We start from the raw sequence: 288,358 nt of genomic DNA, 5'->3' as shown, positions 1-288,358 counted from the left end.
GTCTCTCTTCTCTGTACTCCCTCTAGTACCGCCATGTCCTTCTTGAGGTGCGGCGACCAGTACTGGACACAGTACTCCAGATGCGGCCGCACCATTGCACGATACAGCGGCATGATGACTTCCCTCGTCCTGGTCGTGATACCCTTCCTAATGATACCCAACATTCTGTTAGCTTTCCTTGAGGCCTTGGCGCACTGCGCCGATGCCTTCAGTGTTGCGTCTACCATCACTCCCAGGTCTCTCTCCAGGTTACTGACCCCTAGTGGTGTTCCCCCCATTTTGTAAGTGAACATCGGGTTCTTTTTCCCCACGTGCATGACCTTGCATTTCCCTAGGTTGAAGCTCATTTGCCATTTTTCGGCCCACTTTTCCAGCTGCGTTAGATCCTTTTGGAGATCTTCGCAGTCTTCCCTCGTTTGAGCCCTGCTGTATAGTTTGGTGTCATCTGCAAATTTTATGACCTCACACTTGGTTCCCGCTTCTAGGTCGTTTATGTAGATATTGAACAGGAGTGGTCCCAGCACCGACCCCTGTGGAACTCCGCTCGTGACCCCTTTCCAGTCCGAGTAGTGGCCCTTTACGCCAACCCTCTGTTTCCTGTTTGCCAGCCAGTTTTTGATCCATCGGTGGACCTCCCCTTGCACCCCGTGGTTCCATATCTTTTTGAGCAGTCTCTCGTGTGGTACCTTGTCGAAGGCTTTTTGGAAGTCGAGGTAAATGATATCTATAGATTCCCCTTTATCCACCTGGCTGTTCACCCCCTCAAAGAAGTACAATAAGTTTGTGAGGCAAGACCTACCCTTGCAGAAGCCATGCTGACTCGGTTTTAGCTGCACATTGTTTTCGATATATTCACAGATGCTGTCCTTAATCAGTGCCTCCATCATCTTTCCCGGGACTGAGGTCAGGCTCACCGGCCTGTAGTTTCCTGGGTCGCCCCTTGAGCCCTTCTTGAAGATGGGCGTGACATTTGCTATTTTCCAGTCCTCCGGGATCTCTCCGGTTTTTAGGAATAGGTTGCATATTTGTCGGAGTGGCTCCGCTATTTCGTTTTTTAGTTCCTTGAGTACCCTTGGGTGAATGCCGTCCGGACCTGGCGATTTGTCGCTTTTTAGTCTGTCTATCTGCTTGAGTACATCCTCTTGGCTTACCTTTAAATTGACCAGCTTATCATTTTGGTCTCCTATTACGATTTCCTCAGGTTCCGGAATGATTGGTTGTATTCTCCCTCGTGAAGACTGACGTGAAGAACTCATTTAACGTGTCAGCTATCTCTTTCTCTTCTTTTACTGCTCCCTTTCTATCTCCATCATCCAATGGTCCCACCTCTTCTCTTGCCAGTTGCTTCCCCTTGATGTATCTGTGAAAGACTTGAAGTTTGTTGCTTCCTCTGCCAGTCTCTCTTCGTATTCCCTTTTTGCTTTTCTAACCAGTCGGTGACACTCCTTCTGGTGTTCTTTGTGCACTTTTTGGTTCTCCTCTGATTGGTCTTTTTTCCATTTTCTGAATGATGCTTTTTTGTCGCTTATTGCCTTCTTCACTGCATTTGTTATCCACACTGGGTTTTTTGTTCTATTTTTTTTGCACCCTTTCCTGAACTTGGGGATGTACAGGTTTTGTGCTTCGTGCACAGACCCCTTGAGTAAGGTCCAGGCTTTTTCTACGGATTCCATCTTTCCTATGTTGCCTTTGAGTTTCTTTCTCACCATTTCCCTCATGGCATCATAATTTCCTTTTTTGAAGTTGAGTGCCGTCGTTGTGGTTCTTTTCCCCTTTGATGATCCAATTTCTAGCCTGCACTGGATCGTGTTGTGATCGCTGTTACCTAGCGGGGCTAATACCGCCACCTCCTTTGCTTGCCCCCCTAGTCCGTTGAAGATTAGGTCAAGAGTGGCATCGCCCCGTGTTGGTTCCGTGACCAGTTGCTCCATGAAACAGTCCCTCGTGACCTCTAGGAATTTGGTCTCCCTTGCGCAGTTTGAGTGTCCAATACTCCAGTCTATCCCAGGATAGTTGAAGTCCCCCATCACCACCACATTTCCGCTTCTGCATACCTGCCTCAGTTCAGCCTCCATGTACTGGTCGATTTCTTCCGGTTGTCCAGGTGGGCGGTAGTACAGACCCAATTTAATGTCTGCCCCAGTTCCTCCCTGTAGCTTAACCCATAGTGATTCCAAGCCATCCGCCCGTACTGTTGTTTCCATCCTGGCTGAAGGTATGGAGTCTTTTATGTACAGTGCTATTCCTCCACCCTTTTCATGTGTCCTGTCTCTCCTGTATAGTTTGTACCCTGGTATGGCCACATCCCACTGATTGTCCTCAGTCCAGCACGTTTCTGTAACTCCAATTATGTCCAGGTCCTTTTTGCTGGCAATGATTTCTAGTTCACCCATTTTGGCTCTTAGGCTCCTAGCATTTGTGTATAGGCAGTTTAAGACCCAGGTTTTTGCCCTCTCTTTTGGTTTTCTTCGTGTTTTGGGTCTCCTGCAGTCCTCCTCGTGGTTCGCCAGCCCCCGAGCTTCATCTCGGTCATCCTCCTCCTGTTGTGTGTCTGTGACGTCCTCAGTCTTCTCTGTTGGTTTTCCTCGTGGCTTGGTGCTCCTGCCGATCTCCTCATGGGCTGCCAGTCCCTGAATCTCTTTCCGCTCATCCTCCTCATAGAAACATAGAAACATAGAAAAATGACGGCAGAAAAGGGCCAAAGCCCATCAAGTCTGCCCACTCCATTGACCCTTCTGTTTGATTTTGCTCACCACCCCCTGCCTTCACCTCATTAGAGATCCCACATGAATGTCCCATTTATTTTTGAAATCTGCCACGCTGTTGGCCTCAATCACCTGCCGTGGGAGTTCATTCCAATGATCGACCACCCTCTCAGTGAAGAAATACTTTCTGGAGTCTCCATGAAATTTCCCTCCCCTGATTTTCAGCGGATGCCCTCTGGTGGAAGAAGGTCCTATAAGACGGAAGATATCCTCTTCCACCTCGATACGACCCTGTGGTGCGTCTGTTTCGTCCTCAGTCTGCTTCCCCATTTTTGGCTCCGACTGTTTCCTCCTTTTTCCGCTTTTTAGCTTCATTTGTTCCTTAGGCCCCTGCATTGCATCCTTGGTTTTATTTACAAAAAATGTCCACTCAGTGTCGAGCTCTCTATCGCCTGTTCCCTGTTCAGTATCTTTGTTTGATACTCTGGTCCGATGTGTCGATGTCAGATCGACTGTCGGCTTTCCCCTTGTCCTCAGTTTAAAGCCATGTCTATGCTGGTCTGGATGTTTCGTGCCAGCATCCTCGTCCCCGCTGTGCTCAGGTGCAGTCCGTCCCTCCTGTAGAACTTGTTTTTCCCCAGGAAGGTTGTCCAGTTTCGTACAAAGTGAAAACCCTCCTCTTCGCACCATCTCCTCAGCCACCTGTTTATTGCTTGCAGCTCGGTCTGCCTCCTTGCATCCGCCCTTGGTACTGGCAGGATCTCTGAGAAGGCTATCTTCCTTGTCCTCAGCTTCAGTTTCCTCCCCAGGATCTTAAGCTGTTCGGTCAGTGTAGTCCTGTTGTAGTTCCTTCTGCTGACGTCGTTGGTTCCAACGTGGATTATCACAGCTGTCTCCTCCGTCTCAGCTCCTTCCAGGATTCTCTTGATTCTGTCGGAGATGTCCTTTGTCCTCACCCCCGGGAGACATGTCACCAGCCGGTCCTCTCTGCCTCCTGCTATGTGGCTGTCTACCTCTCTCAGGATCGAGTCTCCCACCACGATCGCAGACCTCCCTTCTCTCAGCTTCCTCTTGGGTCTCAGGTCCGTATCAGTGACTCGATCCTCTAGTCCTTCCTCCGGGATCTGATGGGTCTCTGCCTCCTCTGCCCGCTCAGTTTTTCCGCAAGGTCCTTCTCCTCTGGCGTCTGGTGGGTTCTGTCCTCCATCTGTTGGTTCCCTTTTGAATTGCTGGTGATCCTGTTCCTCTACCATCTTGCAGGCCTCCTCGATGAATCTCTCGAGCTCTCTAACCTGCTCTTTGATGTGGCTCTCTCTGGTGGTATCCTGTTCAGTATCCTCAGTTGCCTCAATTGCCCATGGTTCCTCGATGGTGCGGAGTCCCTCCAGCTCCTGGACCTTAATCTGCAATCTCCCGACCTCTTTCTTCAGTACGGTACAGGGATTCAAACAGGGATTGGACGGATTCCTGAAGGATAAAGGGATCGTGGGATACTGAGAGAGGTGCTGGGATGTAACACAAGTATAAAAAGCTAACCAGGTAATAAGTATAGAAAGCCAACCAGGTCGTGCATGTGCAAAACCAGAGGGTTAGGACTTTGATGGGAAGATAGGACTTCAATGAGAAACCAAGGTGGCAAGGGGGCCCCTTCTGGTGATTCAGACAGGTCGTGACCTGTTTGGGCCGCCGCGGGAGCGGACTGCTGGGCAGGATGGACCTATGGTCTGACCTGGCGGAGGCACTGCTTATGTTCTTATGTTCTTAGGGCTCCTTTTACTAAGCTGCGATAGCGGTTTTACCGCGCGCTTAGCTCGCGTAGAATTGCCGCACATGCTAGACGCTTAGTTCTAGCCGTGTAGCATGGCAATTCTACACGCGCTAAAAACGCTATTGCAGCTTAGTAAAAGGAGCCCTTAATTTTCCCTACCACCAAATTTCCCTGTCCCGCCCCACCCGGCTACTTTTTCATGCCACCCGGCTGGAAAAAATTTCTGGGGAGAACACTGACCTTTCCCATGGGTTTTTTTTTCTATCTCCCCAGTGCTTTCTTTGACCAAGTTTCCAAGTTAAAAACTCGATTACATTCCAAATACTAAGCCTTTTTATTTTAAAAGCTTCTTTGAATTTATCTAAATGTTGCTAAACCATAAGATTAGGAGAGTTAATCCAGTCCAAGCATGACTGTGCTTGGCTGCTATTTCTCTTCAAACTTCAAAATGTACACAGTGCTGTAACTTTTGGCAATAATCCTATTCTTAGATTTTTTTTTTTTATATGCAGGCGATAGTGTTCTTCTGTCACCTTAAATTGGTGCCAGCAAAAGTCACACACCCACAGCTTTATAAAAGAATTCTAATGTCTCCTAAAGCCAAAAGATATCCTAAAACTATTAATTCATAAATTGTTCATGTAGATCAGAAAACTAGTTCTTATTGTTTTCTCCCTTCCTATTCTGAATGTGAGAAAGTTTAATAAGTTTCAACTCTAGTCACGAGGAAATGCTTTCTCTCCCCCTTCTCTTGTAAAAAGACAAAGAAGGACAGGCAAAAAATGCTGGCCATAGGGGTGGAGGGAAAACAGCAAATCCCCTACAAATACGGTATGCATACCACAGTTAGAATAAAGTTTCGTTTTACTAGGCACAACACAAACAAACAAAAAAAATTGACAATCCCCTTTCAAATATGCAAAATGGTCCCTAAGCACAGGTAAAAATTATTGAATTCCAAAGCATCACTTGCTTTAAGAAAGTCTGTTCGTATTAGCTCAACTACTAAAGCTGTAAGTCTTCCTGAGTCTTACTGCTCCCCCCATCCTATGCTGAATGACCTATTCAACTCCTCCCATCTCTGTTTAAAGCACCATCTCAAATTATTTTCTCCTAACATCCCCTTTCCCCCAAGGGTTTTACAGGGAGGAGATAAATAGTTTAAGGGGTCTCATGGGCAGATTTTTACCTCTTTGCAATCCCCTTTGTTTTGGACATAGCCAATTTTTTCCTCCGCACTAAACTTACTCCATTCCCCCCTTCTTCCTAGAGAGAAAACTGTGGAGAAAAAAAAGGGAGGCGGCCAAAAGGCCGCCTTCTATCTCACTGGAAGGCATGGAAAAGGAGGAGGGGTGAAAGCTCTCACTACTGCCCAGAGGCACAGCGTGGGGAACTTCTTTTTTTGTCAAGTGAACAAAAGAAGAGCCAGATTGCATTTTATTTGTTTTTTTGTTCACAGACAGAAATTAGTAACGTAATTCAGACACACTTCTCTGTTCAACAAAGAGCAGATACCAAAGCTGCAAGTCTTGGTGGTGTTTTTTTGGGGGGGGTTTTCCTCAAGACTCGTCGTTCTTAGGAAGGGGAGGATCCTTAGTGCCTGTCGGACCCAGAACAAAATACAAATCTCACTTACCTTACCTTATACACAAGACACCGTAAGATACAATGCAATAGAAAGAAAAAGAACATGCAAGAACAGCAGAACAGGCAAGGCTGTACAGATTTGAATTAGTTAGAAACATAGAAACATAGAAAAAGACGGCAGATAAGGGCACACCCCAATGACCACCCCACCCCAATGACCCTCCCCTATTTAACTCTGTGCAGAGATCCCACGTGACGATCCCGTTTCTTCTTAAAATCAGGCACGCTGCTTGCCTTGATCACCTGAAGTGGAAGTCTATTCCAGCGATCAACCACTCTTTCGGTGAAAAAGTATTTCCTGGTGTTGCCATGCAATTTCCCACCCCTGATTTTCCATGGATGTCCTCTTGTCGCCGTTGGACCTTTGAAAAAAGAGAAATCCTCTTCTACCTCGATACGGCCCGTGAGGTACTTGAACGTCTCGATCATATCTCCCCTCTCTCTGCGTTCCTCGAGTGAGTATAGCCACAATTTATCCAGCCGTTCCTCGTACGGGAGATCTTTGAGTCCCGAGACCATCCGGGTGGCCATTCGCTGGACTGACTCAAGTCTCAGTACATCCTTGCGGTAATGAGGCCTCCAGAATTGCACGCAATATTCCAGATGGGGCCTCACCATGGATCTATACAACGGCATAATGACTTCAGGCTTACGGCTGACGAAACTCCTACGTATACATCCTATAATCTGCCTGGCCTTAGATGAAGCCCGCTCCACTTGATTGGCAGTCTTCATGTCTTCACTGATGATCACCCCTAAGTCCCGTTCTGCAACAGTCCTTGCTAGGATCTCGCCATTTAGGGTGTAAGTCTCGCATGGATTTTGACTGCCGAGGTGCATGACTTTGCATTTCTTGGCATTGAAACTCAGTTGCCAGGTCCCAGACCATTGCTCCATTAGGAGTAGGTCGTGTTTCATATTGTTCGTTGTGCTCTTGCATAGTTTGGCGTCATCGGCGAATAACGTTATTTTACCTCGAAGCCCCTCAGCCAAGTCCCTTTTAAAGATATTGAAAAGGATCGGGCCTAAGACCGAGCCCTGTGGCACTCTGCTGATCACTGCCGTCGGTAGCAGGAATCCATGCAAAACCTACACCTTAAATGGAGAAACGTTGACCAGGACGATAGTTGAGCGAGACTTGGGTGTGATCATCAGTGCAGACATGAAGGTTGCAAATCAGGTGGAAAAAGCATCATCCAAGGCAAGACAAATGATGGGATGTATCAATAGAAGTTTCGTAAGCAGGAAACCTGAGGTCATATTGCCACTGTACAAAACCATGGTAAGACCTCACCTGGAGTACTGTGTGCAATTCTGGAGGCCACATTACCGCAAAGATGTGCTTAGAGTCGAGTCGGTTCAGCGGATGGCCACTAGGAATATTTCGGGGCTCAAGGGTCTCTCGTATGAGGAGAGACTGAACAAACTGCAGCTCTACACTCTGGAGGAACGCAGGGAGAGGGGAGACATGATTGAAACGTTTAAATACATCACGGGTCGTGTCGAGGTAGAAGATGACATCTTTCTACTCAGGGGACCCTCGGCCACAAGAGGGCATCCGCTCAAACTCAGAGGAGGGAAATTTAGGGGTGACATTAGGAAGTATTTCTTCATGGAAAGAGTGGTAGGGCACTGGAATAGGCTTCCGGAGCAGGTGGTCAAGGCCAACAGCGTGCTTGACTTTAAGAATAAATGGGACATCTACGTGGGATCCCTACAGAGGCCTAGTAAGACACTCAGACTTGATAGGGTGGGTCAGTAGAGTGGGCAGACTTGGTGGGCTATGGCCCTTTTCTGCCGTCACCTTTCTATGTTTCTATGTTTCTATGTTACAGAGGAGGTGCCGTTCACCACCACCCTCTGAAGCCTACCACTAAGCCAGTCCCCAACCCATTTTGTCAAAGTGTCTTCTAATCCTATAGAACTCATTTTGCACAACAACCTGCGGTGTGGGACACTATCAAATGCTTTGCTGAAGTCCAAGTATACAATACCCAAGGACTCTCCAACATCGAGCTTCCCCGTCACCCAGTCAAAGAAGCTGATCAAGTTGGATTGGCAGGATTTTCCCTTAGTAAATCCATGTTGACGGGGATCCCGTAGATTCTCCTCATCCAGGATCTTATCTAATTGTTGTTTGATTAGGGTTTCCATTAGTTTACTCACTGTAGATGTGAGACTCACTGGTCTGTAGTTCTCAGCCTCTGTCTTGCAACCCTTTTTGTGGAGTGGAACGACGTTAGCCGTTTTCCAGTCCAACGGGACTCTACCTGTACTAAGGGAGAGATTGAAGAGTGCAGATAGAGGTTCCGCCAGGACGTCCCTTAACTCCCTGAGCACCCTGGGGTGTAGGTTGTCTGGCCCCATTGCTTTGTTAACCTTGAGCTCACAGTAGACACTGCTTGTAGTAAACTTGAGATTACTAAACGGGTCTCCTGAGCCATTCTTTTTCTGCAGATGAGGGCCGGAACCCGGCGCCTCGTGGGTGAAGACCGAGCAGAAGTATTCGTTTAACAATTCAGCTTTTTCTGAGTCTGCTTCTACATAGTTCCCGTCTGGTTTCCTAAGGCGTAATATCCCACTTGTGCTGCGGTTTCTGTCGCTAATATACCTGAAGAAGGATTTATCGCCCTTCTTGATGTTCTTTGCTAAAGTTTCCTCCATTCGGAATTTGGCTTCTCTAACCGCTGTTTTGACAGCTCTTGCCCTAGCCAAATAGACTTCTCTAGAGTCCTGAGATCCTGTATGTTTGTAGGAGATGAACGCTTTTTTCTTCTCTTTTATGAGGTCCGAGATCTCCGCAGAGAACCATTGTGGCTTATTGTTCCTGCGCCGTTTACTCACTGATTTTATATAGCGATTGGTCGCCTCCTGAATGATAGCTTTCAGAGTCGACCACAATTCCTCTACGTTATCTGTTCCTGCTTGGTTTTGTAGTGCTTGATTGATGAAATCCCCCATACCCTCAAAGTTGGCGTTCTTGAAGCTAAGGACCCTGGTTAAGGTGCTAGTTTTGGCGAAACCCTTCCTGAGTTTGAACCATATCATGTTGTGGTCGCTGGAGGCCAACTTGTCGCCCACTGAGACCTCAGTGACACTTTCGCCATTGGTAAGCAATAGGTCCAGTATTGCCTGTTCCCTTGTTGGCTCCAATACCAGTTGCCTCAGTTTAGCTCCCTTCATAGAGTTCAATAGTCTCCTGCTGCTGCTGGATGCAGAGGAAAGTGTGTTCCAATCCACATCAGGCATATTGAAGTCACCTAACAACACTGTATCCCCATGTAAGGTGATATTCTCTATGTCACTGATTAATTCTATATCTATGTCATCCTGTTGCCTTGGGGGTCTGTATACTATGCCAAGATACAGGCATTTGTCATTCCCCCTGGCCAAATTTACCCAAAGGGATTCCCCTGTGTACCTGATATCTGTGATTCTGGTGACTTTGATATCATCCTTAGTGTATATTGCTACACCTCCCCCCATTCTGCCCTCCCTGTCTTGGCGAATAAGGTTGTATCCTGGTATCACCATGTCCCACCCGGGGGAGTCGGTGAGCCAGGTCTCAGTTATCACCACCACATCCAGGTCAGCGTTTCTCATTTCAGTCTCAAGTTCCAGGATCTTGTTGCCCAAACTATGGGCGTTGACATACATAGCCCTCCATGTAGTATGTTTGCTAAGCCTCCCTGGGGCTGTTGCTGCTTGAGCTGCGTGGACCTTTTCAGTACTACTTGTAGTTTGTGTACCTTCCCTAGACCCAGTATTGCAATGTGTACCTATCCTAGGTTTGAAAGTGTTTGTACCCTGTGGTGGAATACCTGCTTGAGCTACCTTAACTCTTTCAGTACAGCTTGCAATGTGTGTACCCTTCCTAGACCCAGAATTACAATGTAAACCTACCTTAGACTTAGAAATGTGTGTACTTGCCCCATACTTAGAAATGTGTTTACTCGTCCCAGTCTCAGACCCGGAATTGTGGTGTTTGCTTACCTCAGTCCCAAAAAAGTATTGATGGCATAGCTCGACAGATAGGTTGTTTGTGCTTGTACCCTCCCCCAACATACCTAGTTTAAAGCCTTGTGAAGTAGGCGTGCCAGTCGGTGTCCAAGGACGTTCTTCCCTCTTCTAGTCAGGTGTAGCCCATCTGGTCCCTGTAGTCCTTGTAGTGTCTCTCCATGTTGTAGGAATCCGAAGTTTATCTCCTTGCACCAATCTCGCAACCAGTCGTTAGTCCTCTGGATGCGATCCTCCCTGGCTCTGCCCTTGCCCCTTACAGGGAGTATCGAGGAGAAGACCACCTGTGCATCCATCCTCCTCAGCTTCTCACCCAGGGCTCTGAAGTCTGCCGGTATGCTATCCTGGGTGCTCCTGGCAGTGTCGTTTGTTCCGACGTGGATGAGGATCATGGGGAAGTGGTCCTGAGGCTTGATGAGTCTATCCAGGCAAGCGGTTACATCCCGGATCCTGGCCCCTGGCAAACAGCAAACCTCTCTTGACTGCAAGTCTGGTCTGCAGATTGGTCCCTCGGTGCCCCTTAGTAGCGAATCTCCAATGACAACCACTCTGCGCTTCCTAGGGGTGGGTCGTCCTGTTATCTCTGGAACTGGAAACTCCTGTTGATCATCTCTCTGTACCTCGTTGTCTGGCCCGTCCTGTAGCAGTTGGAATCTGTTCTTCAAGGTGATCTGCGGGGTCGATGTAGAACAGCCCTGTGTGCGAGAGAAAGAGACAGAAGATGAGGAAGGTCTTCTGCGTTTTCCTGTGGAGGAAGTTACCAGTTGCCAGGAGTCAGCGTCTCCAGCCTCCTCCTGTATTCCGATGGTTGCTCTGGAGGTATCGGGATTGGTAGGTTGCTTGGGTGTCGTGGGTATGGTCCCGTTAGGTTCCTGTTTGGTGATCTGGGACAGTTCCTGGATGATGCCGTCGATGAAGGTCTCATCGTCTCGAATGCTTCTTAAGCGCTGGACCTCCTCTCTCAGATTCCTCAGCTCCAGTAGAAGGTTTTCATCTAGCTGATTCGTTACATCCGTCTGTGTAGCAACTGTAGACATTTTCGGGGGGATGGCCTCGGTCTGTACAGAGACCTCTGTACTCTGTCCTGGTTTACCCTCCATCTGCACATGTGCCGTAGCCACCCCCTGGATATCCTCGGTGACTGTACTGCCTGTCTTGATTGAAGTCTTGCTACTTCTGGTTCTACCTGTCATTTTAGAAGGTGTAAATTAGTATAAAATCCCCCTTTTTTTTTTTTTAGATAGTTATAGTTATAGTTATTGGTTTTAGTAAATGGTTTGAGGAAAGTGACTGGTGAGGTCTGTCTGCTTAGTGTGAAGGTTGTGGGTGTTTGTTGGTTTGAGGAAAGTGACTGGTGAGGTCTGTCTGCTTAGTGTGAAGGTTGTGGGTGTTTGTTGGTTTGGTAGAGAGTGGGAAGATTTGGTAGGAAGATTTGGTGGGAAGTTGGAAGATTTGGTAGGAAGTTGGAAGTTAAATTGAAGTTAATTTGGCAATTAGTAGTTGTAGAAGCTCAAGTACAGATTTAAAGTTGAAGGTTCTTCCTTTGAGGTCCTTCTTGAGGCCCTTCGCAAAGGCGCTCTCGCTAAGGCGAGCGCCTTTGCCGCTCGCCTTCACTGCACGCCGAACGGCTGCGTGCCGTTGGCTCGACCCCTTTTAAAGAGGAGCCTGGACTCTAGCTGCTGACGTGGGGTGGACGGAGCTACTCTTGCCGCTGCGCCGTTGTTGACTCTCCCTTCTCCGACGCCTTGCTGCCTCCCCTCCGCTTCTCAGCTCCTCTCCTGTGACCTCTCCTTTGCCTGTTCCCTTCCCTGCCTCGTGCTGTGGAGGAAGAAAAGAAAGAACAAAAAATCGCCGCGAGAGTAGCTGCGCCCGTTGGCTCGACCCCTTTTAAGGAGGAGCAGTCCTTCCCAAAAGGACAGGTAATTAGTTAAATCGGTCCTTCCCAAAAGGACAGGTAATTTGAGGTTCCCATAAACACCACTATAAACTCACAAAGGGTCAAAAACCTCAAGAGACTTGCCAAAAGTCTCAATAATCAAATAATGGTGTGGAAGAGGGCGAATCTCCACTCCCGGAGCGAGCCCCCAGCTGAAACGAACAGGTCCCAATTTGTAGTAGCCTCGTTCTGCTGTCCTGACTACAGATGCATCCGGGGACAGAAAACACACACACACACAGATAGCCAAAGAGATGTGTTTTTTATTCAGAAGAACTACACATATTTATAGTCCCCCCTTTTGTACATGCGCAGTCACAAGCTAATAATGGGTGTAGCTTACAGGGAAAGATAAGTTTCATTTCTCATGAAAACAGGGAGGGGGGTGGGAAATTCCACAGCCAGTAGTCATAGTTACAGATAACAAAAAGAGACAATGTTTTGTGATTTCTGCATAGCAAAATAAACTTATAAAGAATATACCCTTACAGTATCTCTGAAAAAAAATAGTGAAAACTAAATAAAATATCCTCCTCAAACATACTTCTTAAAATATATTTACAGTATTTAGCGGTGTTTCTGACAACAGGAGACCTAGTAGGTGTATTTTTCATACAGCTTTCCTTAGCTGCCAAAAACCACAAAAACATTTAAAGCAGGGATGCCCACACTTTTTGGGCTTTTAAAATTACCAAGTCAAAATGATCTACCAACAAAAATTTTTTAAAAAACACAAAGCACATTTTACGCATAGAAAATGTTAATTATCATTTATATTGCGGGTTTTTTTCAAAGAAGTCAAGGCAGATGACTTTATGCAATGTCACCTCAGTAACAACTATACAAAAATAGACAAATATACCCCCCTCCCTTTTTACTAAACCGCTATAGTGGTTTTTAGTGCAGGGAGCTGTGCTGAATGCCCCGTGCTGCTCTCAATGCTCATAGGCTCCTCGCGCTAAAAATCGCTATTGCAGTTTAGTAAAAGGGGGCCATAGTGCAAAATATAGACATCAGATATAAATTCTCAAAATGGAAACATTTTGATCACTAAATTGAAAATAAAATCATTTTTCCTACCTTTGTAGTCTGGTGATTTCATGAATCTCTGGTTGCACTTTAGTCTTCTGACTGTGCATCCAATATTTCTTCCCTTCTTTCAGCCTGCTGTATGCTTCCAGACCTCATTCCCTCCCCCAACTTTTTCATCCTCTCTCCCTGCCATCCTCCCTTTTCTTTCTTTCAGTCTTTCTTTCTGTCTTCCTGCCCCCCTTTCTTTCTGTCTATCTTTCTCTTTCCATGCCCTCTTTCTTTCTGTCTTCCTGTCCCCCTTTCTTTCTTTGTCTCCATGCCCCTATTTCTTTCTGTCTGTCTTTCTCCTTGCCCGCTTTCTTTCTGTCTCCCTGCTCCCCCTTCTTTCTGTCTCCCTGCCTACTCCCAAGCCACTGCCGCTGCCATCGGGGAACAGACCTCCAAACTGCCGCCACCATCGAGGACCAGGCCTCCAAACCACCACTTCCCCTCCTCCCTCTTGGAGTCTCAAACACTACCTGTCACAAACTGTTACATGGAACGGGAGTTTTCTGCATGTATTTGCAAGGACGGTCTCCCCCGGGGACATCAATGAAGCTGAAGCCAGACCGATGTTATCAACGTCTACAAGTGTGCAAACAGGCATTCAATCGGTTCTCTCCCCCCCCGAATCCGTCCTTCCTTCTGCTTCCACCCTCCGCACCGCCGTCTCTGAGGGCGCTCGTGACTGACCCCCCCCCCCCGGAGCTTGCATTCTCTGCCGCTTCCTGACCCCCAGTCCCCCCCACTTGATGCAACTTCCTACTTCCTGTGAGGCGGCCTGTGGCAGAGGGGAAAGTTCCAGGGCTGGCCTGGGAATCCCTGAGAGAAAGTAGGATGGGGGGAGGGGAGGGAGGTTGACTGACTGACTGGCGTCGTTCCATGCAAGTAGTGAGAGGAGCTGCCAGACGCACAAGGACCGACAGGATGCTTTGGGTCCATTTGGCTCTTGGGAAGCAAGTAGAACGCGAAGGCAATGCGATCGACTCATGTTGCCTTCACGATCTACCAGTCGATCGCGATCGACCTTTTGGGCACCCTTGATTTAAAGGATATGATGTCACTTTGATCTAACAGCTAACCAAGATAATGCAAACTTTATAAAGGGACAGCAATTTCAGTGTCACAGCGAAAGGTATTATATAAAAGATTAATGTAAAAAAGTCCACCACTCAATTTCCCATTTCAATCTAAAGGGGCTAGGCGTATTTAATTGTTAAATCAAATGTTGCTCTCTGTGCCATAGGAAAGAGGCAAAATCTGCTTCTCGATCACTCAAACACGGGCTATCCAAAATGGTGAATTTAATGTCTGTTAGCTGATGGTTATATTGGACCCAATGACCAGCCAGTGGTGCATTTATGATTGTTGAAGCTTACTAAGATGCTCAATAATTCTCACACGTACTGTTCTAACTGTGCTGCCCACATAATTCAACAAACAGGGTCATTTAATAAGTTATACAACTCATTTAGTATTGCAATCTGTATGTGGTTGTTCCCTGTGTAAAACTGCTAACCGTTCATCAGTTGTAGCATAAGGCACTATAGGCACCTCATGCCTTATGTCCACCTTCACTCTACAATATCAATCGTTCCAAATTATATGATTCTAATGTTCTTTCTCAAAACATCAATTTTCCATTCAACTTCTTAATTTGGCTCATACCATTGACCTCAGAAAACACCTCCTCCATCCCACCTTGTTAAACTCTTCACGTTGGGAGAGTAACATGTAAATTCCTCATTGGTCACAGGTTAAATTTTTAACAGTTTTACACCCTTGCTCAATATGCTTCTTATATAGAAAAGTTTTATAACTCGTTGTACTTATCTTTATAAAGTGCTTGAAGTGCTTAGGCGGGTGGACCTGACATGTTTCGCTTTTGCTTCGTCATGGATCCACTCTAAAAATCAAAACCACCCTAGTTAAAACTCTATATATCATCAATCTACTAAAATAGATCGTAACAACATCTAACCCCCCTCTTCATTTATTATCGTGCCACTAAACCTCCATCCCGCATATGATCTAGTTTCAAGATGGCGGCGGCGTGTTTTAGAAACGTTATTTATACTCCAGATATTAGATGGCCAACCCCCCTTGTCTATTTGAGCCAATCATTCGAGATGCTAGGTCCAAACATCATTCGACCTGTGGTTTTTATTGGTGAATTTTAAAGATGGACACATTTCAATTGATGGATACTAAAAATCCTCAGGTCAAGTCAGAAAACCATGGTCCACTCTATCTCTGCGTTCAATCCTGTCGGTTCTACTGTATTTAGCTGATGGATCCACCGCTGTTCCTTTACATTTAAAGCTTCTTCAATATTACCTCCCACCCTCCCTACTGGTAAACTATCTATCACTCGCCATTTTAATTCAGACACTGCATGCTCCATCCGTCTCATATGCTGTACCATTGGAGCTTGTAATATTTCATTCAGCATATGAGACACATATATCACCCATCTGCTGTTACAATCTGTGTTGTTCCTCGATATTACATAGAAACATAGAAAATGACGGCAGAAAAGGGCCATAGCCCATTAAGTCTGACCACTTTAATGACCCACCCCCTCGACTTTACCCCCTAGAGATCCCACATGCTTATCCCATTTACTTTTAAAATCTTGCACGCTGCTGGCCACAATCACCTGCAGTGGAAGTTCATTCCAATGATCAACCACCCTTTCGGTGAAGAAATACTTCCTGGTGTCGCCATGAAATTTCCCTCCTCTGATTTTTAGCGGATGCCCTCTTGTGGAACCTCCCATCTCCCCCCTTCTATTGTGCTCATGCACCACTGACATCTCCCACATTTCCGATGATATCCCTGTGTGTTGTTTATAAAATTATGAAATTTTTTAAAATTTAGTTTCTGACCGATAGTCCTATCTTTTTGAAAAGCTATCATGGGGAACTCCCTAAGTACAGTATGTAATTCTAATATGTGCCAGTACTTCCTCATAGATTGTATAACGATTTTAGTTGCTTCTGAGAATGGCAAAACACATATTAATTTTTATCCCAGGACAAGCAGGCAGCATATTCTCACATGTGGGTGACGTCATCCACGGAGCCCCGACGCGGACAGCTTTTCAAGCAAACTTGAAAGAAAATTCAAGCTTGCTGTGCTGCACCACGCATGTGCATGCCTTCCCGCTCCACTAGAGGGTGCATCCCCACCTCGTGGTCCTCAGTTCTAAAGTTTCCGCGGAGCCAGAAGCCCTGTTTTGTGTTTCTCCGGTTACTTGTCTTCTAGCACCGCGGCCTTGTTTTTTTGTTCGGGGTCGCTGTGCGCGTTCGTGTTCGCTCTTCTTTTTTTGTTTTGCCTTTAAAAAAAAAAAAGTTCTTTATTTTGTTGTTCGGCATCCGGGGGCTCCCGGGTTGCCGTTGCCGCATGGCCTCGTTTGGTCGCGTCCTGTTTTTGTTTTTCATGCCCCGGCCCTTGTCGGGGTTTAAAAAGTGCACTAAGTGTGATCGGCTATTGTCGATCACCGACCCCCATCGGTGGTGCCTTTTGTGTTTGGGGGCTGACCACCCTACCGATTCGTGCCCCCGGTGGAAATTCTGTAGGGAGCTTTATGTTTAAGCAGAATTTCCTCAATAATATCCAATGCTTGAGATTGTGGGATTTGTGTGTATAAAGATGTTACATCTAAAGTGACCATCCACACTTCACCTATAAGATTTTTGACATCAGTAAGTTTCCTCAAGAAATGGGAAGTGTCCTTCAAAAACGATTTAACTTGATTTGCCTTCATACACAAGAAGAAATCCACAAACTGGGATAACGGGTCCAGCACTGAACCCCGTGTGTTCACTATTGGGCGCCCAGGCGGGGATTCAATCCTTTATGTATTTTGGGTACAAAATATATCCCTGGAAATTTCTGTATCAAAAAATGATACTCCTTTTTGGTGATCATTTTCTCCTGATGATGTTTTAATACCTATTCATGAATATCTTTACTTAATTCATCCGTGGGGTCATGATCCAAACGTTTATATGCTACAACATCTTGTAGCTGTCGTCGTGCCTCATGTTCATAATCCATTTTATTTAACACCACGGTTGCTCCCCCCTTATCTGCCTTAAGAATGATCACATCATTATTTGCTATTAATTCCTGGAGGCCTTGATTTTGCTGCGTGATTAAATTTTTGGGAATCTTGTGGAATAGCCAACATCGTTCCATTTGGTTGATATCCTTCAACATCAAATCCCGGAACGTAATAATCACCGGGTCCATTACTCCTGGGGGGACCCATTTGGAATGATTTTTACAGATAGGTAAAGTGACAGTGTCCAAGTTCTCTTCTTCTTCTTCTTCCTCTATATCCTCCTGTTTTTTTGTATGGACTTCCTCTTCTTTTTGATGATGAAAAAATACTCTCAACTGTAGTTTACGTATAAATTTTAAAATTGCTACTTTCAGTTGGAAAAAATCTGGAGGGAATGCCAGAGCATAGCCTAATCCGAGCTGTAATACTGACCCTTATCCCGGAGTTAGGTCAACGGAGGATAAGTTTACTACTGTCATTTCTGCGTCAATCTGGTCCTGATACCTGGTTGAAATGGTTGTCCTCTCCCCCTCTGTAGTTGGCAACCACGTCCCCTTGTTTTTCCTCTTAGTGCTGTGTTGTCCTCTTCCCCCGGGGCTAAAGTGGATTCATCAATCAGTCCATCCATGTCTGTGGATGAACTTTCAAAAGCTACCTTCTTTTTCTGTGTGTATCCTGGTCGCTTATTCCATGTATACACCCTATCAAGTTGATAATCCTTCTCATCCCGCTTCAACTTTTTCACTTTCGTTTGTTTGATTCCAGCTTGAAAATCCTTAATTGTTTTCTGTAGTTCCTCTCTTTGTTTCAGATATTCCTCCTGTGCATGGGTTTGTTGTATTCACCTTCCATTTCTCCTACTTTATGTAGTAGTTCCTTTTCCGTGATCTCAGTAGTTTCCACCAAGAGAATCATCAGGTCACGAGAACATCGGTTAAGAATGGCAGTCCACTTATCCATAAAAGTTCTGTCCAATGTAATCATCCTAGGTTCCTTGATGATTCTCAATCCCCTTGGGATCATAGCCTTTTTTAAGTATTGTACCAAAGTACTGCTGTGAAGCTCTGCTCGAACTGCTTGTTTCAAAGTCACTTCCAACTCCAACTATGAAGATTTAACTGAAATGTGCTCATCTTCATCATCAAGAAGGGCTGGTCTCATCAACATTCTCTTAAGATATTCCTCCGAATATCCACCAAACTCAGATGCTTCTTGTGCCATTTTGTCTTATATGCCAAATTACCATTCAAAAGCCACAATCTTTTCTACTTTGAACCACAATCCAACACTCTACGATATCAATCGTTCCAAAGTATATGATTCTAATGTTCTTTCTCAAAACATCAATTTTTCATTCAACTTCTTAATTTGGCACCTCCTCCGTCCCACCTTGTTAAACTCTTCACGTGGGGAGAGTAACATGCAAATTCCTCATTGGTCACAGGTTAAATTTTTAACAGTTTTACACCCTTACTCAATATGATTCTTGTATAGAAAAGTTTTATAACTCATTGTACTTATCTTTATAAAGTGCTTGAAGTGCTTAGGCGGGTGGACCCGACATGTTTCGCTTCCGCTTCGTCAGGGATCCACTCTAAAAATCAAAACCACCCTAGTTAAAACTCTATATATCATCAATGTACTAAAATAGATCGTAACAACATCTAACCCCCCTCTTCATTTCTTACCGTGCCGCTAAACCTCCATCCCGCATATGATCTAGTTACAAGATGGCAGCGGCGTGTTTTAGAAACGTTATTTATACTCCGTATATTAGACGGCCAACTCCCCTTGTCTATTTGAGCCAATCATTCGAGACGCTAGGTCCAAACGTCATTCGACCTGTGGTTTTTATTAGTGAATTTTAAAGATGGACACATTTCAATTGATGGATACTAAAAATCCTCAGATCAAGTCAGAAAACCGTGGCCCACTCTATCTCCGCGTTCAATCCTGTCGGCTCTACTGTATTTAGCCGATGGATCCACTGCTGTTCCTTTACATTTAAAGGTTCTTCAATATTATGCCCACCTTCAACACTTGCTCTTTGATTAGAAGCACTTGTAAAAAAAGGTGTGCATGAGTAACTGTTAAATTTTGCCCTCTGGAGAACATGAAGTGGGACAGCTGATCAAAAAGATGAAATTGCAGCATATGCAAGTCTCACTTAATGATTCTTTCAATTATAAATGCATAGTTTTGTGTATGGAAGGACACACACTAAAGAGTTGTCCTCTTACAAAGGTTTTGGTTGTAATAAAAAAGGGCTGTTTATATAAGGCTTGTTTATATGCCTTCTTAATTACCATATGGGGATATCCCTTCTCCAAAAATCGTCTCCACATTTCTTCAGCTTTAATAGATTTCCTTGAGAGCGTTTTCAGTAAATCTGAGACCATGAGAAATTTGCCCAATATCTATCAGCTAGTATCCCTTCCTTCATACAGTCAGCTACTGTCTACTTCTGTACTAACTTCCAGGTTATGTGTAAAGGATGCTTACCAATCTAATCTTTTTATGGAAATAATGTGCCAGGCTAATTTCATCTGGTTGTTGTGAAGCGAGGCTGGAAGTTGCATCTCTGGTGGAAATAAGGGAGTTGAGTATCTTGAATGAACTTTTTGAGGAATTTCTTAATTGGTTAATCAGATTGTCATAATATGTTTTCTTAGTCTCGGTTACCACTGACTTATATTGTTTTATTTCTCTTCAACAGATTCTTGTTTCTGGTGCTTCTTCTAGATCCTTTCTAGTTTTCTTACTTTTGTTCATAATGCTAGTAAAGATTCTGTGAACCATAGGTTGTTTTTCTGTTTTGGGTTTATATTTTTAATTGGGGCAATCTTATCTAAAACTGTTGTTATATGTTTCAATCAGGAGGTTATATATCTCTGTATTTACTGAGGATATGATTAGACTGACAGTATTTTGCAAGAGTGGATGCAACAAGCTTTGCTCTTGTAATACTTTTCTGCCACACTTCTAACTGCTCCAAATCAGTAGGTATATTTCTAACCTCATCAGAGATAAACAACTGAAATGATGACAGTAAATCGTCAACTTGCTGATCACAATAAGACAAAGTCATGCCCATCCAGGTGCTGCCATAATATAACCATACTCCCCTCAAAGTAAATACAGATCATTCATTTACAAAAATGGAGAGAAAAAATTGAATAATTGATCAAAGGCACAACGTATATGCACATAGGCCTTTTTTATTACAACAGCAACCTTTGGAAGAGGACAACTCATTAGTGTGTCCTTCCATACTCAAACTATGCATTAGAGAACATAAAAATTGCCATACTGGCACAGAACAAAGGTCCATCAAGCCTAGTATCCTCTTTCCAGCAGTGGCCAAACCAGGTGCCAAGTAGTAAAACAGATTTTATAATGCTTATCCTAAGAATAAGCAGTGGATTTCCCCAAGCCTTCTGAATAATGACCTATGGTCTTCTCTTTTAGGAATTTATCCAAACCTTTTGTAAACCCCGCTAAGCTAACTGATTTTACCACATTCTCTGGCAACGAATTGTAGAATTTAATTACATGTTGTGTGAAGAAATATTTTCTTCTGTTTGTATTAAATCTACTACTTAGTAGCTTCATTACATGCCCCCTAGTCCTAGTATTTTTGGAAAGAATAAACAAGCGAGTCACATCTACCCTTTCCACTCCACTCAGCATTCTGTAGACCTCTATCACCCCAAACTCTCTTCTCAAAGTTTATTTATTTATTCAATTTTCTATACCGTTCTCCCAGGGGAGCGAAGAATGAATTTATTCAGATACTCAAGCATGTTTCCCTGTCTGTCTCGGTGGGCTCACACTATCTAATGTACCTGGGGCAATGGGGGGATTAAGTGACTTGCCCAGGGTCACAAGGAGCAGCGTGGGTTTGAACCCAAAACCTCAAGGTGCTGAAGTTGTAGCTTTAACCACTGTGCCACACTCTCCTAGCCCTAGCCACTTTAGCCTTTCCTCATAGGGAAGCCTTCTAATTTCTTATCATTTTCGTCACCCTTTTCTGTACCTTTTCTAATTCTGCTATTGATTTTTTGAGATACGGCGACCAGAATTGCACACATTATTCGAAGTGTGGTTGTACCATAGAGTTATACAATGGCATTATATTTTCATCTTTGTTTTCTATTCCTTTCCTGATAATTCCTAATATTCGATTTGCTTTCTTAGCAGTCACTGCACATTTAGTTGAGGGTTTCAACGTATCCTCAATAATGACACCTAGATCCTTTTCCTGGGCAGTGACTCCTAACATTAAAATTAAAAGAATCATTAAGCAACACTTAAATATCCTTCAATTTCATCAGGTTTTTGATCAGCTTTCCTGCTTCACATTCTCCAGAGGGCAATTTTTAAACCAGTTACTCATGCGCTCCTCTTTTACAAGTGTTTCTAATGAAAGAGCAAGTGTTGAAGGTGGACATAAGTCATGCCCTTACGCTACAACAGTTGAAGAGTTAGCAGTTTTTACCATCTATATCAATGTATCTCAAACTGTGCTGCGGCACACTAGTATGCCTTAGCAGATTTCAGGTGTGCTAAGAATGCCGCTAAGGAAGAGAGGCACCAGTGCTGGCTGACTGCATCTAGGATGTGCCTCACACAGTGAGAGGCACGTCCTATAGGCAGTCAGCTGGCGCAGACAACTCTCCCCCTCGCTGACGTGTCTCCTTTCCCTGAACCTCCCCTCCTCCTGCATGCCCTATCAAAGAGAAAGCTCCAGAATTGCAGCCAGAGGAGCTCCTCACATGCGCGTGACATCATTGCATCAACATCCTGCACACTTCTGAGTGCCTTCCGGCTGGGGCATTGAGTTTAGCGTGCCGCCAACTGGAAAAGTTTGAGGGACACTGTATCTATACACAGGGAACAACCACATACAGATTACAATACTAAAAGAGTGGTATATCTTATTCAATACCCCTCCTCGTTGAATTATATTGGCAGCAGAGTTAGAACAGTACGTGTGAGAATTATTGAACATCTTAGTAAGCTTCATCGACAAGTCATGGATGCACCACTGGTTGGCCATTGGGTCCAACATAACCATCCGCTAACAGGCATTAAATTCACTATTCTGGAAAGCCTATGTTTGAGTGCTCGACAGGATTTTGCCTCTTTCCTAAGGCATCAAGAGCAATGTTGGATTGAGGTGAACCAGGAAATTGAATGGCTGGCTTTTTAACATTAATCTTTTATATATAATACCTTTCTCTGGGACTTTGAAAGTGCTATTCCTTTTAAATTTTTTGCATTAGCTTGGTTAGCTGTTAGATCAAACTGATTTCATATTCTTTAAATGCTTTGTTGTTTTGTGGCAGTTAAGGAAAACTGTATGAAGATCACACCTACCAGGTCTCCTCCATATTGTTGTCGGAATCACATCTAAATAAATATATTTTAAGAAGCATGTTTTTGAGGATTATAGTTTGATTTGGTTTTCATTCAACATTATTTTTTTTCATAGATTCATTTTTTTCGGTTCTTTGAAGCAGCTAGAGAAACATGGTTCATATGGGACCCTCAGCTTACCAAGATAAGTCTGAATACCAATTTTGTTTTTCATATAAAATCTTATTCATGAAATATTTCAAAATAATCGTTGCAATCAAGTTTCAAGTTTCTTTATTTTTGATATACCATTTATCAAACAAGTGTCTAAACGGTGTACAATAAAATGTGGTTAAAAAAAAAAAAAAATATATATATATATATATATTGTATCAAAAGTTAAAAATATGGGGCAGGTTCATACAGACGTACGTGAAATGAGAGGAAAATGGGGGAAGGTAAGTATATAAATACATCAAGATAAAAATAAAAGAAAGGGGAAGAAAATGGGGAATGGAAATACATTAGGGTAGGGCTCGCTTCAAAAGAAGCATTTGGTTATGCAAGTGAACTCAGCATTTTGGTTTTCCAAGGGACTTCAGGAATAGTAAGTAAGTTATATATTCTCTAATCGAAGGTCCAATGGAAGGGCATTCCTTTTTGAGGGAGTGGTGACTGAAAAAAAATAGATTTGGAAGTGGTGTCGTAAAAGAGTTCTCTTATCGATGGAACAGAGAGTAAGTTTTGGTTGTTAGATCAGAGAGCCCTGGAGGATGAATATGGTATTAGAAGTTTACCAATAAATGCTGGTTGGTTGGAGTTTTTTGTTTTGAAAGTGAGGAGGAACATAAGAACATAAGAACATAAGCAGTGCCTCCGCCGGGTCAGACCACAGGTCCATCCCGCCCAGCAGTCCGCTCCCGCGGCGGCCCAAACAGGTCACGACCTGTCTGTATCACCAGAAGGGGCTCCCTTGCCACCTTGGTTTCTCATTTAAGTCCTGTCTTCTTATCGAAGTCCTAACCCTCCGGTCTTGCACATGCACGACCTGGTTTGGTTTCTATACTCATTACCTGGTTAGCTTTCTATACTTGTGTTACATCCCAGCTCCTCCCTCAGTATCCCATGATCCCTTTATCCTTCAGGAATCCGTCCAATCCCTGTTTGAATCCCTGTACCATACTCTGCCTGATCACTTCCTCTGGTAGTGCATTCTAAGTGTCCACGACCCTTTGGGTGAAAAAAAACTTCCTTGCGTTTGTTTTGAACCTATCTCCCTTCAGTTTCTCCGAATGCCCCCTCGTATTTGCTGTCCCCTTCAGTCTGAAGAATCTGTTCCTATCTACCCTCTCTATGCCCCTCATGATCTTGAAAGTCTCTATCATATCTCCCCTGAGCCTCCTTTTTTCCAGAGAGAAGAGCCCCAGCCTATCCAACCTCTCGTCGTATGGGCAGTGTTCCAGCCCTTTTACCATTTTCGTTGCTCTCCTTTGGACTCTCTCAAGTACCGCCATGTCCTTCTTGAGGTGCGGTGACCAATACTGAACGCAGTATTCCAGATGTGGACGCACCATCGCTCGATACAATGGCATGATGACTTCCCGTGTTCTGGTTGTTATGCCCTTCTTTATGATGCCAATCATCCTGTTGGCTTTTTTCGAGGCTGCTGCGCACTGTGCAGATGGCTTCAGTGATGCATCCACCAGCACACCCAAGTCTCTCTCAAGTCTGCTGTCTCCCAACAATACCCCCCCTCCCAATTTGTAGTTGAACAACGGGTTCTTTTTCCCTATATGCATGACCTTGCATTTGTCCACGTTAACGCGCATTTGCCATTTGTTTGCCCAGTCTTCCAGCTTGTCCAGGTCTCTTTGTAGGTCCTCACACTCCTCCCTGGTCCTAACTCTGCCGCACAGTTTGGTATCGTCTGCAAATTTTATAACCTCGCACCTTGCCTCCTTTTCCAGGTCATTGATAAATATGTTAAAGAGTAACATATTTATCAATGACCTGGAAAAGGAGGCAAAGTGCGAGGTTATAAAATTTGCAGACGATACCAAACTGTGCGGCAGAGTTAGGACCAGGGAGGAGTGTGAGGACCTACAAAGAGACCTGGACAAGCTGGAAGACTGGGCAAACAAATGGCAAATGCGCTTTAACGTGGACAAATGCAAGGTCATGCATATAGGGAAAAAGAACCCGTTGTTCAACTACAAATTGGGGGGGCATTGTTGGGAGACAGCAGACTTGAGAGAGACTTGGGTGTGCTGGTGGATGCATCACTGAAGCCATCTGCACAGTGCGCAGCAGCCTCGAAAAAAGTATTTTCGAGTATTTTATAAGTTAAACTGTGAGAGATGGGTAACCAGTGTGCTTTATGGAGGAGAGGAGAACCATAGTCATATTTTTTTTTGGCATGATAGATCAATGTAACTGCAATATTTTGGATTAGTTGTAAGCAACTGATTTCCTTCTGATATAGGGCATGTATAGATAGGTAAAGGAGATCCAAGATGGCGGATTGAAGGCTTGGCAGAGTGTTTCGGCTCAGAACCTTTCTAATAATTTCTATACTTATATTTACCTCTATCGATGCCGAAGCGGAGAGGGCGTAGTGCCGCTGGAGCCTTGCGGCGCTCGGACCCAGCCGCTTTCGGCAGCATTGATCGGCTTTTGTGCCGAATGCAGGACATCGCTGGAGCTTCGTATCGCCTGCTGGAGACGCACCGGGGTGAGGCAGAAGTGATCTCCTTGGGCCCGGAAACCACCTTGAGCCCCGATGCTGGAGTGCCTCCCCCTCCACCCCAGAGCGCAAGTTCCCCACGGGTTGAGGAACCATCTGGAGTAATGTGAGACTCTTCCCTGAGGCCGATGGTAACGAATTGGGGATCTTGAAGGGGGATTTTCTGCATTTGCAGAGCTCCCCATTGGAACCTGGGGATTTACTAGCACAACTTTTGACTTGTGAGCAGAAAACCAGCAGCCACGAAGGAATTTCAGCTGGTGAGGAAATTCTTATTTCTAAAAAAGCTCTTTACACATTGGAAAAACCCCAAGAAGTAACTCTTGAGGCTATATGGGACCTAGTGGCAAATTTGACTAAAATTATTAATCCTCAGCTCTCTCAGTTAGAGCATAAAGTTAATACTCAAGAAAAAGAAATTGAGAATATTAAACTTGACTTACAAGATTTGAAAAATTCAACCTTGAATTCTTCCCAAGAAGTGAAGGCTTCTAAACAAATTATCGAAACACTTGTGAGAGATAATATTAATTTAAGGAGAAAATTGTTGAATTTAGAAATTGTTTCTCATAATAATAATCTTAGATTAATTAATTTTCCTAGACTTGCGGCAGTAACTCCTAGAGATATGTTGAAACATTATATGAAAGACACTGGAAATTTCAGAGGACATGCTGCCGCCAATTACTCAAGTGTATTATTTACCAATGAAAAGTAAGAAAAGTTAAAGGAAGAAGATGATCAACGAGTATTTAATATTTCTACAATTTTGGAACTTTCAGATAGCGAACTTGCATAACTGGCAACACTTCTTTTAACAGTTGCTCTAACACCAGATAAGAATTGGCTATTGAGACTTTTCTTTAAGAATAGACAGAAAGACTTTCTAGGGTATAAAATACAAATGCATCCAGATTTGTCACGAGATACACAAAAACGTTGACGTGAATTTTTGTTGTTAAAGCCGGGAGTTATTGCTCTTGGGGCCACTTATTTTCTTCGTCATCCATGTAAATGTGTGATAGTGTATCAATCGCAAAAATATGTTTTCTTTGATCCTAGTCAACTGACAACCTTCTTGTCAGCTGCTCGCCTGAAAAAAGGAGAGGATATATGAAGTACTCATAGATGTTGATTTCCTGCCTCAGCCAATAACCTTTATTTTATCTTTACTTTTATTTTTTTGTTATTATCTCTCTGATTATTACATCTTGGTTCTAATATTGAGGACTTGAGTTAAGTTAAGCTATATTAAGCTATCTTGGATTAGTGGTCTAGTAGGATATAATTGTACTTTACTTGTGGCTTAACATTATCTTTCTGTACAAGTGTTAACTTGATTGTAATTGAAAATTGATAAATAATTTTTTTAAAAAAGGATATATCCTCTATACCCCTTTCTGTAGACTCACACTTCTCAACGAGATAGTCAAAATAAATTTCAATGCTAACCGACCCTCAGAGGTACCACCGTGATACTCAGAATACTTTCACTGTATCCGGCTTCACATACCATATCTTCACCGGGCCATACTAGATAAGTATTCTTAATTTTTCAAACTTTTTAGTAAGGATTTTTTTATGATGATAATACTTAAAAGTACTTAGCTTTGTATTTGATGGTGGTCTGATAATGCGGCGAAAGCTAGTTTAGGAATATGAGCCTTGAAAAAACCCGCTGGGTAAAACATGTCGGCATGAATGTCCCTACAAGTTTGACCACTTAACCAATACAAAGCTAAATACTTTTAAGTATTATCATCATAAAAAAATCCTTGCTAAAAAGTTTGAAAAATTAAGAATACTTATCTAGTATGGCCCGGTGAAGATATGGTATGTGAAGCCGGATACAGTGAAAGTATTCTGAGTATCACGGTGTTACCTCGGAGGGTCGGTTAGCATTGCAATTTATTTTTACTATCTCGAGAAGTGTGAGCCTACAGAAAGGGGTATAGAGGATATATCCTTTTCCTATCTATACATGCTTAACCTTGCTCACACAAAAGTTCACAGTATAAATTTATAGTGGAGTTCATCAACTGATATAGGGCATTGCAGTAATCTATTGTCGAATTACAAGAGAATGAATCAAGAAGTTTATAAAGGTGGGGATCAAGAAGAGAAGAGATTGAATGAATGAGCCTTAACTTATAGAAACATTTCTGTGTTACTAAACTAATTTGTTGATGGAAGGTAAGGTCCTTATCCAGGATAACCCCAAGAAGTTTAACTTTGTTGTCAATTTGAATTGGGGAGGAATCAATACAAATGGGTAAACATAGATCTCCATCTGTCGAGATTGAGAAAAGAACCCCAGTAGTTTTAGAGATGTTTAATGCAAGTTTGTTGTACCGGAGCCAGGAGCTGATTTTATTGTGTTTGCAGTTGATGTCAATTATTTCATCTGTTGATGTAGGATTTAGGGGGTGAAGCAGTTTGATGTCATTGTCTTATGTAAATACTGTGAAACCTATAGATTTGGCTAGAAATTGTTATCTATGGCCTTTACCCTCGGATCCCAGATGAAAATTCCCCTCAAATTTCATCATAGACATTTGAAGGATGAGATTCCCTTGCTTGACTATGATAGGCTTTGGCTATCTTGGTCTCAGGATCTTTCAGTAGACTTACCAGATGATCTCCTATTGCGTGCTGTGGCTAGATTGCCCATGTTGAGGAAATATATGTACTTCTGGGAAATGCAATATAAACTAATCTTTTATATATATGTCACCACATAGGGCTTACAGTGCCAAGTTTCGACATACAGCAATCTGTGATAAATGTGGACATCCAACTGCTACTTTGGGCCACATGTTGTGGTCATGTTCGGCCATCCAGACCTTTTTGCCTGCATTGGGACTCTATGGAGAGTGACCATACGATCTTCACCTATGTTGCTTTTTGGAGTCCTCCCCTCGCACCATCCGAGACAACCGGGTTCCAGCGCCTTTCTCCGATGGTCCATTCTGTCTGCCTTGAAATGTATCCTTCTTAAATGTCTGGACTGTGATGCCCCAACTATCTCCTTGTGGTGGACTCAGATGATAACTTTGCTAACTTTGCGTCTCTGACCTCTCTACCATGCAGGGAGAGCGCTTCACTGCTATATGGGAGCCCTTCTGGACCACCATGACTCCTTTGGCCAGAAGCCACGTTCTGAATTGCTGACTGTGTTTCCTCATTTTTCCTGTTGATGTATTGCATTGTTTTCTGTTATCGTTTCTAGGAATGGTGTTGGGGACTATGGATTTGGGGGGGGGGGTATTTGTAAAACCTGTTGTTTGGAGCCCTGTTTATCTAGCTGAGCTTCTGTATCTGTGATTTTTGTTGCTCTAATAAAAATCATTTAAACATAGATTGGGCTAGAGTAAGTAAAAGAGTCAAGAAAATGTTAAAGAGGAGTGGCAAGAGAATTGAGCACTGGGGTACTCCATAACTTTGAAAGATGGTAGAGGATGTGGAGTTATTAAAGCTGACTTTGTAATTTTAGTCTTGGAAGTAGGAAGAGAACCATTACAAAACTGTACCAGAGATATTGATAGATTCCAGCCTTTTAAGAAGTAGGGAATGATCAATGGTGTCAAAAGCAGATGTGAGGTGTAAGGATATCAGAATGGAAGATTTACGATGGTCTTTAAAGTAATGAATTGAAGTTGTCAGACTAATGAGAGAGAGTTTGGTAGAATGATTTTTTTCGGAATCCAGTTTGATATGGATGAAGTGCGGGTTTTTTTCGGCAAAATTGGATAATTGATTAAAGACCAGTTTTTCGACTACTTTAGCTAGAAAAGGTAAGTTAGCAATAGGACGGTAATTGGTGATTTGGTTTTCAGATATTTTTGTTTGTTTAAGCTTTGGAAACACAATCGTGGTTTTCCATGAAGGTGGTATATTGCCAGTGGAGAGGCTTTTGATAATCATATCATGTAGAAACGGGCCAAAGATGGAGAAATGTTTTTTGAGGATAGTAGGGGGTAGACTATCAAGACAATTATTCCTCAAATTTAGGCTGTGAGTTATTTCCTTCAGTTCATCTAGTGTGGGCAGACAGAAATCAGAAAGAGAACTGAAAGAGAGGGAATAGTTAGACAGAGGAGTAGTTGGTGCTAGAGAATGACACGGTGACGGTTTACCCGCGGCCACCGCATTTAAGCCGCGGGTCACCGCCGAAAACGGGGAAGAAAACTAGCAGTCGCTGCGGTGACGGGGACAAGGCCATTCACCGACCGCGGAAACGGTGAACAGGTTTGTCCCCGCGGGCCAATGTACCCCCTTCTAGGAACCGCTATTTCACCGTGCTCCTCATTTGTCATTTCAACCCTTCCTGCCAATCGCAGCAGAAGGGTACCCAACCCCTCCTGCCGGTCCTCCCAATGGCCTCCCCTAAGATCGCCGGCAGGAGGGTACCCAACCCCTCCTGCTGGACCCCCCCCCAACGAACCCTCCCACCCCGGAACCCCCTTAGTCTTACTTTTCAAGTTGGACCGGACAGCTCCTCGCTCGTCTGGCCAGCAGGCCTGCCTCCGTCCAAATGAGGCGGGCCCGCCCCTCCCCTCCCCTCCCCTGCCTCCCAATGGCCTCCCCTAAGATCGCCGGCAGGAGGGTACCCAACCCCTCCTGCTGGACCCCCCCCCAACGAACCCTCCCACCCCGGAATCCCCTTAGTCTTACTTTTCAAGTTGGACCGGACAGCTCCTCGCTCGTCTGGCCAGCAGGCCTGCCTCCGTCCAAATGAGGCGGGCCCGCCCCTCCCCTCCCCTGCCTAACCCACAGGATCCTAGGGCCTGATTGGCCCAAGCACCTAAGGCCCCTCCTATAGCGGGAGTGGCTTTAGGTGCCTAGACCAATCAGGCCCGAGGATCCTGTGGGTTGGGCAGGGTAGGGGCGGGCCCGCCTCATTTGGACGGAGGCAGGCCTGCTGGCCAGACGAGCGAGGAGGTGTCCGGTCCAACTTGAAAAGTAAGACTAAGGGGGTTCCGGGGTGGGAGGGTTCGTTGGGGGGGGGGTCCAGCAGGAGGGGTTGGGTACCCTCCTGCCGGCGATCTTAGGGGAGGCCATTGGGAGGACCGGCAGGAGGGGTTGGGTACCCTTCTGCTGCGATTGTCGGGAGGGCCGTTGGGGGGGTCTACAGGAGGGGTTGGGTGCCCTCCTGCCGTGATCGCTGGGGGGAGGGGAGACTTGCAGCCGTAGCCGCGGTCACTATGCTAATCACGGCAGCATTTAAAGTACATGTCGTGTTTGTTTTTGCATTGCTAGCCCCAGGGGTGGTGGAAGATTAGTGATTGAAAAACTGTATGAAAAATAACTATTTTAAATTTAGTGATCAAAATGTGTCAGTTTTGAGAATTTTTATTAATTAATTTTTTCTCTGCGTGTTTTGTTTTTGTATAGTTATTAACTAATATTTAACTAAGTTTTAAAGTTTTAAAGTTTTAAAGAATGTTTCCTTTATACGTAAATAAAGAAAAGTGAATGGGATTGCAGTGGCGGTGACGGGGCGGTGAATGGGGTGGCAGTGGCGGTGACGGGGCGGTGAAGAGGATGGTGAGACGGGGACGGGGCGGTGACGGGGTTGATGAGACGGGGACGGGGCGGTGACGGGGATGGTGAGACGGGGACGGGGCGGTGACGGGGACCAATTTTTTCACCGTGTCATTCTCTAGTTGGTGCATTAGACTTGGAGTTACTGATAAGTGACGTTCATACAGTTTTAATTTTTTGTTCAAAATGGTCTGCAAGGGCTTGTGCTGTGGGATGATTTGAATTAGAGATGGGTCTTCTAGCATATAGAGAGAGGGACCAGACAATAAAATATAGTGCTGAGAAGTTCCTGGCAGTAGCAATACGATTAGTGTATAATTTTTTTTTTTTCTGCCTTACAAAAGGTGGCTTGTTCTTTATATTTCCTTAGGGTGGATGAAGATCGCTTATGTCTCCATAGAATCTCAGAGGAGCATAGCTGATGCCGAAGAAGAGATAATTTGTGATTGTACCATGGCTTTTTTTTTTTTTTAAAGAGGAAGAATTAGTGTGGGAGTGAATGGGTGTCAATAAATTTAACATTTGTAGTGTTTTACAAGACCAACTTTCGGATTGTTCGATGAGAGTAAGATTAGAGAATTCTATGTGAAGTTCCAAATTATTATTGATAGTGCTAGTTGTGATTTTACTGTAATCACGGGTTTTGTAAGGGAGATTAATGGGTTGGGGGTTGTAATTGTTATGGGGTAAGTTAAGACTAATTAGAGAATGGTCTGTCCAAGGAAGGGGGAAAGTATGCAGATTTTTTAACTCAGTAGAAACAGTTTTTTGGGCAAAGATCATATCAATATTGTGACCAGCTGTGTGGGTAGAATTATGAATGAGGGGTGTTAGCGAGATATCAGAAATAAAGGAAAGAATGTCAGACGCGAGAGGGTTATTGGGAATGTCAAAGTGGAAGTTAAAATCTCCTAATATGACTGGATTCTCGTGAGAAACACAAAAGTCAAAGATAATAAATTGGAGAGATGTCAGTAGATTATTGGTAACCGAGGGAGGTAAGTATAGCAGTTGAAGGTGGAGAGGATGAGAGTTGGAAAGAGTAAATAGAAGAATCTCAGCAAATGAACAAGTGGTACTGGATAATTCAAAATTGAGTGGCAGAGAAGAATGATAGATGACAGCGATGCCTCCTCCAATTTTATGAGTACGATAGAGAGATTTGAAAATAAATTTATTTGGGCAGGCTTGGTGGAAATAAGCGTCTTCCCCTTCTGAGAGCCAGATTTTGGTAAGGCAGAGAATATTTAGGTTGTGTTGTAGAATAAGAACATGTACCAGATGGTATTTACTCTTAATGGAGCGGATGTTTAAGAGTCCAAGTTTGATATTAGATGAGGTGGTTAAAGTTTGGAGTGAAGAGGGGGAAGAAGGAATTAGAGGAATAGTAAGTAGGCATATAGGTCGTGATATGTTTGGGGAAGGGGAGGGCTGTGGCAGGGGCCGAAGTACCCAAAAAACTGGAATTTGCAATAATTGCATCTTGAGCCAACATCAGAGATAAGAAGAAATTGGTTTTGTCTCTGGCTTACTGCTGTATATTGATTGGCTTATTGAGATTTTGGAGTACTGTATATCAGTTAGACATTAGTCTAACTGATGGTACCCCATCCAAAACTAATGGTACCCCATCCAAAACATCGAATGTGACCAGTGGAGTACCACAGGGCTCGGTCTTGGGTCCAATCCTATTCAACATATTCATAAGTGATATGACCCAAGGGATCAGAGGAAAAATATCATTGTTCGCCGACGACGCCAAACTGTGCAACATAGTAGGTAAAAGCACTATGCCTGACAATATGACACAGGACCTACTACTATTAGAACAATGGTCATCGACTTGGCAGCTTAACTTCAATGCTAAAAAATGCAAAGTGATGCACCTGGGTAAAAGAAATCTGTGCAGGACTTACACGTTAAATGGTGAGACCTTAGTTAGGACCACGGAAGAACGGGATTTAGGAGTAATCATTAGTGATGACATGAAAACTGCCAATCAGGTGGAAAAGGCTTCCTCTAAGGCAAGGCAAATGATGGGTTGTATCCGTAGAGGTTTTATCAGCAGGATGCCAGAGGTCATAATGCCACTGTACAGATCCATGGTGAGACCTCATTTGGAATATTGTGTTCAATTCTGGAGACCACATTACCGGAAAGATGTGCTGAGAATGGAGTCTGTTCAGCGGATGGCCACCAGGATGGTCTCGGGGCTCAAAGATCTTCCGTATGAAGTAAGGCTGAATAAATTGCAGCTGTACTCACTTGAAGAACGAAGAGAGAGGGGGGACATGATCGAGACATTTAAATATATCACGGGTCGTATCGAGGTTGAAGAGGATATCTTCCGTCTTATAGGACCTTCTTCCACCAGAGGGCATCCGCTGAAAATCAGGGGAGGGAAATTTCATGGAGACTCCAGAAAGTATTTCTTCACTGAGAGGGTGGTCGATCATTGGAATGAACTCCCACGGCAGGTGATTGAGGCCAACAGCGTATCAGATTTCAAAAATAAATGGGATATTCAGTGGGATCTCTAATGAGGTAAGGGCAGGGGGTGGTGAGCAAAATCAAAGAGAAGGGTCAATAGAGTGGGCAGACTTGATGGGCTTTGGCCCTTTTCTGCCGTCATTTTTCTATGTTTCTATGTAGTCCTCTCGGAGGGGTATGTGTGTGTCTATATTTATGTTATCCCAGGACAAGCAGGCAGCCTATTCTCACATATGGGTGATGTCATCAGCAGAGCCCAGATGCGGAAGCTCACAAGTAGACTTGCTTGAAGAAACTAGAAGTTTTGAGTCGACCACACCGCACATGCACGAGTGCCTTCCTGCCCAGTGTAGGGCGCGTCTCCTCAGTTCTCAGTTTTCCGTGGAGCCAAGAAGTCCATCTTTGACTCTCTGCGTTTAACTTTGTTACTTTGTGCAGTCTCTGAACCGTGGTTTGTGTTTTTTTCTTCACGAATCGCTGTTTTTCCTTTATTTCTAGTTTAAAAAAAAAAAATGTTAATCTTCCATTCGACTGCCAGGGCAGGCCGCTCGGCCACAGCCCAAGGGCTTCGATTTTGCGGCGGCCGTTTTCCCTCCTATGTCTCGGCCAGTAACGGGCTTCAAGAAGTGTAGCCAGTGGCAGCATGCAATTTCCCTCATGGACCCACACCGTTGGTGCCTCAAGTGCCTTGGGCTGGATCATCAACCGCAGTCGTGCGAGCGCTGTGCTACTCTTCGACCTCGAGCCCTTAAACGTCGTCTTTTGGTGGAGAAGTTCTTTGCGATGGATTCTTCCTCCGATCCCTTGACTTCGAAGGCGACCTAGGCCTCACCTTCGACCGAAACTCCTCCTGCTTCTACTGCTTCCACCTCGAGCCTCAGACCTTCGTCGTTTGCAGCGGCTCTCTCTTCGACGACTTTTGCTGTATCTTCCCCTGTTTCCTCAGGTCAGATAGCTCAGCAGAAAGTTCCAGCGGGGGTGCTTAAGGTGCCTAAGACTTCCAAGTCGAAGCACATTTACACTGCCTCGGTGGAACCTTCAGCCAAAGCAGGTGGTACGGTTTCAGATGCGGATCCATCCTTGCCGGCTTCTTTCCAGACCATGTTGGAGAAGCAATTCATTCAGTTCCTTACTAATATGGGACCGAAGCTTCTTCCTCTTATCCAGCCTGGGCATTCAGCAAACTCCTGCGAGGTCGAGCCGTTTCCTTTGCCTCAGTCTGAGCTTGCACACTCTTTGCAGGGAGCAGAGTCTCTGCGAGTGTCTGGTCTGGCATATCTAAGCACGTGAAGCAAGGAGCAGAGTCTTTGGGTGTGCATAGAGGTTCCTCCATCAAGCCTCTGGAGCTTTGCTCTACAGCCTCCAGTCCTATCCATTCTTTGGTGGCATCGGCTGCTTCTGTCTCTGAGGCGAAGTCTCCTCGATCTTCGAGATCTGCTTCCAGTACCGTTCTCAGCGACGATCGAGGCCTTCATTGAGGCATACTTCCAGGCACAGTTCTTCTTCTAAAGAATGTCCATCTTCAACTAAGCCTCGATCTACTCCTACTTCGACTAGACCGCCGACTCCTCGATCATTCTCCATATTCTTTTTATGCCTTTTTTCCTGCCGAAGCTTCATCTTTGACCCAGGCTGCCTTGACGACCTCAAGTCCTTCTCGAGGCAAAGCATTGGCGGATCAGCTATCTTTTCAATCTTTTCTTCGTCAGACTTGGATCTTCAATTAGATGCTGGTTCCAAATACTCTAAGGAGTATCTCGAAGTCATACATATACTTCAACCTCTGGCAGAGTCCCTTAAGCTTCCTCTTCACAAACTTTTGTCTCAGACTTTTTGCCAGATGCCTGGAGACTCCTTATAGCATACCATCTGTTCCAGGCAAATTGGACTCTAGGTATAAGACTCTCCATCGCAAAGGGTTTGACAACTCACAGTTATCTCATCAATCCCTGCTTGTGGAGTCCTCCTTAAAGAGGTCCCATCCTTCCAAGGTTTATGCCACCGTTCCTCCTGGAAGGGAAGGGAAAACTATGAACAAATTTGAATGTCGCATCTATCAAAATTCTATGATGTCCTCTAAAGTCCTCAATTATAATTTTCATTTTATTACTTATTTTGAGTTCCTCATAACTCTTTTACCTAAATTTTTGAGTTATTTGGATACTCAAAAACACTTTGAATTTCAAGAAGTCATTGCTTCTTTATCACAACTCAGATTACATCTCCTTCAGTCGTCTTTTGATGCCTTCGAGTTGTCTGCCCGGGCAGCTGCTTGCTCTGTAGCCATGTGTCGCCTTGTCTGGCTTCTTACCATTGACATGGACCCTAATCTTCAGGACCGCTTGGCCAATATTCCTTGTGCAGGCAATAACCTCTTTGATGAATCTATCGAGGCAGCCATCAAGAAATTGTCTGACCATGAAAAATCCTTTGCTTCTATTGTCAGATCTAAGCCAAAGCCAGCTCCTGCCAAAACTACATGCCCTCCTCCTATATATCAGAGGCATTTTGCTCCGAGAACAGCTCCTTACAATCGCCCTCCTCCTAAGAAACAGCAGCCTCAGAAGCAACAAAAATCTCAACCTTCAACTGTACCTAAGGCTATTCAGCCTTTTTGACTGTTTAAAACAGAGCATAACCTCCACCGTTCTGACTCTGACTTCTTTTCCCCCTATAGTCCATCATTTTTACCACCGACGGACGACAATTACATCCGATCTCTGGGTGCTCACCATCATCAAGGAAGGATACTCTCTCCATTTCACTCAGGTTCTTCCAGAGCTTCCTCCAAGAGAGTATCCTTCCAGTCCATTCTAGACCGCCCTTCTTCAGGAAGCTCAAGTTCTGGTTCGTCTCCATTCCATCGAACCAGTTCCTTTGGAACAGCAGAACAGGGGTTTTTACTCCCGTTACTTCCTTGTTCCGAAGAAGACGGGCGATCTGAGGCCCATTCTGGATCTCAGGGCTCTCAACCAATTTTTGGCCAAAGAAAAATGTCGAATGTTATCTCTGGCATCCCTTTATCCCCTTCTCGAGCAGAACGACTGGTTATGCTCTCTGGATCTCAAGGAGGCCTACACTCATATTCCCATTCATCCAGCCTCCCGTCAATATCTCAGATTTCAGATGGGGAATCTGCACTTTCAATATAGAATACTGCCCTTCGGCCTGGTATCATCTCCCAGGGTGTTCACCAAATGCCTGGTAGTGGTAGCAGCAGCTCTAAGGAACCATGGTCTTCAGGTCTTCCCCTACCTGGACGACTGGCTCATCAAAGATTCAACATCTCAGGGGGTTATTGTAGCGACCCAACAGACTACCTAGTTCCTACAAAGTTTGGGATTCAAAATCAACTTTCCCAAATCCCAACTTCAGCCATCTCAGAATCTACAATTCATCAGAGCTGTTCTGGATACTATCCAACTCAGAGCATTTCTTCCACAATAACGTCTGTAAGCTCTGCTTCAACTCTGTCATGCAGTGTCTTCCTGCTCTTCCATCTCAGCGAGACACATGATGGTACAACAAGGTCACATGGCCTCCACAGTACACGTGACTCCTTTTGCCAGACTTCACCTCAGAATTCCTCAGTGGACCCTGGCTTCTCAATGGACGGAGGTTTGTGACCCACTTTCTTGACACATCACAGTCACACCTTATTTGAGACAGTCTCTCTGTTGGTGGATGCTCTCTTCCAATCTCTCCAGAGGCTTGCTTTTTCAAATGCCCCCTCATCAGAAGGTCCTCACAACAGATTCCTCGACCTACGCTTGGGGCGCTCATCTCGATGGTCTCCGTACACAAGGCCACTAGACCAGTACGGATCGTCAATGTTGCATCAATCTGTTGGAACTCAGAGCGATTTTCAAAGCTCTCAACGCTTTTCAACATCTTCATGACTAGGTAGTCCTCATCCGAATGGATAACCAAGTCACCATGTATTATGTCAACAAACAGGGAGGGACGGGATCTGCCTCCTGTTGTCAAGAAGCTCTGAAGGATTGGGACTGGGCAATCCACCACAACACCTTCCTCAAAGCTGTCTACATCTAAGGGGCGAAGAATTGCTTGACGGACAACTTGAGTCGTCTTCTGCAACCTCACGAATGGACACTCCATTCCTTGCCTCTTCATCACATTCTTTCACAGTGGGGAACGCGTCAGATAGACCTCTTTGCAGCTCCCCACAATTACAAACTGCGTCAGTTCTGCTCCAGGATATACTGTCCTCTTCGCCTCAAGGCAGATGCTTTTCTTTTGGAATGGACGAATCTCTTCCTCTATGCATTTCCTCCATTCCCTCTCATTCTCAAGACTCTGGTCAAGATAAAGTACAATCATGCCACCATGATTCTGATTGCTCCTTGGTGGCCGAGACAACCTTGGTACTCCCTTCTACTTCAACTCAACAGCAGGGAGCCATACCTTCTACCAGTTTTTCCTTCTCTGCTTAAACAGAGCCAAGGATCTCTGCTTCATCCCAACCTGCAGTCTCTACACCTGACAGCTTGGTACCTCTCAACATGACTCCTCTGCAGTTTTCTCAATCTGTCAGAGACATTTTAGAGGCCTCTAGGAAACCTACCAGTAGACAATGCTATTACCAAAAATGGACTAGATTTTCTACGTGGTGTTTTTCCCATGATAAGGAGCCCCAACTTTCCTCCTTATCTTCTGTTTTGGATTATCTTTTGCACTTATCGACTTCTGGCCTCAAGTCTACATCGATCCGAGTCCATCTCAGTACAATTGCAGCTTTCCATCAGCCTATCGAAGGGAAACCCCTCTCTGCTCATCCGATGGTTTCCATATTCATGAAAGGACTTCAATGTCAAACCTCCTCTCAAACCGCCTCCTGTGGTTTGAGACCTCAATGTTGTTCTTGCTCAACTCATGAAGCCTCCATTTGAACCAACTGACAAGGCTCATCTGAAGTATCTCACTTGGAAAGTGGTGTTTCTTATTGCCCTCACTTCTGCTCGACGAGTCAGTGAGCTGCAAGCTTTAGTTGCTGATCCGCCTTTCACGACGTTCCATCATGACAAAGTGGTTCTTCGTACTCATCCTAAATTCCTCCCTAAAGTGGTATCGGAATTTCATCTCAACCAATCCATTGTTCTTCCAGTGTTCTTTCCAAAGCCTCATTCTCATCCTGGAGAAGTAGCTCTTCATACTCTGGACTGTAAACGTGCTTTAGCCTTCTATTTGGAACAAACCACACAGAACTGCTCCTCAACTTTTTGTCTCCTTTGATCCAAATAAGTTGGGACATCCTATTTCTAAGCATACCATCTCCAACTGGATGGCTGCTTGTATCTCATTCTGCTATGCCCAGGCTGGATTACCCCTACACAGTAGAGTCACAGCCCATAAAGTCAGAACAATAGCAGCTTCAGTAGCTTTCCTCAGATCTACACCTATTGAGGAAATTTGCAAGGCTGCTACTTGGTCCTTGGTTCATACTTTCACTTCTCACTATTGTCTGGATGTTTTCTCCAGACGGGATGGACAGTTTGGCCAAACAGTATTAAAAAATTTATTCTCCTAAATTGCCAACTCTCCCACCATCCCATTCTGGTTAGCTTGGAGGTCACCCATATGTGAGAATAGGCTGCCTGCTTGTCCTGGGATAAAGCACAGTTACTTACTATAAAAGGTGTTAGTCAGGGACAGCAGGCAGCTATTCTCACAATCCACCCACCTTCCCTGGTTGGCTTCTCTGCTAGCTATCTGAACTGAGGAGACGCGCCCTACGCTGGGCGGGAAGGCACTCGCGCATGCGTGGTGTGGTCGTTTCTTCAAGTAGTTTCTTCAAGCAAGTCTGCTTGCGAGCTTCCGCATCCGGGCTCTGTTGATGACGTCACTCATATGTGAGAATAGCTACCTGCTTGCCCTGGATAACACCTGTTATGGTAAGTAACTGTGCTTTTTGCCTTTGACAAATTATTCAGTTTTTTCTCCCTACTTTTGTTAATGAGTGATCAACATTAACATGCAGCCATTCAAAAAAATTACTGCATGAGCAATTACCACCACCTGTTTAGGTGATGGCAGGGTTTACCACACATTAGGTGAGAGTGTGGCGCAGTAGTTAGAGCTACAGCCTCAGCACCCTGAGGTTCAAACCCTGCACCGCTCCTTGTGACCCTGAGCAATTCACTTAATCCTCCACTGCCCCAGGTACATTAGATAGGGAAAATGCTTGAAGTACCTGTATGTAAACTGCTTTGAGTGTGGTTGCATAATTACAAAAAAGCAGTATACAAGTCCCAAGAGGTATTAACTGTGCACTAACTAGTTAAAACAGTAATGCCCACTTTTCACCCTTACCCTTACCCTCCCCCCCCAAAAAAAAAGCAAATTCCTACAAAATAATTACCATGCAGTTGCCTAAACTAATGCAGAATTTGTTAGGAACGTGTTTACCTAATGCAGCTTAGTAAAAGGGCTCCTTTGTTTCCAAGCTTTGGATGGCCAAGTGACTGCCTCCCTCTGGCCCTGTTCAGGACCCCTTGTTCCCAGCTCTTGATGACTTAACTTCGTATTTTAAGGTTGTGCTTTGAGTGTTCTTTGAATCTGAAGCATGGTCTTCTTTGTGTTCACTTTTCATTTGACCATAGAGACAAATTTGAGTATTGTGATGTGTGTTTGTCTGAATGCACAAAAATAAAAGTTAATAATTGAAAAATTTAAGATCATACTTTTTAACTAGACTAACTTTGAAACATTTCAGGGTGATTTTCTAAGGGGCCCTTTTACTAAAGTTAAGCATGCACTAATAGAATTAGCATGTGCATTTATGCTTAAAAGCCCATTGGAATAAATGGCTCAGGACTGTGACCATGGTGACTGGGCAGAGTTTGGACAGGTATGCAAAATTAAGAATGAAGGTGTAGTTCAATGGTTATTGTAGAGGGCTGCAAACAGGAATCCAGGGTTCAAAATCCTTCTGCTGCTCTTGTGATGTTGGCCAAGTCACTTAAGTGGAGGAGTAACCAAATGGTTTGTGTGGTGGATTCAGTTCCCACTGCTGCTCCTTGCAACCTAGGCAAGTTATTTAGGCCTCTTTATACAAAGCTGTAGTAGCAATTACCATGTGGCTAATGCGACAAAGGCATTCAATTCCTGTGGGCTTTGTCACATTTGCTGTCCTGGGATTCACTACCCCAGCTTTATTGTCAAAATATTTTTATTGAGCTCAACAAGAAGAAACAAAAACAAGAGAGAATACAAAGAACAAGCTAACAATTTTTCATAGAAATCAGAACAAACTGCAAACCCCCCCGACACCCCCTCCTTTTTTCCCAGGTCCTCCTTCGGGCAACAGACTATAGCATGAACCACCAATGAAATCAGATACAACTCAGCCATAGATAAAAAGGGAGAATAAAACCCAAAATATCAACAGTTCAGCAGGCAGCTATGAGCCAGGGGAGTCATGGTGTTCCAAAAGGGCTCCCATATATGCTGAAAGGAGCATCCACGAAGGGAAGAAAAATCCAGCACATCTCGGCGTTCCCACATCAGGAGTGTGAACATACGATACCGCCAAAGGGAGTAATCGGGCGCTTCTACCTCCAGCCACTTGAGTAGAATACATTTCAGAGCCACAAGAATAGTCCATCTGAGGAAAGCAGCTGTCTCACTTCTGCGAGGAAAATAATGGAGAGACGCACCAAAAAGAAACAACAGAACATTGTACAGTAACATGCCAGAGACGCTCCTACCCCAACTTTATAAAAGGAGCCCTTAATCTTCCATTAGATTGTGAGCCTAACAAGGCCTAGTAAGGACAAAGAAAGTACTCACATAGAATATGTAAACTGTTTTGTTTGTGCTGCATATAGTCATTATATCAAGACCATCCTATACCTCAGAGCCAAACAAAACTTGCAGAAATTCAAAAGTAGCCTAAAATGCTTGTTATTTAAAGACACCTTCAACTGATTTTTTATGTACGTATGCACCTACTTCCGTACTACTTAATTCATTTCCCTTCCCTATTGTATTTTCCTTTTTTGTATTCTTTCTAAGAAATTGTAGTTCCTTAGCAACAGCAGCAGTTGAATCCAGAGACCAATGGGATAGCACACATCTACCAGTAGGCGGAGATAGAGAAACTAATTAACAGGTGGTCCTATTGGCTCTATCTCCCAGCAGGTGATGGTCGCTATTCAAATAGCTCCTGAATTCTGGCTGTGACTGGAAAATTATTTTCTCCTGTTGAGGTTTCTCTTCAGTGAGATGGCAATTTTATTCTCCTGTTGAGGATTCTCTTCTGTGAGACAGGGGTGTCCGGCTGAACGGTGCCAGCTTTAGGGGTTACACCTTGGCCCCCCTGAGCCTCACCCTCCCTCCATTGCTAGAGGGTCTGACTGGGTCTCGATTTTTTCTTCTTTCCCTTCTCTGTTTAAAAAAAAAAGAAAAAAGGGAGACCACAGTTGCTGCATTCTGCCTTGTTAGTGCTGCACAACCAGCTCTTACTGGCTTCAACCAGCCCTAACAACAAGCTTGTGAGTATGTATGTGTTTTTTACTGTTGTTTGAACTTCAAGTTCTGTTTGGGAGTCTTAGGACTGTGGGTTCGGTCAACATATGTTTAAGGAATGGATATTTTATTGAGGCTAAGTTTTATGACTAGAAATCCGTTGAGGGAGCCGGGACTTTCCCGCCCTTTGCATGCACGCACTTAGTTTCCTTGTTGGTTACAGCGCGGCAGTAGCGGTGCGATTTCATGCTCGCACTTGTTCTCCTTGTTGGATTTCAGTGCAGCAGTAGTAGTCCTGTTTATTCCGAGGCTCTCTTTCATTGGTGTTTGTCGCGGCCATGTGCAGTTGATTGTGCAGATGCCAATTTATAGCAGTGCTGTGGGAAGCACCGCACTGTTCTTCTTGTTATTCCCCGAGTCTGATTTTCTTTCTATCCAGGCCGTGGCAGGGTAAATTTTGCGGTGCTTGAATCTGACTTTGTTTCTAGGAGTGTTGATGCAGCGGCCACGTGTCGGCGAGAATCAGGCATGCGCTTGGGTCTCCGGTGATGGCGGGAGAGCTGCAGTGTTCCGGTAGTTTATTTCTAGCTGACTTTGGTCAGGGTATGCTGCGGCTTCTCTCCTTTCCGGTTCAGACAAGTTGTACGTGTTTCACCAGCTTTGGGACAAGCTTGGGTAGATTTATATGTCTATGTCTGTGTTCCTGCTGTATTCACTTGAAGGAAGCTGCTAGTTTAATCGGACTCTGGGGATAGCACTCAAGGGAGAGACTCTGACCTGTGCTTGGTCACCCAGTCTCGATTTGTTTCCAGACTGAGTCGACATACGGCAAATCACGGCACAGTGAGATCAGCAGTAAGATAGTGCCCTGTATTTCACACGGGTATCTCATTGTCTCTCTTGAGGTCCCTGCAGATTGAGCCTTTGTTGGTAACTGTCCTTCTTATTTGGGCCTCTGTGCTGCGCTGCATGTGTCTAGTAGTGGCATAGGATAGATATGCCTAAAGGTAGTACAGTTTCCAAGTTTGGGCTGTCTCTATGGGCATAATGACACTTCACATCTTCCTGCGGCCAGGACTCTCTTTCTCTATTTATGAGGGGGCCTGGACTTCAGATTTCCATGCTTATCACGCTGGTTTTTCCTGTCGCCATTTTCTCATGGCAAATGCTAGACGGACCCCCCGACCAGACAGGAAGGGCTGTACAGCTCCTTCTAACCAGGAGCCAGTTACCCATTCTATCAAACCCGCGGAGGAGCACGCGCTATGTGGCTTTTAGCCTCATCCCTGAAGCTCTCATTAGGGATGTGAGCTTTGTCTGAAACCTGTTAGGATGCTGTTGTTTTTCATGGGGAAGTAGATGCAGCATCTTGATTGCGTCTAGTACGTATTGTGGTATGCGAGGTAGGACTGGCCCTAGTATAAGGCCTATGCCTGGAGCAGTTAGTGCCCATTCTGCTCAAGATAAAGAACAGTTTTCCTTTTTGCCTGCTATTCCTACTAAAGCCAGCAGAGGGAGCTTAGGGGTTGAGCTACAGACTTCCCCTCCCCCTCAACTTCCCAGGTCTTGTGACCGGAAATGCTTTGCACCTGGGAAGGTTGGGCGGGGCTGCAAGTTCCTTAATCTCAGGTCTGAGCAGTTGGAAAGACAGAGGGAGAATTGGAGAGGGAGAGAACAGTCACAAGAAAAGTACTGGCAGCCTAGCTCAGGACTAAGAGCTCTGCAGGACCAACAAACCCCAGAATGCATGGAGATTGTTGAAGCTGGCACTGAGATGACTCCTGACCTCTCTGAAGTTCCACAAGCCATGGAATTGGAATTAGAACCAGGCACAGAGGTTCAATCAGAAAGTCAACCCATAGAAGTGTGTTTCTCCAAGTCAAGTAAGGAAACTGCCTAAAGGGGGGGATTTAGCCCCACGTTTTGAGGTGGGATAGAGGGCTCTATTTTGTGTAGCATTTTACAACACGTGGAGCACACCACCTGGTCAGCATAATTTATATTGCTGAGGAAGAGCGGTGCTGTGTCACTGACGGTGATCTAAAGATACTATCAAAGGAAAGAGACTGTTTTCTTTTTGTTAGTTTTTCTTTTTGAAAGAACTTTGAAACTTTATTGTGTATGATATTGAAATTGAGTTTTGTTTTTTGAGAAGACTGGATTGCTTGGTAAAAATCCTGACAAAAGTTTGTTTTTCATTTTGGTTTTACTGTTTGGCAACTCAAATAAATCCAGTCCTGGTTTTCATGAAAACTTACCTAACTTGTGGGCAAAATCCTTATTCTAAAGTAGTTTGCTTTTTCCTTCCTTGTGGAGCCTTCCGCGGCTCACAAGGGCATAATCCTTGTTCCCGCAGTCCTGGACACATTGCCCGGAGCCTGCGGGTTACAGTATTCACTTTAAAGGACATACATATTTTGCTCACGTTGCATGGAGTTAGTACTGTTTTCATGGTTCCAGTATACTCCTCTTTACATTGCGAAACTTGATTTTTCCTAGGAGAATTTCTTTCTTCTTACAGATCCTACAGTTCTCATCCTGCCGTTTCCTGACCTTCTGCACTTCATTCTGAGGGAATCTTGACTTCTTCCAATGATTCTTTAGGCTTTCTCATGAGGGGGAAGACGCTATAATGTCAGGTCAGGGGGCTGTGAACATTTTTCAGGATGCTTGCAACTTTTCATCCTCTTCAGGTTTCCGGTTTGTTCTTGGAGTCTCTATGTTCTTGTAGTTCTTCAGGAACTAAGGGACGTTGTTCCACTTACTGCATGGTGCCGAAGACGGGGGCATTGGGAAGGCTGGATCCCATTCTGCTGAATTAGTTTCTCAGGGTTACACATTTCTGCAGAAAAACTGGGAGAATATTTACATTTTCACTATGGACTCCGAATCGGCACTAGGTTTGCTTGCTTCTCTTGGAGCAGCGCTTTCGGTTTTGGCACATGCCATTTCGCCTACCCAGGGCTTCACGAACATTTTAGAAAATGTGGGCAGTGGTACCGTTTTGGCGCTACCAGGTGATTCACCTAATTTCTTCTTGACTGACTGCTTGATTCGGATGTCTTCCAGTCGGGCCATTTGACTGACACGAAAAGGGTGGTTTCTTTTCCTCAGTTCTTTGGACATGAATCTTCGAATTTGCACAGCGCTCTTTTCTCCTGTACTATTTATAAGTATATCGGGGAGATGTTTTTATTCATATAGGAGAGAAATGTGTTTCTTCCCAGAGACTAGGGCAATGGGTCACAGTCTCAGATTTGCATTCTTCTTTGGTCACCAAGAGTATGGGATTCTGTACAGGTTCTAGGATCCATGTTGCTGATTCCACTGGGAACTTCGGCTTGCTTTCCCATTATAACGCTACAGCAGTCGCTTTTGTTCCGGTGGTTCCCGGTATCTCAGGGCTGCAATTATTTGGTGGACTCCTCAAGCATCGCTTTGTATGATTTGGTGGCTCAGCGAGATTTCTCTTTTCAAAGGCATGCCTCAGTCTTTGCTAGGCTCATGGTCACCAAACATCCTGGGCTGTCGGGTTGGGGGGCTCGATGCCTTCCATCCTCATCTCCAGGAGTCTGGTCTTAAGAGGCGACTCGGTACTTGTTCATTCTTCTTCTCTGGAGCATGGTCAGGCTACCTTTCTGGAGCTTCAGACCATTCTTCCGGAATGCCGCCGAGGGTCCTTTCAGTCAGTATTATGATGGGAGTATTTCTCTACAGCTTGGGCAGTAGGAGTTGCCAGGTACAGTTGTTGTTCTACTTCAATGGGTGGACCCTCATCTTCCTCTTCTGTTGACAGATCATTTTATGGGTCAGGAAAAGAGTTTGGATAGACTTTCTCTCTGCGAAATCTGAGCATGGCCCATTTATTGTATGTTACAGTGTACAGCGCTGTGTACGCTCTAGAAAGTGTAAATGTTAGTAATAGTGAAATCTTCTACATCCTGGATATTGAGAATTTTGGCTCAGGCGTTCCAGCTCTTTTTATGGAAGTGAGATCTCCTGGAACTAGACCTCATGGCCTCATCTCGAAATTCTAAGCTTCCTAGCTTCTTCGGTGGGCACAGGGAGTGGGAGTCAGAGGGGGTAGCAGCGTGGCTTCTTTCTTGCCTTTGGTTTCTCTTTTTTCAGTGTTTTCCCCTGGCTGATGATGGCTTGGATTTGCCATCTCAAGCTCACTTTCAGGGCACAGTATTTGTAGAATCTCTGGATTGGCTGCGCCATCCTTGCTATGCAGATCTGATGAGTCTTTCGACAGCCAGAATATTGAGTTTCCTGGTATCTCCGGATTTGCTCACCTAGGGTCCGATCAACATGGATATTCGTACTACTTTGGTATTACGTCCTAGCTTTTGAAAAGTCATGGCTGAAGTGTAAGGGTTATGCGAAGCAGGTTGTTTTTTCTCTTATCCAGGCGATACAGACGTCTTCAACCTGTGGCTTCTGTTTCCTTTTGGAGGTGTTTCCTTTCTTGGGTACTTCTCAACATTTGCACCCTTCCAGAATTCTTTTTTGGCACAGGTGTATTGCCGAGGGCTTAGCGTTCAATTCCTTTCAGTTTCAAGTGCCATTCTTAGCTTGTTACAACCTTGGGCTAGGTATATTGCTCTTCGCTTACTTCTCAGCTTCATGTAGTTCAGTTCCTAAACGGAGTACGGTATATTCGTACACCTCTTAGAAAGCCCTGTCCGGAGTACAGTCTTTTTTTTTTTTTAACATATTTTTATTGAAAGTGAAAAAGGTTACAACCAGACTTAAACAGAATACAAAGCAGGAGTGTGAATACAGGCAAACAGCACAGAAAAGCTTCTAGAACAAGAAGAACAGTAATGTCTCCAGTCTGGACCCCCCAGAAGCACAGCAGAACGAGAAAGCACTACGGGGCAGAGCTCAGAACACCCCGGGAGAACACAACAAAATACGAATGTGCGAGAGATCAACAATACAACGTCATAACCTTCCACCATTTTATATATAAACGTCCCCAAAGGGGAGCGATCCCTACATGCACCCACACACTCACACCAACATCCTCGCCATATCACAGAAAAGACAGACTCCCAAACCTAGCATCCCCCCCAACCCATCCCCGAGGCACCACCAGAAGCGAGACCGGACAGATTACAAAATATTGAGCAAAGGGAAGAAGAAGAGAGAGAGGAGGGACGAAAGAAGAAGAAAAAAAAAAAAGAGAAATAGGGTGGAAGAAAGAGCAAGAAGGAAAAGAGAGCAGAAAGTGTTGATGTGGCAGCACTCCCCCCGTCATGAGGGACCCCTCAGACCTCCATCAAGTCCCTCATGCGCTCCCACAAGCGAACATACAGCCTCGTGTCTTGGTGCGAGGATCTGGCATAAGACCGAACCTCAAATCGTGCCATCTCCAGAAGTCTACTCCTCCACTGAGGCGCCGGAGGCGATTCCTCCGACATCCAATAAGTCAAGATCAACTTCTTAACAAGAAGGATAACGTTATAAAAGAAACGACACTGAGGAACAGTGAACCCCTAATCCCGGAGGGAGATCTGCAAACCCAGGAGGAGGAACCCATAGTCCCACTCCACAGTGCAGCGTACGACGCGCTCCAGAAGGGGAAGCGTGTACCCCCAAATACGCAGTGTGGGACACTCCAAGAAGGAGTGAAGGTAGGTGCCGGCCTGACACTTGCACTTTACGCAGAGAGCACTGTCCCAAAGCCCCAAGCGGGCCCCCCACTGCTTAGTAAAGTAGGTTCAGTGAAGGATCTTAAACTGAAGCTCCTGGAGGTCAGCGGATTTAGTGTAGGTGTAAAGGGTCGCGAAACAGGCCAGAAAGTGCGGCTCGGAAAGACTCAGTCCCAGCTCCTGCTCCCAGCGAGAGCGTAAAGGGTCAAGCACAGACACAGGAATGGAAGACTTCAACAGACGATACCAGTAAGCCAGAGTGTTAGCAGTCTCAGGAGTCACAGAAAAAAGGGTGTCCAGGCGCCCCCTAACCCAAGCCCCCTCCCGGCCCCGCCGCTCAACATCCCAGTAATGTCTAAGTTGAAAGTAAGAGAATAAATGTCGGGAAGGGAGATCCCACCGCTCCCTAATCTGTTGAAAGGAAGGGAAGCCCTCAGGACTCAACTCTAACAAGTGGCCCATACTCATGCATCCCCGGGCCGTCCAATCACAGAACACTGTCCGACCCCATCCTGGCAGGAATTGAGAATTGCCCTCCAAGCGCACAAAAGGAGAGACCGCCTCAGGCAAACCCTGTCTGCGCCGCCACCACCGCCACGCCATCCTAAACGGTCGAAGAAAGCGGAAACAAGACTGATACCTCCGCGCCGGGTCTGTTTGGAAGTGAAGGAGATTCAGAAATTGAAAGGGAGAACACCAGCCCTCCATCCACTTCTCGGGGGAATATCGAGTGCGCCCAGTATACCCGTCATGAATCCATCAGAACAGCGCAGCTACGTTATACATCCGAATATCTGGAACATTAAGACCTCTGGAACACCTATCCAGGGTAAGTTTAAGCAGCCCGATCCGAGGAGCCCTAGATTTCCAAATAAAACGCGAGATAGTTGTTTTAAAATAGAGCTCATCCCGACGGTGAAGTCAAAGTGGCATAGTTTGCAGAGGATACAAGATTTTGGGCAGCATAACCATCTTAACCAAAGCCGCCCGCCCCAAAATGCCCAGCGGCAAGTCCTGCCAAGCCCGACATAACTTCCCATTGGCCTCCAAGGGCCTCTTGACATTGGCGTTATAAAGCAAAGCTAAGTCAGTACTAAGGAAAATGCCCAGATAACGCATAGGTTTAGTTGTAAGAGGAATGGGCAGCAAGGCATGCCACGGTGCCGGGGGACCACCTCCCAATAACAAGAGCTCCGACTTGCTACAGTTTACTTGCAGACCGGAAAGTGCTCCAAAAGCCCGGATGACCTCCAGAGCTCTGGACAAATGGGGGGTGACCTGGTCAAAATAAAGCAGGATGTCTTCGGCAAAAAGGCTTATTTTACACTCCTGTCCACCGGCCTGAATCCCCTGGATACCCATATCCTGCCTTATTTTAGCAGCCAACAGCTCAATAGCCAGAAGAAAAAGAAGCAGGGACAGAGGACACCCCCGGCGGGTACCCCGCTGCAACCCAAAGTCCGTGGTAAGTCCCCCATTAATCAGAAGGCGCGCCCTAGGGTTCGTATATAAAGCAGACACCCAGGCCAAAAACAACCCCTGGAAACCCCCCCGTCCTAAAACCCAGAAAAGGTATTTCCAGGATATACTGTCAAATGCCTTCTCCATGTCTAGACCTGCCACCGCCTCCAATCCTCCCCTGCCCGACCGAGCATAGATGGCCCCCAAAACCCTCATCAAATTCATAGAGGCATAGCTTCCTGGGACAAAACCAACCTGGTCCGTGTGAATAAGGGTCGGAAGAAAACGATTCAGCCGTCTCGCTAATGTCATAGCCAAAAGTTTGATGTCCTGGTCCAAGAGGGAGATAGGCCGAAAGGAGCCCACCAAATCCGGATCCTTGTCGAGCTTGGGGATCAGGACCACATGGGCCATATTCTCTGGGAATGCACCCCTCTCCGCCGCTACTGTATGGTACATCTCACACAGGGGTCATGCAATCAAATCAGGGAGAATCCGATAGTATTCCGTTCCAAACCCATCCGGCCCAGGCGCTTTGGTCAATTTGAGGGTTTTAATAGAGGCCCTGAACTCCTCCACAGTGATCGGCTGACTCAGAGGGGCAGCCTGGGCATCATCCAGCCGGGGAACCTGAAGGTCCCGAAAGAAAGCATCCAGGGCATCCCTGTTCAACGGCCTCTACCCGTAGAGAGCTGCGTAGTACTGTACAAACTGATCAGCTATCTGCTGCTCCCCCTCGTGCCGGGTCCCCTGGGCATCCCGAATAGCAGTAATAATTTGTCGTTTTTTATAGGGGCGAACCAAATTGGCGAGAAGTTTCCCCGCCTTGTCTCCCCATCTATAGAGATTATAATGTTGGTAGAAGAAAGACTGTTCCGCACGTTGAAGAAGCAGGGCCTCCATCTTCTTCCGTACCCCCTGATAGGCTAGGCGGTTCGACTCGGACAAGGTGGCTATTTGCGCCCTATGGAACCCATGTAGTTGCTGAGTGAGACTCAAAAGCTCCCCCTCATGTTCCTTGCGCTTAGCAGCTGAATGGGCTATAATGTGGCCCCTCATAACCGCCTTAGACGCATACCAATAGGACACTGGACCCACCTCCGGAGTGGCATTAGTAGCCTGGTAATCTACCCATCTTGCCCGTAAGAAAGTGCGAAACTCGGGGTCATGGTACAAGTGCGGGGACAGTTTCCAAGAGGAAGCTGGTCGACCCCCTAGACAGAGTCAGGGTAAGCCCCACCATCGCGTGATCAGAGAGCGTAGCCTCAATAATCTCAGATTTAGTAACCCAAGAGAACAAGCGTTTATCGAGGAGGAGGTAATCCAACCTGGTATAAACCTGATGAACATGGGAGTAAAAGGGTGCAAGGCCCGCCACGCATCAACAAGATCCAAATTTTGCATCAAGAAGCCCACGCCCTTGTTGTCATGATCACGCATTCTAGCCCTAGGAGGTTTGCAGTCCACCCCCGGAGCCGCCGTGATATTAAGATCTCCCCCCAGGATCACTTGGTACTCAGGATAGGCGGACACTAAAGACAAGATTGTAGAAAAAAATTTATGGCAGTAAACATTCGGGGCATATATGTTACAAAGTAATACTTTCAGGCCCCAGACCTCCCTCAGAATCATGATGTATCTCCCATCCCGGTCAAGAAGTTGTTTATGCAACGTGAATGGCAGCTGCTTATGTAACAGAATCGCCACCCCACGCTGCCGCCCACTAAACGTGGAGGAATAGACTTCCCCAACCCAGTTCTTCCTCAATTTAGCATGTTCAATCTGAGTGAGATGGGTCTCCTGCAGATAAGCTATGTCCGCCCCTGCCTTTCGCAGGCCAGTCAAGATACGAGCCCTCTTAATAGGGGAGTGGATACCATCCACATTAAACGAGACTACTTCCAAGTCCGCCATAGGAGAGAAAAGCAGAAGGAAACAAAAGCAAAGAGACACTAGGGAGAGCAAAAAAGAAGATATATAGCTCAGCCAGGATCAGCAGGAAGCTCAGGTGACATCTCAGCAGTAGCAGAATATAGGGGAGCGAGCCAAGCCTCCCAGCTGAGCTCCGCCGCTCCCAGAGGTGTTCTCGTAGCCTCCTCTCCCGATGAGCCCTCCCACTCCCCCATGCAACCTCCCCAAGCAGCCCCCATCCACACACACTCACCCACTCGCATCCCCCTTGCCCCTTACCCACCAACCCGCCCCCCCTCCCCCCACCCCCCAAAACAAGCGCACCTCAGCGGCACACAAACCCAAAGACAGATCCCCCCAGCCTACTCGGAGACCCCCCGCCCCCCCCCCAAGGTCCCCACTCCCGCTTTCCCTCCAAGCATCTTGTCCAGTATAGTCCAGGCAGATCAACAACTAAAGTAAAGAGGTTCAAGAACAAGCAGATGTAAATGCAGTTCCAAGGACCTCATCAGAAATGGCCGGCCACAGGACCCAGAAGAACCTCCCTGGAACGAGAAGCCCAACCGGCTCTCTCAGTTGCCAGATGCGAGGAGAGGCAGCCAGATGAACTCAGCAGCTGCAGGCACTGGAAAATGGCAATCCCGGCCATAGCTGCCCATGCCACCAGGCCTCAAAAAAAGGCACCCCCGGCACCCAGGACTCAAACAATCTCAAAGAATCCCCTCCAGAGCATAAGAAGAGGTGCAGAGATCAGATGCCCCAGCGGTCAGCTCAGGCGGGCAGCTTCGCCAGCAGGGCCCTGGCTTCCTCCGCCGTTGTCATGGTGTGGGTTGCACCATCATGCCAGACTCTCAGCCTGGCCGGGAACACCAGTGAAAACCGCACTCCTCGGTTATGTAGATCTGTGCAGAAAGGTGTCATAAGTTTACGCTGGGCCGCAACCCACACGGAGTAGTCATTGAAAATCAACACCCTGGAGCCCTCATATTCAAGAGCCCCCTTCTTCCGATAGGCCTGGAGGATCAGCTCTTTCTCCCTCCAGTTGTTATAGCGGGCAATGGTCAAGCGCACTCTCCTGCCATCTTCGGGTTTCGCGCCAATACGGTGGGCTCTCTCGCAGCCATAGCGGGTCGCATCTGCAGGCAGAACCAGTGTAGCAGGTAGCCAGGTAGAGAAGATTCTGTACAAGCCCTGGTCCCCCACCGTCTCCGGGAGCCCAATGAGCCGCAAGTTGTTTCGCCGGCTCCGATTCTCCTGCTCCTCCAGCTTGTCTTCTAGCTCCCTTGTCTACCGGAGCTCCACCATCTGTGCCGCCAGGCCCGTGAATGTGTCCTCCTGATCGGACACCCGCTGTTCCACCGCTAACAAACGTCGGCTGTGGGAATCAAATTTCTCAATCACCTCATCCACAGTCGACTGCAGTTTGTTCAACCGATCCGCCAGCGCTGCGGACACAGACCTAGTGTTGTCCGCTATCCAGTCCCCGGCCGGGATCATAAAAGCAGTGTGCTCCGCCGCCATCTAGGGAGCTGCAGGCAATGACTTATTCCGGGTTCTTCGGGCCGCTCGAATGGGCATACCCGACGTGACAGCCGCCCCCGAAGGTGCCCCAGCAGCGCAGGGGATTTGCCAAGCCGGCAGAAGTGAAAGTCACCCCGAGGGGAACGGGAAAGAGCAGGTATAATCGCCGATTTTGGGTCAGTGGAGCGGGAGCTCTCCGTTCCCACGTCCGGCTAAGTAGGCTGCATCACGTGATCCCCGGAGTACAGTCTTAAGGTACTCTTCACAGTTTACCGAAGGCTTCATTTCATCCTTGCCTTTTGAGACTCTAAAGGGCTGTGCCATTGAACACGGGTTTCTTGTGGCCACGGGTTTCTTGTGACGGTTTTCTGAGTTGCAGGCCTTGTTCGGCGGGGATTCCTATTTCTGATTTACAAATCTGGGGTGTCAGTTCAGATGGTACCACAATTTCTTTCTAAGGAGGTGTCATCCTTTCTTTTATGACACTCTCACTTTTTCTTCCTTCTTCCTGGGAGAAATGTGGAGACGTGCTTTTATTCACTAGGTTTCTAATGGCTTTTAGTTGTTTAGATCACCTTTTTGTATTCTTCAAGGGATGCCTCAAACTTATGGCAGCGTCCAAAGCCTGCATCGCTTGATGGGTCCAGGAGGACATTATTTACGCTTGCTTGATGGCAGGGAAGCGGTTGGCGAAAGAACTTCATGACCATTCCACCTGAGCGATGGCTACTTCTTGGACTCGGTCCAGAAGTTTTTTCCTTGGAGGATTTTTGTCTCACGGCTACTTGGTCTTCCGAGAGTGCTTTATCTCAGCATTACCAGTTGGATGTGGGGGCGCATGTGGTGGATGCGTTTAGTGCTTCGGTTGTTGTGGAGACGGCGTTTGCTTCCCACCCAGATTGAGGATTGCTTTGCTACATCCCATTGGTCTCTGGATTCATCTGCTGCTGTTGCTAAGGAAGGAAAAATTATGTTCTTACCTGTTAATTTTCTTTCCTTTAGAAGCAGCAAATGAATCCAGAGCCCCACCCTTTCTGGATATTGTCTGTCGGTTGTTTTTTGCTACTTTCAAAGTTTATTATTGATGGTTGTATTCTATATTATTGCCTTTTGAGATTTGTTATGGGAAAGAAGTTTTTTTTACATGCTATGCCTATTGATAGTTACGGATGCTTGGGCAAGGAGCTATACTGAAGATGCAGGAGGAGTGCCAGCCAATAGGACTACCTGTTAATCATTTTCTCTATCTCCGCCTGCTGGTAGATGTGTGCAATCCCATTGGTCTCTGGATTCATCTGCTGCGTCTAAAGGAAAGAAAATTAACAGGTAAGAACATAATTTTTCCTTCTTCCATTTTTTCCCAATGTTTTCATGTTACAAGTATGTTTGTAGTGTTTGTTCAAGTTTATTATCTAAAACGTTTATTCCCCAGCTATTTTAAATTATTATGTACAAACATAGACATCATTGGAATCTCTGAAATGTGGTGGAATGAGGAAAACAAATGGGATTCAGCACTGCCGGGATACAAGCTCTATCGCCAGGACAGGTCAGGACAGAAAGGAGGAGGAATAGCCCTATACGTAAAAGAAAGCATACAATCGACAAGAATGGATACAGCGGAGACGACCAACAAACTGGAATCGCTATGGGTTAAAATACCAGGTAGGAAAGGGCATGAAATAAAGATGGGCCTATACTATCGTCCACCCGGGCAAACCAGAGATATTGATAAAGAAATGGATGCCGAGATGATGCGAGAATGCAAAAGAGGTTACACGGTTGTTATGGGAGACTTCAACTACCCCGGGATAGACTGGAGTCTTGGAAGCTCAAGATGCGCTAGGGAGACAGAATTCCTGGAGGCTATACAAGATTGCTTCATGGAGCAGCTTATTAGAGAACCGACGAGAGGAAATGCCACTTTGGATCTAATCCTAAATGGGCTAATGGGACCTGCAAAGGAAGTGGAAGTAGTGGGACCGTTGGGAAACAGCGATCATAATATGATCAAGTTCAAGGTTGAAGTAGGAATACCGAACAGAAAGAGAACCATAGCGACAACTTTCAACTTCAGGAAAGGAAACTATGAAGCAATGAGGGAAATGGTAAGGAAGAAAATTAGGTACACTTCCAAGAAATGGCAAACGGTAGAACATGCCTGGTCTTTTTTCAAGGACACGGTGAGCGAGGCGCAAAATCTGTACATCCCCAGATTCAGAAAGGGGTGCAAAAAGAGTCGAACAAAAGACCCGGTATGGATGACTAAAATAGTGAAGGAAGCGATAGCCAATAAGAAAAATTCATTCAGGAAATGGAAGAAGGACAAAACTGAGGAGAACTGGAAAGAGCACAGGAAGTATCAAAAAGAATATCACAGTGTGGTTCGAAAAGCCAAAAGAGAGTATGAAGAGAGGCTAGCCAGGGAGGCACAAAATTTCAAACCGTTCTTCAGATATGTTAAAGGGAAACAGCCAGCTAGGGAGGAGGTGGGATCGCTGGACGAAGGAGACAGGAAGGGAGCGGTGAAGGAGGAGAAAGAAGTCGCGGAAAGACTTAACATGTTCTTTTCGTCTGTATTTACAAACGAAGACACAACCAACATACCGGAACCTGAGCAAATCTTCAATGGAAATCAAGCAGAAAAATTAACATCCATGGAAGTGAGCCTTGATGATGTACACAGGCAGATAGAAAAACTTAAAACTGACAAATCCCCTGGTCCGGACGGAATCTATCCAAGGGTTTTGAAGGAATTAAAGGAGGAGATAGCGGAACTACTGCAGCAAATTTGCAACCTATCCTTGAAAACAGGCATGATCCCAGAGGATTGGAAGATAGCCGACACGCCCATCTTTAAAAAGGGATCAAGAGGTGACCCGGGAAACTACAGACCGGTGAGTCTGACCTCGGTTCCGGGGAAAATGGCGGAAGCACTGATAAAAGAAAACATCGATGAACATTTGGAAAGAAACGAACTTCTGAAAACAAGCCAACATGGTTTCTGCAGGGGGAGATCGTGCCTACCTAACTTATTGCACTTCTTCGAAGGGATTAACAAAAGGATGGACAGGGGAGACCCCATAGACATCATATACCTTGATTTCCAAAAAGCCTTTGACAAGGTGCCTCACAAATGTCTACTCCGGAAACTGAAGAATCATGGGGTGGATGGAGACGTACATAGATGGATCAGAAACTGGTTGGCAGGTAGGAAACAGAGGGTAGGGGTGAAGGGCCACTACTTGGACTGGATGAGGGTCACGAGTGGTGTTCCGCAGGGCTCGGTGCTCGGGCCACTGCTATTTAATATATTCATAAACAATCTAGAAACAGGGACGAAGTGTGAGATAATAAAATTTGCGAACGATACAAAAATATTTAGTGGAGCTGGAACTAAAGAGGAATGCGAAGAATTGCAAAGGGACTTGAACAAACTGGGGGAATGAGCGACGAGATGGCAGATGAAGTTCAACGTTGAGAAATGTAAAGTATTGCATGTGGGAAGCAGAAACCTAAGGTACAACTATACGATGGAAGGGATGTTATTGAATGAGAGTACCCAAGAAAGGGACTTGGGGGTAATGGTGGACATGACAATGAAACCGACGGCACAGTGTGCGGCGACCGCTAAGAAAGCAAATAGAATGCTAGGTATAATCAAGAAGGGTATTACAACTAGGACAAAAGAAGTTATCCTGCCGTTGTATCGGGCGATGGTGCACCCGCATCTGGAATACTGCATCCGATATTGGTCGCCGTACCTTAAGAAGGATATGGCGTTACTCGAGAGGGTTCAGAGGAGAGCGACATGTCTGATAAAAGGGATGGAAAACCTTTCATACGCTGAGAGATTGGAGAAACTGGGTCTCTTTTCCCTGCAGAAGAAGAGACTTAGAGGGGATATGATAGAGACTTATAAGATCATGAAGGGCATAGAGAGAGTAGAGAGGGACAGATTCTTCAAACTTTCTAAAAATAAAAGAACAAGAGGGCACTCGGAAAAGTTGAAAGGGGACAGATTCAAAACGAATGCTAGGAAGTTCTTCTTTACCCAACGAGTGGTGGACAACTGGAATGCGCTTCCAGAGGGCGTAATAGGGCAGAGTACAGTACTGGGGTTTAAGAAAGGATTGGACAATTTCCTGCTGAAAAAGGGGATAGAAGGGTATAAATAGAGGATTACTGCACAGGTCCTGGACCTGTTGGGCCGCCGCGTGAGCGGACTTCTGGGCATGATGGACCTCAGGTCTGACCCAGCAGAGGCATTGCTTATGTTCTTATGTTTGGATAAGCGTTTAATCAAAATTTAAATAAACTATGAAACTATGTCCCTTTAACTTTTAACCCTCTTGCCTTAGGTATAAAGTTATATTGCGAGCTCTCTGGGTCAAGAAAATACCTACTATACCCGAATATAACTAACACTGAACAATAACTGAAAAAGTATGAGCAAAATTCAAAACTTTACAACTGAAGGCTCATAGTGCCACAGCCTTAAAGGAAACCAATTGACACTGATCTAGAAGTCTGGAGGAAACTGCTGGACAGTCTTCACCTCCCTGGGCTGTGCCTAGTAAAGCTGGAACTGCTTAAACTGTTCTTCACTAGATATAGCATTTCCAATCCTACCCTAGTTTTCAGAATGCAGCTCTTCTCTAGCTCATTCTGCATTACAGATGTTTCCAAATTAGCCAGATATTTGCTTTAAACTAGGGTTGCCATATGGCTGCAGAAAAAGGAGAACGGATTGAGACATTGGGGTTTTACTTTTATTGTTTTCAGTGGAAATAAAATCTAGATGTCTCAATCCATCCTCCTTTTTTTGGAGCCATATGGTAATCCTACTTTGAACCTTTGCTAGGCCTTGATGGTTCTGTATCATCCTCCCATTTACCCATGGATTTTGCAGATCTCTGCTGGTAAATGTATTTGGAGATGGGAGTGATTCCTGGGGATTGGAGGAGAGCGGATGTGGTTCCTATTTGTAAAAGTGGTCACAGGGATGAAGCAGGAAACTGCAGGCCGGTGAGCCTCACTTCAGTTGTTGGTAAAATAATGGAAGTGTTGCTGAAAGAAAGGATAGTGTATTTCCTTGAATCTAATGGGTTACAGGATCTGAGGCAACATGGCTTTACAAAAGGTAAATCGTGCCAAACGAACCTGATTGAATTTTTTGATTGGGTGACCAGAGAGCTGGATCGAGGACATATGCTAAACGTAATTTACTTGGATTTCAGCAAAGCCTCTGATACAGTTCCTCATAGGAGGCTGTTGAACAAACTTGAAGGGCTGAAGTTAGGACCCAAAGTGGTGAACTGGGTCAGAAACTGGCTGTCGGACAGACGCCAGAGGGTGGTGGTTAATGGAAGTCGCTCGAAGGAAGGAAAGGTGAGTAGTGGAGTCCCTCAGGGATCGGTGCTGGGGCCAATCCTGTTCAATATGTTTGTGAGTGACATTGTTGAAGGGTTAGAAGGAAAAGTGTGCCTTTTTGCAGATGATACCAAGATTTGTAACAGAGTAGACACCGAAGAGGGAGTGAAAAATATGAAAAAGGATCTGCAAAAGTTAGAGGAATGGTCTAATGCCTGGCAACTAAAATTCAATGCAAAGAAATGCAGAGTAATGCATTTGGGGATTAATAATAGGAAAGAACCATATATGCTGGGAGGAGAGAAGCTGATATGCACGGATGGGGAGAGGGACCTTGGGGTGATAGTGTCCGAAGATCTAAAAGCGAAAAAACAGTGTGACAAGGCAGTGGCTGCTGCCAGAAGGATGCTGGGCTGTATAAAGAGAGGCGTAGTCAGTAGAAGGAAGAAGGTGTTGATGCCCCTGTACAGGTCATTGGTAAGGCCCCACTTGGAGTATTGTGTTCAGTTTTGGAGATTGTATCTGGCGAAGGGCGTAAGAAGACTTGAGGCGGTCCAGAGGAGGGCGACAAAAATGATAGGAGGCTTGCGCCAGAAGACGTATGAGGAGAGACTGGAAGCCCTGAATATGTATACCCTAGAGGAGATATGATTCAGACGTTCAAATACTTGAAGGGTATTAACGTAGAACAAAATCTTTTCCAGAAAAAGGAAAATGGTAAAACCAGAGGACATAATTTGAGGTTGAGGGGTGGTAGATACAGGGGCAATATTAGAAAATTCTACTTTACGGAGAGGGTAGTGGATGCCTTGGATGCACTCCCGAGAGAGGTGGTGGAGAGTAAAACTGTGATTGAGTTCAAAGAAGCGTGGGATGAACACAGAGGATTAAGAATCAAAAAATAATATTGAATATTGAACTGGGGCCAGTGCTGGGCAGACTTGCACGATCAGTGTCTTTGTGTGGCCGTTTGGTGGAAGATGGGCTGGGGAGGGCTTCAGTGGCTGGGAGAGTTTAGATGGGCTGGAGTGGGTCTTGGCGGAGATTTCGGCATTTGGAACCCAGTTACAGTGCAGGGTGGAGCTTTGGATTCTTGCCCAGAAATAGCTGAGAAGAAAAAATTAAAAATTTAGATTGAGTCAGATTGGGCAGACTGGATGGACCATTCGGGTCTTTATCTGCCGTCATCTACTATGTTACTATGTTACAATGTATTTGCTAGTCCCCTCTCATTGCAGTAGGTGGGAGGGAGAAGAGGATGGGGTATAGTGACAAATAGGCATAGACTTGCAGGATTTAAAGTGTATGTCTGCAAAGCTTCCTGATTGTTCCTGGAAGCCTTCATTTTTCATTATCCTCTTCTGTGCCAATCCTTTCATTTAGCTTCAGTTCATCCCTTTCTAAAGCTCAAATCACTGGATATTTAATATGTAACAGGGACATCATCCTTGAGGTTATGAATCCCTAAACCACAACTGCTGGAGCTGAGAAAGTGTGACCACCCTGCATTCATCCTGTCTTTTTATACACTTTGTCTGAACCCCTAGCTGCATGCCATTGTAGGGTAGTTGGATATTGGGCTTAGCTAGACCTCTGATCTCACCTTTTATATGTGTGTCAGCTTTCAGGCAACAGTTAAAACATCAAAACATACCTATAGAGCTTTAATAATGCTAAATTATGAGAACAGTAGTACAGGAAAGGATTGGCAGTCCATAAATAGAATTGTTTTTTGTTCATAAACTGATCCTGAGGACAATATGTAACAACAGATGAGTGTTTTGTGATACCATTTACAGCAGGGGTGTCCAACCTTTTGGCTTCCCTGGGCCGTGTTGGCTGAAAAAAATGTTTCTGGGGCTGTTCAAATGCGCAAAAAGCTGCAGCAAGACAGAGGAGGGAGCCAGAAAGATGGTAAACACCCAGGGACAGCAGAGGAAAACACTGCATCGCCCTTGACCGGGGCCGCACAAAATATTTCACAGGGCCGCATGTGGCCCTCGGGCCGCAGGTTGGACACCCCTGATTTACAGTATGGTGACCATGCACAGATTCCCTGCTTTTTCATTTTTTTGTAGAAGAAGCTCCTTCTACAGCTTCCTCAACGCCTGACTCCACACCCTCTGCCACAGATGGTGAGTTCAAGCCATCTAAAGGTGTGTCTTATAGATTTTTTTGAGGCAGCTGGTGTTGGTGTGGGAGGGGAGTGGGTCCTAAGATATTAGACTAGCTGGAAATATCAGTGGTTTTTAGAATGTGCTTTGGTTCAGTCATCTGGGATTGGTTCTTCCATCATGTATATGAACCAGTCGTGTTCTTGCATGCGAGGCAGCTGGTGACACTTCACCCAGCATAACTGGGCAGATTTTCTTAGAAACAAATCCTAAGTGAGCACCTTAAAAGAATTAGAATTCGGTCTCCAAAGAATACATACTGACCACACTCTGTATCAAAACCATCAAAAGTTGTCTTTAAAGTTGACATTATTGGATATGGCTGCTACCATTTAATCTTTTCCTTAAAGTCTTGCATATACTGGATCTGATTGGTCCCTTTTGGCTAAAGTGTGATTAAATGGCATCACCAGAGTCTTTCAGATGAGGGGGTACAAACAGGGTTAGCTGTCTTTTCATTCTTTCTTGCAGCTATGACATTCTCCTAAGTTTTACATGACAGGGCAGTGTATTCAATTCTCACCTTCCACCTCTAGGCCAAGCAAAGGAGTAGAGCTGGGAATTAGAGTGGAGGGAAATCAATCCATTGCCCTAAATCAGTTCTTATCAACCCTCTTCTAGAGGATCACCTAGCCAGTCAAGTGTTCAGTATCACTACAATGAATATGCATGAGATGAATTTGCCCTATGCCTATACACTGTGGTAATCCTGAAAGCTTGACTGTCTTGGTGTACTTCCTACAGAGGGCTGAGAAGCACTGTGCTAAAGTCATTCACAGGAGTTTGGTAAAAGTAGAGACAGAGGTAGGGATGTGGGTCTTTTATCCTGTATAGACCTTGATCAGATACAGCTTTTTGGTGATGTCATAGCTGAGAGTGAACTCTTGAGTCAGGAGTGGCAAACAAAGCCAGTTATGGTTTTTCTAAAGCTCCCTTCTCTATGCTGAGATGCGTCCTGTTTAAAGCATCTGTGACTTAGGGACATGTAAAAAGATCAGTTCCACCCACACACCCTACACCTTCTATAGCTGTCCCTAGGTCTTTGATTACTGTTTGTTAACTTTTACCTTTATATCCCTTCTTCAGCTGCAAACGATGAATCAGATTTCCCTGAGCTGCAGACTGCCCGGGAGTTCTCAGATGACGAAGAAGAGACATCACAGGACTGGGGCACTCCCAGGGAGCTGACCTTCTCTTATATCACTTTTGCTAGTAATGATGCAGCCAGCCTGGGGCCTTTCCTGGACAGTGGGACCAGGCTGAAACGGGACTCTTCCAGTAAGGAGCTAGATGGGAGCAGTCGGCTCAGGAAGAGTAAACCCCAGCAGATGCTGGCCCTGGCACGATCCGAGACCTGTGAAACATTCTTATCAGGACTTGCCGACAGCCTGGAGAATATTTCTAGCCTGAGTCAGTCACCAGAGACAGAGCACCTTCTTCAGACTGGGAAAGCCTTGGCATCCATGGACTCCTTATTTGGCTGGGACATGGCTATTTCCTACATGGATGCCACAGAACTGCCAGAAGATAAAATGGGAGGACATGATAACCACAAGCGTGAGGGTAGCAAGGCAAGCCACACTGCTGGACTGCAGGTGAGGCCTGGCACAAAGAGTCGCTACACCTCTGATCTCCCTGTAGATGTGGTTGGCACTGAAGAGAAAGGAGGGGTCGCAGCTTTTGAGGAAGAGAATGATTTAATATCCGTGGACAGCTGTTCAAGGATCATTTCCACAGGTAGGAATGCACATGCACCCCTCAGTCTTTTTACATAGGAGTGAAACTGCTTCAGTATGTTGAATAATTATCTCTCTACAAATATAAACTTCTCCCTCCAAATTTGCAGGTTTAGGACTCACGACTTCGGTTATTCACGAGTTTCTAAACCCTGACCCTCCTGGACCTCTCCGCACTATACCTAGTGGCCTAGTGGTGAAGCGGGGCAGGAGTGATCTTCCTACGCTCCTGCCACGTGCAGATCTGTCAACAAAAATGGCTTCTGTGAGTTTCCATGATCTCACGAGACTATAGCGTAAACTTATGGCAGCCATTTTTGTTCAACATGGGGCGGGAGCATAGATGGAGGATCGATCCTGCCACGCTTCACCACTAGACCACCAGGTAAGGTGCGCATGATCAAGGCTTGCTGGTTCCTGCCCTCTCTGAGAATCTCTGAAAGGAAAGGAGCCAGCAGAGGCTTTGAGCATGCACAGATGCGCAAGGCCCTGCTTTGGCCCAACACACAGCATTGGCCTCAGCTTCAGACAGGAAAATAACTGTGCTGGTAAGAACTGTGCTTGGTGGCTGGAGGAGGGACAGATGTCCCGGTCATTGGGTGGGGAGGTGGTAAGACTGAAGTGCCAGTCAGGCAGGGTGTCAGGAATAGAAGTGCTGGTTATGGGGGGGGGGAGAATGTAATCTTCAAAGAGAAGCTATTTTTATTTATATTATTAGCAAACATTATAGAGTAGAAAAAAGGTTTAGAGGGTTGGGATCTGGGGTTAAAGTTTTGGACTATGTAGAATAATTGTCTTATATACAGTAATATTATTTTTTTATTTATGTTTCACCTATGCTATACATTATGATTTGTGACTTTTATCCATTTTTATGTCTTAGCCTTTTGTATGGTGTTAAATACAAATTTTTTTCTCTGTTTTTAAGGTTTATGTCAGAGAAGCAAAGAGGTTAAAAGGAGACATTGTAAAGTTAAATAATGTATTAAAACTTATGGCAAAAATGTCTAGTCTTTATAATTAGCTTACAGTGATAATCCAAGTTTCTAACCTCAGTTTATATCCAAGTCAACCTTTTTTTCCCTCTTTTTCAGGGGGGGGAGCTTACCTCAGTTTATATTTGGATTGGTTGATATTCGATTATATAAGGTAGTGAGGGACAGGCAAGCTCTGCAAAACTCCAGGGAACTTGCCTGTGATTGAAAACATGATATTGAAGCAGCACTCTCCACTGGTAGCAAAGCAGTTGGAGGACTCCGGTTCAGCTAGAGAACCATTCTGCTTCTTGTCACACACACTGCCAACTGTTACTAGACTTGTTCTTCAACCTGATCCAAAGTTCATATTATTAAGAAACAGCTTACAGTGTCACCCAGTGTGTGTGTGCACGTATCAGATTTTTGTGTACATACAAAGCTTCATCATAAAAACATAGAAAATGACGGCAGAAAAGGGCCACGGCCCATCTAGTCTGCCCACACTAATGGCCCACCCCCTAACTACCTCCATGAAGAGATCCCACATGCCAATCCCATTTTTTCTTAAAATCTGGCACGCTGCTGGCCTCAATTACCTGTTGTGGAAGATTATTCCAGCGGTCAGCCACCCTTTCAGTGAAGAAATATTTCTGGTGTCGCCATGAAATTTCCCACCCCTGATTTTCAACGGATGCCCTCTTGTTGCCGTAGGTCCTTTAAGGAAAAAGAGATCCTCTTCCACCTCAATACGGCCTGTGACATATTTGAACGTCTCGATCATGTCTCCCCTCTCTCTGCGTTCCTCGAGTGAGTACAGCTGCAACTTACCCAGTCGTTCCTCATACGGGAGATCCTTGAGTCCTGAGACCATCCTGGTGGCCATTCGCTGAACCGACTCAACTCTCCGCACATCTTTTTGATAATGCGGCCTCCAGAATTGTACACAGTATTCCAGATGGGGGTCTCACCATGGATCTGAACAACAGCATTATGACCTCGGGCTTACGGCTGACGAAACGTCTACGGATACAGCCCATGATTTGTCTAGCCCTGGATGAAGCTTTCTCCACTTGATTGGCAGTCTTCATGTCTTCGCTAATAATCACCCCAAGTCACGTTCTGCTACAGTCCTTGCTAGGATCTCACCATTTAGGGTGGTGTAAGTCCTGCATGGATTTTTGCCGCCAAGGTGCATGACCTTGCATTTTTTGGCATTGAAACTTAGTCAAATATACAAGCAAACCCTTCTCGGTAAATCTTATTAATGCATGAATAACACAAGAGCTGATGTGAATTAATCAAATAATACCTATACGAAAATAAATATATAGCTAATATAATTAATAAACATATTTTAACTTTATTATAATCATAACAACATAACTTCAAAGATATTTCTTTAAAAAGACATCCATATAAATAGACATACTAAAACCAACATGGTCACATGAAAGGTAAGCATAATTATATACAACAATCAACACACAGAGAAATTAATCTGTTCAAGATGAAATAGACTAAGTGCTGAATAAATACTTATCTAAAAATGATCCAAATAAACAGATGAAATGAACAGCCGAAAGTCCCAAGGTGTGCAGGCTCCAATGGAATTCAAAATGGCAAATAGAGCTCCTATAAAGTTCAAAGTTCAAAGTGCAATGTGCAAACTCACATACAAAGAAGTCTGTGTACTGAAAAAAGCAAAAATTCCACAAAAAACAGTGTATAAAGTGCAAGAGCTGGGTGCAGATAAATCCTCCACAAGAATAATTAAACGAACTCCTCCACTTCTTCTCTCCTCCTTAACACAGGCCGTGTTTCAAAACATTCTTTTTCTAAAGGAAGAATTGAGCTAAAAACCAAAAAAACACAAAACACACCAACATAGTCTTTACAGTAAAACATACTTTTATATTACTTAACAAATATAAATGACTCCCCCCCGAGACGCGCCATCCTCCCCCAAGACGCACCATACTGAAAGCTCCAGTGGAAGCCTTCCTCCTTTCCCTCGGTGCCGCTGTTGCGCTGAGGGGGGGGGGGCGTCTGCTTCCATCTCCTGCGTTCTCATCGCTCCCTTCTGGAAGCAGCGACTCCGACCTTTACCGGGCTAGCCCGTTACATTAACGGGTGCATGAAACCTCCTCAGCGGATCCCGGTTGTTTAAAGTAGTCCACCCCTCCCCCTCCTCCCTTCCCGCCATCTCTTGCTCCCCCCCCTCCCCCGAGACGCGCCATACTCAAAGCTCCGGGAGAAGCCGTCCTCCTTTCCCTCGGTGCCGCTGCTGCGCGGAGGGGGGTGGGGCGTCTGCTTCCATCTCCCGCGTTCTCAGCGCTCCCTTCTGGAAGCAGCGACTCCGACCTTTATCGGGCCTTCCAGTAGCTCACACTCCCACATCCCTGCCCTCCCAGCAGCTACAAGCAGCAGCGCGAGGTGGAGAGCAGGGAGGCTGTTGTGACGTAATAACCGCGCATGCGCACTCTTGCCAGCACATCCCGACAGATCAGGGATCAGGGAAAACGTAGCGTGAGTGCGCATGGGTGCTTAGCGTTTCATTATTATAGATACTATAATGCAAAAATACCAGCTGGCATGACACATTACATTAATAGAAATAGCAAGCTATACTATAACATGCCTCAAACTTTGAATATGTACATATTCATAAAATAATAGAAATAGGCTAAATCATAAATAGCAGAAAATCTCCAAATGTTAAGAACCTATGGTAGTTCCTAATAATGTTAAGAACCTATGGTAGTTCCTAATAAATTAGGCATTCCACATCCATGGCTATTCGTGTGGGCTTTAGAACAAATGTAACAAAAAGTCATTATGAACCTGCAGCAGTTTCTAGAATAAGAACATAAGAACATAAGCAATGTCTCCACTGGGTCAGACCCGAGGTCAATCTTGCCCAGCAGTCCGCTCACGCGGCGGCCCAACAGGTCCAGGTCCTGTGCAGTAGCCCTCTATCTATACCCCTCTATCCCTTTTTCCAGCAGGAAATTGTCCAATCCTTTCTTAAATTAAAGGCCAAGGGGGTAATAATAATAAAAAAAAAACGTCTAAAAAGTGTCCTAAATGGCTACTTGGACTATCAAAAAGCCTGATCGTCCAAGTACCCATAACCAAAGCTGGTTTTTAGACGTATCTAAAAACAGCTTAGGCCTTTCCCCTGCCACTAAACGCACAGAGAGAAAAGAGGTGTGTTTAGAGGAGGGGAAAGGGCGGGCAGTGGGCGGGAGGTGGGCCGACTTACACCTAGGTGTACAACAGATTTAACCAAAACATTTACAGGTTGCCTAGTCGGCACTTAGACCTTTTTGACTTAGACGTAGTCAAACCAGGTCTAAGTTCCGAAAAAGGGGCCGCTGAGCTGATGGCTGCTGGCGCCATCAGTTCAGCGGCCCGGCAACCTACCCACCGCAAGCATCGCGGCAGGAGAGATGCCCTATCTCTCCTGCCGCAGGTCGCAGCAGTTCCGGTAGAGGAGTGATGGCATCGCGGTAGGGGAGATGAGGCATCTCTCCTGCCACGATCCATTACCCCCCCCTCGCAATTAACATCGGGCCAGGAGAGAGCCCAAGATCTCCTGGCCCGCGGCGACCCCCAAATCGAGTGGGCCAGGAGAGAGCCCATGCTCTTCTGGCCCGCGGCGACCCCCCCACCGCTACTCGTTCGGGCCAGGAGGGAGCCCAAGCCCTCCTGGCCCTGGCGACCCCCCCCGCCACTACTCGTTCGGGCCAGGAGGGAGCCCAAACCCTCCTGGCCCCGGTGACCCCCCTACCCCCACCCCGCACTACATTACGGGCAGGAGGGATCCCAGGCCCTTCTGCCCTCGATGCAACTCCCCCTCCCCCCAACGACCGCCCACCCCCAGAACCCCCGATCGCCTCCCCAGCTGACCCGCGACCCCCCGGCCGACCCCCACGACCCACCCCACCCCCACTCCCCCTTCCCTGTACCTTGTTTCAGGTGGCCGGACAGACGGGTGCCAAACCCGCCTGTCCGGCAGGCAGCCAACGGCAGAATGGGGCCGGATTGGCCCAGCCATCCCAAAGCCCCGCCCACAGGTGGGGCCTAAGGCGCCTGGGCCAATCAGTAGTCTCTGTTGTTTTACTGATGGAACTACCAAAGCTAAAGTTAAAATAAATCTGATTTTCTACTCAGTTCTTTAGGTTTTTGTTGAAAAGTATTGCTGAACTTTGCTTGAAGTTCTTTTTAGCAGCAGATGCTCCAGAAATTCTAGTGTCAAATGATATCTTCGCAACCAGACTATATCATATGATACCATATTGTTTCTTAAATCCTGCAATTTTCAGCTAGGAATCACAATTTGATTTACAATTTAGTTAAGGGGACGTACAGTTGAAATTACAGCAACATTTTTAGGTCCAAGATGATATCTGGTTGGCGTGAATGGGACCTTGTGCAGTATTAAAAGATGGCCCTTATTCAATAGAGCACTTCTTAGTGGCTCTTAAGATTATTTTCCAAAAACCGAAATACATACTGGACATGTCTTCTAGACAATTAACTACATTATCTATGCTGAGACTAGTAGGGAGTGTAAAGTTTCCTGCTGAGTTAAAGAATGTGCTTCCAATTCTCAAAGTTGGTCTTGTCTCATAGGACAAGTCTTCCTGTCAAATTAGTTCTTTGTTTCTTTGGGGCTCAATTTCAAAAAAGATAAAAACATCCAAAAATGTGGCATAAAGGTCAATGAACATTTTTCTTGCCAAACCCTTCCAATTCACTATTTTCAAAACCTGTACTCTAGATGGATAACTATGCTCTTCATCTTCAGTTTGTCTAAATCTCAAGGGGCATTTAAAGGTATGGTGTGGGCAAGGCTAGGGCGGGCTTATGACTTGGACATTTTTCTGCCATAATTAAACATTTAAGAATAAGTGCCAAAAAAGTGCCCAAACTGACTAGATGACCAATGTCAACATTTTCCCCATACTCCTCCAGTGGTCACTGACCCCCTCCCACCCCCCAAAGATGTAAATGCAACAGTACATATTTACTTGTAAGATAGCATCAGATGTTATGGACAGTCTTAGTAGAGCAGCAAGCAAGTTCCTAGAGTAGCCTAATGGAAGGTGTAGTCAAACAGAGATGGGGACTCAGGCCCATATCCCACTATAACTACTGCACTTGTGGTGGAGCGTGTGAGCCTTCCAAATTCCACCCAAATCCCACTGTACCTACATGCAGGGGGGACCTGCAGGGCTAAAGGCTTTTGGTATGGTATACAGATGGGTCCAATAGATTTTGGGTGAGTTTTGGAGGGTTCACCATAAAGTATAAGGGAGTTATGGTTAAATGTGTACCTGGGACTTTTTATGTGAAGTTTACTGCAGTGCCAATTAAGGTGCTCCACTGCTCTGCTTGGATGTCTGTGTGGCCAGTCTACTACAAATGCTGGCCCCTCCTACATCCAAATGGCTTGCTCTGTATGTTTTTCATTTGGATGAGGTGGTTATTTTTGTTTGTTTTTGTTTTTAAATGGTTCAAAAGGTAGGTGCACAGAGCACAGACACATCCATTTTGGAAAAAAACAAGATACTGTAGATGTTTTAAGTTTTGAAAATGGGCTTGTTTGGTACTGGATTTTTGTGCACCCTCCACAAAACGTCTAAACTTGGATTTAGATGTCATCAAAAATGGCTCTCTCCACATCTTTCAGTTTTTTTATGTTGGTTTTATAATGGAATCAATTTAAGAACATTCAGAGTTTGCATATATCTTATTGGGTAAGGGAGGAGATCAAATTTACATATGACAAGTTATCTAAAGGTTATTAAGCAAAACTGTTAAGGATGTCTTTTTGAGTTTAAACTATACAGAAAAACAGAATTACTGACACAGTAGATCTAGCCTAATGGGAATGAGTCAGCTTGGATTCAGCAAAGATAAATCTTATTTAATCAATTTATTATATTTTTTGCATGTTTAAACAAATAAATGGTTGGTTAAAGTGAACTGGATGATGTGGAGGGGAATTTTCAATATGACATCTAAATCCAAGTTTAGATGTTTTATAGAACATTCACAAAAATCCAGTAGTGAACATGACCATTTTTGAAACAGAAAAACATCTATCTTTTTGTTTCGAAAATTGCCATTTCTTAGACGTGCTTGTTCTCAGTCAATCTTTTTTTAAAATATTATAGAAAAATACACATCCAAAAGAAAAATGGGTGTGGGGGCCTGAACCCAAACTGGGCTATGCTCCTGGTTTGGGCACTTTTTTTGTTCTTGTTAAAACAAAATGTCCAAATCACACCCGGAATGTATTCTAAAATGTTTGATTATTGCAGAAAAACATTCAAATCATAAGCCTGCCCTAGTCCATGCCTCCTACATGCGCCCTTGAGATTTAGACACACTGTAGATGAATAGCATAGAAATCTAATATAATAAAATGCTAGGCCATGCATGCGCACTCAAAAGTTGTGTTCCCTGATCCGTCGCGAAAACACGAGGGCGCATGCCCCGGCTGCGGCGGCGGTGGCTTTCAAATTAAAAAAAAAAAACTTACACAGCTGCGGCGGCCTTCCTCACCCCCGCCTCTCACTCTGCATGCTACCGGCTCCTCTCTCGAACTGCACCAGACTCTGCTGTTCGTCGGTCTGCCCTGCTCCTTGCCTTACTATATTTTTAAGTTGAAAGACGAGGCAGCGGCTCCTCTCAGGATCCCCACCTGCGTCGGAAGTCCAATGCAGTCGGGGATCTTAAGAGGAGCCGCTGCCACCGTGTCTTTCAAATTAAAAATATACTAAGGCAAGGAGCAGGGCAGAACGATCTTCAAAATGGCGGCAACTCGATCTCCGTTCCTCCGGGGGGGGGGGGGGGTCTGGGAGGAGAGGGATCGCGGCCACTCAGCGCACCCAGCGAGGAGCCCAGCGACTTTCCGCTGCCCGGGACCCGAGTCATTTGCCGCCCCCCCCCTCTTCCCTTACCGCGGGCCCGACTGGCGATTTAAGCAGCGTGTGCATCAGTCTTCACACGCTGCTTCGGGCCCTTCTACTGCCCTGATTTGCTCCGGATGTGCCAGAGTAAATCAGGGCAGTAGAAGGACCTGAAGCAGCGTGTGAAGACTGATGCACACACTGCTTAAATCGCCATGTGTAGTCGGGCCCGCGGGAAGGGAAGGGAAGGGGGGGGGCGGCAAAGGACTCGGGCCCGCGTTTGTAGTCGCGACTGTGGGAAGGGAAAGGGGGTAGAGGAAACGCTAATGCTGCTGCACAGGGAACTGGTGTGGGGGAGGGAAATGGAGGGGGAGGGAATGCTGCTTTGGACAGACAGACAGAGGGAGGAAGGGAGACAGAAAGACAAGAAGAAAGACACAGGGGCAGGTGCACAGGGAACTGGTGTGGCGGGAGGGAAATGGAGGGGGAGGGAATGCTGCTTCGGACAGACAGACAGAGGGAGGAAGGGAGACAGAAAGAAAAGAAGAAAGACACAGGGGCAGGGAGATATACAGAAAGACAAACAGACAAAGGGGGCCAGGGACAGAGACAGACAGAAAGAAAGACAGCGGGAGTCGCGTCAAGAGGGGTGCGGGATGCCGCAGAGGGAACTTTTCCAATGGGTGCAACTGGGCGGCTGTCGGGAAGCTCTGATCAGGGGCAGAGCAAGGTAAGTGTATCATAGGGATAAGAAGGAGGAGGGGGGGAGAAAAAGGAAGAGACGCCTACTGCTGGACAGGGGGAGAAGGAAAGAGGTGCTGATGGACAGAGGGGTGAAGAAAAAGGAACAGAGGCCTAATGTTGGACAGGGGGAGAAGGAAGGTGCTGCTGGACAAGGGGGAGGCAAAACAAAGGGAGAAGGGCTGCTGCTGCATAAGGAGAACTGTGAAGGGGTGGTGGTGGACACAGGGGAGGTAAAAGGAAGGGAGAATGGACAGGGGGAGCAGGCAAGGGGTGGTGATGGACAGCCAAGGAAAAAGAAAGAAAGAAAGAGGCTAAAGAGAGAGAGAGAGAGAGAGAGAAAGAAATAAAGAGAGACATACATATATTCTAGCACCCGTTAATGTAACGGGCTATAAGACTAGTTAGTCTATAAAATGGGTTTTGAAAATAGTGAATTGGAAGGGTTTGGTGAGAAAAACATCTGCCCCTTTATGCCACTTTTTGGTATCTGCCAAACTCCCTCATTAGTGGCTGCTTTAGAGATTAAAGAGCCATGAGATAGAAAGCAATAATCTACCATTATTGGATCCTATAAATGGCAGGATTCTATAAATGGCATCAATTGTTGATGGCGGCCTTAAAAGCAGCCACCAATCACTTGTTAATCATGCGACAGCACCGTTTAGAACAGTGTTCTTCAACCTTTTTACACCCGTGGACCGGCAGAAATAAAAGAATTATTTTGTGGACCGGTAAACTACTAAGACCGAAATTTAAAAAAACACATTTTCGCCCCGTCTCCACAAGCTCGGTCCCCACAAACCATCTGATCCCATCTGCACAAGCCTCACTTATGATTTTATATTGAACGTATTTTATTAAAGTATAAAAAGAAACAATATTCTGTACAATTGTCATTTTATAAATATAAATATTCAGAGCAAGGACCAACAAAACCCCTGTCTCCCCTCCCCTTCACATAGATCCCCTCTATTATCAAGAAAACTGAACAAGCCAAATTATTACAGAATGCTACACAGAAATATCATGCTAACAGAATACTGCAGTCACACATGACAGGAATAGTGTTAGGCTTTGCCGTCCCCAGTTATGTCTCTAGCAGGATATATATTTCAAATCTGATATATTGTAATGACAAAATTGAAATAAAATGATTTTTTTCTACCTTTTGTGGTCTCTGCTTTCATCTTCTTTCCACTCTTCCTTCCAGCATCTGCCCATTCCATCCACTGTCTGGCCTCTCCCCCTTCCATATTGAGCAAGGGTCATTGACGCCATTTGTGAAAGCTTCAGGTTTGAAAATAATTATACATGCAAAATGACACCAGCGCAAGGTTTTAAAATTATAACCAAGATTTATTGAATTATTGTTTCTATTTTTCCATTATTAGATCAAAAGAACAGCATAATTGCTTACGTTGCGCTCATGGGAGATCATCATCGTGGCCAAAGGCTGGCCTTCTCACAATGGTCTCGTTTTCATATCTCATTGCATTCTATTATATAACTTTTGGCTCAGTGACATCATCAAGTTTGACATCCAATAACAATTCATCAAAGAGGTGGTCCTAAAAGTTGGACAAAGAAACATTCCTCCACATTTAAAAGTTATACAGTTTTAGAAAACTACCTTTGATTTCCGAATTAACACCATAACATCATTCAAGAGAATCCACAATTATTAACAGGGTGCTGAGAAATTCTCAGCCCTAAAGGAAAAAACTCTTCCTAAGCTGACAGGTTCAAACTGCATAGCCTTACACAGAAACCTTACTCTGGAGGAGGAGGGGGGTAGATCCCCCTCCCCTCTGCTGGAGACTGATACAGCATCTCAGATTCTAACTTAACTACTTCCAGATGTTACTTTAGGATTTTCCTTAGTGTTTCTTCTTATAAACCATTTATATCACCACATATCACATTCAGGGGCCCCAAACATTCATAATTTCATTCATATCTTGGCCATTCATACTTCATACATTTTATATATCAGTTTAGAACACGTTATTTTCCTAGCCAGTCTAAAGCAAGCCCAGCTGGTGTTAATTAACACCACGAGGCTGGGAGCGGGAAAACTCAGAGAGGACAAAGACAGAATACTATTCACTGGCACAAGATGGTGGCCGAAGACAGGACAGATATAGTACACACAAAGAACCTAAACTGGATTCCATGTAATCATGATTTCCACCATGATTTGGCTCAACAGCAAAGTACATACACAGATATTATTATGCTTTCCCTTATATTAATCCTTAGTGTGTTTTTCTCTGGCCTTAGCTACATTATATTCAAATTTTTATTCACCTGTTTTTCCGTATGCTTCTATTTGGGCGTGGTCCTTAACTAACACAGATGTTTGTCTAACTAGAATTTCCCAGAATCATACGAAAAACTGGCCTTTTGTAGAAAACAATTCCACAAAAAATACTGCACTTATCATGTCCTAACATCCATTCCCATTTTCGTCCCATAACCAGCACGCTGGCCACGAGCCACGACTCAGTATGTATCTGACTTCTTTCTATGCCCCTCTCCCCTTTCCATCCAGCCTGTGCCTCCTCTCTCCTTTTTACATCATTCATTCCAGCTTCACTGCTTTCTTCATTTTTATCTCTCCTACACCAGATCTAGCATCTTTATCCCTCTCTCATTTCTCTGCTGACCCCCTTTCCAGCATCAATCTCTCTCTACTTTCTCATTCCTGTCTCTCCCCTTTCCCTCCTCTAATCTCCCTGCCAGCTGTTTCCTTCCTTTTTACCTTCTCCCTTCCCTCCTCCCCCCTATCCAACAGTAGCTCTCTTCCCATCTCTTTCCCTCTTCCCCTCCTAGCAGCATCTCTCTTTCTACCTCTCTCCAGGTGCAGTAGCAGCTCTCCCTTTATCCATCAGCTTCCCAGCCTCCAACAGTGGCTTCCTCTCCTTCCAGCAGCTCTCAGTACTTGCCTGCAGCAGTGATTTCCTTAGGCAGCCTTGGGTCCGTTGCCGCCTCTGAGGAAAGGGAAAGTTGCCAAAGTGAATCACTGCCCTGGTAAGTACAGAGCTGCTAGGAGAGGAGACAGCCACTGTTGAAGGCTCCCCATGTCTTACTCCTGCTGTGCCCTGCACATTCGCGACACCCCCCCCCCCAAGCTGGCAAAAACATCTTTGCACCGCAGGACCAGCCGCCCAATACGAGCCGGAGGCCCCTACCCGCTGCATCCTGCATGTGGGCAGACTCAGCACAAACGCTGCTGATGGCCCCAATCGACACGCTGACCTCCCCGCGCACGCTGACCATCTTCTCTCTGCCTGCACTTTCCCTGCGGCCCTCTTCGGCGACTCAGCAGGGGCAGCGATCAAGACAGGCTGCAAACGTCGGGACCTTCCCTCTCTGAGTCCCGCCTATTTTGTTTCAACTTCCTGTTTCTGCATAGGCGAGACTCACAGAGGGAATGGCCGACGTCGGCAGCCTGTCTTGATCGCCCGAGGCTGGGAGGAACAGAAGATTTCTGCAAACACCATCGGGGCAGAAAATTTAACGGGTCCATCTCGCCGGTCCTGTGTGGACCGGCAGGAATTTTCTGCGGACCGACACCGGTCCGCGGACCGGCGGTTGAAGAACTGTGGTTTAGAAAATCATGCCTTCGGGAAAGGTAGGCGCCGAAAATGTAGGCCAGGGTTTTCAAGGCTTACATTTCCGGCACCTATCTTTCATGGCATCTAATGCCATTTCCTGCATTAGCCACGCCTACAGTGGCACTGGTAGGCGCCTTGAAATTTGTCTTAAAAGCTATTAAATGGCGTTCTTGTACAACCGCACTATTCCTGAACACTCGGGTAGTCAATCCCATCTCATGAGATCTCTTGTAGGAAACTTCAGTTCCATTGTTTTGCTCCTCCTCTTTTACCTTTAAAATGCCCTCCAACTTCCAGTTGTCTTCCTACAAGCGAGACAGTAAGAGCTAGTCTTTTCTGCTCATGTTTATTTTCTTTATTTTCAGTATTTTATTTTCTCTTTCGTGTACTTTTTGTGCTGCAGAGGATCCCTTTGTGGGACAGCTCTGGCTGTGGAAAATCGCAGACTTTAAAGGACAAAGTCTGCTTCCAGTGTGTTAACTACTTTGCAGTGCACCCACCTGGACTGCCTGCATTCTCAGTTCAGGGTTCAAGGACCGTTCCCTTGGGAGCATTGCTGACCCCTGGTTCGTCCGTCTATGAGTTTGAGCACAGGCTCCATGGTGGTCTATCTAGGATTGGGGCCAACTGTGTTCCTCCACCCTTGGCGTGCGTGGGTTCTGAGTGAGATAGAGGTCTCTGGCTGATGTATTGGGCCCGAGAGGTAGTCAGAAGAGACAGGCAGTCCAGGTTACAGGCTTCTTGAGGCATAGGATCTCCCTGTAAGCATTTGTTGCTTCCTTTCTGCAGCTCCCTGCACACAGCATGGCACAGTGAATAACAGGCTGACAGCCTGTGATATTGTTGTTTTTTTTTGGGGGGGGGGTCCTCCAAAATTGCAATTTGGGAGGTTTGGGGGTAGTTCTGGGTCCTCTTACCTGGAAAATCCAAAAATTGCCAGTTTTTGTGTTTTTATTTTCCTTTTCTGCGCCTTTTATGGTGCTAAAATCGCTGCTGCAGTGGTCATCTTGGATTTTCCTATTTCAATTAAGTCTTATCTGCCTCAAAACACTTTGTTTTGGTTCAAAAATGGTTAGGATGTACTCCTCAGGGCAGGATACTGTGGATTCATGCCCTGTTTGTGGCGGATGGCTATCGAGCGAGCATCTGTGTTCCACGTGCTGTACAGCAATGCTTCTCAACTCGGTCCTAGAATACCCCCTTGCAAGTCAGATTTTTGGATATCCACAATGAATATGCATGAAAGAGATTTGCATATAACGGAGGCAGTGTATGCAAATCAGGTTTATGCATATTCATTGTGGATATCCTGAAAATCTGACTGGCAAGTGGGTACTCCAGGACCGAGTTGAAAAGCGCTTGAATGGGAGGGAGGTAGCATTGGCTTTAGCCCCATCTGGTCTTGGTGCTCAGTCCAAAGAACCAGCCAAAAAGTCTAAAAATTTGGTGCTTAAATCCTGGAAAAGCTCTAAAGGCTATAAACAGGGCCCAGCGGGAACTCCTGCCCCTTAGGATTTCCTCCAGAGTTTATTAACACGCTGTTTCAAGCTAATTTGGCTAACAAGAGCTCAGCGAATTTTCCTACTATGGCGGCCCTGTTAGCGCCAGGGGGCCATTTCCCCAAGAGTGCGGGTCCCAAGAAACAGAGCAATGCACAGTCGAGGGACAGTCTGCCTGAGGACAGCTCAGGTGATCCGGATGATGTTCTCATGCCTTTACTTTCCTTGACAGGCACTTCCACAGTAGGGGATGAAGCTGCAGTCACAGATCTGCAGGACCCAGAAGTGGGGGATGCTCCAGGTCATAGGGAAGACCCCACTGTGCGCAGACTTTTTCAGACCTCCAGCGCCAATAGGGATCATTTTGGAATTCCTTCAGGAGTTGAAATGGGAGACTCCTCAGTCCTCGACAGCTCAGTGCTTCCTTATGAGTAGCACAAAGTCGCAGTCTTCCTGTTTTTTGACCATCCGAACATCATGAAAATGCTCTTGAATCACTGGGAGGCACCGGAAGATCCTCTACAGTGGCCAAGGCTATGACTAAGCCTTATCTGATGGCGGAAACTTTTAATCAGCTTTTTGTTTCCCCAAAGGTGGATTCTTTGGTGGTGCAGTTTACTAAGTGCACTTCTCTTTCCAGTGAAGGTGGTGTGGCATTGAAGGATGCCCAAGATCACAGAGTTGATTTGGTGCTCAAAAGGCTTGATTCTGTGGCTTTAGGTTTGAGAATGGCTGCAGGGGCATCTTTTGTCACTGGGGCCTCTCACTCTAAGCTACGTCACAATTCGGACATTACCATGGATACAGATCTCCCATTTTTGATCTCTAGAATTGACTACAAATTATGTGGCTGATGCCTTATATGACCTGTTCAGGGTGATGAGCAAGTTGTCGGCTTACTCTATCCAGAATGCAGTGGATCAGACAGTGGTCTGGTGATTCTTTGTTGAAGGCAACCCTCAGTAAGTTGCCATTTAAGGGGCAGTTGCTGTTTGGTAAAGGTCCGGACAACCTTATGACTAGGGTGCAAGAGCACAAACCTGTGTTTGTCGGACAGTAGGCTTTGGTCCTATAAAGGGCCAGGACATTCTACTTTTCATATTTCTAGAGTGTAGAAACATTATGGCAGATAAAATCTAGTCTGCCCATCTTCAGTAACCATTATCTCTTTCTCTCTCCGAGAAATCCCATGTGCCTATCCTATTTCTATACAATATTGTCAATATATCTGGGACCCTCATCTCAAAGATCTTATCAGAACACGAGACAAAGATTTGGTGGAGCTAGGTGTCCACAATCATTGGGAGCATGCTCCATTTCCACCTTAAAGAAGCAGTTATGATACCAGACCATCGGCCAACCCTCCACGCATTGGTATTAGAAACATAATGGCAGATAAAGGACAAATAGCCCATCTTGTCTACTTATTCGCAGTAACCATTATTTCTTCCTCTATGTAAGAGATCCCATGTGCCTATCCCATGCCTTCTTGAATTCAGACACAGTCTCTATCTCCAGCCCTTCCTCCAGGAGACTGTTTCACACACCTACCACTCTTTCTGTAAAAAAGTATTCTTTAGCATCTCTCCAGACTGGTACAGTTCACTGATGGGTAATAGCTCACCTTTCTCACCATGACCAGCAAGTGGATACTGAGACCAAAAAACTTTGGCTGTGCTTCCCTCTAGTCTAACCAGTCAGTTCTCAGTCTCAGCAGGTATGGTAAGTTGTGCCAGTCTTCCCTAAAAATAGTTAGTGTAGGCCTATTGGAAGTTGTTTAGTAGCCTTCTTGACCCTGTTTGGTGCCGGACTGAGCTTGGGACCCTTTTGGGGGTCCGTCCAACCTCGGGGGTGTCACTCTCGATGGGTCACAAGTTGAGACCCTCCCCCCAAATTTTTCTAGAGGTGCCTCAGCTGTAAGCCTTGCCACCGATACCGGCAAGGCATATGGCTTAGAGAGCCAGTGGAGTCTGTTCTGACAGAAAAAAAAAAAAGAAATTCTGAGGCAGTGCCGGTCTGAAGGAAGGCTTCAGTTCATTGTTATTGCTTTTTATTGCTAACCGGCACTTTTTCCCTTAGCTAGGTCGCATATTTTGGAATGAGCACTTTTAAAGGGAGAAAAAAAAAGTGATCATTGTGCTCCAGATGTGAGGTTGATGTGGCCGGCATGTGCTTGCAGTGTGTCAGCCGCCGCAAAGGGGTGCCAGCGTTCACAGATCTCCTTCATGAGTGCCTCGCACACTGATAGCTAACAGCAGGGAAGCCCACGCAGGGATTCTACCAGCCACAGACTATCAGGGAAATTAGATTCCCTTACCGCCGATGTTGCTGGGGACTCCCTTACCACTGCTGCCGTCTTGCCTGGTTTAGTGGCTGGGACAGTTCAGGCTTCTCGGCTGCTACAGGCCTTGGGGGCATGTTTTTCAGCAGGTTTTGCTCTGATTTTGGCATGAAGCACCTCCATTTTGTCTGCATCCTCAGGTGACCTTCCCCCTGGATTGGAGAAACAGGGGCAGGTTTCTGCTGGGTCCTCTGCTTTGGCAGTGAGTCCCATTGGGCTGCCAGGGGTTTTTTCCCTCGATTTTATTTTCAACTTTTAAGGCTTATCTTCAGGCAGCTGGGGGTCCTGCTTCAGCCCCGGGGGTCTCATGTGGGGGTTTTCCCTCTGTGTCCACTCCGGTTTGGCCCCCCTCAGCGCCGGTTTTGCCTCAGTCACCTTCTCTCGTTCAAGCAGCCGAGGGTCTCTTGGGATGATGATTTTTTCTATGGGGAGCAGTTCTCTTGATGAGGACCTGGAACCTTTGTGAGACCTCCAGGATCCTCTCGGGGGAGAAGGGGGGATGGACGGACGGGACCGATGCCGCTGGTGGCGATTTCTCGGTTCCGTCAGCTGGCGAGGATGCATTGGTGGTGCACATCTTTCAGCAGGAAGAGCTCTATGAGCTCATTCTTCAGGTCTCCTCGGTGTTGCGTTTCGAAGAAGATGCAAAGGAGTCCCCATCTGTGGTGGACCCTCTTCTTCCGGGGATCCACTCAGCATCCTGCTCTTTTCTTATGCATCAGGATATTCAGCCTATTGTGTTTGCGCAATGGAAAGCGCCGGAGGTGCTCTTTCATTTTACGCGCTCAATGGCTCACCTGTATACCATCCCAGAGGGGGATAGGGATACCTTGAAGTTGCCTGTGGGGGACGCAGTGATCTCGGCCATTGTGAAGTGGCATACGGTGCCCGTTGAGGGCAGTTCAGCCTTGAGGGACTCTGAGGAGCGTAGGTTAGAGTCCCTCCTTAAGCAGAATTTTGATGTCACTACACTTGCGGTTCAGGTGTCAATGTGTGGCAGTCTGGTAGCTTGGGCTTGTTTTTGGTGGGCTGAGCATGTCCTTGACCGTGAGTCTGATGACTGGTCCTTGGTGGAACAGGAAGTAGCCAAAATTGAGATGGGTGCTTCTTATCTCTCTGCCATGTATGACCTGTTGCGGGCGTCGGCCAAGTCCATGGCTCTTGGGCTGGCTGCTTGTCATATCTTGTGGCTCCGGGCTTTGTGGGTGGATGTGGTATCTAGGGCTAAGCTGATGAAATTTCCCTTTTGGGGGTCTTTTTTGTTTGGCGAGGATTTGGACAAGTTGGTTCAGACCTTAACGGACTCTAAGGTGCCCCGTCTTCCTGAAGACCGTGTCTGCCAGCCTGCATGGGATGGAATTTCTTGGGGGCGTTTGCATGATTTCTGGAGATATCGCCCTGGTCGAGGGGCTGCTTCTTTTCCTGCCTCTGGGTCTCCCGGGGGCTGTTTCTTTCAGTGCATGGGGGGGGGCATCAGAGGGGGGGGACGTGATTCCTCCGCTGGTTCTCCTGCCCGCCCAATGACTCCTTGCCAGCACTTCCCTTGGTTCCGGTGGGTGCTCAGTTGCAAGACTTTTACCATGGGTGGGCTGAGATCACAATGATCAGTGGGTCCTGGAGGTGATTCGGGATGGTTATGATCTGGAGTATTCCCACTCCTTGCCACTTTCTTGCTTCTCCTTGTCAGGTGGCATGGAAGAAGCGGCCTTTCACCAGATACTTCAAAGATTGCTAGATCTCAAAGCGGTGGTGCCCGTGCCTCTGCAGGAGTGTGGCACTGGTCGGTATTCGATGTACTTTGTGGTGCCCAAGAAAGAGGGGACTTTGACCCATCTTGGATCTGAAGGGGGTCAACATGGTTCTGCGAGTTCTGTCTTTTCACATGAAGACCCTGAGATCTGTCATTCTGGAGGTTCAGCCGGGGGAATTTCTGGCCTCTCTCGTTCTGATGGAGGTCTACTTGCATGTTCTGATTTGCGCCTCCCATCAGCAGTTCCTTCGCTTTGCAATCTTGGGACACTATCAATTTTGTGCGCTCTCTTTTGGTTTTGCCAAGGCTCCGCGGACGTTCACCAAAATTATGGTGGTCGTGGCGGCGGCCTTGCCAATGAGGGCATTCTGGTTCACCCCTATCTGGGCGACTGGTTGATCCAAGCAAAGTCTTTTCAGGAGAGTTCCTGAGTTACGGCTCGGGATGTGAATTTCTTACAGTTGCTGGGATGGGCAGTCAACCTGTCCAAGAGCTGGTTGGCTCCGTCTCAGCACCTGGAGTACCTTGGGGTTCTTTTCAACACCAGCTTGGGGAAGGTCTTCCTGCCAGAGGCCCGAGTGGTCAAGTTGCAGTCGCAGATTTGTCTACTGATGGCTTCCCAGTGTCCTCAGGTGCAGGTTTTTGGGGTTAATGTATGATCCTATTCTTTTATGAAGGCTGCCAGAAGCCTGCTGTAGGGATTCGGGCAGCTTGTTCCAAGTGTTCCCCAAGGTTTGGTCCTCTCTCCTCTACTATTCAACATCTTTCTAAGACCATTAGCCTTGAGAATCCAGAAATTTCAGGTTAAATGTTACTAATAAAATATCATCTGCATAAATGTATCTACTCAGAACCTATCTATCCCCAATTTAAATTCTCTATAAACATGCTTTAACATGATTGACAACTGGATTTCAGAAAACAAGCTTATTTTAAATCCATGGAAAACAGTTGGAATGTGAGCGACGAGTACTTCCCTGTCCCTTCTCCCCTGTCAGCAGTAGCTCTTTCCCCTCCCTTGTCCAGGAGCACCCCTTCTCCCTTTCCTCCTCCTCTTATCCAACAGTAACTCTCGTCCCTTCCCTTTCCCTTTTCCCCTGTCAGCAGTAGCCCTTTCCCCTCCCTTGTCCAGGAGCACCCCTTCTCCCTTTCCTCCTCCTCTTATCCAACAGTAACTCTCGTCCCTTCCCTTTCCCTTTTCCCCTGTCAGCAGTAGCCCCTTCCCCTCGCTTGTCCAGGAGTACCCCTTCTCCCTTTCCTCCTCCTCTTATCCAACAGTAATTCTCATCCCTTCCCTTTCCCTTCTCCTCTGTCAGCAGTAGCCTCTTCCCCTACCTTGTCCAGGAGTATCCCTTCTCCCTTCTCTCCTTCCCTCTCCAGAAAATGTTCCCTCTATGTAGGCTAGCAGCAGCTCTGTGTGCTTTTAACTTCGGCACACAGCTGCCCCTAGGCAGTATTTTAGCGCGGTTTCATGAGGCAGCCTCGGGGCCTTTGGTAGGCCAGCCCGCTTTGATGATGCGATATGGGCCGGCCTATCAAAGGCCCCGAGGCTGCCTCATGAAACTGCGCTAAAATACTGCCTAGGGGCAGCTGTGTGCCGAAGTTAAAAGCACACAAAGCTGCCCCTGCTTGTCTGGGGGTGCGGAGACATAAGCGGCAGGAGTAAGAGGTGGAAGGCAGGAGTGTCGGCATAGCGACGGCAACAGGAAGTTGCACGTTAGCTGACGCCGGCACTTTTTGCTGTGGCTGGGGACCCGAATCCTTCGCGGACCGGCAACATTTTTTTGCGGACCGACACCAGTCCGCGGACCGACGGTTGAAGAACTGTGTTCTACATCATATAAAACATCATGTGGTGCATCATATTTAACCTGAAAGGGCTTTCCTACCTGAAACATATTGATATCAGAAAGGTAGAGTACAGGAGGGGCTGAGGTGGGAAGAGGTGGGGTAGTAGGAAAGCAAGATACATCAAAAAAGAAAGATGTCTCAGTAATGTGTTGTTGGTTACTCTGGACCCATGTATTGTGGTCGTGCCGGCGCCTGTGGATAAAGTAGGCTCCGGTCCAAGCACACAAATACTCACACTTGACGTGCTTCCATAAAGTTGGAAGTCCTGCTGGGCTCAATGTTCATTGGTAAAGTATGAAAACAAAAATTCCAAAAGAGTCAGTTTTATAGTTCATGCTACAAGTCACTTTTATTGGCGCTTATATTGGGAGCCAACTTCCCTTCAGTCTGTACTCCTAGTCACCAATACAAATACTTCAAAACAAAATCAGAGTAGATGCAAACCAGTATGTCTTAGCTCTCCTCTCCATACAGGTAAGTAACCAAAACACTTTACAAAAACGTTTGTCATCAGTGGCCAAGATAAATCTTCAAAATAATACTGCTATCTTCAAAAAGAGAGGCAGTTAGCAAGGTTGCTATTAGCACTGCCTATAGTGCTGTGTCCAAGCCTGAGAGTAAAATAGGCTTGGCCCCAGCCAGCTCCAAAGGAGTTGGTGGGGGGAGGGGAGTAAGCGAATCCACCAAAATATCTGCTAACACAGAATGCCCAAATGGCCCCACAATCCCATCCAGATGTACAGTGGATTCTCCCCAGACTTACTTCCTCATTCTTCAGCATTCAAACACAAAAGTAAACTTAACAGAGCAGATTTCTTCAATTAAGGAAAACGTTTTTCCTTTTCAAAAGTTCCCCTAAAGGGAGAAGTTCAGCACTGCTCTCTTTCTTCCCTCAATTGCAAACAGCTGCTGTGAAGCAGTGCAAACAATTTGCTCACCTGAGCTGGAAGAAAAACCAAAAGTTTCACAAACATGTATCCTATTATTCTTCCATAGGCATACCTTCAGGACAAACTGCAGATTCCTGGCAATCCATAAATTCAAGCTCTGCTGGCTGGTTAGTCTCAGGGTCAGTATCAAACTCTAGCATTTCCACATCAGCAGAGCAGTGAGGATCAGGAGCATTGTCCTGGATACCTCCTTCCTGAGCAGGCTCAGGGCAGACTGACTTCCTTCCCCTCAGAGCAGCTTCTATTATGTTCAGCCGGGCACGCCCAGTTCTCTGAGGGGGAGGGCCAGCCTGCAGCTTTTTCCTAACTCTCTCAGGAGCAGCAATCAGCTTCTGCAGCTGAGAGTTGGTAGGTGAGGTGGGAGTGATCTCAGGCTGTTCCAGGCTGTTACATTCTGCATCTTTCACTCCCTGGAGCTCAGCTACCTGAGATTTAAAGGGAAATGAACCATCTTCCCTATTCTTTCCCTCTGGCTTGCTACATTGATCAGCTCTTCTGACAGTTGTAATAGGTTTAGACAAACCCCTGCCTGGCACAAACCGAGCTTTAAGGCTAGGGGTGTGACATACCCTCACCCTTTGCTTCTGACCTTCCCTAACCTCTAGGGGCGAATGGCTCTCCTCCTGCATCCTGGATAGGGTGTCCACGTTTGTGCTTAGTTTGCCCGGGCGATGCACTACCCTGAATCTAAATGTCTGCATGGCCAGATACCATCGTGTTAGACGGGCATTGTTGTTCCTCATGGTGTTGAGCCATTTCAGCGCCACATGGTCCGTTACCAGAGTGAACTCCCGCTCCTGCAGGTAATGCTCCAGGGTCTGCATCGCCCATTTGGCTGCCAAGCATTCCAATTCAACTGTGGCATAATTCCTTTCATTGGGATAAAGTTTGCGGCTCAGAAACAAAACCGGATGCTCTATCCCCTGGACCTCCTGGCTTAGTATTGCCCCTAACCCTGTCCCTGACGCGTCTGTCTGTAAGACCAAGGGTTTAGTAAAATCAATGGATACCAGCACCGGGTTAGTACATAAGGCTGCTTTAAGGTCCTCGATAGCCTGTCTCCCGCTATTCTCCCATCGAAGATTGTCGGGCCTGTTTTTCTTTAACATATCTGTTAACACCGCGGCCCTTGTAGCAAATGCAGGAATGAAACGCCTATAATAGCCGAGAAGCCCCAGAAAGCCTCTCAACTGTTTTTTTGACTGGGGTAAAGGATATTCCTTCACGCATCTCACCTTATCAACAAGGGGTCTAACTTGCCCTCTCCCCACTACATACCCCAGGTACTTCACTTCTTTTTGCCCTAGATAGCACTTTTTGGGATTGATTGTAAAACCCGCCTTTCTCAAGGAATCCAGAACTGCCCTTACGTGCTTCATGTGTTGCGCCCAGTCAGAGGAGAAGATAACAATATCGTCCAAGTAGGCTTCCGCATAATGGTGATGCCCACGCAGAACCTCCGTGATTCCTCTTTGACAAGACGCGGCAGCACCATGAAGTCCGAAGGGCATTCTCTTAAATTGGTATAGCCCATGGGGAGTGCTGAAGGCAGTTTTAGGCCTGGCCTGGGACGTTAGGGGAATCTGCCAGTACCCTTTTGTTAAGTCCAAGGTTGAGAGGTATTGCGCCTGACCCAGCCGATCTAACAGGTCATCAACCCGGGGCATAGGGAAGGCATCAAACTGAGATACTTCATTAAGTTGCCGAAAATCGATACAGAATCTGGGGGTTCCATCAGCTTTCGGAACAATGACAATGGGGCTGCACCAGGGGCTCTGTGATGGTTCGATAACCCCTAGTGTCAGCATCTCCTCCACCAGATTCTGTACCAACTCCCTCTTCCCCTCAGTAAGCCTATAAGGTTTGACCCTCACCACTTTCCCCGGAGTGGTCACTATATCGTGAGTCACCACCTCTGTACGCCCAGGTATGGGGGAAAACACATCTTCAAACTCCTGTACTAGGGATCGTACTTGCTCCTCTTGCTCACTGGAAAGCTGGGTCCCTATATTGACCCCCTCGGCTTGGTCCATATCGGCAATTTGGGGGCCAAGATCATCGTCAGGAGTCTGATCAGCCCACAGGGCTAATATTTCCCTATCCCGCCATGGCTTTAGCAAATTGATATGATAGGTCTGTATCCTGTTCTTCCCGTCCTTGACCTGATAATCCACTTGATTCAATTTTTTTACAATAGTGGCAGGTCCCTTCCATTCCGCTAGGAACTTATGGGGGTCTGAGGGTACTAATATGAGCACCTTGTCTCCCACTTTTAAATGGCGTTCCTGGGTTTTCTTATCATAATAATATTTCTGTTTCTCCTGACTCCACTCTAGATTACGCTTTCCTAAGTGGGCCACTTGGCCTAGTCTCTTTCTTAACTGGGCCAAATAGGAAATAACATTGGTCTCTTCTCCCTCTTGGGACCCCCAATGTTCCTTGACAATATCTAATATTCCCCGAGGAACCCTGCCAAACAGCATCTCAAAGGGACTTACCCCTAGAGAATCTTGTATTTTCTCGCGTGCCGCGAACAGTACCAAGGGGATATACAAGTCCCATTCTTTTTTCTCCTGGCTCCCAACCTTCTTCAGCATTTGTTTTAACGTCTGATTAAATCGTTCCACCAACCCATTAGCCTGGGGATGGTATGCTGAAGTTTTTAGGTGACGGATCCCAAAGCCTTGCCAGAATTTCTCCATTTCCCTCGAGAGAAAATTGCTTCCCTGATCGGTCAAGACTTCGCGAGGGAAACCCACCATGCAAAAAAGACCCATTAATTCTTTCATGAGGGCCGCCGAGGTCGTTTTCCTCAAAGGAAAAGCCCAAGGGTACCTAGTGGCGACATCTATTATTACCAATATAAAGGTAAACCCTCGGGGAGTCCTTTCTAGTGGTCCCACAATATCAATAGCTAATCGTGTAAGGGGCTCCCCTACTTTAGGAATGGGTATAAGCGGGGCTCTGGCTGGCCTACTCAATGACAGCTTCTGACAAGTAGAGCAGGACTTACAGAAATCTGCAACATCTCTAGATACCCCTGGCCAAAAAAACCTACGCAGTACCTGAATCTCCGTAGCTGCCGCTCCCTTATGTCCGGAGAGGGGGTGATCATGTGCTGTCTGTAAGACTACTTTTCTAAAACCCCGGGGAATCACTAGTTGTTCTCTGTTATCTCGCGGGTCTTTACCTGTCACACATCTATATAATAACCCCTGTTTTACTTTAAAATAATTCGGGTTATTCGTAGGGACAGCTGCCTGCTTCCAAAGTTCTAACAAGGATGCATCTGCTCTCTGTTCGTCTGGGAAGGTGGGAAATAGCTTCACCAGCTCCTTTGGAAGCCAAGGGATGTCCTTAGTCCCGCTAGCCTGCATTAATGCTTGGCTTCTCTGCCGTTTCTGCCTCTGATTCTGAGCACGGGAATGGGGATTTGGAGCCCGGGTATTCTCCTCCACTACCCCTTCCTCAAAGGGAAAGATGGTCCCTAGCTCTTCCTCCTCAAGTGAGACTACAGGGCCCTGAGAGCGAGTTCCCACCAAACCTTGCTTGGGTTGGAGACATTCCTCCAGGCCTTTCCAATCCCTGCCCAGTATCAGATCATAGGGAGCACCTGGAACGATAGCAATCTTTACCTTGTATACTCTATCTGCGCTCAAGACAGTGATATCCCGGAGAGGGTATTGCACACTATCCCCATGAACGCACTTAATAGTGACTGTATCTCTCTTCTCATGTCTCTTCCCCCCAGGGAATAGGTGTTGAAAACACCGGGTGGACATCATCGATTGATCGGCCCCAGTGTCAACCAAGGCCGACACCTCCCTTCCTGACACACATACTAACACCTTATATGCCTCAGGGATCATAGGGGTGTCCTTTCCCTGGGTAACTACGAGGTCCCTTAGAACCCTACAGGCCCTTTGTGTGTGACCTGCCTTCCCGCAGCGATAACACCTAAGTGCTTCTTTCTGCTGGGGTTGCTTGGCCTTAGGGAGTTCTGTGGTTCTACTTTGGAAGCCTTGTTCCCTGTCAACCTTCCCCTTTCCACGCATCAGAGGCACAGCAATACATTCCTCCTCATAGGCACCCTGAGCATCAATATAGGCCTCTGCCACCTCGAGGGTTTGGCCTAGAGTTTTACAGCCCTGTCTTTGCACCCACCCTCGCAAGTTCTTCGGGGCGGACTGCAAAAACTGCTCACGTATCACCTCCAACACTAATGCTCTGGGGTTCCCCAACCATGGGCCAAGCCACCTCTCTGCCAATTTGGTTAATTTCTGTGTTAGAGCTTTGGGCCTCTCCTTATCCTGCATTACCGTCGCCCTAAAACGCTGACGGTAATGTTCAGGCGTGTACCCCAGGTATTCTAATATATGATTTTTCACTGCCTGGTAGTCATTCGCCAATTCAGGGGCTAACGTCTGAAAAGCAGACAGAGTTTCTCCCGCTAAACAGGGTAGAAGCCTAACAGCCCACTGACCCTGAGGCCAACCAGCAGCAGTCGCTACCCTCTCGAATGCGACCAGGAATTCATCCGGCGCATCGGCTGGAGTTATCTTACACAGATTTACCAACGAGAGGGGGGTAGCTGCTTCTGTGGTTTGATGCATGGCACTCAGTCCTGAGTCACTACCCGTAGCTGGCGGGGGTCTTTGCAAAATTTGAGAAAGTACCTTGGTTTGCTCCCCCATTGCCAGTACCATCTCATCATGTTGACGGCGAGACAGCTCCTGGGATCTGTACCAAAGTTCTTGATTGGTTTTCAAGACAGCCTGCAAGTCCTCGCTTTGTTTCTGTCTCTCCGCTGCCAGGAACGCCATCAGTTGTTGCTGGTCCATCTTCTCCCCGGCCTGAAACAGAAACAAAGAGAAAGACCAACCCAAGTGCGATACTTTTTACTGAGGTAGCCAATCTCCCTCACCCCCCCCTGGTCAAGTACCTTACCAGAGAGAAAGGTGAGTCTACGCCTTTTGTTTTTAGGCCTCCTTGGCCCCCAGTCGCTTACTGCGTTTTTGTCCTCTTATCAGTGCTGAGGTCCTCCTCCGACTCAGGTTCACGACCGGTACACTTGGATCCTTCTGGTCTCCATGTGGGGGCGTGGGTTCAAATCCCACTTCTGACACCAATTGTGGTCGTGCCGGCGCCTGTGGATAAAGTAGGCTCCGGTCCAAGCACACAAATACTCACACTTGACGTGCTTCCATAAAGTTGGAAGTCCTGCTGGGCTCAATGTTCATTGGTAAAGTATGAAAACAAAAATTCCAAAAGAGTCAGTTTTATAGTTCATGCTACAAGTCACTTTTATTGGCGCTTATATTGGGAGCCAACTTCCCTTCAGTCTGTACTCCTAGTCACCAATACAAATACTTCAAAACAAAATCAGAGTAGATGCAAACCAGTATGTCTTAGCTCTCCTCTCCATACAGGTAAGTAACCAAAACACTTTACAAAAACGTTTGTCATCAGTGGCCAAGATAAATCTTCAAAATAATACTGCTATCTTCAAAAAGAGAGGCAGTTAGCAAGGTTGCTATTAGCACTGCCTATAGTGCTGTGTCCAAGCCTGAGAGTAAAATAGGCTTGGCCCCAGCCAGCTCCAAAGGAGTTGGTGGGGGGAGGGGAGTAAGCGAATCCACCAAAATATCTGCTAACACAGAATGCCCAAATGGCCCCACAATCCCATCCAGATGTACAGTGGATTCTCCCCAGACTTACTTCCTCATTCTTCAGCATTCAAACACAAAAGTAAACTTAACAGAGCAGATTTCTTCAATTAAGGAAAACGTTTTTCCTTTTCAAAAGTTCCCCTAAAGGGAGAAGTTCAGCACTGCTCTCTTTCTTCCCTCAATTGCAAACAGCTGCTGTGAAGCAGTGCAAACAATTTGCTCACCTGAGCTGGAAGAAAAACCAAAAGTTTCACAAACATGTATCCTATTATTCTTCCATAGGCATACCTTCAGGACAAACTGCAGATTCCTGGCAATCCATAAATTCAAGCTCTGCTGGCTGGTTAGTCTCAGGGTCAGTATCAAACTCTAGCATTTCCACATCAGCAGAGCAGTGAGGATCAGGAGCATTGTCCTGGATACCTCCTTCCTGAGCAGGCTCAGGGCAGACTGACTTCCTTCCCCTCAGAGCAGCTTCTATTATGTTCAGCCGGGCACGCCCAGTTCTCTGAGGGGGAGGGCCAGCCTGCAGCTTTTTCCTAACTCTCTCAGGAGCAGCAATCAGCTTCTGCAGCTGAGAGTTGGTAGGTGAGGTGGGAGTGATCTCAGGCTGTTCCAGGCTGTTACATTCTGCATCTTTCACTCCCTGGAGCTCAGCTACCTGAGATTTAAAGGGAAATGAACCATCTTCCCTATTCTTTCCCTCTGGCTTGCTACATTGATCAGCTCTTCTGACAGTTGTAATAGGTTTAGACGAACCCCTGCCTGGCACAAACCGAGCTTTAAGGCTAGGGGTGTGACAGTATACAAAATCTTCCAATTACCGCTATCCTGACAGGAGATATTATACAGAATCAAGGCAGGGGGCCCTAGAAAGTACTTCTCTGGGGGTGCTTTTAGTTCCTGTGTTCTTTCTAAAGAAGTGGGGACAGGAGGTGCCCACTTTACTTGGGTGATGTTTACTAAGTAGAACACTGGCTTGTCCTGTACAGAACAAAAACTTAATATGACAAGGTCGGTTCCTTCAAGAAAAGGTGGGGGTATTTCTTGATAGCGATATACCCCATCTGTGGATTTTGCCCAACCGATTGTGCATATTCGAATGATAGTTCCTGTAATGATACTTGGATAAAGGAGAGCATATACAAGAGTAAAAGGGAACCGTGCCATCCTAAAACTAACTCTAAACTTAAACAAATTAACTTGTACTTACTATTGGTATAATGCAATAAGCAAAATAATTTCTACTACGTATTTACATAAATATTGTACTCCTGTTCTATAGATAGGGCTCATCAACTATGCAGCAGGAGTGAATAATATAGGTACCAATCTCTTGTGACTTTTCCTCATTCAATGCAGCTGTCCATGCTGTCTTCAAAGCAGCTGTCCGTGCTGTCTTCAGGTGAAATCTGAAAACAGAGACTGATAAACAAATGTTACCCATATGGTTTCAACTGAGTGATGTGTTTCCAGCATTGCTGGTTGTCAGGCATTAGAATTTGGTAAAGGCTTGGGCCTAGGGTATCTGTTATTAAATGCGGTCCATCCCATTTTGCTGTCCCAAAGGGAAGGTTATGTCTGGGGTTCAGGAGCATGACTTTGCTCCCGACCTTGAGGGGCCTTAAGTCAGAACCTTTTGCATAATATTTCCTGCAAATAATCCCTAGACTTTTCTGTGTTAGCCAGCACAGTAGTCTGTATTTCTTTCAGATTTTCTTGCAGGGATTTCATCCATTCATTAGCCAGAATTACTGTCTGGTCCTCTGGAAGGAAAGGACACAACAGATTTTCCCACCGTAGCATTGGCCTTCCCATTAATGCTTCATAAGGTACAAAACCTGTGGACTTACAAACATTAGCTCTGATACGCATAAGGACCAAAAGGGAGTACCTGATCCCAGTTTTTTCCAGTCAGATTCAGCATAGGGCTGAGATGGGCCTTAATGGTCTGGTTCATTCTTTCTACCTGCCCTGCTGCCTGGGGGTGGTATGGGATGTGTAATTGCTGTTATATGCCTAGAAACTAACACTTCTTTGATAAGCTGGGAAACAAAAGCAGGGCCATTGTCGGAATCAGTGGTTTTTGGGATTCCCCATCTTACAAAAAATTGCATAGTTAGAATTTCAGCTGTGGTCCTGGTTGTCTGATCTGGTACTGGGAATGCTTCTACCCAATGTGAAAATGAATCAACCACAGTCAGTAAAAATCTGTTTTTCCTAGCAGTTAAGGGAAGAGGACCCACATGACCTATCTGCACTCTCTCAAATGGACCACGTGGCGGTGCTCTCATCAACTGTCCCCTTTTCTTTTTGGGCTGTCTCCCAAAGGAGGCACAGATGATACAGGAGGAAACATGATCCTGTATGTCATGTTTCATTTCTGGCCACCATACCAACATATCCAAGATAGACAGCATTTCATCCTCTTTGGGGTGTCCCATGGGACCTGCACCATGAACCCAATGCATCCAGTCTTTACCTTGAGCTCTGGGGATAGCTATAACTAAGCCTGCCTCTCTTTTCACACATAGAATGTCTTTCTGTATAGTGAGTGTGATAAAGGGTGTGTGCTGGTATATGTTATCAGAGGTATCTTGTATTAACTTCCTCAGATTGGAGAGTTCAGGGTCATTTTTCTGCAGGGCTATGAAATAGTCCGGAGGTAGCACATGATCATAATCTGTGGAACGGGTAGCAATGGCTACCATACGAGTCTGTTCATACCAGGGCCATACAGGGCCTACATGACATGCTTCTTTGGCTAGTGAGTCAGCTAGTGTGTTGCCCTTTACCAAAGGACCTTTCTTTCTGTGAGCTTTCACTTTAATTAAGTGTACTCTCTGAAACTTCTCACTCAATTCCTGTGCCATAGCCCACAATGATGAATGTTTTACAGGTGAACCGTCAGTTGATTTAAAGTTATTAGCTAGCCACCACGGCAACAATGCAACAGCACTTTTAAAAACATAATCAGAGTCTAAAATGATCTGCATTTCTGAGTGGGATTCATGGTATTGCTGCAGACATGTTACAAAAGCAGCCAGTTCACAGTACTGTGCCAAAGCAGAACCACATGAATACTGTCTCTGCAGAATCACTTGGTTAGCAGGGTCTAGTTGTAACATTGCAAAACCTGCTAATTGCCTGCCTCCCTCACACTGGCTACTGCCATCAATATATATGGTAGGAAGAAAAGGAGATATTTTGTCCACTACTAGTTCTTTAAAGATCATGTGATTAGGGGAACTGGGGGAGGACTGACACTCATGTGGTTGCCCCTCCAGTAGGATTCCTGCAACCTTTACATTAGGCTGTTTCAGAAGTTCAAACTTTACATTCTGTGCCTGCAACATCAGGGTCCACTGGACTATTCTCTCTGTCCTAATCTTGCTGCTTGCTAACTTCCCCTCCACAATGAATTTAAGTGGGTTATGGTGGCTGCATATGTACGTAGTTTGAGCCCCAATGATGTAGGTAAATTTCTGCATGGCAGCATATGCAGCCAGTGTATGCTTTTCACACAGTCCCATTTTGAGTTCTGGAGAAGTGAGAATTCTGGAAAAGAAAGCAATCGGACGATCCATTGCACCTAGGCGCTGTGTTAATGCTGCACCTACACTATTCTCCCCAACAACAGGATAAAGAAAAAAATTTTGTGTGTGATCTGGGTTGGCAAGGACAGGAGCTGAGGTTAAAATGTGCTTAAGCTTGGTGACAGCATCTGTATGCTCCTCTTCCCACACATAGTCTTTACTTTTCAGCAGGGAGTAGAGTGGGGCTGCTACCTCAGCATAATTATGCATGAATTCACGGCAGAACACTGTGAGCCCTAGAAATGACTGGAGTGATTTCTGATCAGTAGGAAGTGGTAAGTTCTGTATCAGTTCTACCCTCTGAGAATCTATAGACTTACCATCCTGGCCAATGGATACTCCCAGAAAGGATACTTGTGGTTTGCATAGCTGAGCCTTGGTAGGATTAACTTTAAGGCCAGCTTCTAAGAGAGCTGTTAGAACCTCCCTTACATGTGCTCAGTGTGTAGATTCATTCTCAGACTGAATTAAAATGTCATCAACATATTGTATCACATTTTCTCGGCATGATATGCGTGCCAGGACATTGTACATATATTTATGAAAAATTGCTGGTGAATTTTTATATCCCTGGGGTAGAACCGTCCATGCATATTGTTTATTCAGCCATTGAAATGCTGTTTTGTACTGGCATTCAGTGGCCAAGGGCAGACTCCAAAAGCTATTAGAAATGTCCAAGACAGAGAAAAATTTGCATTTGGGGTTCAATTTAGAAATCATTTCAGGGTAAGAGGCAACCACCGGTGCCACGGATTTGGAGACCTGATTTAGGGCCCGGAAGTCTATAGTAAGCCTGAATGAGCCCCCTGGTTTGACCACTGGCCATGCTGGAGAATTGCAGGTGGAAGAGATAGGTCTGATCAGACCCCTCTCCTCTAGTACCTGTACAATCTGAGTTACTTGTTCTATGGCTTGATGAGGTACTGGATATTGCTTTTGTGGTGGGGGGTCCTCACCCTCTAACAGAATTTCAGTTTGCATTCTCCCACAATCTAGTTTGTCTTGTGCCCAAACTGGAATATCTGCCACCTCTGAGGGAATTCCACTAAGGTCATGTAGCTAGCTGCCTTAGTGCACTGAGTAGCTAATTGCATGGGAATGACCTCATGAACTAAAGTTTTAGAAGCATTTGGGCTTCCTGTACCTTGCCACAATGTAAGGTTAGCCATATAGACAACCAGGTCTAACTGGTTGAGGACATCAATTCCCAGTATTTCTTTGTCTGTACTCACTATAGTGGGGGCAGTAATTTCTAAAATGTCCTGGCTCTGTTCATTTTGAACCGGGATGCCCCATTTCACAGGGATAGCAACACATTTTGAAGCTGAATCTCATACATTTCTACATTTTTCTGATCTCCAGTAGGAGGCGCTCTGCTTGTAAAACTGATTCCAGCCCCTGTATCAATCAAAGTTAATTTATCCTGACCCTCTATGGTAGTATTAACATTGGGGCGGCCGCAAGTGTCAAAAATCAAAGGTGCCACATATCTCAAGCTGAATTCTGAGTCTGACTTCTTTCCCTTATCCTGCGTCTCCAAAAGTTAGTCCACAGGTAAGTGAAAGGAGTCTGGCTGGGCTGTAAAGGCCTGAGTCACCTTGGCATTCGGACACAGAGAGTCAGGACATCCCTATGGACTAGCACTGTTGTTCCTAGCTGTTAAATCACTTTTTACCCTGTCCAATTCTATCTGCATTGTATTTCGATCCTGTTCCCATTTCATTTTCTCATTTTCTAATATTGCTGTCTGTGCTCTGAGCTCATGGAAAGGAATGTAAGTGGAGGAATTTCTGTAACTACCTCTGCCATGCCCTCTATTTCCTGTGTGTGGTGTTTTATTATATTGGGGTGCTCCCTCAGAACGCCACCTTCTAGCTTCTGAGACTGAGATAATTTGAGCTGGCTGGGTCTTCCACACAGACCCAATCCTGAGCAGTAAAGTGTCAAAAGGCGTAGTTTTAGGGTCCTCCGAGAACAACAGAAGGTGTTTAGTAATCTCAGGAAATAATCATTCTAATAGGAATTCTTTATGTTCTCTCTGACCTTAATCTGAGGAAATGGGCCAATGTTCATGTTCGTTAAGTACAGCATGTATTACCCACACTCTATATGCAAACTGCTCTAGTGTATCATTTGGAAGGGGTGAAAGAGTTCTAAGTACTTGCAAAGAGGTGCAGCGAAATAGTTGTTCGATGCCCATCTTTACAAATTGATATGGATGAACAAGAGATCCAAATTTATAATAATGTGGACCCAGGGCTAGGTGCATAATCTTATCAAAATCGGCAGTGTTCCTTTTGTATTTCCCTAGACCCCAGTGAATCAGTATGTCAGTAGCCCATTTGCACCATTCATTTATGTTAAAAGGCATAGGGCCCACTTTCTCCACTATTCTTTCAATGTCACTGTCCTTCATATGTCCCTGCAGCACTATAGTTACTGGAGCTGTGTCACTTATAGGGGTACTATTGGTATTGCTCTGGCCTGGTAATGAATTTTCCTCACTTTCGTTTGTCGGTTCTTCTTCCTGTTCTACATCTGTAGCTAGTTTACCTTTTCACTGGCCTGCTACAAAAACGGTTTTCTGACTACATGGATTATATGGTGAGAGTGGCAATGGTGCAGACGGCAGAATCTGTGAGGAGACAGCATTAACCTGTCCCTGTGAGGCACATTTTGACTTTAAATACTTTAATTCTGCCTTGGCCTCTTCTAATTGTTCATTTACAGTTAAAAAGGAATTTGTAGCTTGAACAATTTGGGTTCTTAGCATGGATATATTAATTTGTGCCTCATCTAAGTCTTTGGACAGCTGATGGCACTGAGTGTTCAAGTCAGTGTTTTCTTGTCTTGGGCTAATAACTCCTCTTAATATTCCTTGAATGAAAAGGCATTTTCGTTTATTTGTTTTCTTTCTAAACTCCTGAGAATGAGAAACCATTTGTTTCTGAATATCGTGCCATGTGTGTTCTGGAAAATTACCCTCATATGGACCCCCTTTCTTGTCAAAATATTTGTGTACAATATCAGTGAGTTCTTGAAAATCAAAAGGGTTCATATTTGAGGCTGCAGAAGTCTGCCTTGGTTCATGGGCCTTGCTCATATATTTATATGGCCTTTTAAATGTCCCTGTCTGAGTGTAGCCTTTGAGATTGAAATGCTCCCACTGATGAAGGAGGGAGACTTTAGTTAATAGGTAGAAAATCGAGGTAAAGCGTGTTAGGCAAGAGTCATTGGCATAAATAATACACTTATGCCCACACTTGCCCACACTGGTTACTACCTGAAATTTACAGGCAGAAGTTTAGCAGGAAAAAATATAAGAAGTCTGTTAGAAGAGGAGAGATGCCATCTGCCAGTTCCAGTCCAGTGTGCACTGGGCCTTTCACCAGGGCAGAGAATGACAAGAAATAGAATTAAAAACACAAGGTAAAAAAGTAAAAGTTATTAGTACAGATGTGGCGTGTCTTAATTGAGTGACTGTTTTCACATTGAACCCTGCTTTTCTTCAGAGCAGCTCAAATATTCTTACATGCAACACACTCTAGCAAAGCATAAAATGCAAACTGGCACAGGTAACACTACAAAGCCTTTTGATAGTAAAATCTCACCAAATATAAAACCCAAAATATTACTGAAACTTTTCACAAATGTGTCATCCAGTCTAAAACAATTTAAGGGTTCCAGAAGGTCTTTTGATTTCTATCTCACTCTGTCTATCAATCAAAAATACAAAGTCTATTGATAAAAAAAAATCTCACCACGTATAAAACCCCACAATATTACTGGAACTTTTCACCAGTGTGTCATCCAGTCCAAAGTACAATCAATCTAAGGGTTTTCCAAGGTCTTTTGATTTCTATCTCACTCTGTCTATACATTAAAAAAAATTGAATTCTAGTTCTGGGTTTATGGGGAGTACACATTGTGGTTCTGGGTCTAAGGAAAGCACAAATAACGCTAATAATGCTAAAGGTGTTCAAGTAGCTCAAGCAGGAATATCCCCATTGAAACGTAACAAAAATACAACATGGAGGGCTATGTACGTCAACGCACACAGTTTAGGAAACAAGATCCTGGAATTGGAAACAGAAATAAGGAATGCCGACCTGGATGTGGTGGCGATATCCGAGACCTGGCTCACAGACTCTCACGGGTGGGATATGGTCATACCGGGTTACAACTTGCTTCGCCAGGACAGGGAGGGCAGAATGGGAGGAGGTGTAGCATTATATAATAATAATAATAATAACTTTATTCTTATATACCGCCATACCCAGCGAGTTCTAGGCGGTTTACATCAATTAACAAATGATCTGCATTGACAAGCTTATTTACAACAAGTTACAAGCAGATTTACAACAAATTACAAGCAGATTTACGATAGATTACAACAATTTACAGCAGTCAGTGAGGAAGTTACAGCAGTTTACAGTAGTCTGCAATGAAGGGAAAATGTACAGCAATTTAACAGAAATTGCAGCTTTGATCGAACTAGACAAGGGAAGTAGAGAGTGGGACAAGGGAGGATCTGGTGAGGGCGAAAGGGGGAGGGGTGGGGCCGGTGTTATGTGGGGTGAAGGGATTAATTAAGGGTCATGTTTGCTGAATAGGTAAGTTTTTAGTAGTTTTCTGAAGGCAAGGTAAGTGGGGGCCTCGAGTATCATCTGGGCTAGCCATGGGTTCGACTTGGCTGCTTGGAAGGCGAAAGTTCTATCGAGGAATCTTTTGAGAAGACAGTGTTTTGGCGAAGGGAAGGCGAACAGTTGAATTCTGCGTGATGTCCTGTTGTTGCAATAAAGGTTAAAGTGGGTATTTATGTAACTAGGAGAAGAACCATTAACCGATTTGTAACAGAAGCATGCAAATTTAAAAAGAACTCTAGATTCAAATGGCAGCCAGTGTAGTTGGTGGTAGAAAGGGGTGACATGTTCCCATTTCTTTAGGCCAAAAATGAGGCGCACTGCGGTATTTTGGATTATTTTTAGTCTCCTGGTATTTTTCTTTGTGGCGTTAAGTAACATAGTAACATAGTAGATGACGGCAGATAAAGACCCGAATGGTCCATCCAGTCTGCCCAACCTGATTCAATTTAAATTTTTTTTTTTTTTTTTCTTAGCTATTTCTGGGCAAGAATCCAAAGCTTTACCCGGTACTATGCTTGGGTTCCACCTGCCGAAATCTCTGTTAAGACTTACTCCAGCCCATCTACACCCTCCCAGCCATTGAAGCCCTCCCCTGCCCATCCTCTACCAAACGGCCATACACAGACACAGACCGTGCAAGTCGGCCCAGTAACTGGCCTTAGTTCAATATTTAATATTATTTTCTGATTCTAAATCTTCTGTGTTCATCCCACGCTTCTTTGAACTCAGTCACAGTTTTACTCTCCACTACCTCTCTCGGGAGCGCATTCCAGGCATCCACCACCCTCTCCGTAAAGTAGAATTTCCTAACATTGCCCCTGAATCTACCACCCCTCAACCTCAAATTATGTCCTCTGGTTTTACCATTTTCCTTTCTTTGGAAAAGATTTTGTTCTCCGTTAATACCCTTTAAGTATTTGAATGTCTGAATCATATCTCCCCTGTCTCTCCTTTCCTCTAGGGTATACATATTCAGGGCTTCCAGTCTCTCCTCATACGTCTTCTGGCGCAAGCCTCCTATCATTTTCGTCGCCCTCCTCTGGACCGCCTCAAGTCTTCTTACGTCTTTCGCCAGATACGGTCTCCAAAACTGAACACAATACTCCAAGTGGGGCCTCACTAATGACCTGTACAGGGGCATCAACACCTTCTTCCTTCTACTGACTACGCCTCTCTTTATACAGCCCAGAATCCTTCTGGCAGCAGCCACTGCCTTGTCACACTGTTTTTTCGCCTTTAGATCTTCGGACACTATCACCCCAAGGTCCCTCTCCCCGTCCGTGCATATCAGCTTCTCTCCTCCCAGCATATACGGTTCCTTCCTATTATTAATCCCCAAATGCATTACTCTGCATTTCTTTGCATTGAATTTTAGTTGCCAGGCATTAGACCATTCCTCTAACTTTTGCAGATCCTTTTTCATATTCTCCACTCCCTCTTCAGTGTCTACTCTGTTACAAATCTTAGTATCATCTGCAAAAAGGCACACTTTTCCTTCTAACCCTTCAGCAATGTCACTTACATACATATTGAACATGATTGGCCCCAGCATCGAACCCTGAGGGACTCCACTAGTCACCTTTCCTTCCTTCGAGCGACTTCCATTAACCACCACCCTCTGGCGTCTGTCCGACAGCCAGTTTCTGACCCAGTTCACCACTTTGGGTCCTAACTTCAGCCCTTCAAGTTTGTTCAACAGCCTCCTATGAGGAACTGTATCAAAGGCTTTGCTGAAATCCAAGTAAATTACATCTAGCATATGTCCTCGATCCAGCTCTCTGGTTACCCAATCAAAAAATTCAATCAGGTTCGTTTGGCACGATTTACCTTTTGTAAAGCCATGTTGCCTCGGATCCTGTAACCCATTAGATTCAAGGAAATACACTATCCTTTCTTTCAGCAACACTTCCATTATTTTTCCAACAACTGAAGTGAGGCTCACCGGCCTGTAGTTTCCTGCTTCATCCCTGTGACCACTTTTATGAATAGGGACCACATCCGCTCTCCTCCAATCCCCAGGAATCACTCTCGTCTCCAGAGATTTGTTGAACAAGTCTTTAATAGGACTCGCCAGAACCTCTCTGAGCTCCTGAGAGGTCAGAGAGGTTCTGGCGAGTCCTATTAAGGAAAATGATGTTGCAGTAGTCGAGAATGCTGAGGATGGAGGATTGTACAAGTAGGCGGAATGCAGTGTCATTGAAGTATTTTTTTATGGTGCGAAGTTTCCAGAGCACCGAGAAGCTTTTCCTAACGATGATGTCGGTATGGTTTTCTAGGGATAGGTTTTTGTCCAGCGTGACTCCCAGAATTTTTTTGGTCGGATCAAGGGGGAAGATCTTTCCGTTTAGTTGAATTGTGGTTTCCTTGATTTTATCTTTGGGGGAGGCTAGGAAGAATTTTGATTTGTCAGGGTTTAATTTCAGTATGAATGAAAGCATCCAGAGTTCTATCTGGTTGAGAATGTTTGTAATGTGATCGAGTAGTTCTTGTGAAAAGTTGGTTAGTGGGATGGCTATTGTGATATCGTCTGCATAAATAAAGAATTTGAGATTTAGGTTGTGTAAGAGTTTACCTAGGGAGGCTAGGTATACGTTGAATAGGATGGGGGATAGGGGGGAGCCCTGCGGGACCCCACTGGTGTTGTCCCAGCAGTAAGAGAAAGAGTTATTCTTGAATACCTTGTATGATCTATTTTGTAGGAAACCCTGGAACCAGTTAAGGACCTGGTCTGAGATGCCAATGTGAGCTAGGCATTCAAGGAGAATGGTGTGGTCGACCAGGTCAAAGGCACTGCTCAGGTCGAGTTGTATGATCAGGGCACTTGAGCCCTGACTGAAGAGGCTCAAGTGCCCTGATCATACAACATCTATATACTAAAGATGACATTAAGGTCATGAGAATCTCAGATGTCAAGTATACTGGGGAATCCCTTTGGGTTAATTTGGCCAGAGGGAAGGACAAATGCTTGTATCTTGGCCTAATTTACAGACCCCCAAGACAACAGGATGACCTGGATATGGAAATAATCGGAGATATAGAAAATATCACCTTGCGTGGGGACACAGTATTGCTAGGTGACTTCAACATGCCTGATGTGGATTGGGTTACACTTACCTCTGCTACCGGCAGCAGCAGGAGGCTATTAAACTCTATGAAGGGAGCAAGACTCAGGCAACTGGGGTTGGAACCAACAAGGGATCAGGCAATACTGGACCTGATACTTACCAATGGAGAAAGTGTCACAGAGGTCTTGGTGGGCGACACATTGGCCTCCAGTGACCACAACATGGTATGGTTCAATCTCAGGAAAGGTTTCACTAAATCTACCACACTGACCAAGGTCCTCAAATTCAAGGACACAAATTTCAAAGAAATGGGAGACTTCGTACACCAGGCGCTACAAAGCCAAGCAGAAACTGATAACGTGGAAGAAATGTGGTCGACTTTGAAAGATACCATACAAGAAGCAACAAACCGCTATGTTAAATCAGTAAGTAAATGGCGAAGGAACAATAAGCCACAGTGGTTTACTGCAGAGATCTCAGACCTCATCAAGGAGAAGAAAAAAGCATTCATCTCTTACAAACAATCGGGGAAGCAGGACTCTAGAGCAGACTACCTGACCAAATCAAAAACCGTCAAAACAGCAGTCAGGGAGGCTAAATTCCACATGGAAGAGTCTCTGGCAAAGAACATCCAGAAGGGAGATAAATCCTTCTTCAGGTATATCAGTGACAGAAGAAAAAACACAGGTGGGATTGTACGTCTTAGGAATCCAGACGGAGACTATGTGGAAAAGGATTCGGAAAAAGCTCAACTATTAAATGAATACTTCTACTCAGTCTTCACCTGAGAAGCTATACTCGCTCGAGGAGCGCAGAGAGAGGGGAGACATGATCGAGACGTTCAAGTATCTTATGGGCCGCATCGAGGCGGAGGAAGATATCTTCTTTTTCAAGGGTCCCACGACAACAAGAGGGCATCCATGGAAAATCAGGGGCGGGAAACTGCGAGGTGACACCAGGAAATTCTTTTTCACTGAAAGAGTGGTTGATCGCTGGAATAGTCTTCCACTACAGGTGATTGAGGCCAGCAGCGTGCCTGATTTTAAGGCCAAATGGGATCGGCACATGGGATCTATTCACAGGGCAAAGGTAGGGGAGGGACATTAGGGTGGGCAGACTAGATGGGCCGTGGCCCTTATCTGCTGTCTATTTCTATGTTTCTATGTTACTTACCCAAATGAAATCATCAGGAAGGACCGAGAGAAGCCCCCAAAATGTCAGGTTTGTTTGTGGCCCCCACAATGTATGGTTGGTGGGGTCACTTGAGAGGCGCCCTTACAAACGCCAGGTCCCAGGTTCAGTTCCCTCACAGATGATTCACCAGGAAGTAGAATCAAAGAGGCACAGCCAGAGGTGATTGCATAAAGAATATATTATAGAAATAGGCTTACAGAAAAGTAGTATTCATAGGCATTATAACAATTAAGCATTACAATTTATGAGAGAGCAACGCAGTTTCCCTGCCTTACAGAGTTCAGAGGAAAAGAGAGACATAAGAACATAAGAACATAAGCAGTGCCTCCGCCGGGTCAGACCATAGGTCCATCCCGCCCAGCAGTCCGCTCCCGCGGCGGCCCGAACAGGTCACGGCCTGTCTGAGTCACCAGAAGGGGCCCCCTTGCCACCTTGGTTTCCCATTGAGTCCTATCTTCCCATCGAAGTCCTAACCCTCCGGTCTTGCACATGCACGACCTGGTTGGATTTCTATACTTATTACCTGGTTAGCTTTCTATACCTGTGTTACATCCCAGCACCTCTCTCAGTATCCCACGATCCTCCTATCCCTCAGGAATCCGTCCAATCCCTGTTTGAATCCTTGTATTGTACTCTGCCTGATCACTTCCTCCGGTAGCGCATTCCAAGTGTCCACGACCCTTTGTGTGAAAAAAAACTTCCTTGCATTTGTTCTGAACCTATCTCCCTTCAGTTTCTCCGAATGCCCCCTCATGCCTGTTGACCCCTTCAGCCTGAAGAATCTGTCCCTATCCACCCTCTCTATGCCCCTCATGATCTTGAAGGTCTCTATCATATCTCCCCTGAGCCTCCTTTTTTCCAGAGAGAAGAGCCCCAGCCTATCCAACCTCTCGGCGTATGGGCAGTGTTCCAGCCCTCTTACCAGTTTCGTTGCTCTCCTTTGGACTCTCTCAAGTACCGCCATGTCCTTCTTGAGGTACGGCGACCAATATTGAACGCAGTATTCCAGATGTGGACGCACCATCGCTCGATACAATGGCATGATGACTTCCCGCGTCCTGGTTGTTATGCCCCTCTTTATGATGCCCAGCATCCTGTTGGCTTTTTTCGATGCTGCTGCGCACTGTGCAGATGGCTTCAGTGATGCATCCACCAGCACACCCAAGTGTCTCTCAAGACTGCTGTCTCCCAACAATGCCCCTCCCAATTTGTAGTTGAACAACGGGTTCTTTTTCCCTATATGCATGACCTTGCATTTTTCCACGTTAAAGCGCATTTGCCATTTGTTTGCCCAGTCTTCCAGCTTGTCCAGGTCCCTTTGCAGGTCCTCACACTCCTCCCTGGACCTAACTCTGCCGCACAGTTTGGTATCGTCTGCAAATTTTATAACCTCGCACTTTGCCTCCTTTTCCAGGTCATTGATAAATATGTTGAAAAGTAACAGCCCCAGCACCGATCCCTGTGGCACACCGCTCGTGACTCCCCGCCAGTCAGAGTATTGTCCCTTTACTCCGACCCTCTGCAGCCTACCCGACAACCAGTGCTCGATCCATCTGTGCACATCCCCTCCCACCCCGTGGTTCCACAGCTTCCTAAGCAGCCTTTCATGTGGCACCTTGTCGAAAGCCTTTTGAAAATCAAGGTAAATGATGTCTATAGGTTCCCCATTGTCCACCCGACTGCTTATTCCCTCAAAGAAGTACAGAAGGTTCGTTAAGCATGACCTTCCCTTACAGAATCCATGCTGGCTTGTTCTCAGTAGCCCATATCTCTCGATGTGCTCGATGTGCTTCCACCATCTTCCCTATAATTGAAGTCAGGCTCACCGGCCTGTAGTTCCTGGGGTCACCCCTCGATCCCTTCTTGAAGATAGGTGTGACATTCGCCAATTTCCAGTCCTCTGGTACCTCTCCAGTTTTCAAGGATAGGTTGCAAACATGCTGGATTGTGCCCGCTATCTCTTGTCTTAGTTCTTTCAGAACCCTTGGGTGGATCCCGTCCGGGCCCGGCGATTTGCCGCATTTTAACCTGTCTATCTGCTTGAGGACATCCTCCTTACTTACCTCTATGTGTTCTAATTTTTCAGCCTGTTCCCCACTCATGAGCTCCTCTGAGTCCGGTATATTAGATGTGTCTTCTCTCGTGAAAACCGACGAGAAGAACGTGTTCAACCTCTCAGCTACCTCTTTATCCTCCTTAATCACTCCCTTCCTATCCCCATCGTCCAACGGCCCCACTTCCTCTCTCGCTGGTCGCTTCCCCTTTACGTAACTGAAGAATGCCTTGAAGTTTTTCGCCTCCCTGGCCAGCCCCTCTTCGTATTTCCCTTTTGCTTTTCTAACCTCTCGGTGGCATTCCTTTTGGCATTTCCTGTGCGCCTGGTGATTTTCCTCCGTTGGGTCCTTTTTCCATCTCCGGAAGGACACTTTCTTGTCGTTTATTGCCCTCTTTACTTCTGTTGAGATCCAAACCGGGTCCTTTGACCGCTTGTTCTTGCCGCCTTTCCTGAAACTTGGGACGTACATTCTTTGTGCTTCCTGCAGGGTGTCCCTGAATAGGGTCCAGGCGCTTCCTACAGTCTCCATCCTAAGGATGTTTTTGAGCTTCCTCCCCACCATTTCCCTCATAGCAACATAGTTCCCTTTCTTGAAGTTCAGCGCAGTTGTTGCGGTCCTCCTTACTGTGGGTGTCCCCCTTTCTAATGTGAATCGGATCGCGTTGTGGTCACTGTTGCCTAGTGGTCCTCCCACTTCTACCCCTCTTGCAGGCCCCTCTAATCCGTTTAGGATGAGGTCAAGAGTAGCACTCCCTCGCGTCGGTTCCCTGACTAGTTGCTCCATGAAGCAGTCCCTCACAGCTTCTACAAATCTTGTTTCCCTAGTGCAGTTGGAGTAACCCGTACTCCAGTCAATCCCCGGGTAGTTGAAGTCCCCCATCACTGTTACACTTCCAGTCCTGCATTCTTGTCTCAGTTCAGCTTCCAAGTTGTGTCCGATTTCCTCCAGCGTACCAGGTGGGCGATAATACAGCCCCAGTTTTATGCCTGCACCCTTGTTTCCCGGCAATTTGACCCATAGCGATTCCAGCCCCTCTGCCTTCTTAGCCATATCCATCTCGACCGAGTAGATAGAGTCCTTTATAAATAGTGCTATGCCTCCTCCCTTCTTGTGGGTCCTGTCCCTCCTGTAGAGCTTGTACCCCGGCAGCGCCACATCCCATTGATTCTCCTCTGTCCACCATGTTTCTGTAATTCCAATTATATCCATGTCCTCCCCCTTGGCTACGACCTCTAGTTCACCCATCTTGGCCATGAGGCTTCTTGCATTTGCGTATAAGCACCGCAGGTCCCGTCGTTTTTCCTCCACCTCCGTATTTACCTGGGCCGCCTCCCCTTGAATTTCGGGCAGTTCTCCTGTTCCCTGTGCTTCTGCTTTGCCCTCAGCCTTTACCCTCGTAGCTTTCGGTTTCCCCACATTTCCGCCACCCCACTCCCCCGCTTTTCCTCTGGGTTTTCTAGCCCTACCGGCCCCCTCCTGGGCTATCATCCCTTGAGCCTCTGTTTGATCCCCCTCGCCTTGTGGCACCCCTATATTGCCCTCAGTTTTTGCCCTCGTGCCACCCAGTCCCCCTGTGTCTCCATGCCCCTTAGTCTCCTCCCAGCAAGCTCCCTTTACCTGGTGTTTCCCTCGCTTTCTGATCATAAGATTCACCGGTCTCTCTACTTCCTCCTTGCAGTCAGCCCGTTCAGCATCTGTTCTGGATACTGTTGTCCGAAGCGTCAACATCAGATCAGCTGTCGGCTTTCCCCCTCTCCTCAGTTTAAAGCCCTCTCGATCTCCTTCCCCACATTGGCTGCCAGTAGTCTAGTTCCCGCTGTGCTCAGGTGCAGGCCGTCTCGCCAGTAGAGCTTGCTCTTTCCCCAGAAGGACGTCCAGTTCCTCACAAAGTGGAAGCCCTCCTCCTGGCACCATCTCCTCAACCATGCATTCACAGCCTGGAGGTCTGCCTGCCTCTTTGCATCTGCTCTCGGTACAGGCAGGATCTCTGAGAATGCTATCCTCCGGGTACTCCGCTTCAGCTTTCGTCCCAGGGCCCTGAACTGGTCAGTCAGTGTGGCCATGCTGAAGTTCCTCCGGCTCACATCATTCGTTCCGACGTGGATTATCACCGCAGTCTCCTCTGTCTCTGCTCCGTCCAGGATCCTCTCGATCCTATCAGTGACATCTCGTGTCTTGGCCCCTGGGAGATAAGTCACTAGCCGGTCCTCCCTTCCTCCAGCTACGTGACTATCTACCTCTCTCAAGATCGAGTCTCCCACCACAATAGCGGACTTCCCTTTCCTCAGCAACCTCCTCTGTCTCAGGTCCGTGTCTTCAGTGTAATGTGGTGTCTCTCCCTCGGGGTCCCGGTGAGTCACGGTCTCCTCCTCTTGCGTGATTCCTCCGCTAGGTCCTTCCCCGGTGTCACCTTGTGGATCCTGGGTCTCGTCTGCCGACATCTGTCTGTGCAGCTGATGATCCTGTTCCTCCACCTTCCTCCTATAGGCCTCCTCGATGAATCTCTCGAGGTCCCTCACCTGGTCCACAATGGGGTCTGCTCCTTCTGTGTCCTTGGTTGACCAGTTCGTCTCCTCTGTGTTGCGCAGTCCCTCCAGTCCCTCCAGTTCCTGGACCCTGACCCTCAATCTGCCGACCTCCATCCTCAGGCTTTCCAGTTCCTGACACCGACTGCATATGTACTCCCGCCTTCCCAAGGGGAAGTAGTCATACATATTACACTCTGTGCAGTATACCGGAAAGTACCTCTGGGATCCTGGGTCCTCCATTGCTCTCATGAAGTGCTGGTGTGCTCCTGCTGTGGGTAAGAGAGAGAGAAAAGAGAAAAGAAAGTGAATTACTTGGCGTTTCTGGCTCCCTCGCAAGGCTCCTTCGCAAAGGCGCTCTCGCTAAGGCGAGCGCCTTTGCCGCTCGCCTTCGCCGTGCGCCGAACGGCTGGGCGCCGTTGGCTCCCTTCTTCTTAAAGGGGGAGCCCGGGCCCGATGCAACCTATGACGCGGGTGGGGGGGGCGGAGCTAACTCTCGCTGCGACCCCGGTCTTGCAACCTGCTCTGGCTGCTCTTCCTGCCTTCCCCTCTGCCTCTCCTGCTCCTGCAAAGGAAAAAAAAAGAAAGAAAAACGCTGCCGAGGCTTGCCTCGTGCCCTGGCTCCCTTCTTCTTAAAGGGGGAGCCCGGGCCCGATGCAACCTATGACGCGGGTGGGGGGGGCGGAGCTAACTCTCGCCGCGACCCCGGTCTTGCAGCCTGCTCTGGCTGCTCTTCCTGCCTTCCCCTCTGCCTCTCCTGCTCCTGAAGTTCTAAGGAGAGGCAGAGAGAGAGAAAAATGGGGATGGGGTGATGGTCCAAGCTTCGTATTCCATAGATAAAGAGAAGGATAGACAGAGAAAGAGAGAGAGCTAGAGCTGCAGATGTGTTGCAGAAAGGAGGCTTTTATAGCTTGGAATCTTATTCTGTGTATAGAAACTATTGTATGTCCCAGTATCTTTCTGTTTAGAATTTGTAAACTGTTTGAAACAATGGTTAATTTAATTGATAAAGAGGGTGTGATACTTGCAGGCATGGTAGATGGGATTAGTCTCTGGCTTCTTTGTCCCATTCAAGCAGCCTATCTTCTTGATAAACAATCCAGTCTGGCTGAATGATTAATGTATGTGAATTCTGTGCAGGAGCACAGAATTCTGCATCCAGAGTCAGATTGATATAATTTCCCATAGGCCTTCGCTGACATTAGTAATGCCAACTAAGAATGCTAGCCATAGCTATGCTGACAACAGCCAGACAATATCTCAGCACAGGAAAAAAAATGATGCTCATACAACTAGACCTTACCGCTGCATTCGACTTGGTGGATCATAACATTCTACTACAAATCCTGGATACAATAGGTATCACAGATAAAGTATACACATGGTTTGAAGGATTCCTTAAATCAAGAACCTATAGAGTAAAATCAGACAAATAAAAATCTGAACCTTGGTCAAACCCCTGCGGAGTTCCCCAAGGATCCCCTCTATCCCCGACTCTCTTCAATCTCTATACAGCCTCCCTCAGCTCTCACCTGGACAAACAAGGCATAACCTCCTACAGCTATGCCGATGACATTACCATTCTCATACCCTTCGATCAACCTGAACTCTCCATGACGAACACAATATACCAAACACTAAAATCAATAGCAACCTGGATGAAAGATCACAAACTTAAATTGAACCCAGATAAAACGAAATTCATCCTCCTAGAAAACAACAAAATACCAACCATAACCAACATTGAAATCAACCCATACAAACCACCCTAAAACTGCTAGGAATAACTATCAACAGATGCTGCACCATGCAATCGCAAATCAATAAAACAATACAAAAGTCATTCTTAGTAATGAGAAACTTAAGACAAGTTCGGAAATTCTTCGAGAAAACTCAATTCCAGCTCATAGTTCAGTCCTTAATACTAGGCCTACTTGACTACTGTAATATCCTCTACCTCCCATGCCCTACAACCATAACAAACAACTACAAACTATCCAAAACACAGCACTAAGACTCATCTACTCATTAAAGAAACATGATCACATTACAGAAGCATATCTCCAATCGCACTGGCTTCCGATCCCAGCAAGAATACAATTTAAATTCTACTGCCTACTATTTAAGACTTTATACGGAGACAGTCCAAACTATCTGAATAACCGCCTCATCCACAACACCACAACCAGACATAGGAAAACTCACACCCTATTCTCATACCTCCCAATTAAGGAGGTCAAACGGAAAAAACTATATGATGGCCTCCTGGCCACTTAAGCAGCCAAACTAGACAACCAAATCGCCAATCTACTGATGGCATCCCTCGACTACAAGACTTTTAGAAAAGAAATAAAAACCATACTCTTCAAGAAAACTCTGAAAAAAGAAATAATATTACAAGTCTCAAACTCCACCCCTCACTAAAGCCAACTACCTCAAACAAATAACCTTACCCATTTCTCATTCTTTTTGAAAATGACCAATTTGAGGGGCGTGGCTTGGACGCGCATGAAGAAGGTCGGCTAATAAGTGAGCTCCGAAGAAAAAGACCTTGAAAGTCTGCAAAAAGTCAAAAAGAATAAAAAAAATAAAATAAGAAAACCTTGGATTAAATAAAGAAAATAAGATAAAAGGATGGCAACAGGAAAACAAAACAAGAATGACTTCGCGTTGTCTGGTAGCAATAAAAGAGCAAAACCGGAACAGGAGACAGGTTCAAAAATGACAGATATAGAAGTAATAAAAGAACTAAAGGAAATAAAGGAAATGCTATCAGTTTTAACAAAAAAAGTTACGAATATATCAGAGGACGTTTCAACGCTAAACAAAAAAATGGATCTCCTGGAATTAAAGTCAAATAATCTAGAAGAAAGAATGATGATTGTAGAAGAAGAAGCAAGTTACAGTCGAACAGATAGAAAAAAAATAGAAATACTTACTAAAGAAATTGAAGATTATTCTAATCGAGAAAGAAGAAGTAATGTCCGTTTGATTGGATTACCAGAAGGAGCAGAAAAGGGAAATCCGGTAGTCTTTATTGAAAATCTGTTACCCAAACTACTTCCGATAAAAACAAAATATCCCATAGAGGTAGAAAGAGCACATAGAGTGCCTATGAAGAGAGGAGAAAATCAACATGGACCAAGACCATTTATATTCAAACTATTGCGCCACCAACAGGTCTTAGAAATACTTCAACTAGCAAAGCAAAATAAAGGTCTTAAATATCAAGATGCTTATATCCACTTTGTTCCTGATTTTGCTAAAAATACAGCGATAAAAAGGAAAAAGTTGTTGGAATTGAGGCCAAAACTAAGAGAATTAGGTGCAAAGTTTGGATTAATGTATCCTGCAAACATGAAGGTTACCATCGGAAATAAAACTTTTACATTTGATGATGCTGAGAAACTAGAGAAATTTATTCAAACTCAAGAAATACCTATGTTATCCTAATTTTGAATAATATGTCTTTAATTTATTAATTAGAAATGTTGGAAAAATATTATACTATATATATCATCATATATTAATTATATAGAGAAAAATAACTTTAAAGAATTTAATATATTTCAAAATGCAACGATTTAGAATGTTTTTAATTAGCTTCAAATATATTCTTTTAAACGTCTCTCTTACAATAGAATTAGAATGTAACAGACATTCTAAAATACAAATAAAAATTTTAAAAGGCTTAATGCAATTATATGTTTGTAAGTTTAACAGGAAATAATTATAATATACAAAATGAAAAGAAAGAAAATTAACATAAATTTAAATGAAGGTAATATAGAAAAGATAATATAACTAAAAGCCTGCTTTGAAATTGATTACAGACATAAAAACATAAGAACATAAGAAGTTGCCTCCGCTGAGTCAGACCAGAGGTCCATCTCGCCCAGCGGTCCGCTCCCGCGGCGGCCCATCAGGCCCATTGCCTGAGCAATGGTCCCAGACTATCCCTATAACCTACCGCTACTCTTATCTGTACCCCTCAATTCCTTTATCCTCTAGGAACCTATCCAAACCTTCTTTGAAGCCTTGTAACGTGCTCCGGCCTATCACAGCCTCCGGAAGCGCGTTCCATGTGTCCACCACTCTCTGGGTGAAAAAGAACTTTCTGGCATTTGTTTTAAACCTGTCTCCTTTTAATTTTTCCGAGTGCCCCCTTGTACTTGTGGTTCCCCATAATCTGAAAAATCTGTCCCTGTCTACTTTTTCTATACCCTTCAGGATTTTGAAGGTTTCTATCATGTCTCCTCTAAGTCTCCGCTTTTCCAGGGAGAACAGCCCCAGCTTTTTCAGTCTGTCAGTATATGAGAGGTTTTCCATACCTCTTATCAGTTTAGTTGCTCTTCTCTGGACTCCCTCAAGTACCGCCATGTCCTTTTTGAGGTACGGCGACCAATATTGGACACAGTACTCCAGATGCGGTCGCACCATTGCACGATACAGTGGCAGGATGACCTCCTTCGTCCTGGTCGTGATACCCTTCTTAATGATACCCAACATTTTGTTTGCTTTTCTTGAGGCTGTGGCGCACTGTGCCGACGCCTTCAAAGACTTGTCCACCATCACTCCCAGGTCTCTTTCAAGGTTACTTACCCCTAGCAGTGATCCTCCCATTTTGTAGCTGAACATCGGGTTCTTTTTCCCTACATGCATGACCTTGCATTTCCCTACATTAAAGTTCATTTGCCATTTTTTGGCCCATTTTTCTAGCGTCGTTAGGTCCCTTTGCAGATCTTCGCAGTCTTCCATGGTATCAACCCTGCGGTAGAGTTTGGTGTCATCCGCAAATTTAATAACTTCGCAATTTGTTCCTGCCTCCAGGTCATTAATAAATATATTGAACAGGAGCGGTCCCAGCACCGACCCCTGCGGAACTCCGCTCGTGATCCCATGCCAGTCCGAGTAATGGCCCTTCACTCCAACCCTCTGTTTCCTGTCCGCCAGCCAGTTTTTGATCCATCGGTGGACCTCCCCTTGCACTCCGTGTCTCCACAGCTTTTTAAGCAGTCTTTCGTGCGGTACCTTGTCAAAGGCTTTTTGAAAGTCAAGGTAAATGATGTCAATGGATTCCCCTTTATCCACCTGTCTGTTTACCCCCTCAAAGAAGTACAATAAGTTTGTGAGGCATGACCTACCCTTGCAGAAGCCGTGCTGGCTCGACTTTAGCTGTCCATTGTTTTCTATGTGTTCACAGATACTGTCCTTAATCAGTGCTTCCATCATTTTTCCCGGGACCGAGGTCAAGCTCACCGGCCTGTAGTTCCCCGGGTCCCCCCTTGAACCCTTCTTGAAGATGGGTGTGACATTCGCAATTTTCCAATCCTCCGGGATCTCTCCAGTTTTTAAGGATAGGTTACATATTTGGCGAAGTGGCTCTGCTATTACGTTCCTTAGTTCCTTGAGTACCCTTGGGTGAATGCCGTCCGGACCTGGCGATTTGTCGCTCTTTAGTCTGTCTATCTGCCTGAGGACATCCTCTTGGCTTACCTCTAGTTGGACCAGCTTTTCATCCTGATCCCCATTTACAATGTCCTCCGGTTCCGGAATATTGGATGTGTCCTCCTTCGTGAAGACTGACGTGAAGAACTTATTTAACCTGTCTGCTATCTCTTTTTCCTCTTTTACCACTCCTTTTTTGTCTCCATCATCCAATGGCCCCACTTCTTCCCTTGCCGGTTGCTTCCCCTTCACATATCTGAAGAACGATTTGAAGTTTGTTGTTTCCCCCGCCAGTCTCTCCTCATATTCCCTTTTAGCTTTTTTAACTACACGGTGACACTCCCTTTGGTGTTCTTTGTGTTCCATTTGGTTGTCCATTGTTTGGTCCTTTTTCCATTTTTTGAACGATGCTTTCTTGTCACTTATCGCCTTTTTTACTGCAGTTGTTATCCACGCTGGGTTTTTTGTTCGGTTTTTTTTGCACCCCTTCCTGAATCAGACAGAATAGATTGATGGGAATATCAGAGATAAAAAAAAAAAATTTGAAGGGGATAGTTATTCGGGTGAGGTTTTTCTTTTCCTGTGGTGGGATTGCTGCGGGGTCGCACACCGGACACATATATATGCTTGTTTGAATTGTGTTCCCTCTTCTCTCTTCAAAATGACTTAAAAATTTAAAAACTTACAATCCCGAAGGTCTAAGCGTGAGGAACACAGGAAATGGATTTTTTTTCATACCGGAAACACAACATGAACATATAATATAAAATATAAGAAGAAAAAAGAAGAAAAAGAAATCAGAAAATGGATTACAAGAACTTTGGAAGATCGTAAAGAACTATTCAATACAATCTCCTTAGGAAAAGAAGAAGAAAGAAGACAAGGAAAAAGAAGAAAAAAAAATGAGAAGAGAGAAAGAGAGAATCAGATAAGTGGAGAAACGATGTATGTGCCTGGTGTGTGATTTTAGCGGTGATCTCTCATGGGGGGGAGATTCTTTACTTGTGAAACTATTGTTCCTATAGCATTATGTTCCCATATTAATGATATTACTATAATAAAATATAAGATGAGAGGAAAAAGCTTTTTAGGATATAATAAAAGATAAATACTATATTTATTTATTTATTAATGAATTAATGGTATTAAATATAGAACTTTAAAATATCCTAAGAAATGTATATGAAACTGACTGAATTCATAGATATATAATATATGAATTATTTACATTTTAATATTATTTAAATATTTAATGACTTAAACTGTATTTGGAAAGCTAAATGGTCTTCTTGGAGTGTGTTATGGCTGATCTTGATATGCGTGTTGCCAAGTATACACTATTTTTGCTAAATGGGGAGGGAAGGGAGGGGGGTAGGAAAAGGGAGATGAAATTAATTAAAGAAAATCTAAAAAGTAAGGGTTTAATAATAAATAAAAGAATAAATATTAAACATGTGTGGATATCTGATCAAAAATATATTTATAGATTTTTACTTCAAATATTACTTATTAAATTAAATGGCTCTTAAAATTTATTCTCTTAATGTCAATGGTCTTAACCATCCAATCAAACGAAAGAAAATACTAGATTTTCTTCATAAGCAAAAAGCTGATATTTATTTCATACAAGAGACACACTTGTCAGGTATTGAGTCTAATAAACTAAAAGAGGGTTGGGTGTCCAAATGTTTTTTTGCACCGGCTGTTGGAAAAAAAGCAGGAGTAGCTATTCTCATAAATAAAAAATGTATAGCAGATTTTAAGTTAATAAAATTTGATCCATTAGGAAGATGGGTACATATAAAAATGGATCTGAGGAATACAACCCTGGACTTATTTAATTTATATGCTCCTAATTCAAATCAAATGGAGTTTTTCAAAAATATTCAGCAGATATTACTACCACTGGCTGCTAATAATTTAATGGTAGCTGGAGATTTCAATGCTGTAATGGATCCTATTTTGGATAAAAAACCAAGTAAAATTATGAAATCATTAGGATTAGATAATTTGATACAAACTTGTGATTTAATAGATATATGGCGTATCCTTCATTTTAATGATCAAGAATATTCTTTTTGTTCTCAGGTCCATAAATCCTTTTCAAGAATTGATTATATATTTGTTTCTAATAACATAGCACAAAAAGTGATGAAAGCAATTATAGATCCTATTATTATATCAGATCATGCTGGTGTGTGGATTGATCTGCAGAATGATATATCAGTTTATTCTAGACCAATTTGGAGATTTGATAATGCTTTACTTGCAGACATAAAATTTATAGAAGATATTAAAGAAAAAATGCATGAATTCTTTCAATTCAATAATTCGGATAACATAAACATTGAAATTTTATGGGACGCTTATAAAGCAACAATGAGAGGAAATATCATATCATATTCTGCATATATGAAAAAACAACTTAAAAAACAATTTATACAATTGGAACAAGAAATTAAATTATTAGAACAAAAATTAATTACTAAATGGGAACATGATACATTGCAGAAATTATTAAAAACAAAAGTTAAATATAATGAGATTTCTTCTCAAATTGTAAGGAAAGATATGTTCTGTCGGCAGGTACAGTATTATGGAAATTCAAATAAAAATGGAAGATTATTAGCAAATTTTATTAAAGCAAAAAAAAGAAAATCTAAGATAATTGCAATTAAGGATAAACGGGGCAATACACACACTAGTAATGAAGATATTATAAAACAGTTTCTTGATTTTTATAAGGATTTATATACTTCTGATACTTATGAAAATAAAGAACAAGATGGTATAGAATTTTTAAAGGCATTTATTGGACCAAATATTCCGGATCATATAAAAGGAAGTTTAGAAGAACATATATCTTTAAAAGAAATAGAATCAGCACTAAAAGCTCTTAGAGTTGGATACGCTCCAGGTGGAGATGGATATACTGTTGAATATTATAAAACATTTCAAAATATTCTATTACCTTATCTATTAAATTTATATCAATATCAAATAAACAATGAAAATATATCAAGAACTATGGCTGATTCTGTTATAATTGTCTTACCAAAACCAAACAGGGATCCGACATTGATAACAAATTATAGGCCTATATCTTTGATGAATGTAGATGCTAAATTAATTGCTAAAGTGCTAGCTATAAGATTAGCAAAAGCTCTTCCTTTTATTATTGATATACACCAAACAGGATTTGTTGCTAAAAGACACTCTTCACATAACACTAGATTAGCATTTCATTCTCTAAATTTAGCAAAAAATTTGAATGATCCAGCTTTTCTAATATCATTAGATGCAGAAAAAGCATTTGATAGAGTAGAATGGAAGTTTATGTATCAAGCTCTAGAATGGTTTGGTATAGGACCTGGTTTTATTAAAATGATTCAAACATTATATAGCTCCCCTGGAGCAAGATTAAATATAAACAATAACTTATCTGATAAATTTAACTTGCTAAGGGGAGTTAGACAAGGATGTCCTTTATCTCCCTTACTTTTTGATATCGTTCTAGAACCCTTATTAATTGCAATAAATCAAACTAAGGGAATAAAGGGAATCACATTTTCTAATTGGGAATTTAAATTATCTGCATATGCAGATGATATATTATTATATTTAAGAGAACCAGAAGACACCATTCCACATCTACTTAATTTAATAGAAAAATTTGGAAAGTTTTCTGGATATAAAATCAATTGGGAAAAATCTGAAGTTCTTCCAATTAATATCCATTGCACCAAAGAATTATTTGATTCATATTCATTTAAATGGAAAGAGGAAGGACTAAAATATTTAGGTATTCTTATAAAAAATACAATTGATGAAACAGTTAAAGAGAATGAAAAACTTTTATTAAAGAAAATAACAGAAATGTGCGAGCAATAGAATCCTTTACATCTTTCTTGGTGGGGAAGAATCCAAACAATTAAAATGATGATTTTACCTGTGGTTTGTTATCAAATGAGTATGATTCCAATATTTTTTCAGGGGTCATTTTATAAAAAGTTAAACAGTATACTAACAAAATTTGTTTGGTTTGGGAAAAGACCAAGAATCGCTTTAGCATCATTACAAAAAAACAATTAAGGAAGGAGGGGTAAATTTTCCAAATTTCTATAGGTACCATCAAGCCTATATTTTAAGACAAGGAATGTATTGGATCCTCCCAGATCTCATGGAAAATGTACCCGACTGGTTATATTTAGAATGGCGCCTCATGTTCCCTTTACATCCAGAACATTTCATTAGTATAACAATACCTAGGAGATATAAAGATCATAGAATTCTAACAGATACATGGAAAACATTAAGATTTATAAGCAATTTATCAAAAGATCCATTGACTAAATCTTTAAATCAATCTATTTGGGTAAACTCCAGGATCAAAATTGGTGGATTTAAAATAGTATGGAAACAATGGATAAAAACAGGTATACGTACTTTAAAAGATATAATAATAAATGGATCACTGCTTAGTTTTTCACAATTGCAACAAAAATTTGGATTAGATAAAACACAATATTTTAAATGGATGCAATTGAAGCAGGCCATTCAGGAAGGGTTCCCTGAATGGAAGAATCTAAACACTCAATATAATTTACCAATCCTTTGTTTTCAAGCGGATTTTCAAGGACACCAAGCCGCAAAATGGTATAAGAATATAAACAAATTTTTAAACAAAAAAAAGAGATCAGGACTTAGGGATATTTGGAGTATTGAGATAGGACAGATAATTTCTCCATCTCAATGGCAAAAATTTTGGTCCTGGAGAATACATACTACAAGATCAGCATCTATGAGTCAAACATGAGTCAAACATGAGTCTATGTTTTTCTGCTTAATAAGCTTGTTGTGGGACTTGTGAGAACATGCTTATTTTGTTGCTTTGGTGGTCACTGCAGCTAGACTTTGCTTGGCTTCTTTTTGGAAAAGGAGTACTTTACCTTCTTGCAATGATCTACTCTTGAAGATGGATTATATCTATCTGATATCCCAGTTGACAGCTATTCAGCACGATACTTGTGGTACTTTTCGTCGGATCTGGTGTTCCTATGGGACTTGGAGAGGTTTTTCCTCTTTGTAGTGAGCTGACCTGTTTATTTTCTTTCTCCTGATTCTGGACTCACTTGGTAGGGGTGGGGTGAGCTTGTTATGTGGATCTTTGTTTTTGCATTTCCTGTTGGCAATCGGCCTGTGTATGGTTTTGCTTTTGTTCAATAAAATATATTAAAAATAAATATATCCTTTTCCCCACCTGTGAGTTGGACTATGTGCTGTATTTGCTCTGCTTTTTGGACACTGCTTGGTTGTATTGGACTTGTTTGTCTGTTTGCTTCTCAATAAAAACGTTTCAAACAAACAAACAAAAAAAATAATAAATATATACGGTATATTCTTGCAAGCATACTGCAGAAAGATGTCAATCACAGCTTTTGAACACCTACTTCTTCTCCACAATCTCTGCTGCCCCCTTCAGTTTCTCTTTTTGCAGGCGACCATAAAGGTGTTGTCTGATCTGCTCGGTTTATTTCTTTATTTTGTGCAGTGGCGTACCTAGGGTATGTGGCACCCGGGGCCCATCATTTTTTGACACCCCCCCCCCCACCCACCCTCCATGTAAAAAATATTTTTTGTAATAACCATGAAACGGTATAAATGGTCAGAATAGAAACAGGGAGTGAAAATATTCTTTTATTGAACCTCATATATGTAACCATTATTCCAAACATACCATAACATAACATAAATTATGTCTGAATTATCATGACATCAGAAGTACATATGGAGTAGTTGCAGGTGATGCTTGGGACAGTTCTGATTGTGGTAGTTCGGTTTTATGTGTTTTTTGAATAGAAGGGTTTTTATTTATTTTTTGAAGGTTTTGTAGTCTGTGGTCGAGGTCAATAGGTAGTAGAGTTGGGGGTCGAGTGTTTAGGAGGTTGTCGAACAGTTTTTTTCTTTTGACGTTTTTGGTTGGAGGGTGTGTGAATGGTGTGCGAGTTCTCCTATGTCTGGTTAAGGTGGATTTAATTATTTAGCTGAAGAAATTAGTTACCCCCCCCATTCCACACACACTAATTCTCTTCCATTTTTGTTCCCATTATAAAAAACACTGATAAGTTCCCAGAAAAAAAATACATTAAAATAAGAAGTGAAACCAAAGGCCCCTACAGATGAGAACATAACATAAGAATAGCCTAAGTGGGTCAGACCAATGGTCCTTCATGCCCAGTAGCCCATTCTCATGGTAGCCAATCCAGGTCACTAGTACCTGGTCAAAACCCAAAGAGTAGCAACATTCCATGCTACTGATCCAGGGCAAGCAGACACTTCCCCATGTCTTAATAACAGACTATGGACTTTTCCTCCAGGAATTTGTCCAAATCTTTCTTAAAACCAGCTAAGCTATCTGCTTTTACCATAACTTCTGGCCACTTCATTTTTAAGCTTAGATCTTTCCTTCCAAACAGAGACCTTGCTAGATGTCAAATACAACACAAGGGAACTTCACACGGACTTAGCTGTGCAGGAAATGTGAATCTCCTCATACACCCACCTATAGTGCAAAAATGTGCAAAGGTCTGTTTTTTTTTCTTTCGATCACTAGATAGCCTAATGCCATACAAGCAGCACTGTTACAAAAGGTCAATGCTAAGATTAACAAAGTTTCCTTCCTTGGACCACAAGGAGATACTGACAAACCACTGAAAGAGATCCCAAAACAACTACCTAGGCACAATACTCAGTGTGTGAACCAGTTGAGTGGAGTGGACTAACTGGGGGGTGGAAATGGACCCGGAGTTTGCTCAGGAGAATTTCCCAGACCACCTCTTCCTCTCAACACATTGACACACTGCCACCACCACCACCACCACCACTAGGAACACCTCACTGGGTAGGCCAGCAATGCTTATAAACTTTATAAAACACATTATTATATTTTTTTTATAAAGCACATATTTTAACTGAACTCTCTGACATCCTCAGCATTTCCATTCACAAAAATAGAAGGAAGAAAAGTTCCCATTTCCTGCTGTCTCATGTCCCCGGCCTATACAATATTTTTCTTCTGTAGACCCTTCAAAAGTCTGACCAAATCCTCATTTCACTTGTTTTATAAAGTACTGAGGATGCCATCTCTCCCCAATCCCAGGTCCTAAAGTCTGAGACAGTAGCGCAAACTGCCCGATTTAGGAAGAAAAATTTCGATTCAGCCTATTTAATTGGTTTTTCGATTCGATTTTTCTGCCCAGTTGGGTGATTTTTTTCAAAAATCCTGATGGGTTTTATAGCTTTTTCACCCCCTTTGGCTTCTCCTAACCACACTGGCGCTGTGGTGTAAATAAAATAAAGAAACAAAAAAGACTTTTCCTCTCTCTGTTAAATCCTAGCTCACGTTTGCGGTCTAACACCAGCTCTGGCAGGATATACATTTCAAATCTGACATATTGTAATCACAAAACAGAAAATAAAATTAATTTTTCTACCTCTTGTTGGTCCCAGGCTCTGGTTGTCTTCTGATAACTTGCTTGCCAGGGTCTCCTTCTTTCTTCATGCTAACCATCCATCTGCCATCTCTGTCCTCCCTTTCCATTTCCCTTCCCTCCCCAGGAAGTCTGGTATCTTTCCTTTTTTTCATCTTCCTCCACAGATCCACCTTCTCTTAACTACCCTTTCATCCGGCATCTCTCCCTCCTTCCCCACCACCCCAGGGCCCACCATCTCTCCCTTTCTTTTCCCAATTACCCTCCTATCCAGTATCTCTATCCCTCCTCCAAACCATCCCTTGTGTCCAATTTCTCTCCCTTTCTGTTCCTTCCCTCCCTAAATCCCATGGTCCATCATCTCTCTCCCTCTCCTCTATTTTCAGACCCATTATTTCTTCCCCCCCAAAGTCTGGCATATGCACATCTCTTTGAACACCCCCTTCCCTCTGTGTACTTCTACACCATGGTCCCCCCCAAAGGTTTGTCCCCCTCCCTTGAAGGCCTGCACCCCCCGAAGGCCTGTACCCCTCCGAAGGCCTGCACCCCTTTGAAGGCCTGCCCCCCCTTGAAGGCCTGTCCCCCTCCCCTTTTAGGCCTGTCCCCCCCTTAAAGGCCTGCCTGCCTGTCCCCCACCGAAAGCCTGTCTCCCCCCATGAAGGCATGTCCCCCCCTTTAAGGCCTGCACCCCCCGAAGGCTGCACCCCCCAGAAGACCTGTACCCCCGAGGGCTGCACCCTCCCGAAGGCCTGCACCCCCTTGAAGGCCTGTCCCCCCCTTGAAGGCCTGTCCCACCCCCCTGTCCCCCCCTTAAAGGCCTGTCTGCCTGTCCCCCCCTTGAAGGCCTGCCTGTCCCCCCCTGAAAGCCTGTCTCCCCCATGAAGGCTTGTCCCCCCCTTTAAAGCCTACATCTCCCCCTGAAGGCTTGTCACTCCCCTTGAAGGCCTGCACCCCCCCAAAGGCTGCACCTCCCCCGAAGGCCTGTACCCCCCGAAGTCCTGCACCTCCTTGAAGGCCTGTCCCCCCCTTAAAGGCCTGCCTGCCTGTCCCCCCTTGAAGGCCTGCCTGCCTGCCTGTCCCCCCCCAAAAGCCTGTCTCCCCCCATGAAGGCTTGCCCCCCCTTTAAGGCCTGCATCTCCCACTGAAGGCTTGTCCCTCCCCTTGAAGGCCTGCACCCCCCCCGAAGGCTGCACCCCCCCCAGAAGGCCTGCACCCCCCCGAAGGCCTGCACCTCCTTGAAGGCCTGTCCCCCCTTGAAGGCCTGTCCCACCCCCCTGTCCCCCCCTTAAAGGCCTGCCTGCCTGTCCCCCCCTTGAAGGCCTGCCTGCCTGTCCCCCCCAAAAGCCTGTCTCCCCCCATGAAGGCTTGTCCCCCCCTTTAAGGCCTGCATCTCCCCCTGAAGGCCTGCCTGCCCGCCCCACTCCGAAGGACCGCTCGCCCCCCTCTCCCACCCCCATCCAGACGTCCAGTTCTTCCCCTCTGGCCTCCCCGCACCATTTAGAGTAGAAGCAGCCTGCAGCAAGATCGCGATGTCAGCGATCTTGAGCTGCTTGTGCTGTCCTCCGCCGCGGTCCCGCCCCCCCTCTTCTGATGTCAGTGGATGGGGCGGGACCGCGGCGGAGGACAGCATGAAGCAGCGCAAGATCGCTGACATCGCGATCTTGCTGCAGGCTGCTTCGGTACTCTTAATGGTGCGGGGAGGCCAGAGAGGAAGAACCAGATGTCGGGGGGGGGGAACGGACGCCGGAGCACCCCTTCAGGGCTCGCACCCGGGGCGGACCGCTCCTCCCCCCCCCTTGGTACGCCACTGATTTTGTGATAGGTTTGTGGTTTTCACTCTAGTTGTGGCTTTTTGTGAAGTTAGAGATCCCTTTTGTTAAGGGTCTACTCTGCCTCGTGGAGAGGAGCAGATTTTAAGTCTGCAGCTGTCAGGTGTATCCTTCGGGGACCTGTTTCAGCTAGCCTGCTGAAGATTCATGAAGCTCAGGGTCTGTTCCCCTGGTGTTTGCTCATCCCTTTGAATTGGTCAGGGGCTGGAGCGCAGGCTGTTTAGGCTCTAATAGCGTTCCTTCAGGGCCTTAAGGTACTGGCTGTGTTTCTTCCCTCCCCCTTTTTCATGAGGTCCGGGGGGGGGGGGGGTTTGAGGGTCAGTCCATGGAGGTCTGACTGGCAGCCTGAACTGGCTGTGTGACTGGAAGCAGAGGGCCTCTCCTAAAAGAGCTACACCTAAGAGAAGCTGAAGCAGGCAGCAGCAGCTTTTCTTTAGCACATAGTCTGTGAGTAAGGCTGTGACAGCTAGTGGGAAAAATCAGGGGGGGTGTCTTAAAACTGTTTTAACTATTTCCCTCCCTTGTTTCCTCCCCACCCCAAAAAAAATCCTATTTTTTTTTTTATTTTTTTCTCAGCCCTGAGGTGATTTTATTCTATTATTTAGAACTCTCATGTATGAGAGTGTTGGGTGTCTCTTTGGATAGCCATCTAACAATGCAACAGCACATTCTGCATGTTGTTAAGGAAGCTTTTATGCAGATGAGGATACAGTAGACTCTGCTAACCAGAACTCAATTAACCAGAACTCTCAAGCAACTAGAAAAAAAAAATCTATGAAATACTGTAATACTTTAAATAAAAATACAATCAATTTCTGGCAGAAATTTAAGTATAAACTTTTCATATCACACCTGAGTACGCCCATGCTTTGCCTACCACATGTTCAATAGTTTGTCTGAAGCAGTTTATGGTATGGCAGAACATATAGTATGGGGTATGGTATTAGTTAGGCCTATGTTTAATAGTAACTCTCAAGCAACCAGAAACTACATTTATTCGTCATCTATTAATCCCCATGGGTGCTGGTTAACTGAGAATCTACTGTATTATCTAGAATAAAGCTAATGTTATCCTGACTTGGATTGCCAGTCAGACAGAGATTCAGGGGACAAAAGTTCAGTTTTGATCCCCTTACTGTCACAAAGTGAGGCCTCCCTGAAGGGAGATTCTGTCTTCTATATAGAGGACTATGGACCAGAGAGAGAATCCCTTGATAAGGCGGCTGTTCAAATCTTGAGCACTAATGGACATTATTACTGAATCTCTTTGTGAGCTCAATATTGATCTGCCTTAGCCCCAGTCATCTCAGTGTTCTCTTCTAAGCGTGGTCCGATCTCAACCCATGTCTTTTCCATGGCACCAGGCATGAAACTCCTGGTTACAGAGCCCTGGGAGGTTTCTGAAGACTCCCACAAAGGGGCAAAAGCCATGAGTAGGCTGTATCCTATGGATCAAGAGTTTCAGCAGATGTTTGCTATGCCAAAAGTAGACTGTCTGGTTGCCCAGGTGACTGAACACACTTCCCTGCCATGCTGAAGGATACACAGGACTGCAGAGTGGATATGGTCCTCAGGAGGCAGTTTGAGCCCTGGCCCTAGGAGTTAAGGTGACATCAACAGCTTCCTTCCTAGCATGAGCATGCCATTCATGGCTGCGAACCTTGAATGTGGCAGTGGCTGACCCATAACCTCAGGCAGGCATGTGTCAGTCTCTGCCTGACACATGCTGTGGATCAAGCAGTGGTTGGGCAATTCAACCTCCAAGGTGATGCTTAACAGGCTCCCCAATAAGGGACAGATGCTTTTTGGCAAAAGTCTGGATGATCTTATGGCTAGTGTGCAAGATCATCATCTCAAGTCCTTACTGGACAGCAGACGAGCAGCTAGAAACCAGATTCAGAGTTCCTTTCAAGGTTCATGCCATTTTCGCATTATGCTTCAGGAGGCTCACCCAATCCAATCCAATCCTTGGATCCCAAAGATGAGGCTTGATTCGGTTTACAAAAGAATTAACTAATATGGCAAGGAAAATGAATTATTAGAGCAAAGGCATCATCATTTATAATCCTTATTTATGTTGAAGAGTCAGTTAGAAATTTCTGAAATAGATAAGTTTTTAAGGTTTTCTACAAAGTTATCAGAGAAGGAAAGAGTCTGACTTTTACAGGAAGATCATTCCACATTTTTGCAAAGGAAAAGGCAAAAGATTGACAAATCTTACCTAAAGCTTTAATTCCCTTAATAGAAGGGAAGACTAGTTTAAATTTATGAATTCTCCTGGAGGACAGAGAACCTATCGAGGTTACAGATAGGAAGACGGAAAATTCAGACTATAGGTTCCTGGGCCATTACAGCAACCAAGAAGATACAGTGATGTCAGTCACCCAGCCGCCTCATAGAAAATTGGAGGTTGCCTTTTGGACTTTCTGGCAGTGACTCCTCGGACATTCACCAAGGTGATAATGGTGGTAGCAGCTTATCTTTGCAGAGCAAGCTGTCTAGTGCATCCTTATTTAGATGACTGGCTCATCAGAACCCCCTCCCATGAAGAGGAAGAAAGAGCAGTATCGGCAGTTGTGAAAACTTTGCAGAGTCTGGGCTGGATTGTAAAGTTTTGGAAAAGCTAGTTAGTCTCAACTCAGTCTTTGGAGTAACTGGGAGTTCTAGTCAACACTGTGGAAGGCTGAGTTTTTCTTCCAGAAGCATGCAGACAGAAGCTTTGGGGGCAAATCATGAACCTCCTGTCACAGCCAGCGCTTACGGTATGACACTGTCTCTAGGTGCTGGGGTCAATGGTGGCTGCTATAGAAGTAGTATCCTGGGCAAGGGCTCATATGTGTCCACTCCAGGATGCACTATTGTCTCATTGGTCCCCTCAGAGGGACACTCTATAAGCTTTTCTGCCCTGGACAGATGTAGCCTGATGCAGCATGCACTGGTGGCTCCAACCACAGTCTCCAGCAAAGGGAAATCCACTTCATATCAATTCCTGGGTTACGCTGATGACAGATGCCAGCCTGTTTAGCTGGGAGGCTCATTGTATCAGTCACCCAGTGCAAGGGAAATAGACACCATCCTAACGGAAGTGGGCGATCAACAGGCTAGAACTGAGAGCAGTACGCTTTGCACTACGAAGACAGAGCCACGTAAGAGCATTCTTAGACAATGCCATGGCAATAGCCTATGTCAACTGGCAGGGAGGCACCAGAAGCGCATCATTCCAGCAAGAGGCAAAAATCCTGTTGAGTTGAGCAGAAAATCACCTGCTAGTCACAGCAGCACACATAGACGGAGTGGAGAATGTGCAAGCAGACTACCTCAATAGACAGATATTGGACCCATGAGAGTAGTTGTTATCCCCAAGAGCGTTCCAGGATATTGTCGGACATTGGGGGTGTCTGACTTTCCTTTTAATGGCAATGACACACAACAGGAAAGCGCCACAGTTCTTCAGCTGAAGATACAAAATTGGAAGTGCAGGCCTGAACACCCCGCTTCAACCTTGGCCAAAGTCCGGACTAATATGTGTATTTCCTTCATGGCCCCTGCTAGGCCGCATGGTCTGTCATAGAGCAAGTCACCCAGGAAGGGTAATCTTTGAGGCCCTGGATTGCCCAGGCATCCCTGGAATGTGTATCTAGTTTGTCTACAAGAGGACAAATGTCTCTGACTCCAGGTGCATCCACTCTTTTGGCATATACCAAGGCAAGGGATCCTTTTCAGCAGTGGTGCAATAAGGAGAATCTGGAGCCCGACAAAGCCCCAGTATCATTGGTACCTGTCATCCTTCAAGAGGGCCTGGACAAGGGATTGGCAATGGTATCCCTTAGGGTGCAGATGGCAAGCAATAGTTTCCCTTAGGGTGCAGATAGCAGGCCTTGCTTGCTTTAGAGGCCGAGAGAAAAGTTTTGCTAGCGACTCACCCAGACATTATTAGATTCTTCAAAGGAGCCCTGAGGCTTAGGCCACCGATCTGAGAGCCTTTCCATTCCTGGAATTTCAATATTGTGTTAGGGGTTGTATTGCTATTATTCTTAGGGTAATGCTATATCCAACTTTCCCTTCCCCTCACCAGCTCTCTGACTGGGAAAATTAATAGCATACACAGAGGACTGAAAGCATAATATAGGTTTATTCATACAATTTTATAATAATGAAATCATGGAGTAAGGAATCAATAATTTGTTACCATATATTGCATCATCACTCTGTTATCGGGGGACCAGCGAAACAGCAGAGGCAGCGCACTCATCTCAGCATCACACGGCTCGTCAGCAGTGGAGAAGTCCCGATTCCACTGAGTTCTGCCTGTCTTTTTATGCTCAAATTATGGTCAAGATCCGGTTTGTGTTCGCTCAAACATGAGCATGTCACAAACAAGTTCACAAACCATTTATGCACATCCTGTCTTTTTCCCCCCCTTCTCTCGATTGAATCATCCATATCCTGTTTTGACTAAATCTGGCTCGCCAGGTGCAAGTTATCTTTCTGAACTCTAGTTCCCCTTTTAAAAAAAGAAAGTTGTTATTCAGTATTATAATCCCCTTTGAATGGCAAATGGTTTCTTAAACAGTCATTGTTACTAATACAACTTCCAGTCTTCCAATCATATCCATTTGTATCACATTCGGCCCTTAACAATGAGTGTTGTATGTAACCATCATCACTTTTTGTCGTTTACAACAAATGCCATATGCCACATAACAATTCCAGATAGATAAAATTATTACCAGAATAACAACTATTAACAGAGGATGGATGATTCAATCCAGAGTCGTTTTGGCTGAAGGTGAATATCCTAAAAATATATCCCACCAATGATGTGAAGTAGCATCAGCTATTCCTGACCCTATTGTCACTATCGAGTCTGCTGCAATAGTGGTGGTAAGCTGATGAGCCATAATACTTTGATTTAGGTATCAGATGGCACTCTGTATTTTGGTTGATTGAGTTAATATTTGCTTAAATCTGGTCAAATTTAAATCCCAATTTGGAACATCCCATTTAGTGCTATTCCAAATGATAGCCACATTCTTATCCACATCGGAAGTTAATATGAATGTGTCATTTTCCCAGTGTAATACTGAAATGTTATGAATACATCCCGAAAAAGGCACTGCCATTCCTGGTATCACTGGTTGATCAGTTACTACACATACCACTTGTGGTGCTATTTCGACCATATACCTATAGGTTATTGGCATAATAGTCCATTCACATTTGTTTACAGTATTTTGCAATAAACATGGTTCATATACAGCAGATTGTAATTTACAAACTTTTCCACTTAAAGTGTTATCACAAAAAGTTAAATCATGGGTACGATTATACATATCTATCACCTGTCCATAAAAGGTGGGGGTCCAAAAGTGTTGATTAGGAGCTGACCCAATTAGTAAAGGCATCACTATGTATTTACACATTATACTCTGTTTGGTTACATTATAAATGGTAAAATATCCCTGACATAGGGTTTCCTCACACCTTATCCCCGAACTAGGTATTTGTAGCCAATGGCCTGCACGGATTACATCAGAAAAGACGGTCCTCCACACTTGTTCATTTGCTGTCAAAAGTTGTGTTTGAAAGACATTTTTCTGTTGTTGCTGCTGTAATGTTTGCAAAGAACATATAGTCCAATTGATTATGTGAGTAATATTAGTATCTACAAGGAAGGTTAGAGAATTGCTAGCATTAAAAAGATCTAACATATCATTATCCACGCCAGCTGCTAGTGTCATTGGGTACCAAATAGTAGGCATCCAATTAGCTTGTATAGTTAAAGCATTATTAATTTTACTTCCAGCGTTATGCAGCCTATTTGCTAAAGATTCTATATCATAACTGTTTATTGTCCCGGTAATAGTTCCAAATCCTCCCAAAATAGTATCATACCAGGCTCTCCTATATCTACATCGACTAGAGGGAGGAAAGGTAATTTTAAATTGTACACGTGTTTGTTCCGCATGCTGACCCACCATTTCACATGTTGACGGTAATCGTTTAACCTGCCCTGGATCAATTTTTGCAGAATCTATATTTACAAAGATAATATAATCTGCCCATGTAGTACGATTTTTAATAAAAGATCATTAGTACATACAAAATATTTGGGGTCTTCTAATGTCAGATGCAATACAGTTCCATTCCAGGTGCTACAATTTTGTATTGCCTGCCATTTCTGTTTCGTATTTAATTCTGGGAACACAGTCTTTAAGCAACATAGAAGTGACACATGGGCAGTGACATTTACCACTACTTGACTCTGATATAGGGCATAAAAGATATACCCTCTTCTGTCATTGTGAGGGTCTTTCCATATGTCCACATTAGTTGTGATGTTAGCTATGGTACATCTCTGTCCTTTTTCACAACTAAACTTTTCCTGTTGTCATCTGCTGGTAGCACTTCTCCATCCCCATTGAAATCGAGCATTGTCATCCAAAACCAGATGCCTAGCCGGAGTCCATCCTTCTACGTGACCCAAAGATACGATACCAAGGACTGTGAATACGCATAGGACGATTAGGGTTTCCTGTAAAATTAAACACAATATTACTCCCGTAGGTAACATTTCTCTTGTGGGACATATTCCCATTTTTCTACCCCGGGCCTCATTATCAATAGCGTATGGTCTTGTCCCACTGCTATCACTTCAGCGGGAGAGGGGGGACCATTTCGGTTGCTAATCCATATTTTGGCCCCAACATTTACAATATTTGTGGATCCAAACCCTTTTGCCCCCCTAACCGTCAATTCTGTAGGGGCTGTGGTTTCTCTCACCGGAGCTATATATATAGGAATTAGCAACAGTTGTGCAATTCTTTCTCCCTGTGCTATTATTACATCCTCCGCACCTAAGTTAATTAGTATTACCCTAACCTCCCCTTGATAGTCAGCATCAATCACCCCTCCCAAGACAATTATTCCTTTTGAGGCATAGCTGGATCTGGTTGCCAATTGCCCATAATGTTCTTTCGGAATTTTTCTCTGTGTTCTCCACAGCTCTAGTGGTGGAATGTGGTACTGCGGGTCAGTGTAAATCCTGGAAGGAAAGCACATGGTCATTAACAAAAAGAACAAAGAAAAGAAACACATGAAACGTTTTCCCCTCTGTTAAACATGACTAATTCTTGTATCGCAGAGTCACAGTCTCTGTGTTGAATTGTTGAAAAGATTCAAAAAAGGGTTTTTTTTTCCTGAAACACAAAACACACAGATTAAATAGACTTATTTCAGGGTCCTGTGGTACCAAATATGGCCACAGGAAAATTTAAACAGGCAGACACATTCTCTACATGGTAAAATTAGACTGTCTTTTTCCTAACATCAGGGAATTATTCTCAATCCATATTCTTTATTAGGTTCCTATCCTGAAGAGCTTACTTGTAAAAAGTAAGCAAAATTTCAATTCCGACTTCATCCACTTACATAAAAGTTTATTATAATTATTCTTTTCCGGTAACAAGGTTAACAAGCCTTTTGTTTCACATTTATTTTAATTGTATAGGTACTTAACCTCTACTTTTGTTAATCTTTTTATTTTAAACTTCCCAATTTAATTTTAAAATGCATTTAAATTTAATTACTCCCTAATCATACATTTCGGGCAATGCATACTTTTAAAAATACTTTATAAACCATGCAGGGGCACAAAAATTCATATTCAAAACTAATTTGAAACACTGAGATAGAAATACAAAGGCAAGGAAACTTTTTCCTTTTGCACACCGTCACAAACACAATATTTCTTTTAAGCATGGCATCTATTGCTAGAATAAATCTTTTTCTTTGCACAAAATTATCCTTGAGCCTAATCGAGGGGTTTTTTTTTCTTCCATCTCCCCTACCTTAGCATATCCCTTACAATCAGGGAATTAACACATTTCACAAGCTTTCTTTCCACATTCGTATACATTCAAAGCCAGACATTAAAACTTTCTTTTCCTTTTCACTTAACCATCTCGTTTAAATATCACTTTCTAATTCCTTCTGATCCTACAGTTCTGTTCTTCCAACATTCTTATAATCTTTTTTTTTTTTTTTTTAAATACGTGAAATTCACTCTTTATTCTTACTGGGATGCAAACCCACATGGTCTTCTAAACACTAAAAAGTTCAGCAAAGGTATCTCTATTGTTCTCAACACAGCAAGAATCACTTAGCTAGCGTACAGAAGCCCTTTTTTCCTTCTTGTAATGGGCTGCATTCTTTTTATTACAGATGGCGGGTCTATTTCAGGGTCCGGACAGTGGGGTCCCCTGGGGCAATCATCCCAATCCCTTTTAATCCTCCCTTTCCTTTTTTTATACTTATTTTGTGCCACTTTTACAGCTGCTCTTTCTGCTACATCCTGATAATGTTCCAGTTTATCCTTTAATAATTTACTATTACATTCCAGCACCAGACACCGTCCCTCTAATTCTAACTTACTCTGTTCTACTCTCCCTTTCTCTTTAAGTGCCATCTGCAACCGCTTGTGCACCCCACGGTATGCAGAGGCCAACACCCAACTCCTTCGAGCCAGGGTAACTGCTTCACCTGTTTTTACAGGGATTGTTTCAAGTACTTGTACCACATTCTTTGGTTCAAATTCCCTTAATTCCTTATCCCATGATTCCGCCAATCCATGATTGGCCATTTCTGCCGCTATTATTTCATACGGGTCCCTGGTCCAGCCAGGTATCCCTGCAGGTTCTTTTTTAGATTTCTCCTTTCGCCGGAACATTGTTCGGTCTTATTTAGGGAGATCCTGCCGACTACGCCAATTAATGTATTGCTATTATTCTTAGGGTAATGCTATATCCATCTTTCCCTTCCCCTCACCAGCTCTCTGACTGGGAAAATTAATAGCATACACAGAGGACTGAAAGCATAATATAGGTTTATTCATACAATTTTATAATAATGAAATCATGGAGTAAGGAATCAATAATTTGTTACCATATATTGCATCATCACTCTGTTATCGGGGGACCAGCGAAACAGCAGAGGCAGCGCACTCATCTCAGCATCACACGGCTCGTCAGCAGTGGAGAAGTCCCGATTCCACTGAGTTCTGCCTGTCTTTTTATGCTCAAATTATGGTCAAGATCCGGTTTGTGTTCGCTCAAACATGAGCATGTCACAAACAAGTTCACAAACCATTTATGCACATCCTGTCTTTTTCTCCCCCTTCTCTCGATTGAATCATCCATATCCTGTTTTGACTAAATCTGGCTCGCCAGGTGCAAGTTATCTTTCTGAACTCTAGTTCCCCTTTTAAAAAAAGAAAGTTGTTATTCAGTATTATAATCCCCTTTGAATGGCAAATGGTTTCTTAAACAGTCATTGTTACTAATACAACTTCCAGTCTTCCAATCATATCCATTTGTATCACAGGGGTCTCTGGAGATCTCCATATGAGCCCCTGGAGAAAACTTCTCTCATGGATCTTACAATCAAAGCGGTATTCTCAGTTGCAATTACCTCATTTAGACGAGTTTCAGAATTACTAGCTTTGTCGTACAGGGAACTGTTCCTAAGGATCACAAAAACAGCTGTGACCTTGCGTACGGTACTTTCCTTTTTGCCAAAGATTGTTTCAGCATTTCACATCAACCAGGAAGTCAGACTTCCATCTTTTCAACCTCCAGGCTCTAAGAGGAAGGACAAGGCTTTAAAGCTTCTGGACATTTGCAGAGTTCTTTTCTTTTGCATTACTTGGAAGTGATTAATGAGTTTCATCTATCGGACCATCTCTTTGTACTAACCAAAGAGTAAAGATGAGGCAGACCAGCATCCAAAGCCACCATTTAACAGGAGTAGCTTCCTCTTGAGTGGAATTGCAGGCAATATCTCTGGAGGAGATATGTAGATCTGCATTTTCACTAAATTCTATAGGGTAGACATGGCAGCACAGGAAGATTCCATGTTTGGATATTTGGTACTGAGAACACACTTATCTATCCTACCTGGGACTTTGGGGACTGCTTAAGTACGTCCCTGTGGTTCAGCATACCATCCTTATTGCACTGGAAAAAGAAATTAGGTGTTTACCTTGATAATATCTTTTTCAGCATATAGGGATGGTATGCTGATGCCCCCGCCCTATAATTCTAGATATGTCTGTTTCTACCTTAAGCTTCATGGTCCTCTCCATAGCAAAGATTTCTCTGCCAATCAGACTGTGGGTTCTGATTCAGTTTGTAAATAGAATCTCAAGAGATAATTGAGCTCCACTAATATTCAAGCTGTTGCTTTTATTTGATGTGTTTTATTGTTCAATGGAAATGTTCATTCATTTATAAATTACAGTTTCATTATTGACTGTTATAACGTTATATGAACAGATCAAATCCTTGGATTCAGGGAGTTCCCCATGTCTCTTCTCCTGTTTTTTACTCTAGAACTCTCACATGCTTTGGTACATACTGGAGGGGATAGCAGTGACTTGGAAGAAGGAGGAGGTGTTCAAAAGATGTGATTGACATCTTTCTGCAGATGCTTGCGAGAATGGATTGAGTACCCTATGGTTCTGAATACCTTCCCATCTACTGGAAAAGATATTATCAAGGTAAGAACCTAATCTCTTTATCTGCTGTACATTTGGACTTCCAGAAAGCATTCAACAAAGTTCCACATGAAAGGCTTCTCAGGAAACTACAAAGCCATGGAATAGAGGGAGATATACAAAGGTGGATAGGCAAATGGTTGGAAAACAGAAAGCAGAGAGTGGGCATAAATGGGAAGTTCTCAGACTGGGAGAAAGTGACTAGTGGTGTGCCCCAGGGCTCAGTGCTTGGGCCAATCCTATTTAATATTTATATCAATAACCTGGAAGACGGAATATCCAGTGAGATCATTAAGTTTGCAGATGACACAAAGCTATGCCGGGCAATCAGATCGCAGGAGGATAGCGAGGAACTCCAGAGCGACTTGTATCAGTTAGAGAAATGGGCAGAGCAATGGCAGATGAAGTTCAACGTGGAGAAATGCAAAGTAATGCATTTAGGTAGTAAGAATAAGGAATACGAGTATAGAATGTCAGGCGCAACTCTGGGTAAGAGCAAACAAGAAAAGGACCTGGGTGTACTGATAGATAGGACCCTGAAGCCGTCGGCACAATGCGCGGCAGCGGCAAAGAAAGCAAACAGAATGTTAGGCATGATAAAGAAAGGAATCACGAGTAGATCGGAGAAAGTCATAATGCCGCTTTATAGAGCAATGGTCAGACCACACTTGGAATACTGTGTCCAACATTGGTCTCCCAACCTAAAGAAGGATATAAAACTGTTGGAGAGGGTGCAGAGACGAGCAACGAAGTTAATAAGAGGTATGGAGAACTTGGAATATGAGGAACGACTCAAGAAACTGGGACTGTTCTCCCTTGAGAAGAGGAGGCTGCGAGGGGACATGATCGAGACGTTCAAAATGCTGAAAGGCATCGATAATATAGAGCAGGAAAATAAATTATTTACATTGTCCAACGCGACACGGACAAGAGGACATGGTTTGAAGCTAAGGGGGGACAAGTCCAGGACAAATGTCAGGAAGTACTGTTTTATGCAGCGAGTGGTAGACGCCTGGAATGCTCTCCCAAAGGAGGTTATTAAGGAATCCACTGTGCTGGGATTCAAAGGCAAATTAGATGCACATCTCCTTACGAGAGGCATAGAGGGATATGGGTGACTAAAACTACATCAGGTGTATACCTGACTGGGCCTCCGCGTGTGCGGATCGCCGGACTCGATGGACCATGGGTCTGATCCGGAGATGGCAGTTCTTATGTTCTTATGTTCTTATGAATGAATTTTTCATTAAAGTAGCTAATAAATCTTAATAAGTAAATAAAATTTGTGACCAGAAAAAGAGAATGTTTATTTTGCTAATTCGATAATGAAAATCATGTCATTAGAGCTTTAAGAAGGCATCTACTGTAAGCCTATTCAATTAAAAAAAAAAAAAGTAATCATCAGCTTTTCTTTGTAAATATTAGCATGAATAGCTGTAAACATGTTTACATTTAAGGCCCTACAGCTTGTATAAATGCTTGTGCCTAGATATTAGTATGATAAATTATAGTATTCTATAATTTATTTATTGTATATACTTGTGCACATGCCCACTGCCCAAAGTATGTGCCATCAAATATTTTATGTACAAGAAATTTTTGTGAGGCTAATATTTATGTGCAGATGTGTGCTGGTACTTTCATTTTCTTCAGACATGTGCTCAGTGAAACCATTCTTCCTGCAGAACATTTGTGTTCATGTGTCTCGCCATCTTTACCTGATTAATGCATAGATTCTGTGCACTCATTAGCTCACTGAAGTACCACAGAATATTTTCTCTTTAATTTTGCTGTAGAAGCTACATACTCAGCTATTGGCATGCAATTCACCCACATGGCTTTCTGTTTTGAACTTTGACTCTTACTTCACGGGCTTGAACAAATTTTCTTGTCCATATTTATCCAGTTTTTCAAGATCTTTAAGAGAGTGGAGGAGTGTGTGGCGTGGTGGTTGAAGCTACAGCCTCCGCACCCTGGGGTTGTAGGTTCAAATCCCATGCTGCTCCTTGTGACCCTGGGCAAGTCACTTAATCTTCCATAGCCCCAGGTACGTTAGATAAATTGTGAGCCCACCGGGACAGATAGGGAAAATGCTTGAGTACCTGATTGTAAAACCGCTTAGATAACCTTGATAGGCGGTATATAAAATCCTAATAAACTTGAAATCCTAATCAGTCTTCCAATCCAAAGCTATATAAGAGTACAGTATTCTCCCCAGAAATTTTTTCCAGCTGGGTGGCATGAAAAAGTAGCCGGGTAGGGTGGGATGGGGAAAATTAATCCCCTTTTACTAAGGTGCGCTAGCATTTTTAGCGCTCGCAAACCCCTGTGCTAAGCGGGAAAACTAAAGCCAGCTCAATGCTGGCATTAGCGTCTAGTTCATATGGTAATTCTGTGCGCGCTAATCGCACGCTAAAACCACTATCGCAACTTAGTAAAAGGAGCCCTAAATGTGTACTATTTTTTTATTAGTTTACTAGTATTTTAGCCCGTTACATTAACGGGTGCTAGAATATATGTCTGTCTGTCTTTATTTCTGTCTCTCTCTCCCTCCCGCTGTCTTTCTTTCTGTCTGTCTCTGTCCCTGGCCCCCTTTGTCTGTCTGTCTTTCTGTGTATCTCCTTGCCCCTGTGTCTTTCTTCTTTTCTTTCTGTCTCCCTTCCTCCCGCTGTCTGTCTGTCTTTCTATCTAACTGTCTCTCTCCCTGCCTCCTATGCATCAGCATTTCTCTCCCACCACTTCCCTGTGCAGCAGCCAAAGCAGCATTCCCTCCCCCCCACACCACTTCCCTGTGCAGCAGCAGTAGCGTTTCCTCTACCCCCCTTTCCCTTCCCGCAGTCTGTCTGGCTCCCTTAGTCCCTTACCACCCCCCCTTCCCTTCCCATGGTCCCGACTACGAACCTGGCGATTCCAGCAATGTGTGCAGCAGTCTTCACATGCTGCTTCAGGTCTTTCTACTGCCCTGATTTACTGCTCTGATGACATCATCAGAGGCGTGGCAGAGAGGGGACACAAACTTAAGACAAAGTCTGTAAGGAAGGAGGAAGGGGGCACAAACTTGGGATACAGAAGGAAGTGAGGGAAGGGACATGAACTTGGGACATAGGATGGAAGGATAGAAGGAAAGAGATGCTGAGGTGGAGGAGGGAATATAAAGGGAAAATTGTTGAGCATGGATGTGAGGGAAGGAGATGGTGTACATGGGGAAAGGAAGAAAGAGGAGAATGTTGGGCATAGGAAGAGAATTGTTGGACATGGTGGGAGAGGAGTAAGGTAGAGAGAGATGAGAGGGAGAAATGTTGAATGTGGTGGTGGAGAGGGAACAGTGGGACAGATGCAAGAGGGAAGAATGTTGGACCTGGTGGTGGAAGGAATGGAGGAAGAGATGTTGCATGGTTCTGGAGAGGGGTAATAGAAGGAGAAATGTTGGGCATGGGGCTGGTGGACAGGAGCAAAACATGCTGCACACAGTCCAGGGGGATGAGAGAGGGAGAAATGTTGGATGTGGCAGTAGAAGGAGTTGGAGCGATATACCCTGGATCCCTCTATCTTTCCTCACTCCCTTTACAGCAAGGGAAGGAAGAGAGAGAGATGGTGGTGGAGGAGAGAGGAAGATGTGCTGTGCAAGGTGGGAAGGGGTAAAAGAGTGTGCTTTGTGTAGTTTAATTTTGTGGTTACCATTATGTATTATTAATAAGATTATATTGTGTGTATGTGAAAAATGAATGGAAGAAATAGCATTTACAATTAGTACTATTATTAGTATGGCGGCTGGGTCTGGGGTGGAGCCTGGGCAGTGCTTTTGGGCCCCCCAAACAAAAAAAGCATTCCACTGACTATGGATGTTGGACCTAGTGTGGGAGGAGAGATGGTAGACCTGCTGGGAGGAAGGGGGACGAATGACCACATCCCAGAAATTTTGGCATAATTTTGCATTTTCAGTTAAAAAAATCCTTATCTCCAAGATGCAAACCGAGCTATTTTCTACACATAGCTATTTAAATTTTTGCATAAAGGCCCTTATATTAGCTTTATCCCAGGACAAGCAGGCAGATATTCTCACAAGTGGGTGGCGTGATCCAACGGAGCCCCGATGCGGACGCCTCACAAAGCAGACTTGCTTGAAGAAACTCGAAGTTTCGAGTCGCCTGCACCGCGCATGCGTGAATGCCTTCCCGCCCAGCACAGGGTGCGTCTCCTCAGTTCTTACTTTTCCGCGGAGCCAAGAAGTCCGTCTTCGACTTTCTGCGTGAAGTGTTTTCACTTGTGCCTTCTTTTGTCTGCGGTTTTGGTTTTTTTCTCAGAATCGCTGTTTTTCATCGTTGTTTTCTTGTTTTCAAAAAAAAAAAAAAATTTCTTCCGTTCGTTCGACTAGGCAGGCCACGTGGCCGCAGCCCCGCAGCTTCGATCTTGCGGCGGAGCTTTTTCGGCCTATGTCCCGGCCTGCAACCGGCTTTAAAGTGTTCCAAGTGCCAGCGCGCGTTTTCCCTGACGGACCCTCATCGACGCTGTCTTCGGTGTCTCGGGCCTCAACATCTCCCGAAATCATGCCGGCCTTGCTCAACACTTACGTCTCGTGCTTTCAAGCGTCGTTGCAACCTGTGGGAGCAGCTTTTCAGCATGGAGTCTTCGATGTAGCTTTCGTCCTCGAAGGGTGCTTCGCCCTCGACATCATCCGATGCTTTCCAAGCTTCCACAGCTTCTGCTCCGAGCCTCATCAAACCTGCCTCATTTGTACCGGCTATGTCTTCGACGCCTGCTGCAATGCCTTCCTCTGTCTCTTCAGGTCAGATAGCACAGCAGCCCATTCCCCCGGTAGTGCTTAAAGTGCCCAAGGCTTCTAAGTCCAAGCACTCTCATACTGCTGCGAGGGAGATCGAAGCCCGTGCAGGTGGTCCCGTTGGAGACGCGGATCCATCCTTGCCGGCTTCGTTCCAGACCTTATTGGAGAAGCAATTCATTCAGCTCTTTACTACCATGGGGCCGAAGCTTCTCTCACAAATCCAGCCTGGGCATGTGGAGGTCTCCTGCGAGGTCGAGCCGCCTCCTGTGCCTCAGTCATACGCACACTCTCTACAGGGAGCAGAGTCTCCGCTAGTGTCTGGTCTGGCATCTCGGCATGCATCGCAAGAAGCAGAGTCTTTGCCCATGCCTCCATTGGAACCCGTACACTCGATGCAAGGAGCAGAGTCTTTGCGAGTGCCTCGAGGTTCTTCTACTCAGCCTCCTCTGCTTCGTTCCACAGCCTCCAGCCCTATCCATTCTCTGGGGGCTTCGGCGGGGACATGCTCTCCTTGATTGTCAAGGCCTGCTTCAAAGCACAGCTCACATCATCGATCGAGGCATTCTTCGAAGCATTCATCCAGGCATGCCTCGCCTCATCGGAAGCAGCCTTTCCTTCAATATTCCCCACCGCCTGCTTTGACCCTTCCGTTTCCGGATCTCGAAGACCCGGTGGGTTCCATTTCTCCATCCAGGTCTCCTTCTTCATTGGAGCAAGCCGCCTCGACATCCTCGAGTCCCTCTCGAGGCTAGGCTTTGGCAGATCAGCTGTCTTTTTCATCTTTTCTGCGTCAGATGGCGGCTGATTTGGATATTCAACTTGACACTGGATCTAAGTTTTCCAAGGAGTATCTCGAGACCATGCATCTTCCTCAACCTCCTGCTGAATCCCTCAAGCTTCCTCTCCACAAGCTTTTGGATCAAACCTTTGTCCGCTGTCTGGAAACTCCTTATTCCATTCCAGCTGTTCCAGGCAAATTTGATTCCAGATACAAGACTGTTCATCACAAGGGGTTTGACAATGCTCAATTGTCTCACCAATTGCTTCTGGTTGAATCTTCTTTGAAAAGATCTCACCCTTCCCAAGTGTATGCCACTGTTCCTCCGGGCAGGGAGGGCAAAACAATGGACAGATTTGGTCGTCGCATCTACCAAAACTCCATGATGACCTCCAGAGTCCTCAATTATAATTTTTATTTCATCACCTATTTTGAGTTCTTTCTCTCCATCCTTCAAAAGTTCATGCCTTATCTGGATTCTTGTGCGCATTTTGAAAATCAGGAAGTCCTTGCATCCTTGTCCCAACTTCGGCTGCAGCTTCTTCAGTCTTCCTATGATGCTTTTGAACTATCTGCTCAAGCTACTGCTTGCTCGGTGGCCATGCGATGTCTGGCATTGCTCCGTACCATCGACATGGATCCTAACCTGCAGGACCGGCTGGCTAATGTTCCTTGCGCTGGCAATGGCCTCTTTGATGAGTCTATTGAGGCTGCCACCAAGAAGCTATCGGACCACGAGAAGTCCTTTGCATCCATTCTCAAGCCGAAGCCGGCTCCTCCTTGCCCTACACGCCCTCTTCTAATTTACCAACGGCGTTTTCCACCGAAGCAGACTCTTTCCATTCGTCAGCCTGTCAAGAGGCAACATCCTCAGAAGCAGCAGAAGCCTCAGCCACCTGCTGTACCCAAGGCTCCTCAGCCTTTTTGACTGTCTCATCGAAAGCATAACTTCAGTTGTTCTGCCATTTCCCGTTTTTCCCCCTATCGGAGGTCGTCTCCATCATTTTTACCACCGATGGACGACTGTTACCACCAACCTCTGGATCCTTTCCATCGTCAGGGAAGGATACTCTCTTCAGTTCCATCAAGTTCCTCCGGAACATCCTCCAAGAGAGTATCTGCCTAAACCGCCCTTCTTCTTCAGGAAGCTCAAGCCTTGCTGCAGCTCCGAGCTATCGAGCCAGTTCCTTTGGCTCAACAGAACAAGGGATTTTACTCCCGGTACTTCCTTGCTCCGAAGAAGACGGGCGATTTGCGTCCTATTTTGGATCTCAGGGTGCTCAACAAATTTCTGGTCAAAGAAAAATTTTGCATGTTGACCTTAGCATCTCTGTATCCCCTCCTCGAGCAGAACGACTAGTTATGCTCTCTGGATCTCAAGGAGGCCTACAAACACATTCCCATCCATCCGGCCTCCCGTCAGTATCTCAGATTTCGGGTGGGAAATCTTCATTATCAATACAGAGTGCTCCCTTTCGGCCTGGCCTCGTCACCCAGAGTCTTCACCAAGTGCCTGGTAGTGGTAGCCGCTGTGCTCAGGAACCATGGTCTTCAAGTGTTTCCCTACCTGGACGATTGGCTCATCAAGGATTCCACGTCTCAAGGAGTCATCTTAGCGACCCAGTGGACTATCTGGTTCCTACAGAGTCTGGGATTCGAAGTCAACTTCCCAAAATCCCATCTCCAGCCTTCTCAGACTCTTCCATTCATCAGAGCTGTTCTGGATACTGTCCAACTCAGAGCGTTCCTTCCTCAACTGGAAGCTCTTCTCCATCTTTGTCATTCGGTCTCCTCTCGCCTGTCCATCTCGGTGAGACACATGATGGTTCTTATGGTCACATGGCTTCTACCGTATACGTGACTCCTTTTGCCAGACTTCACCTCAGAATTCCTCAGTGGACCCTGGCATCTCAATGGACGCAGGTTTCCGACCCTCTGACTCGACACATCCAGGTCACTCCTGCTCTGACACAGTCTCTTCGCTGGTGGATGCTCTCTTCCAATCTATCCAGAGGCTTACTTTTTCACACGCCCCCCCCATCAGAAGGTTCTCACGACCGATTCTTCAACTTACGCTTGGGGGGCTCATCTAGATGGTCTCCCTTAGTACAGGCAGCGTCCCGTTGGACTGGAGGACGGCTAACGTCATTCCACTCCACAAGAAAGGCTCAAAGATGGAGACAGCAAACTACAGACCAGTGAGTCTAACATCGATAGTGAGCAAACTAATGGAAACTCTAATCAAACACCAATTAGATAAGATCCTGGATGAAGAGAATCTACGGGATCCCCGACAACATGGATTTACTAAGGGGAGATCCTGCCAATCCAACCTGATCAGCTTCTTTGACTGGGTAACGGGGAAGCTGGATATTGGGGATTCCCTGGACATCGTGTACCTGGACTTTAGCAAAGCATTCGATAGCGTACCACACCGCAGGTTACTGAGCAAGATGAGTTCTATAGGATTAAGAAACACATTGACGAAATGGGTTGGGAGCTGGCTTGGAGGTAGGCTCCAAAGGGTGGTGGAAATGACGGAGGTGATTAGTGGAGTACCACAGGGCTCAGTCTTGGGCCCAATCCTATTCAACATCTTTATAAGAGACTTGGCAGAAGGGCTTCGAGGTAAAATAACATTATTCGCCGATGACGCCAAACTGAGTAATGTAGTGGGCAAATGCACAACAGACGAAGATTCAGTGCCCGACAACATGATGCACGACCTACTCCTACTGGAGCGATGGTCTAGGACAGGGGTGTCAAAGTCCCTCCTCGAGGGCCGGAATCCAGTCGGGTTTTCTGGATTTCCCCAATGAATATGCATTGAAAGCAGTGCATGCACATAGATCTCATGCAGATTCATTGGGGAAATCCTGAAAACCCGACTGGATTCCGGCCCTCGAGGACCGACTTCGACACCTGTGGTCTAGGACATGGCAACTCAATTTCAATGCCAAAAAATGCAAAGTTATGCACCTGGGCAGCCAGAATCCATGCAAGTCTTATACCCTTAATGGCGAGATCCTAGCAAAAACGGTAGCAGAACGAGACTTGGGGGTAATCGTCAGTGAGGACATGAAGTCTGCCAATCAAGTGGAGCAGGCTTCGTCCAAGGCAAGACAAATCATGGGCTGCATACGAAGGGATTTCGTCAGTCGTAAGGCGGAAGTCATTATGCCATTGTATAGATCCATGGTGAGGCCCCACCTGGAATACTGTGTGCAATTCTGGAGGCCGCATTATCACAAGGATGTGCTGAGACTGGAGTCGGTGCAAAGAATGGCCACCCGGATGGTCTCGGGACTCAAGGATCTACCATACGAAAAACGGCTTGACAAATTACAGCTATACTCGCTCGAGGAGCGCAGAGAGAGGGGGAACATGATCGAGACGTTCAAGTATCTTACGGGCCGCATCGAGGCGGAGGAAGATATCTTCTTTTTCAAGGGTCCCACGACAACAAGAGGGCATCCGTTGAAAATCAGGGGCGGGAAACTACGAGGTGACACCAGGAAATTCTTTTTCACTGAAAGAGTGGTTGATCGCTGGAATAGTCTTCCACTACAGGTGATTGAGGCCAGCAGCGTGCCTGATTTTAAGGCCAAATGGGATCGGCACATGGGATCTCTTCACAGGGCAAAGGTAGGGGAGGGACATTAAGGTGGGCAGACTAGATGGGCCTTGGGCCCTTATCTGCCGTCTATTTCTATGTTTCTATGTTTCTAAGGCTATTGGACCAGTACGGATCGTCAGTGTCACATCAATCTCCTGGAACTCAGGGCGATTTTCAATGCTCTCCATGCTTTTCAGCATCTGCTTCACGACCATGTAGTCCTCATTCGCACGGACAATCAAGTCGCAATGTATTATGTCAATAAACAGGGAGGCCCCGTGACTTTCTGCACACACATACCTCAACTTCCTGCACCTGAGATGGACCGCCCCCACTGCCCTGCTCTTGGTATGCTAGAGATGTTAGGGATGACAAATTTTCATGATACATTTAATATACTTATCTTAAGAACATAAGAATAGCCTCACTGGGTCAGACCAATGGTCCTTCTAGCCCAGTAGCCCATTCGGCAGTTGGAACCCAAGCACAGTACCGGGTAAAGCTTTGGATTCTCGCCCAGAAATAGCTAAGAAGAAAAAAAAAAAAAAAATTTAAATTGAATCAGGTTGGGCAGACTGGATGGACCATTCGGGTCTTTATCTGCCGTCATCTACTATGTTACTATGTTACTATTCTCACGGTGGCCAATCCAGGTCACTAGTACCTGCTAAAAACCTATGCTATCCACTCTTACCATATCCTCTGTCAATGCATTCCAAAGCTTAACTATTCTCTCAGTGAAAAAATATTTACTCATATTGGTTTTAAAAGTATTTCCCTGTAACTTCATTGAGTGTCCCCTAGTCTTTATAATTTTTGACGAAATTAAAATTTGATCCACTTGTACCCATTCCACTCCACTCAGGATTTGTAGATTTCAATATTATTTCCCCTCACTGTATCTTTTCTAAGCTGAAGAACACTAACCTTTTTAGTCTTTCGTCATACGAGAGGAGTTCCATTTCCTTTATCATCTTGGTCGCTCTTCTTTGAACCTTTTCAAATGCCGCTATATCTTTCTTTTTTTTTTTTATTATTTATTTATAAATTTTCACATTATTTAACAAGCATATCATCTTGTACAGAAAGTGTAATTAAGATAACATAATATTAAAATTACTTTCCATCCAGAAAATAAATCAAATTATAATAGGAAATTATTTCTCTACTTAATCACACACTAGTCCTCCAAATTAGGATCCATGATTACAAAAATAGGAGTGATTGAACTATCTAATAATTAACAAGAAAGCTCATTATCTGATGCTGAAATAAAGCTAAATTATTACTTGGACTTAGATATTATTCCATTTCAAGGCGCTTATTGGAGAGGAAGGCCGTCAAATGAGCCGGTTCAAAGAACACATATTTTAAAGTATGATACCTCACTACACATTTACAAGGATATCTAAGGAAAAATAAACCTCCAATTTGAGTCACACCTGGTTTCAATAATAGAAATTCCCTTCTTCTCTTTTGAGTCTCCCTAGAGACATCAGGAAAAATTTGAATATGGAAACCCAGGAAGTCTCTGGATCTATTTTTAAAGAAAAGTTTAAGAATCCAATCTTTGTCTGGAGCCAAAGCCACAGACAATAAGAGAGTGGCTGAAATAGCCACTTCTCTATCTGATTGTTCCAATAAAGCAGAAACGTCCAGAGAACTTTCCTGAGTTTTTCCAACACCTTCTTTCTTCTGAGAATCCTGAGTCTTTGTAGGTAGATAATACACTCTTGATAAAGGTGGTAAAGAATTCTCAGGAATTTTAAGTATTTCCAGAAAGTAATGCTTTATCATTTCACTTGGGGAAATTGATGGAACCCTTGGAAAGTTAATTAAGCATAAATTATTAATGCAGCTATTGTTTTCAAGTATTTCCAATTTTCTCCTTATAATCAGATTATCCTTTACAAGTATATCATGATGGCTTCCAATCATTTTTATTTCCTTCTTTTCTTCTTGCATGTCTGATTTCAATAATACAATATCCTCTTTCAAAGTTTTTATTTCTTCTTTCTGGTCTTTCAATTCTTTATCTAAATTTTTAATTTGAGGATTCAAGGAATTTCCCAATGCCAATACTAATTCCCAAAGTGAATCTAGTGTAACTTCTGGGGGTTTAACTGGAGCAAAGGGAACTATTAGTATAGAATAAGCTGGCTCAGATGATTGGTTTACCTCCCCAGTGCCTTGTTCCTCCATAGCAAAAGATCGCTGGTTTCTCCAAAAGAAGCAAGTCCTTTTGAACCATTTCCTGCAGCGAGCCCTCCGATTCACTGGCCTCTCGAGGGGAGAATACTGCCTCTTCGGACACATGCTCCTTTCGCGGTGAGCTGGCTCCCAGCGGCAGCGGCTGGAGGGGAGGCGTCCTGACGTCGGGGCTCAGAGTGACGTCTAGCCCGTGGGTTTCTGCCGAGGCACTCCTCTCTGCCGGCACTCTCAACGAGCGATTCCCCGAGACAGTTTGCTCTATTTGCAGGCATCTGAAAATGTCTTCGATAGTAGGAACTGTGGGCACCAGTCGCTGGGAGGCACCACCAACGCTTTTGCCCCTTCTTTTCGGCATCGTAGAGGTATGAGAAAAAACGCTCTCAGACGACCCGACAGCATTCAGATAGCGGCAGCCATCTTGGATCCGCTATATCTTTCTTGAGATAAGGAGACCAGAATTGAATGCAGTATTCCAGGTGAAGTCGCACCATTGAACGATATAGAGACATTATAACATTCTTAGTCTTGTTAACCATCCCTTTTTTAATAATTCCTAGCATCTTATTTGCTCTTTTGGCTGCTGCTGCACATTGGGCAGAAAGTTTCATCATATTGTCTACAACAGTGTTTCTCAACCTTTTTTCAAGCCAAGTACCCCCTAAGCCTAACAAATACTAACCGAGTGCCCCCGCCCAAACTCAACCCCAGACTCCACCCCCTTAATAATAGTACTAACTGTAATGCAATTCCTTCCATCCATTTTTCATATACACACAATATAATCAGTGCCGGGAAAGATGGTAGAGGCACTGATAAAGGACCGCATCATTGAGCACCTTGACAAACACAATCTGATGAAGACCAGCCAGCACGGCTTCAGCAAAGAAAGATCTTGCTTGATGAACTTGCTGCACTTCTTCGAACGACTACTTCGAAAAATTGTGAGCCATGGAATCGAGGGTAAAATACTTATGTGGATTAAAAACTGGCAGGCGGATAGGAAACAGAGAGTGGGAGTAAATGGACAATACTCGGACTGGAAAAGCATCACCAGTGGAGTGCTGCAGGGTTCGGTGCTTGGGCCTGTGCTCTTCAACATATTTACAAATGATCTGGAATTTGGCACGATGAGTGAGGTGATTAATTTTGCAGATGACACTAAGTTATTCAGAGTAGTGAAGACGCAGGAGAATTGCGAAGGTCTGCCATGTGACATAAACACGCTCAAGAAATGGGCCGCAACATGGCAAATGAGGTTCAGTGTGGATAAGTGTAAGGTGATGTATGTCGGTAACAAAAATCATATGCACGAATACAGGATGTCTGGGGCGGTACTTGGAGAGACCCCCCAGGAAAGAAACTTGGGAGTACTGGTCGACAAGTCGATGAAGCTGTCCGCACAATAAATGGCGGTGGCAAAAAGGGCGAACAGAATGCTAGGAATGAATAAGAAAGGGATCACAAACAGATCGGAGAAGGATATCATGCCGCTGTACCGGGCCATGGTACACCCTCACCTGGAATACTGCGTCCAGCACTGGTCACCGTACATGAAGAGGATTCGGTACTACACGAAAGGGTCCAGAGAAGAGCAACTAAAATGGTTAAGAGGCTGGAGGAGTTGCCATACAGCGAGAGATTAGAGAAATTGGGCCTCTTCTCCCTTGAAGAGGAGACTGAGAAGGGACATGATCGAAACATTCAAGATACTGAAGGGAATAGACTTAGTAGATAAAGACAGGTTGTTCACACTCTCCAAGGTGGAGAGAACGAGAGGGCACTCTCTAAAATTAAATGGGGATAGATTCTGTACAAACATAAGGAAGTAGTGGAAAACTGGAACACTCTTCTGGAGGCTGTTATAGGGGAAAACACCCTCCAGGGATTCAATACAAAGTTAGACAAGTTCCTGCTGAACCGTAACGTACACAGGTAGGGCTGGTCCCAGTTAGGGCACTGGTCTTTGATCTAATGGCTGCCGTGGGAGTGGACTGCTGGCCACGATGGACCACTGGTCTGACCCAGCAGTGGCAATTCTTATGTTCTTATTAATCTAATATAATAAAATGCTAGGCCGCGCATGCGCACTAATAAAACGTGTTCCCTGATCCCGATGCGGCAGAGGAAATTAGGCCAGTAGAAGACCCGAAGCAGCATTTAGTGTGCCTGGGACGCTGTTGCTCCTGCTGGGTTTGTCAGCCCTGTAGTGGTGGGAGGGTCAACAGGGGTTTCAGTTGTGCCGGGTAGGGTCGGTGGGGAGAGGGGGAGGAGTCGGGTGGGGGAGTCAGGCAGGCATCAGAGGGGGGGGAGGTTCAGGGGAAGGGGAATGGGAGGCAGGCAGACTGGCATTGGAGGAGGAGTGGGGGGATTCAATGGAAGGCAGACAGCCAGGATGGCATGGGGGGGTTCCATGAAAACATGCTGCTCAGGGGGATGGGAGGCAAGCAAGCAGGCAGGCATGGGGGTGGGGGGTTCAGTGGAAGGGGAATGGGAGGCAGGCAGGCTGGCATCGGAAGGGGGTGGGGGGTTCAATGGAAGGCAGACAGCCAGGATGGCATCGGGGGATGGGTTCCATGGAAACATGCAACTCAGGGGGATGGGAGGCAGGCAGGCAGACTGGCATGGGGGGTTTTCGCTGGAAAGGGGATGGGAGGCAGGCAGGCTGGCATTGGAGGGGGTGTGGGGGGTTCAATGGAAGGCAGGCATGCAGGATGGCATCGGGGGGGGGTTCCATGGAAATATGCTGCTCAGGGGGATGGGAGGCAGGCAGGCTGGCATGGGGAGGTTTCAATGGAAGGGGGATGGGAGGCAACGGAGGGGGTGGGGGGTTTTCAATGGAAGGCAGGCTGGCATTGGAGGGGGGGAGGAAGGAGGCACTGCGGGCACTAAGGACATAGAAAGGGGCACTATGGACATAGGAAGGGGCACTAAGGACATAGGAAGGAGGCACAGGGATATTCACAGAGAGAAAAAATGACAGACAGGCAGCATGCAAGGAGAGAGACAAATAAATAAAATACCCAGACAGACCAACATGAAGGGAAGGGGGGGCCGACAAAGAAGAGGACTCGAACCGCAAGGAAAAAGCTGGGCCTGCCTGCCTGTGGGGAACACTATAAGGGAAGGGGGGGGCCATGGAGCAGGCTAGACCACGGGAAGGGAAGGGAGAGGAGCCGAACAGAGCAGCCAGATCGCAGCAGGCCACAACGCGGGGGAGGGGCCTAACGGAGCAGGCCAGATCGCGGTAAGAGAAGGGAAGGAGTGGGGGAAATGCTGCAACTGCTGCACAGGGACCTGTAGGGGAAGCCAAATACCGCTGCTGCTGCACAGGGAAGTCGGGGGGGGGAGGGGGAGGGAAATGCTGTTGCTGTTACTGCTCCACAGGGAAGTGGAATGGAAATGCTGCTGCACAGGGAAATGGAGGAAAAGAATGACTGACAGACAGCAGGAGGGAGGGAGACAGACAGAAAGGAAGAAAGACATAAGGGACAGGGAGAGGGACAGAAAGACAGACAGAAAAAGGGAGCCAAGGAGAGAGAGAGAGACAGACAGAAAGAAAGAAAGAAAGACAGACAGACATATATTCTAGCACCCGTTAATGTAACGGGTTTAAAGACTAGTACATAATAATAATAATAACCACAAAAAACACAAAGCACACTGTACGTAGAGAAAATGTTAATTATCATTTATATTCAGGTTTTTTTCCAAAGAGATCAAGGCAGATGACTTTAAAATATGCAATTTCACCTCAGTAACAACTATAGAAAAATAGACAAATATGATGCAAAATATAGACAGCAGATATAAATTCTCAAAACTGACACATTTTGATCACTAAATTGAAAATAAAATAATTTTTCTTACCTTTTGTCTGGTGATTTCATGAGTCTGGTTTCATTTCCTTCTGACTGTGTATCCAATATTTCTTTCTTTCTTTCTGCCTCCTGCATGCTTCCTCTCCAGACCTCATTCCATTCCCCAATCAACATCTCTCTCTGTCCCTCCTTGAGTCCAACTTTTCTTCCTCTCTCCTCCACCCTTATTGGCAACAAGTTTCCCTCTCTCTCTCTCACTGTCTATCAGTCTTGAGAGATCCAGGCATCTCTCCCACCTCCTCTACTGCCACATCAAACATTTCTCCCTCACTTATCCCCCAGATCATGTGCAGCATTTTTCACCACTGCCCAGCAGCCCCATGCCCATTTCTTCTTCTTTCACCCCTCTCCAACACCATGCCACATCTCTCCCTTCATCACTATATTCAACATTCCTCCCCCTTGCATCCTCTTCAATCTATCCCTCTGTTCCCTCTCCACCACCATATCCAACATTTCTCCTCTCATCCTTCTCTCCCCATACATTTCTACCTCTCTCCTCTTTCTCTCTATGCCCAATTTTCCTCTTTCTTCCTTTCCCTCTCACTCATATACTCATGCCCAACAATTATCCCTTTCTATTCCCTCCCTCCTGTCCCAAGTTAGACCCCCTTCCTCCTTCCCTTCTGTGTCCCATGTTCATTATCCTTTCCTTCCTTCTGGGTCGAGTTTGTGCCCCTCCCCCCTCAATGCCTTCCAGCCTTTAACTCAAAATTAAGTTCCACTGCCCACACACACCCTTCCTCCCTCCCCTGAAGCCAACCCACGCCGAAGCCTGCCTGTCCCCCTGCTGAAACCACGGCCACCGATTCCTCCCTGCCACCCGACACGCTCCATCCATTCCCTCTTCCCTGCCACGTAACGTGCTTCATCCATCCTGAAGCTGCCGATTCCTCCCTGCCACCCAACACGTTCCATCCCCCCTCCCCCTGCCGTCGCCCAACATGCTCCATCCATCCATCCCCGCTGCAACTCTGGGCAGGGATGGGCCAGGTGTGTGCAGCGATTGCACACAGCCGGCCTACAAGCCTTCCCCCGAAGGTTCTGGGTCAGCCAAGTAGCCGAGTTTCGGGGGATGGACTGTGTCGGGTGGCAGGGAGGAAGCGGCAGCAGGGGAGGGCAGGCAGGGAGAGATCCTGGATGGCTGCCAGCCCACATACCCCCAACAGGCAGCCTGCGTACCCCCTAGGGCAGCGGTCTCAAACACGCGGCCCGCGGGCCGCATGTGGCTCTCCAGGTTTTATTTGCGGCCCGCGGTCTGGAGGCCATCATTCTCTTCCTTTTGGAGCAGCAGCCGGCTTGTTCGCTCAAAGCCGCGGGTTGGCGGCTCCTTGCGCTATCCACTCCTGCATCGGAAGCCTCTCTGATGTCACAACATCAGAGAGGCTTCAGATGCAGGCGCGGATCTCGCAAGGAGCCGCCATCCGCGGCTTTGAACGAACGAGCCGGCCAGACACGCTGCTGCTCCAGTGGTGTACCAAGGGGGGGCGGTCCACTGTTCTCTTCCCTGCAGGGCCGAACAACTCTGGCGGCCCAACGTCAATTCTGACGTCAAGAGGACGTTCTGGCTAGCCAATCGCTGCCTGGCTACCCGGAACGTCCTTTCCGATGTTAGAATTGACATCGGGCAGCGAGAGTTGGTCGGCCCCGTGTAGAATAGAAGCAGAGAGATGGCCTGTTCCCGATAGCTGCAGCAGCAGCAGCCTATTCCGTGGCGGTGGTGGCATGGGGGAGGGCAGGAAGGAAGAAAGAAAGAAAAAAAAGCAAAAAATGAGGCACGGAGGAAGGAAGAAAGAAAGAAAGAAAGAAGGAGGGGGGACAGGGAACCAGAAACAAAGCAAAAAATGGGGCACGGAGTCAGAGAAAGACAGACAGAGAAAGAAAGAAAAAGTTGGGGGAGGGAATGAGGTCTGGAGGAGAGGAAGCATACAGGAGGCTAAAAGAAGGGAAGAAGTATTGGATGCACAGTCAGAAGAATAAAGTGCAACCAGAGACTGATGAAATTACCAAAGGTAGGAAAATGATTTTATTTTCAATTTAGTGATTGAAATGTGCCAGTTTTGAGAAAGAAAAGATATTGAACTTTAAACGTGAGTGCTGCAGAAAAAAATAGAGTACTTGGAGGGCCGCAGAAAAAATAGTTAATGTCTTATTAAAGAAATGACAATTTTGCATGAGATAAAACTCTTTATAGTTTATATATCTTTCCTTTTAACTGTTAAAGGAAAGTTTTATAAACTATAAAGAGTTTTACCTCATGCAAAATTGTCATTTCTTTAATAAGGCATTAACTATTTTTTCTGCGGCCCTCCAAGTACCTACAAATCCAAAATGTGGCCCCGCAAAGGGTTTGAGTTTGAGACCACTGCCCTAGGGTATGTTGTACCACAGGTACTAGTCTACAATGACACCCAGATCTTTTTCTTGGGCTCAAACCCCCAAGGTTGACCCTAGCATCTGGTAACTGTGATTTGGATTATTCTTCCCAATGTGCATCACTTTGCACATTATAAATACCTTATAAATACACCTGGGTGTTGCTTAGCAACAGCCAGAAGATCCCCGGATGTCTTCTGGAGACATCCAAATTTGTCCAAATTAAATCTCATCTGCCACTTGGACACCCAGTCTTCCAATTTCTTGTCTGCCTGCAATTTTTCACACTCTGCATCTTTTGTTTTATTTTTCCCTAATACATTTTCACTCATTTTATAATCATGCTTGCTACTGTAAATGTGGTTTGTTTGTTTTTTAACCCAAACTGGGTTAGGAAATGGTTGAGTGGAAGGCAAGAGAGGGTAGTGGTCAATGGATATCCCTCTGAGGAAAGGTTCTTGGGTTGTTCTTTTTTGTAAGTGATTTTGCTGAAGGGCTGACAGGTAAGATTTGCTTTGCAGATGATACCAAAATATGCAATAGAGTAGATAGCCCTGACTGTGTGAATAACATGAGGAAGGATTTAGCGAAGCTTGAAGAATGGTCTGAAATTTGGCAGCTAAGATTTAATGCTAAGAAATGCAAGGTCATGCATTTATTTGGACAGCAAAATTCTGAGGGAACAGTACAGTTTAAGGAGTGAAGAATTTATGTGAATGAAAGAGAAGCAGGACTTGGGTGTGATAGTATGTGATGATCTTAAGGTGGCTGAACAGGTTGAAAAGGTGATGGCAAAAGCTATGAGGGGGTGCTGAACAGTTCTGAGCCTGACCAAGAAGAGAATGATGTGGATATGGTTTAGTCAGTGATCTGAAACAGTGTCAAAATATAGAATTTTGTTTCTGCAAATTGGCACTTAACGAAATAAGAACACTCTCATCAGCTACAGCAGGGGTAGGGAACTCCGGTCCTCGAGAGCTATATTCCAGTCGGGTTTTCAGGATTTCCCCTGTTAATATGCATTGAAAGCAGTGCATGCAAATAGATCTCATGCATATTCATTGGGGAAATCCTGAAAAACCGACTGGAATACGGCTCTTGAGGACCGGAGTTCCCTACCCCTGAGCTACAGTGACATAATAACGCTCAGAATTTAGGAAGTTGATTAGTTGGGCTGAGAACTTTTTGTCATCCCCTCATAGAAGGATGCTTAGGTGCATAAGGAGAGGTATGGCCTGTAAGAAAAAAAGAGGTACTGATGCCCTTGTATAAGACTCTGGTGAGATCTCATTTAGAATATTGCGTACAATTCTGGAGACTGCACCTTAAAAAAGATATATAAACAGGATGGAGTCAGTCCAGAGGAAAGCTACTAAAATGGTCAGTAGTCTTCGTCATAAGGTGTATGGGGACAGACTTAAAAATCTCAATATGTTTACTTTGGAGGAAATGGGGAGAGGAAAGATATGATAGAAACGTTTAAATATGACATAAATGTGCATGAGATAAGCCTCTTTCATTTGAAAGGAAGCTCCGGAATGAGAGGGCATAGGATAAAGTTAACAGGTTATAGGCTCAGGAGTAATCTAAGGAAATACTTTTTTACAGACAAGACTGTGAATTCAAGAAAGCATGGGATTGGCACATGGGATCTCTTAGGGAGATGAGGAGATAGTAGATGCCACGGATGGGCAGACTGGACGGGCCATTTGGCCTTTATCTGCTATCGTGTTTCTGTGTTTCTAACATACATAGTAACATAGTAGATGACGGCAGATAAAGACCCGAATGGTCCATCCAGTCTGCCCAACCTGATTCAATTTAAATTTTTTTTTTTTTTTCTTAGCTATTTCTGGGCGAGAATCCAAAGCTTTACCCGGTACTGTGCTTGGGTTCCAACTGCTGAAATCTCTGTTAAGACTTACTCCAGCCCATCTACACCCTCCCAGCCATTGAAGCCCTCCCCTGCCCATCCTCCTCCAAACGGCCATACACAGACGCAGACCGTACAAGTCTGCCCAGTAACTGGCCTAGTTCAATCTTTAATATTATTTTCTGATTCTAAATCTTCTGTGTTCATCCCACGCTTCTTTGAACTCAGTCACAGTTTTACTCTCCACCACCTCTCTCGGGAGCGCATTCCAGGCATCCACCACCCTCTCCGTAAAGTAGAATTTCCTAACATTGCCCCTGAATCTACCACCCCTCAACCTCAAATTATGTCCTCTGGTTTTACCATTTTCCTTTCTCTGGAAAAGATTTTGTTCTCCGTTAATACCCTTTAAGTATTTGAATGTCTGAATCATATCTCCCCTGTCTCTCCTTTCCTCTAGGGTATACATATTCAGGGCTTCCAGTCTCTCCTCATACGTCTTCTGGCGCAAGCCTCCTATCATTTTCGTCGCCCTCCTCTGGATCGCCTCAAGTCTTCTTACGTCTTTCGCCAGATACGGTCTCCAAAACTGAACACAATACTCCAAGTGGGGCCTCACCAATGATCTGTACAGGGGCATCAACACCTTCTTCCTTCTACTGACTACGCCTCTCTTTATACAGCCCAGAATCCTTCTGGCAGCAGCCACTGCCTTGTCACACTGTTTTTTCGCCTTTAGATCTTCGGACACTATCACCCCAAGGTCCCTCTCCCCGTCCGTGCATATCAGCTTCTCTCCTCCCAGCATATACGGTTCCTTCCTATTATTAATCCCCAAATGCATTACTCTGCATTTCTTTGCATTGAATTTTAGTTGCCAGGCATTAGACCATTCCTCTAACTTTTGCAGATCCTTTTTCATATTTTCCACTCCCTCTTCGGTGTCTACTCTGTTACAAATCTTGGTATCATCTGCAAAAAGGCACACTTTTCCTTCTAACCCTTCAGCAATGTCACTTACATACATATTGAACAGGATTGGCCCCAGCACCGAACCCTGAGGGACTCCACTAGTCACCTTTCCTTCCTTCGAGCGACTTCCATTAACCACCACCCTCTGGCGTCTGTCCGACAGCCAGTTTCTGACCCAGTTCACCACTTTGGGTCCTAACTTCAGCCCTTCAAGTTTGTTCAACAGCCTCCTATGAGGAACTGTATCAAAGGCTTTGCTGAAATCCAAGTAAATTACATCTAGCATATGTCCTCGATCCAGCTCTCTGGTTACCCAATCAAAAAATTCAATCAGGTTCGTTTGGCACGATTTACCTTTTGTAAAGCCATGTTGCCTCGGATCCTGTAACCCATTAGATTCAAGGAAATACACTATCCTTTCTTTCAGCAACACTTCCATTATTTTTCCAACAACTGAAGTGAGGCTCACCGGCCTGTAGTTTCCTGCTTCATCCCTGTGACCACTTTTATGAATAGGGACCACATCCGCTCTCCTCCAATCCCCAGGAATCACTCCCGTCTCCAGAGATTTGTTGAACAAGTCTTTAATAGGACTCGCCAGAACCTCTCTGAGCTCCCTTAGTATCCTGGGATGGATCCCGTCTGGTCCCATCGCTTTGTCCACCTTCAGTTTTTCAAGTTGCTCATAAACACCCTCCTCCGTGAACGGCGCAGAATCTACTCCATTTTCTCGTGTAACTTTGCCAGACAATCTCGGTCCTTCTCCAGGATTTTCTTCTGTGAACACAGAACAGAAGTATTTGTTTAGCACATTTGCTTTCTCCTCATCACTCTCCACATATTTGTTCCCAGCATCTTTTAGCCTAGCAATTCCATTTTTTATCTTCCTCCTTTCACTAATATATCTGAAAAAATTTTTATCTCCCTTTTTTACATTTTTAGCCATTTGTTCTTCCGCCTGTGCCTTCGCCAAACGTATCTCTCTCTTGGCTTCTTTCAGTTTCACCCTGTAGCCCTTTCTGCTCTCCTCTTCTTGGGTTTTTTTATATTTCATGAACGCCAACTCTTTCGCCTTTATTTTCTCAGCCACTAGGTTGGAGAACCATATCGGCTTCCTTTTTCTCTTGTTTTTATTGATTTTCTTCACATAAAGGTCCGTAGCCATTTTTATCGCTCCTTTCAGCTTAGACCACTGTCTTTCCACTTCTCTTATGTCCTCCCATCCTAACAGCTCTTTCTTCGGGTACTTTCCCATTGCATTAAAGTCCGTACGTTTGAAATCTAGGACTTTAAGTATCGTGCGGCCGCTCTCCACTTTAGCCGTTATATCAAACCAAACCATTTGATGATCGCTACTACCCAGGTGAGCACCCACTCGAACATTAGAGATACTCTCTCCATTTGTGAGGACCAGATCCAATATCGCTTTTTCCCTTGTGGGTTCCGTCACCATTTGTCTGAGCAGAGCCTCTTGAAAGGCATCCACAATCTCCCTACTTCTTTCCGATTCCGCAGACGGAACATTCCAGTCCGCATCCGGCAGGTTGAAATCTCCCAACAGCAGAACCTCCTCTTTCCTTCCAAACTTTTGGATATCCACAATCAGATCCTTATCAATTTGCTGCGATTGAGTCGGAGGTCTGTAGACTACACCCACGTAGATAGAAGTTCCATCTTCTAAGTTTAATATGATGAAGGGTTGTGTCTGCAGAATTTAATTTGGGCAGGGTTTTACGTGGCTCCATGTCACTGAATAGTCTGAGTCAGTCCTAGCTTTATATTCACACTAGTCATTAAGCCCGTTACATTAACGGGTGCTAGAATACTGTTCACCCTCTATGTTGCCCCTTCCATTCACTGCCCTCTCTTCTCTTTCCATCCAGTGTCTGCCCCCTCTCTCTCTGTCCCATATGGCTTCTCTCCATCTCCTCTTTCCTTTTCCCTTGGTCTGGCATACCTTCCTCCTTCCCTCCATGCCCTGCCATCTGTTCTTCCCTCCAAGCCATTCTCTCCCCCTCTGCTCACTTTCCTCCTTCAACTACTTCATCGGGCAACAGCAGCATTCACAATTCATTGCTGTTGCTGGCTTCAGGTCTTCCTCTCTGGCGGGTCCTGTGTTCATGAAAACAGGAAGTAGGCAGGACCGGCCAGAGAGGAAGGCCTGAAGCCGCAACAGCAGCGAATTGTAAACGCTGCTGCTGCCTGAAGCACCCGAGGTAGACGCTTCTCTCCCCTCCCAGCCCAACCCCTGCTGACTCTGCGACCCTCCCCTCCCAGCCCAACCCCCGCTGACTCTGCGACCCTGCCAGTGAGATGACTTTAATAACAAACCTCCCTCCAGCGTTGGCAGCCGCAGCACGCTAAACAGGCTGCTTCGCGGCTTTCTTCTGCCGTTGAGTCTCTGTCGCGTCATTGATGACATCATTAGTGACGCGGCAGAGGGACTCAACTGCAGGAGAAAGTCGCGAAGCAGCCTGTTTAACGTGCTGCGGCTGCCAAAGCTGGAGGGAGGTTTGTACCGATATGTGCAGAAGCGAAATGTCTCTCCCCCTCCAGTACCTGCGGCGCATCCTCCCATCCTGAGTCGGTCACAGCATTCGAGTCTGTTTCTTCCGCTTTGTCTACCCGCCGCATACGCACTCTGGCCACGGACCTACAGATCACGGATCAGGGATTACAGATCACGCAGGTCTGAGTGTTCATGCACGGCTAGTGTTTTATTATATAGGATACCTGCATATATGGGATTATCCTTTTCTTAGAGCAGTGGTGCTCAAGCTGATCCTTACATATTATACCAAGTGTGTGCAAATTTGACTCATACATAATTCATTAGGGATATTCTGAAAACCTGACTAGTTAGGGATGATGGATAAATTATAGTTCAGAAGGCAACATGAGAGTAGTGGGACATGCATTGCTTGTTTACGCTTTCCAAAAGTACAAGGGATAGTGGCCACACAATAAAATTACTAAGTAGTACATTTAGAACAAATTAGAGAAAAGATTTCTTCACTCAGCTTGTATTTAAGCTCTGGAATTCATTGCCAGAGACTGTGATAAAAGCAGTTAGCATAGCAGGGTTAAAAAAAATGGTTTGAACAAGTTTCTAAAATTAAAATCTATAAACCATTAGGGTGGTTATTCCTGGGTTTAACCAGTATGAAATCTACTTTTTTCTTCTGAGATCACCAGGTACTTATTACATTATTTTAATGACTTTTATTCCGCCATTACCTTGCGGTTCAAGGCGGATTACATAAGAGGTTATCTGGACATTTCTGGAAGTGTTACAAAGTAGAGCGGGTTACTTCGGTGGAGATCTAGACATTGTATCGGGGTCATTACGAGATAGATAATTTGGTTAGAAGGTTGTAGAATCTGGGGAAGATTGAAATGTTTCATGTGGTGTTAGTTTGTCTTGATGGATTTCTTAAAATAGTAGGGTTTTTATTTTTCTTCTGAAAGTTTTGTAGTCTGGTGCCATTATCAGTAGATTGGAGAGTTGGTGGTCTAGTTTCACTGCCTGTGTGGCCAGTAGGCCATCGTATATTTTTTTGCATTTGACACCTCTGATTGGGGGGTGCGTGAATGGTGTCTGGGTTCTCCTTTGACTGGTTGTGGTAGTTCGAATAAGGCGGTTGTTCAAGTAGGCTTTGAATAGTAAACAGTAAAATTTGAATAGTACTCTTGCTTCTATTGTGAGCCAGTGTGAGTCGAGGTATGCGGCAGTATTGTGGTCATATTTCTTCAATGAATAGATCAGTCTCAGAGCTATGTTTTGTACTGTTTGTAATTGTTTTATCATGACTCTGGGACAGGGGAGATAGAGGATGTTATAGTAGTCTAGAAGTCCTACAACATCCTCTATCTCCCCTGTCCCAGAGTCATGATAAAACAATTACAAACAGTAATTGGATTGGCCAATGTTGGAAATTGGATACTAGGCTTGGTCTGTTCCAATACAGAAATACTTATTACTTATGCTTATATTTGTACTTATGACCTGGAGGAAAAATCTGCAATCAGCTATGTCTACATAGAGACTTTAATAGGAGACAGCTGCATGTGATTGTTTTTTGTCATTTAGAACAGGAAGATCTAGTCAAGTTTCAAGTTTATTTAAAAAAAAAAATTTATACCGCTCAATCAAACTTCTGGACGGTGTACAATAAAATAAAATAACAATAATAAAACTCATGTCAAATTTAACAATAAACGAACAGGGCATGCATGGAGATGTAATTCTTAATTTTCTTAAAGTCACAACTATATTGCCAGGTATACAACGGGGATAAAACCAGGACTGACTCAGCCAGGAAACCATCTGCTGATCAAGGGTCCTAGTCCATGGCTGTAGGTTTCATATTTCCAATGTCTTCTTGTGTTTCTGTTTGGGACAGGTGCTAAACAGAAGTTCACACCATGTGACAAATTTATGCAACATCTGGGAGCAGCTGTGCCCAGCCAGGTCAGCCATGCAACCAAAAGCTGGCAGCCATTTCTAACTTCAGCGATTGATCAGGAGGAGGACAAGACAGCCAATGAACTAACCACAGCACTGCACAAGGAGCAAACTGACAATTCAGGGATAAAACTGGGAATATGCATTAATGGTAAGTGTCTAATGATTTATTTTAGAGTTGTAGGAGCAGTTGACCACTTTATTCTGGCACTAAATTGTCTCGAAGATAATGGAGAGGAGGAAGCATGAAACAAGTGGCTACATGAGGCAAGGTAATAGGGAGGGAGAATATATTTTTAGTCAGTTTTGTACTGTACAGGTATCAGAAGCAGCATTATAAGCTTTCCTGCACACTGTCCCACTTCAGAACAAGTATAAGACATGGTGTATCACTGCAGGCTTCCCACACATTCTAGAAGAGGAAATATGTACAAACTTCAAAAAGAATTAAGGGGACAAACCAAATTATCTACATTTTAGAAAAAACGAAGGGACTGTTTTTTTGAGGATGATTATAGTATAAGGGGCTTATAATAATAAAAAAAAAGTCTAAAAAGTGGCCTAAATGGGTACTTGGATGATCAAAAAGCCTCATCGTCCAAATACCCATAACCAAAGCTGGTTTTAGACGTATCTAAAACTAGCTTAGGCCTTTCACCTGCCTCTAAACGCATATAGCAAAAAGAGGCATTTTTAGAGGAGGGGAAAGGGCGGGAGGTGGGACGACCTAGACATAGGCGTACAGCTGGTATAACCAAAACTAGTAGGCACTTATACGTTTTAACTTAGACCAAGTCAAAACAGGTATAAGTGCCGAAAAAGGGCCCACTGAGCTGATTGCGGCTGTTCAGGTAGAGGGGTGATTGCCATCGTGGCAGGAGAGATAGCCAATCGCACCTGCCGCGATCCATCACTCCCCCTCCCCTGACAAGATCGGGCAGGAGGGAGCTTAATCCCTCCTGCCCCAACGCAGCCCCACGATCGGTTGGGGAAGGAGGCAGCTCAAGCCCTCCTGCCCCGGAGACCCACCTACCCCCTACCCCCACTAAGATAAGGGGTCCTCAAATCAGGATTTTGGGGGGTTTCCGTGCATGCCTTGTAAAATCCTAAAATTGCTGTTTTTAGCATTTTCCTGCATTTTTAACGGCCGCTTTTCTGTCAAAATTGGCACCCATGGTGGTCATCTTGGATTTTCTTAAACATTTTAAAAAGTATATTTTTTGGTCTTAGAAGCTTTGTTTTTGCTCCAAATTTCACAGATGGCCACCTTAGGATAGGATGGCATAGATTCATGCCTTAGATGCGGTGGATGGTGGCTGGATTCGCGGCTGTTTATCCTGTGCGCCTCGGGCCACGAGGGGGGGGGTGAGATGTGAGCAGATCCCACGCTCCCCTCCTCCTGAGAAGCCCTAATACCCTTTAATTCCACCGGAGTTGTGATTACTGCATCCTGGGCGCCTAAACTGGGCGCGGATGGTGTTTTTGTGAAACGCAAGCGCAGTTTTGGGAAAAAGTCTCCTCAGTCTGCTGATCCTGTGCGATCTGAGATGCACAGAGCAGTTCCGGATGCCGGTGCCTGTTTTCCACCAGATTTTGGGGCTCTGAGGTAATTGACTGTAAAAAAACAAAAAACAAAACCCAGGAGTAAAAGGGGCTGTGCCTGTTTCTCCCACTCAGACTCCAGTACAACAATCTGTTCCACTTTTGGATGCCAGCATGATGATTTGTTCCTTTACTGGGATACCAGAAAGCAGGCGGCTTGTCCCCGTCCTTGCTTCTGCTTCGGTGTATTTGATGTTGCTGTTGCCTGTTTCTTCGGTGGAATCAGCAGAGGTGGCTAACTTAGCGGATCTGGGTGATACCCAGACCAATGGGTTCCGAGACCTTACGGATCGCCAGGCGGAGTGCCGGCTCTTCAAGACTAGCTGCCTGCCCATCTTTATTTTTGGGCTACAGTTAACATGGAACCTGGTTTCAGTCCATGCTGTTCCGACAGAATGTACAATTCAGAGTTCTATGCCTCCGCTGTCTGCCTCCTTGCTGCAATGCGGTTTTGGCGGAAGTGCTGTTAGAATTCTGGGAGTCCATGGAGGGTTTCCTTATCCTTGGAATTGGCAAAGTTGTATCCCATGGCATCGAACTTCAACTTTGTACTGATCCCGCTGACGATGGATTCAGCTCAGCTCAGCTCAGGTCGCTAAGCGTACCTCCTTTTCCTCAGATGGAGGGATTGTCCTGATGGAGGACTGACAATTGCATTTTGATCTCCAGCGTCTTTCTGTTTCCGCTATAGTGGGAGGGCGAGCTGCGGCGGCCACTTCTGTGTGGTCTGGGAATGTCTGAATTTTTTGTGCCCGAAGCACTCTGTAGCATCTTGAACTAAGCTCGGAGCTTCTTCAGGCTCCGCTCGGCGAATAACTTGGATTTACCAGTGGTTGGGTGCTACTTCAGTAAAGGCTCAGTGAGCAGGTTCCTTTTACGTGTTCGCTCCTGTTTGGCCAAGATTTGGATGACCTATGGCCAGTGTTCAGGTCTGTAGCTTGAGGTGCTCCCGGGCTCTAGACCTCATCAGACCAGGGGTGTGGGACGGCCGGATTTTTATCCCTGCCGGAGTTCATCGGACCCCCGGTGACGGGACAGCATTTCTGATATCCCTCCAGTCCTGGCTTTGGAGGTGCAGCGCGCCCACAGTTTTTCTACTCCCGACCTTCTGCCCCTTCCTAGAGAAAAATATGCCGCCTGGTTTGGGGGACGGCTTTTGGCCTTCCTTCTGGAATGGCAAATGTTAATCTTGGCCCAGTGAGTCCTCGTGCTCAGGAAAGGTCTTTGACTACAGTTTTTCCGGCCTCTGCCGGAATTCTTCTTGTCCCCTCCTGTGGGAATTCTGGACAGGGCCAGCCAGGTGTGAGCCACGGTGCACAGGTAGCTGGATCAGGCAGCTATAGAGCCTGTCCCAATGGGAAACAGGGGCACCAGGAGATACATGTACTTCATCATGCCAATGAAAGAACTCTGAAGATTGCTGACCAATTATGGACCTGAAGACAGTGAACGCCGTCCTATGAATTCCATTTTTCCGGCTGGAAATGGTGCATTCAGTGGTGGTAGAAGTGGCGCCCAGGGAGTTTTTTTGCTTCCTTGGACTTCTCGAAAGTCTACCTCCACATCTCGATTTTTATTTTGTTTTTTCCGGATCATCGGAGGTTCCTGAGGTTGCATGTTCTCGGGAAGCACTTCCAGGTCATGGTGCTGCCCGTTGGTTTGGTGTCGGCGCCCAGATCATTCACCACAGTCATGGTGGTGGTGACTGTACATCTGCGCTCGCTGGGGATGTAAGTCCATCAGTACTTCGACGGCTGGCTGATCAGAGCTCCCTCTTTGGTAGAAGACCCTTGGCAGTTCGCCAAGCGGTGACTGCTGGATAGTCTCGGCTGGGTGATCCATCTCACGACGTGTCGCTTCAAGCTGCTGCAGGACTTGGACTACGTGGGGGTCTATTTCCATGTGGGCAGGAGTCAAGTGTTTCTGACTGACTCCGGGATGATCAAGCTTCGGAGTGCAGTCGGGACAAGTTAGTGGCTCCAGCCCCAACAGCCTGGCAGTATCTACAGGTATTGGGTCTACTGGTGGTGACCATAGTTGTGATCTGTGGGCAAGGGCTCACATCCGTTCTCTTCAGTTGTTCCTTCTGTCTCGGTGGAATCCTCAGCGGAATGTGCTGGGGTGAAGTTGCCATGCATGGCAACGACTCACAGCTGTATGGTGTTGTGGTTGATCCTGGTTTCTCTGTACAGAGGGCTCCCTCTGCACATCTTGGACTGGGTGCCCCTGGTGACGGACGCGAGTCTCTCCGGTTGGGGAGCAGTTTGCCGGTCTGTGCCGGTCCACTGTTGGTGGACTGCTTTGGAGAGCAGATGGTTGTTCAATCGGCTGGAGATGTGTATGGTCTGTCTGGCCTGCTGCGATTTCAAGGGATTCTCTGCGTATTCTCGGACATTGCGCCGGTGGTTGCCTATGTCATTTTGTCAGAGGGGTATGTGGAGTCCCCTGCTGAGCCTAGAGGCTCGGATGCTCATTTCCTAGGCGGAGAAGCATCTGCTGGACTTGTCCTCCACTCCTGTGGCAGTGTTGGATGATGTGCCGGTAGACTTCCTCAGTTGTCAGATTCTGGATCTGGGAGAATGGTCCCTGTCCAGACTAGCGTTCGAAGCCATGTTTCTTCGGAGGGGTCATCCCGCCTTCGATCTGATAGCGTCCTCAGGGAACCAGAAGGCAGACAGGTTCTTCAGCCGCCGACAGGAGGTCGGCAGAGCAGAGCTCGGCGCTCTGGTTCAACCATAGACTGATGGAGAACTTCTGTATGGCTTTTCCCCATGGCCTATGATAGGGCGCGTTCTGGGCCGGGTGGCATCTCACACAGGTCCGGTGTTCCTAGTGGCCCCGAACTGTGCTGTCTGTCCTTGGTACAAAGTCTTGTTGTGGTTGAGGGGTCTGTGTCTTCCTTGCCATCGGAGATTGCTCATAGAAACATAGAAGATAACGGCAGATAAGGGCCATAGCCCATCAGGTCTGTCCACTCTACTGACCCACCCCCAAGTCTACTATCCTAGGTATCCCACTCCTGGTGACAGGTTCCCTTGGCTTAATCCTCTAAGGGATCCCACATGGGCATCCCATTTGCTCTTAAATTCTTGCACGCTCTTTGCCTCGATCACCTGCACCGGGAGCTCGTTCCAAGGATCAACCACTCTCTCGTAAAGAAATATTTCCTGGTGTCGCCATGAAATTTCCCGCCCCTGAGTTTGAGCGGATGCCCTCTTGTGGCTGAGGGTCCTTTGAGAAAGAGAATCTCTTCGATCTCGATACGGCTGGTAATATACTTAAACGTCTCGATCATGTCTCCTCTCTCCCTACGTTCCTCGAGTGAGTACAGCTGCAAATTTTTCAGCCTTTCCTCGTACAATAGATCCTTGAGCCCCGAGACCATCCTGGTGGCCATCCGTTGCACCGACTCTACTCTCAGCACATCTTTTCGGTAGTGTGGCCTCCAGAATTGCACACAATATTCCAAATGAGGCCTCACCATGGTTCTGTATAATGGCATTATGACTTCAGGCTGACGAAACTCCTGCGGATGCAACCTAACAACTGTCTTGCCTTAGATGAAGCCTTCTCCACATGATCAGCAGTTTTCATGTCTGCGCTGATGATCACTCCCAAGTCTCGTTCTGTTGAAGTTCTAGCTAAGGTCTCACCATTCACAGTGTAAGTTCTGCACGGATTTCTGCTGCCGAGGTGCATGATCTTGCATTTCTTAGCGTTGAAGCCCAGCTACCAGGTCGAAGACCAAAGCTCCAACAAATGTAGGCCCTGTGTCATACTATCGGATGAATTGCCATCTCTCACTATATTGCATAGTTTGGCGTCATCAGCGAATAACGTTACCTCATGCTCATGCAGGGCCTAATAGCCCTTCCAGTTCTGGATGTCTTGGTCTTGCAACTTGGGGCTGTACGTGCAGCCTTGAGGGCTAGGGGCTTCTCTTCTGCTATCATTGCCATGTTTCTTCATGGCAACAGGAATTTGATGGGGTCTGCCTCCGAAGGCCTAGAGGTGTGCAGCAGTTCACATGGATCCTTTGGCCCCATTGGTGGCACCTGTTCTGGCCTTCCTGTGGGTTGGCCTCAGGAAGGGTCTGGCAGTTTCTTCTTCCACGTCCCCATTGCGGGACTGTCATGTTCGGGTCCCTCTTCTCTCGGGGATTCTCTAATGTCTTCCCAAGATGTAGGCTTCTTAAGGGGGGGCGGGGAAACTGCGGCCTTCCTTGTGACTGCTGGGTTCTCCTAGGGAATCTGAGTCTGGTTCTTCACTCACTGGCTCGTCTGATCTATGAACCCTTGGCTGGGATTTCTCTGACAGATGTTGCCGTCAAGTCTGATTTCCTCATTAAGGTCGCTTCTGCTCAGGGTCTGTTGGAGCTTCAGGCTATGTCATGCAGGGATCCTTTTCTCCGCATTACGGAGTCTGCAGTTGTTTTGAGGACCGTGTCTTCTTTTCTTCTGCACATGGGGTCAGCAGTCCACGTCACCCAGGTAGTTTGGCTACCCACTTTTGTTCTGTCGGGTTCCAAGTCTAAGACCCGTGTTTTGTGGTCACTGGAGGTGCGGCATCTCCTTTTTGAGATGCCTTGAGGCTGCTAACGACTTCCGTCTGTTGGACCATTTGTTTGTCCTTGCGGGCCCCGCACGTCGGAATTGGCCTGCTTCAGAGGCTACCTTCTTGCATTGGTTGCATGCGGGCATTTCCGCGGCCCATGTGGTGTCAGGGAAGCAGCCTCCCCTTGGCATGAGGGCTCAATCTCCCAGAGGAAGGGCTTCCTTGTGGGTTGACTCTCATGTGGTCACGCCTGAGGAGATTTGTTGGGCAGCCACGTGGTTTCCCTTCATATTGTTTTTCTAGGTTTTACCGGCTTGATGTGTCAGCTATGGGTGTTGCGGCCTTTGGCCCTTCTGTTCTGGTGGCGGGCTCATTGGGCCCCCTCTTAGATTTGGGACTACTTTGATACGTCCCGATAGTTCAGGCTCCAGAGGGATTGTACAAGAATGAAAGATTAGGTTTCTTACCTCTTCTCTCTGGAGCCTGAACTTCCGCCCATCTGTTTTGTCAAATTCGCAGGTTGCCTGGTAAGTTGGCTTTCTCTCTTTGACCAGCCTCGCTAACATTTCCCCAAGTGTCCTTTTATTTAAGGATATGGAGTTTTAGGGGTCCTGGGATGGTGCCCCTTCTGCTCGTTAGGCTGGTTCTTCTTTAGTGACCTGTTCCTCAGTTTTACAGGTGTGAAATGTTTCAATTTCTTATTATCCTAACTTAGCCTTTTATTGGCGGTTGTTGATTATGTATTTGGTTATCATGAGCAGCATTGATTTGTGTCGGGGAGTCCCCGCACCTCCCTCTCTTTTTCTTGTGTTTCCTGTTTGTATTAGATACTCCTGGCTTTGCTACCTACTGAACTTCAAGGGGAGTGGCCGCACAGGTGACCTTGTAAAGGGGGTTGGTGTTATTTTTAAGTTCTGCAGCCAAGGCTGGAATGGATGCACTACCCGATAGTTCAGACTCCAGAGGATATCTACAAGAAGGAAGATTAGCAGAGGTAAGAAACCTAATCTTTCATTCTGGGCAAAACCACACCCACGCCCAGCCTTGGGTGAGCTCAAGTATTAGCAGAGATAAGAAACCTAATCTTTCATTGGCTATCTCTCCTGCCGCAATAGCAATCTGAAGTGCCGCAGTTGACGGCACTTTGGGATCGTTATCACGGCAGGAGAGATGAGCCATCTCTCCTGCCGCCATTGTTGCTGGGGTAGGGGTGGGGGTGGATTCTGTAACCGGAGTTCTTTTTGACAGACACTGGTTACAGAATCCAGCTTTTATGCAAAGGAATGGCTCCTCCTTCACCTAAAAGCTCTTGTGTTGGGCGTTTGGGACTTAGGTCTTTTTTGGGTTCATTATATGTGGTAAGTGTAGACGTAGTGGTGGTCTGGGCATTTAAATAACTGAACGAAAAGGCAGGCCATTATTTTAAAACCCCCTCCTTTTGGATGGGGTTTTTTTTTTTTTTTTTTTTGAGTATGGACATTTTCCCTACTTCTACTTTTAACATTTAGGGCCTTAGGCCAAAAGAGGACTTAGACATGTTTTTTGATTATGCCCCTCTAAGTGTTTAATAGAATCATAGAAGCAAGATGGCAGATACAAGGTCTGTTCAAAAAGTTTCAGGACTGATTTTATAAAAATGTATTAAACAATCTTACAACTTATTCCATTGGATCCCCTTCAAAGTACTCCACTTCCCTAAGTATACTCTATTCCCAACATCATTTCCACTTATGGAAACAATCCTTAAATGCAGATGGGCAGAGTAGATTGGCTATTTGGTCCTTATCTGCCATCATAAGAACATAAGAACATAAGAAGTTGCCTCCGCTGAGGCAGACCATAGGTCCATCCTGCCCAGCGGTCCGCTCCCGCGGCGGCCCATCAGGCCCATTGCCTGAGCAATGGTCTATACCACAGTTCTTCAACCGCCGGTCCGCGGACCAGTACCGGTCCGCAGGAAATTTTTGCCGGTCCGCACAGGACCGGCAAGATTGACTCATTTGAACTTCCTGCCGGTCCGTGCAGGACCGGCAAGATCAGCATCGGAAGCGTGCGCTAGGCCGGAGAGATCTTGGGGAGCCTCCGACAGTGGCTTTCTCCCCTCTCTGCAGCTCTCCTTTACTTCCCAGCGCAGCGATTCACGAAGGCAGCCTCGGGGCTTTTGCTGAGTCGCGGCTGCCTCTGATGATGCAACTTCCTCTTTCCTCAGAGGTGGCGCGGCGCGACCCAACAAAAGGATCCGAGGCTGCCTTCGTGAATCGCTGCGCTGGGAAGTAAGAAGAGCTGCTGGGAGGGGAGAAAACCACTATCAGTCTGGGAAGCTGCTGGGCAGGGGAAAAAAGGGACAGTTGCTACTGGAAAGGGAGAAGGAGAGATGCTTCTGGGAGGGGAGGAGGGAAAGGAATCTGGGAAGCTGCTGGGCCAGGAAAAAAAAGGACAGCTGCTACTGGAGAGGGATAAGGAGAAGGAGAGATGCTTCTGGGAGGGGAGGAGGGAAAGGAATCTGGGAAGCTGCTGGGCCAGGAAAAAAAAGGACAGCTGCTACTGGAGAGGGAGAAGAATGATAGATGCTTCTGGGAGGGGAGGAGGGAAAGGAATCTGGGAAGCTGCTGGGCAAGATAAAAAAAGGGACAGCTGCTACTGGACAGGGAGAAGAAGAAGGAGAGATGCTTCTGGGAGGGGAGGAGGGAAAGGAATATGGGAAGCTGCTGGGCAAGGAAAAAAAGGGACAGCCGCTACTGGATAGGGAGAAGAAGGAGAGATGCTTCTGGGAGGGGAGGAGGGAAAGGAATCTGGGAAGCTGCTGGGCTAGGAAAAAAAGGGACAGCTGCTACTGGAGAGGGAGAAGGAGACGGAGAGATGCTTCTGGGAGGGGAGGAGGGAAAGGAATCTGGGAAGCTGCTGGGCAAGGAAAAAAAGGTACAGCTGCTACTGGAGAGGGAGAAGGAGAGATGCTTCTGGGAGGGGAGGAGGGAAAGGAATCTGGGAAGCTGCTGGGCCAGGAAAAAAAAGGACAGCTGCTACTGGAGAGGGAGAAGAAGGAGAGATGCTTCTGGGAGGGGAGGAGGGAAAGGAATCTGGGAAGCTGCTGGGCAAGATAAAAAAAGGGACAGCTGCTACTGGACAGGGAGAAGAAGAAGGAGAGATGCTTCTGGGAGGGGAGGAGGGAAAGGAATCTGGGAAGCTGCTGGGCAAGGAAAAAAAGGGACAGCTGCTACTGGATAGGGAGAAGAAGGAGAGATGCTTCTGGGAGGGGAGGAGGGAAAGGAATCTGGGAAGCTGCTGGGCTAGGAAAAAAAGGGACAGCTGCTACTGGAGAGGGAGAAGGAGAGATGCTTCTGGGAGGGGAGGAGGGAAAGGAATCTGGGAAGCTGCTGGGCCAGGAAAAAAAAGGACAGCTGCTACTGGAGAGGGAGAAGAAGGAGAGATGCTTCTGGGAGGGGAGGAGGGAAAGGAATCTGGGAAGCTGCTGGGCAAGATAAAAAAAGGGACAGCTGCTACTGGACAGGGAGAAGAAGAAGGAGAGATGCTTCTGGGAGGGGAGGAGGGAAAGGAATCTGGGAAGCTGCTGGGCAAGGAAAAAAAGGGACAGCTGCTACTGGATAGGGAGAAGAAGGAGAGATGCTTCTGGGAGGGGAGGAGGGAAAGGAATCTGGGAAGCTGCTGGGCTAGGAAAAAAAGGGACAGCTGCTACTGGAGAGGGAGAAGGAGACGGAGAGATGCTTCTGGGAGGGGAGGAGGGAAAGGAATCTGGGAAGCTGCTGGGCAAGGAAAAAAAGGTACAGCTGCTACTGGAGAGGGAGAAGGAGAGATGCTTCTGGGAGGGGAGGAGGGAAAGGAATCTGGGAAGCTGCTGGGCAAGGAAAAAAAAGGGACAGCTGCTACTGGAGAGGGAGATGGAGAGATGCTGCTGGGAGGGGAGGAAGGAAAGAGAGTTACTGCTGGACAGGAGGAGGAGGGAAGGGAGAATGAAAAAAGGAAGGAAACAGCTGGCAGAGAGATTAGAGGAGGGGAAGGGGAGACACAGGCATGAGAAAGTAGAGAGATTGATGATAGGAAGGGGTCAGCAGAAAAATAAGAAGAGGGACAACGATGATAGATCTGGTGTAGGAGAGATAAAAATGAAGAGAGCAGTGAAGCTGGAATGAATCATGTAAATAGGAGAGAGGGGCACAAGCTGGATGGAAAGGGGAGAGGGACATAGAAAGAAGACAGATACCATATGGAAGGGGGAGAGGACAGATAGTGGATGGAAGGGGCAGATGCTGGATTGAAGAGACAGAGAGGGCATACGCTGGAAGGAAGAGAGTGAAAAAAAGATTGAAAGCAGAAACCAGAGACGACAAAAGGTAGAAAAAAATAATTTTATTTCTATTTTGTGATTAGAATATATCAGATTTGAAATATATATCCTGCTAGAGCTGGTGTTAGACATAACTGGGGACTGCAAAACCCAGGCAGTGCTTCTTTAGCTTTCAGCTGGCTTAGGGCGCTCTCTGACCAGGGGGCAGTTGCCCTAGTTGCACTCCCCTAAAACTATTCCTGTCATGTGTTACTTCAGTATTCTGTTAGCATGATATTTCTGTGTAGCATTCTGTAATAATTTGGCTTGTTCAGTTTTCTTGATAGAAGAGGGGATATATGTGAAGGGGAGGGGAGACAGGAGTTTTGTTGATCCTTGCTCTGAATTATTTGTATTTATAAAATGACAATTCTACAGAATATTGTTTCTTTTTATACTTTAATAAAATACATTCAATATAAAATCATAACTGAGGCTTGTGTGGATGGGATCAGATGATTTGTGGGGACCGAGCTCGCGGAGATGGGGCGGAAACTGGATTTTTAAATTTTAGTCCTAGTAGTTTGCCGGTCCACAAAATAATTATTTTTTTTCTGCCGGTCCACGGGTGTAAAAAGGTTGAAGAACACTGGTCTATACCTATCTATACCCCTCAATCCCTTTTTCTTCTTGGAATCTATCCAAACCTTCTTTGAAACCATTTAAGGTTTTCTTGTCTACAACAGCCTCTGGAAGCGCGTTCCATGTATCCACCACCCTCTGAGTGAAAAAGAACTTCCTAGCGTTTGTTCTAAACCTGTCCCCTTTCAATTTCTCCGAGTGCCCCCTTGTGCTCGTGGTGCCCCTTAATTTGAAAAATCTGTCCCTGTCTACTTTTTCTAAGCCCTTCAGGATCTTGAAGGTTTCTATCATGTCTCCTCTAAGTCTTCGCTTCTCCAGGGAGAAAAGTCCCAACTGCTTCAATCTGTCGGTATATGGGAGATTTTCCATTCCCTTTATCAGTTTAGTTGCTCTTCTTTGTACTCCCTCAAGTACCGCCATGTCTTTCTTGACTGGTGACCAGTACTGGACACAGTACTCCAGATGCGGCCGTACCATTGCACGATACAACGGCATGATGACTTCCTTCATCCTGGTCGTAATACCCTTCTTAATGATACCCAACATTCTGTTTGCTTTCCTAGAGGCTGTGGCGCATTGCGCCGATGCCTTTAGTGATGCGTCTACCATCACTCCCAGGTCTCTCTCCAGGTTACTGACCCCTAGTGGTGTTCCCCCCATTTTGTATGTGAACATCGGGTTCTTTTTCCCCACGTGCATGACCTTGCATTTCTCCACGTTGAAGCTCATCTGCCATTTTTCGGCCCACTTTTCCAGCTGCGTGTTTCTATGTTTCAGGAATTGTCTAAAGTTGCTGCGTCAAATTTTGCTTTATATATTCATTGGTGCCGAATTTCATTCCTTTCAGTGTGGGTTTAAGTTTAGGAAACAAGAAGTCAACAGGGGCCAAGTCAGGAGAGTAAGGTAGCTGGGAAAGAACTGACACTGCTTTTTTGTGCAAAATTCTTGAATTTTGATGCATTCAAAACACCTTTCACAACTCATGACATGTTCTCCATAAGCCACTTTCAACATTTCATAAGTTTCTGTGGCTGTCTTACCCAATTTAAAACAGAACTTTACGCTGTAGCGCTGCACATTGAGGTTGCACATAATGAAAAATAGTTGATCATGAAAACACACTTTCACAAAAACTCCTGTAGCTCGGAGACAAAAAACAGATATCAACAAACAGAAAAAGTAATGGAAAATCCAGTGGCATTAACATACGACACTGTGCTATTTGGCATTTTGATGAGAGCTAAAAGCCAAATATCATCTCGTAATAATAAACTTCTCTTTATTATGACAGGGGTTGCCATACAGCTTATTATAAGGAATTGGAAAAACTGGGATAGATTGAACAATACCTTTTGGTGGGAGTCTCTCTGCCACATTTTTAAAATGGAACATATTATGGCTATACAACAGGGACATTACAAAAAGTTTCTGAAGATTTGGGAACCATTGACAAAATTTTGCAAAGAGTGATGGTTGATTTTGCCCTTTTGTCATGCACGTCCAGGGTGGGTTGGAAAATATTTTTTAATTCTTTGAGTGCAATTTTTGAATATGAGTATGGGGGGATATATCTTTTAGTCATAGATTACAATTTGATTGAGTTTAAGTGCTTTTATAGTGTAATATGATTGTATAATGTGTTGCATGTATGGCTTAAAAATGAATAAAGCGGGGGCGTGGCCATGCTGTGAGCAGGGAAGCTGTGTTTTTCCTGAGCTCTGTAGCTCTCCCTTCCCTCTGCTTATTTTGAACTATTTCCAGCTTTGATTCGCGACCCGATTTGGAGCGAGTGACCTTGCTTCACTTTATGGACAAGTTTGTCCGAAAAAACGGAGCCGTTATGTCCACCAAAAGTGCTAAGAAGGACGGGACACGTGGGAAGGCCCAGGCATCAGCAGAGGAAAAAATGGCAGGCGGGGCCGAGGACTCAGACCCTGTTAATGAACCGCTGGTGTCCAAAATCACAGCGGCAGTGGTCTCAGCGTTGGGCACGAGATTGGACACGGTTACAGAGACTTTAGCGACTTTGTCCACGGCAGTGCATGCGTTTAACAGCAGAGTGACGGAGGTGGAACAGCGGGTGAGCTCAGCGGAGGACTCTCTGAACGCAGTGCAATGTGAGCTAGCTACGCTGCGCGCCCAGGTGTCCGCTTGCACGGATGGCCACTAGGATGATCTCGGGGCTCAAGGGTCTCTCGTACGAAGAAAGACTAAACAAATTGCAGCTCTACACTCTAGAGGAACGCAGGGAGATGGGGGACATGATTGAGACATTTAAATACATCACGGGACGTGTCGAGGTGGAAGAGGACATCTTCTTTCTCAAGGGACCCTCGGTCACAAGGGGGCATCCGCTCAAACTCAGAGGAGGGAAATTCGATAGTGACGTAAGAAAATATTTCTTCACAGAAAGGGTTGTAGATCACTGGAATAAGCTTCCAGAGCAGGTGATCAAGGCCACCAGCGTGCTTGACTTTAAGAATAAATGGGATACCCTAGTAGGATCCTTACAAGGGTCGAGTTAAGGAGCTAGGTCATTAGTACTCAGACTTAATGGGGTGGGTCAGTAGAGTGGGCAGACTTGATGGGCTGTAGCCCTTTTCTGCCGTCATCTTTCTATGTTTCTATGTTTCTATGAACAACTTGCGCCTCGTGGGCATTCCTGAAGTGTGCCTGATGCTACTCTGGCTACTGTCCTGGAGAAGTGGCTCTCGTCTGAGCTCTTGGATACAGCTGCTTTGGGCCCTGTGCGGATTGAGCGGGCCCACTGGCTGGGTAGGAAGGTAGATGGTGCTGCCAGACCGCGCATTGTCATCCTGCACCTGCTTAACTTTGCCATCAAAGACCAGATTATGAAATCCTACCGCAAGAAGAAAGATCTTACGTTCCAGAATCAGAGGATCCTTGTTTTCCAAGATTACTCCGTCAAGGTGGCGTCCCTCAGGAGAGGGTTCTCTCCTGTTTGCAAGAAGCTGATGGACAAGGATGTTCATTTTACTCTACAGTTCCCAGCCAGGCTTCGTGTGCTTTACCAGGGACAGCCGCATGTGTTCGACACGTGTGAAGCGGCTCAGGCACAATTGCTGCAGTGGTTCCCGTCCCCGGATGGCGTGGCCTGAATTGCCCGGTGGACTGTGCCTGTGTGTTCTTCATTTTCCCGGATCTTGCCCTCCTACTGCCTGGGAGTTTCTGTTCCACGGGTGGCATAGGGGGGATTGGAGACTTGTAGGGGACACGAGGCTGGCATCTTCATAGCCTGGGCATTCCTGGACATGGAACATAGGTCTGCCCACTGTTACCCTGTACATTTGCTGTTCTGTTCCTGGTTTTGTTTCACTGTTCTGTTTTATTTGGTTCCTGGTATGCGGGGTTTGCATATGTGGGTGGAGGGGGAGCTATTGGCATGGGGGCACCCTCGATCTGTTTGGTATAGTGGATGGTGATTTGACTCAAGGGGGGGATGGGTGGGGGGAGGGGGAAGGTTGGGAAGGTTGGGGGTGGGGGGTCTGTGGGGGGGGGGATGTGGATGTGTTTGATTCTTGGGTGAGTGAGTGTTTGTGGTGTGTCTGCTGGGGTGAGGGCTGGACGCCCTGGCAGCAGTTTTTGTTTATTATGCTTGCTAATCCTTTCCGTTGGGGCCCATGAGAGCTAAGAGGGGACTTCGCTGTGTCTCATGGAATGTTTCCGGGATAAATTCCCCGGTTAAACGAGCAAAGATCCTTCAGTGTCTGGCCCGTCATCAGGCAGACATTGCTGGTTTACAGGAGACGAAACTCTCTGCGCTTGAGCATGCTAAACTGAAGCGTTCATGGGTTGGTCAGTGTTATCATGCCTCCTCATCCAAAGCTAAGGCAGGGGTGGCTCTTCTTATTCATAAGTCTGTACCTTTTACTATGACTAAGGTCATTTCTGACCCAGAGGGACGCTATGTGCTGGTTCAGGGTATGCTCCATCAACAGCGGGTACTCCTATCCTCTGTCTATGCTCCTAATGTGGCACAGCGTTCCTATTTCAAAAGGCTTTTGGGTACTCTTCTCCCTTTACAATCTCAGTTCTCTGCTCCCCTGGTTCTTTTGGGGGACTTTAACTCTGTACTTGACTCCAGTCTGGATTGTTCTGGGGGGTCTACACGCACTTCCCCTAGATCTGATAATGGACTGCAGTCTTTTATACAGACCCTGGATCTGGTGGATGTGTGGCGCACTCTGCATCCTGGGGACCATGATTACACTCATATTTCTAAGGTACATCACACATCTGCTAGGATTGACTATACTCTCCTTTCCCGTTCTTCTTTTCACTGTGTCTCTGGGGCGTCTATTGGGGCCTGGCTATTTCGGACCATGCTCCGATATGGCTTGACCTGCTGCTGGGGGGGGGGGGGGGGGGAATCGGGGTGGTGGATATAGATGGAGATTTCCTGCAGCTCTTTATCATGATCCCGATTTTTCCTCCTTTCTGATCAAGTTTCAAGTTTCAAGTTTATTAGCATTTGATGAATCGCTTATATAAAATTTCTAAGTGATGTACAGTTTAAAAGCCACCAGGTGGTGGTCTCACATACAATTTGAACGAATTAATCGTAAGACAAACAACATAAATCAATTGGCATTATAACAATTGAAATAGAGACAAACATGATTAGGTAGGAAAGGAGGGGAAAGTTACAATATCATTGTCAGTTAAAGTTTACATAAAAGGGAAAACACAATAGGGAACAAAGGGGATTGGTGAGTTTAGTGGTCACGACAAAATGTAAAAATTAAGGTGTGCCATGTTACGTATCAAATGCGTCTTGAAATAAAAAGGTTTTTAAAATTTTCTTAAAAGATGAAAGATCTTTTTCATTTCTAATATAGTTTGGTAGGGAATTCCACAATGTAGGGGCCATAACGGAAAATATATCATTTCTTCTTGTGCCGATAATTTTCTAGGAGGGAATTGATAGTAAGTTTGAGGAGGATGATCGTAAAGAGCGTGAGGTATTGTATGGAATAATCATTTTTGAAATAAATTGTGGTTCATTGAAGATTAGTGTTTTATATACCAAAAATATAATTTTAAAGGTAATTCGGTGGGAAATGGGAAGCCAATGTGATTTAATCATTAATGGTGTGACATGATCATATTTTTTTGCTTTATGGATTAATTTTATTGCAGTATTTTGAATTATCTTAAGTCGTCTTTTTTCTTTCTGAGTTATATTGATTAAGAGAGAATTACAATAATCAATTTTGAATATGATCAGAGAGTGGACCAGAATATTGATCGATTTAGAGTCTAGGATCAAGTCCTGGAGAGATTTTGTTTCATTCAATGGGGAGCATGTGGAGGATGGGGACCTTTTTTGGAGTACAGCTAAGGCGGTGTTGCGGGGGGCCATTAAAGAATATAGCTCCCGTAAGCGTAAGATTTTAGCTTCTAAGATTTTGGATTTGGAAAAGAGGGTTAAACTCAGCCATCAGTTGTTTATTCATTCTTCCACCACACAACATTGGCATGACTTCTATACTGCCCAGACGGCTTTCAATACCTTATTGCATGAGCGGGCGCGTAATTCTTTATTTTATTCCAAATATAAATTTCATAGGTTTGGTAATAGGCCTGGTCGAATGCTTGCCAATTTGACTAAGGGGTGGAAAGGTCCTACTTTGATCTCTTCACTGCGCTCTGCTCCGGGACAGCTTGTGACTCTGCAATCGCAGCTGGAGGCCCTTTTTGTTCAATATTTCCAAACACTTTACACGGTAGAGGTCGTGGATAAGGCTCAGTTGATTGAGGACTTCCTTGACTCTCTGGCATTACCCATCTTGCCGGATGCCGCTAGTGAGGTTTTGAACCCTCCTATTTCTCGGGAAGAGGTTCTAGGTGTTGTGAAGAGGCTTCCCCTGGGTAAATCTCCGGGACCTGATGGGTTCAGTGGTGAATTTTTCAGGCTTCATAGTGGCTACATTGTGGACCCGCTTTGTCGCTATTTTAATCAGGCCATTGAACATGGCTCCTTTCCCGAGCTGGCAAATCAGGCTCTTATTACAGTTCTGCCTAGACGGGAAAGGACCATAGCCTGGTCGAATCCTACCGCCCTATTTCCCTTATTAAGGTGGACTTTAAAATATTGGCCAAATTGTTAGCGGACCGCCTGGCTCCTTATTTGCCCACCTTGATACAGGAGGATCAGGTCGGTTTTGTGCCGGGCAGGCAGGCGGGTCATAATGTACGCAAACTTTTGTTGGCTATGGCACATTGTGACTACCGTCGAATTCCTTCTCTGGTCATTAGTTTTGACTCGGAGAAGGCATTTGATCGGGTCGAATGGGCCTTTCTTTTTCCATTATTGGCTAGATATGGGATCTCAGGGTTCTTCCTGCAGGCCTTACGAACCTTGTATTCCAACCCGGCGGCAGCGGTGCTAGTTAATGGCTGTCCCTCCTCAGTATTTCGACTGGAGAGGGGGACTAGGCAGGGTTGCCCGTTGTCCCCACTTTTATACATCTTGTTTTTGGAGCCTTTATTGATCCGGCTTCGGCATCATCCGGATCTCTCAGGGGTGGAGGTGGGCAGCTCGTTGATCCGCTGCATGGCTTTTGCTGACGACTTAAAAGGCTCTAGGTCCTTTATTGGATCTTTTTCATACTTTTGGGGACCTCTCTGGATTGAAGCTTAATGTCTCTAAATCGGAAGCTATGGCTTTACATCTTGATATTGCTGTGGTGTGGCCTCTTTTCCCACTGAGAGTGACACCTCTCCAGGTTAAATATTTAGGGGTCTATGTACCTTCCGCTCTGAATCAGTTGTATGAGGCTAATGTGGGGCCCTTAATTAAAAAAACAGTTGAGCTCCTACGTCTCTGTGGTGCACTCCCTCTCTCTTTGTCCGGGCGTATCTATTTGTATAATATGATGCTGGTGCCTCGATGGTTGTATCTTCTACAGACCTTACCCTTATGGATGAAACGTAGGGATTTGGATGTTTTATATAAAGCGTTACGGACCTTTCTGTGGGGTGGCAGAAGGCCTCGCCTACCACTTCATGTGTTAATGTTATCTCTCTCTATGGGTGGATTTGGTCTGCTTGACCTTCAGCTCTATAATTTGGCCTGTGGGCTGAGGGTTCTCCGTGATTGGTGTCTTGAAAGTTCGGTTGCCCTAAATTATCCACTAGAAAAGGATTTGTTGGGACCGGTGGCGGGGTTGTATGTTCTTCATGCTCCTTCTATCCGCTTGCCCCTGCCTTTACGGACTCATGTTGTCTGGGCCTATATGCGCTGGGGCTGGAAACTCTTGTGTAGGAAGTTTTCTTTGAACTTTAGTGAGACACCGTTTCTTCCCTTGGTAGGAAATCTGGACTTTACTCCGGGTTCGGAGACTCGCATTTTTAGTATTTAGCATTCCCGGGGCATTAAAAGAGTGGGGGACCTTCTACATGAGCGGGGGCGCCTGATTACCCCCTCGGAACTTCAGTCCTTATACGACCTCGACATTGTTGATATGTTCGGGTACTTTCAGGTGCGTCATTATATCTCTGGCCTAGACGCATTGGAGGTGTCAGCTCACAGTGCTGATCGCTTGGGTAGGTGTCTGGCTTTATGGGAACCGGTGGCCCCTAAGCTGAGCTATTATATCTCGACCTTACTGACCTTGTGTCCTGATATTCAGACTGGTCACTTGGCACACGCCTGGAGCCAGGACTTGCAGAGTGACATCTCGCCGGATGTGCTTTCCCATGGTTTTGGCAGCATTGCGGCTGTTTCTTGGAGTATGATTCTTCGGGAGCAGGAATATAAGTTCTTGCATAGAGCTTTCATTTCACCAGTCCGAGCCTTTCGAGCGGGTTTCGCTGACAGGGATACTTTCCCTAAATGTGCCTCTCCTGGAGCCACGTTGGGGCATATGTTTTGGACCTGCTCCCGTATACAGCGGTTCTGGTCTCGGGTTTGGTCTTATCTTCGCTCTTTCGTGCCGAATTTGCCAGCTTGTTCTCCTTTGATTGTTCTTTTTTATGTTCTGGATGGGATGGGATCTATGTCCGGAGGGCACCATTTGTTTGTGCAGAAAGCCTTCTTACTGGCCAAACAGGCGATTTTGATGTGCTGGCGGGAGCAGGCTATCCCAACGGTGGTACAATGGCCTTGCTGGAGCGCCGGGCTGTGTCCGGTAGGGTTCCCCGTAGTTGGGATCGTTTTCAGGAGATTTGGGAGGCTTATTGGACGGCTTTACCGCATCGTTCTAGGAGTTTACTGCTTAACTCATAGGATATGGGGAATTGCACCTCTTTCTTTTCTGCTCTCTGGTGCTTGTTGCTTGTTTCCTCACTCACTCATACATATACATACCTGTGTTTTCCATACCTGTGTTTCTCTGACATCTTTCTTCTTGTTGTGCCATCCACGTGGGGGAGGGGGGCTGGGGGGGGGAGGTTGGGTATCTTTGGGGTGATATTTGTAAAATCATTTCTGAGCACTTGATTCTTTATGGCACTGTGTGACTGTTGTATTCTTTGTTGATGCCTTGTACTTAGGGTTTGCCGTGGTGTATTATTGCTCTTTTGGCACGGCTGCCTTTTGTTGTGTTCTGTGTTTTTTCTTGATTTGCTCAATAAAATCTATTAAAAAAATATATATATATATGAATAAAGCTATATAAATCCCCCCCCCAATAAAAAAGGAGGTTACTCATGAGGTTTCAAGCTCCTCAATGTGGCCTAGTGCGTCTCAAAAGAACTTCCCATTGGCATGCAATTTAAACTGTCCTGGAACTTTTTGAGCAGACTTCGTAAAGGTCAAATGGCCCATCCAGTCAGCCCATCTGCAGCATCAATTATCTTGTCCTCTCCCTAAGAGACCCCACATGCCTATCCCATGCTTTCTTGAATTCACATACAGTCTTTGATTCCACCACCTCTACCGAGAAACTATTCCGCACATCTACCACCCTTTCTGTAAAAACGTATTCCTTAGATTACTCTTGAGCCTTTCACCTCTTAGCTTCATCCTATGCCCTCTTGTTCTGGAGCTTCCTTTCAAATGAAAGAGACTTGTGTCATATAAGCAGTGCATGCAAATAGATCTCATGCATATTCATTAGGGAAATCCTGAAAACCCAACTGGATTGCGGCCCTCGAGGAGGGAATTTGACACACCTGCTCTACACCGATCGTGTTTTACAAATTTGTTTCATCAGGAGGAAGTCAGAAACTAAAAAGTAAAACAAACATAGTACACATACCTTGCATCCATGATGTAGCGAACTGATGTAAAAGATCTATGCATTTAATTCCCTATTCAATGAATATGAAATTGATTACAAAATTTATCAAACTTACTACTAAAAAGTACTTTCATGGCTCCAAACTGAGGGATTGAAAATCAAGGCTATATCCTGCAGCTCCACCTCAGTACGAATAATTAACCAGTGAAAACAATGATGTAAATATATACGTCAATCCTATCACATGGTTTGCCAATCAGGGCGTTCAAAGAAACATTTGAACTGAGAATAAAATAATATCATCCATGTTTAGTCCATGTGGCATAATTGTGTTCCATTGGAAAATCAAATATTGCTCATGATATAACAGTGTTTGAGAGATATCGCCCTGTTTATAAATATCAAATTGCCTGATTACACAAAATCTTAGATCCATCAAAGAATGATCGGTCTATTGTCAATGAGAGACGAATACAACTTAGATGTTCCGCTATTCTTAATTTAATGGCTCTCTTGGTCTGACCTATATAGATTTTATTGCTAGGGCAAAAGATGGCATAAATAACTTGCGATGTATTGCAATCAGAAACTCCTTTCAAATAATAAATTTTGTTCATCTGAGGGATCATTACATGATCAGTACATAAGGCATAAGAGCAATAGCTACATTTTCCACAGCTGGTGTGTCCTCGTTGGATACTGATCCATGCAGGACGTACTTCTTTAACGGAGAAACTTTAACTAGGACTTCAGCAGAACGAGATTTAGGAGTAATCATCAGTGCAGACATGAAAACTGCCAATCAAGTGGAGAAGGCTTCATCTAAGGCAAGGCAGATATTGGGTTGTATCAATAGAAGTTTCGTCAGCCGAAAGCCTGAAGTTATAATGCCGTTGTACAGGGCCATGGTGAGACCTCATCTGGAGTACTGTGTGCAATTCTGAGGCCACATTACAGTAAAGATGTACGCAGAATTGAATCGGTTCAGCGGATGGCCACCAGGATGATCTCGGGGCTCAAGGGTCTCTCGTACGAAGAGAGACTGAACAAATTGCAGCTCTACACTCTCGAGGAATGTAGGGAGAGGGGAGACATGATCAAAACATTTAAGTACCTCATGGGACATGACGAAGTGGAAGATGATATTTTCTTTCTCAAGGGTCCCTCGGCCACAAGAGGGCACCCGCTCAAACTCAGGGGCGGAAAATTTCATGGCGACACCAGAAAGTATTTCTTCACAGAGAGAGTGGTTGATCATTGGAACAAGCTTCCAGTGCAGGTGATCGAGGCAGACAGCGTGCCAGACTTTAAGAATAAATGGGATACCCATGTGGGATCCCTACGAGAGTCAAGATAAGGAAATTGGGTCATTAGGGCATAGACAGGGGGTGGGTAAGCAGAGTGGGCAGACTTGATGGGCTGTAGCCTTTTTCTGCCTTCATCTTCTATGTTTCTATGTTTCGCTGTTTCACACAGCGAGTGGTGGGTGCTTGGAATGCACTCCCAGAGGAGGTTGTGGCAGAGACTACTGTACTGGGATTCAAGCGCAAGTTGGATGTATACCTTCTTGCATATCATATTGAGGGATACGGTAAAGTCGGGTCTCCAAAAGGGAGTACCTAAATGGGCCGCCGCGTGTGCGGAGCACCGGACTAGATGGACCTCGGTCTGATCCGGTGAAAGCGTTTCTTATGTTCTTATTTTCTTATGTTGAATCTGCAAATTAGAATTGAAATGCTAACTCAGATTTTTCCCCCTGTTGAAACATTGGCAATTCTGAAAACTCTGGATGATAATCTAAAATATACCAGTGTGTAATAATGTTTTAATATTAACAGAATTGTTGGAAAAAGGTAACACACAGGTTAACCTTGAACTAGACTGATTTTGCATTAAATTCTGCAACATAAGCCATTGACGATCAGCATTCTTTGCCCTTTTATTGGCTTTTTGAATAATATGGACCGGTTAGCCATGTTGGTGAAATTTCTGAGTCATAATATCAGCCTAATATTTGAATTCCATAGCCGTAGAGCATAAGCGTTTTAAGTCATAAAAATTGCCCATTAGATATGCTGTCCCTCAAACTTTTGTAGTGAAGCATGGAGTTTCTGTCAGTATCCTTGCTATGTAGTGTGGATTCAAACTTGCCTTCATGTAACGATTTCTGAATATCCAAAAAATAAATTTTACTTTTATCAATGGTTGCACTGAATTGAATACTTTATTAGGATTGCAACCATTAAGATAGATGGTAAATTGTTCTAACTCTGACTTACTATCTGTCCATACAAATATTATATCATCTATGAATCTCTTCCAAGTTACAATCCTAGAGAAATAGTTTGAACTATATATATATTTATTTTCAAATTCTGCCATAAAAAGACATTCTACAGAAGGAGCAACTGTTGCTCCCATCGCGATACCCTTGCATTGAAGATAATACTTGTTATCATACAGAAAATAATTATGGCTAATAAACAACTGATGTATTAAAATAGCCCAATGTTGTTTATGACGAAAAGAAATCAAAACATTCCTATTCAAAAAACATGTCCTTACTTACTAATCTCCTCCCTATTCGCACACGCTCTCTCCCCCGTGAATAACACATCAGTCAACTCCTCAAACTTCACCTGCCAAAAATATTAGATTCCCAAATAAGCATCACCCATCGCTATCCAGCAATCCTATCCCTTCAAAGTAAGGCAACTTTCTTCTGTTACCCGAATATATTGTTATTCTCCACTGTATCCTGTAATTACTGAATCTTGCTAAGTAATTCTATCGGAAAAACTCCAGATATCCTCTAATTTGTAATTCTCTACCACAATATGTAAACTACTTGTTTCGTTGTTATGTAATTCTCTCGGTAATGTCCAGATCTCTTCTAACTGTAATCCGCCTAGAACCGCAAAGCACAAGCGGAATAGAAATCACTAATGTAATGTAATATGTAATACTAGTATTTTAGCCCGTTACATTAACGGGTGCTAGAGTAGACATCTATTTTGGGGTTGTTTTTTTTCTTTGTCTCTTTCTCCTTGGATGCTGTCTGTCTGTCATTCTTTCTGTCTGTGTCTCTCCCTGGCCCCCTGTCTATCTTTCTTTCTGTCTCTGTATTTCTCTGTTGTGCCATGCCTGCCTGTCTCTCAGTGGCCCCCTTCCTAGGTCCATACTGTCCCATCCTATGTCCTTAGTGCCCTCAGTGCCTCCTATGTCCTTAGTACCCCAGTTCTTCCTTCCCATGTCCTTAGTAGCCCCAGTGCCTCCTTCCCATGTCCTTAGTGCCCCCAGTGCCTCTGTCCTGTGTCCTTAGTGCCCTCAGTGCCTCCTTCCTATGTCCCCCTCACTGCCTTCCAGACTTTGACCCTACCCCACCCCCGAAGCCAGCCCTTCTGCCTCCCTCCCATCCCCCTGTGTAGTGGTCTCTCTCCCCCAGAAAGCTACTTTTTTTATTTTTTTTTAGCTTTTAGTTTGGCTTTTTTGGGTTGTTTTGGTGACAATCGCTGCTGCGGTGGCCATTTAGGATTTCCCAATTTTGTTTCTAAAGTCTCTCTGCCTTAAAACCCCTCGATTTTGCTTAAAATCAACAGAAATGGACCCCTCAGGTCTTTCTACTCCTATTACATGCCAGGTTTTGCTGGATGGCCAGCCATGGAGCATCTGTTTTCCATGTGCCTCTGTGCAAGCGAGGGGGGCCAGGAGCCATGGACTCAGTCTCTTCTGAGTCCTCTAGGGTAGGAGATCAACAGGTGGCTTGTTTTTAAGGAAAGTATTTTTCATAACATGGTGAAATGCTGGCATGTCAGCGCCACGGAGGACACACTGGGAGCCTCAGCAGGGATCGGCGTTTCGTTTCCGGCTCCGGGTAGGTTTGTAAGCTGCGCCTCTGCCCGGGTTGGAGGGGAGGGAAGGAGGCGGCCGACATCCGACTCGGGCCGCCGCGCCGCAGGAGAAGCAGTGGCCAACTTAAAAGCCGGGTTTTGGCTGCCGCGCTCGACATCCGCCTCGGGGGGGGGGAGGAAGAGGGAGAGCGTAGAGGCAGCGACCGCGTCTTTCAACAGAGAGAGCGGAGAGGCGGCGAAAGCATCTTTCAACAGGGAGCAGGACAGAGAGAGCGGAGAGGCGGCGACCGCGTCTTTCAACAGGGAGCAGGACAGAGCGTAAGCCGCGCATGCGCAGTTCCTACCTGTCGCTACAGCTCACAGAAAAGCGGCGCACACTTAGGAACTGAGCATGCGCCGCCTAGCGTTTTATTATATTAGATACACCATCAATCCACAATGATACACTTCAAAGTGCCTAATTTCTAAGTGATCTTTTTTCAGATAATACCTTTCTAAGTACCTCTATGGTCTTCAGTTCCAGCCAATCACCAGCCAAATTATTTGAAGGCTTGTTTCTCTTTCTGGCTTTTATTCATCATCAGACCTTAGTTTTTTTTAAAGTGCTTGTGCTCTATATTCTATGTTTTGTGCAAATCAATAAACTTTTCTTATACAACTTTAAAACGTTTGTACCTAGCTTTAGCTATTTCTTCATTCTTTTTTTAAACCTCGGGAAGTACCTTAAGGTTCAACCAGTTTTGCCCAAAGGCTTTTTCAAGAACGGGTCCCCTGCAAATAAGAGGCAAGAGTTAGTAAATGCATAAGTTTCATTGTTCTAAAACTTTAAACTAATCCCTCAATATCTTAGCAGTTCTAGTTTTAGAAGTAAAATTACCCCTTTTGTTTTGCTCCACAGCATCCTGATGTGTGTTCTTCTATGTAAAGATGGCCGTGGCATTTTTTTGGTGCTAGCCTCCTTAGGAATAAGCAATTAGTCCTGAGTACGTGCAGGCAATTGACGTCATGCCGTTTCTTTATAAAAAACACACCGCGAACGCCCCCCCACGAGAACCACAAAGCACCCCCGTGCTGAAAGAGGCATCCGCCCGCCCTTCCTCCCAAGCACGGTCCTTACCCCTTCTGCTCGTTGTAAGGGTGAATGCGAGCTCCCGCCTCTTGCCTGGGCTGGGCCTTGAGCATCTGCGCATGCTCAAGGCCTTCTGGCTCTCGTTCTCTCGGGGGTGCTTTGCGGTTCTCGCGGAGGGCGTTCGTGCGGGGGGGTTTGCGATGCCGGTTCGGGGGGGTGCGATGCCGGTTAGAGCGGGGGGGAGGTGCTCGTACACCAGAACATGCTCGGTTTGCGAGGCAAAAGTTTGCTGAGTGTTTTGCTCGTCTTGCAAAACACTCGCAAACCGGGTTACTCGCAAACCGAGGTTCCACTGTATTCATACAAGGAAGGTTGAGGCCCTTTTAGTCTCTCATTGGCAACAGACCGATCATTCTCTGATGGATCTAAGATTTTGTGTAATCAGGCAATTTGATTTTTATAAACAGAGCGATATCTCTCAAACACTGTTATATCATGAACAACGTTTGATTTTCCAGTGGAACACAGTTATGCCACAAGGACGTTGTTAAGACGATATTATTTTATTCTCAGTTCAAATGTTTCTTTGAATGCCCTGATTGGCAAACCATGTGATAGGATTGACGTATATATTTACGTCACTTCTTTTTCACTGGTTAATTATTCGTACTGAGGTGGAGCTGCAGGATATAGCCTTGATTTTCAATCCCTCGGTTTGGAACCATGAAAGTACGTTTTAGTAGTAAGTTTGATAAATTTTGAAATCAATTTCATATTCATTGAATAGGGAATTAAATGCATAGATCTTTTACATCAGTTCGCTACATCATGGATGTGAGGTATGTGTACTATGTTTGTTTTACTTTTTAGTTTCTGACTTCCTCCTGATGAAGCAAGATCTGTGAAACATGATAAGTGTAGACTAGGAAGACTATAGCAATTCATGGACAGTTGTAGACTTATATTTTTCACAAATTTGGGACATTGTTTTTGGTTTTGCTAATTTTGGGGATTTTCATCACATATTTTGTTATCATGAGTTCCGAACTCAGCAGCAGCGATCTGTTTGACAACATCTTGTTTTATCTACCACGCCAAAAGCTGCCCAGTGAATGCTATCATTTTGAGCTAAGTAACAGTTTTACATCTTATATATGTTACGAGTTTGCATATATTTTTGAATTGTTCATAGACTTATTCTAATAGTCTGATTTTCACGAACTATAAATAGGGCAGGCAGGTGGATGCGATGATGTCTTGATTCAACACTATATTATGATGCTGCTCTTGAGAGGATTTGGTGTTTTGAACTGAGCATTCACTTTAGAAATATATATTTTTAATTTGAAGAATTGCTTGTTATATTTATATATACTAAAATTTATTTTTTATATACGTTTTTGGAATTTTGATAGTTGTGATTTTAATTTTGAAATTCAGAATTGTTTATTTAATGTTTAATCTCCCAGTTAGTTTTTCCCCTGATATACATTTATGTCACATAGGTATTTAAAAGTCTCTATCATATCTCCCCTCTTCCGCCGTTCCTCCAAGGTATACATATTGACATCTTTAAATCTATCCCCATATGCCTTATGATGAAACCACCAACCATTTTAGTAGTCTTCCTTTGGATCAATTTTATCCTGTATAGTCTCCAGAATATTCTAAACGAGGTCTCACCAGAGTCTTATACAGAGTCTTTTCTTACTGGCCATTCTTCTCCCTGTGTACCTAGCATCCTTCTAGTTTTTGCTGTTGCCTTTTCAACCTGTTTGGTCACTTTAGGGTCATCACAAACTATCACACCCAAACCCTACTTCTCTTTCATTCCCTATACTAGATAGTTCCCTCATGTTTTTGCAGCCCAAATGCATGACCTTGCATTTCTTAGCATTAAATCTTAGCTGCTAAACTTCAGACCATTATTCAAGATTTACTAGGTCCTTCCTAATGTTCACACTATCAGGGCTGTCTACTCTATTGCAGATTTTGGTATCATCTGCAAAGAGGCAAATCTTACCTGATAGCCCTTCAGCAATATCATTTACAAAATGTTAAAAAGAACAGGCCCAAGAACCAAACCTTGAGGTACACCACTGGTAACATCCCTTTCCTCAGAGTGATCTCCATTGACCACTACCCTCTGTCGCCTTCCACTCAACCAGTTCCTGATCTAGTCCATCCTTTCCAAGGTAGGGAGAACAAGAGGGCACTCTGTAAAGTTGAAAGGGGATAGATTCCGTACAAACGTAAGGAAGTTCTTCATCACCCAGAGAGTGGTAGAAGCTGGAACGCTCTTCCAGAGGCTGTTATAGGAGAAAACACCCTCCAAGGATTCAAGACAAAGTTAGACAAGTTTCTGCTGAACAAGAACGTGTGCTGGTAGGGCTAGTCTCAGTTAGGGTGCTGGTCTTAGACCAGAGGGCTGCCGCGTGAGCGAACTGCTGGGCATGATGGACCACTGGCCTGACTCAGTAGTGGCAATTCTTATGTTCTTATGTTCAGAGAAAGGAAAATGGTAAAACCAGAGGACATAATTTGAGGTTGAGGGGTGGTAGATTCAAGAGCAATGCTAGGAAATTTTACTTTACGGAGAGGGTGGTGGATGCCTGGAATGCGCTCCCGAGAGAGGTGGTGGAAAGGAAAACAGTGACTTGAGTTCAAAGAAGCGTGGGATGAACACAGAAGATCTAGAATCAGAAAATAATATTAAATATTGAACTAAGGCCAGTATTGGGCAGAGTTGCATGGTCTGTATATTGCCATTTGGGGGAGGATGAGCTGGAGAGGGCTTCAATGGCTGGGAGGGTGTAGATGGGCTGGAATAGGTTTTGACAGAGATTTTGGCAGTTGGAACTCAAGCACAGTACCGAGTAGAGCTTTGTATTCTTGCCCAGAAATAGCTAAAAAGAAAAAATTTAAATTGAATCAGGTTGGGCAGACTGGATGGACCATTCGGGTCTGTATCTGCCGTCATCTACTATGTTACTATGTTATTTTATGTTACTTTGGGGCCCATACTGAGGACATTCAGGGATCCTTTTACAAAGCCGCGTTAACGGTTTAACGTGCGTAATAGTGCACGCTAAACTGCCGGCCACGCTAGCCGCTAAAACCTCCTCTTGAGCAGGCGGTAGTTTTTCGGATAGCTCAGGAGTTAGCGCATGATTAAAAGTCTCGCGCAATAAAACTGCTAATGCAGCTTCGTAAAAGGAGCGCTCAGTTTATTTATTAGGCACCTTTGTGGAACACTGCCATAGTCTTTGCTAAAATCTAAATACATCACATCTAGTTCCAAGTTTCAAGTTTATTAAAATTTTGATATACCGACCATCACTAGTATCTGGTCTGTTTACAATAATAAGAGATCAAAATTATAAAAAAGTTGTATATAAAAAACAAAATAAAAATAGGTTGGATAAGTTCGATACAAAGACTTTAATATAAAGGGTATGAGATAAAAGGGAAGGGAAGGTTTTTAAGTTACATTGTATAAATAAAAATAAATGAGGAGAGGAAGGGAGGATAAAACGAAAGGAAAAAAGGGATATTGCTTTCTGGAAGCGTTTTTGTTGTCCCGTTTTTATTTGGGACCTCAGTTGGAATTTTGATAAGCATCTTTAAAGAGAAATGTCTTAAGGAGTGTTCTAAACTTATTTAAGAAATTTTCAGAATGAAGATTCGATGGCATTGCATTCCAAAGAGAGGGCGCGACAACAGAGAAAATTGTGTTTCTGGTACAGTATAAATCCTCTGGTCACCCAGTCAAAGAAATTGATTGGATTTGTCTGACAAGACCTGCCTCGGGTGGTTCTGACAAGCAAGGGTTATTCAGATGTGGTCGTTACCACATTGCTCAGAGCTAGGAAGACATCTATGGTGGCAGCCTGTGCTTAGTCCTGGAAGTCCTTTCAGCACAGCTCTGGTGAACTCAGATTTTGGTAGTCCTGGATTTTTTTGCAATAGGGACTTCAAAAGGAGCCATGGGTAGGTTCTTTGAAAATGCCTTTCCTGTTTCCAAGCTTGGGGGTGGGGGAAGGCTCCTTGGTGTCTCACCATGAGGTCCCCCGGTTCATTAATGGGGCTCTGCAGTTTTTGCCCTCCAGTGCGTTTCCCTTTGCCTTCCTGGAACCTTAACATCCGGTTACAAGGGCTTGGTACTTCTCCGTATGAGCCCTTATAGAAGGCTATCCTTTTGGATCTTACAGTCAAGACTGTGTTCTTGGTGGCAGTTATGTCAGTGAGATGGGTTTCCAAGTTACAAGCTCTTTCCTACAGGGAGCTGTTTCTTAGGATTACAGAAGCTGGGCTCTCCCTGAACACTGTTCTGTCTTTCCTACTGAAAATAGTTTTGGCCTTCCACATTGATCCAGAAGTCCATTTGCCCTACAGGGTTGAAGAAAAAATATAGAACGTTGCATTTGCTGGTTGTCAAGCGAGTGCTTCTTCGGTACCTCGAAGTTACCAATGAGTTTCGCCTGTCGGACCACCAAGAAAGGGAGGCTGGCGTCTAAAGCTTAAATTTTCCAGATGGATTAAAACGGCCATTTCCCTGTATACTTTGAAAGGGGGGGGGGGGTGTTGTGGAGTTATATTATTCTTGTGATTGGTGGTTTCAGAGGGGAAGAGGTGGGGAGTTTTTCATACTGTAAACCATGTTGGAATGTTTTCTGTTTTCATTTGTTTTCAATGTGTTGTCAATCAGTAAAAATTGTTGAAACAAAAAGTGGCCATTTCCTCCACTTATGGAGGTAAATAGCCACAAATCATATTGAAAGCACAGTCCACTAGAGGGGTTGCTGTCTCTTGGGCGGAAACTATGGCTGTCTCGCCTGAGGAGATTTGTAGAGCGGCTACAAGGTCTACCCTTCATACCTTTACCAGGTCTATAGGGTAGATATAGCAGCCTGGAAAGATGCCACTTATGGGTCCTCCATTTTGAAGGCAAGCTCAGCAGGTCCACCCTAGACTTTTGGGACTGCATTGGTATATCTCTAGCATTCAGGATCATGAGACACAATGCACTAGAAAGAAAGATTAGGTTCTTACCTTGGTAATCTTCTTTCTTGTAGATGTGTCTAGTGGTCCTGAAGCCCCCCCTCTGTATGGGCTTTGCTATCCTTCTGCCTTAGGATTTGAAGTATTTTCTATCTCTGAGGAGCTGAGAGGATTAAAAAAAAAAATGATGCAAAGGTACGAGGGGCCGCTGAGAAGTTCTGAGCCCAACCAAGAAGAAAATGATGTGGAACCATGAACTTACAAGTTATTCCATACTTTTCTTGATACCTTTTATTTCATTTTATATCAATGAAACGAAAAGTGTCAAGAAAAGTGTGAAATAACTTGTAGTTTTCACATTGGCGTACCAAGGGGGGGGGCGGGAGGGGCGGTCTGCCACGGGTGCAAGCCCTGAGGGGGTGCTCCGGCGTCCGTTCTCCCCCCCCCCCTGATGTCTGGTTCTTCCTCTCTGGCCTCCCCGCACCATTAAGAGTACCGAAGCAGCCTGCAGCAAGATTGCGATGTCATCGATCTTGCGCTGCTTCATGCTGTCTGCCTCGGTCCCGCCCCCTCCACTGATGTCAGAGGAGGGGGGCGAGTCCGCGGCGGAGGACAGCACAAGCAGCTCAAGATCGCTGACATCGCGATCTTGCTGCAAGCTGCTTCTACTCTAAATGGTGCGGGGAGGCCAGAGGGGAAAAACCGGAAGTCTGGATGGGGGGTGAGCGGTCCTTCGGGGTGGGGCGGGCAGGCAGGCCTTCAGGGGGAGATGCAGGCCTTAAAGGGGGAGAACAAGCCTTCATGGGGGGAGACAGGCTTTTTTTGGGGGGGACAGGCAGGCAGGCCTTCAAAGGGGGGACAGGCAGGCAGACCTTTAAGGGGGGGGCAGGGGGTGGGACAGACCTTCAAGGGGGGGACAGGCCTTCAAGGAGGTGCAGGCCTCCGGGGGGGGTGCAGGCCTTCTGGGGGGGTGCAGCCTTCGGGGGGGTGCAGGCCTTCAAGGGGAGGGACAAGCCTTCAGGGGGAGATGCAGGCCTTAAAGGGGGGGACAAGCCTTCATGGGGGAGACAGGCTTTCAGGGGGGGACAGGCAGGCAGGCCTTCAAGGGGGGGGACAGGCAGGCAGGCCTTTAAGGGGGGGACAGGGGGTGGGACAGGCCTTCAAGGGGGGGACAGGCCTTCAAGGGGGTGCAGGCCTTTGGGGGGGTGCAGGCCTTCTGGGGGGGTGCAGCCTTCGGGGGGGTGCAGGCCTTCTGGGGGGTTGCAGCCTTCGGGGGGTGCAGGCCTTCAAGGGGGGGACATGCCTTCATGGGGGAGACAGGCTTTTGGGGGGGGACAGGCAGGCAGGCAGGCCTTCAAGGGGGGAAGAGGCAGGCAGGCCTTTAAGGGGGGGACAGGCCTACAAGGGGGTGGGACAGGCCTTCAAGGGGGGGGACAGGCCTTCAAGGGGGTGCAGGCCTTCGGGGGGTGCAGGCCTTCAAGGGCAGGGGACAGGCCTTTGGTGGGGGCCCTTGGTGTAGAAGTACACAGAGGGAAGGGGGTGTTCAAAGAGATGTACATATACTAGACTTTGGGGGGGAAGAAATAATGGGTCTGAAAATAGAGGAGAGGGAGAGAGATGATGGACCATTGGATTTAGGGAGGGAAGGAACAGAAAGGGAGAGAAATTGGACACAAGAGATGGTTTGGAGGAGGGATAGAGATACTGGATAGGAGGGTAATTGGGAAAAGAAAGGGAGAGATGGTGGGCCCTGGGGTGGTGGGGAAGGAGGGAGAGATGCCGGATGAAAGGGTAGTTAAGAAAAGGTGGATCTGTGGAGGGAGATGAAAAAAAGGAAAGATACCAGACTTCCTGGGGAGGGAAGGGAAATGGAACGGGAGGACAGAGATGGCAGATGGATGGTTAGCATGAAGAAAGAAGGAGACCCTGGCTAGCAAGTTATCAGAAGACAACCAGAGCCTGGGACCAACAAGATTTGAAAAATAACCAGACAACAAAAGGTAGAAAAATTAATTCTATTTTCTGTTTTGTGATTACAATATGTCACATTTGAAATGTGTATCCTGCCAGAGCTGGTGTTAGACTGCAAACGTGAGCTAGGATTTAACAGAGAGAGGAAAAGTCCTTTTTGTTTCTTTATTTTATTTACACCACAGCACCAGTGTGGTTAGGAGAAGCCAAAGGGGGTGAAAAAGCTATAAAACCCACCAAGATTTTTGAAAAAAAAATCACCCAACTGGGCAGAAAAATCGAATTGAAAAACCAATTAAATAGGCTGAATCGAAATTTTTCTTCCTGAATCGGGCAGTTTGCGCTACTGTCTTAGACTTTAGGACCTGGGATTGGGGAGAGATGGCATCCTCAGTACTTTATAATGCAAGTGAAATGAGGATTTTGTCAGACTTTTGAAGGGTCTGTAGAAGAAAAATATTGTATAGGCCGGGGACATGAGACAGCAGGAAATGGGAACTTTTCTTCCTTCTATTTTTGTGAATGGAAAGGCTGAGGATGTCAGAGAGTTCAGTTAAAATATGTGCTTTATAAAAATAATATAATAATGTGTTTTATAAAGTTTATAAGCATTGCTGACCTACCCAGTGAGGTGTTCCTAGTGGTGGTGGTGGTTGTGGCAGTGTGTCAATGTGTTGAGAGGAAGAGGTGGTCTGGGAAATTCTCTTGAGCAAACTCCGGGCCCATTTCCACCCCCAAGTTAGTCCACTCCACTCAACTGGTTCACACACTGAGTGGGTCATTGGGTATTGTGCCTAGGTAGTTGTTTTGGGATCTCTTCCAGTGGTTTGTCAGTATCTCCTTGTGGTCCAAGGAAGGAAACTTTGTTAACCTTAGCATTGACCTTTTGTAACAGTGCTGCTTGTGTGGCATTAGGCTATCTAGTGATCGAAAGAAAAAAATAAACAGACCTTTGCACATTTTTGCACTATAGGTGGGTGTATGAGGAGGTTCATATTTCCTGCACAGCTAAGTCCGTGTGAGGTTCCCTTGTGTTGTATTTGACATCTAGCAAGGTCTCTGTTTGGAAGGAAAGATCTAAGCTTAAAAATGAAGTGGCCAGAAGTTATGGTAAAAGCAGATAGCTTAGCTGGTTTTAAGAAAGATTTGGACAAATTCCTGAAGGAAAAGTCCATTGTCTGTTATTAAGACATGGGGAAGTGTCTGTTTGCCCTGGATCGGTAGCATGGAATGTTGCTACTCTTTGGGTTTTGGCTACCATGAGAATGGGCTACTGGGCATGATGGACCATTGGTCTGACCCAATTAGGCTATTCTTATGTTATGTTCTCATCTGTAGGGGCCTTTGTTTTCACTTCTTATTTTAATGTATTTTTTTTCTGGGAACTTATCAGTGTTTTTTATAATGGGAACAAAAATGGAAGAGAATTAATGTGTGTGGAATGGGGGGGGGGGGGTAACTAATTTCTTCAGCTAAATAATTAAATCCACCTCAACCAGACATAGGAGAACTCGCACACCCTCCAACCAAAAACGTCAAAAGAAAAAAACTGTTTAACAACCTCCTAACACTCGACCCCCAACTCTACAACCTATTGACCTCGACCACAGACTACAAAACCTTCAAAAAAGAAATAAAAACCCATCTATTAAAAAAACACATAAAACCGAACTAACACAATCAGAACTGTCCCAAGCATCACCTGCAACTACTCCATACGTACTTCTGATGTCATGACAATTCAGACATAATTTATGTTATGTTATGGTATGTTTGGAATAATGGTTACATATATGAGGTTCAATAAAATAATATTTTCACTCCCTGTTACTATTCTGACCATTTATACCGTTTCATGGTTATTACAAAAAATATTTTTTACATGGAGGGTGGGTGGGGGTGTGTGTCAAAAAATGATGGGCCCCGGGTGCCACATACCACTGAGTTTTCATAGCTTCACATCACACTCTTCTTGGCTAGGCTGAGAACTTTTCTACGACCCCTTGTAAATCCTCATGCCATACAGTCTGGTTTAAGTCTCAGCTTGATAGCGGGTCATGCTGGTTGCACAAGTTTAATGTTATAATGTTATTTCCTTTGTTACAGAGCAGAATAGAATTGTGGTGTTGGGAATTTTTCTCCCTTTCAATCCTTCCTGGTTTTTTTGTTTTTTTTAATTACAGTACTACTAGATTGCTTTTGTACAAACTGAGGGGGCAGGAGCAGCAACCTGGGAAGGAGGTGGAGTTGGAAAACATGATTGACAGTTTTCTGTAAGCATCTGTACTGGTTCAGGTACATGACCCTAGCGTTTATGACCTCTAGACACATCTACAAGAAAGAAGATTATTGAGGTAAGAAGCTAATCTTTCTGTATCTTAATCATAGATTCTAATGAAATAACCTGTCTTAGTAAAAAGAGAATCATGGTTAGGAAAGGCAGATTGCCAGTGATCCATATTATAAATTGGATATCATCTTAAAAAAAAAAAAAGAGCTATCATGCTCAATTCTTGAATGAGTGCTAGGCGACAGAGGAATAAATTACTGTAAAAAGTAATGGTGATAATAGTATCACCTCTGGAACTCTCAGAATTGTGAATGCCATAAAATGAATGATCTCTAGGACTAGTTCAAACCATTGGTATACTTGTCCTTGAAGACCTGTTGAGGGCCATTTTTAATAGGATGTCTAAGTCCGAGTCTGGATGTCTGAAGAAATATATCCAAAAATTGGGTGGAGAAAAGGCCATCTTCAAAACAACAAGACATCTGTATTTTTTTTTTCTGAAAATGACCTGCTAGAATTCTTGGCTTAGCAAGACACCTATCATTTTTGGCCATTTTTGAAAAATAGGACGTCCAAAACGAGCCATTTGCATATATAAGAGGGCCACACAGACATGTCAGCAGAGCAGTGGGGTACCTTATAAGGCACTTTTTTGAACTTCACATAATCTCCTTATAATGTATGGTGAGCCCTCCAAAATTCCCCCAAAACCTACTGTACTCACCTGTCTACCACCCAATTAGCCCTCATGGCTGAAGGTGTCACCTATTTGGCAGTACAGTAGGATTTTGGTGGGCTCACACTTTCAACCATAAATGTAATGGTTAGAATGGGATATATGGGCCTGGGTTCCCCTCTCTGTGGTTCACTATTCCGCCCCCCAGGCTTCTTCAGACACCTGCTTGCTGCTCTACTTTCCCATACTATATGCTGCTGTTATAGAGACAGGTATGTACTGTTTCATTCAGATCTTTGGGGGGGTTTGGGGATCATGCCTTCATCTGGTTAGTTTGAGTATCTTTTTGGCCTTTATTCACTTTTAAAATAGATCTAGCTCTGAGGCCCTGATTCTGCAAAGTGCTCCCGATTGTAGGCAGCTGTAGGCGTCCTACAGCTGTCTAATCAGCCAATCGGGAGGCACTTTTTCTAAAAAAAAAAAAAATGCTCCCCAGGCAGGCCGCCTATATTGAAGGCGCCTCCAGGGAGCCTAGAGAGGCCTGCCTAAGCTCGCTAGACGGTAGCCTTAAGCGAACCTAGGCGTCCCTACGCATCTCCCTAGCAGAACGGGAGATGCTTACAATGTTAGCCTACATGGTAAGTAGACGCGGCCGCTGTACCTAATCGCGGCAAAGATCTCCCTGCCGTGATTAGCATAGTGACCACGGCTACGGCTGCAAGTCTCCCCTCCCCCCAGCGATCACGGCAGGAGGGCACCAACCCCTCCTGTAGACCCCCCCCCAACGGCCCTCCCGACAATCGCGGCAGAAGGGTACCCAACCCCTCCTGCCGACCCCCCCCAATGGCCCTCCCGACAATCATGGCAGGAGGGTACCCAACCCCTCCTGACGGTCCTCCCAATGGCCTCCCCTAAGATCGCCGGCAGGAGGGTGCCCAACCCCTCCTGCCGGCCCCCCCAACGGCTCCCCCTAAGATCGCCGGCAGGAGGGTACCCAACCCCTCCTGCTGGACCCCCCCCAACGAACCCTCCCACCCCGGAACCCCCTTAGTCTTACTTTCCAAGTTGGACCGGACGGCTCCTCACACGTATGGCCAGCAGGCTTGCCTCCGTCCAAATGCCCAACCCACAGGATCCTAGGGCCTGATTGGTCTAGGCACCTAAAGCCACTCCCGCTATAGGAGGGGCCTTAGGTGCTTGGGCCAATCAGGCCCTAGGATCCTGTGGGTTAGGCAGGGGAGGGGCGGGCCCACCTCATTTGGACGGAGGCAGGCCTGCTGGCCAGACGAGCGAGGAGCTGTCCGGTCCAACTTGGAAAGTAAGACTAAGGGTGGTGTTTCGGGATGGCGGGGTTTGTTGGGGGAGGGTCCGGCAGGAGGGGTTGGGCACCCTCCTATTGGCGATATAGGGGGCCGTTGGGGGGGCCGGCAGGAGGGGTTGGGCACCCTCCTACCAGTGATCATAGGGGGGGCTGTTGGGGAGCTGGCAGGAGGGGTTGGATATCCTCCTGCTGCGATCATCGGGGGGGCTGTTGGGGTAGGCAGGAGGGGATGGGTACCCTCCTGCCGCGATCGTTGGGGAGGGCTGGTTCTGTCGGCATGAAGGGCTGAGCACCTTCCTGCCGGCGATCGTCAGGGGGGGGCGGGTTATATTGGCAGGAAGGGTTGAGCACCTTCCTGCCGGCGATCTTCGGGGGAGCTGTTGTGGGGGTCCGGAAAGGTGGGTTAGGCATGTTAAACCCGATTCTGTAACCGGCATCTGCAACATGGACATCGGTTACAGAATCGGGTTAACTTTGGGTGGGTGTAGGCCCGATTCTGTATAGGACACCCGGACCGGCGACCTATACAGAATCTGGGCCTGAATGTCTAAATGGCATCTTGGATGACTTGGTAAATGTTTGATTATGGCTGCAAGACATCCAAGTGTTAAGCCTGCCTATGCCCATCAATAACACGCCTCCAATACACCCCCTTAAACTTTGGAACCACTGCAGACAAAAAGCCTAGCAAGACATCTAGAAAGTTGGTTTTGAAAATGACTATTTGTCCAAGTGCCACTTTATGCCATTTTTTGGACATCTTTCTTTTTTGAAAATGAGCCCCACACTCTTTAAATAGACAAACAATAGTCTATGGTCAATCAAGCCAAAGAAATGCCGATTTTTCTCTGTCCAAGTTTTCAAATATATTACTAAGCATAACTACTGAGATTGTTTCAGTACTATGAATGTTTTCAGATTATTTGCTTTTTTCTTTATTCTTCCTTCAGTCCCACCAGTCCTTCATCTTTATCAGTGGTCTTAATTAAATTTTAAGCTGGGGCCACTTTGGATTCTAATGATTTGAAGGAGAGCTGTCAGATAGCTTCCCATGAAGGATCATGACTGCTGGCCAGTATGTGTCAATGATATCCACCCCCACCAGCCCACTTTTCAGTCTTCATTAGGAGGTATCCTCATGATTGTGAGCATTTCCTAATGCACTCTCTTTTGTGTATTGCACTTGTGTCAAACACAAGGCCTGTTGGGCGAATCTGGCCCGCCTGGCCTTTTTATGTGTCCCGCAGCAATGCTCCCGAACTTCCCCTTCTTAGAGCCCAGCTTGTCCTCCCTCCCGCGCCGGTCCGACGTCGCTGTCACACCGGAAAGTCTGCCGGCTTTGGCAATGTTGTCTGTGGCTCCCCCTCCTGCCTTTTGCCACCGCAATCCACCCGGGCAGAAACAGGAAGTTGCACGTCATTGGAGACAGACCGCGGCAGGTGAAAAGCAGGAGGAGGAGCCACAGATAACACTGCCGAATCGCTGAGGCCGGCAGATTCCTCGGCTTAGTGGTGACATCGGACAGGCGCTGGAGGGAAAGACACGCTGGGCTGTGAGGAGAGAGGGACTGGCACTGGAGGGAAAGGCATGCTGGGCTGTGAGGAGAGAGGGACCGGTGCTGGAGGGAAAGGCAAGCTGGGCTGTGAGGAGAGAGGGATCGGCGCTGGTGAGAAAGGCAAGCTGGGCTATGAGGAGAGCGAGATAAAGGGAGAGAAGTTGGACCTGGGGTAGTGTGGAGGAAGAGGGAAAAAGATATTTGAAGGGAGAACCGTTGGGAAGAAAAAGGGAGAAATGTTAGGCCTGGGGGTGGAAGGGAGAGAGAGATGCAGCATCTCTTTTTTCTTCCATCTCATTGTTCAGCATCATGGGGGGAGAGAAGAACAACAGAAAAGAGAGGGAGCAAAATGTTGGACCAAGGGGAGAGAGGAGGAGAGATAGAAGGAAATAGGAGGCTGGGAAATGGGAGAGCTGCAGAATAAGAGAATGGAAAATTGATAGGAAGCTGAAAATTAAAAAAGGAGAGATGAGAAAGATAGCCAAAAATTTAAAAATGTGAAGGATGAGAAAGAGGGCGAGATTTGAGTGGACAGAGGCAGAAAAGTTGAAAGGGAAAAATCAATATGTTGGAGAAAGGGACTGGAGCAAGAGAGAAGAAGAGAAAAAAAATGGACAGTAGATACTGGAAAGAGAATTAGAAGATAGGCAAAATCAGAAAGAGAAACTGGGACTAAAAGCAAAATGACCAGACAACAAAAGGTAGAAAAAATAATTTTCTTTTCTATTTTGTGATTACAATATGTCAAATTTGAAATGTGTATCCTGCCAGAGCTGGTATTAGACAGCAAGCGTGAACTAGGACCTAAAAGAGAGGAAAAGTCTTTTTTATTTATTTTGTAGCCAGTGTGGGGTTGGAGAGGTTGTATCCCTATACTTCTACTAAAACTAACCCCCTCCTTTGCTGGCGCACAGTGTAGGTTTTGGCGCCAGCGGCAATTGATCTGATGTTCACAGAAATCCTGTGAGCGTCGGAGCCGCCTCCAGCACTGGGGCCCATGCTGTGTGTCAGCAAAGTATCTTAATAAAAAATCCGGCCCACGACTTAGCCTGTGTTTTAGATTTTGGCCCCTTATGTGATTTGAGTTTGACACCCCTGGTCTATTGAGAAATGCCTTGTCCTTCAAACATGTACCTCTCCCCCCTCCCCCCATCTACTTTCCTCTTTCTGTCCTGAGTCTGGGTAGAGAGGCAGAGTAGCAGAAAAAAAAAAGAGAAAGACAGTGGTGGCTGCCATTGGCCCCCAGGCCTTGAATACAAGAAGAACACTTATCTATAGCAACATTTCATGAGGCATTAACCATGTCCTGGTTTCCCTTTCTGCCCTTCTCCCTTTCTCTTCCTCATATAATAATTCCACACTCAATTTGAAGGTCTGGGGCCCAGATGCCTTCAGAAGTTGCCATGGTTACTGAAACCCTCAAAGTATGGCCTGCTAATTGCCTGTAGAGCCAGATGGTTGGAGTGGGAGAAAGGGGGAGGGGGGAAGACATTACAGTAGGGAGGGATAAGAACTACACTGTGAGGAAAGAAGAAAGATGTGACTGTTAGCAGGAGGAAAATGATGGGAGTAGGATTCAGAACATAAGCAATACCAACCAAATAGGAAGGTGGAAGTTTGATAGAGACATAAGAATTACCACACTGGGTAAGAGCAAAGGTTCATGTGGCCTAACATCCTGCTTTTCAGTAATGGTCAGCAGTGTGTGGACAAAGATGTGTATACAATAGTCCTTCCCCATCATGCCTACCTAGCCAATTGGAAATAATCTATTTGATTACAGCAATCCCAGTTCTGCTGGGGGTCAAAAGAAAAATTGATTGAACCTCACATGGTTTTTGGATTCACTTCAGAGTGAAGGCAATGGAATTCTTGCAAGCCAAAATGTGCAGGGCTTGTTGACCTTTTCGCACTCATTTTTGATGCATGTGAACATAGCAAAAAGCCAAAAATGGGTGTCCATGTGCTTGAAGACCCGGATTCTATAAACGGCGTCCCAACTGTAGGTGGCCAACTGCTGCCTAATGTAACCCCCTCCTTCTCAGACTGAGGTAATAGGTATCCCTCTTGAAATAAGATTTGTTTTGTAGTCGTGAACACCGAGGGTTAAATTGGTACCTTTCCCCAGGAGGAGTGAATTACATAAAAAAAAAAATAATGAATGCAATAATAAAATGTAATAAAAATAAAATAAAAAATGTTAATTAAACCATAAACAAAATAGATATAAAGAAGCACTAAGGATTCAAAATTTGTATGTATGTCCAGCACTAAGGATTCAAAATTTGAAATAGAAATAATATTTCATAAACAAATGCTGTATATCAAATCTAGACAATGAAATTCTACTTCCCCTCTGTACAGTTCTTCTTTTTACACAGATTTGGGTATTTGAGGCTTTCTGTCCTTTCTGTGTAGGGGTACCACATGGGCACGCTGTTTCTAGCAGACTCTCTCTTGCTAGCAGACTCTCTCTTCCTGGAACCAACCTACTACCCTGACTAAAACAAATCAATAAGGGAAAACCCTATCCTAATTTAATAACCCCAAAGTTGCCTAAAATACTTTCTCAGCTAGAAAAAAAAAACAGATAATTGATGTTCCCTATACTATTTCCCTCCCAAGAATTTCCTATATCTCAAATCACACACACACAAAAAATCAAATTCTCAATAAACTTTATAGCAGATATTCTCAGAAAAAGGTTTCCAAAGTAGTTTACAAACTTTCCTTCACCAAAGGTCTCTCACAACATTCCACAGAAATCTGTCACAGGACATCTCATTAAATTTCCTCCAAAAATCAGCACTCAAAGTCACTCAAAGATCCTCTCAAACATTTCCCAGAAGAGTCTCACAGAATAGTAGACTGAAACTTTAGTCAGAAATCTTCACCATATATTTCTTAATCAGGGAATCTCTCAAACATTTACCAAAAAATTCTCACAGAACATCACAAAAAATCTCTTCAGACTCTCAAACATTACCAGCATCAATACCAAACTTCAGACCTTAACTAGAATTTCACAATCCTTCACAAACTCAAATAAAAACCACCATAATTACCTTCTCACAAGGCACAGAAAAGCACAATTACTTACCGTAACAGGTGTTATCCAGGGACAGCAGGCAGCTATTCTCACATATGGGTGACGTCATTGATAGAGCCCGGATGCGGACGCCTCACAAGCAGACTTGCTTGAAGAAACTCGAAGTTTCGAGCGCCCGCACCGCGCATGCGCGAGTGCCTTCCCGCCCAGCACAGGGCGTGTCTCCTCAGTTCAGATAGCTAGCAGAGAAGCCAACTAGGGGAGGTGAGTGGGTTGTGAGAATAGCTGCCTGCTGTCCCTGGATAACACCTGTTATGGTAAGTAACTGTGCTTTATCCCAGGACAAGCAGGCAGGTATTCTCACATATGGGTGACCTCCAAGCTAACCAGAATGGGATGGTGGGAGTGTTGGTAATTTAGGAGAATAAATTTTGTAATACTGTTTGATCAAACTGTCCATCCCGTCTGGAGAAAGTATCCAGACAATAGTGAAAAGTGAAGGTATGAACCGAGGACCAAGTAGCAGCTCTACAAATTTCCTCAATAGGTGTAGATCTGAGGAAAGCTACTGATGCTGCCATTGCTCTGACTTTATGGGCTGTGACTTTACTGCCTGGGCATAGCAGAATGAGATACAAGCCGCCATCCAGTTGGAGATGGTACGCTTAGAAATAGGATGTCCCAACTTATTTGGATCGAAGGAGACAAAAAGTTGAGGAGCAGTTCTGTGTGGTTTGGTGCATTCCAAGTAGAAGGCCAAAGCACGTTTACAGTCCAGAGTATGAAGAGATGATTCTCCAGGATGAGAATGAGGCTTTGGAAAAAGCACTGGAAGTACGATGGATTGGTTGAAATGAAATTCTGAGACCACTTTAGGTAGGAATTTCAGATGAGTACGAAGAACCACCTTGTCATGATGGAGCACAGTGAATTGTGGGTCAGTAACTAAAGCTTGCAGCTCACTGACTCGTCGAGCAGAAGTGAGGGCAATGAGAAACACAACTTTCCAAATGAGATACTTCAGATGAGCCTTATCAGTTGGTTCAAATGGAGACTTCATGAGTTGAGTAAGGACAACATTGAGGTCCCAATCCACAGGAGGAGGTTTGACATTGAAAAGTCCTTTCATGAATCTGGAAACCACTGGATGAGCAGAGAGGGGTTTCCCTTTAATAGGCTGATGAAAAGCCGCAATTGCACTGAGATGGACTCGTATAGATGTAGACTTGAGGCCAGAATTGGATAAGTGCAAAAGATAGTCCAAAACAGAAGATAAGGAGGAATGCTGAGGCTCCTTATGATGAGAAAAACACCATGTCCGTTTTTGGTGACAGCATTGTCTAGTTGTAAGCTTTCTAGAAGCTTCTAACATGTCTCTAACAGATTGAGAAAACTGAAGAGGTACCAGGCTGTCAGGTGTAGAGACTGCAGGTTGGAATGAAGCAGAGATCCTTGACTCTGTGTAAGCAGAGAAGGAAAAACTGGTAGAAGGTATGGCTCCCTGCTGCTGAGTTGAAGTAGAAGGGAGTACCAGGGCCACTGAGGAGCGATTAGAATCATGGTGGCAATTTCGTTCTTCAATTTGACCAGAGTCTTGAGACTGAGAGGGAATGGAGGAAATGTGTAGAGGAAAAGATTCGTCCATTCCAGAAGAAAAGCATCTGCCTCGAGGCGGTGAGGAGAGTATATCCTGGAGCAGAACTGAGGCACTTTGTAGTTGTGGGGAGCTGCAAAGAGGTCTATCTGTGGCATTCCCCACTGTGAAAAAATGTGACGAAGAGGCGAGGAATGGAGATTCCATTCATGAGGTTGCAGTAGATGACTCAAGTTGTCAGCCAAGCAATTCTTTGCCCCTTGAATGTAGACAGTTTTGAGGAAGGTGTTGTGGTGGATTGCCCAGTCCCAAACCTTCAGAGCTTCTTGACAAAGGGAGGCAGACCCTGTCCCTCCTTGTTTGTTAACATAATATATGGCGACTTGGTTGTCCGTCCGAACGAGGACTACTGTGTCATGAAGTAGATGTTGAAAAGCATGGAGAGCTTTGAGGATCGCTCTGAGTTCCAACTGATTGATATGACACTGACAATCCGTACGGATCCAGAGGCCTTGATTACGGAGACCATCGAGATGAGCGCCCCAAGCGTAGGTCAAAGAGTCTGTTGTGAGGACCTTCTGATGAGGGGGCGTTTGAAAAAGCAAGCCTCAGGAAAGATTGGAAGAGAGCATCCACCAACGGAGAGACTTCTTCAAGGAAGGAGTGACTGAAATGTGTCGAGAAAGAGGGTCGCAAACTTGCGTCCATTGAGATGCCAGGGTCCACTGAGATATGCGAAAGTGAAGTCTGGCAAAAGGAGTCACGTGAACTTTGGAGGCCATGTGACCCAGAAGTACCATCATGTGTCTCGCTGAGATGGAAGAGCAGGAAGACACCGTATGACAGAGTTGCAGAAGAGCTTCCAGACATTGTTGTGGAAGGAATGCTCTGAGTTGGATAGTATCTAGGACAGCTCCGATGACTTGTAGATTCTGTGAGGGCTGAAGCTGAGATTTGGGAAAGTTGATTTCGAATCCCAAACTTTGTAGGAACCAGGTAGTCCATTGGGTCGCTACAATAACCCCTTGAGATGTGGAATCTTTGATTAGCCAGTCATCGAGGTAAGGAAATACCTGAAGACCATGATTCCTTAGAGCTGCTGCTACCACTACCAGGCACTTGGTGAACACTCTGGGAGACGAGGCCAGGCCGAAGGGTAATGCTCTGTATTGATAGTGCAGATTCCCCACCTGAAATCTGAGGTATTGACGGGACGCTGGATGAATGGGAATATGGTGTAGGCCTCCTTGAGATCCAGAGAGCATAACCAGTCGTTCTGCTCGAGAAGGGGATAAAGGGATGCCAGGGACAACATTCAAAACTTTTCTTTGACTAGAAATTTGTTGAGAGCCCTGAGATCCAGAATGGGTCGCAGATCGCCCATCTTCTTCGGAACAAGGAAGTAACGGGAGTAAAAACCCCTTTTCTGCTGTTCCAAGGGAACTGGTTCGATGGCATGGAGATGAAGCAGAGCTTGAGCTTCCTGAAGAAGAAGGGCGGTCTGGGATGGATTGGAAGGATACTCTCTTGGAGGAAGCTCTGGTGGAACCTGAGTGAAATGAAGAGAATATCCTTCCCTGATGATGGTAAGCACCCAGAGGTCGGATGTAATTATTGTCCATTGGTTGTAAAAATGATGGAGATGACTTCCTATAGGAGGAAAAAGAGACAGAGACAAAACGGTGGAGGTTATGCTCTGTTGTAAACAGTCAAAAAGGCTGAGAAACCTTAGGTGCAGCAGAAGGTTGGGGTTTCTGTTGCTTCTGAGGTTGTTTTTTCAGAGGAGGGCTCTGGAGCAAAACGCCTTTGATAGATAACAGCAGGGTGTGCAGGCTTGGCAGGAGTTGGCTTTGGTTTAGGTCTGACTATAGAAGCAAATGATTTTTCATGGTCAGATAATTTCTTGGTGGCTGCCTCGATGGATTCATCAAAGAGGTCGTTGCCCTGACAAGGAATGTTAGCTAAGCGGTCTTGAAGTTTAGAGTCTATGTCAATGGTACGAAGCCAGGCAAGACGTCACATAGCTACAGAGCAAGCAGCCTCTCGGGCAGATAACTCAAAGGCATCATAAGATGATTGGAGGAGATGCAGACATAATTGAGAGAAAGAAGCAATGACTTCTTGAAACTCAAAATGCATTTGGTAGAAGAAAGTCAAAATAAGTGATGAAATAAAAATTATAATTGAGGACTTTAGAGGACATCATAGCATTCTGGTAGATGCGACGTCCAAATTTGTCCATAGTTTTCCCCTCCCTTCCAGGAGGAACTGTGGCATAGACCTTGGAAGGATGGGATCTCTTCAAGGAGGATTCAACAAGCAGAGATTGATGAGATAACTGTGAGTTGTCAAACCCTTTGCAATGCACAGTTTTGTACCTAGAGTCCAATTTTCCTGGAACAGCTGGTATGGAAAAAGGTGTCTCCATGCATCGAGCAAAAATCTGATTCAAAAGCTTATGAAGTGGAAGCTTAAGACACTCTGCCGGAGGTTGAGGAAGATGCATGACTTCTAGATACTCCTTAGAATATTTGGAGCCAGTATCCAATTGAATGTCCAAGTCTACAGCCATCTGTCGCAGGAAAGACGAGAAAGATAGCTGATCTGCCAATGCTTTGCCTCAAGAAGGACTCGAGGACGTCGAGGCAGCCTGTGTTGAAGAAGAAGCTTTGGCATGGAAAAAGGCATCAAAGGAACCAGGTGACTTGGACGAGGCAATCGAGACCGGAACATCCTCGAGATCCGGCATCGGAAACCTCGAATGAGGAATTGGTGGTCTGGTCGAGGTTGGAGTAGATCGAGGCTTTGAGGAAGATGGTCTGTCCTGAGAAGAAGAATGATGCCTGGAAGGATGCCTCGATGAAGGCCTCAAATGGTGGTGAGAACTGTGTCTGGAACCAGATCTCAAGGATCGAGGAGATTTCGCCTCGGAAACGTAAGCAGCCGATGTATGTATGGGGCTAGAGGCTGTAGATCGAAGCTCCAGAGGCTTGGTGGAGAAACCTCGATGCACTCTCAAAGACTCTGCTCCTTGTTTAGAGTGTGAGGATTCTCGTCGAGGCACTCGCAAAGAATCTGCTCCTTGCTTTTCGTGCTTGGATGGCAGACCAGACACTCACAGAGACTCTGCTCCCTGCAAAGAGTGTGGAAGCTCAGACTGGGGCAAAGGACTGGGGCAAAGGAAGGGCTCGACCTTGCGGAAGTCTGCTGAATGCCCAGGCTGGATAAGAGGAAGCAGTTTATGTCCCATGTTAGTAAGGAACTGAATAAACTGCTTCTCTAACATGGTCTGGAAAGAAGCCGGATCACCTGCTTTGGCTGGAGGTTCCTTCGAGGTATTGTGAGTGTGTTTCAACTTAGAAATCTTGGACACTTTAATCACCACCGGTGGAACTGACTGCTGAGCTATCTGACCTGAGGAAACAGGGGAAGATGCAGCAGATGACGTCGAAGCAAGAGCCGCTGCAAACGATGAGGGTCTGATGAGGCTCGAGGTGAAAGCAGGAGGCACAGAAAGAGCCTCGATGGAAGTCGAGGCCGAAGACGCTTTCGAAGTCGAGGGATCAGTAGGAGACTCCATCTCGAAAAGCTTGTCCACCAGAATGCAACGACGCTTGAAAGCACGAGGCTGAAGTGTTTGGCAAGGCAGGCACGACCTAGGATGATGTTTCGGCCCAAGGCACTTGAGGCAGCGTTCGTGAGGGTCCGTGAGAGAGATCGCGCGCTGACACTTGCTACACCTCTTAAAGCCTGTAGCAGGCCGGGACATAGACGGAAAAATAGCCGCCGCAAAGTCGAAGCCCTCGGGCTGCGGCTGAGCAGCCTGTCCCGGAAAACGAATGGAAGAAGAATAAATTTTTTTTTTAAACTAAAAAGAAATAAAATAAAACAGCGATTCGTGAAGAAAAAAACACAAACCGCGGTTGAGAGAAGGCACAAAGTGAACGAAGTTAAAAGCAGAGAGTCAAAAATGGACTTCTCGGCTCTGCGGAAAACTGAGAACTGAGGAGATGCGCCCTGTGCTGGGCGGGAAGGCACTCGCGCATGCGCGGTGCGGGCGACTCAAAACTTTGAGTTTCTTCAAGCAAGTCTGATTGTGAGGCGTCCGCATCCAGGCTCCGTCAATGACGTCACCCATATGTGAGAATTCCTGCCTGCTTGTCCTGGGATAACCAAAACACTTCCACACAGATCCAAGTCATCCTTCCAACTGTCAAATCTGACAGTTAGAATGTTCATACAGCTGATGCTGATCTCTGCATGAGAACAGCAAACCTGTGCAGGAAATCAGCAACAGAAAACCAAAACTGCACCAATACAAAAGACACACAAACCAAACCTCTCAAAACAGGAAAAAAACACAGTTCTTACATTCCAGATCCTCTCTGCTTGAAAAACCCCTTTAAAATCTTCTTTAAACCCTGGTTTTCTCACTCAGATAACTTTTAAACTTTTAACCCTGGTTACATTAACTAACCAATCGGGATGCACGTTTTCTAAAAAAAAAACAACCTCCCGAGGTAGGCCACCTAAGCTCACGTAAGGCTAGGCATGGGCGTGGCTTGGCCTGGAAGTAGCCTTAGGAGGACCTAGGCAACCGTACGTGTCTCCCTTGGCCAGCGGTAGGCGTGTACAATGTATGCCAGCAAAATGTTAGCCTACATTGTAAGCAGACGCAACCGCTGAGCTTATCGCGGCAAGGGATCTCCCTGCTGCAATAACTTTAGCAGCCACTCGCCCCTCCCTCCCGTTCTTTGCTGGTAGGAGGGATGCCCAGTCACTCCTGCCAAGACCTACCCCAAAACCCCCTCCATGAAACGATTGCAGCAGGAAGTATTTTTTTTTTTTTTTTAAATTATCTATCTGTATGTCCAGGCGTTTGATCATCCAGATCGCCACTTCATCTATCTTTATACTACATTCTCGACCAAAATGTCGTCCAAGTCCCAAACGCTCAGAACAAGACATGGGAGGGGCCAGCATTGTGATGGACTGACCACCCAGACATGGCAACAGAGCAGAGGGGCACCTTACAGGGCACTGCTGTGAACTTCACAAAAAGGGTGCCACATAAACATCTCACCAGAACTCATTTATAGGTTATGATGAGCCCCCCAAAACACACTATACCCACCTGTCTACAACCCCAATAGCCCATATGGCTGCAGGTGGCACCTATATGGCAGTAAAGTAGGGTTTGGTTTTTTTTGGGTGGGCTCACAATTTCTACCATGAATGTAGTGGTTAAAGTGGCTTATGGGCCTGGGTCCTCTTCTCTATGGTTCACTAGCCCATCCCCCAGACTACTTAAGCCAAATCTGTGCAGCTCTACTAGGTTTTTCTAAGCCAGGTGCTGAAGTTCTGGAGGCCGGTATGTACGTTTTTTATCTGAACTTTGTGGGAGTGCAATGGGGTCAGTGAACATGGGGATAGTATGTGTGGGTCTTTACTTTGTCTCTGCAGTGGTTATCTGGTCACTTTCAATACCTTGTGGGCACTTATATCTGTCTTCACATTGTCTAACTCACAATGTATAAGTTCACCTAGGCAGTCTTGTCAAACATTTGATTAGTACGACTAAGTGTAAGTTGGCCCACATCCCACCCTAACCACTCCTCCAAAAATGCCCCTTTGAGCTCTGGGCGCACAGTGGGATTCAGAGGCCTGATATGTCCCTGGATACGTCCAAAAAGCTGTTTCGATTATTGGCACTTGGACGACCTGTCTTTTAGATTGTCCAAGTGCCAATTTGGGAGGGCTTTTAGACGTATCTAAGTTTTGATTATGAGTCATCTGGACTCATACATAATTTGTTAGAATGCTATAAGTTACATGTGCAAACAATCCAGTTCTGTGGCTGGCATAAGTGCAGAGAATGGAGAAAAAAAACAACCGAGAACACACAAACAACTTGGAAAACACTGAACAAACAATACAAACAAACGCAAAAAGAAAGTTTACACCAATCAGATAGGCATAGAAATCCAAGACACCAAAAAACTTTTTAAACTACTAAAGGAACTCACAGACACCAAACCCGCCCCTCCCCCCACATCCAATCAATTGGCTAAATTCTTCAGAAACAAAATATCAACAGCCAGAAACACCTTCACCGGGACCCTAAACCACCTCGATGAAATCTCGATACCACCTAAAGAAAATGAGGCCTACACAGCAGACAGAAACTGGTCAGATTTCCCAGACACACAATGGCATGACCTAGACAAATTCTACAAAAAAATACAGTCATGCAGCCTGTGACCTTAACCACTGTCCCCCATACCTGTTAAAAGCTGCCAGCACTAGATTCCACACCCACCTCATGCGGTGGATTAGTTACATGCTCACAGAGGGTCAATTTCCACAAGAAGTCGCCAAAATCATCATTACCCCTATTCTGAAAGATCCAAAGGGAGCAACAGATCAGCCATCCAATTACAGGCCTATAGCCTCAATACCACTATACATCAAACTAATGGAAGGCCTCGTAGCAAAACTTCTCACCGAATACTTAGAAACCCACAACATTCTTCACCCCTCACAATCAGGCTCAGAGGCAACTACAGTATGGAAACACTAGTCTCTCTCCTAGACACAGCCAAACAACAACTAAGCAAAGGCAAAAAAATGCTACTCATACAACTCGATCTCATAGCGGCATTCGATCTAGTAGATCATGACATCCTACTTCAAACACGATGCAGTAGGAATCACAGGCAAAGTCTACAATTGGTTTGAAGGATTCCTCCGCTCTAGGAGATACAGAGTAAAAGCAGACAATGAACAATTAGAATCCTAGAACAACCCTTGCGGAGTCCCCCAAGGCTCCCCACTATCACCAACACTCTTCAACCTTTACATAGCCACACTTGGCACATGCTTAGACAAACAAGGTATAATGTCATACGCAGACAATATCCTCCTGCCTTTCGACCAAACCACCCCCAACACAATGAATAAACTACACATTGCACTAGAAACAGTGTCAAAATGGATGAGAGACCACAAATTAAAACTGAACCAAGACAAAACCAAATTCTTTACTTCTAGAAAGAAACAAAACCCCAACCATAACAAACCTAGAAATAAACTCCATTACATATCTCTTACAACCCAACCTAAAACTGCTGGGAATAATGATAGACAAAGGCTGCACCATGCAACTTCAAATCAGCAAAACAGTTGAGAAGGCATTCGCAACCATGTGCAACTTAAGACAAGTCCGAAAATACTTCACCAACGAACAATTCAAACTCATAGTACAAGCGCTAATCCTAGGACTCCTGGACTACTGTAACACACTTTACTCTGCCAATCTGGAAAAACACATCCAGACCAAGGAGAACTCAAGCACATTTTACCCACCTCCCAATCAAAGGCAAAGCAAAAAAAATATATGATGGTCTACCAAAGCAGCAAAAATAGACTACCACCTCTCAAATCTGCTGACCATGACACCCAACTACAAAATATTCAGGAAAGAACTGAAAACCATACTATTTAAGAAATTTGTCAAATGATCTAACCAAACCTTATCGACAATTCCCAGATCCTGGCACATACTATAGCTATCAACCTTGTAATCTCCCTGGGAATGCCCAGGCTAATTTCTTGTTGTAAACCGCCTAGAAGTGAAAGGTATTGGCGGGATAGAAGACATCAATGTAATGTAATATAATGTAATATATTTACTAGTTCTGCCTGATTCATAAATTCGAATTGATTCGTTGTCCGAGAAAATTGGACTCACTGATTCAGTGACCCCCCCACCTCAGTGAGACCTGACATACCTCCAAGGCCTCCTAAAGCAGCAATGGCAGCAGCTCTCTGAACGCGCTAATGATGGAATCCCTAGCAGGGTAGGCTGCAAAGAAGCCTGTTCAGAGTGCTGCCACGGCTGCTGCTCTAGGAGGCCTCAGAGGTATGTCAGGTCTCATTGTGGGAGATGAGCGGATGGGAGCAGTGGCGTATCTAGGGTATGTGGCACCCGGGGCCCATCATTTTTGACACCCCCCTCATGTAAAAAAATATATTTTTAATAACCATGAAAAATAAATGGTCAGAATAGAAACAGGCACTGGAAATTTTCTTTTATTGAACCTCATATATGTAACCATTAATCCAAACATAACATAAATTATGTCTGAATTGTCATGACATCAGAAGTACATATGGAGTAGTTGCAGGTGATGCTTGGGACAGTTCTGATTGTGTTAGTTCGGTTTTATGTGTTTTTTGAATAGAAGGTTTTTTATTTCTTTTTTTGAAGGTTTGGTCGAGGTCAATAGGTTGTAGAGTTGGGGGTCGAGTGTTAGGAAATTGTCGAACAGTTTTTTTTCTTTTGACGATTTTGGTTGGAGGGTGTGTGAATGGTGCATGAGTTCTCCTATGTCTGGTTGAAGTGGATTTAATTATTTAGCTGAAGAAATTAGTAAACACCCCCCCCCCCATTCCACACACATTAATTCTCTTCCATTTTTGTTCCCATTCTAAAAAACACTGATAAGTTCCCAGAAAAAAAATACATTAAAATAAGAAGTGAAAACAAAGGCCCCTACAGATGAGAACATAACATAAGAATAGCCTAACTGGGTCAGACCAATGGTCCATCATGCCCAGTAACCCATTCTCATGGTAACCAATCCAGGTCACTAGTACCTGGTCAAAACCCAAAGAATAGCAACATTCCATGCCACCGATCCAGGGCAAGCAGACACTTCCCCATGTCTTAATAACAGACTATGGACTTTTCCTCCAGGAATTTGTCCAAACCTTTCTTAAAATCAGCAATGCTATCTGCTTTTACCATAACTTCTGGCCATTTCATTTTTAAGCTTAGATCTTTCCTTCCAAACAGAGACCTTGCTAGATGTCAAATACAGAAAGAACAAGGTACACCCACCAAATAGTGCAATAATGTGCAAAGGTCTGTTTTTTTCTTTCGATCACTACATAGCCTAATGCCACACAAGCAGTGCTGTTACAAACATATTCTGAAGGTCAATGCTAAGGTTAACAAAGTTTCCTTCCTTGAACCACAAGGAGATACTGACAAACCACTGGAAGAGATCCCAAAACAACAGGCACAACACCCAAAGACCCACTCAGTGTGTGAACCAGTTGAGTGGAGTGGACTAACTGGGGGGTGGAAATGGGCCCAGAGTTTGCTCAGCAGAATTTCCCAGACCACCTCTTCCTCTCAACACATTGACACGCTGCCGCCACCACCACCACCATTAGGAACACCTCATCGGGTAGGCCAGCAATGCTTATAAACTTTATAAAACACATTATTATATTTTCTTATAAAGCACATATTTTAACTGAACTCTCTGACATCTACAGCCTTGCCATTCACAAAAATAGAAGGAAGAAAAGTTCCTGTTTCCTGCTGTCTCATGCCTTTCCCCTGCTGAGCCTAGAAGCTCGAAAGCTTGTTGCCTAGGCGGAGAAGCATCTGATGGCCTTGTCTTCCACTCCTGTGGCAGGGGTGGACGATGTGCTGGTAGACTTCCTCAGTTGTCAGATTCTGGACCCGGGAGAATGGTCCTTGTCCAGGCTAGCGTTCGAAGCCATGTTTCGATCTAATAGTGTCCTCGGGGAACCAGAAGGCGGACAGGTTCTTTAGCCACCGATGGGAGGTCGGCAGAGCAGGGTTAAGCATTCTGGTTCAACCATAGACTGATAGGGAACTTCTGTATGGCTTTTCCCCGTGGCCTATGATAGGACACGTTCTGGGCCGGGTGACATCTCACGCAGGTCCGGTGTTCCTAGTGGCCCCGAACTGGCCTTGCAGTCCTTGGTACACAGACATGGAGCAGTTGAGGGGTCTGTGTCTTTCTTGCCATCGGAGATTGCTCACGCAGGGCCCGATAGCCCTTCCAGTTATGGATGGCTTGGTTTTGCTACCTGGGGCTGTACGCGTGGCCTTGAGGGCTAGGGGCTTCTATTCTGCTGTCATTGCCACATTTCTTCAACAGGAATTTGAAGGGGTCAGCCTCCGCGAAGGCCTAGAGGTGCTTTTCAGCCTGGTGTGCAGCAGTTCAAGTCATCCTTTGTCCCCCCTATCCTTTGGTCTAATTGATCACACCCGAATTTGCAAGAAAGGATTTCAAGATCGACTGAGCATTTCAAAGCTAAGATGGTGGCTTCAAATGAGTCACAAACAGCAAACAAGGAACAATAATAGTTATTAATACAGTTTTAAAAATGGCGTTTAGAATCCAAAAGTAGAGTAAAATAACTCAGTATAGGGAAAAATCCTTTTATAAACTTTCATAGAATCAATCATTGCACCATCTTGTTAGAATAAATGATTTTTAAATAACTTCATAGATTCATTAGTAATTCTTAAATCTCCATAATGTGAAAATAAAGTCCAAAGTCCAAAGTTTTGTGAAAAGCTAATATAAGTAAACAGATTTAGTTTCAATGTCTCTGCAGCGGTGACCCAGCGGGGTTCTGACGCGTTTCGCCGTCCTGGCTTCCTCAGAGAACCCGCTAATGCTGTGTGTGACCTTAAAAAATAAATCCTTCTTTAATAAGAAACAACAAGAAAGATACATAGTAACATTTTACAAAGAGAACTTTTAACAAAGAAAACTTTTAACCAAACACTCACAGACTTATCAGTTGGGTACCTAATTCAAAAGGGAAAAGAAACTTCCTCGTGTTCTATGACATGAATGCTCTGCTGAGCACCCTGTACTTATGAAGTGTGAGGCTGTCTATCATCTGTGAAGAAACGCCCACCATTCTACTTCACGGTTTAACCCAGCAGGGGTGACTGTCTTCCAATGGTAAATCCATCTCTGCTCTCTTTTCCACAACCAAGCTTGGACATTTCCTCCTCTCTTTAGCTGAGCCACTTCTAGTACTATGAACTGAAGATCAGAAAGCTGATGTGAAGCAGTGTGCCAATGCTGCACTAATGGAGCCTTTAAATCGTTCCTCCTAATTTTGCTCAAATGTTCCGTAATCCGAACTTTGATACTTCTAGTGGTGTGGCCAATGTAAAGTAAATTACATGGGCATATAATCATATACAGCACTTTCTGTGTATTGCAGTTTGTATGTTGTTGGAGGATATGCTTTTTAGGCAAAATAGGGTGATTGATGCATGTTATAACTAACGCATGGGAGCAAATAGTGCAGTGTCCACACATAAAATGGCCTTTAAGATGTTGGGGAGTGCTAGTGTGGTGACTAATATATTGGGAAGTGGTGAGATGGTCACGTAGATTTCTGCCTCTAGAAAAAGCAAACATAGGGGGTTGGGCGAGACTTTTATGAACCTGGAGGATATGCCAATGAGATTTGATGATTTTTTTAATCCTAAACGCTTTGTATGAGTGAGGAAGTGTGCACACCATGCGGGCTTCTGCAGGAGATTGAGTTTGCTGAAGGAGGTAAGTTCTGTGTGCATATAGAGCTCTTTTATAGGCTTTCTTGATGGTACCATAAGGGTACCCCCTATCAGAAAAACGTTGCCACATGTCCATAGAGCGCGTCTTATACTCATCTTTATTGCTACACAAGCGTCTAAGTCTCAAAAACTGCCCTACAGGTAAGTTGTCTCTTAAATGGCGTGGGTGGTAACTGGCATAGTGCAACAAATTATTTCGATCGGTAGCTTTTCGAAAAATAGTAGCTTCAAAATGATCATGACATAAACTGATTTGAATATCAAGAAATGCAATCTGTGTGTACGCGTAAGAGGCTGTAAATTGTAAATGTACATTGCAAGCATTAAGCCATTGCAAAAAAGAATGAAAAGTCTCAAGAGTATTTGTCCATACTAAAAAAATGTCGTCAATGTAACGCTTCCAAACATAAATATCAGTATAGTAACTGGAGGTGTAAATATGTGTTTCTTCAAAGTCAGTTACATACAAACAAGCTAGAGTGGGGGCCATAGTTGCACCCATTGCAGTGCCCTTGATCTGTAAGAAAAATTCCGTGTCAAACATAAAATTTTCTGTAAGGCTATACTTGCAATACTCCAACAACATACAAACTGCAATACACAGAAAGTGGTGTATATGATTATATGCCCATGTAATTTACTTTACATTGGCCACACCACTATAAGTATCAAAGTTCGGATTACGGAACATTTGAGCAAAATTAGGAGGAACGATTTAAAGGCTCCATTAGTGCAGCATTGGCACACTGCTTCACATCAGCTTTCTGATCTTCAGTTCATAGTACTAGAAGTGGCTCAGCTAAAGAGAGGAGGAAATGTCCAAGCTTGGTTGTGGAAAAGAGAGCAGAGATGGATTTACCATTGGAAGACAGTCACCCCTGCTGGGTTAAACCGTGAAGTAGAATGGTGGGCGTTTCTTCACAGATGATAGACAGCCTCACACCTCATAAGCACAGGGTGCTCAGCAGAGCATTCATGTCATAGAACACGAGGAAGTTTCTTTTCCCTTTTGAATTAGGTACCCAACTGACAAGTCTGTGAGTGTTTGGTTAAAAGTTTTCTTTGTTAAAAGTTCTCTTTGTAAAATGTTACTATGTATCTTTCTTGTTGTTTCTTATTAAAGAAGGATTTATTTTTTAAGGTCACACACAGCATTAGCGGGTTCTCTGAGGAAGCCAGGACGGCGAAACGCGTCAGAACCCCGCTGGGTCACCGCTGCAGAGACATTGAAACTAAATCTGTTTACTTATATTAGCTTTTCACAAAACTTTGGACTTTGGACTTTATTTTCACATTATGGAGATTTAAGAATTACTAATGAATCTATGAAGTTATTTAAAAATCATTTATTCTAACAAGATGGTGCAATGATTGATTCTATGAAAGTTTATAAAAGGGTTTTTCCCTATGCTGAGTTATTTTACTCTACTTTTGGATTCTAAACGCCATTTTTAAAACTGTATTAATAACTATTATTGTTCCTTGTTTGCTGTTTGTGCTACATTTCCTTTGGAACAATATTCAATTTATTCAATTACCCAGTTGTATTATATTGGGCTTCAAATGAGTAACATACATAGTAACATAGTAACATAGTAACATAGTAGATGACGGCAGATAAAGACTCGAATGGTCCATCCAGTCTGCCCAACCTGATTCAATTTAAATTTATTTTATTTTATTTTTTTTCTTCTTAGCTATTTCTGGGGGGGAATCCAAAGCTTTACCCGGTACTATGCTTGGGTTGCAACTGCCGAAATCTCTGTTAAGACTTACTCCAGCCCATCTACACCCTCCCAGCCATTGAAGCCCTCCCCTGCCCATCCTCCACCAAATGGCCATACACAGACACAGACCGTACAAGTCTGCCCAGTAACTGGCCTAGTTCAATATTTAATATTATTTTCTGATTCTAAATCTTCTGTGTTCATCCCACGCTTCTTTGAACTCAGTCACAGTTTTACTCTCCACCACCTCTCTCGAGAGCGCATTCCAGGCATCCACCACCCTCTCTGTAAAGTAGAATTTCCTAACATTGCCCCTGAATCTACCACCCCTCAACCTCAAATTATGTCCTCTGGTTTTACCATTTTCCTTTCTCTGGAAAAGATTTTGTTCTACATTAATACCTTTAAGTATTTGAACGTCTGAATCATATCTCCCCTGTCTCTCCTTTCCTCTAGGGTATACATATTCAGGGCTTCCAGTCTCTCCTCATACGTCTTCTGGCGCAAGGCTCCTATCATTTTCATCGCCCTCCTCAAGTCTTCTTACGTCTTTCGCCAGATACGGTCTCCAAAACTGAACACAATACTCCAAGTGGGGCCTCACCAATGACCTGTACAGGGGCATCAACACCTTCTTCCTTCTACTGACTACACCTCTCTTCTTTTGGCAGCAGCCACTGCTTTGTCACACTGTTTTTTCGCCTTTAGATCTTCGGACACTATCACCCCAAGGTCCCTCTCCCCGTCCGTGCATATCAGCTTCTCTCCTCCCAGCATATACGGTTCCTTTCTATTATTAATCCCCAAATGCATTACTCTGCATTTCTTTGCATTGAATTTTAGTTGCCAGGCATTAGACCATTCCTCTAACTTTTGCAGATCCTTTTTCAAATTTTCCACTCCCTCTTCGGTGTCTACTCTGTTACAAATCTTGGTATCATCTGCAAAAAGGCACACTTTTCCTTCTAACCCTTCAGCAATGTCACTTACATACATATTGAACAGGATTGGCCCCAGCACCGAACCCTGAGGGACTCCACTAGTCACCTTTCCTTCCTTCGAGCGACTTCCATTAACCACCACCCTCTGGCGTCTGTCCGACAGCCAGTTTCTGACCCAGTTCACCACTTTGGGTCCTAACTTCAGCCCTTCAAGTTTGTTCAACAGCCTCCTATGAGGAACTGTATCAAAGGCTTTGCTGAAATCCAAGTAAATTACATCTAGCATATGTCCTCGATCCAGCTCTCTGGTTACCCAATCAAAAAATTCAATCAGGTTCGTTTGGCACGATTTACCTTTTGTAAAGCCATGTTGCCTCGGATCCTGTAACCCATTAGATTCAAGGAAATACACTATCCTTTCTTTCAGCAACACTTCCATTATTTTTCCAACAACTGAAGTGAGGCTCACCGGCCTGTAGTTTCCTGCTTCATCCCTGTGACCACTTTTATGAATAGGGACCACATCCGCTCTCCTCCAATCCCCAGGAATCACTCCCGTCTCCAGAGATTTGTTGAACAAGTCTTTAATAGGACTCGCCAGAACCTCTCTGAGCTCCCTTAGTATCCTGGGATGGATCCCGTCTGGTCCCATCGCTTTGTCCACCTTCAGTTTTTCAAGTTGCTCATAAACACCCTCCTCCGTGAACGGCGCAGACTCTACTCCATTTTCTCGTGTAACTTTGCCAGACAATCTCGGTCCTTCTCCAGGATTTTCTTCTGTGAACACAGAACAGAAGTATTTGTTTAGCACCTTTGCATTCTCCTCATCACTCTCCACATATTTGTTCCCAGCATCTTTTAGCCTAGCAATTCCATTTTTTATCTTCCTCCTTTCACTAATATATCTGAAAAATTTTTTATCTTCCTTTTTTACATTTTTAGCCATTTGTTCTTCGGCCTGTGCCTTCGCCAAACGTATCTCTCTCTTGGCTTCTTTCAGTTTCACCCTGTAGTCCTTTCTGCTCTCCTCTTCTTGGGTTTTTTTATATTTCATGAACGCCAACTCTTTCGCCTTTATTTTCTCAGCCACTAGGTTGGAGAACCATATCGGCTTCCTTTTTCTCTTGTTTTTATTGATTTTCTTCACATAAAGGTCCGTAGCCATTTTTATCGCTCCTTTCAGCTTGGACCACTGTCTTTCCACTTCTCTTATGTCCTCCCATCCTAACAGCTCTTTCTTCAGGTACTTTCCCATTGCATTAAAGTCCGTACGTTTGAAATCTAGGACTTTAAGTATTGTGCGGCCGCTCTCCACTTTAGCTGTTATATCAAACCAAACCGTTTGATGATCGCTACTACCCAGGTGAGCACCCACTCGAACATTAGAGATACTCTCTCCATTTGTGAGGACCAGATCCAATATCGCTTTTTCCTTTGTGGGTTCCGTCACCATTTGTCTGAGCAGAGCCTCTTGAAAGGCATCCACAATCTCCCTACTTCTTTCCGATTCCGCAGACGGAACATTCCAGTCCGCATCCGGCAGGTTGAAATCTCCCAACAGCAGAACCTCCTCTTTCCTTCCAAACTTTTGGATATCCACAATCAGATCCTTATCAATTTGCTGCGATTGAGTCGGAGGTCTGTAGACTACACCCACGTAGATAGAAGTTCCATCTTCTCTTTTCAGAGCAATCCATATCGCTTCTTCCTCTCCCCAGGTCCCTTGCATTTCGGTCGCTTGGATATTGATCTTTACATAGAAAGCTACTCCACCACCTTTATGACCATCTCTGTCCTTCCTAAAAAGATTATATCCCGGTATGTTTGCATCCCATCCATGTGATTCACTGAACCATGTCTCTATGATAGCAACAATATCTAGATCTGCCTCTAATATCAGGGCTTGCAGATCATGAACTTTGTTGCTTAGACTGCGAGCATTTGTGGTCATCGCTTTCCAGCTATTTTTCAGTGATAATCTCCTTTATCGTATGGATTTTTGTGTCGTTTCACTTTCCGTTGCAATACTAAGAAATGAGTTGCTGATATTGCTTATGTTGCAGCCTTTACTACTATCACATCTTTTCTTTTGCCGGGGGTGGTCTCTATAATTGTCCTTCATACATACACCACCCCCACCTTCTAGTTTAAATGCCTAGAAAAATATTGTCTAAATTTCTCTGCAAGGTTTCTTTTTCCTGCTGTAGTAATATGTAGCCCATCAGTGCAATATAGCTTCTTGTCCTTCCATGTATTTCCCCATCCTCCTATGTACCTGAAGCCTTCTTGATGACACCAGGCTCTGAGCCATCTATTAAAGTCCTCTGTGTTTTTCACTCTTTGCTCTCCTTTTCCATATGCAGGCAGTATTTCAGAAAAAGCTAAAGTCTTTACAAAAGGTTTCACGCCCTCACCAAGCTCACAAAAAGCTTTCTGTGCTGCAAGTGTGGAGTTGTTGGCCAGGTCATTTGTTCCCAGATGGATAACAACATCAGTGTTAAAATCCTTAGTTTCTTCCTTAATTATAGTCAGTATTTGCCTGGAACTCCTGGTAGCTGAGGATCCTGGAAGACATTTCACTATTTTGGTCTCCTCGCCCTGTGTTCCAAAGTTAATGCCTCTGATGATGGAATCCCCCAACAGTAATAGTTTTCTGTTTTTGGCTTTTTTATTTGTACTTAGGGTGCACTTGTTCTCTTGAGTTACCTTCATTGGTTCCAGTCCCACCTCCCTTCTGTTTTCCTGAGTATCGCAGTACACTAGTGGAGCGAAGGAATTCTGTAGAGGTAATATTAGTGAAGGTGGATGTTTCTGTGTTACATGTCGCAGTCTTCCTGAGCCTACTGTGACCCATTTATTCCTGGGCTGTTTTATCTTTTACAATGAAGGCTAATCCTCCCCCTCTTCCCTTGCTTCTGGGCAGAGAAATGATTTTGAACCTAGGTGGGAGGCACTCGCGTATGATGAAGTCAGGTTTGGTCTCCTCAAGCCAGTCTTAAAACCCTTGGACATTTTAAAGGTGGGGGGAGTCAGTTGTTACTGAGTAGGAGACTTTCCTCAGCCTCCGCTGCTTTTTACAGAAAGGAACAAAATGTGAGGTTATTAAATTTGCAGATGACACCAAACTATACAGCAGGGTTGAAAACACGGAGGACTGCAAAGATCTCCAAAAAGACCTGACAGCGCTGGAAGAGTGGGCCAAAAAATGGCAAATGAGCTTTAACATAGGGAAATGCAAGGTCATGCATGTAGGGAAAAAGAACCCGATGTTTACTTACAAAATGGGGGGATCACCGCTAGGGGTGAGTAACCTTGAAAGAGACCTGGGAGTGATGGTAGACACATCATTGAAGGCGTCGGCGCAGTGCGCCACAGCCTCAAGGAAGGCAAACAAAATGTTGGGCATCATTAAGAAGGGTATCACGTCCAGGACGAAGGAAGTCATCCTGCCACTGTACCGTGCAATGGTGCGCCCGCACCTGGAGTACTGCGTCCAGTACTGGTCGCCGTACCTCAAGAAGGACATGGCGGTACTTGAGAGAGTCTAGAGAAGAGCAACTAAGCTAATAAAGGGTATGGAGGAACTCTCATATACTGACAGACTGAAAAAGCTAGGGCTTTTCTCCCTGGAAAAGCGGAGACTTAGAGGGGACATGATGGAAACCTTCAAGATCATGAAGGGCATAGAAAGAGTAGACAGGGACAGATTTTTTAAATTATGGGAAACCACAAGTACAAGGGGACACTCAGAGAAATTGAAAGTGGGAAGATTTAGAACAAACGCCTGGAAGTTCTTTTTCACCCAGAGGGTGGTGGATACATGGAACACGCTACCGGAGGATGTGATAAGCAGGAGCACGCTACAGGGCTTCAAAGAAGGTTTGGATAGGTACCTGGAGGACAAAGGGATTGAGGGGTACAGATAGGAGTAGAGGTAAGTTATAGGGATAGGAGTAGAGGTAAGTTATAGGGAGAGGATTAGAGGCAGTAGAAAAATTAAGACAGGGGCACTGTTCAGGCAATTAGGCCTGATGGGCCGCCGCGGGTGCAGACCGCTGGGCAAGATGGACCTCTGGTCTGTCTCAGCGGAGGCAACTTCTTATGTTCTTATGTCTGTTTGGTTTACGTGAGGGAGGTAAGATCGGGATTTGAAAAGGGCCCCATTCGGAACAGTCATGGCCTCCCTTTGCGCCTGTTCTGGCCTTCCTGTGGGCTGGCCTCAGGAAGGGTCTGGTGGTTTCTTCTTCCAGGTCCCCATTGCGGGACTGTCGTGTTCAGGTCCCTCTTTCGGGGGTTCTCTGGTGTCTTCCCAAGATGTAGGCTTTTTAAGGGGGGGCGGGAGGCTGCTGCCTTCCTGATGACTGCAGAGTTCTCCAAGGAATCTGAGTCTGGTTCTCCACTCAGTGGCTCGTCTGATCTATGAATCCCTGGCTGGGATTTCTCTGAGATATGTTGCCGTCAAGACTGATTTCCTTGTTACGGTTGCTTCTGCTCTGTCGGAGCTTCAGGCTATGTCATGCAGGGATCCTTTTCTCCACATTATGGAGTCTGCGGTTGTTTTGAGTACTGTGTCTTCTGCACTTGGGGTCAGCAGTCCACGTCACCCAGGTAGTTCAGCTACCCACTTTTGTTCTGTCGGGTTCCAAGTCTAAGACCAGTGTTTTGCGGTCTCTGGAGATGCTGCATCTCCTTTTGAGATGCCTTGAGGCTGCTAACGACTTCCGTCTGTTAGACCATCTGTTTGTCCTAGCGGGCCCCGCATGCCAGAGTAGGCCTGCTTCCGAGGCTACCTTCTCGCGTTGGTTGCATGCGGGCATTTCCGCGGCCCATGTGGCGGCGGGGAAGCAGCCTCCCCTTGGCATGAGGGCTGACTCTCCTGGAGGAAGGGCTTCCTCGTGGGCTGACTCTCATGTGGTCTCACATGAGGAGAGGGCGGCTATGTGGGTTCCCCTTTATATTGTTTTTCCAGGTTTTAATGGCTTGATGTGGCAGCTATGGGTGTTGCGGCCTTTGGCCCTTCTGTTCTGGTGTTGGGCTCATTGGGCCCCCCTGAGATTTGGGACTGCTTTGATACATCCTGATAGTTCAGGCTCCAGAGGGATTGTACAAGAATGAAAGATTAGGTTTCTTACCTCTGCTAATCTTCCTTCTTGTAAATATCCTCTGGAGCCTGAACTCCTGCCCATCTATTTTGTCCAGTTCGCAGGTTGCCTGGTAAGTTGGCTTTCTCTATTTGACCAGCCTCACTAACATTTCCCCAAGTGTCCTTTTATTTAACCTTATGGGGTTTTAAGGGTCCTGGGGTAGTGCCCCTTCTGCTGTTTAGGCTGGGTCTTCTTTAGTGCCCTGTTCCTCAATTTTGCAGGTGTGAAATGTTTCAATTTCTTATTGTCCTAACTTGGCCTTTTATTGGCGGTTGTTGATTATGTATTTGGTTAATGAGCAGCATTGATTTCTATCGCGGAATCCCAGCACCTCTCTCTCTTTTTCTTGTGTTTCCTGTTTGTATTAAATACTCCTGGCTTTGCTACCTACTGAACTTCAAGGGGAGTGGTCGCACAGGTAACCTCGCAGAGGGGGTTGGTGTTATTTTTAAGTTCTGCAGCCAAGGCTGGAATGGATGCACTACCCGATAGTTCAGACTCCAGAGGATATCTACAAGAAGGAAGATTAGCAGAGGTAAGAAACCTAATATTTCATTCTGGGCGAAACAACACCCACGCCCAGCCTTGGGTGAGCTCAAGTATCCCTAGGTGCCTCCCTACAACCGCGACTGATGCCTACATTGTAGGCGGCCTGTCTTGGTTTTTTTTTTTTTATTTTTTTTTATAGAAAACGTGCGTCCTGATTGGCTGGTTAGATAGCTGTAGGATGCCTTCCGCTGCCTACAATCGGGACACCGTTTTTAGAATTTGGCCCTTACAATTTATGTAGAATCATGCTTAATGGCCTTACGCATCACTAACATTTATTTATTCAAAAATTTATATACCGCATACAACTATGCGGTTTCCATATCACATGCATAAAATTTTGTTTCTCTCCGATTCTCACAAATAATATAGACATCATCGTTAATCATTCCTGTTATAATAGGAATAGAGCACAAATGCAATCAATTCAGAAGTACAAAAATGCTTTAAATCATACATTGATGTCAAAAAAATTCTAGAAGGCGATTATCAACTGAAATACATCTTAGCATAAGACGGCAAATAATTAAGTTTTCAGCATTTTTTAAAAATTCATCCTCCCCATACAACACCGCAGGATACCAGGCAAGGCATTCCATAATTGTATACCAGCTACAGATATCTTTGATGCTCTGATCCTAGCATGCATAGTCGACATTCTTGTAAGATCTTTGGGGAAGCATGATACAATGTCTGATGTATAATCACAACAATCTTAAACTATACTCTTTGTTGCAAAGGTAACCAGTGTAGTTTTTTCAACACAGGAGTTATATGGGTACCCCTTAATCTTGCAGCGGAGTTGATAAGCATTTGCAAAGCCCTCAACTTCCCTTTCACAACTCCTAAGTATATTGAATTACAGTAATTCATCCTACTCAGGATCAACGTCTGAACCACAGTACGGAAATCATGTGTTGGTAATGTTGATTTCAGTCTATAAAGCATTTGAAGTTGCATGTATCCCACTCTGATTATTTTTAATATTTAGTTTTCCATTGTCAAACAGCTATCTAAGCACACTCCCAGGATAGTCATCTCCTTTTTTAACAGTGTTTTTTCCCCATAACAACCACATTTTTCAACTAAAAATTGTCTCTGACCTTTTACCACCATTACCTCCATTTTGTTAACATTTAATTTCAAATCATGTTCACTCATCCAAGTTCCGATCATTTCCATATACTTTTGCAAGCAAAGATCTATATTAGGGATGTCTTTTATCGGGAAGAAGAACAGAATATCATTGGCATATATTCTGTATTGCACACCCATCTCTTTAAATTTCTTCCCCATGAGGCCATATAGATGTTACACAGCATTGCCGATAAGGCTGACCCTTGTGGGATTCCTTTTTTAACTTCCACTATTCTTGACACCACACCCTTACTTCTCACCCTTAAAGTTATTTCATTTAGATAAGATGTGAACTATTTTAATACATCTCCTGCTAAACCTAGTTGTTTCAATTTCACTAATAAAATTTCCAAATTTACAGTGTCAGATGCACCAGAGACATCTAAGAATACCATGAGATATTTGTTACTTTTATCTATCCCTTCCCTCAAAGTCTCCAGTACTGAGATCATTAACAATTCGACACTGTGTGCATATCAGAATCCAAATTGGAACTCATTAAGGCAATTTTTTTGTAGTATGTAATCATTTAACTGATTTAATACTACTTTCTCGATTACTTTTCCTAAAATTGGAACTACAGAGATAGGACAAAAGTTTTTTAAATCCTCAACATCCAAACCCTTTTTCTTTAACACAGTTACAGTTGATTCCTTCAGTTAAAGATTTGTTAACAAAAGCAGTAACAAAAGCACTTGATATAATAGGTATCTGACATAAAATAATTGAATTACAAGGATCCAAAATAGCTTGGGTCGGTGAAATATGAGCAATTACTTCACTAATCTCTTCCTTAGTCACAAGGTCAAAAGATCACCACAATTCAATTGATTCATCCTCATCATTCTCTGTGTTACTCTCTTCATTATTAGGTTGGTTATTCCCATGTAATAAATATTTACATGTCCTAAATAACTCCTGAGATTTATTCTGGGCATTAGTAATTCTGTCTCGAAAATATCTGCTTCGCTCAGTATCACACAACATTTTATATTCCATAAGTAGTAAATCCATCCTTATCATTTGGTTCCCTCTTTTTTCTCCATTTTCTCTCAGCTTGCCTAACTTCCCTTCTTACTTGAGTAATCATATTAGATCTCCAAGGGCAAGTTGTAGATCGATCAATAATTTAAGCCTAAATACCTGTGCCTAAATTGTGTGCAGATTGGGCATATTTTATAACAGTGTACTTAACTTTTAGGAATTACCACAATTTGCCTGTACTCCTCCCCTATCCACACCCCCTTTTGAGATTCACACACTAGAACTGATACATACTACTTTATTGAATATGCCTACCAAGTTGTGCATGTAACTTCTAATTTGTGCAAATTAGTGTTAATTATGAGGTGTTAATTGCCAACTATTGGTGCCGATTGGCTTCTTAAACAAGTTGTATGTGCAAAATGACTGTACATACTGATTTGTGCATGCAACATAAGGCACTATATACAGAATTCGAGCCTAGGTGCTTAAATATGGGTAAACTGTTATAGAATTATCCCCTTATGTTAATTTGTCTTTTGATCCTCCTCTGGAACAGATCATGATCTTCATCATAATGAGATCTAATTAGATTTCAGGTTACCAACTCAAGAAATATCATGTTTATCTCTTCTTGATCCAGGGACCATAAGTTGACTGAGGTCACCACAGCTAAATTAAGGTATAAGCAAACCAAGCATGAGCCTTGGGTCCAAAACTTAAGGGAGGCTGTGTCAGATTTGCTCAGGATTTAGGAAGCCAGGATTGTCAATTGCCTGGATTTTTTTAGGGTTATAAAAAGTTGTAGATTACCTGTCTCAAAGCCAGAAGGATGGTTATGTGTGTAAATATTTTCCAGAGTTTAGTCCACTACAGCAGTTTCTCAACTTCTTCAAGCCAAGTATCCCCTAAGTCTAACAAATATCAACCGAGGATCCCTGCCCATGCTCTGCCTCAGACCTGCCCAGGCTCTGTGCCAGACCCGCCCATAATAATAGTACTAATTGTAATGTAATTTCTTCCATCCATTTTTCATATACACACAATATAATATTATTAATACATAATGGCAACCACAAAATTTAAAAAAACAAAGCACACTGCAGAGAAAATGTTGATTATCATTTATATTCAGTTTGGGTTTTTTTTTTTTTTTTTAAAGAGGTCAAGGCAGATTACTTTAAAATATGCAATGTCACCTCAGTAACAACTATAGAAAAACAGAAAAATATAGTGCAAAATATAGACAGCAGATATAAATTCTCAAAACTGACACATTTTTATCACTAAATTTAAAATAAAATCATTTTTCCTACCTGTGTTGTCTGGTGATTTCATGAGTCTCTGGTTGCACTTCCTTCTGACTGTGCATCCAATATTTCTTTCTTTCTGCCTCCTGCATGCTTCCTCTCCTTCGGACCTCACTCCCTTCACCCAACCAACATCTCTCTCTGTCCCTCCATGACTCCAACTTTTCTTCCTCTCTCCTCCACCCCCATTGGCACACTCTCTCTCATTGTCCTTCTCTTATTTCCTCCCTTGCTGCAAAGGGAGTGGGGAAAGAGAGAGAGATCGAGATCCAGGGTGCATCTCTCCCACCCCCTCTACTGCCACATCCAACATTTTGCCCTTTCTCAGCCCCTGGATCATGTGCAGCATTTTTCACCACTGCCCACCAGCTCCAATGCCACATCTCTCCTTCCATCAATATGTCCAACATTCCACCCACTTGCATCCCTTTCAATCTGTCCCTCTGTTCCCTCTCCACCACCATATCCAACATTTCTCCCTCTCATCTCTTTCTACCTCTTTGTTTACTCCTGGCAGAATTTTGTGCATCTCTCCATCACTTCATTCTGCTCCTGGATCCAACATCTCCCTCCTTCTCCCCTCCCACTTCCTGTGTATCTCTCTCCGTATCATCTACCCCCATGTTCAACACCTCTCTCCCTTCCTTGTGCCCTGTGTCAAATATCTCTATCCCCCTCCATGCACCATCTTTCCTTTCCTCCCTCCATTATGTGCAATTTCATCCTCCCCCTCACCATGCATGTCTCCCTCTCCTCCCCTCCCATGCATGTCTCCCCTCCTCCCTCCCTGTGCCACCATATTTCCTTCCTCTTACCTCTTCCCTCTCCCTGTGCCACTAGCTTTCCTTCCTGAAGTTCCTTTCACCTCTTCCCATCCCCTGTGCCACCAACTTTCTTTCCTCTCACTCTCCCCTCCCCCAGTGCCATCATCTTGTCTTCCTCTTACCTCTTCCATCCCTGTGCCACCAGCTCTCCTTCCTCTTCCCTCTTTTCTCCCCCTGTGCCACCAGCTTTCCTTTCTCATCTCCCCTGTACTCCAAAGTTTGCTTCTTCGGGTCATAGTATCAGCAATGACTCTCACATGCTGCCTACCGCTAACCCGGAAGTCTCCCTTCTGTCGTGGAGAGACTTCTGAGTCAGCATCAGGCAGCGTGTAGGAATTGCTGCTGGTACCGTGATGAGATTCAATGGTGATTTGGGCCCCCCTGCCTCTGTTTAAATGGTGATTTGCCCCTCCCCCTCATCTCCAATTCGATGCTGATTCACCCCGCCTCCAACCTAAATAGACTACTTGATGGCCTGCTCACCAGGGCTTCCCTGTGCCTCGTCATCAGTGACACGGCAGAGGGAAGGCCCCAGCGGGCAGGCCAGGAGCAGCCTGTTCACCGCTACTGCTGCTTTGACCTATTGGAAACAAATCCATTCAAATCAATTCACCAAACTGAATTAGTGAATTCATTTGAATAAATTGGGCAGCACTACCGAGTACCCCCAACAAGCGTCTCGTGTACCACTAAGGGTATGTGTACCGCGTGTTGAGAAACACTGTACTGCAGCTCTCCATACTCCCCTCTTCCACTGTAGAGGCTGTGGTAGGCTCCAGCCATGGTAAGGCTGCTCTAGTCACAGGAAGTAGGGGCTGAGCTGCTGAGTAGAGAATGACATGGGGATGGGAACAGAACCTACAGGGACAGGGACAGGGACAAACTTTGCCTCCATGTCATTCTCTAAAAATTTGAAACTACACTTCCCCCTCCATATTCGTGGGGATTAGGGTCACAGCTCCCTTGCAAATAACAAAAATTTGTGAATAACTTTAGGGCTGATTCTAAACCACCTATGCTTCCTGGACCCCTTCACACCTTACCTTTAAAGCTCTGGTGGTCTAGCAGTGAAGGGGGCAGGAACGATCTTCATACACTCCTGCCCCAAGCAAAGCTGTGATCAAAAATGGATACCGTAAGTTTCCAAAATAGTTTTGCGAGACCACAGGAGCTCTGCAAATATGAGGGCAGACCTGTAGTATCAATTTGTAAAAACTTAACACATCTTAGACAATTGGCAACTGAATTTAGTGATTAAAAAAAAACTGCAGAAGCTGCTTTTGGATTTAAATAAACTACTGTTAAATGACATCATTTATGTCTTGTCTGCCCTTGATGTGCAACAAGAGTCTTGTCTGCTGATCAGACACCTACCATCTGCAAAGTCCTTCCATTATGTGCCCAGCTGCTGAAGCATCTTACTGTTACCTCAACAGATTCATCCATCATTGCTGGCATCAAGGAACATTTCCAACATTTAATAGACACTTATTTTCCTGTTCATCTACTACCTAGTTTAGGTTCTCTTCTATACCCATGTCTGATAGACAATCCAAGTACTTTCCCAGATGAGGTGAAAACATAGGCAACCGAATCTTTGGGAAGGTTGTACCAAAACCAGATTGAAATGAAAGGCTCTATTTGTGATTCATAAACAGTTATTCAGAATATTGTCCATTTTAATACTTTAATAAAAAGATATAAAATCATAAGTGTTCAAGGCTTGTGCAAATGAGGACAGAGTCCACAGGGATGGGGACAGAGCTCTCAGGGATGGGGCAAGGACAGATATGGAGCCTGTAAACAGAGCCTGCGGGGACAGGGCAGGGACAGGGACAAATTTGTCCCTGTGCCATTATCTACTGCAGAGTCAAGGGGAAAAGCTGATGAGCTTTGCATTGGGTCTTTAGAGAGAATCAGTGGAACTAGTGAATGTCTTGGTTGGGCGATGTTGAAAAGGCTTAGGATTGAATAATAGGGAGACATGTGAAGGGTTTGCTGTCAACTGAGGAAAAGAACTGGCAGCAAATGCCAGCATTTTATGTGATGGTGGGCAGACAACTGCCTGCAGAAACATATGAGCAATAGGACAGCAGTAGAAAAGAGAGCTAGAGAGTGCATGCACTTGTTAATGTTTCTCTGTCTCTGGAGAGGACAGTCTCATGTAAATAAAGCTTCTCTTAACAGCTTCTTCTTAACAGTGTGCAGCGGCCGCTAAGAGAGCGAATAGAATGCTTGGTATAATCAAAAAGGGTATTACAGCCAGAACGAAAGAAGTTATCCTGCCGTTGTATCGGGTGATGGTGCGCCCGCATTTGGAGTACTGCGTCCAATATTGGTCGCCGTATCTTAAGAAGGATATGGCGTTAGTCGAGAGGGTTCAAAGGAGAGCAACACGTCTGATAATAGGTATGGAAAACCTGTCATATTCTGAGAGATTGGAGAAGCTGGGTCTCTTTTCCCTGGAGAAGAGGAGACTTAGAGGGGATATGATAGAGACTTACAAGATCATGAAGGGCATAGAGAGAGTAGAGAGGGACAGATTCTTCGAACTTTCGAAAAATAAGAGAACAAGAGGGCATTCGGAAAAGTTGAAAGGGGACAGATTCAAAACAAATGCTAGGAAGTTCTTCTTTACCCAACGTGTGGTGGACACCTGGAATGCGCTTCCAGAGGACGTTATAAGGCAGAGTACGGTACTGGGGTTCAAGAAAGGATTGGACAAATTCCTACTGGAAATGGGGATAGAGGGGTATAGATAGAAGATTACTGCACAGGTCCTGGACCTGTTGGGCCGCCGCGTGAGCGGACTGCTGGGCACGATGGACCTCGGGTCTGACCCAGCAGAGGCATTTCTTATGTTCTTAGAAAATATGGACTGGAACAGAGAGGTTCATTGGTACTTGTGCACTTACTAAGTGGAGGGAAGTTAACTGTTATATTACCTGGGCAAATTCCTTCAACACTGAACCAATACTGCCTCCATTCTGCCTACATTAAAAACAACTAAATATTTTATTTTGTTTTTTCCATTTGTGAACCTTTTTTCACTTGTAAAACTTTGTAAATTGATGTAGGGATGGAACACAGCAAACACACACGCAGGATATGAGTCGGGCGGAGGCGTTGCCGTGGCAAGCTCCGAGCTTCTTTTATTATGCTTCTATGCTAATGACATCATAGTAACTCCCTCGATTACATGTCTAATGATTGGTGGATACAAAGTCACATGCATTTACATCGTGTCACCCTCAATTCAGCACTTAGACAAAAGGGGATCGGGACTGAGAGGGAACTTTTGGAAAAAGAACCTAAGGACGCAATGCAGGGGACCCGGGCCAAAGATATTGAGCAAGGACACTGTAAAAGAGGGCTCAGGTCTGAGTGGGAACTTTTTGAAAAAGGACCTAAGGGAGAATTGCAGGGGTCTAGTGCACAAACAAAACTGGCAAGCAGCACTAATAGAGAACAATGGAATCCAGAGGGACAACCAGAAACAGGGGAACAGGCTGAGGACGAAACAGACACACCACAGGAGGAGGATGACCGAGACGAGGCTTGGGGTCTGGCAACTCATGAGGGGGCCAGGAGCGCCAAACCACGAGGAAAAACAGCAAGAAAGGTGAACAAACGGGACTTACTTTGCATATACACTAATGCTAGGAACCTAAGGGCTAAAATGGGAGAGCTGGAAATCCTAGCCAGCAAAAAGGGCCTAGATATAATTGGAGTCACAGAAACGTGGTGGACTGATGACAATGAATGGGATGTGGCTTTACCAGGATTCAAACTCTACAGGAGAGATAGGTCACACAAAAAGGGTGGAGGAATAGCGCTATATATAAAAGATTCCATACCTTCAACCAGGATGGAAACAACAGTAAGGGCGGACGACTTGGAATCACTATGGGTTAAGCTACCAGGAGGAACTGGAGCAGACATAAAATTGGGTCTGTACTATCGCCCACCTGGACAAACGGAAGAAATCGACCAGGATCTGGAGGCTGAACTGAGGCAGGTATGCAAAAGCGGAAGTGTGGTGGTGATGGGAGACTTCAACTACCTGGGAATAAACTGGAGTATTGGGCACTCAAACTGCATGAGGGAGACCAAATTCCTGGAGGTCACGAGGGATTGTTTCATGGAACAGCTGGTCACGGAACCAACACGGGGTGATGCCACTCTTGACCTAATCCTCAACAGACTAGGGGGACCCGCTAAGGAGGTGGCGGTACTAGCCCCACTAGGAAACAGCGATCACAACACGATCCAGTACAGGCTAGAAATTGGATCATCAAAGGTGAAAAGAACTACAACGACTGCACTTAATTTCAAAAAAGGGAATTATGATTCCATGAGGAAAATGGTGGGAAAGAAACTCAACGACAGCGCAAGGAAGATGGAGTCAAGTTTCAAGTTTATTAGTTTTTAATATACCGACCATCAATAGATATCTGGCCGGTTAACAATAAAATTTAAAAGGTGAGAAGTTAATTAAAAAAAATAAAATAGTTGTCATATTAAAATAAATAGTGCGAACATATATGTTATCAACAGGACAAACTTGAATGTGAGGATAAAAGGGAAGGAAGGGGAAAAGTTACATTTTTAAGAAGAAAAGGAGAAAGTGTGAATGGGATAAAACGTATAGGGTAGGGTCGCTTAGTTAAAGCGGTTGATTGCTAGGAGAGAAAGAAGAAGGAAGCGAAAGAAGAGAAAAAAGAGAAGGAAAGGAGAAGAGAAGAAGAAAAAAAAAAAAGAGATCTGAAAGGTAAGTCTAAGTAGAGCCAAATGCATCGCAGAAAAGAAAAGTCTTGAGGCTAGTTTTGAATTTGTCTAGATGTTGTTCATCACGGAGTTGCTGTGGTAGAGAATTCCATAGAAAATGCCTGGACCATACTCAAGGGCACAGTGCACGAAGCACAGAACCTGTGCATCCCCAAGTACAGGAAAGGGTGCAAAAAAAATAGAACAAAAAACCCAGTGTGGATAACAAATGCAGTGAAAAAAGCGATAAGTGACAAGAAAGCATCATTCAAAAAATGGAAAAAGGACAAAACAGAGGAGAACCAAAAGGAACAAAAAAAACACCAAAAGGAGTGTCATCGAGTGGTTAGGAAAGCAAAAAAAGAATATGAAGAGAGACTGGCAGGGGAAGCAACAAACTTCAAATCATTCTTCAGGTACGTTAAGGGGAAGCAACCAGCAAGGGAGGAAGTGGGACCCTTGGATGATGGGGACAGAAAGGGAGTGGTAAAAGAGGAAAAGGAGATAACTGACAGGCTAAATAAGTTCTTCACATCAGTTTTCACGAGGGAGGACACAACCAACATTTTACGAGGAGATCGTAAAAGGAGAGCAGGATGAAAATCTGGTTCAGCTAGAGGTGAGCAAGGTGGATGTCCTCAGGCAGATAGACAGGCTAAAGAGTGACAAATCGCCAGGTCCGGATGGCATTCACCCAAGAGTACTTAAGGAACTAAGGAACGAAATAGCTGAGCCACTTCGACAAATATGCAACCTATCCCTAAAAACTGGAGAGATTCTGGAAGACTGGAAAATAGCAAATGTCACGCTCATCTTCAAGAAAGGCTCAAGGGGAGACCCAGGAAACTACAGCTTGACCTCGGTCCTGGGAAAGATGATAGAAGCACTGATTAAAGACAGCATCTGGGAACACATCGACAACTATGGGCAGCTAAAGTCGAGCCAGCATGGCTTCTGCAAGGGCAGGTCATGCCTCACGAACTTATTATACTTCTTTGAGGAAATAACCAGCCAGGTGGATAAAGGGGAATCCATAGATATCATTTACCTTGACTTCCAAAAAGCCTTTGAAAGGTGCCACACGAAAGACTACTAAGGAAGCTATGGAACCATGGGGTGCAAGGGGAGGTCCACCGATGGATCAAAAACTGGCTGGCGGACAGGAAACAGAGGGTTGGATAAAGGGACATTACTCAAACTGGCAATGGGTCACGAGCGGAGTTCCACAGGGGTCGGTGCTGGGACCGCTCCTATTCAACATATTCATTAACGACCTGGAGGCAGGAACAAAATGTGAGGTTATTAAATTTGCGGATGACACCAAACTATATCGCAAAGTCAATAACATGGAGGACTGCGAAGATCTCCAAAAAGATCTGACAACACTGGAAAAATGGGCCAAAAAGTGGCAAATGAGTTTCAACATAGGGAAATGCAAGGTCATGCATATAGGGAAAAAAAAACCCCGATGTTCACTTACAAAATGGGGGGATCAGCGCTAGGGATGAGCGACCTTGAAAGAGACCTGGGAGTGATAGTAGACACAACATTGAAGGCGTCGACGCAGTGTGCCACGGCCTCAAGGAAAGCAAACAGAATGTTGGATATCATTAAGAAGGGTATCACGACCAGGACAAAGGAAGTCATCCTGCCACTGTATCTTGCTATGGTGCGCCCGCACCTGGAGTACTGTGTTCAGTTCTGGTCGCCGTACCTCAAGAAGGACATGAAGGTACTTGAGAGGGTCCAGAGAAGAGCAACTAAGCTAATAAAGGGCATGGAGGACCTCTCATATACTGACAGACTGAAAAGGCTAGGGCTTTTCTCCCTGGAAAAGCGGAGACTTAGAGGAGACATGATAGAAATCTTCAAGATCATGAAGGGCATAGAAAAAATAGACAGGGACAGATTTTTCAAATTAAGGGGATCAATAAGTACAAGGGGGCACTCAGAGAAATTGAAAGGGGAGAGGTTTAGAACAAACGCCAGGAAGTTCTTTTTCACACAGAGGGTGGTGGATACATGGAATGCGCTACCAGAGGATGTGATAAACAGGAGCATGCTACAAGGGTTCAAAGAAGCTTTGGATAGGTACTTGGAAAACAAAGGGATTGAGGAGTACAGATAAGAGTAGAGGTAGATTATAGGGATGAGATTAGAGGTAAGTTACAAAATTAAGAAGAAGGCGATAAGCGACAAGAAATCATCATTCAGAAAATGGAAAAAGAACCAAACTGAGGAAAACTGGAAGGAACACAAAAAACACCAGAAAGAGTGCCACCGAGTGGTTAGGGAAGCAAAAAGAGAATACGAAGAGAAGCTGGCTGGGGAGGCGAGAAACTTCAAACCGTTCTTTAGGTACGTGAAGGGGAGGCAACCGGCAAGGGAGGAAGTGGGACCGTTGGATAATGGAACCAGAAAGGGAGTGGTAAGAGAGGAAAAAGAGGTAGCAGACAGGTTAAACAAGTTTTTCTCGTCGGTCTTCACGAGCGAGGACACATCCAATGTACCAGAACCTGAGGAGATTATAAGTGGGGATCTAGATGAAAAGCTGGAGCGAATAGAAGTAAACCATGAGGACGTCCTACGACAGATAGATAGATTAAAAAGCGACAAATCACCGGGCCCGGATGGAATCCACCCAAGGGTACTAAAAGAACTGAGAAAGGAAATAGCGGAAACACTCCAGCAAATATGTAATCTATCATTGAAAACTGGGGAGATCCCGGAGGACTGGAAAATAGCAAATGTCACGCCTATCTTTAAGAAAGGATCAAGAGGAGACCCGGGAAACTACAGGCCGGTGAGCTTGACTTCGGTTCCGGGTAAGATGATGGAAGCACTTATTAAGGACAGCATCTGCGAGCACATGGAAAAAAATGGGCAGCTGAGGGAGAGCCAACATGGCTTCTGCAAGGGAAGGTCTTGCCTCACAAACTTACTACATTTCTTTGAGGGAATAAACAGCCAGATAGACAAAGGGGAACCCATAGACATAATTTACCTCGACTTCCAAAAAGCTTTCGACAAGGTACCCCACGAACGGCTGCTTAGGAAGCTGTGGAACCACGGAGTGGAGGGGGATGTGTACCAATGGATTAAGCACTGGTTGGCGGGCAGAAAACAGAGGGTTGGAGTGAAGGGCCAATACTCAGATTGGCAACGGGTCACGAGCGGAGTTCCGCAGGGGTCGGTGTTGGGACCGCTCCTGTTCAATATATTTATAGACGATCTGGAGACAGGGACGAAATGTGAGGTTATCAAATTTGCAGATGACACCAAACTCTGCAGCAGGGTTAGAACCACGGAAGACTGTGAAAACCTGCAAAGGGACCTAACGAAGCTGGAAGAGTGGGCCAAAAAGTGGCAGATGCGTTTTAATATAGAGAAATGCAAGGTCATGCATGTTGGGAAAAAGAACCCGATGTTCAGCTATACAATGGGGGGAACATTGCTAGATGTAAGTACCCTTGAAAGAGACCTGGGTGTGCTGGTGGATACAACAATGAAAGCATCAGCACAATGCGCGACAGCCTCAAAGAAAGCAAACAGAATGCTGGGTATCATCAAGAAGGGTATCACGACCAGGACAAAGGAAGTCATCATGCCACTGTACCGTGCAATGGTGCGCCCGCATCTGGAGTACTGTGTCCAGTATTGGTCGCCGTACCTCAAGAAGGACATAGCATTGCTTGAGGGGGTCCAGAGAAGAGCGACGAAAATGGTAAGAGGTATGGAAAACCTTTCATATGCCGACAGGCTAGAACAGCTGGGGCTGTTCTCCCTGGAAAAGAGGAGACTTAGAGGAGACATGATACAAACTTTCAAGATCCTGAAAGGCATAGATAAGGTAGACAGGGACAGATTCTTCAGACTGTGGGGAACAACAAGTACAAGGGGGCACTTGGAGAAACTGAAAGGGGATAGGTTTAGAACCAATGCCAGGAAGTTCTTCTTCACCCAGAGAGTGGTGGACACATGGAACGCACTCCCGGAGGTTGTGGTGGGGCAGAAGACACTACAGGGATTCAAAGAAGGTTTGGATAAATTCTTGAAGGAAAAGGGGATTGAAGGATACAGATAGAAGTAAGGATAGGTTTTTTTAGGGCAGGGAACACTTGACAGGTCATGGACCTGATGGGCCGCCGCAGGTGCGGACCGCTGGGTGCGATGGACCTCTGGTCTGATCCCGGTGGAGGCAACTTCTTATGTTCTTATGTAATCAGGGACCACTGTTCAGGCACTAGGCCTGATGGGCCGCTGCGGGAGCGGACCGCCGAGCAAGATGGACCACTGGTCTGACTCAGCGGGGGCAACTTCTTACGTTCTTACCTGTGTCTTTGCACGTATTCAGTGCCTGTCAGCTGATGTCCTATTCCAAATAAGGACTAATTAAATAAGATAGGGTTAATTTGTGACAAGTAAGGGGGAGAGAGGGAATGATTCAGCATTCTATCACAGGGACCAGGCAGTCAGTGTGCTGACCTCGCCCTGATTCAGAATGGCATCCCTTCAAATTGACATCTTGCCCTTAAATCTTAACCTTTTGAGCATTGTATCATTGTACCAGAAGCAGTGGAGAGTGAAAATTCATTTCCCAGCTTTGCTCATCCCACTGTTGCAGAGTTGACAAGTTACCCAGCTCCAAAAAGGAGACTTTTTGGTCAGGCCTGTTTTTGAACTAATATCCCATTTCAGTGTTCTAGTTGTAGTTCCTGATACCATCAATTGAAATCAGCACTTCAGGTCCCATAATGTTGCAGAAAACCAGAATTGAGTTTCCCTTTTGAAATGGGTAATTTATCTGCTTTCCACCTCTACCCATCAAACTTCTCCATTGAAAGTATGTGCTTGTATAGTTACATTACATTACATTTGTGATTTCTATTCCGCCTGTGCCTTGCGGTTCTAAGCGGAATACATTAGAAGATATCTGGACATATCCAGGAGAATTACATAATAAAGAAGAAAGAATATATCAGGTTACAATAGAGAACATAACATAACATTTGGGTTACAAAAGAGAATTGCATAACGTTGAAGGAAGCAGGTTTCTGGTTACAAATAGTGGTTACATGTTGAGGTTTCAGAAGTTTTGAGATGTTGAGGATAGTTCCCATGCTCACTCACAAACCACATTACTGCTAGCATACCCACAGCTAGGCTCTGCATGTTTCCCTGCTTCATCTGGAGAGGTGGGGGAGGAGGGACACACAAACATATGTTTGCCTAGGGCCAGTGGCTTACCTAGGGTATGTGGCACCCGGGGCCCATCATTTTTTGACACCCCTCCATGTAAAAAAATATTTTTTGTAATGACCATGAAACGGAATAAATGGTCAGAATAGAAACAGGCAGTGAAAATTTTCTTATATTCCAAACATAACATAACATAAATTATGTCTGAATTGCCATGACATCAGAAGTACATATGGAGTAGTTGCAGGTGATGCTTGGAACAGTTCTGATTGTGTTAGTTCGGTTTTATGTGTTTTTTGAATAGAAGGGTTTTTATTTCTTTTTTTAAGGTTTTGTAGTTTGTGGTCGAGGTCAATAGGTTGTAGAGTTGGGGGTCGAGTGTTGCAGCTCGAATGGCTAGGAGGTTGTCGAACAGTTTTTTTTCTTTTGACGTTTTTGGTTGGAGGGTGTGTGAATGGTGCGTGAGTTCTCCTATGTCTGGTTGAGGTGGATTGAATTATTTAGCTGAAGAAATTAGTTACCCCCTCATTCCACACACATTAATTCTCTTCCATTTTTGTTCCCATTATAAAAAAACACTGATAAGTTCTCAGAAAAAAAATACATTAAAATAAGAAGTGAAAACAAAGGCCCCTACAGATGAGAACATAACATAAGAATAGCCTAACTGGGTCAGACCAATGGTCCATCATGCCCAGTAGCCCATTCTCATGGTAGCCAATCCAGGACACTAATACCTGGTCAAAACCCAAAGAGTAGCAACATTCCATGCTACCGATCCAGGGCAAGCAGACACTTCCCCCATGTCTTAATAACAGATTATGGACTTTTCCTCCAGGAATTTGTCCAAATCTTTCTTAAAACCAGCTACACTATCTGCTTTTACCATAACTTCTGGCCACTTCATTTTTAAGTTTAGATCTTTCCTTTCAAACAGAGACCTTGCTAGATGTCAAATACAGCACAAGGTAACTTCACATGGACTTAGTTGTGCAGAAAATGTGAATCTCCTCATACACCCACCATATAGTGCAAAAATGTGCAAAGGTCTGTTTTTTTCATTCGATCACTACATAGCCTAATGCCACACAAGCAGCGCTGTTACAAACATATTCTGAAGTCAATGCTAAGGTTAACAAAGTTTCCTTCCTTGGACCAGAAGGAGATACTGACAAACCACTGGAAGAGATCCCAAAACAACTACCCAGGAACAACACCCAAAGACCCATTCAGTGTGTGAACCCGTTGAGTGGAGTGGACTAACTGGGGGGTGGAAATGGGCCCGGATTTTGCTCAGCAGAATTTCCCAGACCACCTCTTCCTCTCAACACACTGCCGCCACCACCACCACCACCACTAGGAACACCTCACCGGCTAGACCAGCAATGCTTATAAACTTTATAAAACACATTACTATATTTTCTTATAAAGCACATATTTTAACTGAACTCTCTGACATCTTCAGCCTTTCCATTCACAAAAATAGAAGGAAGAAAAGTTCCCATTTCCTGCTGTCTCATGTCCCCAGCCTATACAATATTTTTCTTCTGCAGACCCTTCAAAAATCTAACCAAATCCTCCTTTCACTTGCATTATAAAGTACTGAGGATGCCATCTCTCCCCAATCCCAGGTCCTAAAGTCTAAGACAGTAGCGCAAACTAGTGCTGCCCGATTCAGGAAAAAAAATTTTGATTCGATTCAGCCTACTGAATTGGTTTTTCGATTCGATTTTCCTGCCCAATTGGGTGTTTTTTTTCAAACATCCTGGTGGGTTTATTTTATAGTTTTTTCACCCCCCTTTGGCTCCTTCTAACCACACTGGCGCTGTGGTGTAAATAAAATAAATAAACAAAAAGGACTTTTCCTCTCTCTGTTAAATCCTAGCTTACGTTTGTAGTCTAACACCAGCTCTGGCAGGATACACATTTCAAATCTGACATATTGTAATCACAAAACAGAAAATAAAATTAGTTTTTCTGGTTGTTGTCTGGTTATTTTTCAAATCTTGTTGGTCCAAGGCTCTGGTTGTCTTCTGATAACTTGCTTGCCAGGGTCTCCTTCTTTCTGCATGCTAACAACCATCCATCTGCCATCTCTGTCCTCCCCTTCCGTTTCCCTTGCCTCCCCCGGATGTCTAGCATCTTTCCTTTTTTTCGTTTCCCTCCACAGATCCACCTTTTCTTAACTACCCTTTCATCCAGCATATCTCCCTCCTTCCCCACCACCCCAGGGTCCACCAACTCTCCCTTTCTTTTCCAAACTACCCTCCTATCCAGTATCTCTATCCCCCCTCCACACCATCCCTTGTGTCCAACTTCTCTCCCTTTCTGTTCCTTCTCTCCCTAAAACCCATGGTCCATCATCTCTCTCCCTCTCCTCTATTTTCAGACCTATTATTTCTTCCCACCCAAAGTCCGGCATATGCACGTCTCTTTGAACCCCCCCTTCCCTCCGTGTACTTCTACACCAGAGCCCCCCCTCCCCTGAAGGCCTGTCCCCCCCTTAAAGGTCTGCATCCCACCCCTGAAGGCCTGTCCCCCCTTAAAGGCCTGCACCCCCCCGAAGGCCTGTCCCCCCTTGAAGGCCTGTCCCCCCCTTGAAGGCCTTTCCTCCCCTTGAAGGCCTGCCTGCCTGTCCCCCCCTTGAAGGCCTGCCTGCCTGTCTCCCTTGAAGGCCTGTTCCCCCCCTTGAAGGCCTGCCTGCCTGTCCCCCTTGAAGGTCTGTCGCCCTTCCCTTGGAGGTCTGTGTCCCCACCTTGAAGGCCTGTCCCCCCTGAAGGCCTGTCTCCCCCCTTGAAGGCCTGTCCACACCCTCCTTTTGAAGGCCTGCCCCTCCCTTGAAGGCACGTCCCCCCTGAAGGCCTGTCTCCCCCCTGAAGGCCTGCCTGCCTGCCCCACCCCCCCCGAAGGACCGCTGGCCCCCCTCGAAGGACTGCTCATCCCCCTAGCCTCCCCGAATCATTTACCTAGAAAAGCAGCCTGTAGCAAGATCGCGATGCCAGCGATCTTTGCTGCTTCAGCGCTGTTTCCTCCACCGTGGTCCCACCCCTCAGATGTCAGAGGAGGGGCGGGACCACGGCGGAGGAAACAGCGCCGAAGCAGCAAAGATCGCTGGCATCGCGATCTTGCTGCAATCTGCTTTTCTAGGTAAATGGTGTGGGGAAGCCAGACGGGAGACCCGGGCGTTGGGGGGGGACCTGGATGCCCGGGGTGGATCGGACCGGGAGCACCCCCCTCAGGGCTTGCACCTGGGGCAGACCTCCCCCCCCCCTTGGTACGCCACTGTAGATATTTTACAGTTTTGAAAATGGGCATGTTTGGTACTGGATTTTTGTGCATGTTCTGCACAATATCTAAACTTGGATTTAGATGTCGTATTGAAAAGCCCCTCCACAAAAGCTTCAGCAGATAGCCTCCATGCAATTGAAATTGTTCCTGTGCTTTTCAGGGAGGACATCAGGTGTCCAATGTGAATTACATATACAGTGGTGAGCTCCCCTCACATCACTCTTCTCCTTGTTCTTACGTTGTTGACAACTGTTTTGCACAAAAGCAATCCCAACTTAAAAATCTCTCCGATAATTATCAAAATAATTTCTCATAGCCATTTGCTCTCCATGGTGCTTGAGTGTTCACCATAACATACCTCAGAAGCTCCATATTCCACCCTCCCCACCCCCTGCCTGGATCCCTCTGTTGAAGAGTGAAAAGGTTCTTTTTCTTTTTTTTTTTAACAGAGTAAGAGAGCAGTGGCTGCCATTGGGCTGCTATGAATAGACTTTCACGCCCCACCCCACCTCCTTCATTCTGCAGCCCCCATTCCCCTTTTCTCAGTAGTGAGAGGAGTCTGTCGGAGTGGCAGAAACACCACAAAGGGGCATTGTAGCTTGCTGACTCTAACAGTCCCAGTGGGCAAGGGGTCGAGGGAAGGAGCAAGCCATGATGGCAAAGACAGGTATGAAAGGCAAGCTTCCATGTCTTATCTTGTAGCTGGAGGTGACAGGGTGCAGAGCATGCAGTGTTAAGATTTTCTTGACATGGTTTGTCATGATTGCTTTTCATTCTTCCTTTTAAAGCTGTCTCCTTAATCCTGTGAAAGGGCCCTGCTTTTCTGGGTGCAAAACTGTAGGCTTTGGCAAGGCAGATTTTTGAGATCCGATTGTGTTCTTTTCCTTTTCTCTCAGGTTTTCCTTAAATTAAATGTGTGTGTGTGTGTGTGTGAGAGCCAGCCATGGTATCCACATATGGAGCTGTCAGTTACTATAAGAGAGGGTGAAGCAGATCATGTTGTGCAGACAGCTGCGTGCAAATAGGATTTGCTTTCCCTGTTGTCTCCCTCCCACCCAGGTCCCCCACCTCCCCCACCACCACACTTGCGCCACAGCCATCTGACTAAACTTAGCAGGCAGGAACTTGCAGGGTTTCTGAAATAGACCCCATCAAGACGGGACCAGCAAAATCAGCTGGTGGCTTTTGAACTTTTTGTAACTAGCTGATCTCCTTTCAGAGATGAAGTCTGAAGGAAGTAGACTGTGGAAACAGTATGAAGTTACAGAATGGAAAAGGGTGAAGTGTTGTGGTTCTATGACCGATGGGGGATGATTTCTTTGTATTATATTTATAATCCACTCTGTGTAACCCACTGACTAAAATGGCACACAGCATCGATGATATTCTTTCCTTCCATAATAATCCCTTCCTTCTCTCACATTATACAGCAGTGCTGAGGAGCACACAACTTTGATGATTCTCATTCTTTTCATAATAAAACCCCTTCTCTTCACCTCTCTCATGTTATACAGCAGAGCTTAGAAGCAGACATTGATGATCTTCATTCCTTTCACAATAACCCTACTCTTGTTTTCTCTTCTTTCATATTATGCAACAATGCTAAGGAACACACAGCACCGATGATTCTCATTCTTTCTACAATAATCCTCCCTTTTCTCAGAAGTATCAAGAATCCTTATTCTTTCCACAATAATACCCCATCTCTCCTCTCACATGTTATGCAGCAGTGCTGAGGAGTACACATCACTGATTATTCTCATTAAAAAAAATATATCTATCCTTCCTCCTTTTCATTATGTAGGAGCTCTGAAGTGCAGCCTCCCCAATCAATTCTCACCCTTGCCAAAAACAATTTGTCCTCCTCTCGCATTGTATAGCAGTGCTGAAGAAGACACAGCATCAAGGATCCTCATCTTTTCTTCAATAATTCCTGGCTCTCTTCTTTCACAGAATGCACAGCATTTATTATTTTCATCCTTTCTTCCCTTCCTCTCTCACATAGTGATGAGGAGCCCATGACATTGATGATCTTTCTCCATTCCACAGTAGTTTATCTTTCCTTCAAAGAAACTTGCAATAGTTAGTTTGGTTAGTTAGTATACCATGTCAGTCTAGTTGTAAGGATGCAAAATGACTTACAGAGAAGAACCACATATGGGGAGCTGAAATCAACAGAAAAGGCTGAAGAAAAGAGTGATTATGAGTCTCTGAAAAGGAGGAAGATGTAGAGCAAGGTTGTCTAACGTTAATCCTCAAGGGCCGCTATCCAGTTGCGTTTACAGTATTTCCCCAGTAAATTTGCATGAGATCTATTTGCATGCACTGCTTCCATTGTATGCAAATAGATCTCATGCATATTCATTTGGAAAATCCTGAAAACCCAATCTGGCGAGGGGCAAGGCTGGACACCCTGCTCTAGAAGAATGGTAAATACTCATTGAGTTCCTAAAATATAATGGTGCATTGTAGAGAATGAGAAGGAAAAAGAAATACTATATATAGAAATAAAACAAAATAGAAAAGGTAAATATGATGATGTCTCTTTAATTGAACTAACAATCCATTTTTGACTAGTTTGTGAAAGCCAGAACCTTCATCCTCAGGTCAGGACAATATTTATTTATATATTTTAAAATATTTATATTCTGCTCTATCCACAGTTCTAAGCAGCTTCCAAGTTTACATATACAGTGATTAACAATCAAACAATAAAATTCTAATATAAACTCCTGTACAATCATAATATAATACTAGTTTTTTAGCCCATTACATTAACGGGTGCTAGAATAGATGTGTAGACTTAGGCATTTCTTTCTTTCTGTATGTCTTTCTCTTTCTTTCTGTATGTCTCTCTCCCTGGCCCCTGTCTGTCTGTCTTTCTTTCTTTCTGTCTCTCTCCCCCGTCTGTCTTTCTTTCTGTCTGTCTCTCTCCCTGCCCCCTGCCTGTCTGTCTTTCTTTCTGTCTCTCTCCCTGCCCAATGCCTGTCTTTCTTTCTTTCTGTATCTCCCCCCATCCAGCAGCACCCCTTCCCTGCTCCCCCTGTCCAGTAGTAGCCCTTCCCCCTTCCTTTTACCTCTCCCCTGTCCAGCAGCACCCCTTTCCTGCTCCCCCTGTCCAACAGTAGCCCTTCTCCCTTCCTCTGATCTCCACCCTGTCCAGCAGCACCTCTTCCTTGCTGCACCTGTCCAGTAGTACCCCTTCTCCCTTCCCTGCTCTCCCTGTCCAGCCCGGGCAGCTTCGGGGCTTTTGCTAGGCCGGCCCGCCTCACATTATCGAAGTGGGCCGGCCTAGCAAATGCCCCGCGGCTGCTTAGTGAAACAGCTGATGAGAAAAAGAGGCATCCTGGCAGCAGCAGCGTAGTCAGAAGGCAGGAAGTTAGCCAGCGTCGGAGATCGGGCAGAAAGCAGGAAATCAACTGAGGTAGGCACTGCGCATGCGCGGCATGGCACCACGGATCAAGGAGGCACGGAGATTGAAGTGTGCATGCGCACTAAGGGTTTTATTATCGCAGATGACTATCAGTACTTCAGTTCATTCAGCAAAAAATGACAATATGAAAATATGTAATCATGTCAATTGATAGTCTCACGGGGAAAGGTAGGGGAGGGACATGAGAAGGAGTGAGAAACAGGAAAAGATAGAAACATAGAAATAGACGGCAGATAAGGGCCACGGCCCATCCAGTCTGCCCACCCTAATGACCCTCCCCTACCTTTACCTTGTGAATAGATCCCACATGTCGATCCCATTTGACCTTAAAATCAGGCACGCAGCTGGCCTCAATCACCTGAAGTGGAAGACTATTCCAGCGATCAACTACCCTTTCAGTAAAAAAGAACTTCCTGGTGTCACCTCGCAGTGTCCCACCCCTGATTTTCCATGGATGCCCTCTTGTCGCCGAGGGACCCTTGAAAAAGAAGACATCTTCCTCTGCCTCGATGCGGCCCGTGAAATATTTGAACGTCTCGATCATGTCTCCCCTCTCTCTGCGCTCCTCGAGCGAGTATAGCTGTAATTTTTCTAACCGTTCCTCGTAGGGGAGATCCTTGAGTCCCGAGACCATCCGGGTGGCCATTCTCTGGACCGACTCCATCCTCAGCACATCCTTGCAATAATGCGGCCTCCAGAATTGCACACAGTATTCCAGGTGGGGCCTCACCATGGATCTTTACAATGGCATAATGTACATATGTACATATGTACAATGGCATATGTACGTTAATGCACACAGTTTGGGTAACAAGATTCTGGAACTGGAAACAGAAATAAGGAATGCCGACCTGGATGTGGTGGCAATATCTGAGACCTGGCTCATGGACTCCCATGGGTGGGACATGGTCATACCGGGTTACAACTTGCTTCGCCGGGACAGGGAGGGCAGAATGGGAGGAGGTGTAGCATTATATACAAAAAATGACATTAGGGTCACGAGAATCGCAGACGTCCAGTACACTGGGGAATCTCTTTGGATTAATTTGATCAGAGGGAAGGACAAATGTCTGTATCTTGGTGTAATTTACAGACCCCCAAGACAACAGGATGACCTAGATATGGATTTAATCGGAGATATAGAGAATATCACCTTGCGTGGGGACACACTATTGTTAGGTGACTTCAATATGCCTGATGTGGATTGGGACACACTTACCGCTGCTTCCGGCAGCAGTAGGAGGCTATTGAACTCTTTAAGGGGAGCACGTCTCAGGCAACTGGTGTTGGACCCAACAAGGGATCAGGCAATACTGGACCTGTTACTTACCAATGTGGAAAGTGTCACAGAAGTCTCGGTGGGAGACACACTGGCCTCCAGCGACCACAACATGATATGGTTCAATCTTAGGAAAGGCTTCACTAGATCCACCACACTGACCAAGGTCCTCAAATTCAAGGACACAAACTTCCAAAACATGAGCGAATTTGTTCACCAGGTGCTACAAAGCCAAGCAGAAACCTCCGGCTTACGGCTGACGAAACCCCTGCGTATGCAACCCATGATTTGTCTTGCCTTGGATGAAGCTTTCTCCACTTGATTGGCAGCCTTCATGTCCTCACTGACGATCACCCCTAAGTCTCATTCTGCTACCGTTCTTGTTAGGATCTCACCATTAAGGGTATAAGTCCTGCATGGATTTTGGCTACCCAGGTGCATAACTTTGCATTTTTTGGTATTGAAACTGAGTTGCCAGGTCCTAGACCAGCACTCCAGTAGGAGTAGATCGTGCATCATGTTGTCGGGCATTGAGTTTTTGTCCGTTGTGTTTTTGCCCTCTACATTGCTTAGCTTGGCGTCATCGGCGAATAATGTTATTTTACCTCGGAGCCCTTCTGCCAAGTCACTTATGAAGATATTGAATAGGATTTCCCCATTGGTAAGTAACAGGTCGGCATTCCTTATTTCTGTTTCCAGTTCCAGGATCTTGTTACCCGAACTGTGTGCATTAACGTACATAGCCCTCCATGTGTTTTTATTACGTCTCGTTTGAGCTACCTGGACACTATTAGCATTATGCTCATATTTTGTATTCTCCCTATACTCAGAACTATATCGTGTACCTAACCCGGACTCCCCAGATCCAGAACTACAGTGTGTACCTATCCCAAATATGGAAGGGTGTGTATCTTGTGGGGATGTTCCCGCGTGGGCTACTTGAACTCCTTTGGTACAATATGCAATGTGTGTACCCCCTCTGGACCCAGGATTACAATGTGTACTGCCCATAGTCCCGGAATTACAATTTGTACTCTCTCCGGACCCAGAATTGCAATGTGTACTCTTCCTAGATCCAGAAGTGCAATGTGTATATCCCCTAGACCCAGAATTACAATGTGGCCCAGAATTATAATGTAAACCTACCCCAGCCTCAAAAGTGTATATGCTCTCCCCTGACCTAGAATTTCGGTGACCACTTACCTCAGCCTCAAAAAAGAATTGGCAATTTAGCTCGTCAGGTTGGTTGGTTGTGCCCGTACCCTCCCCCGACTTACCTAGTTTAAAGACTTGTGAAGTAGGCGGGCTAGACGGTGTCCAAGGACGTTCTTCCCTCTTCTGGTCAGGTGCAACCCGTCTTGTCCCTGTAGTCCTTGCAATGCTTCTCCATGGTGTAGGAACCCGAAGTTCATCTCCTTGCACCATCCCTGCAGCCAGTCGTTGGCCCTCTGGATGCGATCCTCCCTGGCACTACCCTTGCCCCTTACTGGGAGGATCGAGGAGAACACTGGTAATCATATAAGGAAACCTAGATCTCTTTTTTTTTTTATATTCTTTATTCATTTTTAAAACTTTCAATAAGTGTAACATAAAATATAATCACTTTACACTTTAACATCACTTAATATTCCATCAAAGTCTAATTCACATCAAATATCCCTCCCCCCTTATACCAAACAATTATTCTTAAGCATAAGAAAACATATAATATCCCCACCCACTCCCACCCTGGACGTGTATGAACAAAGGGAAGAAAATAATACTCATTCTGTACAATATTTTGTTAATGGCTCCCAAACATCCCTAAATTTCTTAAAATGCCCCTGCTGTATGGCTATTACCCGCTCCATTTTAAAGATATGGCATAACGAATTCCACCAAAAATTATAATTCAGCCTATCCCAATTTTTCATAATTTGTTGTATGGAAACCCCTGTCATAATGAGCAAAAGTTTATTATTATTAGCAGAAATTTGGCTCTTAGCTCTCATTGATGTACCAAATAATACCGTATCATACGATAATGCCATTGGATTCTCCAGTAAATTATTAATTTGACCCCCCAAATGGAGTTACAAAAGCGAAGTATCAATGGACAATAGAATAGTAAATGATCTAATGTCCCAGCTTTGAGATGACAGTGCCAGCATCTATTAGACTTAGAGCTATCTAATTTCTGTAAACGAACTGGGGTCCAAACTGCTCTATGTAACCAAAAAAAAACAAGTTTGTCTCATAGATGCCGACACCATACATCTCATCCTCCAAGCCCAAATTCGTGGCCATTGAGACACAGTAATTTGATGCTTTATCAACCTAGATCTCTGATAAGTCCTCTCAAGTGGGTGTTAAAATATTTTATCATCTTGACTTCATAGGTCTTATGTTCCTGGATTGTTTTAAAATTTACTCTTCGTATTGATGCAGTGCCCAGGTCCTGAAAAATATTCACCCACAGAGAGAACACCTTGAATTGTCTCTTGGGGCAGTTGTCTCAAAATGGGTTAAATTTGCATATAGTATAATAATAATGAACTTCACTCCCAAGTGAGGGTATGTGGAGTATGATCTTGGTCTCTCAAATTTACTGCTAATGTTCATCATGCCAAAGAGAGCTTCATTCTAGAGTTTATAACAGGATGTCCAACCTCAGCCCTCACTAGGTCAGGTTTTCAGGATTTCCCAAATTAATATGCATAAGATCTATTTGAATACAATGGAAGCAGTGCATTCAAATAGATCTCATGCAAATTCATTGGGGAAATCATGAGAACCCGACTGGATTGTGGCCCTGAAAGACCGATATTGGACAACCCTAGTTTATAAGATGTAACATACATAGGCAACTTATCTAAGTGTACCTGGAAATTCTTTGTACTCAAGCCTAAAACAATGGGAAATATTTCTGTATCTTTCTGCTACATTTTCCAAATTTATTTGATATTTGAAATGCCTCATTGGCACATGCATCTATACGGGTTACATTCAAAATAAAAATTAAAATAAAGTTACATTTTTGACAGATGAAGAATAAACTAAACTAAACTAAACCTTAAGTTTATATACCGCATCATATCCACGGATGTGGAGCTCGGCACGGTTTACATGAACTTATATATAGAAGAGAAGAGTAAGGGGGTATAGAATTACATTTTAGTGAAAAAGCCAGGTTTTCAGTTGCTTGCAAAATAATTGGAAGGAGCCCAGATTCCGCAGCGGGGTAGTAGGTGACTGGATAATCGCGCGCCAGACGCCAGTGCGCTGACAATCCAGCGCCAACAATTCAGTGGACGGCAGAAGCGCGCTGGGGAAAAAATAATTTTTAAAGAGCTCCGACTGGGGGCTTGGGGTGGCAACCCCCCCCCCCACTTTATTGGTTAGTGTTCGCACTGCCGTTGCGGGGCTGTTTGGGGGGTGAAACCCCCCACATTATAGAGAAAACGGAACTTTTCCCGAAAAAAATCAGAAAAAGTTCCGTTTTCGCTATAATGGAGGTTTCCAACCCCCGGAACCCCTCTCCAACAGCAGCGCAAACACTAACCAATAAAGTGGGGGGGTTGCCACCCCAAACCCCCTGTCGGAGCTCTTTAAAAATTACTTTTTCCCCCGCGCGCTTCTTTCTTGTTTTGTCGGCGCTGGATTGTCAGCGCGCTGACGTCTTGCGCTCCACTGTCTATGAACCGGGGTAGTAAGGTCGTTCCAAATAGAGAATGACACGGGGAAAAAATTTGTCCCCGTCACTGCCCCGTCCCCGGCCGACTATCCTCTGCACCGCCCCGTCACCGTCACCACCATCCCTTTCACCGCCCCGTCACCGCCACTGCCATCCCATTCACCGCCCCGTCACCGTCACCGCAGCATGCATAAAAGCCTCAAACAGGTATGATTTTATATACTTATCTTTATTAACGTATAAAGGAAACATTCTTTACAACTTTACAACTTAGTTAACTATACAAAAACAAAACACAACCTGTACTTTTAATTGTCCTTATTTTTTAACCCGTGGATGAACAACAAATCATCTGCACAAGTGGGTTAAAATGCAAACCTGCTACCATGAAATCTGATTTTTAAGGGCATGCATTCGTGCAATTGTGCCACAGCAAATGGACTTTGGTGCATTTGCCAAGGGAGAATCGCTACTGTGGCTTTGTAAAAGGGGCCCTTACTGAGTGAAGTCCATAGTCACCTAGACCAGTGTTTCTCTCAACCAAGTTTCCCAGGCCAATCTCCACACCTGACCCCCATCCCCATCATAATAGTAAATAGTACTAATTGTAATGCAATTTCTTCCATTCATTTTTCATGTATATAATATTAATTCATTATGGTAACCACAAAATTAAAAGAAACACAAAGCACACTGTATGCAGAGAAAATATTAATTAATATTTGTTTCATTTTTCAAAGAGGTCAAGACAGATGACTAAAATATGCAATGTCACTTCAGAAACAACTATAGAAAAATAGACAAATATAATGCAAAATATAGATAACTGATATAAATTCTCAAAACTGACACATTTTGATCACTAAATTGAAAATAGTCATTTTCCATACAATTTTTCTATCACTAATCTTCCCCCACCCCATATATATTCTGCAGGTTTTCAAAGAGATCAAGGCAGATGATTTTATGCAATGTCACATCAGGAACAACTATACAAAAATAGATAAATATACCCTCCGGGGCTCTATTGTGTGCATGCTGGCTACCCTTCTCTTCCCTCCGAAACCAGAAGTAGCGTCCCGGGGGGGGGGGGGGGAAGAGAAGGGAAGCCAGCACGCATACGATAGAGCCCCGGCCCGGAGGGAAGCTTACAACTTGCTGCTTTTACTTGCTTCGGGCCTTCCTCACTGCTGGGTCCTGCCTTCGCGGAAACAGAAAGTAGGCAGGTCCTAGCAACGAGGAAGGCCCGAAGCAAGTAAAAGCATGCTGGCAAAAAAAGGCAGGCTTCAAACAAAATTTTCGGCGGCGAGTTAGCCCGGGAAGGAGCATCGGCGGCAGCAGCAGGATTAGCTGAGTGGTCATCTAAATCAGCCGGGGAGAACACTTACTTGTACCTGACGAAGTGAAACGAGTGAATCCAAGCGAGGCAGCGACTGCAAACAAAATTAAAATCCTGGGCTCGGCTCTGAAATCCAATCGCTACTGCTGCGCTACAACCCATTAAATATCAGGTGTGGCAGTAGCGATTGGTCCCCTTCTTTGAGCAAAAAGAACTGACCAATGAAGAGCCTGTATATTAGGGGGCGGAGTCAATGCGGCAACGTGCAAGTCGGGTAGAGACTAGAGAGTTGAGGAGACAGACCACGCGGAGACAAACATGGCCGCCGGAAAAAATCTGACACCCGGTCCCGAACTAAAGACTCACGGTGAAGACAAGGTAAATAGCGGTACATAGAAGGGGGTACATTTGCCTGCGGGGACAAATCTTTTCACCGTTTTTGCGGGCGGTGAAAACTTTTGTCCCCGTGTCTGCGGTGATTTGTCTATGGAGTCTCCAAAGCCCGCAGCCAAACCGCAGCCACCCCTCGGCTCCCTGAGGGGATCGCTCCCCGTGTCATTCTCTAGTTCCAAAGACCTGTGATTCTGAAGAGAAAGGACGTTAGATAGATTGTGAGCCCACTGGGACAGATAGGGAAAATTCTTGAGTACCTGATTGTAAAACCTCTTAGATAACCTTGATAGGCGGTATATAAAATCCTAAATCCTAATCCTAATTCCCAGTTTGCCTGCATAGCGAATACCGTGTAGAGAGGGGAAGGATAGTTTATACCTTTGGGCTGGTCTGGTAGAGTATACTAAAATTTAAATTTAAATACAATTTAATTTTAATATGTGTGCTTCTAATTCCATATTGTTACTCACTGAGTCCTCCCCAAAATATAAATATAAAATTTTCTTTGTTGCAGACTACATTTCTTGGTACTTGAGGATCTGTCCCAGTATGGCAATTCTTATGTTCTTATATGATTCACAGAGTAATCGCTTGGGATGACACCTCTAGAATTAATGCGTTTTGTTTTTTTTATCACTATATCCAGTTTTCATGCATCCAGTCTATTATTGGTTTGGATGGAGGTATCATAACCTTTTAATTTTACATGATTCTAATGTAATGATTCTAATGCTTTTCTGGTACAGTGATATAAAATTTGGCTTGTTTCTGGGGCAGTTTCTCCAAATGATTTAGTTTTGTTCATACTGTGACTGGAATGAACTTCACTTCTAAGCCATGACATATAGGGCTCCTTTTACTAAGCTGTGTTAGCGTTTTTAGTGCATGCAGCAGATTAGTATGCACTAACCCTGTGTTACACGGCTAGAACTAACGCCAGCTCAATGCTGGCATTAGCGTCTAGCGCGCGTGGCAATTTAGCGCGCGCTATTCTGCACATTAATGCCCTAATGCAGCTTAGTTAAAGGAGCCCATAGAGTATGATCTCAGCCCTTTCAAATTTTCTGCTAACGCTCATTGTAGAAAGAGAGCTTCTCTCTGGGTTTGCTTTGTGGTGTTTAGGGCTCCTTTTACAAAGCCGCGCTAGGGCCTTAATGTGTGGAATAGCGCACGCTAAATTGCCGTGTGCGCTAGCCGCTACCGCCTCCTTTTGAACAGGCAGATTTTCAGCTAGCACACACTAATCCAGTGCGTGTGCTAAAACGCTTAACGTACCTTCGTAAAAGGAGCCCTTAGTGTGGTACTTGTGTGAGTTGATTGTTGTCTATAGCAAATGACCTGTCTTTTCAACATAGCATCCTTCATCATATGTTTTGCATTGAATGATATATTCTAAATTTGAAGAAGAGCATGTGTAAGATCTTGTTATTTTGAATGCTTTTTCTGAATGAATGTCTGGGGTTCTGTGATATACGCTAGCACAGTTTGCAATTTGGTATACTGTAAGGACATGTTTCATTCTCTTAGAATATCAGAAGAACGTAAGAGTTGCCATACTGGGTCCGACCAAAGGTCTATCAAGCCCAGTATCCTGTTTCCAATGATGGCCAACCCAGGTCAAAAGTATCTGACAAGACCCCCAAATAGTAAAACAGATTTTATGCTGCTTATCCTAAGAATAAACAGTGGATTTTACCAAGTCCATCTTAATAATGGCTTATGGACTTCTGTTTTATGAAATTATCCAAACCTTTTTTAAACCATGATAAGCTAAATGCTTTCAAAACATTCTCTGACAACAAATTTCAGAGTTTAATTATATGTTGAGTGAGGAAATATTTTTCTGAATTTGAAATTTTATTGGTTTTCAATCAAGGAAACAATCCGTATATCACAAGAAAACAGCAATCTCACCAATACAAAATCCAATGCCTACGGAAAACAGTGCAAAATTACAACATTATCTACATCCCCCCCACGAGGTACAACCCCCATCCCCCCCACTGCAATAGACAAACCACAGGATCAAGCATTTCTGTAACCTTCTATAAATTCAATTTCTGGGTAACAGCCCATGTTTTCATAGATTGCAAATAATATCCCCTTCGTTTGGCCACATATAATTCCATTTTCCCCATCAAATAGAGTTCCACTCAGCCTTATTAGGTACCAGGGACTGTTTCCAATAAGCAGCAATGAGGCATTTAAATGCAGCCAACCCCATGCGCAGAACTCGAGTTTGCCAAGCGGTCTCACAGATATTGGACATTCCCAGGAGGCAGGCCTGGGGAGTAACAGGAATTGGAACCCCCAACAGTAGTGACAAAGATCCCGTCACATCCTGCCAGCAAGGCACCAACACCGGACACTCCCACCAGATATGTATAAAAGTACCCACAGCTGTGTGACATCGCCAACAGGTAGCCAACAATGTAGGATACATCTTAATGAGACGTTCCGGAGTATAATACCATCTACTCAATACCTTATAGGCATTGTCCTGAATTAAAGCACAGGTGGATGCTCTGCCCACCTCTCCACAAATAGTCTCCAAGTCTTTAGATGTAAAAGATCATTGTAGGTCTCTCTCCCATTGACTCTGAAAACCAAGATGTGAAATCACCCTTCCCCTTAAATATTGATAAATTATGGAGATAGGCTTGGGCACTTTCTGTAGTATTTCCCATAAGTGTTCTAATTGTTCAGCCTCAACTAGTGAAACCTTATCCCAACCATTGACTACCACAAAGTGTTTCACTTGAAGATAGGCCAAATAGTCCCCTCCACTCACCCCCGAGTAATGTTGTAAGGCCTCAAAAGATATCATGGTTCCCTGTTTCAAAAAGTCCCGAAATTGAAGTAGCCCTATGTGTCCCCATCGCTCGAAAACAGGATTGGTTTTCCTCACTCCAAATTGGGGTTCCTCCCGCAAGGAAGCTAAAATGGAAATAACCCGCCCATTATTACATTCCAGTTTAGTTCGAACCCACAGTTTAACCAGTTGCAAAATATAAGGGTTATCTGTCTCCGACTCCCATTGTTGGACAGTCTGGGAGGACCAGAGTTTGGCCGCCAACTGTCCCTGGGATACAATACACTGCTCCAGAGCTGAGTCTCTACCAGTTTCAATAAAATCATAATACCCGCCTCCCCCATGGTGCCAGGCAATAGGTCCCTCTACTGAACCCCATTAACTAAGCGTACCAATAAAGGTCCTACCTGATCCCCAAACTTCTTATAGAAATGACTCGTATAGCCATCTAAACCTGGTGGTTTTCTTGGCTTGGCTCCCTGAATAAACTCCAGAACCTCCCTCAAGGCTATCGGTTCATTCAGCTGTGTTTGATCTTCCACAGACAAAACCGGCAGTTCTACCCTGTCCAAAAAATCCTCCACTGCTCCCTCCTCCCCGGCCCCCCCTGAACTATATAAACTTCTATATAAATCCAAAAAGGAGTTACCAATATCCGCATCAGTGACCCGGAGAGTCCCATCCCTTTCTCTTATATGAGCAATAATAGCTCCAGCTTGTTTGATTTTAAGATAACGTGCTAGTTGAGTACTGCATTTATTACTTTGTTTATAGAGACAGGACTGGAACCGCTCCTGCACATGATTATAATCTTCCATCTGAAGCTGCATCAGATCACCCCTGATTTGGCGCAAATCTGAGGATCCGGAGAGTTCTTATGAGCCAATTCCAAAGCAATCAATTTTTCACGTAAACCCAACTGCACTCGCGCTCTACTCTTTAAATCTGGCTCCCCATTTAATAAAAATGCCTCTCAACACCGTTTTCAATACATCCCATAAAATGTCATCGGACACCTCCCCTGTATCATTAAACTCCAAATAGGTAGCTATAGTTTGAAGCACCTCTGTCACCACCTCAGTAGATTGAAGCAATGAGTCATTAAGCCTCCATTTCCGGGTGTCACCCCCATGCACCACTCCCTGACAATCCACTGATACCGGGGCATGATCCGAAATTTGGATCCCTCCAATCTCAGCCTCCTGATCTTACTCCATTGATTCCGGGAAGCCCAGATCCCATCTAGGCAGGTGTAAGTATTTTGAGCATGAGAGTAATGGGTATAATTATGTTGAGTTCCATGGAGGAGGCCCATAAACGCCCAAAATATCTTGGAGGTCCCCCTGCCAGATCCCCTACCCCCTATGGAGTGATCCATTCTCTCATCCGGTATCACATTAAAATCTCCCTCCACAAACACTACTCCCTGAATAAACAACAACAGCTCATCCTTCAATACTCTATAAACGTCGTCTGATCTACATTTGGGCCATATATATTTACTAAGGTCACACGTTGCCCTTGTAAGGACCCTTTCAAAGCTAAACATCGCCCCTGAGAGTCTCTGTAGACCTGATCAACAACCAATCCCAATCCTCTTCTTGCTAGAATGGCTATCCCCCCCCTTTTTTATTAGCAGGCAGTCCTTGATGTGTCCATACCTGTTCATAGGCCGAATACTGCAATAAAGCTGCATCCCTAGGCCTCAAATGTGTCTCCTGAAGCATACAGATGTCCCAAGTTGAACCCAATCTCTTCATTTCCCTGAAAACAATACTTTGTTTCCCAGGACTGTTAACCCCATTTACATTCCATGACCCAATCCTGAGTAATGTCCCATCCGTTCCAATCCCCTTGTTCCCCCCTAGAACTCATAGATATCCCCAACTGCCCCCCACCCCCCTCCCCCCCAGTCGCCGACCTAGCAAATGCTAGACCAGCCAATGAGAAAAGATGAAGCCTCCCCCAAAAGGCATCTGACAACCCCAGCCTTCCCATCAGAGCACCTTTCACCACACCATGATAATAACTCCCCCGCTCAAAGTCCCATACAGAAAACCCATGGATCCCTCAACAACATTCAGTACTGCACTGTACAAACCCAGCATTGCAAAAGGTATCCCCTATGTGCATTCAGTTCACACACCACAACCAAGACCCTAAAGTCCAAAGTTCTCAAATGAGGATGGGAGCTGCACCGCCAGGCTCCAGATCTGCAAGAGCGAGTTCCCCATATCACCGTCCATCTCTTAGGTCTCCTGCTGGGTCAGCCTCTTAGTGGCGCAGGTGACCGTGCGCCAGGACTCTACTGGTCTGCCTCCCTTCGTAGGGGTCACCGCCGTTGATACCTCAGGCAAGTTGTTACAGCCTAAGTCCTTCAGGGCCAATCGGGCATCTCCCACGGTGTCAACTCTCCGAGACTTGCCATTCACAGTCATCCAGATACCAAACGGGAACAGCCAAGTTTCTATGGCCCTCCGCTCTCAACACTTGAGTCACATCGCAAAAGGCCCTTCACTTTTGCAAGGTGGATCGTGAGGAAATATTTTTCAACGGTTTATTTTAAATCTACTACTTAGTAACTTCATTGCATGCCCTCTATTCCTAGTATTTTTGGAACAAGTAAATAAGCGATTCATATCTACGTGTTCCACTCCACTCAGTATTTTATAGAACCCTATCATATCTCCCCAAGCTGTGTTTTCTCCAAACTGAAGAGCCCTAGCCGCTTTAGCCTTTCCTTAGGGAAGTCATCCCATCACCTTTATCATTTTTGTCTCCCTTCTTTGTATCTTTTCTTATTCCACTGTCATTTATGTGATGCAGTGACCAGAACTGTACACAGTATTTGAGGTATGGTTGCACCATTGAGAGATACAAAGGCATTCTTTTTCAGCTCCTATTGTGAGTTTGCTTTTCATTAATTTTTGCTTGATTATTGGAAGGCCAGCATTGGTGAAGCTGGAAATATCTCTTTCAGTAATTCATCCTCCTGGAGTAGTGGCTGTAGGTCTTTTATTATTTTTGTCACTACATGGCAACCCCACTACTTTATCATAGAGGAAAAAGCAGAAATGCTGTGTTTGCTGAGAAATGAATAAGAAAAGACTCACTGACTTGTTGGTAAGGGAACATATATTAGGGGTATAGGTCTTCTATCATTTACAGAAAACAGAGTTTGCATGAATGTAGTGGAACTGAAAGTTTACAAAATCATGGGTTCGAGATATTAAAGGAACTCAAAGAGGTTCTGGTGTGTCTGCTGATCTGTGGAGATAGGTGTGGTGCCTTAGGACTGGAGAAGGGCAGGCTGACTATTCATCACTGTTGGTGGGAAGATTAGTGGAGTCTTTACTGAAGAGTAGAATAAAGAAGTTATCCCCAATCCAGTAGATTGCACAATCCAAGGCAACTTGATTTTACCAAAGGGAGATAGTCAGAGAAATCTGATCAGCTTCAAAGAATTGGATCATCAATTGTAAAATCCCCTAGTGGTGATGTGATATAATTCCACTACAATTTAATCTTTATAATGAAAGGTATGAGATGTACTTAATGCTTCTTTTTAGCAACAGGAGTCACAAAAATCCAGTTTAAATTCTGAAACGCATTTTAAAAGTTCTTACCAATTTTCCTTTGAAATATAACTCTAAACTTAATTTAGAAATCTCAATAAATCATGAGAACCAGCAGGTATCATATAGGTTCCTGATCCACAACTCACAAAAAATTCAGCTATATCCTCCTTCACAGCATTCTCATTATACACAACAACTCAACAGCCCATAAGCCCACAGTGTTTCACTGCCTCGGCTTCCATTGTTAAGGGAAAACACAAAGGATCAGTGTGGCCCAAAAAGCCTCTTTCTCTTTGTGGAAAAACACTTCTGGCTTAGCTCTAGAAAGTCATTCCCAAAGCTGGCTGCAAATTCCTGAAGCCCTGCAGTGGAAAATCCCCTGCAGGAAAGAACCTTCAGAGCAACTGGAGCTGGCAGAGCATGCTCAATGGGATTACATACATAGTAACATAGTAACATAGTAGATGACGGCAGATAAAGACCCGAATGGTCCATCCAGTCTGCCCAACCTGATTCAATTTAAATTTTTTTTTTCTTCTTAGCTATTTCTGGGCTAGAATCCAAAGCTTTACCCGGTACTGTGCTTGGGTTCCAACTGCCGAAATCTCTGTTAAGACTTACTCCAGCCCATCTACACCCTCCCAGCCATTGAAGCCCTCCCCTGCCCATCCTCCTCCAAACAGCCATGCACAGACACAGACCGTACAAGTCTGCCCAGTAACTGGCCTAGTTCAATCTTTAATATTATTTTCTGATTCTAAATCTTCTGTGTTCATCCCACGCTTCTTTGAACTCAGTCACAGTTTTACTCTCCACCACCTCTCTCGGGAGCGCATTCCAGGCATCCACCACCCTCTCCGTAAAGTAGAATTTCCTAACATTGCCCCTGAATCTACCACCCCTCAACCTCAAATTATGTCCTCTGGTTTTACCATTTTCCTTTCTCTGGAAAAGATTTTGTTCTACGTTAATACCCTTTAAGTATTTGAACGTCTGAATCATATCTCCCCTGTCTCTCCTTTCCTCTAGGGTATACATATTCAGGGCTTCCAGTCTCTCCTCATACGTCTTCTGGCGTAAGCCTCCTATCATTTTCGTCGCCCTCCTCTGGACCGCCTCAAGTCTTCTTACGTCTTTCGCCAGATACAGTCTCCAAAACTGAACACAATACTCCAAGTGGGGCCTCACCAATGACCTGTACAGGGGCATCAACACCTTCTTCCTTCTACTGACTACGCCTCTCTTTATACAGCCCAGAATCCTTCTGGCAGCAGCCACTGCCTTGTCACACTGTTTTTTCGCCTTTAGATCTTCGGACACTATCACCCCAAGGTCCCTCTCCCCGTCCGTGCATATCAGCTTCACTCCTCCCAGCATATACGGTTCCTTCCTATTATTAATCCCCAAATGCATTTCTTAAAAATATTTTCAATTGTCTGTCGGGAACAAATTTATTTATTTTTGTCTAAAGCTTTTTAATGGTTGGCTATGTTTTTAGGTTGATAATTTTTGACTTCTTAATTTTTTTCCTAAGGTTAGATTGAAGATAACCTAGAGATGTAATTGGTTGGTTTAAAAAACATATATACTTAAGGAATGAAATTTGTCCCCAAATTGGTTTTAGTTCAGTTAGGATAATATATGTTAAATGCTTGCGCACTCCTATTTGCGTGCTTCCGTGATCAGTAGGTCTGTGGTCGCAGGAGTTCGCATGCGCGTTTATACGTCACCAGCCGCCGATCGCCTCCACAAGCCGGGACCGCAGCTGGATTGTATCCGGAGAAGCTTTGTTAGTCAGAAGCCCGACGTCCTAATGCCCTTGTACAGAACCATGGTGAGGCCTCATCTGGAGTACTGCGTACAATTCTGGAGGCCACATTACTGTAAAGATGTGCTGAGAGTCGAGTCGGTACAGCGAATGGCCACCAGGATAGTCTCGGGGCTCAAAGATCTATCATACGAAGAAAGGCTGAACGAATTGCGGCTATACTCTCGAAGAACGTAGGGAGAGAGGAGACATGATTGAGACGTTTAAGTTTGTCACTGGTCGTATCAAGGTAGAAGATGATATTTTCCTTCTTAAAGGACCCTCGGCCACAAGAGGACACCCGCTGAAAATAAAGGGTGGGAAGTTTCATGGTGACACCAGGAAATACTTCTTCACTGAAAGAGTGGTTGACAGCTGGAATAAGCTCCCAGTGTAGGTGATCGAGGCCAGCAGCGTGCCAGATTTTAAGAACAGATGGAATGCTCATGTCGGATCTCTACGAGGGAAAGGTCATCAGAGAGCGATTAAATAGGGCGGTGGGTCAATGGTGTGGGCAGACTCGATGGGCCTCAGCCTTTTTCTGCCGTCACTTTCTATGTTTCTAGCCGCCGATCTCCGTTCCTACAGTGGGTGGGGTGGGGTCTGGGAGGAGAGGGATCGCGGACGCTCAGCGCCCCCACCGAGGGGCCCAGCAACTTTCCGCTGCCCGGGACCCGAGTGCTTTGCCGCCCCCCTTCCCTTCCTGCGGGTCCGACTAGCGATTTAAGCAGCGTGTGCAGCAGTCTTCACACGCTGCTTTGGGCCCTTCTACTGCCCTGATTTGCTCTGCCGCGTCTCTGATGATGTTATCAGGGACGTGCCAGAGTAAATCAGGGCAGTAGAAGGACCCGAAGCAGCGTGTGAAGACTGCTGCACACGCTGCTTGAATCACCATGAGTAGTCATGCCCGCTGGAAGGGAAGCTGGGGGGGGGGGGGGCGGCAGAGGACAAACAGAGGGAAAAAGGGAGATAGAAAGAAAAGAAGAAAGACACTGGGGCAGGTGCACAGGGAACTGGTGTGGCGGGAGGGAAATGGAGGGGGAGAGAATGCTGCTTCGGACAGACAGACAGAGGGAGGAAGGGAGACAGAAAGAAAAGAAGAAAGACACAGGGGCAGGGAGATACACAGAAAGACAGACAGACAAAGGGGGCCAGGGACAGAGACAGACAGAAAGAAAGACAGCGGGAGTCGCGTCAGGAGGGGTGCGGGATGCGACAGAGGGAACTTTTCCAATGGGTGCAACTGAGCAGCTGTCGGGAACCTCTGATCAGGGGCAGAGCAAGGTAAGTGTATCATAGGGATAAGAAGGAGGAGGAGGGGGGAGAAAAAGGAAGGGACGCCTACTGCTGGACAGGGGGAGAAGGAAAGAGGTGCTGATGGACAGGGGGGGTGAAGAAAAAGAAATGGAGGCCTAATGTTGGACAGAGGGAGAAGGAAAGAGGTGCTGCTGGACAGGGGGCAGGTAAAACAAAGGGAGAAGGGCTGCTGCTGCATAAGGAGAGCAGTGAAGAGGTGGTGGTGGACACAGGGGAGGTAAAAGGAAGGGAGAATAGACAGGGGGAGCAGGCAATGGGTGGTGATGGACAGGCAAGGAAAAAGAAAGACAGAAAGAAAGAAAGCGGCTAAGGAGAGAGAGAGAAATAAATAAAGACAGACACATACACATATATTCTAGCACCCGTTAATGTAACGGGCTATAAGACTAGTGTATTAATAAGTGTTATGTAAGAAGTCTAATACAGTGTTCACTTTATTCTAAAGGCATATTTACGTTTATGTGGATGTTAGGTAATTCAAAATTAATCTTTGATCGGTTAAGTTCTTTTAACTATTATAGAAGAAACCAAAAGAAACTCTGTGGAGTGACGATGTCCCTTAGATGAACTTTATTTGAAAATGTCAAAGGTCCAAATGTACACTAAAATCATCCACATAAAATAAAATCCACATAAAAGTAAAGTAATCCACATGAAAACCTTAAAGGACCTAGTCCGCTAGGAATGCAGGACCCAACACGGTCCGCGTTTTGACAAAAAGTCTTCTTCAGGGGTCCCTGAGGGTCCTATAATGGTGAATACATGAAGAAGCTAGTATGTGGTGAGCCGTGAGTGAGACACTGCTTGCATTCGAAATGAATAGTCCCTTAGAGTTGGATCCGTTCCAGGTGGTGATGGTTCACTGTAGAGTTTTACAAATCATTTCAAATTTCCCTATTACCTCATCTATTAAATTTATATCAGGTTTAACTGAATAGAGATTGCATCTCAGGTACTATGGCAGAATCTTTAACTATTGTTTTGCCAAAGCCAAATAAAGATCCTATGTTGGTTTCAAATTACAGGCCTATTTCTTTGATTAATGTAGATGGCAAACTTTTGGCTAAGTTATTGGCTTTATGCTTGGCTAAGGCTCTCCCTTATATCATTGGCATGCACCAAACGGGTTTTGTTGCTCAAAGCCATTCTTCAAACAACACCAAATTGGCTTTTCATATGTTAAATTTAACAAAAGCCATGGATGATCCGGCCTTCTCTGTATCCTTAGATGCAGAGAAGGCCTTTGATCGTGTAGAGTGGACCTTCATGTATCAAGCAATGGATTGGTTTGGTATTGGTTCTGGATGTATACAAATGATTCAAACCTTGTACAGCTCCCCTTCTGCCAGACTATACATTAATAATACTTTTACTGAATGTTTCTGTCTGAAGAGGGGAGTTAGACAAGGGTGTTCATTATCTCCTTTACTGTTTGATATTGTTTTGGAACCCATTTTATTGGCTATTCAACAGGCAAAGGAGATTCAGGATATTCCTTACGCAGGTTGGGAATATAAAGTCTCTGCATATGCAGATGATATTTTGCTTCATTTGAGGAATCCTGGAACTACCATCCCACATCTACTAGATTTGATTGAAAGATTTGGAAAATTTTCAGGGTATAAAATAAATTGGGGTAAATCAGAGGTTCTTCCACTGAATGTAAACTGTCCAAAAGGATTATTTAATTCATTCCCCTTTCTTTGGAAGGAAGAGGGTATAAAATACATAGGTATTTGGATAAAAAGTACATTGGATGAAATGATGAAAGTACATGAAAAAATTTTATTGCTGAAGGTCACAGAAATATGTGAGCATTGGAACCCATTACATCTGTCTTGGTGGGGGAGAGTCCAAACAGTTAAGATGATGATTTTGCCTGTGGTTTATTACCAAATGGGTATGTTGCCAGTGTTTTTTCAGAGGTCCTTTTATAAGAAATTAAATAATTTTCTTACTAAATTTATTTGGCTGGGGAAAACTGAGAATTGCTTTAGAATCTTTACAAAAACCAATTGTGGAGAGTGGGGTAAATTTTCCCAACTTTTATAGGTACCATCGAGCCTATATTATGCGTCTGGATATGTATTGGATCCTCCCTGAGCTCAAGGAAAATCTTACAGATTGGTTATGGTTGGAATGGCAACTCCTGTCTCCTAGAATTTTATTGGACACTTGGGAGACATTAAAATTTATTAATAATTTAACATCTATTCCTATTCATAAATCCATCTGTCAGTCCCTTTGGCTGAACTCCAAGATTCAAATTGGCGGGTTTAAGATTATCTGGAAGCACTGGATGAAGGCGGGTATACGTACTCTAGATCAGTGGTTCCCAACCCTCTCCTGGAGGACCACCAGGCCAGTCAGATTTTCAGGATAGCCCTAATGATATGCATGAGAGAGATCTGCATATAATGGAGATGCCAGGCATGCAAATCTGCTCCATGCATATTCATTAGGGCTATCCTGAAAATCCGACTGGCTTGTTGGTCCTCCAGGACAGGGTTGGGAACCACTGCTCTAGATGATGTAATTTCTGATGGAAAGCTGCTTGATTTTTCACGATTGCAACAAATATTTGGTATTTCTAAAACTCAAAATTATAGGTGGTTGCAGTTGAAGCAGGCCATTCAGGAGGGGTTCCCTGATTGGAAAAATCTTAAAAATCAGATGGATTTCCTGGGACACCAGGCTGCTCAGTGGTATAAATTGATATCTGGATTTTTGAATAAGAAACCAAAAACTGGTCTTCGTGACATTTGGAGCATTGAGAAAAAGCATCAGATTACTGTGTCTCAATGGCCACGAATCTGGACTTGGAGGATGAGATGTCTGTATCTATGAGACAAACTTGGTTTTTCTTATTACATAGAACATTTTGGACTTCGGTTAGATTACAGAAATTAGATAGTTCCAAGTCTAATAGATGCTAGTACTGTCATCTCGAACCTGGGATGTTAGATCATCTGTTATACTATTGTCCCTTGATACTTCAATTTTGGAGATCCATTTGGGATCAGGTGAACAAAGTACTGGAAAATCCTGTGGCACTAACATACAACACTATGATATTTGGCACTTTAATGAGAGTTAAAAGTCAAATATCATCTCACAATAACAAACTTATCTTTATTATGACAGGGGTTGCCATACAACTTATTTTAAGGAATTAGAAAAACTGGGATCAGTTAAATTATACCTTTTGGTGAGAGTCTGTGTCAAGTCTTTAAAATGGAACGTATTATGGCTATACAATGGATATTTGGGAGCCATTGACAAAATTTTGCAAAGAGTGATTGTTGAATTTGGCCCTTGATTATGCAAGTGGGAGGGGGGCTGAAAAATATTTAATTTTTAATTTGAGTGCAATTTTTGAATATGAAGATGGGGGGGTGATATATGTATTTGTCATGGATTACAATTTTGATTGAATTTAGGTGCTATTATAGTGTAATATGATTGTATAATATTGTTGCACTTATTTTTTGCTTCAAAATGAATAAAGATATTTAAAAAAAAAAAAAAAAAAGAGAGACAGCTGCTATTAAGTGCAGCTTCCCCCAAGCTTCCTTATCAGACACTCTGAGCAGGATTTTCAAACACTCGTGTTAAAAAGCAATGGTTTGCTACCGCAGCCGTTTTGATATCAAATCTAAAAACCAGAGACATTCTTAAAAAACATGCAAATAAGATTGGCAGACAGCAGTGAAGATTTCCTACATTTGCATGTGCCCATCGCTGATGGCCATATGTGCAGAAAAACGCCTTTAAAAAAAAAAACCCACTCTCCTGCTGGACTATTGGACGAATGGAAAGGAGATGGGAGAAGCAACGTTGATTTTGTTCAATCGCTCATAAAACATGCCTTTCTCTCCAAAAAAACTACTATAATTCAGGTAAATCTTGCAATTTGTTTTTAATGTAAAATTTAATCAAGACCCTCAGCCAGAAACACACAAGACAAGGGTATCATAGAGGGAGGGATGGAAAGCTGCTGCACATGGGGGGGAGGAAGAATTGTTGAACATGGGGTGGAGGAGAGGAAGGGAGAGATGCAACAGAGGTAGAAAGGGGTGAGAACAACAGAGGAGTAAAATTTTAATTTTGAACTTTAAACACAATTTTAATACTTGTTTGTTAAATAATAAATATATCCTTTAAAATCTGATTGTGTGCCTTGACAATTTTTGCACCTTGTAAGTGTGCCATGAGATGAAAAAGATGAAAATTGCTGATCTAGATACATATTATTAAGTCTTTGTGTAGGATCCAATATGGAATAGGGAGCCAAGGATGTTGAGTGATAAGTGGGGTAACCCTATCATAGCAGTATGCATGAGTAAGTAGTCTTATGGAGGTGTTCTGAACAGCTTGTAATCTTTTGATGAGAAAAGATGGAAAACCAGAGTAAACTATATTGTAAGAATCTATATGGGATATATAACTAGGGCTGATCAATTAACATATTAATAACATGGTTAATGCATAATGTGAATCAAACAATTCCCACATATATGAAAAAATGCACTATATTACTAATTCAGAGTGTATATTTTCTATAAGGAAGAGGCCTCAGTACTGGAGCCTATGCGCAGTCGTATTCACAGACTGGACTTATCAGCGTAGTTGCTCTGCTCCTTTGCTCCAATTATCGGCCATGTTCCTTTAACTCTTTGATTTAAAGAACTTATTTTAACTTATTTTATTAAATAATAAATATTCTAAAAGCTCATGCTATCATTTTTTTGGCTTATTATACGTTTTACTTATTTGTATATATTTATGTATATTAATAACATGCTGTCCAAATTATTTAGGTAGGTTCATCTGCACTATTTCATATGATTGAGACATAACTGAAAAGTTTCTAAAAGTCAGATAATTTCATTACCAATCAGTGAAAAACATTCTTAAAAATTTCTGTTTCATTAGGCTGTTACTGAAAGGTTGTAACTGAAAGATTACTTAACTTCAGATAGTGCTTGTGTATCAAGAAAGTACCAACGTGGCCAGCGTTTCATGTAACTCAGTTCATATCCACTGCTTCAGGGCCAAATTGTAAAAGTACCAAGCCATTTTCTGTATAAATCTAACAGCAGTCTCCATATATGTGGGAATTGTTTGATTCATATTATTTTGTCTAATTATTTCCCATTAGGAACTTTAGTGTAATGCATATGTGACCATACATCCCATTTTGAACAGCTTCGGGATGCCGAAATGTCCCATTTTCAGGGGCTCGCTGAAGAAACAAGTACCGTAGCAAATACAGCCCCCCTCCCCCCCAGTACCTTTTTTAAATCCCGGCATCTGCTTCCTGTCCTGATATCTTCCGGCAGCGGCAGAGTGATATGCCTGCCTGCCAGAGTGATATGAGAACTGACGGCAACCATTGAGTGAGCAGCGCGGGACCAGGCAGTTGTGTGAAAAGCTCGCACCTGCCTTGTGCACCACTTTGCCGCTGCCAGAAGACATGAAGACAGGAGGAAGCCGCTGGGATTAAAAATAAATGGTCATATTATTAATGCATTAATTTTTTAACTCAAGTTAAAAAGAATTAACATGATTAATATGGGCCTTGTGGGAAGTCTTTCCCCCGGTCTGAAGGCTCCCTGCCTCACCTTTTAAAATGTAAGAGCATCCTCGGTGCAGCAGCAGTTCTGAAGTGTTGCCTGGTCCTCCTTAGTGTTCTTCCTCTGTCACGGCCTGCCTCCTCCTGTTTCTGGTTCAGTGGGCCGTAATGGGGGAAGAATGTTCAGAAGGCCTGGGCAGCACGGAAACTATTGCCATTCCATGGTCTGGTATCTCTCTCTCCTTCTTGCAGTTTCACTGTTTAGGATTGTTGGAGATAGGGGAGAAAGAGGGAGGAGATTGTGCACCTGGATGGAGAGGAAGGGCAGAGAGAGGGAGAGGATGATGCACTTGGATGGTGTCACACCTACCCTGCTCCTGTTCACGGCAGCGAGCTGGAACACTGTGACTGTCTCTGTCCATATGTGTACCCTTTTAACCAGGGTATCCTTCAGGCCTTCTTAGGCGTCTGCCTACGGTATAATATCAGATTCCCTGACATTACCCAAAAGAAAACAGGCAAGGGAAAAGAAACTCACTCACCTCAAAATCCAGGATAGCAGAATAATCAAATTAAGTTTATTCCTATGGTTCTGGATTGTTCTGTACAATTGCTCTTATCATCCTGTAATAATTCTCACATAGGTTTGAAAGAAACATAAACTTTAGGTTAAGTTCACCACTCTGGCTTTGTGCATACCAGTCTGACTCTAAATGTCCAAAACAAAAATAAAAATACACAATAAACTTTTAAGGCTGGACTCAAATCTTTGTAATATAGTCCTCTTCACCAGCCAATTGTGTGACAAGTATGGCACTAACCACAATTCTTTCTCCAGGTCAAATAAAGCCTTTTCAAAAGCACAAAGGGAAAAAAACCAGGTCAAAAGAACACAGTTAACTTTGCAGCCCTGCCACGGAGTGACTGCAGGAAAGGAACTCTCCTTAAAGAAGCTCCCCTGTGCTGGTCGTTTCAGAGAAACAATTATCTCCCTTAATTACTCCCCAGCTGAGCTGAGAGGGAACAAGCAAACGCTCCCGTGCTGCAGTTGAATTTCACAGTTCAATTAGCAGGACTTTTGAAGATAACTTTTCTAGTCTTCCCCAGAGTTTGGCATGCAAACACTTTCCTTCAAACATTAAGCAGAATTCACAACCAAAAAAACTGGTGAGAAAAAAAACCAAGAAGACATTCATTTCCCACCTTTGTTCAGGCTGTGTCCATTGCCTCTAAGCATTCCCTAGGAATAGGAAACATACCAATATCCATTGGTTCACAGCTGGGCAACTGGCTCTCTGTTCCAGCTTCAAACACTCCTGAGACGTCCACCATGTCCCAGTCTTGGTTTAGCTCAACAGCATTCAGTTGAGGGGGAGAGTGTTCTCCACCGAGCACACCCTGAAGCCTCCTAGGCTCCCCCCCTCCTCCTGACTCTCTCTCAGCTGCTCTGTTTTAACCCCCTCTAATTCGCCCCTCCCTGCTCTGCAGAGTGGAAAGGGAGAGAAAACTCACTACAGCTGTGCCTGTCTCAGAGACAGCTTCCTGTGCTGAGACTGGCCTTCTGGGAGCTGTAGTTTCTTAGCTCCTGGGACAGTCCAAGTGAAGTCAGCTTTTCATATTCTGCAGGGCCAACCTGACCAGCTCTCCTGCCTCGGGGACTACCTATCTTCTTCACCACTGTGTCAAAGCTAGGGATAGGGCTAGATTTGTCACAATGGAGAGGAGGGGAAGACATAGAAAAATAGACAGATTGAGAGGGAAGCAGAAAAATGGAAGAAAGCCGAATGTTAAAAGTTAATGCCAAAGATGGATGTAGATATTGGGAGACTGACTATATAATAAAGAAACTACCAGTGTGGAGAAAATGAATAACTCATTAGCTGTACGCTCAGAGAAATGAAACTCTGAAGAGGGGGTGAGAACCTCCTCTTGGGGTAAGAGTTTACCATCCAATCATTGCATATGTTTCATGAAAAAACACTCTGAACACTGGTAAAACATGTATTGATAATTAGACTTGCTTGTAAGGCTGGCGTAAGTATTCAAATTTCTTATGCCACAAATCTCACTGGATTGCTAGTTTGGAACACTTATCTTGTAAGTATAGTTCTCAGGGGTCTCAACGCGGCCCCGTTTCGTGTTCTGCTTCAGGAGACCCAGAAACACTTAATTGAACGATGTACTCATTGAGACTCTGTACAACAGTAACAGCTTTCCATGAGAAAATCTAAAATACAAAAACTTAAATCAGAACCACACAAACCGTAGAAAAATATACTTAAATAGACTATTTTAAGTTTTTGTATTTTAGATTTTCTCATGGAAAGCTGTTACTGTTGTACAGAGTCTCAATGAGTACATCGTTCAATTAACCCCCAGAGACCCAAATATAGAAAAAAACATAAAAAAATTTTTTCGAACGTTCACATGTTGTTATAGTAGGCTTGTGATCCCTAAATCAGTGTTTTTTTTTTTTTATTTTGACATTTTAGTAACTTTTGGGGAGGATGTTGTAAAATTGCAACGCTGGGCCTGTAAGGTAGCAGAATTTCAATAGTGTCACTCTCTCTCTGAACACATGTAAGGAATAATTAAAAGTTTATTTGTACTTTACAGCTTATAAAGACCCACCTAAGTTTATGTATATACACAACAACAATAGTATAATAAAGAAAAAAGTAATTTTTATTATCAATTTAATACAAAAAATGAGTATCATATAAAAACGCAAATTTTTCCCTGTGAAGCGCCCATTGACTTCTATCAGCGGTAATCAAGAAATTTCGTGTTTTTGCACAAAAAATTTCATGTTAGCGCAAATACGGGTAAAAACGGCCACGCTATGAAATAGCACTTGTGCTATCTTCATAGCACGGTTTTGTGAATCGAGCCCTATATGTGCATGTTTTATTTGTTCATTTATTCAGTTATGGTAGTTCCAAAAACAGTTATTTTGCTCTGAAAAGCACAGGCGAACATTGCACTTCCTGCAAAGTGTGTTGGTATAGCCTTTTGCACAGTGTCGGCACCGTCCTCTATCGGCTTTGATGGGAAAATGTCCAATCATGTCCTTGCAAACTTCCTTTGGAGGGTGTGCATTTGACTTTTTGGCTGTCATGGCAGCTGAAGAACCTCCATCATCTGTAAACTGCCTCTTTTGGGAAGTCAAGGTGCCCCCTCTTGATGAAACTGGGCTTGCAGATGGTCGCCCTCGCTTTGACACTGACCCAGCCGTTCTGATCAGGATAAGAGAAGATGCCAACTGGGCCTGAAACATTCTCCTGTTTAGCATCTGTTTCTTTGGGATATCCAAAGCTTTGCAGTCCCTTTTGTACAGGAGCCAAGCATTGATCACAGCTAGGTTAATGGTGTGCCAGAAGATGTAAAGGTACCAGCGGTAGGACTTCAGTGGAAACTTGTATTTTGCTGCAAATGAGTCTAACAAATCCACTCCGCCCATGAATTTGTTATAGGCAGCCACGATATAAGGCCTCTCAACTTCAACAAATCTTTTGGCAGTTTTGTCCCAGCGTTGAATCTTCTCCACTGGTTGTGGGCCAGCAAAGGAAGACACAAGTGTAACCTGTCTGTTGTCAAACCATTTCACAGCACAAATGTTGTGATTTGACTCCACTCTGACATCAAAGCTTCCTCTTCCCTTTTTCTTCAAGCTTTTCTCATCCTCAAGATTACAGTTTGGAAGGCGCACTTGTCTGGCTGTTCCTGTGTAATGAATTCCACAATCCAGCAGCCTAACTATCAATGGGATGCTGGTGAAAAAGTTGTCTGCATAGATCTTGTAGTTGTGACTATGTGGAAGTGTGGAAGCAAGTTTCATCACAACATCCCCTGATAGTCCAAGTTCAGATCTTGCCCGTATTCCATTCACACTGCCTTGGTACACATCAAAATCACAAAGTATACCAGAGATTCCAGTCCTTGCCCACAGCTTGAACCCCCATGGGTTTGGCTTGCCATGCATGTACTGTTTGATGCTGCTGAATTTCCCCCTGAAAGGGATCATCATTTCATCAACAGAGTTATGTTCTTCAGGGACCACTTTTAGGCATTTCTCTCTGAAAGCATCAAGCCATGGTCTGAGTTTCCAGAGTTTGTCACTTTTTTGTTCCATCTCAGACACGGTTAGATTGTTCACAAAATGTAATGATGTCAACAGAGACTGGAATCTGTTTCGTGACATTACATCAGCGACAGGACTGTATCTTGTGTCTGCTTGACTCCAGGCATTTGGACAAGACCCATCTTCAGATACATGCCAATCATCTGCTCTATTTCCTTTGTGTTTGTGTTTATAGATGATCCTTTCTTCTGAAAACTGTACTGATTTGTGTTATCTGCCAGAGCGTTGATCATATCTTCTGTCACAAACTTCTGAAAGTACTCCAGTGGTGTGCAGAGGGAATGGACATCATTACTCAAAAGCAGGCAACAGGGTTGTATTACTTCATGGCCAGATAAACAGACCTATTTACACATTCAACCATCCAATGGTGTTGCAGAACTGAACAATAGGTTCTATTAGTAATGTACATGAAGTTTTAAAAAGAAAAAAAATGGGGGAGGGTTTATTTTGTAGCCTTAAATGTGATGTTGTAATATTACAACACTGGGTCTCAGGGGAGTGCAGACAAAACCTTGCTATCACTTTGACCCACTGTTGTAAAATTACAACATAGAAATAACCAGCTCTAAATCTCTTAAAATCAGTATATTCAATGATGTCATAAAATCTGCATGATCTACACATATTAATGATCACATAAAAAAAATATTTCAAGCTTTTTACTTACTTTAGTCCTGATGTATCCCGTCCAAAACAACAAGATGATATACTCCAAAGCAGGCAACAGGGTTGTATGACTTCATGGCCAGATAAACAGACCTATTTACACATTCAACCATCCAATGGTGTTGCAGAACTGAACAATAGGTTCTATTAGTAATGTACATGAAGTTTTAAAAAGAAAAAAAATGGGGGAGGGTTTATTTTGTAGCCTTAAATGTGATGTTGTAATATTACAACACTGGGTCTCTGTGTTTCTGGGTCTCCTGAAGCAGAACACGAAACGGGGCCGCGTTGAGACCCCTGAGAACTATACTTACAAGATAAGTGTTCCAAACTAGCAATCCAGTGAGATTTGTGGCATAAGAAATTTGAATACTTACGCCAGCCTTACAAGCAAGTCTAATTATCAATACATGTTTTACCAGTGTTCAGAGAGTGTTTTTTCATGAAACATATGCAATGATTGGATGGTAAACTCTTACCCCAAGAGGAGGTTCTCACCCCCTCTTCAGAGTTTCATTTCTCTGAGCGTACAGCTAATGAGTTATTCATTTTCTCCACACTGGTAGTTTCTTTATTATATAGTTAGTCTCCCATTATATACATAGCCTTTTACTGACTATTGTTTATAGACAGTCCCTGTAATTTGCTATAACAAAGATGGATGTAGGGCAGAAAGTGAAAGAGAGAAAAACAGGAATTAGATAAAAAGGTCCTAGAAACAGAGTTAAGAGCACAGACAGAAGGACGTGCAGCTAGAGATGGGAAAATATGATTAGAAAAATAAAATCACTAGACAACAAAGGTAGGAAAATGATTTTATTTTCAAATCAGTGATTGAAATACCATATATACTCGAATATAAGATGATCCAAATATAAGTTGAGGTACCCTTCCCCCCAAAAAGGACAAAAAAGATTGACTCGAATATAAGCTGGGGGGAGGGGTTAATATTCATGTGCCCTGTCCCGCTAGGATCTGCACCCAGGCCCCCTCCCTCCCTGCCAGGCTCTCCTCCCTGTCCCCTCTCCTTCCTCTCTCCTGATGTCCTACAGGCCTCCACCGAGCCTGCCATATAATCTGGTGGTCCAGTGGTAGGCTGGGACAGGATGGATCCCTCCCGTCTCCTTTCCCAGCCGACTGACAATTTTTTTTACCTCCCTCCCGCCTCCTCTTTTTGAATCCCTGGTGGTCCAGTGGTGTACCGGGCATGAGCAAGCTTTTTGCGCTCCTCGGCCCTCAGCTGCTCACTGAATGGCTGCCACCAGTTCTCACGAGTCCCATGAGATTTGGTGGCAGCCATTCATCAAGAGGCTCAGCGCTGGACAGGAGCACAAAAGCTCACTCCTGCCTGGTACATTGCTGGACTGCAAGAATTCACAGCAGCCATTCAAAGGGGCTCAGCGTGGAGCAGGAGCACAGAAAGCCCACTCCTGCCCGGTACATCAAGATCAACAGGGAGGGAAGCGGGAGGGAGTTTAAAAAATTGTCAGTCGGCTGAGACAGGAGACAGGAGGGATCCCTCCTGTCCCAGCCCACTAGGTCATACAGAAGGCCAGTGGAGGTTTGCAACAAGTCTGGAAGGGGGGCATGTGGGTGCTGACCTGAATATAAGACAAGACCCCGAAAATCTCATCTTATATTCAAGTATTTACAGTATGTCTATATTTTGCACTGTTCATGAAGAAATACATGTTTCGATTTCTCTGGTGTTGTACCTCATGCAGTGTCTAGCATGTTAGGGTTTCATTTGTGTATATTAGGACTTTTAGTTTGTGGTCCTATATTTGCATAGGATTAATCTGTGTTCTGCACAGGTGTTCTGGTAGGAATGAATATCGAGAACTGCTACTGGCATCATGGCCCCGGGTAGCAAAATACAGTGAAACCTCGGTTTACGAGCGCACTGGTTTGCGAGTGTTTTGCAAGACAAGCAAAACATTCGCAAAATCGGCACCTCAGAAACCGAGCTTGACTCAATTTATGAGCGCCCCCTCCCCCCCACCCCCACGATCCGGCATCCCCCCGCTCACGTCGCCCCCCGCCGCGATTTGGCATCCCCCACCCACCCACTCAAATACATTGGCTTACCCCCATATGGCACCGGCACCAACGCACAAGACATGCCAGTGCCCAAAGATCTGCCGTCATCTTTTTGCTGGGCCTTGAGCATCTGCGCATGCTCAAGGCTTTCTAGTCTCACTCTCTCCGAGATTCTGGATGGCTGTAAAAACAATAGTGATTGAAAGCATTGACATACCAAAGGTGGGAGGGGGGGTCTGCCCTGGGTGCACATCCCAAGGGGGTGTACAGCCGGCACACCGGGTCCGGAACTTCAAGACCTACTCTGCCGCAGGACCTTCCTGCACCTCCCCGTGGCTGCTGGTCCACCTCCTCCGATGTCACTTATTTGTTCTGGAGCAGATTCTGCAGCCATGGGGAGGTGCAGGAAGGTCCTGTGATGACTGCGTCTGCTGGCTCTGCTCTGGAACAAGTAAGTGATGCCACAGTCATTATGGGACCTTTATGCACCTCCTCACAGCAGCCAGTCCACCCTCTCCAACATCACTTACTTGTTCCAGAGAAGAGCCAGCAGCCACAATTATTGCGGGATCTTGCTGCATGCCACTGGGATGGAGGGAGAAAGAAAGGAGCAGGATATTTATATGAAAGGGTGGTGGAGGGAGATAAAGGGAGCAGATTCCTATGGAATTGGTGTACAGGTAAAGGGGAGAGAGACATAAGGGGAAGGATACTGAATGGACTTGAGTTGGAGGGAAAGGGGACAGATGCTGATGAAAGTGGGGGGAAGGAAGAGACAAGGGGCAGATGCTGATGGAAGTGGGGAGGAGAGAGAGAAAGAGGGGAGCAGATGCAGGAAGGAAGTGGAGAGCAGGGGCAGACGCTGGAAAGAAGTGGATAGAGTAGAAGATGCTGGATGGAAGGGGAGAGAAAGAGGGCACATGATGGAAGGAGGGGATAAATAAAAGGGCACATAGGGAAAAGGATTGAGTTAGTGAAATACTGGATGGGGTAAGGGAAAGAGGTGGCAAGCTGTAGGTAGACAGTGAAAATGGAAATTGATGATAGGATAGTAAGAACTTAATCTAGACAGATGCAGAAAATAAATTGAGAAGGAAGAAAAGGGAAAGGAGAGGAGAGATTGAAATGCCAGACCATGGGAGTATGGGAGAGGGGAGGAGAGGAGAGGAGAGAGATGCCAGATCATTGGAGAAGGGGAGGGAAGGGAAGAAGATGGATGCCAGACTAATGGGGGTGAAGGGAGAGATGGAAGGGGGAGGCATACAGTTTCTAGAACATAAGGAGAGCCTTACTGGGTCAGACCAATGGTCCATCAAGCCCAGTAGCCCATTCTCACGGTGGCCAATTCAGGTCACCAGTACCTGGCCAAAACCCAAAGAGTAGCAACATTTCATGGGCATAAAAGGAGAGAAAATTCCATATAGAAGGGGCAGAGAGAGGGCAGACAGTGAATGGAAGGAAGATGATAGGTGACAGGAAGCCATTTCTTTTAGCAATAAAAAAGAAGTCACTCTATTGTGTTTTTTGGTTTTGTGTTTTTTTGCATCATAAAGGTTTTACAGAGGTATTTTGTTTTATCTAAAGTCACTGAAGTTGAGTGCAAGATAGGCCTGTTTTGGGGATGTGGAACGAATCATCTGAGTTTTCATTACTTCCTATGGGGAAATTCGCTTTGATGTACGAGCGCTTTGGATTACGAGCATTCTTCTGGAACGAATTATGCTCGCAAACCAAGGTACCACTGTAGTTGTACCATGTTTCCCCGAAAATAAGACCTACATTGAAAATAAGCCCTAGCATGATTTTCGGGGTAGGTCTTAATATAAGCCCTTCTCCAAAAATAAGCCCTAGTCCACGGATTCGCCAGCAGCAGCACTTCACCCTGCTGACGCCCCCCCTCCCCCGCAATGCAGCCAAACTCCCACTGACCCTCCATCCTTCCCTCCCATCGGGCTGGCAGCACTCTAAACAGGCTGCTTCATGGACTTCTCCCGCTGGGAAATTCCCTCTGCCGTGTTACTGGGAATTCCGCCAGCCTGACGCTGCTCTGTAGGGAGGTATGTAGGGCTCACAGTCGGCAGGGTTCGGATGGGAGGGTCAGCAAGGGGTCAGCTGTGTGGAGGGGGCGGGCGGTGCTCAAGGGTTCTGCTGCACAAGGGATGGAATGGGAGTGAGGGAAGGATAGAAGCTGGGCAAGGATTCTGCTGCACAGGGGGATGGGAGAGAGGGAGGGATAGAAAGATCTGCAGAGGGAAGGCACAAGGGGATGGGTAAGAGGGGAGGAAAGATGCTGCATATGTGGAGGAGAGAAAGGAAAGAGGAAGAATTGGGGTGAAGGAGAGGAAGGGAGAGATGATCATGTACATGAAAAAAATAAGCCCAACCCCAAAAATAAGATCTAGTGCATTTTTTGGGCCCAAAATTAATATAATTATTTTCGGGGAAACACAGTAATAACTGTTTAGAGTATTGCAAAGCCTTGTGGTTAGACAAGGGAAATAAGGGATGCTGGGGTGAAGTACTGCACATAGATTTACTATATATTCATAGAAACAGAGAAACATGATGGCAGATAAAGGCCAAATGGTTCATCCAGTCTGCCCATCCATCACCCACTATCTCCTCTTCTCCCTAAGAGATCCCATGTGCAGATCTTTCTTGAATTCAGACACAGTCTTTGTCTCCACCACCTCTACCAGGAGACTATTCCACACATCAACCACCTTTTCTGTAAAAAAAAGTATTTCCTTAGATTATTCCCTAGCCTATTACCCCTCAAGAACATGGGACATAAAGGAAGTTGAAAAAAGAAGTCCTGGATGAAGACTGCTATTCTACAAGCAGTCTTGCTCTGTGGTTTACAGCTGGAATACAATTTTAATTTTTATTTCTATAGTGCTACCAGATGCATGCAACGATGTACAATAAGAAATGTAAGAGACTGTCCCTGCTCAAGGATCTTACAATCTAATTATGACAGATACACAAGATTGACAGGGTGGATCAATATATGCTGGTCATATAAGAAATGTAAGGCTGAAGAGATAGAGAAGGTAGAGGACTATAGAGGGAATGACAGACAAACAAGGTGCAACCTTAGCAATGTGGACAAGAATATGGGCAAGCTGGATGGGCCAATTAGTCTTTATCTGCTGTTAACTACTTTGTGTCTGTGAGGCTACAGATACTCTAAGATGGATTTTTAATGTCTGAAGTTAAGGAAGTGTCTGAGTCCCAGAAATGGATTACTAATTCCTGGGGCCTGGGATGTGATTAAGAGCCTATGATGGATTAATCCTTGGTTTTCCCTATTGCCAAAAGCTCTTTAATCTCTTTGCATTTCCTGTGCCTGTGTCTGAATTCAAAAGGGCCTGAGATAGGCACATGGGATCTCTCGGAGAGAGAAAGAGATACTGCGGATGGGCAGACTAAATGGGCCATTTGGCCTTTATCTGCCATCATGTTGTTCATTATCTCTCCTATTCTGTATACTGAATTCATTGCTTCTTCAATGTAACTATGTCGCTGACTGTCCAGCTCTTCTTATTGTACTTGCATTCTTTGTACTTGTATTCATTGATTCTATATTGTAACTATGTCGCTGATAGTCCAGCTCTTCTTATTGTAAACCGCCTCAAACTACCATGGCTATGGCGGTATATAAGAAATAAATTATTATTATTATTATTCCACCCCCCATTTGGATCTTCTAGCCTGCCAACTATCCGACGACACACTCAAAGGTACCCTGACCTGCATTCTATGTTACATAACACCAGGAAAATGGAGCGCAAATAAACAAGTACTTGAGGATTTCATTTACCAGAACTCTCTAACATCATCTCACAACCTGCTTCTTGGAGACATTAACCTCCACCTAGAAGACCCATACCTCCAAACAAGTTGAAAATATACTCTCATACCTCAAAGCACTAACCTACCAGATTCTTAACCTCCAACCCACACATGGAAAAGGCCACCAACTAGATATCGCAGCATACATGACCCAACACCCTCACAACCCCGAAATCCACATCTCAAATGGGACCTGGCACCCCTCTGGTCAGACCACTACACATATACCTTTAACATCAACTGGGCTCAATGCAACAACAAACATCATCCCCTCAAAACCCCCTTCAAAACACACCATAAAATTGAACCCACCACATTCTGGGACAAAGCAGACCTCTTAATCGATACCATAGCCCCCAACGAATTAATACCCCAATGGCGAACCTTAAGCGAATCCAGGTAGTCCAGCTCTTCTTATTGTAAACCGCCTCAAACTACCATGGCTATGGCGGTATATAAGAAATAAATTATTATTATTATTATTCCACCCCCCATTTGGATCTTCTAGCCTGCCAACTATCCGACGACACACTCAAAGGTACCCTGACCTGCATTCTATGTTACATAACACCAGGAAAATGGAGCGCAAATAAACAAGTACTTGAGGATTTCATTTACCAGAACTCTCTAACATCATCTCACAACCTGCTTCTTGGAGACATTAACCTTCACCTAGAAGACCCATACCTCCAAACAAGTTGAAAATATACTCTCATACCTCAAAGCACTAACCTACCAGATTCTTAACCTCCAACCCACACATGGAAAAGGCCACCAACTAGATATCGCAGCATACATGACCCCAACACCCTCACAACCCCGAAATCCACATCTCAAATGGGACCTGGCACCCCTCTGGTCAGACCACTACACATATACCTTTAACATCAACTGGGCTCAATGCAACAACAAACATCATCCCCTCAAAACCCCCTTCAAAACACACCATAAAATTGAACCCACCACATTCTGGGACAAAGCAGACCTCTTAATCGATACCATAGCCCCCAACGAATTAATACCCCAATGGCGAACCTTAAGCGAATCCAGGTCTAAATGAGCTCGCTCCAGAAAAATCAAAACTCAGAATTTGCAGACCGTCGGACAAATGATTTGATACCGAACTTCTCCAATTCAAAAAGCATTGCAGACAACTAGAAAGAGAATGGAAAAAAAAGAACCTAGAACACACTAAAATAGCATGGAAAAGCCTAATCAAACAATACAAGATCAAACTCAAGGAAAAACGGAAAGCCTACTACTCCAAAATAGGCAAGGAAACCCAAGACACAAAAAAGCTATTCAATCTAGTAAAAAACCTCACTGATACCAAACCTTTCCTAGCTACACAAGGAAATCATCCACCGACAGCCATCCAACTTGCAGACCACTTCAAAAACAAGATCACCAAGATTAGGACCACCTTCAACAACACACACATTTACCTCGATGAGATAACTACAAACCCAACAATAGGAGAAGCCATCACCGCTGACAGAAGCTGGAACAATTTCCCAGTAGTAAACTGGTCTGATATGAATCGACTCTACAAAAAATACAGCCAAGCATCATGCGAACTAAACAATTGTCCCACATACCTGATAACAAAATACCTCCACCAAATTCAGAGCTAGCCTCATGCAATGGACACAAACCACGTTAAAGGAAGGACAATTCCCATAGGACCTAGGTGAGATCATAATCACCCCAATTATGAAAGGTCACAAAGGCCCAATAGACATCCCCTCCAACTACAGACCCATCGCGTCAATACTAATATACGTTAAAATAATAGAAGGTCACTCAAAAACGAAGAAAGCAGTTCCTGTTATTAAAATCTGGAGTAAATTCAGTGGGAGGAAAATTCTTTTTTAGATTTCCTTGTAAATGTATTGTTTGTTATGGTTCAGATAAATATGTTTTCTTTGATCCGACACACCTAATTAAATTTGTGGAGTTGAAACGTCTTGAGAAAGGTGAAATAATGGAAGTAACATCAGAGATTCATGATTAGCTCTCCCCAATTTCAGTCACTTAGATTTTCTTAAGTTTAAGATTATTTTGATCTTTTTGATTTTGTCACTATTGAAGTCTTGGACCCAATAATTGTGGACTAGAGATTGTTTCCATAAGGAGAAGATGTTAAGATGTTAATATCTTCTATACTGTAATTTATTTTCTTTGTCATTATTTGTTTTATTATAATCTTACTGTACAAGATGTTATGCTTGGGAATATTGTATAAAATTATAAATAATAATAATTAAAAAAAATAGGTCTAGTCGCACAATTCCTCACTAACTACCTGGAAGAACACAACCTACTTCATCCCTCACAATCAGGATTCCGAACCAACCATAGCACAGAGACACTACTAGTAACCCTACTAGACACTGCTCGACAGCATCTTAGCAAAGGCAAAAAGATGCTGATAATTCAACTAGATCTCTCTGCTGCATTTGACCTGGTCGACCACTCCATACTACTACAGATACTTGAAGCCATAGTGATCTCAGGCAGGGTATACAACTGATTCCAAGGATTTCTAAAATCAAGAACCTATAGAGTAAAGTACAACGATCTCAAATCAGACCCATGGTCCAACCCATGCGGAGTTCCACAAGGATCTCCACTATCACCTACGCTCTTCAACCTCTTTATTTCCTCCCTCGGAACCACTTTAGACAACTTAAATGTTACATCTTTCAGCTACGCAGATGACATCTCCATACTCCTCCCCTTTGACTCACCAGATCCTACCTCAACAGTAAAACTGGAAAAAACACTAGAAGTAGTGGAAAAATGGATGACAGCCCACAAACTGAAACTAAACACAGACAAAACTAAATTCTTTCTGCTCGAAAAGGCCAAACCCCCCACCATCACAGAATTGGAAATTAAGGCCACCAAATACCCAATACAGCCCGAACTTTAAACTCCTAGGAGTAACGATAGACAGATACTGCACAATGCAGGCCCAAATCAATAAGACAACCCAGAAATCTTTTTTAACCATGAGAAATCTACGTAAAATAAGAAAATTCTTCTACATAGAGCAATATAGGCTCATTGTCCAATCCCTAGTCTTGGGTCTACTGACTATTGCAACTCCCTCTATCTGCCATGCCCTGCCAACATGCTAAAACAACTACAGACTATACAAAACACTGCTCTCAGATTGATCTACTCACTGAGAAAATATGACCACATCACCACTGCTTACCTAGACTCTCACTGGTTACCAATACAAGCACAAATTCAATTAAAACTTTACTGCCTACTATTCAAAGCATTAAATGGCTCTACCCCCTCCTACCTAAACAACCGCCTAAATCAAATCCTCACTACCAGACAAAGAAAAACTCTGACCCCCATTTACCTACCCTCCTCTCAAAGGTACTCAGTGCAAGAAGATGTTTGGCAACCTACTTGCGACGCAAGCAGCAAAAATCGACCACTCCATTTCCAACATGCCAAGAACAACGAGCGACCTCAAAACATTTCGAAGAGAGATCAAAACCCTGCTATTCAAAAAATATGTCCAGATACCTTAACTCTCACCCCCTCCCTCTCCTCCACCGTAAATTCCCCTCTAAAAGCCCCCACTTCTCTGGTAATTCTTTCCTTTTCTAAATATCAACCAAGAATACTGTTCCCTAAAATGTAAAGCTCCTGGAAATGTCCAGCTTTCTTAGTTGTTATCCTATTTGTAATATTGCCTAGAAACGACCAATTCTTATTTGTTATCTAATTCGCACTATCTCCTGGAAATATCCAGCTTTCTTATCTCATTTGTAACCAAAAATTGTAACTATCCTGGAAATGTCCAGTTAGCTCTTTTGTAATCCGCCTAGAACTGCAAGGTACAGGCAGAATAGAAGTCACTAATGTAATATAATGTAATTATGTTTCTATGTTAGGGACCTTTCCAGATATGATATCTCATTATCTATATCTTTTCCTCTTTCTTTAAGTCTCTGACCTCATGTACTGGCGAAACACCAAGACCTCTGCTGTTGTGTTCACCACTATCATGGTGTCACTCCTCTGCCTCTCCCAGTTCAGCATCATCAGCGTCTTCTCCTACTTGAGTCTACTTCTGCTGTGCAGCACCATCACTCTCAGGGTCTATCGAAAAATACTGCAGACCATCTATAAGTGCAATGGAGAGAACCCTTTCCAGTGAGTAATCCTGCCTGTAATATAATGACAAGAGAGTGAAACACTGTTATATTCATTAAAAGAAGACAACTTCCATTATTCACATCCCATTCTCTTCCTTCAAGTAGTTATAAGGGATGAGTGCTGGCCATGAGGAAGCTCACAACTGCTGCATTCCCAGTCTCTCCCAGCAGGTGATAATGCAGGAGTGCTGACTGTTAATTACAGATCAGCCACATGGGAGATAATTTCTTTACAGGCCATTTTATAAAAGCAACATAGGTGCTTATGTGCCTTTATAAAATAGGCTCTCAGAACTATGCCCTGTAGTGCACAAATTCCCACATACAAATTTATACCCTGCTATAAAGAAGTGAGTATTCTGTGTGTTGCATGCATATTTATAAAATACTTGTGTACAGTACATCTCCATCCAAACTGCTCTGTCAAAAACAATTGCAAGCAGATCATACTACTACTGGGGTCATTCCATATCAAGTGGAGCAGTTTTGAAAATCGTCTTTGCTCAACCTCCTCCAAATTGAATAAAATGTATGGATGTTTACTAGGGTCTCAAACTAAATCATGGAAATTTTTTTGGGCTGGATCCCGATTGGTTCAAGACTTACAGGCAGCTGAATGAAGGTCACCTTTAGAGTCCCAGGCTCTGCATAACACAAAACAGCCACTTTGCCCAGGCTCTTCAGCCCAACTAAATCTAACATTTGCATGTTACACAATATGGTACCAAAGATAGCTCTGTATAACATTGTGTATCTGCACATGCAAATGACGCATATCTTTGGGACCTTAGTTCTGACCAAAGGAAGGCCAGGTCCATGATAAAACAAAATGACATTTGTAGCAAAAACAATGCTCTTTCAAATGATTTAAAAAAGAAAAAAATTAAAAACTACACAATAGAGATATTTGCACCCAAAAAATGGTGAAAATTTGCATAAAAAAGTGAAATCTCAACTTTACCTCATTATCCCCCCCCCCCCCTCTTTTACTAAACCACAATAGCGGTTATTAGCGCAGGGAGCCACGCTAAATGCTCTGCACTGCTCCTGATGCTCATGGGGGGGGGAGGGGGAGGGTATCTTTGCTTCCAGTTGTTTGCAAAGCCTCCTAGTGCAAATCTTAGACATATACCATGGGCCATGACTACTGGTCCAGTTCAGTTCAGGTTATTTGACAGACCTCAAATATAAAACATAGTTAAAATCTAAGCAGTTGGTGTTAAGATGGCAATGTGAATCAGCAGCGTTCAGGTCTCTGGGGTTTTTGTGCCAGTTTTTCTTTTGCTTTTCAATTCTGCTTTAACTATGCCGCATACTAAAAGGAAAGCAGTGGTAAAGATGCTTCCTCCAAGCTCAAGAACTGCTGTTACCTCTCAGCTGACTATTGAGACCTTTGATGTTCGAGCTCCGATTTTAAGCTCTGGAAGATTCCCAGCAGTACTATGTGAGGAAGGAGAAGCCCTGATATCAGGATTTGATGTGTCACTCTCACCTCCAGAGAGCAATCCGTCGACTCATCCCGTAGCCCCAGGGGTCTCCTTCGGCAGTGGGATTTTTGGGGCAGAACATCTGTGGAGCAGTCTGCTGTTTTTTCCAGCAAGATAAAGCCCAAGATGATGCTGGAGAGCATATGGGTTGCTCTCCAGAAACTTAATGTGAAAGTGGAGACTTCAACTAAAGAAATTTCTTCACTTGTGAGTTAAATTGACTCATTTTCTGAGACTTTAACTGGGTCAAAAATTGATTTTACCACACAACTCCTATTGATAAAGGATGAAATGATCAAAGTTAGAGTGATAATAAAAGAGTCTGACTGCTGTATTTTGCATAAGCTGGAGTTGTTGGACCTGTTAGTTCAGAAGACTGAAGGGAAGAGAGTTACAGTAGTCGTGCTTAGAGAAGACTAAAGAATAGAGGAGAATATGAAGAGAACCTTTGTGGATAGATGAATAGAATGAATATGACAGAGGGCAAGATAAGAGGATACTACATTTGAAATGTGAGCATGGAAAAATAAGGTGTTATCTAACACTACTCCTAGAATCTTAGTTGATGTTTTAACTGAGAGGGATATATCTTTAATTGTAAAACAGGGTGGATTCCGTAGGGGGAGGGGGGTATACTGAAAGAAAAGATCATGACTGCTATTTTTGAAGGATTAATAATTAATGTTTGTTTTTACCTAGTTGGCAATTTTGTCTGATTTTTCTAAAATAGATGAGTAACTGGAGGGGTTATATGAGTCAAGTGGAAGAAGTTGAATATCGTCAGCCTAAACGAAAAAAGTGAACCCAAGGGATTGCACTCACAGCAGAAGGGTCAGTGGGGCTAAAAAGATCTTGAAAAGTATTAGACCAAGGACTGATCCTTGGGGGACCCCTGATTGAAGTTACTGTGAACTGGAATGATAGATGGCATAGGAATACTCAGACAGATAGAAATGGAACCATTGAAGAGCCGTCCCTGTGACTTGAAGATCCTTTAGATGGGTAAGGCGAATAGCATGGTCCGCTAGATCAAAAGCAGCAGACAAATCGAGGTAAAAAAGAGCAGCATCAAAGTAGACAGAAAAGAGTGTTCTGTTGAATGATGAGGATGAAGACCAGTCTGATGGGGATGAAATGCATCCAGTTATGGCCTGAATCAAAGTATAGGTCAGGAGCAATGAGGAGTCAAACTAGGCTTGAAATTTCTTATTATAACATTTTTCACATAGTTTGCTGGCCCATAAAAAGAGGTACCAAGGGTTATACTAATCCAAAAAATGTCAATCTCCTGGCAGGTGTTGTTGGGCTGCAGTGCCTGGACAAATTGGTATTTTGTGTTATGTGGAGCATGGTACTCTGAAGGTGACCTGTTTTGAACCAATAGAGATCCAGCCAAAAAATTTTGCATGGTTTTATTTGAAACCCTAGGGAACATCAATATCAAATTTTGTTCAATTTGGAGGAGGTTGAGTATGGATCTCTGGTCCATTTGATGTGGAATGACCTCTATAGCACTGCCAGACATACGTAGTGCTGTACATTAAACATGTAAGAGACAATCACTGCTCAATAGAACTTACACTCTAATCAACACAGACAAACAGGACAAATAGGGGTCAGATCATATAAAAGCAGATACAGTGTTGCATTTTATGTTTCATATCCCCCACATAGTTTTATAAGAGACATTTTCTGCATGTAAAAGATGATCTATCCATGGAAAAAGCTGTACAGAATTGCCCTCATAGAGGGCAATTTTCAGCGGTTTGGCAGAAAGTGCAGGCCCACAAGTATTTGATAACTCTTGGCATGTAGATGTATTTTGAAAGGTGAATTTGCTGTAGAGTTTCCCTTTCAAAAACTGCCACTAAGTAGTAGATTTAAAATCAACCGGAGAAAATATCTCTTCACTTAACATGTAATTAAACTCTGGAATACGTTGCTGGAGTTTGTAATGAAAGCAGTTAGCATAGCAGGGTTTAAATAAGGTTTGGATAATTTCCTAAAACAAAAGTCTATAAGCCATTATTAAGATGAATTTGGGAAAATCCATTGCTTATTTTTAGGATAAGCAGCATAAAATCTGTTTTACGCCTGGGTTTGATGGACCTTTGATCTGTCCCAGTATGGCAGCTCTTATGTTCTGATGCTCTGGGTCCCATCCCACCCCCACCCCCAATGTAAGGCCCCGTACCCCATAATGACTACCTTAAATAGATACTTGTGGTCTAGGGAGTATCTGGAGAGTCCAGAGAGGGAGTTGCTTAGGGGAGGGGAAGGGGAGGATGGTCTGTGGGCTCTTCAAGCAGGAGCAATGTCCAATTAAGAACATAAGAATTGCCGCTGCTAGGTCAGACCAGTGGTCCATCGTGCCCAGCAGTCTGCTCACGTGGCGGCCCCCAGGTCAAAGACCAGTGCTCTAAATGAGTCCAGCCTCACCTGCATACGTTTCAGTTTAGCAGAAACTTGTCCAGCTTTGTCTTGAATCCCTGGAGGGTGTTTTCCCCTATGACAGACTCCGGAAGAGCGTTCCAGTTTTCTAACACTTTCTGGTTGAAGAAGAACTTCCTTACGTTTGTACAGAATCTATCCCTTTTCAACTTTAGAAAGTGCCCTCTCGTTCTCCCTACCTTGGAGAGGGTAAACAATCTGTCTTTATCTGCTAAGTCTATTCCCTTCAATATTTTGAATGTTTTGATCATGTCCACTCTCAGTCTCCTCTTTTTAAGGGAGAAGAGGCTCAGTTTCTCCAATCTCTCACTGTACGGCAACTCCTCCAGCCCCTTAACCATTTTAGTCGCTCTTCTCTGGATCCTTTCAAGTAGTACCATGTCCTTCTTCATGTATGGCGGCCAGTGCTGGATGCAATACTCCAGATGAGGGCGCACCATGGCCGGGTACAGCAGCATGATAACTTTCTCCAATCTGTTCGTGATCCCCTTCTTTATCATTCCTAGCATTCTGTTCATCCTTTTTGCCGCCGGCGCACATTGCGCGGACGGCTTCATTGACAAGTCTCTTTCCTGGGAGGTCTCTCAAAGTACCTCCCTGGACATCTTGTATTCGTGCATGAGATGTTTATTACTGACATGCATCACTTATCCACGTTGAACCTCATTTGCCATATCGATGCCCATTTCTCGAGCTTGAGTATGTCACATTGCAGATCTTCGCAATCCCCCTGTGTCTTCACTACTCTGAATAACTTCGTATCGTCCGCAAATTTAATCACCTCACTTGTCGTACCAATATCCAGATCGTTTATAAAGATGTTGAAGAGCACGGGTCGAAACACCAAGCCCTGCGGCACCCCACTGGTGACGCTCTTCCAGTCCAAGTATTGTCCATTTACCCCCACTCTTTGTTTCCTATGTTCCAGCCAGTTTTAATCCACGAGAGTATTTCACTCTCTATTCCATGACTTTCCAAAGTAGTCGTTCATGTGGAACCTTGTCGAACACCTTCTGAAAATCCAGATATACAATGTCGACCGGGTCGCCCTTGTCGCCTGTTTACTCCCTTGAAGAAGTACAGCAAGTTTGTCAAACAAGATCTGCCTTTGCTAAAACCGTGTTGGCTGGTCCTCATCAGACCATGTCCATCAAGCTGATCAATGATGCGGTCCTTTATCAGTGCCTCTTCCATCTTTCCCGGTACCGAAGTCAGACTCACCAATCTGTAGTTTTCCGAATCTCCCCTCAAACCTTTTTTAAGATCGGCATAACATTCGTCACCTTCCAGTCTTCCGGAATCTTTCCAGATTTAATCGACAGATTGTCTATTAGTTGATGCAGTTCAGCTATAGTCCCTTTCAGTTCCTTGATGACTCGGGGATATATCGCTCTTAAGCCTATCGATCTGCCTGCATACCTCTTCTAGATTGACCATCAACCCTGTCAGTTTCCCGTCTTCGTTTCCAGCACATAGCCTGATGGGTTCCGGTATGCTGTGTATATCCTCTTCGGTAAATACAAGCGCAAGAAATGTGTTCAGTTTGTCGGCGATTGCTTTGTCCTCCTTTAGCAGTCCCTTTATTCCATGGTCATCCAATGGTCCCACCGCTTCCTTCGCGGGTCGTTTCCCCTTAATATATCGAAAGAACGGCTTGAAGTTTTTCGCCTCCTTGGCTATTTTTTCCTCATAGTCTCTTTTGGCCCCTTTTACCGTCTTATGGCACCTGCGTTGATGTTGTTTGTGCTTATTCCAGTTTTCGTCCATTCTCGACCTTTTCCATTCCTTAAACAAAGTGTTCTTGTCTCTGATCACCTCCTTCACCTTTACAGTGAGCCACGTCAGTTCCTTGTTCCTCTTGGATCTGCTTCCTACTCCAGGCACCATCCTCCAAATGGCGCCCCTATTTCCCGGTGTGGACAAGAACAATTGGTCATAAATGTTTAAGGATTGTGCAAATGAGGACAGAGTCCACAGGGATGGGGTAGGGACGGGGCAGAGCTCATGCAGATGGAGACAGAGTCTGCAGTGGCAGGGTTGGGGACAGAGCCCAAAAGGACAGGGCAAGGATGGGAACAGAGTCGCCCGCATCGCGCATGCGCGAGTGCCTTAACGCCCACCGCAGGGCACGTCTCCTCAGTTCTTAGTTTTCCATGGAACCGAGAGGTCCGTCTTTGACTCTCTGCATTAACTTCGTTCTTTTGTGCCTTCTCTAAATCGCGGTTTGTACTTTTTTTCTTCACGAATCGCTGTTTATTCTTTTATATTTCATTTTCTTTTTTTTAAAAAAAATTTTCTGTCCGTTCACCGGGACAGGCCATTCGGCCGCTGCCCGAGAGCTTCGATCTAGCGCCGGCTGTTTTCCACCCTATGTCCCAGCCTGCCACGGGCTTCAAGAAGTGTAGCCAGTGCCAGTGTGTGATTTCCCTCACCGTCGGTGCCTTCGGTGCCTTGGGCCAAAACATCGACCGAGATCGTGCCTACGCTGTGCTACTCTTCAACCTCGAGCCTTCAATCGTCGTTGTATTCTAGTGGCCAAGCTCTTCGAGATGGATTCCTCCTCAGAGCCCTCGACCTCGAAAGCATCGTCTTCAAAAGTATCCGTGGCCTTGACTTCGATCGAGGCTCCTCCTACTTCGACGGCTTCCACCTCGAGCATCATCAAACCATCTTCGTTTGCAGCTGCTCTTTCTTCAATGACGACTGCTGTATCTTCCCCTGTTACCTCAGGTCAGATAGCTCAGCAGACAGTCCCAGCAGTAGTGATTAAAGTGCCTAAGACTTCTAAGTCAAAACACATGCACACTAACTCGAGGGAACCTCCAGCCAGTGCAGGTGATCCGGTTTCAGATGCGGATCCATCCTTGCCGGCTTCCTTTCAGACCATGTTGGAGAAGCAATTCATTCAGTTCCTCACTAATATGGGAACGAAGCTTCTTCCTCTAATCCAGCCTGGGCATTCAGCAGACTCCCGCGAGGTCGAGCCGCTTCCTTTGTCTCTATCTGGGCTTCCACACTCTTTGCAGGGAGCAGAGTCTCTGCGAGTGTCTGGTCTGACATCCAAGCACGAAATGCAAGGAGCAGATTCTTTGCAAGTGCCTCGACTGGAATCCTCGTACTCTTCTCAAGGAGCAGAGTCTTTGGGAGTGCATCGAGGTTCCTCCAGCAAGCCTCCGGAGCTTCGTTCTACTTCCTCCAGTCCCATCCATTCTTTGATGGCATCGGCTGCTTCTCTCTCCGAGGCAAAGTCTCCTCGTTCTTCGAGATCAGCTTCTAAGCATCGTTCTCATCGAAGATCGAGGCATTCATCGAGGCACGCTTCCAGGCAGAGTCCTTCTCCCACTAAGCCTTGCTCCACTCCTTTTTCGACGCCAACTCCTCGATCAAGGTCTTCACTTCCACACCTCCAGGAGGCAGCGGCTTCGATTGCTCCAGGCAGCGGCTTGCTCTGTTGCCATGCATTGACTTGCCTGGCTTCGTACCATTGACATGGACCCTAATCTTCAGGATCGCTTGACTAACATTGAAAAGGCTTAGGTCCCAATTCCTGCCCCATACTTTCTGAGTCTCTGTCATTTGAAAGTCAGGTGCACCTGGGGACATATTGTAGAGGCCATAAATGATCTCCAAACATATCCACTTTATTATGAGCTTCACATTCCTTTTATATCATTCATGAATCAGTGTTGTCAGCATGTGTCAGCATGTGACGTAAACACAAACAATATATGGACACAGGTCACATGAAACTTTAAAGACATCAGCATTTTTCTCTCTGGAGACTGAAGTCCACAGAGGGTCAGAAAAAGCCTTAACCAGCAGAGCCCCTAATCTAAATTTGTCTGTAAATACGGCTTAACAAAACAATTGAATTCACTTCACAACATCTCTGTTCAAACATACATGTCCTTGTAGTATTTTCAAAAAGGGAAAGACAAACAGGGCCTGGTTTTCTTACAGCTTTAAACAACATATGCCTAAGGACTTGATACGTGTCCCTTCAATCCCCTCTTACGTCATGAAAATGACATCATAAATACACAGCATGAGCTGGAAGGGAGTGATACTCTAGATATGTCTCTCAAGGAGGGTTTTTTTTTAGGAGCTGTAATACAAATACATGAGCAGTCAAATACAAGAGTGCAGATAATAATAGAGATTATAACAATAAAAAGGTCTTTTACCCAACCCTGCATTCAACTAAAGTGCTGATCCCAAGAATTAGATAAATCAGAGTTACATTTGAGCTCAGCAAAGAGGTCTGCTAATTTCTGAATGTCCATAGTAGGACCTATATTGTCAGAAAGAAAAGTACAACAGCATAAAATACTGGGAAGAATTTTAAAGAATTCTTAGCTAGAATCATATCTAGGGCCATACGATTTTGAAAACCATCTGAGAAGTGGAGCCTAATTGATAAGTAATACCTTGTAAGGCGTCCCTAGAGTAGTTCACAAAGCGTTGCTGATTATAATAATTTTAACTAACCCGATCAACATTCTTATTAATAGTAATAAAGGTAATAAGGAACTCAAACCCAGCCTTAACCTGAGCTCGGGCCTTAAATTCATCTGGGACCCCTCTTGGGACCCCTATAGCATCTATGTATACATGTGATCAGATTTATATCGAGACAGAAAAGAGGAAAAACCATGTGAATAGGAAGGATGCCTTTCAGAAAAATATGCAGGAGCATGGTAACCTTAGCTAAAGTGCACTGGCCTATCCACTGGCTGGGTAGCTTAACACGGAGCCAAAAGTCTCCATAAAGCCAGTAAATATAAAATCTGATGCAGCAACAATGGGGCACACCTATGAGCCAAGACAGAACAATAACCTGGGGGTAAATTACCTACAAAACTACCCTGTGTCAGATTAGAAACATGACATGTGTAATTACCCTTATAGGTGGTAACGGCAATATCAAGCTTTTGCTGTCCTGGCAGCAAAAGGTATTTAGAACACCACAGTGCACAAAGGGGATTGGTAAATAACTCAAAAAAGCATGGTTGGATACCAGGAGGGAGGTCCAGAGGTACGGTTCCTAGATGGGGTCTAGCTTGAGCTCATATGTAACAATTACTCTTATTATGTTGATCAGCAGTGAATTTCATCCATTCTAACCAAAGGTTACGTTCTGAAAACCCTACCTCAACAGCCACAATATCTTCAAAAGTGGGATTAGCAATAGCCATCATGTCAGTAAGTTTATTGAATGTAGGGGCCAGTGGGTTAGTATTTTTTGGGGCCCCCACAAAATGGCGGGAGAGGATGAGTGGAGGTAGATAGATCCCGTAAGAAAACTGATGGGTCGGATAGCTAGACCCACCCTTAAACCACATGTCCATAATGTACATACCTTCATCAGTAGGTCTAGGGTTGTCAATAGTAAGAGAAAGCTTAATAATTTGTGCAGGAACACTTTTCCTATAACAGTTTCCAACCTTATGAAAGGTCATACAAGTAAGCAATGATTTTACCATTTTGGTCCACGTTTTTCAGAGTATTTTCTAGTTTATAAGCCCAGTCAGTATCAATATTCCACCCTACCGCTCCCCAGAATGCACACTTATCCCCCAACGTGAGTCAATAACACATATATATATATATATATATATGTCCTTAGTTTTAGGAATCTCTGAGGACCAATGGCACAGCCTTGGGATATCAATTGATGAACAGTACTCAAAGGAGAAGGTGGCAACTTGCACACTACTGGAATTATACCAAAGGGTAGCATACTGTCTGTCTTTCTGGATTCCAATTGAAGGACAGCCTTTGCGAGGGAGTAGTCCAGCTTAACGTGTGTTCGCAAAGAGGTGTCGGGGGTGCTGTTTACAGCAAGAAGTGTCATTTACAGATGGGTATGGGCAGAAAGTGTCGGGAACCCAGAACACATCATCCCTGTAGACCCAGTTAAAAATGATCCATACAGGGAGAAAAACTAGCAGCAGCGTTGCCAGTAAGAGAATGATAAAGTGGTAGAATGCTGCAATGAGATCATCATGTTGTTCCACTGGAGGAGGTGAAATCTGCGCAGGGAAGACTTGCTTCTGGGGTTTTAGGTTAACCCTCTTCAAGCGACTTGTGTGGATCCAAACAGGAAACTCCTCAGTGAGTGCAGCAGGCCTGGTCACAGCGATCACAGTAGTGGGAAGGCCAAAGGGGAAATCCGTCTGCTTCCGATCCTTGGAAAGCTTCTGGACAATCACCAGGCTGGAAAAAATGGGTAGGAATCTGTGGAGAGAAAGGAGAAGTACAAGACACGTTTCTTTGAACAAGCCCTAATATTTCAATTAGCTTTTGGACGTATTCCTCCTGTATCAAGGAAAAATCTACCCATGGGGCGGGGAAAGGTCATCCCGTGAGAATCTCAAAGGGAGAGCAGCCAGATGTCTGTGCATACAGAAAAAGATACTTGAAAAGAGATGCTTGAAAAGCATTCCAAATATCATTCAGCAGCTGTACTCCAATGTGATCCAAATAAGGGATAGAAAACGAGAAACCATGTTGCCTATAATGAATGTGGCAACATGTGACAATACCAATTCATGGCAAAAGAGAGACAATACTCAGTTACTTAAGGATATGTTTTTATCGTGCTGCATATAACTTATTATGCACTTCAGAGAGACCATACTGATGTACTGAATGTATTCAGAAATGTATACTGAATGGATCATATGTAGGGAACATCACGAAATAAACGCTGTATAAAGTAAAACTTTTTCTTAAACATATAACCCTTAACTAAACTATATTCAGAATATAAAAGCTATAAGTAAAAGAACATTGCGCAGTTAGGCTAGTAAGAAGTGGAAAAAGAGCTCTAGAAATGGCCAATGTTATGTATCCTGGGGTACCCACTAAACTAAAACAAGTAGACATGACACAGACAAAACATAAAGTTTTAAGCGTGGATCTATTACTCCATCTGTCAAGTGTGCAGGGCTGAATTTAACTCTGCAAATAAACACATTGATATAAAAAATAAGAACATAGAAACATAGAAACATAGAAATAGACGGCAGATAAGGGCCCACGGCCCATCTAATCTGCCCACCTTAATGTCCCTCCCCTACCTTTGCCCTGTGAATAGATCCCATGTGCCGATCCCTTTTGGCCTTAAAATCAGGCACGCTGCTGGCCTCAATCACCTGTAGTGGAAGACTATTCCAGCAATCAACCACTCTTTCAGTGAAAAAGAATTTCCTGGTGTCACCTCGTAGTTTCTGAGCATGGGGCATTGACGCCATTTGTGAAAGCTTCAGGTTTGAAAATAATTCTACATGCAAAATGACACCAGCGCAAGGTTTTAAAATTATAACCAGGATTTATTGAATTATTGGTTCTATTTTCCCATTATTAGATCAAAAGAACAGCATAATTGCTTACGTTGCGCTCATGGGAGATCATCATCGTGGCCAAAGACTGGCCTTCTCACAATGGTCTCGTTTTTCTATCTCATTACAGTCTATTATATAACTTTTGGTTTAGTGACATCATCAAGTTTGACGACCAATAACATTTCTATGGGTGGTCTCAAAGTTTAGACAAAGAAACATTCCTCCATGTTTAAAAGTTATACAAAGTTTTCAGAAAATTACTTTTGATTTCTGAATTAACATTATAACATTCAAGAGAATTCACAATTATTAACATGGTAAATTCTCAGTCCTTCCATGCTGACAAGTTCTGAGCCTTAAAGGAAAAAAACTCCTAAGCTGACAGATTCAAATTGCACAGCCTTACACAGAAATCTTACTCAGGAGAAAAAGGGGGGGTTAAATCCCCCTCTCCTCTTCCTGAAGCGTGGGCTTCCAATGCCCCCCTTCTCCCTATTCTTGAGACTGACTCTAATCACTTCCAGATGTTGTGCTCAAGATTTTTTCTTAATGTTTCTGCTTATAAAACCATTTATATTTCCACATATCACATCCATGGGCCCCAAACATTCATAATTTCATTCATATCTTGGCCATTCATACTTCATACATTTTATATCTCAGTTTGGAATATGGAATTTAATATGCTTTTCCTAACTGGCCTGAGCACATCTGTTTTCAATTAGAACCACGAGGCTAAAGGCGGGAAGCTGAACAAAGAACAGAAACTATTCACTGGCACAAGATGCTGGCCTAAGACAGGACAGTTATAGCACATACAAAAGAACCTAAACTGGGCTCCATGTAATCATGTAATCATGATTTCCACCATGATTTAGCTCAACAGCAAAGTACACAAGAAAACACCATTCTTTCCTTATATTAATCTTTAGTGTAGTGTGTTTTTTCTTCTGGCCTTAGCTACATTATATTTAAATGTTTTATTCACCTGTTTTTCCGTACGCTTCTATTTGGGCGCGGTCCTTAACTAACACAGATGTTTGTCTAACTAGAATTACCCAGAATCATACGAAAAACTGGCGCTACAAAAATACTGCACTATCATGCTTCTGACATCCATCTCAATATCGTCCCATAACGAGCCACGACAATCCCCTCTTGGATATTACTGAATTTATGAAGTAATATTCAGAATTGAGCTCGTGGTCTTATCTGTGGCGCTGGGGTTCACTCAGGGTACGGTTCTTCTTATGGATCAGTGTGTCTGTGCAAGTATATTCTTTTAAATGCCAATTAGATAGCAAAAGCCAGAAAAATGTACTACCTAGGCCTGCAACGGCAGGTGCCTAGAAGATCTTACCCAAAGCTTACTTGAATTCTCTAGTGAGAATGCAAGCAAATCCCATCCACTATTCTAGATAAAACCCATTCAAGTGTACATTTATGTAAGTTGCTGTCTAAACCATATCATATAGGAAACTTACCATTCCAGTGATAGCTAGACAGTCAGTGTCTGTTCTAGGTACAAGTACAGTCCTAGAGCAGAGACGTCTGTTGTTTTATTTATAGAGGTATTCATGAAACTCCAGTACTTTTAAAGTTTAAAAGTCAGAAAATTTAGAGAAAATATAGCTAAAGAAAAATAGAACCCTAGATTTCCCTAAGATAAAGAGATCCTCAG

At 44.8% G+C, this 288,358-nt stretch overlaps 1 protein-coding gene across 4 annotated transcripts; it reads right to left on the bottom strand.

Annotated features, from left to right (window-relative positions):
* Positions 1-123,926: 123,926 nt before the first annotated feature.
* On the bottom strand, positions 123,927-261,959 carry LOC117366119. Of its 4 annotated transcripts, XM_033957249.1 has the most exons (4): positions 261,764-261,959; positions 261,047-261,668; positions 260,554-260,811; positions 123,927-126,371 (listed from the first exon to the last, which is right to left on the bottom strand). In XM_033957249.1, exon 4 carries the CDS (start codon positions 125,815-125,817, stop codon positions 124,756-124,758), a length of 1,062 nt encoding a protein of 353 aa, XP_033813140.1. In that variant the 5' UTR covers positions 125,818-126,371; positions 260,554-260,811; positions 261,047-261,668; positions 261,764-261,959; the 3' UTR covers positions 123,927-124,755. The 4 variants fall into 4 exon arrangements, with proteins under 4 accessions (XP_033813140.1, XP_033813139.1, XP_033813142.1 ...); XM_033957248.1 differs by having other exon boundaries at positions 261,047-261,959; XM_033957251.1 differs by lacking the exons at positions 260,554-260,811; positions 261,047-261,668; positions 261,764-261,959 and adding an exon at positions 126,713-127,071.
* Positions 261,960-288,358: the final 26,399 nt, after the last annotated feature.

Source organism: Geotrypetes seraphini, chromosome 8 (genome assembly GCF_902459505.1).
Source record: "Geotrypetes seraphini chromosome 8, aGeoSer1.1, whole genome shotgun sequence".
Classification (NCBI taxonomy): Eukaryota; Metazoa; Chordata; class Amphibia; order Gymnophiona; family Dermophiidae; genus Geotrypetes; species Geotrypetes seraphini.
The sequence above is the reverse complement of the archived record's forward strand: the minus strand, read 5'-3'. Positions and strand labels throughout refer to the sequence as shown.

What these genes read in the sequence shown, in the direction of transcription:
- LOC117366119 (XM_033957248.1), bottom strand. Translation starts at nt 125,817, where the DNA reads ATGGTGGGTCAGCATGCGGAACAAACACGTGTACAATTTAAAATTACC.